The sequence below is a fragment of the Athene noctua genome, chromosome 4 (assembly GCF_965140245.1).
Source record: "Athene noctua chromosome 4, bAthNoc1.hap1.1, whole genome shotgun sequence".
Lineage (NCBI taxonomy): Eukaryota > Metazoa > Chordata > Aves > Strigiformes > Strigidae > Athene > Athene noctua.
The window spans coordinates 35069564-35321606 of NC_134040.1; the positions used below are offsets into that span (position 1 = coordinate 35069564).

The 252043-nt window shown below is 38.6% G+C and overlaps 2 protein-coding genes and 1 long non-coding RNA gene across 6 annotated transcripts; 1 reads left to right on the top strand and 2 right to left on the bottom strand.

Moving 5' to 3' along the window:
• Nucleotides 1–85475: 85475 nt before the first annotated feature.
• TTC29 (tetratricopeptide repeat domain 29) lies at nt 85476–225365 on the top strand. Its single transcript, XM_074903860.1, has 11 exons — nt 85476–85567; nt 89319–89402; nt 109622–109845; nt 121268–121456; nt 140571–140783; nt 146107–146192; nt 161805–161896; nt 171387–171510; nt 176165–176396; nt 224811–224884; nt 225245–225365. Exons 1-10 carry the CDS (start codon nt 85476–85478, stop codon nt 224846–224848), a joined length of 1374 nt encoding a protein of 457 aa, XP_074759961.1. The 3' UTR covers nt 224849–224884; nt 225245–225365.
• Nucleotides 225366–239173: 13808 nt separating this feature from the next.
• Nucleotides 239174–242500, bottom strand: LOC141959651 (uncharacterized). Of its 2 annotated transcripts, XR_012633482.1 has the most exons (4): nt 242420–242500; nt 241974–242066; nt 240241–240532; nt 239174–239652 (listed from the first exon to the last, which is right to left on the bottom strand). It is a non-coding gene; the product is annotated as an uncharacterized LOC141959651 (long non-coding RNA). The 2 variants fall into 2 exon arrangements; XR_012633481.1 differs by lacking the exons at nt 239174–239652; nt 240241–240532 and adding an exon at nt 240562–240920.
• A 4111-nt stretch (nt 242501–246611) lies between these two features.
• On the bottom strand, nt 246612–248567 carry POU4F2 (POU class 4 homeobox 2). 3 transcript variants are annotated; one of them, XM_074903862.1, is made up of 3 exons: nt 248357–248567; nt 248146–248185; nt 246612–247665 (listed from the first exon to the last, which is right to left on the bottom strand). In XM_074903862.1, the coding sequence occupies exons 1-3, from the start codon at nt 248451–248453 to the stop codon at nt 246714–246716; spliced, it is 1089 nt and encodes a 362-aa protein (XP_074759963.1). In that variant the 5' UTR covers nt 248454–248567; the 3' UTR covers nt 246612–246713. The 3 variants fall into 3 exon arrangements, with proteins under 3 accessions (XP_074759963.1, XP_074759964.1, XP_074759962.1); XM_074903863.1 differs by having other exon boundaries at nt 246612–247655; nt 248136–248179; nt 248351–248567; XM_074903861.1 differs by having other exon boundaries at nt 246613–247655; nt 248142–248567.
• Nucleotides 248568–252043: the final 3476 nt, after the last annotated feature.

A 252043-nucleotide genomic window follows, 5' to 3' on the forward strand; every position in this document is an offset into this window, starting at 1 on the left:
GCCATCTGCTACTTGAGCTAACTGTGTCATTGACAGCAGCAGCAGCGAGTTATCTTTTATTACTGTCAGTAGAAAGGAAGAAAGGGTGTGCGTCCCATGGATTCCCTAACCTCTTGCTGGGAGTCAAGAAATTTTCCTATACCATCAGTCCGTGGGAAGGCAGTCTCGGCCAATTGACTGGCTCCTCAAAGACTGAATCTTTCTCTCCTCGTCTGATTACTACTAATTTCTCTGCTTCAGTCTTCCACCTCATCGTCCTCCCTGCCACTGTATTTTGTCCCAATATTCTTCCTTGAATCCTTCAGCTTGCTTCTCTTTATTGTTCGTAGCTACCTCAGTGCTCGCTCCAATTTCCTGTCTCTCTCTTGCTTCTGTTCTCCTTGGTTTGCTGACTTCTGAGCCCAGTGCTCTCCAGGGTTAGATTAGATGAGCTGATACCACTTCAAAACCTACAACTTTCCTGTTACCTCCTGATTATTCCTGATGTCAGGCTTTTACCCCAGCTTATACCACACTGCCCACAGTTTTCATTTTCTCCCCTTCCAGTACCAGTTTCCCTAATCCCATCCTGCATAACAGGGTCCATTCTAAGTCTTGGAGCCCTTGACCATAGGGTATTTTCCTGAATGTAACCTCCGTGCAAGACAAGTTACTGTCCTGCCTGTATTTAATTCAGGTGAGTTTTATCTTCAGATCTGATGAGCTTTACTTCCTTTCTTCAGTGTACTTTTTCCTGAAAGAAGTTCTCTGAGAAGATACCTACGTAGCTATTGAATGAGAGGTTGAGGACTGTCTTCCAGCCTGTCTCAAATTTTATACTTAAAACAGCTTGGTTGTAGCAGGAGGAGAGTGAAAGCAGAGAACGTATCTTCCAGCTCATTCACTTCAGTGCTAGGTGTCACAGAATCACAGGTCTTAAGTCCAGAGGAGATGATCAAATCATCTTGTTTCAACGCTTACATGCTGCGAGCCCTTATATTTTGCTCCCTTAATATATATTGGATCTGATAAATTGAATTTTGACACTGAGATGATCATAGTTCCTTAAATAAGGATTGGAAAGCCTGAGGAAAAACACACGTGCACACACTTGGATGAGAAACAATATATATTACTGCCTTTGTCAATATGATGGTGTTTTTCTGAGATCTGACATGATGGGAGTGTGTAATATAATTATAAATTGAATAAACAGGTGATGTTGTAGTATGTATATGATACCTTCTATCACATTTCTTGATGCACTATTTTCTTTTGCACTATTTTCTTCCTGCCCATCAAGATGTAAGATATTAAAATTGTACTATTATTGTGAGTAGTTGTACAGTTTTCTTTTTTATACCAGCAGAAATGAGGAGGTAACTTAATTCTCATTAAGCTGAATTTTATTTAATCCTCTCCTAAAGAGAGTTGAGTGCCATTTAAATGCTTTATTTTTATAAACGTACAGAAAACAAATAATGCCACTGAGAACATTACCTGAAAATGCATGAAAGGACTGTGATTTGGTTGAATTTGAGTTACTCGTTGTTTGTGGACTGATATCAACAATGAGAATATGGGTGTTTTACTTGGAAAAGCCTTATAATATTTAGACATTGATGAGTGGGGTAAGTTAATCTAAGGAGGTCTGCTTTATATGGGTTTATGCATCATGCCCAGACAGTCTAACTGATTTCCAGATCGTGCTTAATTTAGCAACAATGTCACTAGGGCTAAGTGCATTAGCACACACCATTATCAGTTCTGGAGCTGGGGGGTTCAAGTATCTTGTCTTTGAAATATGCTAATGTTTATGAGCTCTTTCAGTAACTTCCATTTAAAAAAAATAATCTTCTGAAACAACTTTTAATATAAAGAAGAAACACGCAGAAATTTGCAAGCTTTATAAGAATAACAAAAATAACTTCAAAATTCTAAATAGGCCCAGTGCTTTGGATGTATAGAGGAAGATGATGGCTGTGTTTGAGTTAATATTATTATTTCTCTTCTTTTGAAAAAGCACCTGGAGAGCCCATTTGTGATCAGCTCCCCACTGTGTATTGTATATACACATAATAGCCTCTGGTATGCAGGAGGTCAGACGAGAAGGTGTTCTAGTCCCGTCTGGCCTTAGCCTATGAATAATAGAAGACATTTGCTGCCCAATGTTTACAATGAAAATAGACCTGGCAGATGGTGGGGAAACATGGAGGTACTCTGAATTCCCACTTTATAGCTGGATAACTGAGAAGCTGATAGGCAACTCTTGCCCAGAGTTACAGAGAAGGTTGAGTTAGTACCAAGAATTAGATTGAGCACCAAACAAATGGGTTGGCCACAAACTTGGCCTTTCTTTCGCAGTTTCTAGTAGTTAACAGACTGATTGGTGCAGAGGCTGCATACCATTGCCAGCTCCTCTTTAGTTCCTTTTGAGAAAGTTAATACTGCTATGAAGCAATCCACTGAAAAGGACGTACCAAGACCCAGCCTTCGGACTGACTGCAAAAGTTCTGGAGCAGGACTTAGCAATGCCTCCTCTACATGCTTAATGAAGGCAGGAAATAACCTCATGCTAAACAACTAGTTTCACTGTAAAGAAGATGGATTCATAAGTGCATTTAGCAAGCCAAATAAGCTAACTTTAGCAGAGGTGTTTTACGTGTAATTTCACATCAGGGATTTACAGATCACCCAGGTGCCTGCCCTTTAGACTGCCTGTGTCCAAACTTTAAACCTTCACAAGTCCCTACTCAGCTGGATGCTGGACTTGCCCAGTTTCTATGTGTGCCTACATTCATTTACATTTGTAGTCCCTAGACATCTAAAGCTCTCTTTTGGACTGATATGAACTGCATCAAATGAGACAGTACTGGAAAGACACATCTCTAAGGATTCTCACTATTCATAAAGTCAGGGTTTCTCTGCCTCTCCCAGCTCCTGTGCTCTGCCTTCTGTTGTTCTTAGAGCAGGCTCTCCAAAATACCTGAGAGAGGGAAGCAAATGCTGCTTTCTATTCAGTAGCTTCAGTGGTTGCAATTTTTGCCCAGGAAAGCTAGGGTTTCATCTGACTACATGGGTTTTGCCCTGTGTCCCAGAAGAACGCTCTAGTGACTAAGCTTTAGCTCTCTGCGTTGGGGTTGTGCTCACTTCCCCTATCTGCCACAAAATACAGTGGGTTTCCTGCTTTTTATGCTGGGCTTTTTTTTGATTCTCATTCCAAAGCATCTGTTTCTTCACATAGTGGCATGAGGAACACAGCAGCTTTTCAAAGGGATGACCAAGTATCCAAATACTTACAGTTGCAATGGTTTGATCACTGTCACCAAACTCATACTGGTAGCTTAACTTGTCCAAATTGAAAACTAACTGAAAACTAGTGGCTTCACTTCTGCTGATTTTTCTGAAGTTTCTTTCCTGAGTAATGGAGAAAAACCGGTGAGCGCTCTTAAAGATTTTCAAAACATCAGAGAGAGCACAGGGGGGAGTGCTGATTTCCTGCTGGTTTGTGCAGAGAATTTCCCGTGCCTCGGGTTTCAAAATGTTAACTGGAAACAATACACCCTTACATGAGTGAAGGCAGAAAAGAGGAATATTTGTTATTCTTCTACACATATGCAAATCTAGAAAAATCGGCTGGAGAGATGAATGCTGTTATAATAGCTGTACTAACCCCAAATATTTTTAGGTGTTTTCATATTTTCCTGTTGCAGAGGAAGAGAACTGCTGCTTTTTCTCATTTCAAATCCTAATCTTATGTGATGCTAGTCTAATTCCCACTTTACAGCAAAAATGGTGAAATTTTCCAGTATTTCCTCATTTGCTTTGTCTGAACCTAATTACATTTGTTACTGTCTGAGTTGTATGCAGTCTCTGCAGCTGTTTTTCCTCCTGTGTACTTGTGATCTTTTTAATGTTTATTTCTCAAATCCGTCAGAATACTGAAAAAGGGACAAAATTCGAGATGCAGTTAGCAAGAGGTGGTTTAAGGCTAAAATTTGGTGTGCAAACTCTGCATGTCCCAGACCGTGAAGTAACCAAGGTAAAAAAATTCTTTCATAGTTTCTCTTAAAATGTATGTTTTCTCACATTTAAACCACAGAAAAATATCTTTCTAACACAGCAGCAATGGAGCCACAGTCAGGAACTCAAATGAATAAATACTCCAATTTGCAGTTTTGAGTAATCTGGTTTTGGATTTTTTTTTTTCCCCAGGCTTGCTCTCCGACGAAATTCAAGACTTATTTTCAAAGCTGAAGCAAAATCAAAGCTTTTTAAGAATGATGTGAAGAGTTGCTTTCCACAAAAAAAAAGAGGCTTTGTTTTCTCAGCCCATACACTCAACAACAGATGCTGGTCTTACTGGATAACATATTTTGGGATTTCTTGGTTGTAAAGAAAATATTAATACTGAAAAAAATTAAAATCCATGTGGAAATCCCCTTTCATTTTTCATACAGTCAAAGGCAAATAAGCCTTGCACTAAGCTACTTGTCATTTGATTCAAAATGTGTTTTCCTATTTGCTTCAGCAGAAACATGTGCATAGAGGTTGCTTTATGCTGTTATCATGGAGGTTTGTGTATATAATTGCATGCCACATTAAGGATATTTTGATATTGATAGATTTGATATATTGACAATAATTTGAAGAACACAAAGCTGCAGTAGGAACAGGTTTACATGCATATTATATATCTGATACATTAACTCCTGCTTAAGAAGCGAGTCAGCTATTGTGAAGCTGGCAATAGTTTGGAGCAGCAACTGAAAGTTCACATACTATTCTGTGGAATGCCTTTGGGAAAATATTGTACATAATTCAACTGACTTGTGTAGTTTTAGTTGGACCTAGTTAGACTGTGCATCATTTATCCATGTGTACGGATGTCAAAGATTTACATTCAATTAGCCTTAATGCATTTTGTTTAAAAAAACACTAATTCATCCAAATAATGCTTAACTTATTTTGACAACATATTTTTGCTTTCAAAAAATGGGATGCAATTCAGCACCAGGCAGTTTGAAGGGTGTTAATGGTTTTCAAGACTGTGTGATGTTGTGGTTGTTTTTAAAATGTTTTTTTTTTTAAAAAAAAAAAAAAAAAAGCGCGAAAAAAGTACAGAAACATTATTGAGCATGTATTCTGTTTCCAGGAGAGGGGGGGGGGGGAAAAAAAAAAAAAAAGAGGAAATCTATTATTTAAGAAAGAAATACAGCCAGTGTGATAAAAGTGCCTTCCCACGTCTTCTGGCCAGGTGCTACGTGCATATAAATGTTTCACGTTAAGCTTTAAGATCAAGGAAGAGTCTGTGGGGAACTTTGTTTCCTGGAGATCTGCTTGCTAGAGTAGCTCCCAAGTACTGACTTCCCATTTTTTATTTGGTTATTAAGGATGAAAGGCTACATCATTTTCTGGAATAGCAGTTCCTTGCATGCCATTATCTTTGTCCACAGCTATGAAACATGTATTTCCATAGGTTCATGTGGATACTTAGCCTAAATCAGCTTAGCTACTATCACTGCTGCTTTATGTATGTTTAATTCAAAGGATTACCTTTATATCATATTGTAGAGTGAACAAAAGATATATGGTTTCATTAGCTGAGAAACTGTCTTTTTTAGATACAGCCGACTATAACGGGTCTCCAGCCTATGTAATACAGGGCACTCTGTTTTACTACTGAAAAGGAAACTTTGAAAGTCTAATTTTCTGACATGATTCACTCTGGGCAATGTGTGTATGTACATGCAGCCTTATATGTGCAAATTGCTAGTATGAAGTTTTGCATGCTATCAAATGTATACAGAAGCAGTAGAAAAAAATGCGATTGAAGTCCATTTGTACTCAGTTTGCATCAGCAAATCATCCATAGGATTAAAAATTCCAGCACTTATTTATTTATCACAGATACCCTGCATAGATATCCCTTCCACAGTCAAGGCATTTTTAAAAAGAGGCTGACACAATTAACACAGATGTTTAAAATATCTATATATCAAGATTAGGAAATAATTTTTTGGCTTGGAATAAAACCCTGGTTTAACTACTATATTTTGTTATTCAGCTAATATTTATATTTCTAATAAATGCTATTAACATGAATGTTTCTGAAGTTCAAATAAAACACTTGCATTAACATTTTATTTAAAAAAACCAAAGGTAATAAACAATTTAAACTAAAAAATATTACCAATATAAATGACAGAAGTTGTGGTCAATCAAATGTAACATATCGCTCCAAGATGATAAATGGTAATAGACTTTATACAGAGGTATCAAGGAAAGCACAATAGAGGCAGCAATTTAGAATGAAACAAAGCTCTGCAAAACCAAGCACAACCTGGTAATTTACCAAGGGTAAGAGTAAGTATAGGGCTGGCTCTTTTCTTAAGGATGAAGGATCCAACCTTTCCAATCTTTGTCTTCCTCTGACCTGCCTGTTTCTGTGTCTCACTCTTCAATGTATTTGAAGGTATTTCTGATGCATCAAGATGCCTGAAAATAGGTGTCACAGAGTTGCTCAGGAAAAAGCTAATAATGGCAATCTACTGTCTGGAGAGTTTATGCTTGAGCATGTTCTCTAACATGACTCTCATATCAAATATAAATTTAACAAGGACTGATTATATTCTGTACTCTTCAGATGTTGGTACTGAATTTATCTCCTGCTGACTCTAGAGAAGAGTAATTGTGTCGCTCAAAACTAGACATATGGTTGGTATTGTGTACAAAAGTGAAGCATATTTTTGCCTATACCCAAGTTTTGTCTATGGGACCAAAAAGCCGATACATATACATATAAAAAATTATGTATGTCTGAGTGTGTCTATATACAAAACTCGTACTTCCAACTCTTCTGACATAGACATACAGACATAAAAATGCTGCCATCTTTCTCTGATACAAACTAATTAATATGTGTCCCCTTTTAAACACCAAGAAAAGAAAGAAACATTCATTTGCAAGTAAACATAAATGGTAAAGCAGAAATAATAATTCCAAATATTTTCTATTTTTATATTCAATTCACTTTAGCTTTTGATTCCTTGTCTCGTGTTTGCTGTTTTCAAACCTTCCTGTGACTGGTTTTCAATAGCTTCATCAAAAGGGTAATTCAGCTTTCTAAAAATGGAAGGCAACCTTTTGTTCCATATAAATATGATTAAGAGAAATTTCCATATGGTTGTATGAAAGCAACAGGAAGAAAAGACAGCAAGCACAATTCTTATCATCTTCACAACAAAAACAGGACTAAACCACAAGACTTTGATAATTTGTTATCTGGTTGTGGTGAATGTAATTTTGAAATGCTTTTTTGAGACTTTCTTCAAAAATCTGTTTACACCAGATAAAAATTTCTTTTTAGAACTTGGTCTTGCTTTACCTTGAACATAATGCAATGTGTATGGAGAAAACATTATCATCAACTTTTAAAGCAAAATAAGTGGTTCTGTTTAAGTTGCTGTTTAAAAGAGTTGTGTCTGGAAAAGTTTCATTTTGATTCTTAATTTCTGTGCTGGGAAATCTAAGCCTTAGCCAGCTAAAATGTACTGACTATAACCAGCTTTACTAAACCTGTTCTGTTTCTCCATCCACAGTTATTTATGTGACTTTCATAGAAAAGAAAATAATGGAAACAATAGCAAGGATTTCCAAGTAGTAGAAGATAAGGACATGATTTCTATTAATTTAGTTTAGAGGATAAACACTGATAAAAAGCACAGTAAGCAGGAGACTAATATCCTTGGCAGAGGAAGAAGACGGCTAATCTGCATGGTCCATTGCCCTAGTAGCTTTTTGTTGCAATAGGTACTTAACTGAATACTGGTTTTAGGCATAGTTGAGCTAATGAGAGTTTCTGAAAACAGTCTACGAGTAAGAGTTTAAAGAATCAAGACCTTTTTTCACAGATTTCTCAGACTTGGAAGTAAATATAGTCTATCTGACATGAACAGACTGTTAATGCTCCTAATCTGGCAAAACATTTGAGTATTTTCCTATATCTAACGATGCATTTGAACACTACATCGAGGAACACGTGTAAGGTTGTGAATACCTTCATTGAGAAGAATGATGCATCCTGAGTTGTGTTATCAAAGGAGCTTGAATTATCTCTGTTATCCTCCACTTTCATATATCTTGGTGGCTTTCTATGGAGAGTCAGGGTGTCAGAAAAACAAGCAGTAATAAACATTTTGCTAGGTTTCCTGTAGATCACGGGGATACAGTTTCTGAGATTTTTCTGAGAATTTTAATCTAAAATATATCTTTTGTGGGGACCTAAGATACCATGTTCTACTTTGCTTTCTGCCTCTGACACATTATTTTGGTGCAGTAAGCATTTTGTTTACTTCAGTGTTCTGTTAAGTGTTTTATGGCCTGACATGAACTGAATATCTGCTGGGAAATTCTGATCTAGGCTTCCATAATATGGCTGTAACAGTGTGGTTGAACTGGTGACCAACACGAAGGCCTGTGTCCTTATGTTAACGCTTTCATATTTTTCCTTCCCTCCGCATGTATTCTCTGTCTAATTTCCTAGGTTTCTTCTGTTTTTCTTTTGGGAAGCTTTTATTCACTGTGGATATTTTATATTTTCCTTTTTTTGCTCAGACTTTTGTTAATCTTAACAGATGCATCAAAGGGAAAGTAAATATTTTTTTTCTAGTACCTTATTTTTATTACCAAACTACTCTTTTTCTTCTTTCTAATCCTTTGCTTTTGATTCCATCTTCTTTTCTCTCTGTCCCATATTTTATCATCTAACCTTTATTTTCCTTCTCTGCTTCTCCTCCTCTTTCTTAATTTACCTCTAATTGTTCCCATAGTAGGGTTGTTTGATTTTTTAATTCCTCCAAAATAAGGAATAGTTCTACTTCTCTTTTTCTGATTTATTCAAGCCTGAAAAAGAATTGGTTTTATTTTTTAGGCTCAGGATTTTAGAACCATGAGGTGGAGTCTTGTACTTCTGAGAAAGGATATATAGTTGCTGGCATTTACTCACTCTGAGGAACAAGGACCTGCACTAAAAAAAAAAAAAAAAAAAAAAAAGGAAAAAAATCAGAGTTAAGAATCCTAGATGAGCCCCCTTGAGGGGCAAACCCCACCCTTCCCTGATGTGAAAAACACATCATTTACACTGTTTCTAACAGATCGCAATTGCTCTTAGGTAAGCCTCGCTTATTGATAATATAAGTGGTTTGGTTTGGTTTTAATACGAATTTCAAAGCTGTGTAGTGAAAAAGTGAAGTTTTGAAAGCAGGGTGCCTCCTTAGAAAGTGTACTCTGACAGACATGGGGCTTGGCATCTGTCTGATATGTCTTCATGCTTTCCCTGCAAATCGAAGTGCTTGGACATTAACACAGTGAGTCACAGTAATGTGTTATGATCTGATCTGGCATTTATAAGGAAATAGAGTGTCTAGCCTTGGATACCTCTCCTACAGGTCATTTGTCCTAGTGATAAAGAGAGTTCTTGCTCCCAAGAGAAAGCGAAGCTGCCCATTATGTCAGCTCACACCCTGGAAAAGGTTACTGATTTCAGTGCATCTATTTGTGATGTGCTTCTAAACGGGGTCAGTGTTATAACTGGGAGGAGGGAGCAGTTTCAATTGTGAGAGAGAGCTCAGAGAAATGGTATAACTGACTCCGTCAAAGATGAATATAAAACGTAGACAAGCTGGCTTGTTTTATATTCACTTTTTTAAAAAAAATACATATATAATGATTTGTTTTTTGGATCATTGACTTATATGCCAGACAGATGAAAAGCAGAATTTCTATGATGCCTTTATCATTATTCTGACAAGGACTGCTTTTAAGTTAAAGACTGATAAAGAATGCCAACTTCTGACATTACTAGAACAGCCCTATCAGCTTTAATTTTCTTTTGTTTTATTGTTGTCAAAGAAAGGCCATTAGAGATAAATTATGATCTCAAACTGGTTAATCTGGTAACATGCATTTTTTTTCATAAATTGCCCTAGCTGGTTTAGAAAGCATTATATAATCTCACTGAGAAGCAAGCTACAGAAAGTAGAAATTGCAAATATCGAACAGCATCAGTCTTTAGGCCAGAGGTCCTCAAACCGCTGGAAGACCATGGGTGAGCTGTCCACAGGTGAATGACTATGTCACATTCCACAGTTAAATGTACGAACCTATTTGGTCTGTTTGACTGTACTTTTGTGTGCACAGTTTTCTTAGCATGCTAGAGACCGCTAGAGTGTGCTCAATTATAACTCTGGTAGGAAGTACACATAGTGGTGCACAGGGAGTGTTCAGGGTTGCTGAAAGTTTATTTTTTCCACTAAATTAGGGAGCTAGTGCTCTTGTCATTATAGATCAAAGTTAATTGACCTCATGCCATTAGCATCAGTATAGTTACAGCACTGAGCTTATACAGAAAGCTGGGGAATTTAAAACTGGAAAGTCATTTTGACCAGTCTGCTGCAGTTTCCCACTTGAAGTGAGGAGTAGCTGTGCAGATTATGAAGATTTCATGGAAAAGTTTGTTGCCTCGGATCACACTCAGACTCCAAGATACTGTTTCAAACCAGTCATTACTCTTTTCCCCCCTTTCTTCTCTTTTCTCTGTTCTTCTTCTTTCTACTGATTTGCTAGTTTGAGTGTTCAGCCACAATGTTTTCCATAAAACATATTAGACAGCTAATAATAATTTCCACCTCTTTAGCCTGACATAGTCGATGTTTTCAAAGCCTTTATAAACATTAGCTGAATCAAGCATCACCCAATCAAGTAGGCCAGTATCATTCATGTATTTTGACAGGTAAACTAAACTAGAAAACAAAATCAGATAGTTTTCTTGTGACCACAAGACTGTATGTGCAAAAGCCAAGATGAGAACATGTATTTTCTGACATCTATTCCTATGCTCAACCATATAATGGTGGGGGTTTTTCCAAATATGTATATGATTATCATTATGATTAAAGGGTTATGATTAACATTCTTTTGGGAATAGATAATATGCCTTCTTTATATTTATAGTAGAAACTTTCAAGTGTAATATATCATCCTGAATATGTTATAATAGGACTGACACAAACAGAGAGTACACTAAAAAAATCCTCCCTGCAGCTCAGCTGGATGTTAGCACAGATATATAAGGCAGTATGTGAAGTGAAAGAGAGAAACAAAGAACTGGAGAGAGAGGTGAGAAGATCTCGATAAAATCAGCAGAAAATACAGAGAATGACAGAAAAAAAAGAAGGAAGAAAAAAATAGGATGAGGAGTCAAGCAGGATTTATTGATACCCAGGACTAAATTGTATATTACAGATACTATGCGCAGGATGTAATAATTAGATGTTATTTAGTAAAATAAACATATAGAACCTAGAATCACACAAGTTTGGAAGATAAATAAAAATCATGTTTCCTGTTATGGTATGTAAAGACTCTGCTGTCAGTCTTGTCTATTTTTAATGCATAATGGCAAGAGAAGAGAAATATTCTGTATGTTTCACTATCGTGATGTGATAATGTCACATATCTGTATCATACCATATTGTATCACAGATTTGTGTGTTATCAGTGAATAGAAAATATTTGGAAAGAAATTATTTATTTAACAGTGAATAATAGCATCTCCATAAAAGGACAGAGCCTCAAAATAGCAATACTATGCAGATAGTTATTGTAAACTAAATCACCCTTTATTTTCTTGTAGTATATATGTTTGCAGTATCCTCTTTCAAGACTTCAGTATCACAGAACATTAGTGTTTAGTCGCTTTCTGCACCAGTGATTCCATCTGCTGGGGATTCAATTGATTTTTCACATCTCGGCATAAGAAGGCCCAGACCGTGCCCTATTGCCTGTGCGTGTGGTGGCACCACCAGTAAGGGATGTCAAGGCAAATGCTTTTAGGACAAGAACAATGATGATGATGAAAATACCACAGAGAGCTTTAAGCTTCCATGGAACGGCAGACATTTTCTTATCCGAACAGTTCAAAATGTGGATTTCATATGTCATGGGCTTTGTCCTGTAGGAGCTTGGCATCTTATTTTTTTAAAAAAAAAAAGTTACTGTTCCTTAGTTTGAAGTAACATTTATTTCCGTTCACATTTGGACTTAATCCTCAACACTTTAAGCATGAATTTAATTCATATTATTTTTCTAATCCTATTAAAAGATACTCCTGAGAAGTATCTCTGTTCTGGGAAGAGCAGAAGGTTAAGGATAGGTGCGGAAGCAAGGAGATTGATACCGTGTTGGCTGAGATTTTACCTTCTCAATGTATCACGCCACCAGGGAGTATATTTATATTAAGTGCATTTAATTGCTGCCAGGGCACTTAAAAATTCTGAACAGACTAAGAAGATAATAGATTCTTCCTGGGCCCTTGCTGCTCTCTTTTGCTCCTCTCTGATCTTAAAGTTTCCTAAATGAAATGGTAATAGTGAGAGGACAAAAGGACTGTAGTGGCAAAATAAGTATGTAGGGAAGCATAGTCATGGATTATGAAGGTCCATTGCAAGGACTGGGGGTGGATTATTTTTTGGGTTTCCCCTTATGGTAGACATAATCCCTGTACTGCACATGTGATAAAGTATAATGTTTGTAAACATTACTTGCTTCTAGATGGTGTTCCCATCAAATCAGTGCTCATTTCTGTTTCATTCATTTGAAGCTCATGAGAACCTGACTTGGCCTTTGGAGAAGGTAAATTCAGACCTTTTGACCTGAATCCTGACAAATCAGGTGTGATGCTGCTCTTATGAAGGTATGACAGTGTTTGGCCTCTGTGATGCATGTAGGAATTCTGTTTCTTTCCTCAAAGAAGGTACTCCAGTTAATTTACAAGAAAGAGCTTCCTAGGCTGATGGCAGACATGACTGGTAAAACAAGCTCAAGGAAGCTGGGGGAAAAATACTGCTAAAACTTCTTAACTACTTAAGCCTGCTACAGACAGTAAAAGGGAAAGAAGCAGAGTTGCATCAGGGTGAAATGAAGAAAGAAGGTGATGTTCAACAATGGCAAATTAAAAGACACATCGACTACACTGGCTGCATCACTGGAATTGGCTGTTCCTCCTACTACTGGAAGCCTGAAAAATAGGATGAAGGAATTAAACCTTCTAGTACTGGATACAGAACCAAATCTTGTAGTAGTGATAGGAATATTGTAGGCATGACATAGCTGGATTAAAGAATTGAAAGGTATATAAGGTATAAATAAATGATTAGGATAATGAGAACTATACACAAAGGCTGTGAGATAACATTGTTAGTGAAATAAAAAAATAGGACCACTGGGAAGAGGGATGGTGAGAAATATCCAAGATTCAGCACTGGATAATGATATCCATTTTGTGAGGTGGGAGGGGAGCAGTAGTGGAATTTGTGTGATCATAGGAGACTAAGACACAAAAAATGCCCATTGAAAAACTGGACATTTGAATACTGTAACTTTTTCCCCAAATTTATTTTCCAATAGTCAGGTCTCAGATATTCCTGGAAGTGAATGAAGGTAGGTTTTTTTACCAAACGATCAGTGAACCTACAAAACATAATGATGTGCTATGCTTAGTTTCAGTGAACAGCAAGATCTAAAGGGGCTGGACATAAAAATTAAACTTAGAGCAGATTCAATTTTGTCCAATTGTCTTTCTGAGAGAAGTAAAAGATAAATCTGTACTTCTGGGGCCTTAGAAAGGCAAAATGAAAAACTGAGGATATTTAGTGATTAGAAGCTTACATATTTGAACGTGGAGGAGGCATATAATAACTTTGAATCAAAAAAGTTTTAGCAGCAAAAAAGATACTAGTAGAAAGGAGTATAGATCTCCCTGGAATGATAGTCATCTTAAACTGTGTGTTAAAAGTAAGATGAGAATCCATAAGAAATGCAAAAGGAGATTGATTAGGAGGAAAAATTATGCCCTGGAGGTTAAAAGATACAGAACTGAAGCAAGAATGGCCAAAAGCTATGTTAACCCAGACTTTACTATTCCTTTCAGTTCTCTTCAGAGCTCTTCAGCTTTGCAAACAGAAATTGAACAGAGTCAAAATTCTCATCCTGTGTCTTTTCCAAGGAGCATGAACACACTAAGTAGAGGGATGCATGCTGGCTTTAAACAACTGATCAGGAAAACTCACCTCATACACCTGAGAGCACATTCCTTGTTACTGAGAAGTGCTGAAAGAGGGGCTATAGTCCCACTACTTCCTCATGCTTTCTCCCTCTGCCAAAATCTGCTCCATTCATTCCATCTGCTCCAATCTTTTCCATAAGAACCTCAGGGGGCTTGTTTTATTTGCTAGCAGAATATCAAGAAAAAAATCTTAACATAAGCCCTTTGGCTTGCCATTCAGAGAGCTAGGCTAAATGGGACTTGTATGTGGCATTACAATTAGTGCCATGGAAGAGAGGAAAAGTTTCTTGGAAAAAGGCAAGACAAGAGGAGACTCATGTCTATAGGACTCCTACCTCTTTTACTGTCCCATTTGGAAGGTGTGTAATAAATTCAGGAGGAAGTTGCAGGACAAATAAAAAAAAGTAAGTGGTCTCAGGGTCAATGAAGATGAGTTTACTTATGTAGAATTCATTTCATTCTCAGTTGTTAAGAAAACTGGTGGTCACTTGACATTTTGACTTTAGTGCCTTGGCTTTTAGTTCTCCATCTATAAAATGGGAATAATAATTTTTCTGCTGGTGGAGGCTGTGTATGTGACAATACATGCATTCTTGCTGTAAAGCACAATGAAACTGGTGACACAGAAATCAGTAATTTTATTCTCAGTGCAGGAATGTGGAGTGTGTGAGAGTAAGGTTTGGAATGATCCATTCCCTAAACAGTATTTAATATGTAAATGTTTGCTGAATAAGGCAGTGATTTTGTAGGGAGGAAAAAAGAGAAGTGATAATGATGTTTAAGCTTGTACTATACTGGTGCTTCATGGAGGAACTGAAGGTTGTACAAATAACATTAAGGCCAGTGTCACCTTTGTTTTTTAAAGTATTTTTATCAGTCTGTGAGTGATTGACTTAGCAATCTTTATATACTTCAGACTTATTATAGTGTATCATACCTATATATGCACATACGGAGAGAGATAGGGTTGTCTTATGTATGTATATAACAGAAAAAAATATATTGTTAGGATAGGAATAGCCTTGTGTTATAGCCTCTTACCCAAACAGGTATGCCTCAAACAATGAACTCTCTACCGGTGAAATAATCACAGTAAGCAATTAAAGAAACCATTCATGGGCTGAGGTTAACATCGTGCCTAAAGGAAGAAAATTATGCATGAAACATCAAAGTCATGAATGTCCTAGAAATGACTGCTGCTGGGCTAGGCAGGTTACTGACAGTTTAGGACTTGGGTTTATCTCCTGCCACAAAAACCTGCAGGACCACTCAGCGAAGGTTCCATGCAGAGATGAGAATGCTGCATGTGGAAACGCGCCCACCCCTACACTTGCCTGTCTATACACAAACACGTTTGTGAGGGGGTGGGGGGTGCAGGAGGGGGGCTGATGGGTAGACTTTGTTGTTGACCGTTAATAGCATTTAACTGCTGAAATTCCTATTGAAATAGGAAATTGAAATTGCTGTTTCATGGAGAGAAGTTTAAGACTGAAATACTCTGGCTTACATGCACGCTTACCACTCAGTGCACTGTGTCAGTGTGTGACAGTACCGCTCCTTCCACCGAGGACTGGGGAGTAAGAGTCACTCAGACTAAAGTCAGCCTTTACTGAAAGTTTCACTGGATTTGTAAAATTGTCTAAGTGAAGCCTGGGGGTGCCAGATGGTACTTCTGGGGCTGGGTGGTGTTCATATCCACAGGGGCCTTCTGAGGGGGAGTCTATGGATATGGGCAGAGATAATTTTCATTGCAGTTTCTCTAACACACTAATAAAGACTTGGCCAATGAAAGTATTAATTTAAAATTTCAATCTTTATTTTATGCTATGGTATTCAAATTGTAATTCTAGTTGAGGGAAAACAGCAAAGTTAATGGGCTGCAGGCTTTGATAAACAATGAGCAAAAAAGGAAGTTTCCACTATTATAGTACATATTATTTATATAATATTGTACAACAATATCTTCATGTTTGCCTTATCCACGCTGCTGGGTGTATACCTCAAGTTCACAGCACTGATTGTAATTTCTTTTAAGGAAGACACTGCACTTCAGCAGCTCACTGGCTTCTGTGATATAAGTGCAGTTTCTTCTGCACTGGTTCTTTTGTCTGTAATGTAGCTTTTGTTGCTCATCTGAAAGGAATAGTGGATTAAAGTGAGTTAAAACTGTAAAATGTGCTTTGTAAATAGTTTCATCAATACTGCTCATAATGTTAAAGCACAGGGTTAGGGGTTTGGTTTTCTTTGGGGTTTTGTGTTGGGTTTTTTTTTACACAATGTTGAGCTTTTGAAATGATCATGCAAATATCATAGATATTCCAGTACATCTGCAGTTCAGCTCTTTCTTAGTTGGTGTTCTTCTGAGGTTCATATAAAATTTGACTGATTTTTTTTCCCCTTTATTTTCTACCTTTAAATATTGTAAATCAGGCAACACATCTAAAACATAGCAGTTGTTTGAATCCTTCTGGAAGACTCCCTACTGTGCTCTCTGAATTTTTAAGCTTTTCAGCATCTCATATGACAAGTGTTTTCTTCCAATGGACGTGTGCAATGCACAGTCTGTCAGCTTTTTCCCAACTCTGTCACTCAGAAAGAACTTCAGCATGGCTATAACAACTTTTTTTTGATAACTGGAAGTGTTCAGGTCTTTCTCAACGAATCAATTTCTTGCACTGGAAGAAAATACAAATTATGGTAGCCTCTTGGTTAATCTTTCCCCATGTTCAGCTTTGCTTGCAGGCTGGAGTCACCAAGGCAGTGTTTTTCTTTGTCAGTCTTGCTCTATGTGCTCCCTCTAGTGATTCAACCACGTAAAACATTTCTTTCGGGGGGGGGGGGGGGGGGGGGGGGGAGAGCTGGCATTTCCCAGGTGGCTCACAAAACGTTTAATGAAGTGCGTAGCACAACCATTTCATTACAACATATTGTGTACTTCTGCCTTTAATAACTGCATTCCTCATCCAAGAAATCTCTATAGCTTTCAAAAATGAATTACAGTGGTATTATTTTTCTCCAAATATATTTTTCCATGACAAGAATAGCACTTTCCTAAACTATTGTATTTATTAGCAACCTGTTACCCTCTGACACTACTGTCATTTTCATCAGCCTTGATAAAGTGAGTATTATTTAAAATATCTTTAAAAATTATTAAACCAGTTTTACTGACTTTTTTTTTTAACTTTGCATGAAGCAAGAAAATAAGAGTCTGTAAAAAATTAGAATTTTTATTCTGATTTGATGGCAGTCAAAAAATCAGACTAGCCTGAGGGTGAAATAATTTTCTGTGGTGGGACAAAGGAATCATGCTGTCCTGATGAAGAATCGGCTGACTTGGAAGGTGTTCTCCGTCTCCAAGCCAAAGTATGAAGCTCAGTGCTCCTATTCCTAGGTGTCTACTGCTTCAGCTTCAGGAAGAAGAAGCTGCTGCTATTCCTGTTAGTTTAGAGGCACTGAATCTGTAGAAACAGAGGCCCATGCAACATTTCTTGCCTTTTTGCAGCTTCTTTGCTCCTTCATTGCTTTTGCACATGCTCATTGTCTACTGCATTTTCTCTGTCTACTGGGAACATAAAGATATGTATCAAGATTGTATATAGTTACTGGTGGACAGAGTTGAGAATTAGTTACCACTGGCACCTCTTAGCTAGACTGAGGTATTAAGAAGCAAAAAGGTTGAACTGCCTTTTGATCTAGAAGTCATCCTTCTGAAATATGCTCTTACATCTTTGGAGAAATCATGTGTGACCTAGTTGCTGTGGACAGGGACAGGATGCAGACTCCCTCCAAAGTGGCCCTTTCAGCATGGATGTTCAATCCTCTGTTAATAAGTGCCTTTATGAAAAGCTTCATCTATTGTGTAATTCAAAGGAGTTAGAAGAGTTGTGATTTAAGTATTTTCATTTCTCAATTATTTGCATAAAACTATGAGAACAGATTTTATTTTTTTTAAACTGTGGCTTTATTCCCCCTGTCAGAATTCTGTCCTTGGAGCATCACAGAAGTGGGTTTCATTTTCAGTTCTTGACAGATATTTGAAAGGGGCTCTTCTGTTGCAAGCACAGCAGCAGCTGCAGCTACAGCTCAGCTTCCCCTGTTTATAGTGTGAATGTCATCCTATTCATTACAGCCAAATTCTGCCCTTTTTGGACAAGCTTTAGCTTCCCATTAACTTCAGCAAATGCTGAGACTGTGTGAGAAGCCCCCAGTCATGTGCCTGTGTCAACATTTTAATAAATGGTTTTTATTCACAAAGTACAGTGTACAAACAGCATCCAATTCTTCCGGTGCTGGTTGAGTATTTCTCAAATTGATGGGTACAGGACTGGGCCCTTAATTTGCCAGCAACCAGGGCTTTTAAATGAACTATGCCTTGAACAGCAGATTGGGCAGCTGCTCACATGAAGTTTTGCTTGGTGTACCCAGTATCTCTGATAGGTCCAAGAGGTATTAAATCTAATGTGCATGTGTGATTAATCTGTGCATGCACAGTGAATTTTACTGGCCCAGAAAATAAGTGATATGTAATTATTTCATTAGCAATTCTACACTGAAACCAAGCTATAGTAAAAGCAATCTGCAATTAGCCTGACAGCAAACTCTGTCCATTGTAATTGTACATTAATATTTCCATACTTTCTGCTAAAGTCTCTAATTTAATTCATTCCTGTAGTTGAAGGGGGAAAAAAAAAAAAAAAAAAGTAGACAATTTTCTATCATGAAGAAGAAGAAGAAGGGAAGGGAAGGGAAGGGAAGGGAAGGGAAGGGAAGGGAAGGGAAGGGAAGGGAAGGGAAGGGAAGGGAAGGGAAGGGAAGGGAAGGGAAGGGAAGGGAAGGGAAGGGAAAGAGGGGGAAAGAGGGGGAAAGAGGGGGAAGGAGGGGGAAAGAGGGGGCAGGAGGGGGAAGGAGGGAGCAAAGGAAGGAAGGAAGGAAGGAAGGAAGGAAGGAAGGAAGGAAGGAAGGAAGGAAGGAAGGGGAAAGGAAAAGAGGAAAGAGACTTCTGTAAACTTTTAATGAAGATGACAGTGTAGGTAAGATCTGTACATACTGTTTTTCTAAGCCTTTGCTTGAGTGCTCCATAAAAAACCAAAACCAAAACTATTAAAAAAACCCAAAGCAACAAAATGGTTTGTGGCTATCAAATAGAACCAGCTCAGCAAACAAGAAATCCATCTGAAGGCTGTGGGATTCACCAGGGAGGTGATGGAGCGGAAACCTGATCTGGACGGAAAGTTTACTAGCAGAACCAAAACAGATCCAAGCACATCTCTATAATCATCACACAGCTATTCAAGGCTGGTGGGTTTTTTTGTTTGGTTTGTTTGGGTTTTTTTCCCAAAATGGGAGTATATATTTATTTTCCCTTTCCCTATATTAAATTGTCAAATAGTTACTTTGTCCACACTGCTGTTTGATCATCAAACAACATCAAAATATCATATATTATAATATATATATATAATATATAAAGTTTGATATTTTTGACTTATTTTAGCATACTGAATGCTTTGCCAAAAGCGGTTGCCACTCCTCTGCAAATCATAAGGTAACTAATACTGAATCTTTTTCCCTCATTTGTGAGCTGAGTCCAGAGAAGTTTTAGTGGAAGCTGAATTTGTTGAGAATGCAAAGCCAGTGCTTCAGTGTATTTTAAGTAAGATAAAGGCATATTTCTGTTTTAATGTAAATGTAACCTTGCCTCCAGCCCTCCCCTCACACCCTGAAATCAGCAAAGAATAATGCAACAGAGGGGTTGATCTTAAGAACTACATCAGTCAAATGGTGCTCCAAAGCAAGGGAGCAGCTCAAATACAATTTTAGCACCTCTGCCTTTCAGAACTCAGTTGGATGTAATGTCTACATCAAGGAACTGACAGAATGAAGCTAACTGGTGTGAAAAAACACCACTCCTTCTGAAGAAGCTTCTAAATACCAGTTGTCTAAATCTATTGATAAGCAGGGATGCATTATTAATGAAGCCTGCAGCCTGCCTAGTGCTGCTTCAGATGGTTCAAGCATTTAGTAGGAAATATTTCTGTGAAGTGCTGCACGGAATAATGACAGTGTCTGTCTTAAATCGAACAAATGACTGTAGCAAGCTCTGGGGAGGCTCAGAGCAAGCAGATGCTTTCCAAGCGAAAGGCAGTGGGGTACCACCTGCTGTAAGCAGGCAGGCAGGAACAGTCCACTAAATATTGACTTGTTAATAATTCAAGAGAACAGGAACCCCTAGCTCTTCAAGCATGGCACTGCCCCTTCATCATGTGGCTTTTCATCACCCTAATGAGCTACTTGAAGAATCAGATGCTGAAATGTCTTGCAGAAATTCCCCAAAGACTGAGAGTCAAGCTGCCATAATTCTGAGTAAGTTGTCGGTGGTACACAAAATCAAGAGAATTTTTTAAATGGCAGGATCAGTGCTTTAGCTAAATATTGCTGTTTGCTACACATTGCTGTGTAGTGACTCAGTCTGCAGTTTGTACAGCTCCTGGGACAGAATCCCTGTCTTTTATGACACTTCTCTGGCTAAAAATAATTGACATTCCAGTTTATCACAGGCATAATTCCTGCACTCTCCAATTCCTACCTTCATCCTGGATGTTAAATCAGCAATTGCAAAGGAATGCTCTTCGAGTGAAATAATTGAAACTGAATAACCCATTGACAATGAATAACCCTTCACAAGTTAGCAAAGCTTCTCTGCAGACTTTATAGACTTCCTGGTCTACTATCAACAGCAGTTTGCCCTACCTGAACACTGCAGCTTTATGATGACATGCAGGAGTCCCTGTATTAGTAGTACATATACTGGTGATTGTTGCTGTTGCTTCTCTTTTGAGAAAAGAATTTCCCATTCATTCCCTATTTTTTGATTTAAGATATTTTTCTTCCTCAAATATATACCTTTTCGTTTATTTTAGAATGATAAAGTAATATTCTACTATGAGATGTTTCTTGTTTGCATGATTTTCCCAGCTGTCAAACAGTTATCACTCAGCTACCTGATGTCTCTGCAAACTTCACAGGGTATTTTGTTGCACTTAATCAAGCTGACTAGGCTTTATTCTGTGAATGGTCCTAATAATTCCAAATGAATTTAGTAGATTGTTCATAAAGCAAGTGATCATCTGCACTGAGGAACTTTAAATTACAGCAAATTCATTAGTGTTGCTATGAAGAGAGTGCTTCCTCCATGCCACCATGAGTGAAAGTGTCTTCTGACTCTCCAGCACAGAGCACAAAGCTTTATTTAAAAGAGTCATGAGTGTTTGTGACTTTCTCTGTTGCACTGTTGAGCTTCTGCTGACAGCCTTCCAATTTTTTGGTCATCCCTATTCACTGATAGTGTTTGGGTTTGTCAGGACTTAAAAAATTACCTGGGGTCCCTTACTGAGCTTTTTGAAGTTGCTCCCACACCTCCACAAACTACGCTTTTTTCTGTCATTCGTGTTGTTAGAACATCTTAGCAATCTATACTGTTCATTCAGTGGTGGCTCCGGCTGGAATTGATGTGCATGAAATTACTGTGTAAAGAAAGCCCTGAAAACTGTTGTCTTTTTCTAAGTATTAGTTGTTTTTTCTTGAGAAGGTCAGTAGGATAGAAAATATCTTCTGATTTCTTTGTAGGATGGGAATATGTGGGGTTTATTTCGAGTAAAACTAACAGCTGTCTAGGAAAGTAGTTTTTAATGCATTTATCTTTCCTTTGCCTAGGACACTATTTTATACTGTGGTTGTAGTAGTTTTTTTCTATTTGTATCATTCTTTTAGATTCTCTTCTCTGCTTCTCAGCTGTGGCTATTGCAGAAATAACTGTGATAATGTCCATACACTATAAATTATATAGGGAGATGAGAAAAGTCTACCCTGCAAAAGTAAATTTGCCAAATGACCTAGAGATTGTGGCAAGGCTCCATTGACCCCACCCTTTTTTTGAGATGGTGAGTAAATAGATGTCTTCAGCACCACTGATCCAGTCCCTGCTGGCAAATACTAATCTATGGCAGTTACAGCAGTGGTTGGCCTGCATTGTTTCCCTGACTTGCTCAGCATCTGTCCTGGAATGAGGACATCAGTGTTAGCAGTGCTTCTCTTACTGACATATATGCAGCTGTCATTGCAACACTGAGGCAAATATTTCCCTTTCTGCTTCCCCCAAAATACAATTGTTTCTGCTACACAGAATTGCTGCTTTTTGTATGCAAGGTAGAAGCAATATGAGCTTTTACTGAAGGTTTTTTTTTGCTTAGACAAAACCCTGTCATGATAGATTGGTTGTCTGGTCAGACAGTATTGCTCAAAGAGTATAACTTCTGCATCTTAAAAATCTCTTTTTAAGAAATTTAAATTTAAGAGATTCTAATTGCTAGAAGATAGCCCATTGGCATTTCCTCATAGCTTTTAATTTGTTGGCTACAACAGGTTTGGGCCAGGGATTAATGCTGCTTTGTGAGGAAAAGAGGTAGATGATCCTTGATTATGCAGTCTTTCCCTCCAATCAGCAGTTTTGTTGTATGCACAAAACCATAGTGAGGAGTTCGAGTATGAACACAATTGTACCTGTAGTAGTGTAAGAAGCAGCCTGTCCTGGTAAAGAGTGGGTCTTAGTGGCTGAACGAGGATGCTTATCTCATCTGAAGTTGTCCTTTCGCATACTTTTCAAACTGTTAAGGAACAGACTTATAGCTCATATTGCACTTCCATACAAATTGTTTCTGGAATAAGTTTGAAATGCCAGAGCATTGGCCTGCCAGAGTGTCCTAGATGTTTCTTTCCCCATTTTGCTAGTGGGGATTCCTGGTACTTCCAAAAATGGTGCACGTTCCCTAGTATGACTTCAGATAAGGTAAAGATAAAAAATGTTAATATGTGAAAACAGAACCAGATGTGTATTTGTATTATGTAGATAGCTCTGAAACTTGTAGATACTGGCAGATGATAGTGCTTATGCTTATGTATTTGGCTGTTCCTTTAGAATATGGGGATCTGATTCAAATCTTTTGGAGTTGGCCACAGGTGCTTATTTTTCACAATTCTAAAATTATTTATTTTATATTTGAGGAAACAAAGGAATTAAAAGCCAAGATCAGGGCATAGATTACAACAGAACAAAAATAGGTAGCAGTAGGACACAGACTTGTGTAAGAAAGTGAGCTTAATCTTGTTGGTAGCTTTCCCAGCAGCTCATTTTCTTGGTGGGAACAGTTCTTCCCTTCCTGTTCTTGATGTTCCTCAAACTTGAGCCAAAAATAGGAATTGTAGCACAGCAGCTGGCTGCAATATACCTATTTTTTGTCTCACCCTCTTCCTCCCCTCCTGGCAAGAGGAGAAGTTGTATTTGTCATAATGGCAAGGATGAATGATCACGTGGGTTCTGTGGACCAATTGCACATTTAGTGATACGCAGCTGTGTTACACAAAAAGAGAAACAAAATAGTTTATAACAAGTAAAAGTGTGGGAGACTCAGATTGCCTCTCCGAGATAGTCTGATAGTGACAGAGAAGTGCCTCCCAAGGAAGACTGACCTAAAAACTTCTAGTGATTACAGCCTTAGACCAGCCTTGCTGAGATGGGAGACTATATGTTGGCATAAATTATACAGTTGAGTTGTCCCACTGAATGTTTTTACTTTACACTAATAAATGCAGTATGGATAAAACATAGGTGAGGAGCTGTATGGTCTACTACAAACACTCATCACTAACAGCATTCATTAGTGGCAAAACTGGGTATGTGTAGCAACGTGAATGGACATCTGGTTTCTATAATGCAAAACTCATGTTTGTATACACCAGTGAGAACACAAGTGGCACCTGCAAGTAACTGTCTAAATACATTCTGCCTTTGCAGATGAGACAGCAAGCAAAACTGGGTAAGAAATTTCTAAGTCAGAGACTGCAAATTTGGTCCCTGATTTTATTTTCAAATAGATGTTACTTTCAAAGTATATGACTACAAAGTAGATGTTTGCCTTGCCTACAATGGTATTGCTAAACATTGATCACTTTTCTGCTTTCTAAATTAAATGGTAGAATAAACAGCAATCTGGTTTTCTCAAAATATTGCTACGTGTTGTCAGATCCTGAGATGTCAACAGAATATGTGACACTGTTGAGGAGTTATATGCATGCAGTTTGCATGTTTCAATATGCTTCACTAGTAGAAGCAAGATATTGCTGAATTCCTCACCAACACTACCAAGTAGGCAGGATTTAAGGAGGAGAAGATAATAGTGTTATTCAAGAGCACCTTTGATCATGGGAAGCTTAAGCTTTTGAAATATCTTGCAACTGGCTAGCTTAGAATGAAATTTTTAAAGGCTGCAAGGATCTTAAAGCCTTCAAAGGTGTGCTTTCTGTCAGAAATCACTGTGATTCCTCTGCTATGTAAGGCTTTGCTAACAGAAGAAATACTTGCCTTGTATGTCAACATTAGCATCTCTGAATGCCAGAAGTACTATCAGTAAATGAGCTTAAAATGCCTATTGAGCTCTGTAGCCATTGGCATTGTAGACCTGCCGGGGCCCCATCAGTGCATCTACCAGGCAGGTATGTTGAGGTAGATGCTGCGAGGCTCTGGGAGTAAGCACAGCTGGCAGAGAGGACTCCCTCCACCCTTGGATAGCTCTTTGGAATCAGAAATTGCATAGCCAGGAGTAGCAGGGACATAATTAAGGCTGAAATAGGCATTTCTTAAAATGTTTCACTGTGTTTTTAACCAAGCAGAAAACTTGAATATGATCAGAAATAACACTCCAAAAATCGCCATCAAAACATCAGAGGAATCCCAACACACTCTTCGAGGTGCTGAAAGGGAACAGAAAAAAAAGTATGCCTTTTTTTTTAATTCAGAATTTTTCTGTGATTAAAATTGTAACTAGTTTTCCTCTAGAAAACCAATTTTGCTTCATCAACAGTTACTCATGTGAGTGCTTCTTTGACAAAGGAAAAAAATTGGAGGGAATTCTACATTGTGGTAGTGCACAAGATTGCATCTCCTCTGGCAACACTTGCTGTTCTATTGCAGACTACATCTGTCACTCCATTTTAAAAGTCTCTATTCTGCCCTGCCTTATATCCCCACTGATTTAATATTTTTTCCCTCTGAAAAGAGAATAGTGCTACAGAATGCAGTAGGTTAGGAATACATTTATTCAGCACCACCTCTCGAGCTGAATTGAGAAATGGTGCTGAATACAGAATTCCTGACCAATGCAGAGAAAACCATGTAGATGGACAGATGCAGTCTCAATTAAGTTAGAAAATTTATGTTCAAATTCACTTTTTTTTTTTTTTTTTCATATTCATTAAACAGTAAGTGCTCATGGATCTTTATTCAAATAACCAAAATGAAGCAAGGAAGGTTATGTGGCCCAGAACTCTTGGTACCTAGGTGTTCTCTGTGAGAACCTTCACAGGATTGATGGTCTTGCCTTGTGCAGCTTTGCAAGACTGTAAAATGAGGAAAACATGCAAGACGCAATGAGATGGATGTTCAGAATCCTATCTTTACACGCAGACTAGCAGTCATATATGGATGTGAACTCTAGAGAGAGCATCAAGCTATCTCCACACAAGTATCCGTCAGGGGAGAAGAGATGCAGTGTAAGTGCATGATGCAGTGTGTCATGCAGAATACATTAGCTTTAGCCATAGATAAATAAATCTTGTCATCAGTGGTGTTACAGCTGTGATGATCCAAAGACAGAAATAAGGTAAGGCTTGTTGGAAGAAGTAGTATCTTCCATTAGGTCTCCAGCACAGAGAAACTTCCAGGTGCACGGACCTCTTCCTCACATTTTGTTTACTTCTATAAAGCAGAAGGTAGATCCATTACCTACGCCAGCAAGGGCTGGAGCCCTGACAGTTGCTGGCTAGTGGGGAAGAGCCTCTTTTAGTGAGACCACATTAATATAAGAAAGAGGAGGAAATAGCGAATGGACAGGAGACTTCCATGTAAAAGCTCTTTACCTGGAAAGATGATATAAGCTGGGTGTATGCTTTATTAAATAGTCTTTTTTTTCCCCCTTAAAAAAATCTTAGGAGGTGTCTCTTTAGAGTGACTGTGTAGCTTAGTGGAGTTATTCAGACATTCTATCACCTCATAAACATGTTTTGCTTTGGGTTGGAAAATGCTATTTCCTGTTCCAGAAAATTACTGTTATCTTTTACAATTATTAGCGAATCACTGCCTTACCATCACCTTCCCCTTCTAGATTTTAAACAGGGTATTAGTTGCAAACTACTTTATAATGCAGAGGAAAACTTGCTGGCTCATAAAAACACCTGGAGTACTTCTTTCATGGTACAAGAGGGAAAATATTCTTATTCTGAACTCATAACAGTTTTGATATATTAGACCTCAGATCAAATTAAGTTCATTCTCCTTTTTTTTTTTGTTCAGATTTTGCTCTGGACTGTCACTTTATTGCAACTTTCAGAAGTAACTGGACGCTTCTTTCAATAAACTGTTCTTTCTAAATGGTCTATTTTTAATATTATTCTTCCTTTCATTAGCAATTTCAGGTATTCAGTTCTATCTTTAATAATATGTTGAGGAAAAAGTTGTAACAGCAAAGGCAAGTGGTCATCGAGAACACAGACATAGTATTTAACCTAGTTCCATGTTCCATTATAAAATATTTTTTACTAGAAAAAGGACTCTTTCTTTTTCCCCCCACATTTTAAAGAACTAGCGCATTTTTAAGTGTATCTTAAATAAGTTTGTAATTTGGGGCATCTTAAGGTGCCGGAGCAGAGAAATGAACCATAAATGAGAAACATCAAAAGTAACTTAGAGAGAATTTTTTTTTAATATTAAAGCGATGAATCACAGGCCAAATTAACAAGTAAAGGAATCCGCCTATAATGAAATCTTTTTTTCTAACATAACACTTCATTATAAAGGGAGTTTTTCTATAATAGTAGCAAGTGTAATTACATTTTTATATATAATTAGGACATTATTATCATTTCACCATATCAAAGTTCATTATAAGACATCTCCAATGCATTTTTCATAGAGCAAAAATAAAAAGAGAACAGGGGTCCTTCAATTAGACTAGTATAAGGACATCCACAGAGACTGTGAGAAGCTGATCAAACAGTTTAGCCCAAAAGGGACCAGGTAGAAACTCATTGCTTCTCTGGCACAGGGAAGTTGCGTTTTTACATGTGCTACTTGGTATTAATTATACTTTTCACCCTTCTGATATTCCACTACATTGTTTGGGAGAAAAAAATGCTCTTAAAGTTGTAATCCACCAGAACTGAATATGGAAGATGTGAATTCTTTGTATTCTATGAATCTGAGTCATGAGAGTTCTTCTACCTTCTTGAGCATGTTGCCCAGGAAGATACACCTGTGTCACCAGAGGGACATGCAGATGGAATCCATGTAATATGATACATTTTCTAGATTAATTTGAAAGTGTTGGGGTTCTCTTTTTTTCTCATTTGAAAAATAATTTGACCCTTTCCTCTTTCAAAAATCTCTTTCTTCCTGAGTAGGGTGAGGATTAAGGAACTGTGCTGGCAGGAGGCTGTAATGCAGCCTGGCTCAGGGATGAGGCAAGAGGGAAAATGTGTGGAAGTCCCACTTGCCCAGCAACCAAAAGTCTCTTGCTACAACTCTCTTCTAGAGATGGTCTATATTCAGTGTATTTCTAATAACAACAAGTTGTTGTGTCAGGTTGATTTCTGCATGTGAGCTGAAGAGAATGCCTGGATATGTAAGAACTGTGGTGACTCCAAGTCTTACTGGCTTTATGATATTCAGTGATTGCCAGAAGGTAGCTGACCGATTGCCTACTCAGATCGGAGGCTGCAGGGAGCTGACTCTAGTGATTAGCATTTTCATTTGCTCATCTCAAATGATACCTTTGGTTGTGAAGCAATTGCTGTTGTAACACTTAATTGTGCTCTGTTTCATGAGGCCTTGCCGCTTTTTACCTAGAAATATTAAAAGAACATATTACTTTCTGCTGTCTATTGCCACATGGAACACCACTGACAATTACTTAGTCATTCCTGAAATAAGAATGACTTTCAGAATGGTGTAAATGTTTTTTGTGGCCAGCTGTGTGTCAGGGTGTGAAACGTCACCCAAGTGGTACATGCCAGACTCAGGGTGTTTGTTCACACTGCGCAGGCAGAGGTTGGGTTATTTGCATTTAGCTAGGGATTATCTCCTGTTTGCTTGTTTTCTCCTTCTCATTTCCTCTGCAGTTCAAACCCTTCTATATAACCATCTCTATCCATCTATATTATCCTCCCTGACTTTGCCAGATATCACCAGGTTTTTTGTCCAGTCTGTACAAAAGTTATAGTTCAGTTGTTATAAAATGAGGTAGTATTTGTTAAGGATCTGCCAGATCTTCTATGGGCCACAAGAACTGCTAAGAGATTTAAAACAGAAAACTACAAGTGGAACCAAAAGTTCTAATCTCAGTTCCATTGCAAATACCACAGGCACAAGAGTTTCATTGCTTTTATATTAATGGTTTCTGTGTTGCTGAAGTGAGCGAGAGAGAGCAACAGCATTCAGAGAGTTTATATCTTACACTTTCAAAAAGGTGGACTTCTCTGCTTAAGTGGAATCCTCATGAAATCACTGGGCACTGTTGAAACAGTTGGGATTCTCCCCAACGTTGATGGGATATGTGAGACGACATAAGACACATAAAGCAGAAAAGACCAAGATGACAAGGATGGGACAACAGGGTCTGTGGACCACCCATGTGCGTATGTAGACAAGGGCTAAATGTAACCACAAGTTCCATTAACCTCACAGTTGTCTTTGGGGCTTTCTGCAAACATTATAGCACAAATTATTTTTAAAGCAGGTCTAGAAGGAAACAAATCTGAGGATTTGATCTCAGCTTCAAGTTATGTTGCATCATTTAGTCTGACAAAAGGGCTGCTCAAGGCCACTGTTAAGCTTTTAAATTCTTGCTATTTCAGAAATACAGAGAGAGTCCTTTCTTCATTTGCCAAATCAGCAAAGATAAAATCATGAAAATATTACCTGCTATGTACTGCCATTTGAGTGAGGTTTGGATGGCTTGGGAAATAAAAAAGCAGTGAAGTATATATACTGTCTTTACTGAGGGACGTCTTTTAACTGCTCAAAAAAAGTAAAGCATGTCACTTCATCTTAGCAGTACAAACTAGGTGAATCACCATTTTTAATTGCATATAAAGAGACGTTAGACAGATTTCCTTTTTTATTAAATACAAGGATCTTAATTATTTTGTGGCACTCACAGTCAGGAAAAAAGAATGATGATGTGTAAAACTCTCAAACTTCTAAACTCCTGCTGTGCCTTCTCTCTACAGCACTTTTTACCCTGCCCAGTGGCTTCAGTCTTTGAAAAAATAAGCTATTCATTTTTAGAGAGAAAAAAGGGGACATAATAATGATTTGGTATAGAGCAAAAATGTGTGAAACCAACCACGAGAAGAGGAAGAGAAGACTTCTGTAACATTGTATTTATTTCTGAGAGAGTAATGCAACAGCTGTTGTTTGGGATATGTTTATGAAGTCTCCACAATAGAATGAGAAGTGGATCTGCCTGTAGTCTGGGCAGCTGAAGCCAAATAATAACATCACTTAGTGTGAACCTGACTGCAGAGCCTGTTGCCCCTGGGTTCATCAAAGCACTAACCATGGCTGCAGGATTTCAGTTTGGAGTGATCCATGCCTGATAAGCTCAGAGAGTGTCTATTTGAAAGACTGTAGATGTCCCCATAACCATTCGTCACTTCAGAGACTGACTTTCAAAGTATTTATTCAGCGGCTGTTTGCCCTTTGGCCTTTTCTACAAAAGACTTTTTGCATTCACAGAGATACATGATGGCAGCACTGTGAATTTCTGGTGCAGGAGTGCTGAGCTAGAGGAAATCAAACCTCAAAGACCTAGATATGATGCTCAGAGTCCAGTTTCTTGCACTTAAGCTTTTAACACTTGGGATTCTACATGAAATCATTTGAGTTTAATTTTCTGCAATGCTGTACATTGATACAACTCTTCTTAGCTGTAGCTGTGGGAGCACAGAATCTTTTCGATGAAGAAGGAGGAGGACAGCAGGAAGAAATATAAACCTGGACATCCATAAGGCAAGGCACCTAAAATAAAGACCACTAATAAATTTTTAGTCAAAACTTCTGTCTTGGTTTTGCCTCTCTGTAAAGTCAGGATTTTTATAGTTACATCCCTCAAAAATTGATTTTAAGGATTTCAGGATTTGTTAAAGCCCCGAAGAAAATATCTTTTCTCTTTAATAAAGTTTTTGAGAAGAAAGCAAGTTTTGTGTTAACATGATCGTGTCTGCCTGTCCTTCCCCTAGAGAGCTGTTCCCATCCCCAGTAAATGGACCGCATTGCACTTCAAATATGGCAGTTAGAAAAACAGCATGAAATTCGGTCTATGGGAGCTTTACTGTTTTTCTTAATGTCTTCTTGCAGCAAAATAGATGTTTGCCTGCAGAGGAAAAGGGATGTGTTTTAGTTTGTATTTTAAATTAACCTTTGTTTTCAAATGTGGGTGTCATGCCCATAATTTTTTTTTTTCTTTTAAAGTGATTGCAACAGAAAGCATTGTCTCCCTGGCGCAGCTTCCACCTGCCCTTTTGCTTGTTGGTGCCGGAGCTCTGGTGTCACTGCCTTCACAGTGACAAGGATGGCATAAGGCAAGATGGAACCATACCTGCCTCATGACATAGGAAGGGCTCCGGTTCCAGCTCTGCGATGTGGCTCTCTCCCCTGCCCTGACCCTGTGGGCCTCACACACTCAGAACAAAGGTGAGCTTTTGGAAAAATAACCAGAGATCTCCTCTCCCTCAAAAGAGTGGCCTTGTTCTTTAGGAGTAACAGGAGTAGGTAGCAATTTGGGTCTTCTCTCCTCTTCAGGGCTAGATCTGTTCTCCTACTGCTGGGATGTGGTTTGCTTGCCATTTAAAACAGTAATGACAATAATAAATCAGTTTTTCTCACACACAAATACTAATGCAGTTCTCTGCAAACTTAGGCAGGTATCAGTGATTTTATTTAACTTATATCATGTTCTGGAATTTTTCTTTATGGCCAAGAGTGTTAAAGCATTTTATTTTAATAAAAGGTGTGATTCTGCTGTACTCACAGAATTCATGAAGGCTGACTGGGAGGTACAGGCCTATAGTTCTTCCTACAGCCACAATGCACGGTGTATCCTGAGGACCTGCTGTCCTCTGTGCAGAAAATACACCCTGGCTCAGGGAGGGTGGGATGGATATGGGAAAGGAGCAGCATAGTGCACACCCATCATTGACTGGTCCACTAATTACACCTAATTTCTGATATCAGTTTCAGGAAATTAAATTTCCATTGTATTCTTCCTTTTACTAGTCTTGATCTTTAGACAGTGTCAAGACAGTGGTAAGAGACTTTTCTTTTTTGGAGGAGAGGGGGTTACCTTTTAAAATCATTATGGCCAGAGATATAACATTCTCTCTAGAATTTGCCCCACTGTTGGGATTCTCCTTTCCTAGGAGCAGGTTTCAGCATGAGCTGATTGTTTTGATGATGACAGTAATGTGTCTCTAGTGACTATTCCTCTTGAGGCCCCCCTCTTCTTTCTGTTACTATCCAGTAAAGCCAATCCGCCAGTGTCCAATATCTCAGAAAATTCCCAAGCACGCTGAAATTGCACTGGTAATTGTAATATTGTATAAATCTTTACCCTGTTTTTGACCAGCTGAATCACTGCTCAACTGCAGGGTGTTGTCTCAGTTATTATAATAGAACAAACAAACTATAAAATAAACACAGAAGAAATAATATCAGTCAAAGCAAAATATTCACCTTGGAACAAAGCTATTAAAAGATTACTGAGAGGTACTTCAAGGACTATAATGTCTGTCAGACATGTAGTACTAGAACTAGATTAAATGATTCAACTGATGCATTAAATGCTTTCAGTATAAGCAAGTGGAAAAACTCAGTGAAGAGATACAGCCCTTGAGTTGGATAAGCAGCATGACAGCTAGTGAAAAAACTGACAAAATACATTTGCATAGAGCAATTCATTTATAGAGGATGGTACTGAGATGAGCTCAGTAACAGATGCCTGCAATTGAGGAAATAATATCTGAGTTGGCTGGCAAAAGCACCGACTGTCTCGCAACCAGGCAATTTTGTATTAAGCAACCAATTACTTACCCTAATCTCCACACTACAGCATGGAAATGGATGGCTGAGAGAGACAATATGGATTAAACTTGCTGTAAAAGAATATTAATGCTGCCAGCCAAATATGCTAAGAGGACTCTCTGAGATAAATATCCAGGTGATCAGCATGGTCAGGTATAGTAATTTGAAGTTAGCAGACACTCAAGGTAGATCATGTCTGCAGCATGCTTTTGCTTCTAAGAGCAAGCTAGGGAAGCATCACTAAAATAGAGGAAAAACAAGAGAAGCAGTGAGTGCTAACAATGTTATACTGGGGTCACTTGCTGTCTGAGTATACCTTGAACCTGGAAAGGCTAAAGCAATGCAACCACTGCCCATACCTGAAGTATGTCATCTTCCTCATGAGGAAGGACACTAAGAGACTATTAATATCTGTAAGTTTTCTGAACTAAATTACTTCCAAGCATTTAAGGTATCAGTGGAACAAAGATGCAATGCAGACATAACTGCTTCAGCTTGACGTATCCAGTATGTAACTCTAGGAGCAAGTGACCGGTTGTTTAATGTACAAATACTAGTTTCAGAAAGGAGGGACAAACAAATCATGGGATGCCAATGAGAAAGTGCCTGGACTGTTGCTTCTCCGAAAAGGACAGCAGGTAGCTTTCGTATTAACCCTGTTGTTCTCAATGGAATGCAAATTATGGAAGTCATGAATGGGCTTTTCCAATGCAAAATTTGGCCAGTTAAATTTTGAAATTTGAAGATTGCAAAACAATTTGAAAATGAGCATGACTGGCCAGAACTTTTCTTAAACCCAGTAGGAGTGGTTTCAAAATGCTTTCAATACATGCAGCTAAAATAGCTGTGTTATTTTTATGACACTATTATGCTCTAATTTAGATTAATCCAACAAAGAAAATATTATGGTACAGATCCAATCTTGAGAACAGCAGAATTAAAATATTGTAATAGAATATGTCTGAAATTTTCAACCTGCAAAATAGAAAAAAAATGTGTAAGGCCTCCAAATCTGTCAACGGACTAGTTATAAGGCAGTTTTAAGAGAGGCTGAAAACCTCCAAAGATGTAAACAACAAGAAACAACTAAATGTTCATCATTCAGTCTGGCCAGACAACAGGGACAAAGGACTCCATGCACATGGCAAGTTCAAAGAATAAAATCCTCTACGCCAGTAATTCCTTGTAATACCTGGGTCACTGAGAACCTGATCTCTGAAGAATGAGAACAGCTCTCAGAACTGTGAGTGCTCTGAGGAGACAGAGTCACCACATGCTGGGCCAAACATCACCCAGGTTAGCAGTGACCTGAGAGGGGAGCTTTCCCATTAGCAAAGCTAAAGCTGCCCAATCTGTATTTCTTTCTGGTGTCCAATGCATGAGACAAACGTGACAGCAGAAAAATAAGAAACGAGGCAAAAATTGTGTGAGGTGTTGTTTCAAAAAAGGAGGTCTGGACAGCTGATTCCATGGTCTCTTTGCAGCCTTGCCCTCAGTATGAAATGTTTGGTTCTCAACTGTAAAGCTGTTTGCATACTTTTTATTGTAACTAATAGATTTCTAATTATCATCTACCATGGAGCTGAGCTGACATTTCCTAATTACCTTTTTTTTCCAGTTATCTGAACAAGTGTGGCAGTGCTGTTTAGATTAGGTTTGTTCTGTTTCACCAGGATATTTTAGAACAATGTGATTATGCATGGTTGCACCTAGCTACTAGTATCATGACAAGTACAGAAGTTAAATTATGAAGCAAACGTAAGCTTTGAAGAAATTTTTATTTAATCTGTATTCCCCTGTTTCATCTGCTCATCCATCCAGCACAATCTGCATCATTATTAACCACACCATATTTCTAAAAAAAGAGTATAAAAAGTAAGACATCTGTGTTATAGCATTAATATATTCAAAGGTTTTTACTTTCATCTTCCAGGCATTAACACTATGTAAGTGCAATGTAGGCGCAACTTACAGCATCGATGATATACCACAAGAAAAACGTACTAAGTGGCAAAAAAAGGAGAAAAAAAAGATACAGGTAGACTGAGTATTATGTAAAAAGAGGACTTTTATTCATAAATAGAGCACTTTTGCCTATTGCTCCCATATACCTTTATTTCTAATTGCTACCACAATTTTTAAGACACTGAGGCAAGCCTCCAGCAGTGTGCTGAAGGTGTGTTTGTGCTGTTATGCCCTCTGGCTTTGCTGCCAGCCTATTCCCTTAGATCAGAGCCAGAAGGCAGACTGTTTTCGAATACCGATCACCTCACCCGGACCTAATCCTTTGAGTTCTCTTTGGCATCTATTCCTTCTGCCAGTTTCCTCTTCTGTTCCTCTCTTTTCTTCTGAAGTTGACAACAAAGACATCCTCAGGGCCCTCCTTGATGTAAGACCACTCTTGATGTTGTTACAGTGTGGGTTTTTTTTCTGTACCCTAAAGTTGTGCTACTTTTATATTCAGCTAGCACAATATTTGCACACCAGAAGATAAAGAAAATGAGAATATGTTACACAGAATGATAGTTTCTTTTTTATTTGTACACCTTGGTCCTTTCCATGGAAACCTTTTTTCTTTTTCTGTCATTCATCTACATACCTGATCAAGAACCTAAAGCTATCTTTTTACAGGCTGTGCTGCTTATATACCTTAAATTGGCCTGACCTGCCACTTTTAATTTTAAAAAGATGGCTGTATGGGATGTGGATGAATATGGAATTTCTATGAAGCACAAAACTTTTGAACGGTTCCTGTCCTCTGTGATAGTGAGTTTTAAAAGGGAAATCTCCAAAGAGCTAATTAGTAGACAAGTAGAGCTCAGGCTGAACAAAGCTGAAAAGATAGCAGATAACTAAAAGGACCTGGCCATAGCTGACAAAAATCAAAGCACTGACAGAGAGCTGGCAGTAACCTTGGGCTGCTAACTGACAGGGACAATAAAAAAAGCCTCTGAGTGTGGCAGAGAGTGACAGCCACAACCACAGGCTCTCTAAAGAGCCTGAAACCTCCACCAAAACGAAGATATAATCTTCTGCCTGGCAGCACCATACACTTTTCCCTCCCATTCCAAATGGGGGAAATTGGAGCTTGTCTAAATAATTCTGCTCCATGAATGTGAACCGAGAGTGGGAATGTCTAAGACTGGCATGCAAAGTTTAGTGGCAAACCTATGGTCTGAGGGGACATGTCTGCAAAAATGTAAGTTTGATTGGGGGACAGCAAAGGTTTCCTTTTCTTACCCTGACACTTTTGCTGGAACAGCCACATAGCAGCTTGACTCTTACTCTCTGTAAACCTTCACGAGATAAACTTAGAGCACAAACTGTGAAAGACATTTAGTCACTGTATGCTCCCTGAAACAAAACATAAAATGGAAAACAAAATTAACTTCTCTGCAGTTGGTGGGGCAGGGGAGATGCTTATTGCTGCATAATGTTCATAGAGGAAAATGTGCTTGATCTGATCCTAGAAGTCTGCTTAATAAATTGTGGCAATTCTTTATATTTGTACGCCCTCACTGATTGTAAAGATTTGCACACTGTGATCTGCAACCTGTGAAGTAAGCAAGTAATCATACGTGAACTAAGATGCTGAGGGAATATACACATGTAGCAGGTAACGTATTGGACCAGCAACTGTGCAAATGAGTTACACAAGAAAGCTTGGAGATTGTTTCATAAGACAGTAGAGATGGTAACTGCAGGGAAACTAAGGCTGCAGAATGCAGAGAGCATTTATGAAGTGGTGTCATCATTCCTGAAATTACCATGACAAGAGTTTGGGTGTTGCTTTTGGCCATATTCATGTTAAGACAAAAATTCTAAAACTTGATTTTCGTATCTCAGTGTCCTACCTGCAACCAATTTATTTTCTTTCATATAGTGAAACAGGGACTGACCTTTTCCGGAGGTGGCCAGTTTCTTCTACCCTACATGCTATAGTGAGTTTACTATATATCAGCAGTCCCCATGAGCTCTAGAAAACTGTAACATGATTACTTGGGAAATCTCTCTTGTTCCGTGGAAGGGATGGAGATGATTTTAAGGTTAAAAAAGAGCTGAAATTTTCTTTATACTCTCCAGAAAATCTTGACAGCATTTAATAATCCTTGGTTTACCCAGTCCTAAATCAGTCGCTATGACACACTGTCTTGGATATGTGTGTGTAACTTGATCTTTCAGCTAAATGGTCAGTTCTGAAATGTCATTAATTAAAGCCTTAAATAAGGCTCAGAAGTACTATCTGCGCAAGACATGCAAGAAAAATTCATATATATCAGTATTATTATTTCAATTTGCTTAAAAGCTTAAAAATATCCTGCTTTCAAAATTAACAATGCTGTTTAATAGTTTCCATATATTTTCAAGCCAGAACAAATACAAAATCTCATAGAAATTGGCCTGCAGCTTCTAAATCTCATAAAAGAGATAACTTTTTGCTTCATTTATGTCTGTAATTTAGCAACCTCAAGACTGGGAAATTCTTTTATTTAGAAACTGCAAATATAAACCAGAACACTCAAAGGCTGCTTAAGAGAGCCTCTGTGTGGTGGGACAATTACATGCAACAGGGCAACCTGCAGACAACCCATAGTTTATCTGTCAGAGCCATGATCCATATGAGAATCTTGATTAAAAAAATACCATGAGATCCTTTGAATGTTAATATTTTTAAAAATTTTATTCATCCTATTTTCCAACTATTTTCATACTCTTTTTCATATGACCAAAATAGCGTTTGGCTATGCTTCATTTCTCCTTCTTTTAAACCATGTCCTCCATTCTTAGTCTCTGGCCTGTCCTGTCCCCCTAAGATTTCTTTTTCCCCTCTTTTATGCTACATGTCTTAAAGTCTCTTTTTAAGCCTCTGAGTTCTTCTACATGGCTCCCACCTTCTTCTCTGCAGGTGTTCCTCATTCCTCGCCTACATACATTTCCCCTGTATGCCTAGCACAGGATACATTTCCCTTTCCCTTCCTCAGAAAATAACTACTCTTCCAAGTGCGTGTTCTTTATTCATTTTATGACAGAACTCTGTAAACACATATAAACCAGAATTACATAAAAGGGCGAGCAAGAATGTGGTCATTTCAGGCCTTTTCTTGATTATTCTTCTCCAGTAAAATTTGCGTTGACCATTTTTCATCCCTTTTCTTTCTCAAACTGCAATGTTCTTCTCTATGTTACGGCATTGTATGAGCAACTGCCCCCACTTAAAAAAAGGTTCACAGCTTCATCTTCTGTTCTTAGGCTGATATAGCTGAAGAGATAAGCTTTTAAAATCTGATTTTATTAACCTTAGTGGTTTAATTCCTCACTGGCTAAAGGGCTGGTACAGGTTAACTTACTAACACACATATATACTAAAAGCATCGTAAATTGGTTTTGGATGGTAACATTGTACTGCGTTACTCTCAATGCATTCAAAATGAATAGTTTGTAAGGGTGACATTCATTTCTGGTAGGAACTGAAACAAAATTGGACCAGTTTAACTGAGATTGACATTAATATATCACTGAGCAGTTAGTTATATCACATGAATTAGATATTACAAATTCAATAATCATTTGTTATGCTTTTAGTACAAATTTTCCTGACATGAGATAGAGATAAATAGCCAGTCACAAAGATGTCATTTGGTCTCTTGGGGCTATATTGATGATTCCTCCTGAGAAACTCTAGCAGCAGTTTACCATGCAATAAAATGTGGAACTGGGCATCCATGGTTTTTGTAGGGGTCTTTTAAGATTGGTTCCTCACATTTAATATTGATTTTTATGAGGATTGTGTGTGTATGTTTTGGCAGAAGAAACTCCATTGAGAAACTGGAGTCTTCTCAATTTAACTGACATGAAAAGAAATGTCATGAAAAGATGGGTTCTACTTTGTTACTACTTCCAGTGGAAGGAGAACAACTCTAGGTAATGAGGCTGTATTTTGAATATTACTCAGCTATATCTTTACTTTTCTCAGATCTAGCTGCACAGCCTTTCTGGATGTCAACATTCTCACAGTTTCGGTAATTACCTTCAAATTGTCGATACTTAAAAAAAAAAGGTCAAAATTTATTTGCATGATCTTATTTTATTTCTGTAGATCGCTTCTATATTGTTATATTATGTTGAATTGTTCAAAATCTTTTGTCTCTGAGGTTTGGGGGAATTTAGTAGCAAATTTAGAAAGGCTGCCTTCTTGTTCTGTTTCAAGACAAAAAGAAATGCTCAAATATTCTCTTGGGCAAACATCCTATCTTCTAATGCATCCAAACACTGATGTTAACCTGTGCTTAGGCTTGTGTATTCTTTCTCAAATACAGTTTTGTGACTCTGGATCTTGTGGACAGCACTTGTATTCAGTAAGCATTTATATAGCCAGTAGACAGGATTTGTTCATCTACAGCAGTATGGCAATCAGCAGGTGCCCTTGCAGCCCACAGGCCTCCTTTCTTTAGAGAAAACTCAAAAGATGCTTAATGAAGGTAGTACCCATTTAGAAATGTCCACAGGAAGATGTGTATTACAGAGGAGTTATTTTTATTTATTGTACCCTTGATTGGCACGATGTGAGTCTTACTGTTTAGCTGTCTTTTACCCATGTCTATACGGTGGAAGCCTGTCTTCCCTGAGCCTCTCTGTGCACACAGAACTCGTTGGCATTGATGAATAACTAGATGTGTGGCTGTGAGCCTGCGAGGACTCAGGCCTCATGGGCCTCATCTTAGTCTTCTGAAACTACTTCTACATTCCAGTGATGTAAATGAAGGCGCCCCTCATACAGTAGTGCAAAGGCAAGAGCAGCTATGTGCTTGAAGTGCCTTTTCTTTTAATATGCACATTCCTTGGATGCTGCCTGAAATGACCAACAGCAGAATGTAAAAATGAAAGCGGAAGCTTCTGCCAACGCAATCCCAACTCATCTGTTACAGCAGGACTGAATACTTACTGAAGAAACACAGGCACAAAATTAAATTAATATGAACACTGCCAACACAGCCTCACAATGAAAACACAGAAAAATCTAAAAATCTCTTTTCTCCTAGTCATACTACACTGCACATCCTTCTGTAGTTTTCTTTCTTTTTAAGGATAATAAAGCTACCATACACTGCATGCATACTTTGGTCCAGTGTACAGAGATTTTTTGGAACCAGGGGTATCTTTAAGCAACAGCTACAAAGGATTATTTTGTGTATATCTGGTTTGTGAGAAATGTGTCTTGAAAATGAATGGAAATTTTCCTCTTCACTTATTATAATTTTGAAATAATTTGTGTTTCATTAGTTGAATGGGATCTTTGTCAATTTTTTCATTAAAGGAATTTCCTTTCTTAATAAAAAAATTTATTTTAAAAAAATAACTCTTGTTGAAATGAAAATCAGTAAATCCCAAGTTGAAGCTATTGCTGCTTAGTGCATTTTAGAGACACAACAAACACTCTAATGATTGCTAGAGTTTGGGGGTTTTATTATGAGGAAATGGCTTCTGGTAAAATATACCTGATGGAAAAGACATATTTTTGCTGGAAATGTGTGCAAACTACAATTTGGGCTATTTTTGATGGACAAATAATAATATCAAGACCCAAGAGTGTTTTTCTTCATACATTTATTTGGCAAAGAAAAACACAAATTTTCCTTTTGGAGATTCATCTCCACCCTGCAATGTATTCAAGCTGAGCTAAATCTGATGTCTCTTCATGTAGTACAGGATGTGCTTGCTTGCTTGCTGTGGTAGGATTGCTCACAAGGAAGCTTGCAGTTGCTTCCAGATTGTTTCCAAATACATGAGCTTTATGGCTTGAGTTACTGATTAAAGGTCACTTCTCTATTTGTATTCTACTTTGACACTTCAGATGAGATGAAATTCTTGAATTATAAAGCTATTTAGGCAGCTATGAATTGTGCTGAGCAGTGAGAGCTCAGAGTTCAGCTCCCTGCTGACTAAAAAAGCCCCAGATTGTTCCCCCAGAAGCTTCAAGGGCTGATCTTTTTGCAGAGACTTTGTTGAGTCCATAAACTGCATTTTTGGAGGAATCTTTTAATTGACAGTGGCTGTATTAGTCTAATGTATTTTAATACCATCCATGCTTTTAGTCTCATAAGCGTATTTTATAAATCAAAAGGCAGATGTGCTATTGTATATAATACATTCAAAGAGAATATTAACACTATTTAAAACAACAAAATACACAACATATGGCAATAAGTATGAAATAAAAATGGGATTACACAGTAACCTCTTCACATTAAAAATGTTACTCATTCACATGAAAGTATTCACTGCATTGAAGTGTAAACTACAATCAAATATCAACATTCACCATCCTTGTCTGTTCACTGACTGCAGTAAACTGATTCCTGAAATGGATCTGTCCTAGTGATACTCACATACCTGTGCCTAATGATTTAAAATGACACTTCTGGTCTCAGGTCACAACAGCCTCATGGGGCAGTGCACTGAATGACAACAGGACTATCAGAGTGCTCACCGTGCTGGGCTTGTATCTCTTTGCCTTCCCCAAGGATTCATCAGATGAAAATTGATGTGAGGGCAACAAATAGCCTAGGCAAAAGGATCTTCAAATCATGTAATTTAAGTCCATTTTATGTGTTTTCTTTAAAAAGTTTTCTTAAATATTGCTGCAGCGCAAGTTTGTAGTGTACATTTCATTGGGGGGGGGGGAAAGGGTAGTTGAAAGACCTTCCCACTCCAAATAGCCATCAGAAAGATGTTTGTCAGAATTTCAGTGAAGACATCAATTGTTAAGGTAACTATTCAATAGCACACCTGCAGGTTAGCTCAACTGAAGTTCTGGTTAACTTCCATTGCTTTCCCCAAATTACCCCACATGTATGAAGAAAAGAGAATTCTCGCACAATAATTCATGGAAGTGTTTGCTTTACTCCAGTGCAAGGGAGACAAAAATATGCTCTGCAGAGTCTACTTCTACACTTGTTTGGTATCATGGCTTTTGGATGCAGAAGCCAGAAGTGTTAACTTGACTCTGTTGTGCAACACTACAATATTAAGTGTTAATTCAGCAGAGAAATTTTCAGTGTGCTTAGCCTCATGGCAATGAACACCAGTGAAATCTTTTAAATACCTTGTAAGTTAGATAGAAAAAGCAAACAGTTAAAGTACCAAAGCTGTTCAGTATTACATGTGGCTTTTAAAAGTTACTTATTGCCTTTCTTTCCATTTCCAATTGTAAAGTGCATGCTAAGGAAAATTACAGTGATTTGACTATAGTTACCTGTTGCTAACTGCTCCATTTTAGTGTGAAAGAAACTTGCTGCATTTATTCATCTCGTGGCTCCACAAAGACAAGAAAAAATTGTGTTTAGATTGGGCAAAAAGCAATAGGGAATACAGGAGCTGCAGTTCACTTTTTTCTAAGTTTTTATTGACATTTGTTACAAAGGTGATGTTTATATATTCTGATACTTTGTGATCTTCAAAGCTAAGCTTTCGGCAAGTATAGGCCTACAAACATTAAAAAATGGCATATATGTTGGGGTGGGTTTTTTCATTTGCAAATTGGCTGTTCTATTTCCGTTAGGCTAACCCAAAGAGTAACTTGAATTAAATCTGGAAAGGCACCCCAGGTAGGCAGAACACTTCTCAGTCTTTAGGAGTGTATGAATTAAGATAGACTTTGGCTAATCGTTTAACAAGATTTAGAGCCATTGCATATTTAGTTGCTGACTGTCAACCCTGTCAGCAGACAGAAAGACCAACATGATGAACGAATCTGATGTTGTCAGTGGCTTTTCTCAACTACCCTCAAAACCGGGCCTCAATATAAGAACAGTCGGAAAAACACAGAAGAGCTAAGAGCAAGAGGTGCTAAGCCCAAAAATGCCTTCAGTGAGAGCTGTTTGCATCTAAGAACCAGACAAATTCTACTCCAAGCAACCCTAACAATCAGAACATGTTGTATGATTTAACAAAAGATGGTATGTTGGTTCTCATCATAGGTGTTACAGTGCTCATCTACCTGTCAATAGTGACATGAGAGAATTTGGCCCACAATTCTTGACAAATTATTGACTTAAACGTTCTGTCCTCCACTAAGGTAATAATAGTGATATTCCATTAATCTGCCAGATACTTTAACAAATAAACTGGTCATTTTCTTGTAAGTTTGTTTATATTTATCATAGGCAAGGCATCAGCAGTTTAATGGTCAATTTTAAAACCTGGATTATAATTTGAAAATTTAGGACAAAAACTTACAAATTCTTAAAATTTGCCTGGGAGGATGACCATGCCAATGAACTAATAATAGACATTTTCAAACATTAGATGTTCATATGCTGCAATGAATATGGCAACACAGTAATTCCCCAAAATAATGACTTTGCACTCAGCTTATGTTTTATTTATAGACTTATCATTCATTTTGAAAAATGACTACCTGTTTCTTATTTTAATTAGTCGCAATCCCCAGAATCGAATGAAGGGTACTAGCAGCAATAGACAAGGGAAGCATATTTTTACCCACAAATAATCCAACACAAATTGCTTCACAGCCATCAAACACTACTTCTCCAGCTCCATCCTTCCAATAGATCTACAAACTCTTAGTGATAGTTGCAAACAGGCTATGGAAAGCAGAGACACACTGGCACCTGCCACTCTTAAAGCTGTTGAGTTGAAAATCACTTTTCCATCAGTCTCTAAGTATTCCAGAAATTGCCTGTCCCCGCAAAAATCAACCCCAATACAATCACACCCCAAAACATATGCAATGTAAGAGACACTTTTAAAGATGTGTAAAACAAGTGTAACATAAAAGTAAGACAAATTGTTCTTTTTCTCCTTGTATCATGATGAAGGCATTATTAATTACCAATTCTATATCTTTTCAGTTAGCAATTTTGTGTGATGTGTTGCTAAAGTCTTCTACCAAGATCAGGGAATTCAGGCTCTGTCCTAGTTCTATCATAACCCTTCAGTATAAGATGGAGAAAATTGTTTTCTTCTAGTTCTTCAGTGATAACTGGGGATAAGTGTGTTTCATGACAGATGGATGTTGGTGAACATTTACTGATAAGCCTGATACTCACAGGCCAAGAGCATGTGCTTTAAAAATCGTCTCCCTTCTTTGCTAGTGTTGATCATCCTGGGAAATGGGTAACAGATGGTTTCTTGACAGTATGGAGGTGAGAATGTCTTTTTTTGTTGTTGTTGTCTTTTCGAAATAGTTTTAGAAAAATGTAAACTGGGGGCAGGGGAGATTCTAAGCTGCCAATAGTACTTATGAAAACAATAGTTATTAAAGAGTGAATGGTAAATAAAATTGTTTAAAGGAAAACTGAGGTCAGATGCTTTCCTAAAATTAATCTGCGCTTTTTAACATCAACTACACATTGGTCTGAGCAGTTTATGCTAACCTATCTGAATTCAGATTAGGTTATCTATAACAGAAGTTTTCAATTACCAGAAGATTGTTGCAATTAAACCTGCAATGGGTAAGCAATTTTTAAAGATAGTAAATGGTACCCTTTCCCTGATATTGCTGAAAGCAACCTCTGCTAGGGGAAAAAAGTGATGTATGCTCCTTGCAATTTTTTTCTGGGAAATCATTTACTCTTAATCAATAGTGAAAATAAATGCTACCTTCTACAGCCAGGTATACTGAGTATCTGGCATTTGTATCTTAAAGACTGCAGAAATGCTGATGGAAAAATTCTGAAGCTATAACAACTGCCTTTTAAAGAATCACTTAAGTGTTGATAAAAATAAAACTGCACAAGTAATTAAGTATTACTCTGATCTAGTTGATTCAACTGAAGATAATTTGGGACACAGCTAAAGTGACTCTTGGGGCTGCTTTATTAGCAATAAATGAACAAATGGAGGGAAAACATAACAGGCTGTTGGAAGAACATTAGTTCAGTAAAATGGACATGAACATAATGGAGATATTAGAGTTTCAGAGTTATTTTCAGAAAGGAAGGCTATTAAAACTGTTTTCACTAGTAAAATCAGATGATGTACCCTCTTGTAAACCAGACAGACAGACAGATTACTTGCACATGTGCCAAGACTGCACTGAGATAAGGATCAGAATAAGGGGAGTTAGATGTGTCGTGCTGGATACTTCAGAGATGCTTGTGTGTTATTTATAAACAATTATGTTCAACAGTTACTTTAAATGGCCAAACCTAGATTTCTCAAGCACAACAGTACCAGGTGTACCATAGAAGAAGAAAGAAAAAAGATAAATAATAAGATAAAAAATGATAAAAGAAAAAAGATTAAATTAATGGTTTCATTCACATGGACTTAAGTGTTCTGTCTACCCTAGTGGCCTCATTCACCCCGTGAAAGGTGTTTCCTAGATTTAGTCCTTGGGATTCAGGTGTAGTTGATTCAATTAAAAACAATAGCATCTATTTCTCTAAAGTGCTCTTACCTATTTACAAATAAAATGAAAGTTATTATCCAAGTGCTACAGATGAGGAAACTAAGACACTGAATGCTATGTAATTAGAATAAGCTTGTCCTGCAAACTAGTGACGGAGTCCCACCAGTCAAGAATGCAACCAAACTGGGTGCTATCGCCTGTTGGTCACGTTAATTCCCCCTACACAAGGACTGCATATATGAGGTAAGACAAATGCCACACTGTTTTTAATGTATGGGATTAGCTGCTTAACAGAATGTTAATGCTTTGGGTTTACAGAACAAAAGTGAACAAAAGTGCTCACTGACTCACAAGGGTCAAGATCAAGCCATATGATAATAACTAACATATGTATCATGTATCAAAACAATCTGGAACTTCAGACTACAGAAATTCCCCATGGGGAAAGAAATATTGGGTTACCCGTTGTCTACTACCTGGTTATGACGCTTTACTACAGAAAAGGTTCCTTTTTTTTCTTTTTGTTAGCAGGTCGAAAGGCTTTGTTTTCTCTTTCTCCTTCACTTCTCACCCTCCATCTCGCCTCTAGTTCCACCTTGAACCTCCCATCTGTGCCTTCATACACTTCTCCCTGCACCAGATTCACAGTTCTGAGGCTCTGTAGGACTCTCCCTCTTTCCCTACCCAAGATACTGAAAGACATAGCACAGTGGTACAAAAGAGGCATTGTTGGGAAAAGGGGTGGGAGGCACAGAGCTTAATCCAGTTTCTAGCACTGTCTCTCCATTGTCCCACACCATGGCGTCAACACAGCTCTACCCATGCATGGAGGTTGGAGAAGCACTCACAACGCCAGGAGGGGTGCCATGGCTGATGAGTCTCCATTCCTCACTCTTAAACATTCACTTATGACAGAATTAAGGAAGACTTATACAGAACAGGTGAGACTCTGTTGTTCTCTTCCCATATACCCTAGTAAGACAAGAAAATGTAAGTGTAAGAGTACTAGTTATAAAGTGTATCCGCAAGTGTTGTTTTGCTTAAAATACAAATGTTTCATGTACTTCTCCAGTCCCTTCTCTATAATTATTCCATTCATGTCCAGTGATGCACATGTCTCAGATCTTATTAAATAAATTTTGGAATTGTAAAGCAGAAAGAGATATACTCATGTGTAGGTTTAAAGGCCCCACTGAAGTCAGCAGCTGTTACACGCACTGTGCTAAGCCTGCATGATGAACAGACCAGCAAATCTGAAAACAACACGGGCAGCCCAATTCATTTAGAGCACTTAGACACTCATAGGGTTTGAATGTACTGAGCTGTTGTTTTATTAACAATACTTTCTACTGGAAGACTTATATGTACAACTTTCCAGAAAATGCTCTTACAAATTTAGCTCATATACTGTATGCATCCTGTGCTAACTTTCCTTGCTAACTTCACTGACCTTCACAATAACAGACAGTACCTCATACTGAAGCAAAACCATTTCATATCTCTTTTTAAATTTACTGCTGCTATTACTCCAAATAATTAACTTCAACTCACTTATTCCTATCAATTAACCAATAGAAAGCAGGATATAAGAGCTATAAAATAATACTGAAACAAGATATATTATTTAAGCAATTTAGCTTGGGGTTGGCGCTAGAATTTTGGTCAAGTTGGGGACTGAGATTTTAGACTACAGCATTACAGAACAGGCTAACTGCAAGTTTAGATCCAGCATAAAGACGTGGCATAGTGCAGTTCACATGACTTCCCAGGGAAAGAGAAAGCCATTCTCATTTATGGAGATGTATTTTACAGAATTAATCCAAATGCAAAGAAAGAATTGACAGAAACTGGAATATTATTTTTCCTCTTTTCTGTTTACACATTTGCTTTGTAAATGCAGAAAGGGAGATTACATTCAGAACTTTAAAAGTTTTCCCAATCTTGTCCAAATTTATCAATTAAGCATAATCAGTTAAGATGTTTAACTCTGTCAAAGAGGAAATCAAACAACTCTTCCTCATCCTTTTTTTTCATTCTGAAGGGAAGATGTCCACTGTTCCATGTTGTTTCTTCAGAAGGGTTTATTTCTAGTGAATGTAGTCAATATTTCCCTTACGGAAATTTATTTAGTCATTTTATTTAAATTAATGACCCCCATCTCCAGAGCTGAATATCATGGAAGTGTTATTAAGTTTGTAAGATAAAGCAGCCTTGCCGCACTTGGAACCAAGAAAATCCAAGCGTACGTTGCTTGTCCTACAAGCCCTGGTGTAATTTGCAGCATTTCATCCCTCTGTTCTGTTCTGTGTCTTGCTGGGGCAGCAGATCAGGTTCTGTGACTGTTTCTCAGCTGCTTAGTTTCCCAGACTAGCATATTATTTTAAAAGGCTGATGTGAAAATGTTTATGCTAAGATTTTGCCCTGTGGACTGATGCCCACCAAAATGTTCTATTCTGCTACACATTTGCTGAAATATTAAACCAAGAGCAGAAAGTTAAAACAAGAGGCAATTTGCCCTAGGTTATCTGTTAGAGCCCCTCCAAGAATATTGGTAGTATCTGAATGATCTAAAGGTTCTCAGGGAGGAGCTGATTGTGACAGTAATGCCTCTACTGGAAAAGAAACTTATTTTACCAGTGAGAAACAGAAGATCGTGGCAGGTGGAGAGTTAATGCTTAGACCTTTTGTTTTCAGAGAGATTTTTGATTCTGAACATCTACCAAAAGACAGTGCTAACACACTTTATAATGCCTGCTGATGTATATGGAAGTGACACCAGAAGAACTTACCAGAAAGGATAAATAAAACACCAACTGAATGACACCAAAATAGAATCATAAGATTAATTTCAGGCTAATGAATGAGAATGATGTCTGGAAAAGATCTAATCAAGAATTAGGGGAGGTCTATGAAGAATGATGATACATTATTATAATGATGTAAACAGCACAGCAAAGTATGTCTGGGATACCTGCCATTTCCCACATGACCTAGGAGAAATGGAGGAATTATACTGAACAAGAAACAGGAGTTTCTCATGTTGAGTGCCTCATGTTACTAGTTGAGTTACTAGTAATAGGAAAAATATTCTCTGACAGAAGAAAGTGAGAACAAGTTTTGAGGTCTGCCACGGACTTCTCAGAATATTCAGTGACAGAGACCAGCACAGCAGAAATAAGAGGACTATATATTGTGTATTTACTGCTATACATTGCTCTTCATAGTAAAATTCTTGTTCTTTAAACACAGTATCTGTAGATTGGGGAACATACTGTCTGAAGGTTTCACAGTTACCTTCACACATCTCTCATGTTCTTTAAACAAAAAAAGGTAAGGGAACTTTAAAGGGAACAGTAACACACACACACACACACACACACACACACACACACACACACATATATACACACATGTTCATGCATGGTTTGCCTGTCTGCCTTGACTGCTCACCTAATTTTCAGCCTCTTGAGACAGGAATTATTTCCTTTCTTACCTAAAGCATTTATATACCAAATCATTTTACAATCATTCTTGTCCTGCAGATTTCCTGTAGGCAGTTTGTTAAAATATTTTACTGCTTTTCTGTGGATACTGAGTGAGCTCATGTGCTTATTATTTCTTCACTGGCTAGGAATAATTTGTAGGCGAGTCTCTGGTGCAAATGATAATATTTAGGAGTCTGCTACCTCCGTGAAAGTTCCTACCAGAATGCCTGTGGAACTCAATTCCTCAGCTGAAGAGGGTGGGACAAACAGTTGGAACAATCAGATTTTATTTTCTGCAAGCATAAATGTCTTTTCAAAATCTCTTGTGCTTATTTCTTTAACTGGAAAATGCTTTCCACTGTAACTGGAAGAAATTAACATGCCAGCTGAATGTGTTCCTCGAAGATTGGATTCATGATGGAATGTAGCATTTCAAGGAGGCTACACCTACTGTAACATTGTGATTTCATTTCACTACATCTGAAGTCTTACTTGAGTATGACCCAACATACAGTCTTCAGCAATCTTAGACCAGTCAAAATACTGCCAAGAAATTGTTGATCATAAATTACCAGCTAAAGAACACTTATATTTAACAAGTTTGTGTGGTTATCAAATGAAAAATGTGTGGAGGACAGATTGCTTAAGGAATTCACCAGCAGACTGGAGAAAAATGGAAATTCCTCTAAGATTTTCATTATTTTCAAAAGTAACTAGACTACTCAAATGCAAAGATGCAACTATTCATTTGCAGTTAACAAATTCACATAAAATGATCCCTTTTTCACTCTCCATTTGGACAACAGGATAGTGCAGAAGAAACAAGAATGTTTGTCTGATGGGCTACATGTTCTTATTCAAATGTATCCAGATATAATGGAACAAGACCCTCAAACTTTCAAAAAAAAAATTTTCATCCAACAGAGACATGAACTATGAAAATTTCACCTGGCAACCAGAAGTTTTCAGAAAGTTATGAGCTGCTGAAAATGGGGGTAGCATGGAAAACGTCACACAACCTGAGCAGTAGTAGTCATTTTCATTCCTACTGTGTTACAGTATAACTTATTCATGTTCCAAAGTATATTAGGTAAAAGTAATGAATTCTTAGTGCTGGAAGAGTTAACTCAAATCTATAAAAGTCAATACAGTGTCTCACATACAAGATTAAGGTGCGGGGTTTGCCTCAATTAGCTGTTTTCCAGTTGTGCTAAATGAGCAAGATTCCATTTTGGTTGGAAATACAAAGTGCTTGTCAAAATGCCATTTCCTACTGAATTTCAGTTTCCTGCCCTGGGAAAACAATCCCTAATAGCTTCCCCCTGGCCCCATTGACGCTCCCTTCACATTTTCCCTGCTTTTTGGAATAATTATAGCAATTCCTAAGCATAAAAATGCTTGCTTGCTAAGTATATTGTTTTAAATTAATTCTTTAGACAGGAAAGCTATTCGGAAATTAAAACATACTGTTCTCTAGCTATTGTGCTATAGTGCCTCCTCCTGCTTTTTTTGTGATCATCTCCACTTTTCATACTGCATTGAGGTCCTTTTGTTATTCGTTTCAGAGAATTCTATGGTTTGATTTTTTTTTTATTTGGGTTTGTTTTGGGGGTTTTTTTACACAGAAATTAAATTTTTTCACTCATAAAAATCTGTATACACAGGATCAGAATCAGAGCAGGGTACACATTTAATTACACAGTACATCTTACCACTGAAATGTTAATGGGTAAAGACAAAGTTTATTTTCACCAAAATAAAAGTTAAGTCCCTAATGTATTTAAATCGATTTGAGTTAATAGGCAGCATTCACTGCAAAGTTTGTTTTTATACTACCTTTTCTTTCTTGAAACCTCAGAAATTTCCATTTTATAGTAAAGACTGCAGTCTGTTCTAAGCAGGCCAGGGCTTCCAAAGCATTATTTAAATGCCTCAGCTGAACACCAGCATTCTTTCATCCCGTTTCACACACTGAAGTACCAAAAGGGTAAATAACTTGCAATATCATTTTTGACTGACTTGACTTTGAAAAAGGCACAACCTACATAAACAACTGAGCAATTGTTAGGTGCTTAACTGGATCTCTAAATGATCCCATATGCTAGTTTGCTAATGCTGGTAATGATTATAAACACCTCAGTTCATCATATTAATGAGTTATAGCCAATAGAAAAGGACAAAATCTATAACTTTTCCACAAACTTAGTTAAATGTCAAGGTTTTTAAAGGCCTAGTTAGCAAGTATATTAGATGAGATATGTCAGTTTCCCAATTTACGACTCTGACTTGTCTCTTGTGATTCCTTATAGCCTCTAGCCATTCTCCTCTTACCTGAGGCATTCTCTGGCAAAAACCTGATGCTTCCAGTCATTCTGCATTCTTGTGTTCCTTCAAAAATAATTGGACAGGCACCTCTCCATAAACAATCATCATTAGTCACATAAGGTACACAGATAAGAATACCATACAAATAAGTTTCAATAGAATGTCTCAAGCCAAATAATAATATTTTGGCCAGCATGTTAAAAATGTGATTGACAGGGAGTTAATGCACTTAACACTTTTTCCAGCAGCCTGTTAAAATTAGTTCCTTGATGCTCAAAAAGTCCTGCTCCCAGAAAAGTGACACCGACATTGACCAGTGAGTTTGTTGCTGTTCAGTAACCTGCTCCATTTCCAGACTATATGATTAAAGTCATTATGGGAACTGTCAGTAGGAGGGAAAAAAATGAAAACTGTCATAAGAAGCAACTGTTGGAAATCTTAGGATTTTTTTTTTTTTTTATAATGCTAAACTATTTTAAAATATTGTCTCTAATTTTAATATCACAATATCCAACCATATAATAAGGATCCATACAATAAAAGAAATCCTTTGAGGTTATACCATAAATGGTATACACGTCCTACTTTATTACTTATATAGTAGAAAGTAAATTAATCATAAATTTCCTTTTATACCAAAGAAGAGTGAATTAGCTTACAAAAAATAACTCCCATTTAAAAATATTACCATCATATTTAACTCCTCTAAATTAAATAAATAAAACTAGAGAGTGGGGGAAGAAAAACAAAACAAGAACTCACAGTTGCAAGAATTTTGTTCAAAAAAAAAACCAACAAAAAAGCCTGTTGACAACATAATCGTTTCTAATGTCAGTCCTACAGAGCCAATTAGTTGCTTCACATGAAAGATAAAAATGTCCTAATTTCAACTTAAAACTTTCCTAATTTTAATATTTGATGCAATTATATAGGAATAATTTCACAGAATAGTTTACACTCTTAAATACCCACTAAGCTCTGTTTTAACTGACTGTCTGAATGCACTGTAAATTGTTGTTAGTTATATAGAGATCACAAGACTTACATTATGCGTTGCTCAAATAGACATAAATTACAGTATTTGTCTTGTATTTGAATATTTTGGTAGGCTTTGCTGATTATTTTAACAAATTCACAAATACTTAAATCTTAAACTGTTTAAAGATTTGGGGGTTTTTTCATATCAACATAAAGATCTGACCCTTTCCTTACTTATGTTTTAAATATTTTTATAGATCAAGAGGGTCCTTAAGAAGATAGTGGTTTTATCCTTATACAAAAATACCAACACTATAATTTTCTTATATTTATTTTTCTTTTCTCACCTGCTATGCCTAGGTTTTGACATTAAGAATATTGTGTTTGATATTTTCAGCATTAAAAACCACTTTCTGCTTTGGTTCCATTTTACTCCCAGTCAGAAAGATCAGAAAAAGCTCAAGTCACATAGTGAGAAACTTTATCCACTGAATGAGACATTATCTATTCCACCAGACTACAAATCAAAGAGTATCTCTTAGGCTGCTTAAAAATTCATTTTAAAATCTGATCCTGATTGTACTTTTATGGTAATTTCATACCATCAATCATCCTTTTACCTTTAGTCTCTAGGTCCACTGCTTTCCCCATAGATCTCATTCACTCTACCTCATTATAATTCTTTAGGTGAGAAAACAGGGTAAGAAACCTTAACAGAAAATGAGAGAAAGATGTAAATTTCTCAAGAAAAGTCAGGTTCACTAAGAAGCATGGATAATGTTCTGATCTATATTTAAAAAAAAAAAAAAAAATATGGAGGGGGGTAGAGTGAAAAACACATTTGCCATGCAAATAATGTGTTTGTAATCTGTATTCTAACTCAACAATATCATTTATACAACTAAGCTGTCAAAATATCTTCTTAGATGGAGTTCCTTTAAAAAAGAATAAAAGAAAGATTTTTGGAGCTCCATAGAACTTTTTCTAATTAAGCACACTGAACTTCCTACAATTCTGCACTTCCCATTACAACTAAGGTTGACCCGTCTTTGCTAATATTATAGATTACGTAAATTGTAATAATTAGGAAGCAGAACTAACTGTAGAGTGCTAGAAACATACTGATCAAACTCCTTTTTTTACACCTAAACTTACACTACATTGTTATATAAAATGAATATATAACCTTGTTTATTTCTTCAGCAGTGCTGATGCCTTCACCAAGAAACAGCTGATCATAGGAAGGGAAAGCTACCATATATTGTTCTGTCAACCAGTTCTCAGTGGCAGCTAAAATTCTTGGAAATGTTGCAATCTAGTCTACGTGTGGTGGTTCGACATGACTCATACTTTCCCAGAAGCCAGTATTATAGTTTCACTCTTTTCATTTGAATCTTGGCCATAATGAAAAGCCTTTTTTACAGCATTGAGAGATATGACAAATAATGAACCCACTATTCAAGACATCTAGACTGGAAGAAAAACTGTTGTTAATCACAAGGGAAAAGAATTATTTTTCCGATACTGTTGGCCCATCCATGTTACAGCTGCTAATGTCTTTAACAAAATGTAGCCATAAACCACTGAATACTGGTAATAGCAATAATCCCTCCAAAATGGTTTGTTACTAGCAGTTAGTGACCAGTTTCTTATTTAATGGCCTGAGGGGAAAGGCTTTAAAAAAGCTGTATTCACTGTTTCCTCTCAGGCAATTTAACTGGGTGCATTAAACTGTATTTTCCTTGAGCTTCCTAACATTTGTACTCTGATAAAATTCTAGTCAGGGAAGAGAATGAAGCGGCAGTGGAGTATGTCATCATCGTACTTTCTAACAGAAACATTTAAAAAAAGAAAGTTATTGAGTGTCTTACTACTCTGAATGATGTTAGGATTTGGTACTGATAGTAATAATAAATTTTTAGATCTTTAAATATCATATAAAATTAAAAGTAATTAGCAACTTTATCTGAAGAAAGATGAGAGTCTTCAGCTTTATGGTATGATACAATGCCCTTGAAACAATCAGGAAATACAAGAAAAAATATTATGTGCTTTCATGAAAAATCAAAATGCTAATCTGAAATGCTCATTTATTTTCATAAACCAAAAATAGTATCTTATTTGGAAGAGTATCACATGCTAGCATGATACATGGTAATATTAAAAAGTTAATAAAACATGAGTACAGGAGGGCATATAAAACAATTAATATACAGTATTCATTTGTATTTTACTGAGTTAATACATTGTTTCATAAAGTGCTTCCAACTATGTCATTGACGTACAGGCTTATGCAAGCGGGATTTTTTTTTTTTTAAATATACATGCATTATCCATACTTTATAGAAAACATTTTCAGTAGATGAAAATATTGTACAGCACAGTGCTCTATTAAAAGGTAAAGCAAAAATATTCCTTCACTATTTCAGTTGTGTAACAAGCAGTAAGTCAGTCAAACACATAAACAACACTCTGCCTGCCTCCACAACTCACTGGGTTTAAATGGTATCTCTTCGGTTTTTGCTCACATGGGTAAAAAGATTCATTAATCAGAAACTTTTTCCCGAGTATGGCAATAAAGTCAAAGGAATGATTGGCATTACACAGAACACTCTGTAACATACACACAGGAATATAGGCTCTCATTAGGCACAGCGTATTAAAAAAACTCAAAACAAAATACTCTACATCTTTGCTTGCACTCCATACGATGAAGGAAGGATAGAGAAAAGAACTGTGCGTGACATGTAGGGAAGTGGGGGCGACTGAAGAGAATTTGAGGTTTCTGGATTCCTGGCATGAACAGAAGGAATCAATTCTGGGGAACTCTGACAACCTGCCTTATAGCTTTGGTGAAAGGCTGTAGATGGCACAATCCTGACTGAAGTTACCTTTGTGCAGGAGATTGATGTGAGGGTTTGTTGGAACAGAATTATTCCGCTCATGCACAGCCTGCTTGAGACACTCAAGCAGTTGGTACCACTACCTAGCTGCATTATATGCAGTAAGACTTAGTGAAACTGTCTTTTTCATGAACCTTGCTTTTTTTAAAGGGCTGTTGGAGCACTTTTTGCTGTCGGGTCCCTGTTCAAGTCTCTCTACCACCCATCATAGGGAGAATGCTATTCCCAGCAATCTTGGATCTACCATAACTACCATATGCAGTAGACTATCATTTTATAGAACTATCAATGTTTTACAACTGCTTTCTCATACTGAGATGGGCTGTTCATTCTAACTGCATCATCTAACTATAAAGTCAACTGAACTGTGGTGAGTAGAACGAACTACATCACACACAAAAATTTAGAACTAGACAGGCATGGTGTTTGTTGGAAATACACTGTTCATGCAGTTAAATCAGTCATAGGATGTCTTAAGTAAATAAATAGTGGTAATAATCTGCGTTAAAAATGACTGAAATGGAACAATTAGGTAGCAACACTGTAATTTTAATATAGTTAGGTGGAAATGTGAAGGGAACAAAGAAAACTAGCAAGAAGTAGAGAGAAGGGCTTATGATTTGAGAGCAGAGACAAAGGTTTTCATGGGAAGCAAAGACTGAATACACTTGGGAAAGGACCTAATCAGGAAACATACTTATTTTAAAGAGGGGATTCTATGTCACATTTACAATTTACAATTACAACAAGTTTAAATATTTTTCTTATATAAAGAGTAACTGCACTTTTTTTTTCCTTTGCATGTTATATATAAGAGGAGCTTGAAAACCTTTTGTTTTCTGTGATTTTCTGAGCCTATCCTCAAAATTTCAGATGTTAATTCCAGTTTTGCTGGAGGACATCTTTGTGGATGTACCTCCTGTACCTTAATTGAACTGATAAGAGAGAAGGGACTGAACATTTAATAATACATTCTTCCTGCAAAAAATTAATGAAACAAGAGTATGAAACATTAATGGAATTACTTCATATTAAACTATCCAGAGAAGGTGCTAAACATAAAGGGCCTCATCATTCAGGTGACTGTATAGGTTAAGTGCTCTGTTTGGATAGAAGGGGATTGGAGGAAATCTGGGCTCCACTGGACACTATTTCATCTCTAACCCCCTAGAAGGGGCTGAGCTGTTACACCCACTTGTCTGAGGCCAGGCAAGGTTTCAAAACATCAAACTGAAGGCTAGGTCTTTTGAGCTGAGGGGCTTCTCAGATCAAAAGCTGTGCAGAGGAAGGAAAAGAGAGTGGACTAAAAGCAAGAGAAAGAGATGAGAGAGAAGAAAGGTATTTTCTTGGCAACAGAGCTGGCTTACTGGTGTCTGATTTGGATAACTTGAAAGCAGGATTATTTACATGCCATTTGGATGATCTCCATTCAAAATAAAACAATTTGTGTTCATTCTGAATAAAAAGACACACGGAAGCTGGGGCATTTCTCTTTTGGCTGTAGAAATCTTAATCATTGTAAAATCCTGGTTCTGCTCTGACTATGGTTGCAGCAGTATTTGTTTCACACTACACTGACAATTTCTTTCAGATTCACCACAAAAGACATCTGACATCGGAAAAGTTCCTAGGTCTGACTGTCTCCATAGAAAGAGCTGGACTGACAATAGCAACTTGATTTCTGGACAATTTTCTTCCACGGACGATAGAGCAATAGCTGATGACTGGGGTGGGAATTTGAAGAGACTGTTGCTGGTGGATTTTGTGTTTAACAGTGTTGTGGCAATTTACAGAGATATAGAAACTGCCAGGTACAAAAATAAACATTTTAAAGTTACTTAAGAGTATTTTGTCATAAGAATGACTGTATTGCCTATCAGCTGTTTTGCAGGGAGGTGTTTGCTCAGAAAGATTGTCTGACAAGTGCCTTGCTGGTGCCAAAGCAGTGATTCCTTGCTTACTCAGTTTGTTCCTTACATTCTCCAAAGAGCTCTCAACTTGTTTCACTTCCCAATGTTTTATTTAAATCTCAGTGAGATGATGGAGCATGGAAAAAGACCTCCTATTTCATGGCTGATCCTCCTTTCAAATCTCCAGGCTCAAACAGAATTGCATAGTATTATGTGACCCTTTGCACTGATGTTCTGTCAAAGCTTCGGCCACATACTGCCCTAGTGGTCAGTAATGAAGTGACCTCTACCATGATTTCTGCAATACTAGCAATGGTGTGAGAAATATAGCTCTTCCATTAAAAAAAAAAACAAAAAAAAACAAAACCACAGAGAAACACAAAACAACTTGGTTTTGTTTAAAATCTTTTTCTACTTTACTCTTCATGCTAATACATTTGTGACAAATATTATTTTCCCAGATGACACTTGTACAGTAGGTCTATAGGAAATGTCAGCCAGAGAAAAAACTCCTGCATTAATGTGCATTCTGAAAGCCTTCTCATTATTTCTCATGCCAACTAGGAGCTTACTAAATAACAAAATAGAATGCAAATAATAAAATAATGCAATTAAGCCCATATAAATTTGGGGTACTCCAGAAATAGCAGACAAAAATTGCACACAATATTTATGGATATATGATTCCCTTAAGAAACATAGGGTACTGATTTTATGCACAATTTATATTCTTATCACTCAAATCATGTGGAAAAAAAAAAGAAATTAAGGTGATACTGTGCTATGGAACAACATACAGCAATGAGTACATAGAATCTGTCAGGGGTCATCTTTATGGATCCTTTCAAAATACATTTTTGTATTAGGAACTGTAGTAAGGCCAAAAAGAAAAGTTCAGAAAATTTATGAGATTTTTTTAAATTAATGAGGGTGATTTCTTAATCTTTTTAACCAATGTTTGCAAGAAGTTCTTCTTTCCCAAATTTTTGTTCTGAAAGAGACGATGACCACTTTCTTCATACTAGTAACGATTATACAGGCCTCCAGCTACTCTTCTTTTAGTCAACTCTTTCCAGTTGATGTAAGCCTTTCCCTCACAGAAACTATTCCCTACCCTCAATTGTCTAGATGATTATGCACAGATCCAAGGATGGACTTCCACGGGGAATGTCACAGAGAACAGGAAGACTACAGACACAGTACTAGTCCCCTGAAAAATGATGAATGCCCCGCATGTCATCCAGTCCATCCTGCTCTTAGGAATATAAAACTCTGAAGTTTCATAAATGCGCTGATCCAAAAACTGAAGCACAGTATGACACATTACAGAGAATATGCAATTTTCTTTAGCAAGAGAAATTACTGTAATCTATTAAAGGGATTTTTCTTCAGATATTATTTTAACCAGGAAGGTTCAGAGTGTTCCTGATACCAAAATCAAAAAAGGGTCTAGGGCAAGAAGAAACATTCTTTTAAGTATCTTAAATACAGTCTAATTTAAGTTTAAAGCAGAGAACAGAATCAAAAATAGCAAGTTCAAGAGATTACACTTACTGCTCAGGGAACAAAAATATGTGTGACCTGGATGGCCAGTTAGAGGCAAGAGTCCTTGTAGTTTAGAAACTGGAAAGGAAGTAATTGACAGAATATTATTAAGAAACTCAGTGTAAATAATTTCAAATAAATTAGAACATGCCTTCACGTGACCAAGTGGCATTTATCTAGATAGCAGAGGCTGCCACATCCTGAAGTGGAACTCAGCATCATGTGAATGGCTATAGCTACAAAGGAAAATCTCCTACTGTTACTCAGTATTATGAGGCTTTTTATCAAAAAAAAGGGTTGAGTCCCCACCACATATACACAAATATGTTATGAAATTAATGTCATAAAATACTGAATCTTACTGGATTTAGTAAAATTATTCATTCTTCTTTCTGTTGAAGTATTCCTTTAGAGAAAAGTCTCTATCATAAACATGATAGCACAAATGTAAACAGTAGAGAAATATTTAGTTTAAAATATAATTATATATAGATACTTATTGACACATACACATCATTACAGCCTCTTGCTATTTGCTTTTTTTTTTTCTTTAGCAAGCTACCAAAAAAATTTTTAAGGGGGATTTTTTTTTTGAAAGCATGAATTTGGAGACCCTTCTTTAAGTAAAGTTGTAAAGATCACACAGTCATGAAACTCCAAGAAAGGAGTCTTGGAGAGAAATCTTTCATATAGCTAAGAATTTTTAAATAAAATTATTTTTAAAGTTAATAACATTAATAAAATTTAAACTTCAGATAATTTTATATTTAATCTGTAGTGTATTTAACAAGTAAACATCAATGGGACACAATATACCTGCAGGAATTAGCAACATAGGCCATAGCTAAGGAAAAAAAAATTAAGCTTTCTCTAACAAGCCACAGAGGATGAGCAATAGTTTTAAATAATTTGAAGGGGCTTAGATGCTACAGTAGGGAACAATGAAGTAATAAGACACAATTTTCTGCCTTCCAAAGGGTCCCTCATTATCTTGTGTATCCTCCTTAGATTTGCTTGTTGGATCTGACTATAGCATTCTAAGTAAGAATATATTTCTTCTAAAGAAGTGGGATTATATTTTCAACACATTTCTTTACATACTGTTGCTCTTTACCATCCTAAGAGGTTTTTTATTCTAGTCTGACATTAAGGACTTTAGAGGGAGATTTTTAGAAGGTGTATTAAATTGTAATTGTTTCTTCTTAACTTGTTATTTTGTCAATATGCTGAAAGAAAGATGGAAATTACAGGTATTTATAAAAGGATTTAAAAAAAAACAAACCACCACAACATACAAATTGGCATTACTAGGAATGAAAATCCTTCATGCACCAAATCGTGAGCAACATGCCCAGACCTTTTTAGACAGCTCAGAAAAGTACTTCAGAAGTCTATGTTCTACAAAGACTCTGTGACACTGACATGAAGAGTGATCTCACCTGAGAAGAGCAACAAAACTACTGGTTGTAATTGTGCTCACAAAGACAAGTAAAACAGAGGACATGGGAAGTTACTTACATGGGAAGTTACATGGCGTTAGCAAAGGTCCAAGCGTGTGTGATGCACACCCCCAGTAGTTCCTCTGCTCCAGAACAACGGCAACAATGTCAGTAACGGATAACCAGTCTTACATGTCTGAAAACCCACAGAAAAAAATGTTATGAAGACAAAGACTGTTGTCTAGCTGTGCCCTGAGAGTTACTTTGCTTTTCAAGAGGCTGACTGCATTCTTTGGTTTTTTGGCAGCATCACTAAAAAAAAAAAAAAAAAAAAAAAAAAAGAGTGCAGCATTCTTGGATCTGAATTTTGTTTTCTATTGTTGAAAATTATTTCTGAAACCAAAGCAATATACCTTTGCATCTTTTAGACAGGATCTACAATGTTGAAACAATCAAAAACTTATTTTGGCTGGTGAACTGAGCAAACACAGTGTGGAATTTTAAGAGGAAAAAAGCTATAGAACCTGTAATTTTAGACGTTAAATTTCTGAGAGGCTGCATGTCTTAGTGTAAAAGAAATTTAACACACATTTCCATTAAGTCTTATTTATAATTTTTTAATTGCCTGTGTGTATTTTAGGGTAAATTCAAAATTTAACTCAAATTTGAAAAATATAACTAGCCTGTTTCCGTGATACGATATCTCCCTCCTCCCTATTTGGGGGGGCTTTTTATCTGCTTCTCCTGTGCACTGAAAATTTTCAGTGTAATGTTTTTCTAGTGTCTCAGATGTGACCTTGATCACCCTTCTTCTGTTAAGTCTTCAGAACACTCTTGTCACAGCCAGCCATACTTTTCCAGAATAATACTAAACAGCTTGAGAATTTATTCAGTCTTCAGTTCTAACTATATCTTTTTCTGCTCCCTCTGATCAATCTGTCTTGAGTGCTGCTTTACCCCAGTGTATTGTCTTCTTTCCTGCCCATATTTCTGAACAAGTCTATTTAGATAGTCTGTTTCATCAATTTTAACATCAAACTCTATCATTACCTGTTTTGCCTTAACCCCCCCCCCCACACACACACACCCACCCAACTTCCTGTAATCCCATAACATTCTAACTTCAGAGCACCTGTCTACCTAGTAAAATAGACATAACTTCATTATCATGTCCCAGCATCCCTGGTTAGCTAACCCAGCTAGCACTGGAAACAATAGCCTGCAAAGAAGGATGCCGCACAAGCTCTGTGCAGCAGAAGCCCACAGGATCTTTTCCCAGGATCCTTGGAAACATTGTATTTTGGTTGTAGAAGGCCAGCACAGCCTTTGATCTGACCACATAAAATTGAGAAACTACCCTTTGACGGGGGCCTTATTCAGTATTCTAGTCTGAAAACTTCTTCCTGTCTCTGCCACTGCAGATCCCACCCACTATCCTGAAACAAAAGCAGGAGTTGTGGGCATGGTCAGATACTTTGTTAATAATTATTTTTATACAAAAATACCACACTGCAGTATCATAATTTTTTACTGAAACTTTTTCTGCACTGTTTATGTAATATCACTTATTTATCCTCATAAAAGCATAACACCTGCCAAATCAGGCAGAAACAGATGTTTTCTCTTTGTGCTATCATGTCTCTGGCCTATTAAAAAGCATATGACATCTCAGGGCAGAATTATGACACAATTTCCTCCGTTTGGATGTTTCCTTCTCACGCTTCTACTTACTCTTGGTTTAAGCTCTGAAACAGTTATACGAAGTCTCTACCCTTTTCAAAGCCAGATAGAGTTCTGTGGTTACTAAGCTATTTCTTTTTAAATTTACTATTTGTTGCTCCCTACCTACATAAAAATGTTTATTCCCTTTTAAAATTCTATTAAGGATGAGCTGCTAGACTTATGTGCATATGAAACCTATATATATTTATATATGCTAATCCATTTTGAACATCCCTTATTTAGGAACTGTATTATTAATTGCAATCTCAGTAACTACAAAACAACTAAAAAGCAATGCACTATGAACCATTCTGAAAGAAAAAATATTTTATTTCCTAAAAATATTCTTTAACAGGCATAAACTCCGAAACATCTGTTTTCCTGAATTTACTTATTTAGAGACTAAATCTGAAAATCTCATTAATATCATTTGTTTCCATCACATGATAAAATAAGTGAAAAGATGTCATAAGGCATCTTCTCAGCGGGCAAAATATGACATAGCTAACAAAGAAAGGCTTTATGCTAGCTGAGAATCTAGCCCCACATTTCTAAACATTACTTACTTACTATTTTAAAACATATTTTGAATTTAAAGAGTATAAGTCAATGGAATTTGGTATATATAAACAGAAAGTCGTGAAGCATACTGCCTGTAATTACAGAAACGAATATCAGATTAACACCTAATATTAGTCTTTGCTAAGATAATCGATGTTCCTTCTAGACAAAAGAAATGCAAAATATTTCCTACCTGCACTTTAGAACAGAGCCTAATACAATGCTACAACTTTTTACAGTGGAATTCACAGAAGTATGTAGGGAATTCACTGAAGAGGAGATGGTGACATACTGTGTTGAAGGAGAAATAGCCAAGCTGAAAAGAGGCTATATATAGGATTTATAAAGTAGTGATGAGGGGATAATCACATGTATTACTTTTAAAAATGGTCCGGACAATTAGAAATAAATGAATCAAGCCTGAGATGAAGTTTTAAACGCAGAGTAGGATCCAAATATCCATACAAGAAAATCACTCTGAAGGCTGGACTGATTTCAGTGGCATGAAATTTAAAAGTACAGAATAACATATTTAGGGACTACATATGGAGAATGTTTCTGCAAGATCGAGTTAAACTCCTGAGTGCATTGAGTATTCCGAATTATTTTTATGTAAATATCTAAAGCCTGGAGAAAGAAGTTGCAGTCCATAGGAATGACACCTTTTAGTGACAACTCTGGAGGCATGAAGTCCAGGGCATTTGGTGTAGAAGCACAAGTTCCTTCCACTCAGAAGAGAAGAGCAACAAACCACCACAGGGTTCTGACTGGAATCTCATTTGAGATCTTGCACTAAAAGGGATTTATCGGTGTCACATTATTTGCACTTTTCTAAGTCACCTTCAGCTCAGCTAATCCCATCTCTGGCAGGAAGAAATAGGCTACCTCTGCATTCACTGGCTTGTCAAATTTCCTCTGATGCGCTGGCAGCTCATACCATGCTAAGACAATGAGGTCTGTAGGGCTTGCTTTGACTTATCTTTATCCCTGGCAAAACAGGTTTGAAGAACTGGGCTGAACAGCCACTGCTTTGCCGCTACAAATCTGGATACTGGGTTTGAATGTTTGCTGGAATGTTCTTTATCAACATCATAATTTTACATTTTCTGCTTAATTCCTCTACCAGCCATACTGATCATATTCTATAGCAAATAACCTATTAGAAACATACAGTGGTATGATGATTTTTGCAAAAATATCTGTCACACCAAAATCTTACATAGGGATTCTTAAAGAGAAATCCTCTCTTCTCCTTTAAGTCTACCTGCTCTACTGGAATTTCCCTCTCAGAGAGAATTTCTTCTTCCAGCCTCAGCCACTTCATTATCTCAGTTCTTGTGATGCTGCATAGAAAAGGTCAGCTCCAAGCAATGCTACTTCGTGGCCTTTTCTTTACCTGTTACTGGATATCTCTTCTCATCTCTGTTGGATGCAACTGATATATGAAATGTTGAGAAAATTTAGTGCGTAACTAGTAAGATGGTTAGTAGTAGTAGGCCTAAGAGTTGTTTGTTTAAGCTAAGGAGTTTCTGAGCTGTGGGAACAAAGAAAGAACCTCACATAAACATAGATAAAGGCCCCCAGGACAGAAGATGTGGAACCATGGTGACAGAAGATAATGTGCATTTTATGACCCAAAGGAGTAGGCCCAGGCCCTGGCAACAGAAGATAATGGACATTTATGACCCAAAAGAATGAGTCCAGACCCAAGGATGCGCATCACACTTCAGATAAGGTGGGCGATGAAGGATTTAGTCGGAGGGGTCCAGCTTTTAGGGGCTGGCGATGTCAAAATTGAGGAAGAGGTGATGAGGAAGACTACTGGCCTTCATCCTGAAGACCCCCAAAGACCACCACCTGGAGGCGATGCGCAGGTACAAGAGTGACATGATTGTTTTAAAACTGCTGATAAAGGGTTTTGGACTAACCACGCCTTATAATAAATATGTATGCTTGTGTTGTGCAATCCTATGAATATGTATAAGGTACCTGCATTTAAGTGGTAAACCTAAGGGACTTGGTGTGTACGTTAGGTGGAGAAATCCCCCGTGCACCCAGCGCTGCAATAAAGAATGCCTGCTTTCCAATACTCTGATTCTGAGTCTTAGAGAGTTTTTCTTCAACCGGCCTTTTCGCTAGCACAACAGTGCTAGTTTCTCTTATTTCTGAAGTGGCTGAGGAAGAGCATACTTCTCCATTTCAGAATCTGCTTCTTTCCTCTTTTTATTTAGGAAATGATGAAGTGTAAACATCAGCAGCGTCTTCTAAAACAGCACAGTTTCCCTGATACCCAAGTATATAAATCAAAGCCACCACTGTTAATGGGTTTTTTTGCAGCTGAGATGATATGCTGAAAGGATACTTTATGTTTCCCTCCATAAAGAGAAATGCCATATAAAATTGTTACTCTGTTTAAATGAAACCTGAATGAAGATCTTGTTAACATGTGAAATGGACAGAGCAAAAAGATGTACTCCCTTTATCAGGATATTTCCACCTCATAACTCAAACCTATCCTACTGAAACTAGCTAAGAATGTTTACATGTTAAATCTGCCCTCGACATCTCACCTCTTCAAAACTGCCAGGCGCTGTACTTGGCAACACTGGTATCAGTCCACTGGATATCCAGTTGTATTCACCTGCATTTTCACTCTTTTTTACCTCAGTCAATACCTAGCATAACAGTGTTTCCTCCATCTTCTCTCCAGAAGTTTGTTCAACAGGTTTTTAAAAACTTACCTGCTTCCACTAGCATTAGTTATGCCTTCTTTTCTTCACATTCTGTCTTTAAATCTTTCATTCTCCTCCACAATTCCTGATCTTTCTTCAGAAGTAATCATTTGTATTTCCCAAATTACCTGTTTCATGTTAGAAGTTTATTCTTCCTCTCCTCCTCTTTCAGTCTTTATCTCAATGTCAATCTAAATCTTTATCTTTTTCTGAAAACTCATTCTCAGTTTCCACACATTTCCTTTTCCAAAGGATTTCTAATCAGTTCGCTAATCCATAGTTATATTCCTTTCTTATTTCTGGAGATTGTTGTTCATTGTTCAGTTCTTACTGTCTGTCAGCATCACACCCAGCTTGACATCTGCAGCCACTGTTAGTTGTTTAAGGGAAATCTATGCATATATGTTGCTATGATATCCAAGTAGCAGTAAGAACCCTACCACTTCTTGCATCCAAGCAGCCAGGAGCCAGGGCTCTAGTTCTGCAGTTGCACCACTACACTCAGGGAGAGCTAGAGCTCTGATTTACGTAGCTGTTAATGTATGTTTACATGCTGTAACTCAGCTATGAATGAAAATCAACTAGGTTTTCATAGCTAAGGACTATCACTTTCCACATCTTTTGGTCTTCATCATGCTAAGTTTCAGGTCAGCTCAAAATATTGCTGAAGGTATACAAGTTTGCACTAAAAGTACCGTCCTGTTACAGTGAATCTTGTGAGTGTTTGAAGTCCCTTCCTGTTTAAAGAGTTCCTTTACTACATTTAACTGTAACACTGCAGAGAGGCTTAGCACGAACTGACAGCATCAGATATAGAGGCAAATTATGTAGTATGCCCGATGGCAAGGGTAAAACTGCCTACACCTAAAAGCATACTATGTGAATCAGCCCCTTATTCTGGTCAGATCTGAGCTCTGCAGGATGTAGCAATGGCTCCGTATCTTACACTGCACAGTACAATGTTATGCTACAAAAAGCAATCTGGATATCTTCTCCCTACTAATAACTAGCGGGATCTCACCTGTATGTTAAAGAGCAATATAACCACTTTAAACTTAACCACTTAACTTTTAATTTACTAACCATAAGCATATATTACATTTTTTAATGTTAAATTCGGTGAGTCAGTTTTATAGTTTGTGCTTTTATAATACAATAAAATTCTAGTCAAAATAACCACAGAACATATATACAAGGTGAAGACACATTATCACAGAAGAAAGAGCCCTCTACCTCAATGAATAATTCATTTGTGAACCATGGAGGTCATAAAATCTGAGAACAATAAATAAATTTAATTTACATCACAAAGCTTGGGAGTGCTGAGTGGGGTTTACTCACCTGAGCTCAAAGATAGTGGAAACAGTTTGGTTCTAGATGCCCTGCTGAAAATACCAAGCCTGTTATCTACTGTGTTAATATAATCAAAGCTATGATGAGGGTCTCTTCAACCTCAGGTGCAGAGAAAATGCTACTGCAGAAAAGCAGCTTCAATTGTTTCTAAACCAACTGAAGAAAACAAGTAGAACACGTTGCTAATCCAAGCTGATGACAAGAGTGTAGAAAATTAAGACACCTTTACTCCAAAAAGTTCTTCAGTGGCTGGAGGCAGAGAATGTAGGAAATTTACTGTGGGCTGTAATAATTGCTGTCTGCCCTGGGAAATGGCATCAAGGCCAGAGCAGTCATGGCTCCATGCAAGCACATCCTCTAATTATTGAAAAACCTGTGTAGAGTCTCGATGTTAATCAGTCTCTTAGAGACTTCAGTTTTATGTGGTTAGTGCAGATTTATGGCATTTTTCTTTTCTTGTTATTAAAACTGATATTTCACAAGGAAGAAACTATCTCCAGACAACTGTTAAAATGCAAAGTTTCAGTCATAAAAGAGAACTGCAGGATTATTCTGAGACTATTCCACAGAGAACCCAAACAAGAAGGGTAAGAAACAAAACATCAAAGGGGCGAAGAAAAATGGAAAAAGATGAGATTTTAAAATATTAACTAAAGATGCAACAGTTGGCCTATAGATTCAAGAGGTTATAGTGTAATTAATCAAGTGCTTGTTACAATTAGGAAAATAAACAGTGCAAATACTAATGCAACATGAATAATACATAACTATAAAAAAAAGTATAACAAATTGAGAGGTCTGCATGGCTGCATTACCAGAGTTATTTTCATTATTGTATCAATGATGTCCTTAGAAAACAAACAAACCTAGAACTTCAAAATTCTATTAGACGCCCACATTTGCTTTCTTTTACTCGTGCTGTAGTAATAGCATATCATACAATTTCTGATCAATCCACTGGGACAATTTTAAATTATATTTTGGTCCACAATGCTGAAGCAATTTTGAAACATTATACACAATGGTCTTTGGCAAATAATATATTTAATCAATAATGTTTCAGTTTTCTACCAGCTGTGTCTGCAAATTTCTGGCAAACAAATTGGAAGAAGTTGTGTGTCTCACGATCTTTTCTCTTACTCTTACATATTACATCAACCCCTACTTTCCAGAAGTGCCTGCCACTTCATAAATAGTAGAACCCTGGGAAAGTTCACAGAAATGAAACCATAAAAATTGCAAACTTCTATGTCACTGACAGGATTTGAGAAGGGCTGGGGGGTGGGGGAGGAGATAGACGTGTTAGTCACACATCATTTAGTTGTTGTCATCATTTTGAAGACTATGAAATAACAGACCAGATTTGTCTATAGGTTTTACTTTACTAGTCATGGCTCACTGCTCTTCAGTGGCTTAAATTAGCATCGAAATAATCTTTCAGAAAAGACATGCGTAACTACTCCATAAGAACGGACCGTAGATTGTACTTCTAACCCAGAAGTGGCATGTTTACTCTGTATAGAAAAAGACTGTGCAAGATACTCAATTATCTATATGGCAACAGGAAGTTCAAAAGATGTAACTGGAATAAGCAGTGGGAATGCCTGAATCAAGCACAAGACTAGAATCAAAGAAGGATATGCAAACTGACACCTGACATCAGCTCTTTATTCCGCTTATGATGATAATGCTTGAAAAGAAAATAGGGACTAATATACCATGGATGTATGTCCAGAAAAGATGCAGAATTATTTAAAGTACAAAAAATTGTATGGAAAAGCAAGCATTGTGTGTTCAAGAATTCTCTCATCAGCATACAAAGCTCTTAGCTATAAAAACATCTAGGACACTATTTTAGACTAACTTAAGGGTCCATAACCTTAACTATGATAGTATGATATCATAAATTACGTCACATGCACTCAAAAGTGAATCACAGCTGCAGTTTTTACTGCCTGATTTACTCCAAAGATGCAAACAATCATGTACAACAATCAAGAAACATTAAAGCAGTTAAGTACTCTATCTTCTATCAGGATTATTACCAAGTCCAACTCACAATCAGGATATGTATTTCTCATTTAGATTTCAATTTGAACAAATACCAGCTAATCTTGGGAGGAAGAACAGGCAGTGAGGTCAGTATTTTATTCCCAGAATGGCATCTGAAAAATGTATCCCCATATAAAGTAATTGGTTGCTACCAACACAACTAATATTGCAATAATGGTTATAATAGCAAATAAAAATAACAGGGGAAGCATAAACAGCTGTGCATGCTGGTGTGTTTGTGAGACAGGAAAAAATAGATTCATGATTACTAATTACGGATTATAACTCAGACATCTATCAAAGAATAAAACCACTCTGTAATACTTGATGTTTTGTATATAGCAGTTTAGATCTACATATTCTTAATATATATTTCTGTTCTCTCTACCTTAGTAATAAAGATGCATGTCCAGAAAATTTGAGGGTTTCTCACCCTTTTATAATAACATCATGCAGAACTGCAGCTGTGAGCAGATTATATATTAGTTATAAATATAGACATAAAGGTCTAGGTTTTCACACATTTCTCTATCTGCATAATTGTAGTTGTGCACTTGAATATTGACATGTTCACTTTTTAGCACATTAATTTTAAAACACGAAAAAATGAGTTTTACCGGGTGAAATATGATGTGAAGTGTCACCTTTATAAAATACAGTATTCTACAGTAACTACTGCAAACTGCAGTATTGCCATTGTTACTTATATTGTCTTAAATTGTGACAGAAATCCTGTAGTAATGTTTTTAAAAAGGAGGAGAAAAGACTGATTTGTACAGGTAAATATGATCTGCATTCCCAAAACTTCTTTAATGCACAGGAAAATGAACAATATTTAGTCAATTTAACTTTCAAATCATACATACAGTTATGAGCTGTACTTATCCCTTGCTTCAGCTATGCAAACAGACAAAAGTATAACACTCCTATTTATTCTATGATACATTATTATCAATTAGTGAAATACAGTTGACAGCATGTGGTGGTGCAATTCTTACCCCTCCCTGCCCTCCTTGTTGGGCTGCTTGGTGCCAGGTGTGATTTCATCCACATTTCCCCAAGCCATACACCAATCTGTGGAGATAAGGACTGATAACCTTGACGAGCCTGACTCCTGCCGCCCCCAGTTGCTTGGAAAAGGTTATAATGGCCCATCATCTCCTGATGGCTGGCCTGACACACCTGTGCCTGGGATGTGATCAGATGGAACAATAACAGGGTTGCATGTTCATCGCATTCTTGTGCAAGTGCCGGAAGGCACCAGATAGCATTTGACAAAAGTCAATCATCTTGGACCCTATAAACTGCAACCACCAGAGAGACCCTTTGAGCTCTCCTGGATCGCAGCGGGCCTGTGACCAGCATCTCCCCTGAGCTAGGATGCCTCTCAGGTGTCGTCTGCTCCAGACGGAAGGCCAGGGCGAAGTCCACCCGCTCGAGTCTCAATTATCGCCCGTTGAGGAATGCCAAGGCATTGTGAGTATTTGCTCTAAACTCAAGAGGGAAATTTTCTTTGAGCTAGCTTCTATTTCACCTGTTTATTGGTGGGTGTGTGTGTGTGTGTGTACGTACCTTTACCCTTGTTCCTATGTGTTCTGTTCATTTTACTGAATCCAAATACCTTTGTTTCTGTATGTATATGCCTGTTTTGTGTATGTGCATGTATATATGTATATAAATTAAGGTACCGTTAAGTAAGTTAGAGTGAATATTGTCATTTTAGAACCTGAATAAGTCGCTTTTCTTTCTGAGTTATTTTGTATTGACAAATAGTGGTTAGTTATTAATAAATCTAGATTATTTTTCTAAATCATTACCGTGTCAATACTTTCATCCGTGACACAGCATAAAAAATATAAAGTGAATTTTTCTAAAAACTTTGTTTGCTGTTTTTCTAACCTGCCACTTACCAGCCTTATAATAATGAGATATTATTCCATCTTTTAAGATAAATACAAGATTTTTGGATAAGAAACTATCTAACTGAGCAGAATCTTATAAGGCTGAATGACAGGTTTGATTAGAGCTTCTTCACTTATAAATAAAGAAGATACCCTGCAAAGACTTAAAGAGTTTAAATCAAAATTGTTCCATTAAACAATTAGTGGCTATATAAAAACATATGTATCATTTTCTTTTTATTTCATTCATTATTTAATGAATTTGCTTCCTTTTATTGATAAGTCAGCCACGATTTTATGTTGATAACCTACCTTCACCACTATCTGTACTAGACACTGTAAGTGGTGTGTTGATGTGTTTTCATGTACATAAAGAAGTCATCTGTGATGAACAGACCTTGACTAAACCTTTCCTGGGAAGAACGAAATATGTAACTCTTCTTTAACTTCCACTGTGCCATAAGCAGTATGATCTACTTTTCTGGTCATGCCTGGCTGTGTACTAAGTTTCCACTGTTTCTATGTGTCCCTGCAGTCCTGCTTGCCTACTCCCTATCTGTATGGATCCAGAATTTTGTCCCTCTTCAAGAGATGATGTAAACATACTGAGAAAAATTTACTAAGATAAAGACGGCAAAACCCAGGGACTGCTCTTACAGGATTAAGGCCTATTTTGCTATGAGTTCCAGGAAGAATCAAGAATCAGCTGTAAATGAAAGAAACACCAGTATTGAAGGAAAATGCTAGGTGCAAGGAAGGAGAATCATTAGCTCTTTAGAAACATCTACTTGAAAATAAGCCAGATAACTATCTGTGTGTCATACATTTTTGTCCTGCTCTGTATATTGTTAAAACTAAAACCAATCAAGTATAGAATCTCTGCAATGCCTGTATTTCATATACTTCAGTCATCACATTTTTCTGCTATGATACTTCAAGAACCCATGCCAATTAATTCACAACTGAGAAAAGAAATATTAAATTCCTGAAGGCTCTTGGGGAACTTGTCTTTGTAATGAGTCCTCCCTGGTTGGCTAACAGGGACCCAGCTCTTCGAGGGGCATGCCAGACAAAGAAACTGCATGCTAAGACTGAATACAGAAACCAAAAGGCAGTGCCTAAACTTCACCCTGGTTGAAAGGGGTAAAGATTCACTATGAGGCCTTAGTGAGAGTTCAGGTGCAAAGTTACAGGGTAGACAAGAAGGTAGCTGTTAAAATTACAAAATTATGTAATTATAAAATTACAGTGTAGGTGATTATAAACATACATTATGCAAGATGCTTAACCCTGTCTGACCTTTTTAAGGTATTAGAGCAGAAAAGGCTGGTTCTGCAAAGCAGATAGGACGAATTTTGTTGATTTCACAGCACTACTGTCCCAAGGCAATTCTGTCATTTTTCTCTTCTTCTTTGGTTAGCTGCGGTTTAGCAATGCAGTCATGCTGCTGCCAGTTCCAAATATGCATCTGAACCCTTTCCCCCATCAGACTGAGCAGCTCTAGCTAGCTCTTTCCATTCTGTCCCCAGAAATGAGACACTTCATTTTTGGGGATATTGTCCTATGACTTTACCAGCTACTACTGACCTTCAGTAAGCAGAGACATAGGCACATCCTGGCTGAATCCTCTATACTGGGTTCTGGAGACCAGAAATTCCTCTTGGCAAATCCAAGATCAAAGGCAGATGGGTGACATTACAGTGTATCATCCAGCAGAAAATAATGTTGAATTTCATTATGGTTGCTAGCTTCTAATCTTTCTTGCAGTAACTCAAAATATCATCTTGAATACTGGTGTAATCCATCTCCCAGTTGATCCATGTTACTGAACTACAATTTCAGTTCAGCATGTTTTGAGACAGACCTACTATGTACTTAGCTGAAACTCTTTAAATAACATTCGAGTAATCATTAATCACCCTGTAAGAATATATATTTGGCAACATTTAAGACAAAACTAAAGACTGATGTTGCTATGACATAAATGTAACAAATTGTTATAAAGATTCTGAATTCACAATCAAGTCCCAAGAAAAGGAGCCCTTAATGTCATCCTCTCTTCTTTCTGGGGTTGAGAGATTTAAAACTCAGAAAACCTGTGTATTTGTGGAAAAATGATGGTCAGGATAGAGCAAGGTAAACAATATGTCTGAATTCTGAGGAAACTGTAGGGTAAAAATGTATACTACAATCACAAGAGTGTGAAGGTCATCCACAGAAGAATCAATGCCAAGAACATCCATGTTCAATAAACAGTGTGCTCTCCCAAAGCCATATTCGTAAGAAACTGTCAGATACAAACTTCTGTTTCACATTTAGAAAAGAATGTGACTCAACAGTTCTGGCCATGGGGCCACCACACAACAAAGGCATTTATGTCAAAGCCTACTGCCACTGCACATAGATCCAAGTTCAGCAATTAGCATAGCAATATGTCTTTTTCAGGATTTATGGTCTTAAACTGTCATTGACAACTGCTGTCTTCTATTTCACTCTCAAAAAGATGTAACTTTGACTAGATGAGCAAGCAGGAAAAGGGTAAGGCTGGACTGGACCAGTATTTACCTTGAGTTACACTTCAACACCCCCACAGATTGAGGGACAGTAAATGCCACTTCCACCTCTGAACACTTTGTTTTGAGGCAGGTCCATAAAGAATGAGTGAAGCTCTTCTTCCAGGGGCACAGGGACAGTGGCTTATGCAGAGGAACTCCTGCTTCCTGTTCTGGACATCTTTCAAGAAGCTAAAAATCTTCCTTCTCTTTGCATGATAGTGAAGAAAATCAGGCAAATATTTCTGATTCTGGTAACATATCATTCCAATAGAAGCTCTGTGACTTGGCAGTACTTCACTGAATTCTCTGGCTTCATCAGTTCAGTTATTATTTTTTGTATTATCTAGTAATTTAGATACAGTTATTGTAGGTTCTTCAGCTTGTGTTAGATATTCTCTATACTCCCCAGAGTTTTGTATCCTGTTTTATACTTCTTCTCTTGTTTTTATCAGTTGTTACCTATTGTGTCTCAGTATTTTACTCTCGGGCGCTTCAATTATATATGAATGTGATGTGCTTCACAGCAGCTAGTTTCCATTTGCCATCTAAATATCTTTGTACATAAATGGAGTAACCTACATTTAACTTCACAGACAGTTGTGCAAATTTACTGTATTTCAGCTTTTGGGGTTGCGGGGGGGTGGGGGTGGGGGGGTGGTGTTGTGTTATGTCTGCTTGCTTTTATTTGATCATTGATTTCTACCTGGTTTTTCCACTGCTTTCCAAAACAAAAAAATAAAATGGAAAAAGGGAGATTTAAAAAAAGAATTTTTAAAAAAAGGTTAAGAAAGGAGTCACAGAGCCTACCCCTAAACCAGAATGAGAGAGGCTAGCTTGGTAGCTTGGGGTATTAGAGGGCCTGCCTGACCTAAGAGGTTTGGTCATACTGGCTCCCTTGGTGGAGTTCAAGTACTTAAGCCTGGCAATTTCTTTTAAAAATGTCTATTACAAGACAGTACATGTCTGGTTTTAATGTCTTAATAGTAGCAATAATCATTTGCAAAGCTTTGGTAGTACCTCAGAAGACTGATTTTCAGAAGTGCTTTCATCACACAATTAAGTATAAGCTATTTTCCCAGTTCTCCTAAAAATAAGACACTTTGAAAACAGAGAGGCAGGATCTCTGCTCTAAGAGTATTGCCTAGACAGGCAAAAGCCAGGTAAAGGAGGCAGGCATATGGATTGGCATTGACATTTTTTTGACTTATTTTCAGAAAGTGTTTGCAATGTCCAATACACATAAATATGTTTGATACTTGTGTAATGTTTTTACATAAATATAAATATACTGAAGGAAAATCAAGTATACCTCACATCATGTTTCCCTATGCTCTTTATACAGTATCACAGGATAGTAAAATATAATTTAGTATCAAAATTTTATGATTCTGAGGTTGGGCTGAAAGTTTTAAAATAATATGAAATAAGAATAAGTGCACTTCATTATCAAAACCATCTTTCTTTTTACCAGGTAATTTTTTTCCTCACCTACTTGTCAGATATCTTTGCCTCAGTCTACATTATTCAGAAAATATAGTGGCTAGAAAATATACATTGAAGAAAAATGACCTTTCCACAAAGCTTATGGCTGACCGCAAGTGTTTTAAGGGTGTTCCCACTTCTCAAAGCTGCTTCATAGAGCAGATAGATCTCTTCAAACTCATGGAAAATATGGGGGCTTTTAGAGATCATTGGGTATTAAGACTCATATAGTATTTCGTTAAGCAGTCATTTTGCTGCTTGCATCTGAATTTCATACTCAGACATGCATTTAATATAATGCCAGTGCAATAAGAATGTATTCATGTAGGAAAAACAAAATCTCCGTTCTAGAAGAACAGAAAATAACTGCATAGGGATAAAAATAATTCAAAGCAGAAGCCTTCAATATATAGCAATATAACACTGTATTTGTTTTGATTTTTGTTTTTCTGAATCCCATGAGCACCTAATGGACCTTTTAGACTATTTTGAAATAATTTTAAAAGTAAACAATTTGGTAGGACTTTTTTAATCGATCGTTAATCCATTATTTGAGTGGCAGTCTCACTAATCGGGAAAGCAGCATGAACAAGTGGTAAGAAAATACAAATCAAAATGCATCAAGAAATAAATGTCAGAAAAAACCAGCAATGCACTAGGGGATTTTCTGACTTCCGAATCTGTGCAAATACAGACTGAGCTTAAGATGTGTGGTTATTGGTTAAACAATTTTTAATGAAATATAAAGACCTATGTGCTCTTAAATAGATAATTTATGTGCAATGTTATTGTCTCTCAAGGTTTAATTAAATATTTGCCTTGTGGCTAATCAGCTACAATTAATAAATGAAGCCTATACTCATGTCACTGATAGGGAATGTTAAAATGGCCTCCATTAGAATTTCAGTATGATAACAACAATCTAATATATCAGAAAATTCCACAAAATAATTTGGTAAGGGCACTAAGACAAAATTACATCAATATAATGCAATGTTTTTATCACAACGCATAATTTTAAGTTCGGTTTGGAGTTAAGTACCTACTTAATGTAGAAGTGTATACCTACAAAGTGCTTTTCATCCCCGAAGTTTCCAAAGTTCACCTACTATAGCTAAGAAGAGCAACACTTCCTAGCCTTACAGATGAAACAAAAGAGTTTACACAGTGGAGCAAAAGCATCCATTAATCACCAGGACTACTGAACCCAAAGGATTTGAACTATCTCTAGCATGATACACTAAATGTTGACTTAGAACTATGTAACAAGTCATTATTTTCCTAGTCAGGCTTTTCCATCCCTTTTTTACTCCTGCTACTTTAAGTTATAAACCTCAGTAGGTAAGGATTTAAAATGTAGGTAAGCCTCCTCTGGGTATTCTCTCACTTGAATACATTATATAAATCACAGGCCAGCAGAAAACAGGCCAAAGGCAATGCTGGCTGTCACTGACAGTGTTCCAGAAGTCAGCTAGAAAGAGAATTTCAGATCTCCTAACCTCAGAAGACAACTGTTCTACACAGTTATTGTATTGTTATTTATCATTTACACTGCAGTAGTGCACAGAGGTCCCAGGGCTAGGCTCCACTATCAAATGTTATCTGTAAATAATACGTAGTTACTTGTATGTGTTGGTGTCTAAGATGAGATGCAATCAATGGGTGTGACCAGAACTAGAAAACACTAATGGAAAAAGACTTTAATAGTAATTAAGAATAAACAGTCTTCAAGGGGCCAAGTGCAAAACTTTAGTTTCAACCTACTGGTGAAAAAAATTCTACTTCTGCGCAACTTAATATGAGCATCATTTGCTGGCAGTCTTCTGACTATCTCAGATGATTTTTTTCACCACTTTAAGCATAATGTGTCAGATAAGGAAGAGATCTCTACAGGATAATTCTATTGTCATTACTTAAGTCACTCGTGATTGCACCTCCTTTGATTTAGTTAGATTCTCATTCAGCCACAAGTCAAACCCCATGCAGAATCATGAAATTCACTCAGAGGAATCTGAAAGACTGTAAATACTACCATCTTCTATTAGTATTAAGAAAGGCATAATTAATTACAGTACAGTAAGGATACTGGCTGTATATTTTGTCTCAGGAAATGAAAACTTATTTAAGAATAACATTTCTCTTGGGCTTGTAAAGACATCTTTATCTGTAAGTCACTGTTCTTTTACACAGACTTCCATTTATTGCAGAATAAAGACTATATAATTTAATGCATTAGAGCTGTTTAGCTCAGTTCTCTATGAAACAAAGCTTGTCGCAACATATACCACAATAAACAGACAATGACACACTGAATACACAAAACATAGTAAAGTTTGCTGAATGTAATTACAGTGGCTGTTTCTATCAATTACTACTATCAGTTCTACACATTTTTTTTAAATGCTCTATAGGATAAAGAGTCTTAACCTAATTCTGATTACTATTTTCCTTTCAGTCATGAAGGAGACCTTCAAACTCACTTGCCTGAGGCACTGAGAAGCTCCAGGTCTTTGACGCACATGAAAGAAAGATAACAATCACTCTTCAGGGGAGAGAGATCTTATTATACATACCCCGTGGGTTTTTTATCCTTTATCAAATTGCACCTTTGTGGGCCTTTAATTTCTTAATGGGTTGTTTATCCTTTCCCCCATAATTCATGATGATAAGCTAGATGTCACATAGATATTGTTATGGTGATTAAAAAGTTGTACTGATGAGCCAAGTCAGTGATGTAGTTTGATTAACTTTTTATGTAAATCTTTCTAGACAGCTTTCAAAAGAAGGCAAAACAATTCAGTTGGTAATGTTACAGATGTTTTAGTAAGTGAAAATCAATCTGAGGCACACCTATAAATCAATGAGCACTAATACTTGAAATAAGTAAACATTGCCACAGAATCAGAAGGATATATTCATGGGATAAATTTCAGTTTATTTTAAAGAGAGGGAGTGGGAAAGGGAGTGGGAGTAAGCATATAAAGTACATGCTGGGGAATTTTTCTCTGTAATGCATGTAGACTATAGGGCCTACAGTGGCATGATATAAAAGATGTAACAGCATGAGTTTTGGAAAGCAGTATTGTTTGTGCCTCTATCATTCATGAATAAGTTTATTAGGTGATCTCAGGCAAATGCTTATAAAATCTTTGTACAATGCCACCTTTTTTTTATCCTACACATGTCTCTCAGGTTAAAGAAATACTGATTGAGATGTTTCTGAGATGTATTAGGCTACCATTAATCCAGTTATCATTTGTAATAGCCATAAAATTGAAGTGCAGTATCTCTGGACCTTCCAGGACTACAAATGAATGTTTCTACCCTCTTTTTAACAATGCAAAACTCATATTTCTAGGCATGCATAACAATAAGGCCTGAAGGGGATAGTTTTTTTGCCCACTGTAGCCTTTATTTCAGCAGTAAGGAAGTACTACTTTTGAAAAAAATAAATCTTTTCTCATTTTTTGTGGCATATCCTCTTGACTAGTACCTATTTCTACCAAGGCACATTCCATACTTTCATAAACAGATGAGATTGTCACTGAAATAACCTTGGCTTGATTTAGTAAACCATAATTATATTTATCATCCTTTTAACTATATCAGCCCTCAGAGCTATTTGTTTAGAGCTAAACTAGGATGGGTTGTTACTTACATTAGCACGGTTTTAGTCATGAGTGGTTCCATTTGAAGTGAATGCTTACCAGCACCTGAGAGTAGTGTTAACGCAGTCCTATTTTGCTCACTTTCCCATTACAGTGTTTGAACTGACATAAGCAAAGAGAAACGGAAATCCTGATAAAACAAAAGTATGTGGTGTTTAATCCTTTTGCTCTAATGCTACTGTGGGACATTTCCATCTAAATACCAGCTGCAAGCTCCAGATGAAACATGACAAGAACCGTGAAGTTAAGATTTTGGAGACTTGTGTTCTCTGTCAAATATCTGGCTCTTTCCTGAGCCTATTATACCAGCAATGGAACTTGAAAATGATCTAGTATATCAATGCATAAGATGTATATAATGAACAGCAAGGCTAGAGATCCTTATAGTAATTTTTACACTGTAAGTTTGTTTGATCTTCATCAGCACTGCTGTCTCCATCTCATCACTCAAACAGAAAGCTAAAAAAGGAGATACATAATGTAGAGGCATTGCCGAGGTTGGTTAAACAGGATGTAAGTGCTGCATTAGAAAAACAGTGGAAATCTGTATCAGTATGGTACTACTTACCCAGATCTAAATATGTATTTGCCATAGAGAAAAAGTCAGAGGCAAATCCTTCAATTCAGTTGTGTATTCCAACTGCCTCTGAAATTAAAAGAGACGGCTCTTGTAGGAAAAGTAACTTTTATATTCAGTAATATTTTATTGCTATCAAAAAGAGCAGTATGAGGTCTTGCCTGACACAGCTTTCCTTGGCTAATTACACATGCTAATTACACCTTTGTGTGACAGCTCTGTATTTACCCTGCTTGCTTCTTCAAGTGCTAGCTTCATGTTGGTACCTGACCAGCAAGTTTTGCAGCATCACCACTACATACCAACAAAGCAGATCAGTCCACAAAATCCTCGTGTTCATCTCTAAAGAAACAAGAGGGGTTATCACATACAGAGTTATTATATGAGTCAGGTACCTAAATATGATTTTGAAGAGTCTCCTGTGAAAGAAAAACACTATAATGTACCTGGGGAAGTGTCTCATGTGTGTAACAGAAAACCATTTCTGGTGGTACTTAGCCTGTGGTAACTACTTAGAACAAGTTACACATTTCACTAACATAGGAACATCAGAAAGGTAGAAATGCTGTTTACCTCTCACGTGTGTAGGGAAAAGATGCATAGGAAAAAAGAATCATTTTATGGAATGATAATTTGTTTTGAGAGACGACAGCTTTCCTGTTATTTGGCTTTAAAAGGAGTTCAGACAAAACATTGAAAACTGAGGTATTGACTGCAAAACCTTACAGGATCTGTCTCCAGAAATTACCTGCTTTTCTTAGTTCTTGTGTATTTCACTCAGTACAAAAAACAATAGTAGCACCACAGGCAGCTTTTGCTTAAAGTTCATGTCAAATCAGTACCAAGTTTAGTATGCCATCCACAGTCTCAACAGCTACAAAAATCTTCTCATTCACCTCCTTTTGATTCTGGCCCTGGGCCTGGTGGAGGGGGAAGTTTGACTGAAGAAATGCTGGCAACTTCAGAGATTATTTCTGTTCCACCAGCCTACCATGTCTCCACACCTGCAGCCCACAGTGGCCAGCACTACCTTTTGTACTTTCTGTGTACTTTGTACATCTTTGTACACTGATTGCTGCCTGGTAGTGTGCTCAGAGTTGTCCCCTCCAGCTCCCAGGTTTTGTATTTTTGACACTTTGACATTTTCTTCTTTTTTTTTTTTTTTTTTTTAATATTTTTCTCCATGATCACTTTAGAGAGAGAGATTTGGTGAAAACTCTTTCCCCTCTTCTAGCGTGGAGGAGTGGGGACCCCAAATTTGTTTTTCTTCTGAAGTGGACAGGTTAACAGGTAATAGGAAAATAAAAACTACCAGGCCCCAAAGATGGACAGCTAGGCAGGAGTCAAATTTTTTTTTTCTTTTTTTTTTTTTAATGCCGTTAAAGTAATAATGCTCAGGTTCTTAACTAGTTTTATGAGTGGTATTCAAGTATTCAGTATTTAAGAGTATCCAGATATGTTCTGGTAAGTTTTTGGCACTGCCTCATTTAAGCACAGGCAGTATATTAACAATTCCTTTTTCACACAACCATTAAAGCTGCACAAACACATTTCCCAAGGGTACCAGCTACTCAAAATGATCAATATATTGCACTTCAGATTACATTTTTGAATATGCCAATATCTGAACACCAAGTTTTGCTCAAATGAATTAATTTTTCACAAAAACAGTTTCTGCAAAGTTGATCTGCTATAAAATAGTATCCTTCCTTGGACATTATAATTGCTTACAGAATTGGAAGAAGACCTACACCCAATGATAAGGACAAAAAGTGCAAAAAGTGTTAGTAATTGATTTTTTTTTTTTTCCCCATGGACAGACACTCTTTCCCTTCAGGACTTGCATACCAAACATTTCTAGACTAACTATGTTGGTACTACAACACAGCATCGTAATAGGAGTTGGTTTCATCCTCAACGACAAAAAGCTACTGCCTCTTCATATTATTATATAGATGTAGACTCCTTTTGATTCTATGCTAAAGAGCGTCCTCTCTCAGTTACATATTGTTTGGCATGCAGGATCCTTTGAACACACCTCCATTAAAAAATTCTTACTTTGCTTCCAAGTTAAATTAATTATATATGCGTAAAATGGTTGCTTGTGAAGTACTTCAGATATTATTCCAGAATATTGCCAGTAATTTTAAATCTGATGGTTTATCTTTTCAGTTTTTACAAGTTCTCTTTGTAAGTTTAGGTATAGGATACAAATCAGTGTGTCATCAAAGTGCTTCATCCATAAAGTCATATGATAAGTCAAATGCTTTACTGAAGTCTAATTACATCAATACCTGAAACCTGCAGCCCCATTAAGAAAACAAAGTCTGTTTGCCAGGCTCTATTTTTCTGTCAGGATATATATATATATAGATATAGATATAGATATAGATATATTAGCAGAAGAACATGTTAATTGGAATTACCTGTTATTTTTTAAATTCTTTGTTAACTGAGTTTTATACTGGCTATGTGACCAATGTCACATTGATAAACTACTATTATCCCATTTATTCTTTTAAAGTGTTAGAACAATACTAGCTTTACCCTCTTTATGTAGATGTCTTAGTGTTCCAAGAACTTCTGAATATGAACACTGATAGTGCATACAACTTAACACGTTCATTCAAAACTCTCTAATGCCAGTTTTCTTTTAGTAATTGAAGTTGAACTGTCCTCCCACATTATCATTTGAATAGAAAACAACTCTTCAATACATACAACATAACTACATCAGCTGCCATCTTCCCAAATGCACAGAAGGAATATGTCTGTTTTATTATTCCAAGTTTGTCACTAATTATGGTTAAAGCTGACATCTTCCTCCCTTAATAGAGTCTTCTTGGTATTCACATCATTTTCTGTATTCTAGACTTGAAGAAAACTTTCATTTCCTCATTTTAACTGTTGACCATATGTATATTTCCCTTATAACCTTTTACTTCCCACAGTAATTTTCTACAATTCCTAGCTTCCAGTGTACATGTATGATACCATATTCCTTCTTCCGCTTCATAGATGTTTTCCTTGTAAACCATCCTGGCTTTTCAGCAAATGTATTCCTTAGTTGTGAGATTATGGCTTTCTGTGTATCTGGGCTAACATCCTTAAACAGTTTCCAATTATCATTCTCCCATTTCAGATTTAATTCTTTCTCCCAACAGATTTACCTTATAATAGTATTCACCTTTATAAAATTAGCTCGAAGCATTAAGTATATATATTATTGGATTTGACTTAATTCTGTTTGCACATAACAAACGTGATCAAATCATTATCAGTTATACATAAACTATGGCTAATTTTTAGCTCTGTGATCAATTCCTTTTCATCTGACAAGCTGAGGTCTAATATAGAATTCTCTTGTGTTGGATGCAACACTTTATGAGTTAGGAAATTGACATTTAAAATATTTTGAAATTCCAAGTACATTTAAACACTGGCAGCATAAGACCTCCAGCATATGTCACTCAGATTGAAATTCACTGCAGTAGAACAGTGTTTTCCCTATATGTTGTAGGTGGGTAAGGCATAGGTCATGCTGTTCTCTAGTGTGATTTGATATCAGCTAAGTACCCTGTCAACTTCTGACTTATCCGTTAGAACATTGACCCATAAATAGTCAAGATCATTTGCTTCCGACTGCCATCAACTCAGAACAGGTAATGCCGTTCTTGAAGTGCTTTCTGTCCACTTGATCTTTCCAAAATAGATAACAATCGATTTTTAACATTCCGGTTTTCCAGCCAGTTTTAGCAATAAAACCTAGGTAAAATCTGTGCTAAAAAATGCCCTCTTCTGCTGGTGTCAAGTTTCCAACAGTAAAAGAGAGGCTACTGAAAAATCTCTGCTCTTTGTATTCTTTAGCATCCCAATTATGGTTTCTCTTACGATTTCATTTGCAGTTACCAAAAGCTCACTGGTTCCTTCTCACTATTTTTATTTCTATTTCTTATAAGCTCCCAGACTCCCTAGCCAATCAGTCCCTTAGAAGAACAGTTCCTTTGTTACAGCAAATTAAGCAGTAGGCTCTCATCAACAGAAAGCGACAACATTTTCCACAAACCAAAAGCCACCATGTTATGTCATTTACTTAGAGGTTAAGTCTAGTCTTTTCTACTTGCTCTTTTCTGTTCGAAAGTGCTGAAGGATGTTAGAGATGAGAGGTCCTGTAAAGAAAAAAGCCTTGCTCACTGCAAAGGTTCATCTATAGTCGAAGACTGCCCACAGACCTCCCTATTAGTCACTGATTTTTTTTACTTCACAGCTTAAAGACTCCCTTAGCTTTGAGAGACGCTCCCGTTTCAGATAAACTCATCTGAGCTCTAGGAAAGCACACGAACACTTTCCACTAGCTGGAGGACCCACCCGTTAACGCTGTGACCCTCGGGCTGTGCAGATTTCTCCCAGCTTCCACGTTTTTCACCGCCTAAGTGGCCCTTCGCGGCTACCCTGGCCCGCAGGGCTCCCCCAGGAGGGAACCGCGGGCCTGGTTCCTCACAGCGCCAGAGGGCCGAGGTGCCTCACCTCCGGGGCGGCCTCAAAGGGACGGCGAGGCCTGGCGGAGCGGGAGAGAGGCCGGCGGGCCCTCGGCGCCGCCCGCCCCTCAGCGCCGCCCGCCCCCGTCGCCATGGCGAGGCCGCGGGCGTCCGGCCGAGCGGCCCGGCTGTAGGCCTCGGCGGCGGGGAACGGAGCCCTTCAGCACCGGCTGCGGTGGGCACGGCAGTGGAGACCCGGTTCCGCAGCCACGCCATGAGTAGAGGAGGTCCGTTACTCTGGAAAGTTCAACCAATTTTTTTTTTTTCTTTTTTTAACAGGCTGAGACTGTATCGGAGCCAAGGGTTGGGGGTATGTAGTGTATGGGGGTGGTTAACAGGTGAAGGAAAACAAAAAGCATTCCTGGTGGGTGATTCGTGAAGGGTGGCTGGCTTTCCGCAACCAGGGCTGGACAGCCACAAGGCCGGAGGAGGTTCAGAATATGGGTCGAGTGGTGCAGAACCACGCCCTGGTCGGGGCTGTGACCTCATCCAGGTTACCTGGAACAAATTACATTTATCATGCTGGCTATAGATTTTTAAAATTAATTGGGTTTTTAATCAGTCGTATCAGCACTTCCAACACAATAAAGCAGCATGACTCTAAGTCTGTCCTGTCACACTCTGACGTCCTTTTATTTTATGAGGTGGCAGGTAGCAGCAAATACATCCCCAAAAGTAGCTGGATGTAGCCATGCCTGTATCTCAGGCTGGTTCTCTTTCTGGAAAATCCTCAGCCTCCAGTTAGGTTTATGCATGTCCAGAAACATGCATGGGGACAGCTGAGTGACAGCAAACAGGTTTCCTAAATCATGCCAGGAAAAGCCATTGCAGTCAGCTGGCGTTTTACCTTTAGCTTGCATGCAGGTTGGAGTGATTCCAGTCTGTGGAGAGATTCCCTTGATCCTGGGATTAGATATAGCACTTCCTTAGAAACAAACTCAACTGCCTTGTCTTTGGCTAAATTCTGTGGGTGTTTTGGGCCTTATAATAAAGGAGTAAGATGTAAAGGGGTTAGTATTCTTTAAATGATCAGCAATGAAATTTATGTGAATGTAATAGCATGCATTTCAGAAGGATGTGTTGCTGACACCTGTCCTGTGTCTGATTGCAATTTACCTGTAAGAATTACAGTTACCTTGGAAATAAGGGAAAACCACCATCCATTTCACTGTGAAACTAACCTCCCAGCTCTGAAATAAAAATTAATTTGACGTTATTATGAAGCAGATTTTTTTTTTTTTTAATTCCCAAACTTTGAGTTTGAAATAAAAGTCAAGGCAATAGTTTTAATCCTTGTGAGGCAGTAATGGACTCATAAAAATGTTTGCATATGTGTCTCATTTTAGTGTGAGACCTGCGTGTATGCCAGCCTGTCTCATCATATACTTGATTTCTGTGGGGTGGGAACCTGGATCATGTGGGCCAGTGAGGAGTTATTGTATGCTCCAGCTAGGATTCATGTGCCTGAGATCTGTGGCACACCACAAAGTACACCTACCCATTGATAGCTTTTCATGGTTACAGTGGCTCTACCAGGGCTTTCGGAGTCTCCTTTTAGCTGCTTAGCCCTGCCTTTTCTGTCTTCTAGCTGCAGATGGTCAGCCCTCCTGCCTTGCCAGATTCAACACCTGCCATTAAGACATGGTCTGTTTGCTCTTTCTCACCTAATGCCTCAAGACTAAGAGGCTTGTAGAGAGCTTTGCATCTTCTCTGGACTTCAATACTGTTGTTCCAAAGTTTAGTTAGTATTTCTCACTGAATAGTAACTTCCTAAAAAGAGATTTTACTTTTTATATTGCTTCTGGATACAAACCTGTCATTTTCTATAAGTTTTATAATTTTTTATAGTGATGAATTACCCATGTTTTTTTCTATTGATTTTTTTTTCCATGACACACTTGTGTAAAATGTTGCTGCCTCTGACTGTAGATTAGTTTATTTATAATTTTTTTTTTTTCTTTCTGTAACAAATGTTAACATTAGTACTAATCCCTAAAAGAATGACTTAGGGGAAATATCATATTCTGTCATCTTTTAAACCTATATTTGTCTTTGTTATTCTATTCTAAGTAACACCAAAAAAATTACTTCACTATAACTGTAGCAAAATATTGCATCAATGAAACGGGTTTTGATCCCAGGAAGGCTAATATATAAAATATCTACTAGTCTGGTGCTGATCATTCAGTATCAAGTTGATTAATAACTAACATTTATTTCCCATAAAATAAATGTCCTTTCACTAAATGTAACAAATAGTTAAATTCTTCCCCTCCCCCCCCTCCCCATTATATTCTATTTTCCCGTCCCTATTAAAAGTTTGTGCCTTGAGGCCTACCAGCAGGGCATGCAATACCTACATTAAACCAAATTTAAAAGTAAGGGTGCTCCTGCTGCTAACGTCCTCAGATCACAGACATGCAAAATGAAGGAACTGGCAGCTGAAACTTTAATGGTAGGAAGTGTAGACTGAATACTTGGGGAAAAAACACACTCTATATGACAAAAAAGTCCTATTATCATTTATGTACTTCAAAATGACGAGCTATACGATTCTACATAACTGTGGGGCCTTTGGCTTTTGTTTTAAGTAAAACCCTGTGTTGTAAGTATAGCATTGCCTACATTTTTTATTCAAATGATTGTTACTATTACGATTATGTATTATTTTGAATGTTAATACAGTGCTTGTTGTTGCATTGCACACTGCACGTTCAATCATTTCTCCACCTTCTGTTTTAACTTAAAATATTGTTAATACTTGGACTTGGATGACTTGAAGAAGCACAGAGAATCACATGCAAGTTAGATTCCTGAATCAGTTATCCCTGTGCAAATCAAAAGCACTCCAATGAAAGAGAGAAAACTATTGAAAGCAAGATCATGACCATTCCTATGCATTATGGCCTACTCAAGTAATGCTGAGGCCTGAAAAGATTTGTGTGGGAGTTCAGTTTTACACATAATGCACCGGAAGTAAGAGAGAGTTGACTGGAAAGCAGCACAAGAAGAATAAGAAACTGCATCACTGTGAAGGCACTGTTTCAAGTAACTTTGGGGTTTTTTGTTTGTTTTAGTTAAAATGAATGTGTTGCCTCAAGCGATCCTACAAGGCTCTGGGGAGCATCCCAGGTTCATAGAGCAGACTTTTTGCTCCTCATTAGACTTTGCAAGGTATGTACCTCTTTTCTTTCAGAGTATCGTTTTTTACTGTGAACAGCTTCAATCAGCTATGGCGAGGTGACAAACTATGTTTGGGGATTTTTTCAATATTTAAAACTGCAAAAATCAGAGGCAAGAAAATTCTTTCTTAGGAAAATTTCATGATTAAAATGGAAGAAAAACAAAATAGAAAATCTGTTCTGTTTACAGTAGGTATTTCATCCTGATTTTTCAAAACCACTTCAAAAGCCATAGCAAGTTATTTCCATTTAGCACTGATATGAATGTAGGTCATTGAAAATGTGCTTATTTGGATGAAAAAATAAGATTTGTTTTTTCATTCAGGCACAAAGCAGTTTTGCATCTCTCAAAATATAATGAATAAAACTGGCTTGAAAAACATTATCCTGTACTTAATAACTGAGTTAACAACAATGCCATAATACTTTCAAGCCATCATCTTGCACGTGCCTACATGGCTTTCTGTTCTGTTGCACTCATTTCTCCTCTTAGTTACTTGTATCCATGTATTTTTGTTTCCCTCAGTGCGTACTGGTGTCTCAGTTACTATTCTGGCCCGCTGTGCTCTTTTTCCTGGAATCACCTCCATTTCAGAAAAAAATGTGGTTGTTTTCTTCTTCCTCCTATTTTTTTTTCTTTTTTTTTTTTTTCCCCCCTCTTCTCTGCAATCCTTCATTCATTCCCCTTAGCCTTTGGCATCTCAGAATTCAGCAGCTCCATGTCTGTGTCTAAAAGCAGTAAGGATCTGGAAACATGATATCCTTGGGCCAAGCCTTTCTGATGGGCTCATGCTGATGTCCTCTCACACATTGATAGAATAAGGACATACAGCAATGTCTTACAATTTTATATATTTTTAAAAATCTTTTATGGCCAAAGCCATGTTCTGCAGCCATCACTTTTCCCAATATCCTCATTGCTGAAGAACTCACCCCAGAGGTAGGCTTGTTTCTTCCCTTTACTTAGGGAGTTTCATGTTCAAGATCATTCTGCAGCAGTCTTATAGAAGTTGTGTCTATTTGCAGCACCAAAGTAATGGTTTAGACCATGCTGTTAGATGCCTAGTGATTAAAGCAAGACAAGTTCTGTTTTCTTTGATAGGAAATGTTGAGAAAACTGGAGTCTGAGTTAACAGAATAAGCAGTGGGGATAGAAAGTTAATGTGAGCATCAGTTTGGTCCTTTATGGGAATTTGTTCTGTTCTTTATTTAAAAAGTCAGGTGTACTTATCATGAAGTTTATTTCTAAAAATAATAAGTAGTTATATTTTTTCTGTATAGACTCGTAAGAAGTAGTTATAGGAATGCATGGTGTAAAATGTTAACTCTGGAATAGGTGTCTATTGGATTAAAATATATTTGTCTTTAATAAGTGAGTGATTTAAAATTAAATACGAGCCAATTTACAGGTGAAGTAGATTTTTTATGAACTATTTATGAAATATGGTGAGTCATCATGGAAACACTGGCTAAAACAGTTTGGAAAAAGCAAGTGACAATTTCTGGAAGAAAAGAAACAATGTCTTAGCCAGTGCCATCCTCCCCTCATTTCTCTATTACAAAACAATATCCATTCCAAGCCACAGTCTCAGTTCTTCACATTAATTACATCTATTGTTTTTAATTCTCATTGCATATAACAAGCCATTTTAAATAATAATTGAGTTAATGGAATTTTCTACTGTGTATTTTTTCCTATGTATCATCTGCCTGTCTTTTCTTTGTTATTGCTCCATTAACATCATTGATAATAACAGCCAGGAGATAAGTATTTATTATTTTTAGTAACTTAAATTCTTCATGATGTGTCACCATGTTTGTAGTTTCATCAGTCCAATGCAGAACTTATGTAAACAGTAATTGGTTTGCAAAATGTTGCTTTTGTTTTTTTCTGCTTGTCTGTAGTTGTCTTTAAGTTAGAGGGTGTTACCAAACGGAACTCAGAAATTTATACCTTGACTATAAGGCAGATGACATTTTAAATTGCAATGATTCTAGGGGCTTTTCCCCTGATGGATTTTTATTAAAATACCTTTGAGAAGATAATGAGAAGGCATCAGGCTTTCTTGTGTTCCAGTTTGAGATTATTTTTAACTGCAGTGTAGATTAAATTGCAGCAAGCTGATGGTGATGCTTGCCGTTGTAGTCGACTGTTTCAGTTTGGAGGTTTGCACTCCCCTCCACCCTGTCCCCCCCCATAGCTGCTGTGTTCCCTTGTGCTACTGACGTGCAGAAATCTCATTTTTGCAGTCTTCGAATACAAAGGTCAGCCAGGGTTTTTTGTGCTGTCTACTGAATATATTTAATTACCCAGAGATACTAGTTTTCAATTTTTCTATTGCCTCATATAAACCTATAGTACCTTGAAATATGTTTTACATCAGTTTAAAATATAGAATCATTACCTTATCTTCATTATCCTAATGACATTAAATTGTCACTATTTTGGTGTGAAATTTTTGATACTGATTAAATTTTAGTATTGGTTATAACCAAATTTTTGTGACAATATCCATAAGTTGTACATTTTTCATGGTCAGTAGCAACTCACGTGGACTGTTATGTGCAGCTTGCAAGCATAAGCCTCTGTTGGTGCAGCTCCGTAGTAGTAAATTCTGTAATACATGCCATATTTGTGTCGGAAGTTTTCACTATTACATTGTTTTAAACACAGACATGTCAAAATATCTCTACATTCCTTATCTATTTTGTTTACATTTAAATGAACTTTATGAAGTGTCTTTGGTATTCTCAGAGCAATAAGGAGCATGATTCTTATATTAGCTAACATTATGAAAAGAATTTACTCTCATCCCTGTAATGAAAGACAGCAGTGTAATACAGACAGAGAAAGAGGAAAGTAATAGATTTATGTGGAACACTAATGTTGAATTTCTTTTATCTTTGAGTGATTAACCAGACAATCTTTATGCTCTTTTAAAGAGGAATAAAAATAAATTCACATTACTTTTATCAAGATAATGCCCTCTACAGCTGGGATATCAGAACGTATTTAAATACACCTTATGGTCAGTAAGTACATATTATTCTTTAAAATTCAAGGCCTCTCGTGTATCAGAGTGGAGATGCAAAAAGATGATGGCTCAAGTGAAAAGTGAAATAAGATACAGTTCAAATCTAAAAATTGGATCCATGCATCCTGAAATTTGCTCTTTATTCTAATGCTCTTTGGCTTACCCCTTTAGTGGACCACCTTTTGCAATATGCTGCTCAAACTGTGGAAAGCTGAGAGCAGTATTAGAAATCTGCATTGATCTAAGGAAAGCATTTTGGGCTGGGGCTGGGAATTTTTTTTGTTGATTTTCTTGGTTTTAATTTTGAAAAACTTAAATACAAAATAGATTGGCCACTCTACTTCATACTGATAATGCAAAAATATAATGGTTCTGGTTTAGAAAACAGTTTAAATATGGATAGCTTAAGCAATTTTTGATTTAGGTAATACACAATTTCTTCTAGTTTAGATAGAAATATCAGATAACTAGGTCCTTGAAAACTAATACCAGCTCTGTTTTCTTTCAGAAATAAAGACTTGAAATAGCTACAGACCAAAAATTTTTTAAAATATTTGTATATGTTTATAGAATGTCTGATATATTACTTTGTCGATATTTCAGTTTTTAGCTCTACTTGGCAATGCTAATATATTATATATGCCGCAGAAGTCTATGTTAGCACCTCACAGTGTTTCTTTTAATTTTTTTTATTTTATTTAAATTTAGGATTCATTTGATCAAAGACAAAGATGACATAGATGATTATTTGGCGAAGAATATCAGAGGGTTGTCAAAACAAGAAGCTGCTGCGTAAGTCGGCATTTTAACATCTATAAGTTTATTGTTTCCTTTGTTTCTAGTCATCATAATAATTTAAATTTAAAGTTCCCTAGGCCCTACCCTTTTTAGTGAAACTTGGCATTTAAAAATTGAAGTTGATGTTAAATAATGATGGTTCATTTCTCCTGATCTTAAATATATCAAAGCATTTAACTGCTTGGTTTTACTAATTTGTATATTTACCAAAGTATTATATCACATTTGTAACATTACTGTTAAGACTGTGTAAGTAATTATATTTGAAATTGTGCTGGGTTTTTTTTCTTTTTTTTTTTCTAAGTCTCTGTGAAATATCTCCTCTGGGGTGGAAGCTTAGTATACTGACATACACGTTCTTGTAATTCTGAATTATTATTTAGCCAAGCCCAAGTGCTGACTTCTGCCGTGAAGCATTTAAGACACCATTAGTTATTTAAAAACCCAATGAATGAAAGAAATTTAGATAACTTTTGATTTCTTACAGCTGAGGTATTTACATTTAGAAGTTACAAAAGATTATGACTGACTTATTCTTCTGGAGTCTTTTAACAGATCTGGGGTTCAGCACCATCAAAATTGATGAAAGAATTCTAACAAATCTGAATTGCTGGTTGCTTAAGTGAGATGATTTATTTATTTCAATATTTAAATAATAAAAAGATGCATATACAAGGGCTCCAGGCACCTTAACAATTAATATTGCAAGATCACCCTTGCAGCACAAAAACATTCTATCAATCAGACAGGAATTCAACCAGCTAGTTTCTTGCAAGACATGCTTCTTTTTTCCTCCCTAGCCTAAGAATGTACCTGTGACCTTTCTCTAAAAACTTTCAAATGAAAATCTGGAAAATTAACAGATTTGAGTTCAGGGGTGATAACTTTGACAGCATCCTAAGACCATACCATATAATTCTCAGCCAGCAGACACACTTTCCTTTCCTGTGATACATATCCAATTTGCCTTCACAGTGACAACATGATAAAGCTGATAAGTATTCTGACTGTCAGTACAAAGATTGGAATATATCTGTTCTGATGATGTAGGAGAGCAGTCTAAAGCAAACTTGTACTGCACTTCTTTTATTTGGATTAAGACGAGGTTCAAAGACGATGGACTAAAGATTAGTTCAGTTATGGAACTGGGCAGGACCTACTCAATATGTCATCCTAGGGTTTGCAAAGTTCAATTTGCTCCTTTGTTTCTGTAGGAGAGACTCTGTTATCATGGTCACAGTCTGTGGGAGAGAGCAGCCTGACAGTGACAGGAAAGTGAGTTAGGTGAAGCAGTGGGAAGTGGCATGTTACTGCTCTGTGAATACACGCGGTGGATGTGGGACAGTTACCTTTGATCATGCTGTCATACTAATCATGCTAGGTGTCATAACTGGTTTAGATGTTCCCTGCTTAAAGACAAGGAATCTAAGATTGGTCTGTGACTTGGTCACATTCTGCATGAGCTGGACCAACATAAGGAACAGATCCTTCCCAAGCAAATGCTGTGTTGACAGAGGTCCTGTCACCTGAATTAAGGGTGGCGTAGTTGCACTGTGAGGGGGGAAAAAAGTACCAGACCTCAAGGAGCAAGCACAGAAATAAGTACATTCACCCTAGTTCTGCACTAGGTGCCGCTGTAGTTATTACACTGTGACAGTTGTAGCAGACTGACTTGGCTTCCCAGTGAGCTGTTTCAGTCTTCATTGCTGGTGGATTTCCGCAGGACACACACTGTGCAACGGACAGAAGAGTTCTCTCTGTGGTCGCACAGGAAGTCACTGCTATTTAGGAAGGCCTTGGGGCTCCAGAATGCATTTTACAGCTCTGATTTGATCAGGTCAGCCTTTTACTGCTATTAAAACAAAAAAATCCACAAACAAACAGGAAACGAAACCCCAACCCAAAAACCCCTCCTATACGATTTTTCTTTTTATATCCAAAACCTAAGTCTGGAAGTTGTAGAAAAGGAAACCAGCAAGGAAATCCACAATAAAGTGAGAATTTTATAATCTGTTCTGCAATACCTACACAAAGTGGGGTGTTTCCTTACCATATAGTAATATGCTGTTTTTAAGTTATCAAAGCCTCTTAGAAGATTAAACTGAAATATATGTTTTCTGGTTTATTTCTATGGAGCTTTATTAAGTGCCTATTTTAAAAGACTACGTTCATGTTCTGTGTATTTAATTATTCTCAGAATTTTTGCTTTTGATAATAGGTCATCAATTACAAAATTTCTATAGTATGTAATTTATTAATGCTGTTCCACAAACCTGATACACTCATTTGAGAGCAAACAAATGGCAACAAACTAGCAGCTACACACTTATATTAGTACTAGGCTAATCTAGTTATAGAAAACTAAATGCATCAGCTGTAATTTTAAACCAATTTATAAAGCAAGGCAATGCCATATCTGTAAATGATCTTCCTGAAATCGACGGTGTGCTTTGTATGTCTCAGCAGACAACAGATGTTTTTATTAAAAACGTGTGAGCAAAGCTTATGCTGTGTAGTTTTTAAAATATTGTTTCCATTCCAGAAGTAGATTATTTCACTTCTTTATAAAAGGACAGGATATATTTCTTTTGCCACCAAAATATCTGTACTTTTCTCTAATATGGAGGTTGACTTAATAAGTCAGTCATGTTTTAGTCAAGACAGATTCTTGTAGCCACACTTTTTTTTTGATGCATGTTAGGCAGATATCAAATTTATTCCTAAATAAAGGAATGTATTGGTAGTATCACATTTATGGAAATAAGCATCATTCTTTAAAGCTGGTCCCTAAAATCGTATCCTTCACAACATTCTTTAAAATTAAGATAAGCTAGTTTCTTCATAGTTGAAGGAAGCAAAGGTATCTTTCTGTTATACATTATTGTACTTTGTTCCAAACTTCAGCAAATGAGAATTCCATTAAGTGTCCTTATGTTATAATATCATTTTTTCGGTGAAAAAATGTGGAGATGTTTTTCTTTTTTTTTCTTTGTAATAATTTTTTGTCCCAGGGTGATATGATATAAGGGGAAGAAAAAACAGTGCTTAAGAAAGATAGTACTTTAATTATATTAAAACAGTATATTGCTTTGGGTTTTTCATTGATTTTGTTTTGTTTCCTTCTCTAAGACTTTAACTTGAAAGAAGTGAATGTGGTGTAAGAAGCTGGAAATGAAAAGAAAGTAAATGTTTCCATTAATGTAGAATGTGAGTGCTTTCTTGCCACAGAAGCTTTTGTAAGCTTATGACAAAGTTGGCTGTCTCCACTGGCCTTCAGGGTGCTTCCCCTGATACTTTCTGTTCTTGTCTTGGTCTTGACTCACCAAATCATTAATGGCTCAAAATCAGGTTGCAATAAAAATTAAAAGTTGTCCTTATGACTGATCTAAGAGTCAAAAAGTTCATGAACTGTAAAGTAAAGCATCAAAAGATTGATTCCAGGGCTGAATCTTCAAATGAGTTTGGAGCCTAGAATGGACCGGAATTTTATATTGTCATTCCTGTTTTCTGATCTTTTTGTCAGGGCCATAAAGATCAAGTAGCAGTTCTTTCCACTTCATACAAATGAAAGTTGTTCAAAGATGACCCTATCATCAAAAAAGAGTTAAAGGCTAGAAAGAGAGACTTTGAAATCTTTTTGATGAGAGGAACAGCTTTATTTGATGAGAGGAACAGCTTTATTTAGTAGTAATAAAAAAATATTACATTAGCGATTTTGCTAGATGTATTTCTGTGATTCATATGATGGAGTTCTAGTGTCCTCACTCAAGACTCATTGGTAGTCAGGTGACATCTAAATTATTATACAGAGATGGTACACACTGACCTAGAGATGCAGAAAATTTGTATTTGTGTTTTCTGTCTTGTCAGTGGTGGATCAATGTGTTGTGGAAAGCTTGTCTTGATAAATTTGTTTCAGTAACGACATGCTCTGATATGACTTTTTCAGGCAGGAGACACTATTATCTTATATGCATTTGATCAGATGTTTGTGAGATATAGTGGGTTTTTCTGCTTAGAATTCATCAGAAGGCAGGTCCACATCAAGATTATCTGGAACACAAAGTCAAAGGCTTTCATTCCATTTTTAAAAAAGGTTAAAAATGGAAGACCCAGGGAACTACAGGCCAGTCAATCTTGCCTCTGTGCCTAGTAAGATCATGGAGCAGATCCTCCTGGAAACTCTGCTAGGGCACATGTTAAATACGGAGGTGACTGGTGACAGCCAACATGGCTTCACAAAGGGCAAATCATGCCTGAAGAACTTGGTGGCCCTGTGACAGGGTTACAGTGCTGGTGGATAAGGAAAGAGTGACTGACGTCATCTACCTGGACTTGTGCAAATCATTTGACACTGTCCAACACAACATCCTTGTCTCTAAATTGGAGAGACGTGGATTTGACGGATGGACCCCTCGGTGGATAAGAAATTGGCTGGATGGTCACACTCAAAGAGTTGCGGTCAGCACTCTCAGGTGGAGAGCAGTGACGACTGATGTTCCTCAGGGGTCGGGGTTGGAACTAGCACTGCTTAACATCTTTGTTGGCGACACCGACAGTGGGATCAAGTGCACCCTCTGCAAGTTTGGTGATGACACTGAGCTGTGTGGTGCGGTCAACAGGCTGAAGGGAAGCAATGTGCCATCCAGAGTGTCCTGGTTTCGACCAGGATGGAGTTAACTTTCATTGGAGTATTTCATACCATGTGATGTCTTGCCCAGGGATACAGATGGGTGGGCTCTCTCGGGCATGCCTGTTTTCGGTTCCGGTCCAGTCATGTGTTGCTGTGGGGGGAGTTGCCATGCTCGGTAAGCCACTGCTATTATATATTTTACCCATTTCTTTCTGGACTCACTATTGTTACTGTTGTTCTCTTGTTATATTTAGTAAATTCTTTCTTTTTATTCAACCTATGAATTCTCTTCTTTTTGTCCCTCCCCTGTTTCACTGGGGAGGGGCCAAGTGAACAGCTGGCCCTGTGGCATCTGGCTGCCGCCTGAGTTCAAACCTCAAGAGTTTTTGGCACCTAACATGGGGCACTGAGGGGGTTTTTTTTGAGATAACAACAAAATGGGTAAAATGTAGATTTCTTGGCTCCTTAAGATCTTATCACCTCATTTGCCATACATGTTTCCTATGCTGTTGCCCACCTTCCGTGAGAGTTATGTTAAATTTTGTTCCTATTGTACTATGTGATGCTCATCTATGATAGCATGCAGTCATTGGCCCTGGGGCTATTTACAGTTGTGTTTGAGAAATTTGGAGAGTTCAGATATCTTTGGAATATTGACATAAACATGGTTGCTGTGCTGTTAGGAGCTAATGTGTTCCTGCATGTGGTTCAGGTTTTCTTCAGGGTTAAGCAACTATTTAAGAGTACCACTTGGAAACCTACCCCAAGGGTGGAGAATTATCAGTGGCTGGGGGTGTGGAGTAGAATGGGCAAGTACCTAGAACAGTGGGCACCTCCAGTGTACTGGAACTTCACTCCTGCACAGGTGCAGAATCCTGAAGAACTAGGTGGAATATTTGGAAGAAGTATGTTGTCACCCGGGTAATTCCAGGGAGGCACAGCTCACTGCAGCATGCTGAGGCATAGGCCATGCTTACCGAGTGCTATTAAACACTATTCAGCACCCTCAAGAGCAAGAGAAGGGCTCTGCACCTGAAAACCAAGTAACAGAAACTGCAGCCACTATAACCTGAGGACAGGCACTCCAGCTGAACCAGAGGACCAACCCATAACAGTGTCAGTTGCTTCCATACAGAAGAAGAAATACACAAGAAAATCCCCTTGCAGTGTACAGGGTGATGATGAACCAGGCCCATCATGAGAACAGGAGAAGGAGGCAGAGCCAGTGATAGTCACTCGATCCTTGTGCTTGAGTGAGTTGAGACATAAAGAAAATATTTCAGCCACCATCCAGATGAGCAACTTGTTACCTGGCTGCTCCGGTGCTGGGATAGCAGGACCAGTGACATGGAACTAGAGGGCAGGGAGGCAAGGCAGGTGGGGTACCTGTCTAAGGAAGGGGGCATTGACAAAGCCATTGGAAAGGAGACACAAAATCTCAGTCCCTGGAGGCAACTTCTGTCAAGTGTGAGGGAGAGGTATCCCTTCAAGGAAGATTTTGCATGTCTACCAAGTAAATGGACTACTATGAAAAGAGGCATTCAATACTTGAGGGAGCTAGCTGTGCGGGAAGCAGTTTACTATGACCCAGATAGTGCGTAGCTACCCACAGATCCAGATGAAGTCTGATGCACCCGACCCATGTGGAGGAATTTTGTCCCGAGCACACCCTCATCATCTGCCTGTGCATTAGCACTAATAGACTGGAAAGATGAAGAGGGACTAACAGTGAATGAACTGGCTTGCTGACTACGACAATATGAAGAAAGTGTCTCTTCCTCCATCACCATGCTGTGAACAAATTATCTCAAGGTTTCCAGCAATTTAAAGAGAGCATGTCCTACTCCCTACCTGCACGGACTAGAATCTCGGCTATTAGGAGCAATCATTTTTCCACTCAAGAGAACCAGTTACACACCATGGGGGAAGCTGTGGCATTGCCTGTGTGACTATGGAGAAGACATGAAGAAATGGAATGGAAAACCTACCTACCTCCTAGAAGAACAGGTATGTGAGCTAGAAGGAAGAACAAGTACAAAACGTTGTCCCTTCAGGAGAAATGCTGCTCCGGTTTCCAGTAATCAAGTGCCCAAACAGAGCAGAGAGGTTAACTTTGCTCATGATCCTGTAAGAAGAACTTCTGACTTGTATTCACAGGAAGTAAGTGATCAAGATGAGGCTGAAACCCATGCACACCACGCTAACACATTTGTCGTTAGTGGGTATTATGACCATCATTAGAGGGGCCCTGCCTCCAGCCAGGTGGAGGACAGGGACAACTGAGTTTATTGGACTGTGTGGATTCGATGGCCTGGCACATCTGACCCCCAGCAGTATAAGGCTCTAGTGGACACTGGTGCACAGTGTACCCTAATGCCATCAAATTTTAAAGGAGCAGAACCCATTTGTATTTCAGGAGTGACAGGAGGGTCTCAACAGCTGACTGTATTAGAGGCTGATGTGAGCCTAAGTGGAAAAGAGTTGGAAAAACACCCCATTGTGACTGGCCCAGACGCTCCATATATTCTTGGCATAGATTATCACATAGGATGGTATTTTAAGGACCCAAAAGTGTATTGGTGGGCTTTTGGTATAGTTGCCTTGGAAACAGAAGGAATTAAACAGCTGTCTGTGTTACTCGGTCTGTCAAAGGATCCTTCTGTTGTGGGATTGCTGAGGGTTGAAGAACAACGGATGCCAACTGCCACTACAACCATGCACCAACGGCAATATCGCACCAATTGAGACGCTGTAATCCCTATCCACAAACTGATTCATCAACTAAAGAGCCAAAGAGTCATCAGCAAGATGTGCTCCCCTTTTAACAGCCCCATATAGCCTGTGCGAAAGTCTAATGGAGACTGGAGATTGACAGTGGACTATCGTGGCCTGAATGAAGTCATGCCACCACTGAGTGCTGCCATGCCAGATATGTTAGAACTTCAATATGAACTAGAGTTGAAGGTGGCCAAGTGGTATGCCACGACTGATATTGCCAATGCATTTTTCTCCATCCCTCTGGCAGTAGAATGCAGGCCGCAGTTTGCTTTTACCTGGAGGGGTGTCCAATACACCTGGAACTGACTGCCCCAGGGGTGGAAACACAGCCTCACCATTTGCCATGGACTGATCCAGACTGCAGTGGAACAGGGTGAAATCCCAGAACATTTACAGTACATTGATGACATCATTATATGGGGTAATACAGCAGAAGAAGTTTTTGAGAAAGGGGAGAAAATAATCCAAATCCTTCTGAGAGCTGGTTTTACCATAAAACGTAGTAAAGTCAAGGGACCTGTACAACAGATCCAGTTTTTAGGAGTAAAATCGCAAGGTGGACGTTGTCAGATTCCAAAGGAGGTGATTAATAAAATAACGGCTCTGTCCTCACCAACTAGCAGAAAGGAAACACAGGCTTTCTTGGGTGTTGTGGGTTTCTGGAGACTGCACATTCCAAATTACGGGGCCCAGAGCAGCGACAGGCTTTTGAACAAATTAAGCAGGAAACAGTTCATGCAGTAGCCCTCGGGCCGGTTTGGACAGGGCAAGATGTTAAAAATGTGCTCTACACTGCAGCCAGGAATAATGGCCCTACCTGGAGTGTCTGGCAGAGAGCACCAGGGGAAACTTGGGGTCAACCGCTGGAGTTTTGGAGTTGGGGATACAGAGGATCAGAAGACCACTACACTCCAACTGAAAAGGAGATACTGGCAGCATATGAAGGGGTCCGAGGTGCTTCAGAGGTGATGGGGACTGAAGCTCCTCCTGGCACCCCGACTGCCAGTGCTGGGCTGGATGTTCAAAGGGAGTGTCCCCTCCACACACCATGCAACTGATGCCACGTGAAGTAAATGGGTTGCATTAATCACACAACAGGCTCAAATAGGGAGCCCCAGCCATCCAGGAATATTGGAAGTGCTTACAAATTGGCCAGAAGGCAAAGATTTTTGGAATAGCACCAGAGGAAGAGGTAGCACCTGCTGAAGAGACCCCACTATATGATAAACTACTGGATAATGGAAGCGATATGCCCTGTTTACCAACAGGTCCTGTCACATTGTGGGAAAACATTGAAGGTGGAAAGCAGCTGTATGGAGCCCCACATGATGGGTTACTGAAGCTGCTGAAGGAGAAGATGAATCGAGTCAGTTCGCAGAGGTGAAAGCCGTCCAGCTGGCCTTGGATATTGCTAAGCGAGAAAAGTGGCCGATGCTTTGTCTCTGCACTGACTCGTGGGTGGTGGCAAATGCCCTGTGGGGGTGGTTACAGCAGTGAAAACTGAGCAACTGGCAGCACAGAGGTACATCTATCTGGGCTGCTGAATTATGGCAAGGTATTGCTTCTCGAGTAGAGAATCTGGTTGTGAAAGTATGCCATGTACCCAAGAGCTGGCCCACTGAAGAACATCAGAACAACCAACAGGCAGATCAGGCTGCCAAGATCAAGGTGTCTCAAGTAGATCTGGACTGGCAACGTAAGTGTGAACAATTTATGGCTTGCTGGGCCCATGACTCCTCAGGCCCATCAGGGAAGAGATGCAACATATAGATGGGCTTGTGACCAAAGGGTGGACTTAACCATGGATGCTATTGCCCAGGAAATCCATGAATGTGAGACATGTGCTATGATCAAGCAAGCCAAGTGGTTAAAGCCCGTTTGGTATGGTTGATGTATAAATGACCAGACAATGGTCAAAGTATAAATATGGGGAGGCCTGGCAGATTGATTATATCATGCTCCCACAAACTCAACAAGGCAAACACTATGTGCTTACAATGGTAGAAGCAGCCACTGGTTGGTTGGAAACTCATGCCGTGTCCCATGCCGCTGCCTGGAACACCATTTCAGGCCTTGAGGAGAAAGTCTTCTGGAGGCATGGCACGCCAGAAAGAATGGAGTCAGATAATGGGACACATTTCTGAAACAACCTTATAGATGCCTGGGCCAAAGAACATGGCATTGAGTGAATATATCACATTCCCTACCATGCACCAGCTCTGGGAAAATTGAGCAATACAATGGATTGCTAAAAACTACACTGAGAGCAATGGGTGATGGAACTTTCAAACAGAGGGACATGCATTTATCAAAAGCCACCTGGTTAGTCAATACCAGAGGATCTGCCAAGCAAGCGGGCCCTGCTCGGTCAAACCTCCTACATACTGTGGATGGGGATAGAGCCCCTGTAGTGCGCATTAGGAATATGTTGGGGAAGGCCATCTGGGTCACTCCTACATTGGGTAAAGGTAAACCCATGCGTGGGATTACTTTTGCCCAAGGACCTGAGTGCACTTGGTGGGTGATGCCGAAGGATGAAGAAGTCTGATGGGTGCCTCAGGGAGATTTGATTTTAGGTGAGAATAGCCAATGAACCGAACTGTCAAATAACCCTGTTATTGCAATCGGTGCCTTGCAGCATTCCCATGCCACATCCAAAGCCTCCTGCTCCACTGACTGAGCCAACTCTGCCTTATTCCTCCAGCCTTATAGACTGTCATAACAGATGGAACCCGAGGAAATGGACTAAATGAACTCAGCAAACATTGTGGAAGGATGGACCATAGACTAAGGGAATCATATCTGTGAGTCTTGTGAAAAAGGGGTGGTGATTCCTTAGGATGTATTTGGAACCTGAACATGACATCAGTGGTATGGAATAAGGAGTTGAGACTGTCGTGGTTTTGACCACGATGAAGTTAACTTTAATTGGAGTGTTTCATACCGTGTGATGTCATGCCCAGGGATATGGGTGGATGGGCTTTCTCAAGCACGCACCGTTTTCAGGTTCCAGTTGTGTGTTGCTGTGGGGGCGGTTGCCGTGCTCGATAAGCCACTGCTGCATTTTACCCATTTATTTTTGGACTCACTATCGTTACTGTTGTTCTCTTGTTATATTTAGTAAATTCTTTCTTTTTATTCAACCTATGAATTCTCTTCTTTTTGTCCCTCGCCTATTTCACTGGGGAGGGGGGAGAGGTGAACAGTCGGCCATGTGGTGTCTGGCTGCAGCCTGAGTTCAAACATCAACACAGAGGGACCTGGACAGGCTGGAGAGGTGGGCCCATGCAGGGCCAAGGTCAAGGTCCTGCACATGGGTCGGGGCAATCTCAAGCACAAATACAGGTTGGGTGATGAGTGCATTGACTGCAGCCCTGCGGAGAAGGACTTGGGGGTAGTAGCGGATGGAAAACTGACTGTGAGCCAGCAATGTGCGCTCACAGCCCAGAAAGCCAACCATGTCCTGGGCTGCATCAAGAGAAGTGTGGCCAGCAGGTCGAGGGAGGGGATTCTCCCCCTCTACTCTGCTCTCGTGAAACCGCCCCTGCAGTGCTGTGTCCAGCTCTGGGGACCCCAACATCAGAAGGACACAGAGGAGGCCACAAAGATGATCAGGGGGTTGGAGCACCTCCCCTGTGAGGACAGGCTGAGAGAGTTGGAGGTGTTCAGCCTGGAGAAGAGAAGGCTCCGGATAGTCCTTAGAGTGGCCTTCCAGTACTTAAAGGGGGCTACAGGAGAGATGGGGAGGGACTTTTTACAATGGCTTGTAGGGGTAAAATGAGGGGTAATAGCTTTAAACTGAAAGCAGGCAGATTTAGAATAGATACAAGGAAGAAATCCTTCCCTGTGAGGGTGGTGAGGCCCTGGCACAGGTTGCCCAGAGAAGCTGTGGCTGCCCCCTCCCTGGAAGGGTTCAAGGCCAGGTTGGACGGGGCTTTGGGCAACCTGGGCTAGTGGAAGGTGTCCATCCACCTGGGGGTTGGAACTAATGATCTTTAAGATCCCTTCCAACCCCAAACCATTCTGTGATTCAGGTGACTGTGACCCCCAGGGCAATTGCCAGCCATCTCAGCTAATACTGGGAAGATCAATCATTAAACTACTTTGCAGATTGCATACCAAAAACTGGAATATAATGTTTTTGCTCTAGAAGTGATTACTGGTGCTTCCATAAACCTTTGTCCTTTGCAAAAAGAGCAAAGGGGTTTTCATATAAGTTTAACAGATCCAGAGGACTATGTTAATCACCCCATATAATCAGTGGAAATAATTAAGAGTAAGTAATTTGATTAGTAGAGCCCCACCTTTTAGGATTCAGACAACTGCTTTAGAATACTACTTCTGAAGCATCTGTTTTTCTCCATTGCTTAGAGAGAGAGTTTAGGGTGACCAATTGAGATGTAGACATGTATGTTTACTGCTGAATCCCACACTGGAGAACTATTGAATTTTGAAGGCTAAAGCTAAAGAAGGATACAGCAGCAGAAGGAGAAAGGGAACTGTTCTTTCCCTTTCATGTTCAGATCCTAGCAAGATTTTGTTGTTCTTGCTGATGTCAATCTTTGGATATGACCTGTGAGCACCTTATGACCCTCTTTGTTCACATTACTCTGGTTGAGAACTGGTGGAATGTTGTGTCAACTCATTTACATCTTGTGAGGATATTTCTTCACTTTTAAATACTAAAAACTATGGAAAAGGTTAAATCAGAACCAAAGAAATTTATGCTTTCATGGTAAAAGAAATTTTAAATTAAGGCACTCTATCCCAAACTCCCAGCTGATTGTGGAAAGGGAGATGGCACAAGTCACTTATTGAGCTAGATGATAAATTTTAAATTTCTTTCACAATATTATTTAAATATGTATTTTTTCCTGTCTGAATAATTCCTAACAATCTTGCTTGCCATGACCAGGATTCGATGTTTATTAAACAACTTTCAAAACGAGATTTTAGCACTTAGAGGCACACATTCTTTTTGGTCAAATAAATGATCTCTGTGAATTTCAGGCCTGATAAACGTATTATTTAGTGTAATTAGGCAGTGATCTAAAGACCTGTGTGAGAAGTGAATGGTTTGCCTTTCCTAAAGAAACTTCTCTGTGCATTTGTGTAATGTGAAAGGTTTTTCTTGAAAAGGTTAAAAAAAGTTCTAATCAACTTCTGTACATTATGTAGAACTTCATTTTCTAAACTCTGCAAAAGAAAGTTTCATATTTAATGGGAAATCATGAATTATTCCATTTATTATCTACTTCCTCCTTTCAAAGACATGATCTGGATAAAAGGCGGGGTGAATAATTTCAAAAAATACAATACATTTTTAATGGGAAGGTGCAAACTACAGATTCTCATGACTATTAGCAAGTATAGAGGAAACAGAATTTTACTTGCAAAAACTCATCAAACTCTTGCAAAGATAAAATACATGACATACTTTAATAAAGAAGAACACAGTGAGCTGAAGTTTTTCCTTTTTTATGTAACTTGTTGTTTTTACTAAGTTTGGTCTTATGGTTTTCTAGTGCTTTCATTTCTCAATATTTCAACAATATTTAGTACTGAAGATAATGTACAAGCAATACACAACTGACTTCTATTTTTAAAACACTCCATAAAGGTGAAGCAACTCTAACATACAAAAAAAGAGTCTGAAATAAAGAAAGACAGTCTAATTTGCCTCGGTACAATCGTGTCTACACGTGTTCTCACAGTGAATCCTTCTGAATTGTGTAAAATCCTCTTAATCTCTATGTGGTCTATTTGTCCTTACACTACTGAGTAAGTTCTGTTGGGGACTTGAATGAGGTTTCATAAACAAAAGCATAAATACTGTGGGAATTATCCTAGCAGTAGTATAATAAATGCATAGCCTTGTATAGGGTTTTATGGTAATTCAGAGCATCAGCTTGAGAAGACACAGAAAGTAAATAATTATGATTTTCTTTTCCTAAAAATAATTTTGCATACTGTGAAAGAAACTTTCAGGGAAATATAATGACCTGTCTGATATCATGCAAGTCAAATGGAAAGCATTCCAAACTCAGATGTCTCTAGCTCTCAGTCCATTAGGGCAGCTCTGAAATAAAAGAGGAAAGTTGAGAAATACTTCATTTTGATAAATAATGGTCCATAAAATATGGTTGGAATTACTTTTTGTTAATGAATATAATTCATTTAGAAAACAAAGCAGAAAGAATAATGAAAATAATGTTTTTTTCTGATTATGCTTGACATAATCACAGGTGTGTATGCTCTTGTATGAAGAACATTTTTATAAGGGTAGCACTTCTATCTTTATTTTTAGTGCTTTCTTTGCATCTATGTTTAGGGACAGAATGTTCCAAAAGTTCATTGCTAAATTTATATTTCCATTTTCTGGGTTAATGAGGATTCTTAATTATTACAGTACTTTTATTTTAGAATACTTTTTCTGTGTCATCCTTTGATGTTTATAATTGATTAATTTTTCATTTTATGTAGTATTAAAGTGGCAGTGTAGCTTTGAACAAAAGGAACTGAGTTCAGTATATGTGTTCTTTACAGGATCTAACTGACAGGTTATGACATCCACGTTTGATTGCATGATCTATGTTAAAGTATTGTTTGACAACAGTCGGAGACTGTGAGGCAGTAGATGAAAAATACTGCATTAATTACTCTGAAAGTTATTTTACCTCTGTATGTGGTATAAAGTACCTATATATTTATTTTCTGATATACTTTATTGTCATCTTAATAGTTCTGAATACATAGCTCCATAAACTTTTTCTTATTTATAAATATCTGAATTGTCACAAAAGTCAGCTTCAAGTAGATGTTCTTCCCTCTCATGATATGTAAAAGTTGTCATGCAGTATGTTTTATTTGCTATTAAGGTTAGGGAGTTCTTTTTATAGCTTTTGAGGGTTTGGTGGATTTCATGCTTTTTGTATTAGGAAATTAGCTATTTCATCTTTATAATTTGGAATTAAATCACATGCACTCCACCCCAATATAATATAATTCTCAGCCTTAGTAATCAAATATTCTGATGTGTAAGCTAACTATCTATTACTACTTAATGTATTTTACTGTACTTTCAAATCTTTCTTTAATGAGGTTACTGTACTCTACAATTTAACATATTACCATCCAGTAAATTTTTCATTAAAAGAAAAGTATTTAAACGGACAGTATTTAAACTAGGATTAAAGAGGGCTGTGCCCTGATTCAGTTAAATAGCTTTGTATCAGTAGCAGTATGTGGTGAAAATGTGCTGAGTACCTTGACCGACTGAGATCTTGACTCACCAAAGTACTTATGTATATAAATTTTCACACGGAACTCAACTACTCAGACAATTCAGATATATTTTCAAGTTAGCTATGTACCTAACTTTGTTGGACTGCAGCCCAGACACATGACAGTGTAGATTTCAGCAGTGCAAGTACATGGTTTTATACCACCGTAACCTGGGTCATAGCATCACTGAATGCAATAGCCAAATCTTCAGGTTCCATATTTACCAAGTATTTGCATAAGTGCTTTTTGTATTCAACAAGACCCTGCAGAAGTTTCACCTATATTTTAGATGTGGGTCACTAACGGTGTTGCAAAGATGTTATGGTTTTTGACTGTTCAGCTATAACTAAATAATAATTCCTCTTTCTATTCTTAGGCAGAACAGCCTGGAGTTATAAATTCTTACAGCTTGCTTGACCGTTTAGTGTTCTATATAGTATATCTGTTTTTACTTAATGCATATCTTTTTCAGATTTTAGTGAGGAAATTGTCATCTTCTTGTTTATGCTTTGTTTGCATATACAGAAAGTAGCTAAGTATTCACATACTTGATGTAATTTTCATTTTCTTGTAGATTTATAGACAGGAAATGTGGGGGAAGAAATAAAATGTATTTGTTTAAATAAACTTAAGCAAAAATATCTATTATTTTTTCATAATTTTGTGATCCTTATCTAAGGCGTTTATATCAGTCATTGACTTGCCAACTGCAGAAGGAAATCCCAAGTGGATGAAACCTATCTGAATACAGTTTTTAAACATTGTAATAATTGTGAGAGTAATTATTTTACACTGGAAGTACATTTTAATATTTTATACACTATCGTTGTTTAATCCATGCCTTTTTGTGCCTTACAAAATGGGATTGCTACAGCACACTTGTACTGTAATCAGCAGCTGGCATTAACCTATAGTACTAATTAAATCCTACAAAATCTAAAGATATGAACCCTGATACTAAAAAAAAAAAAAAAAAAAAAAAATCTGTCAGCTGAAAATAGTAGACTTTTGCACTTATTTTGCATGTCTGTAATTGACCATACCAGACAGGAGGCATGGAGAATTAAGCTCATGATAAATAATTGTTATGCTATAAAGACAATTTTGATTATTTCTAACACCAGTATCTGACTCTTGGCCTCTTAATTTAATTTTTTCTTCTCTCTCTTTCAGTGTAAAGGGTAGAATGCAAATAGCTTTGTTGTGCAGGATTATAAATTAAAGGGAATGTAGTATAGTACTGTCCTGATCTCACACCATTGCCTAAGAGTCTTGTACAATACCCTAACATAGGAAGGTCCTTGAGATTGCACAAAAGTTGTAATTTAATTAGCTTCACTGAAAGTTAGTATTTATGGGGTTTGCACGGGTAAAGGCAGATTAGAGTCATGTTTCTGTGATTCCTCAGCATGGCTCTTGATTGATTTAGAATAACAATGATAATAAAATAAATCCATATAAGAAAATTACATAAGTATCTGTATAGTTTAAGGAAAGTAAAATGCCTGTAGCAATATGCAGGTACACTTAAAACACAGTGTTAACAATAGCAGTGCCTTTTCAAGCTTGCAGATCCCCATTCAATAAAAAGCTGCTTCCACCCATGTGATATTGTACTGCATGAGATCGTCATCTAGAACATGGTATCAGTAAAATGGCAACTTTAACTTTTGGTGGTTATTTATTTGGTGCTAAAAATTCTTATGACACCCCCACCCCCATGACACACACAGAGAATCACACGGAATTTCCAGCAACTCATGCATAAAATTCTGCATGGACCTGACTGCTGACGTAGGACAAATGCATGACACCCCGACCGGATCCACTAAGGGGACCTCATTTCACTGTTTTGCCTGACCCCTGTAAATAAACACGGTGCAACATCAACAGGGTTTCAGTGATGAGTGTATAGTCAGAGGAAGATTGGATTCTCAGCATCGTCTCTGATTGTGTTAAGTATTATGATTTTTGGCTGTTGAACTTCCTGGCTTAAAAAAACCCACAACAAATCTGCTTTAAATTAAAAACAGATTGACTGGTATTTTTGTTTTAACCAAAAATACGTAGGTATGCTCCAGATTTAATAAAAAAATAATTTATTTTTAAAAAATCCATCTGGAATCTTTTTCTTCTAGCATGCACCTATGATCGTCCAGAGGGGAACGAGGACTTTAGGTTTATATTCATAGCACGGTTCAATTTTAAAATTAAACACAACCAACGTTTCACAGCCGCCTGCTCATTCTAACTCGAGTAGTTTAAGTGCCTGCAGGCAGCCTTTGCCTGTTTCTGGCGCTGGGCTTTGGTGGCGCCGCGTAAGGCGAGTTCAGCGGCCGCACAAGAAGCGCCACTCCGAGCTTCTCCTCCGCGTTTGCCCGCGGTGCTGCGCGCCCGGCGTTTAATCCGTGCGGGTCCCTTTGTTCTGCACTGACAGCTGTGTGATTAACATGTCCTGGCTGCAGTTTTCCACATTTCCAGTAGATGCCCCCAGAGACCATTAAACCTCTTGAACGTCTCCAACCAAATTAAAGGCCGGTCTGTCTTCATTCGGCTTCTCCGAGTAACGGAATTGTTCAAAGGAAACCTAAAATCGGCGTGGACGCAGTGCAGAAAAACAAACTTGCTTGTTTAATAATCTATCATCATTTATTAGGTAGTAAGTCTCAAAAGGTTTAGTGTAAACTAGTTTTTTAATGTAGTAGAAACATACCATTAGCAGTTGAATTTTATAAAACAAGTCATGTACATTTAATTAGGTGTCAGTTTTTGATATTGATATTAGAAATAATCTTCGGTTATGTGAAAGATGAGGTGTTCCATTTAGCCTCTCATTTTACGTGCTGCAGGCCATCATAAAACACAGTATGACAAGGATCTCGAGGATTTTAGTTTATCTCAAGATATTAGAAGTTTACTTCTGTCACACACACTACTCTAATTTTTATTGGGAAAAAAGGACACCGGCATTTTCATCTGGAAACACTTTGATAACTGACAATTTCAGAATTTATTGCAAAATTCGTCAAGCTCTCGAGTGTGACGAATACCATTCATCCCCATAATATAATTAATTTCTAGCCCTATTTTATTGTTTGTATGTGATCAGTCACTTGTGGCTTAAATATTGCAGAAACTTAAGGAAACAATAGTATTATTATTTTGCACTTTGTGTATTTTCTGGTTTTAATTATAACTGAGAGATAACTTTTTATGCCTCTAAAATCTGAATGGTTATACTGTAGATATCTTCATTGCTTGTGAGTTAAAATCAGGTATTATTGCCTAAGAAAAAAATGTGCTCTGTACCATATGATTTCTTCAGCATTATTTCAATTTCTTTATTAATTTGGACAGGATTTATTAAAAGAATATTGACACTCATTTTTAAAACTGACCTATTTTACCATATGTTTTGTTTTCCTCTATTGGTTTGCTAATAGTGCTGTCTTGTGGGGAAAACGTGCTTTGACTTCAAGTAAAATGCATCAGTCTACAGGAAATAACATGTTATATGGACACAGTTTTTCTATCTATACAAACATTGGTGCTGTGTTCAATGCATATGCAGTGGGTGTTAAAAATTAATTGAATGATGTTTTGTTTAGTCACTGTTAAGACCTTTTAGCAGTACTTTCTTGTCTACTTCCAACACATCTAATGATCTAATGCACGCGCACATGTACACATATATAGATCACATTATATAAATAAATATGCATGTATTTGTGTCTGCTATACAGATTGTTATTCCACCGCTCTGAGCTATATTACTGCAGGATTCAGTCCTAGGCCCTTTGGAAGTTGGTAGAAATTTTTTACCTATACTCTTCAATTTCCTTTTAGTTAGAGAGAAGTTTAAAACAGAAAAAAGAAAACATTCCATATACATTGTACTGTATTAACATAATATTTTAATAGTATTTTTAATCTATATATTTTACATCTGATATATGACAAATATCGCATATTCTGGCAAATTAAAATTTAAATGTTTAAAGATATTTCTCATTCACTTTTTAAAGATAAATGTTGTGAATGTTGTCTGGTACAGAATAGCATATATTTTCCCTTGTCTGTGTGAACAATGTGTGCTTTTCAATCTCAAAAGCCACCCATTTATATATTAAACATAAATTCAGTACTGTCTAGTCTAAATCATGTCAGGATTTTGTGATATTTTTCTGTTCGGTTTTGCGGCTGAAATGTAAAAAATACATATGAAGGATTAATGTACATCTGTGTAGTAATTAATAGATTTTATTTTAATCAAATATGAAGTAATGCAGATTACTTCTTACATCTCATGTTACTGTTCATTTCATTGGCATCTAGCTAAGAAGTTTTTTGCATCACTTCCATCTTATCGGCATTGTTAAAGAACTGCGGTAGCTTTTTTTAGGCTGAAGTATGAGTCTCATTAAGCTATTGTTTAGAATGAGGTCATCTGAATTTATTACATACACTGTAAATATCAGTTTTCAGAATTCCATATTCTAAAGCTGCTGAGAATTTGAAGTTAAATGGATTTTAATCTAAAAAGACAGTCTTGAAAGCAGTTTGGAAACTTAATGAGATATACAAAATCAAATTAACACATCTGTGTCCTTGCCGTTTTACTGGGACAAAGGTTTGTTTTCTCACACTAGATACCTATGCCTGCAAACCTTTACATATGTGCTTGAGTGTTGCAGGCAGTCCCACTGGAGTCATAGTTTTTTTCCAGGATAGGATGCAATGATTGTTTCATGCCACATAAAAGAAATATTTTTATTATTTCCATAAATAATACCTCAAAAGATATATTACCTCTTGAGACTATTTGATTACACAACTTTTTGATAAGTATATCTTATAGGAGTCTATGAATGAGATAACTTTGATATAAATTCATCCTTGCATCATTTGATTTGAAAATTAAGGAGAAATTATCAAACTTTTTCATCAGTAAACCAGTCCCAGCTGAAGTTATATGCTAAAGAGAAGCAAAATAATATCTAATGATTATGTTTCTGGCATAGCATTTGTTTGACGTTTTAAACCAAGCCATCATATCCTACAGCAAAACTATTTAACATATACATTGTTTTGACATGTGGAATGTGCCTCATTTTTCCCTGTGTACTGTTTTAAAGCAAACTAAGAGTTCATTGTATTTTCATGAACTAATGTAAACATGGGGGGGGGTGGGGGGGGGTGGGGGGGGGTGTGTGTGTTTTCCCATCAGTCAGCCTTTTTTACCAATGCCAGCTAAAGAATACCAGTATATATTTAACACATTTTCAATGTATCTATTGGTATTTACTCAGTGTTGCCATATTTACTTCCCTAGGGTATGACATTCATAATTGTATTTTAGCAGAACGCTTTTTACGCGGGAGGGAGGAAAAAATCCGTTCCTGGCTGCTGAACTGCAGAGGTCTCTTCTTAAAGCCGTTTTAGTTATCTGTACTTATTTGGTAAGGTGACGAACAGAATACAGGTTTAAAGGCTTAAAATCTCTCTTTCTTATTCCCAGTAACAGGAATTCGTACAAGAAGAACATCTGCATAGACATGCTGCGACAGGGTTATCACGAGTCCTTCTCCGAGCTCTTCGCTCTGATACAGAAGTGGAATGCCTTGAGGGAGGCTGCAGGGCCTGGGTCAGCCATATGGCAGCAGAAGTCCCTGGAGGAGCAGCCTGATAAGCTGCATCAGCTTTGCCACTTCCTGACCAGGGCTGAGGCAGCCCAGCGAGCAGGTAAATGGGGGGATTGTGGGTAGCACAGCAGCGGGAGCCGCAGTCACAAATGCCTGGGGGAAGCTTCCAAATTGTTTCATGTATGAATTTGAAACGTTACTGCATCTTAGCACATTTCAGCCTTAGTCAGCTAAGCTGTATTTATGGAATATATGATTAGTAACTGCAGCTATTGGGAGAGGTTTTGTGAAGAGAAAACATGTAAAGTGCATTATGATATCATCAGAAATGTTTGATGTATTTATAGCTTTGATAACATCTCAGTTATTTTTCATAGTTTCATTATTTACTGGTTTTCTTTCTCTATTGATTTGAGTAGCTGGTTTTGTATTAGAAAAATCTAATAGGTGAAATGCTCTTTCACACAATAATAGTTTTATAAATCTGATTTTATTAAATACCCTGTCTGCTAACTGTGTTTGGATTTGTGACTGACTTAAAAAGGATTGTGAACATGTCAAATAAAATACAACACACAGATGTAACATGCCACCTGTGAATTACTAGGTATTAGTGGAGACATAACTCCAAATTACTGTATTTTCTCTTTGCCTTCTATTTACTAAGTTCTCATATTTATCATTTCCTTTTACTATAAATAGTAACGTAATGTACTCCGTCTTCCTCCTTTGGAATAATTTTAGGGATGAAGGCAGATAAAGCTCTAACTGCAATCCCATTTCATGGCTGAGCTGATTTCACTATATTTGTCTTGTTTCAAGTTGCATTTTGATCATTACAAATAAGAAAATCTACCATAAAGTTTGTGATTTTGGCACCTAAGCTTTCTGACTGAAATTGAGAAACAGACAACTTCATTTATAAAAGGAACAGCAAAAACACCCTTCCAGCACTTCTAAAATAAACAGTTTAAATGAACATTTTTTTTTTATTTACTATGAAAGCCAAAAGTTGAGTGTGTTTATTTAATTCACTGTAATTCTAGGCAGGAAGTCTAGCCAGCCCATGATTGGAAGGAATCTTCAGATTTGTCTGGAGTATGACTAAAACCTGAATGGGCACCCCTGTAGCTTGCAGGAGTACGAGAGAAGTTTTGTGCTCAGACTGCCCTGACAGAAACATGCTGCCAACCCTTTGATGTTCAAAAAGTAGTAGATATGGCTTATCTTGATGGGCCTGCTTCCTGCAGCTGCTTGAGGAGAGCATTTTGCCTTCCTCCAGTGCATGATTTTTTTCAGTGTTACAAACTGATCTGTGACAACAGCACTGGCAAATGCACTCCCAGAGAGTCAAGATGCTGCTGACTGTGCAGTTTCTGCCCGACAAAAGGCAGGGGCCCTGTCCCTCACCAAACCCAGCAATCTTTGTGTGCTGGGCTCTAAAAGTCTTTCACCTCTCATAGACAAGATACCATCAGTTGTCTGACTGATTGTATCTTGCCTCTAGGAGAGAATATATCCCGACCTTGCCTGTTAAAATGGAAGATGAGAAAATAATGACACTGTGCCAATATTGTTGGCAAGCACCTTCACTGAATTGCTAGATCAAGGTATAATCAGTTTTGATTTTTTTTCACCAGTTTCAGTGCAAACAAATCTCTTATTGCACAAATTTCTTATTTGTATTAAGTGAGACTTGAGTCACCTGGCACATGAAGGGGTGGATGCTAATTCATGTTGCAGGTGTTAGAGCTAGTAGTGCTGTGAAGATAACACATGAATTATACAGCTCATCAAATACTAATTCAGTAGTTCTGCTAATCCAGTTACTCCTTGATTCTAATCAAATTGCTTGGGGCTCTGGTTTATGATCTCCTGACAACTCTAGTTGACACCATTTAAGAAGTGTTCAGCAGTTCACCTCAGCTGGAATTTACCATGATGTAGCAGTCCCAACAGCAGCTGACCTGCATTTGCTCTTCAGCGACCACAGTTCAAGCTTAAAAGGCTGAGAGTAACATTTGGGGCTGCAAATTGTGAGACTTTTACAGTGTGGCTGATGTCACTAATACTGGACTAGCTGAAAGTTTATCTGTTTCAGGTGTGGTGTCCTGAGCTAGCCATTGTGTTAAAGAGGAGATAGCATGTATAAATTCAGAAAAAAAAATCTTCATGACTTCAAAGTTTTTGGCTTAATTTAAGCCTCATGAAGAGATCAGTTTTGAACCTGAAGTGCTAAGTGGAAAACAAAACCTCACTATGTTAGTAAATCATTTCCTTATTTGCTATTTAATTTTTCTCACCTGATATTTTTGTATCATAGAGTGTTGCTGTCTTAGTTGTGAATATAGCTTAGAACTGCTGCTCCTAAGTTTAGTTTTATGGTTGTTATTGTAGTGCACAGAGAAAGCTAGGTATTTATTCAGTTCCCATATTTATTGGTAGAATATGCTAATATTTTCTCTTTTTTTGATAGCTTGTACTTATAGGACACTATAATGCTGGACATAAATTGTTTGTTTGAACAGAATCGGTGCCATCCATCACAATGTGGAGGCTGATATCAAAGCACAATTATTTTATTTACTGCTAGGTTAGAAAATAGTGACATTTAGCAGTGTTACATTGTACAGACCATTCACCTTTAACATATACTGTGTCCTCTCTGTTTTAATTTGCTAGTTGAGCGTTTTGATTGAACTTCGAATCATACAGGAGTTGTCTTTTTTTTTTTTTTTAATGGGCTATTACTGATATTATACTGTGTGCAAAGAAAATGTAGGTTTTTTTCTGTCCAACTTAAACTCATTGTTGTTATATTTGAATACCTCCCAAGTATTTAAACAGAGAGAGATAGCATTAATCCTTGAAGCTTTTCAGAAAAATAGCTGACAGAGTTATTTTGCCCTAGGTACAGCATTATCCCAAAACCAGTCAGAAATATTGGCAATACTTGACTGCATTTATATTTGGTCTTTTTTGATGCAAATAGTATAAATATTTCTGACTTAAAAATTGAGTTGTTTCTAATTATTCCTTGATCTTCCTTCATTATCATGGAATAACCTCTCTTTTTACTAGTTCAGGTCTCAGTAGCTTAAAAAAAACAAAACAAAAGTTTAAATATGAATAGTTGTAGGGTTTTTTACAGAAGAATGCAGGATAAATGCTAAAGCAATGTAACTACATAGTTCAGTATTTGCTCTATAGAGTTCTTTCTTGGCATGTGTATGAAAACACTGGGGTTTTTTTCAAAAGTAAAGTTTTGAGGCTGTGGAATGGCCTACCTGATTGCCTGCTTGTCCACATGATTGTACTGGTCAGAGTAATTTCACTTAAAGTTATAGCTGTCCTCGAAAGGTGGAATACAGTGCTGGCAGGTTGATGTTGCTATCCCTTTGAAGAGTCATAGCTCCCAAACCCCTACACAGTACTACTCTGAGAGTTAGCAGGAGGGAGAGTTTGAAGATGCAGTCCATCCTTGTCTGACACTGAGGGTTGCTAATCAAATATCCTTTGGCTGCTGACACCTTGTGAACAAGTGATGACCATACCCTGCAGAACTGTGCCAACTAAATAGAACTCTTTTTGTCTGTCTAAGACCCAGACAAAATTTGACTCTATATCTCTGTATGTTTGGGTGGGTCATGGGAAAGAAGTAGGAACAAAGGAAATCCAAGTATTTTACTCATATTTTGGATTTTTTGAACAGCATCCAGTGTAATGTGTGCCTGGTATAGTGGTAATGTTGCTGTTCCTCAGATAAAAATATTTAAAAGTGAAATTAAAATCTTTAAACTGGTATTTGCACAGATTTTACCATATGAATGTAACTGAATCTTTAAACCTCTGCTTGGCTCCTACAGTCTGTCTTATTTTTTTAAAAATGCATTGCTAAATTTACTTGGGTCTGTACACTCATTAGACTAAGCCACTTCTTTGAATCATCTCATCAAAGTATTGTGTAGTTACTTTTATTTAGTTAGTTAGCACTGAGCCTACCAGAATAATGATTGACAATATGCAGATTATACTGTAAAGCATCAATCATGTGTTTTAGACTAAGGCCAGACTCTCAGTGATAGCATGCCAAATTTGTTTTTTGTGAAATTTGAGGTCACCAGTCCCAGTATTATTTCAGAAGGACTTGGAAAGTGTTGCTCTTCAGATTACATCTGAATTACTGAATTACATATTAAATGTAAGCTTGAACCCTAACTGAATCCTTACCTAGGACTAGCAGGGGCCTCGAGGAGCTGGTATGATCAGTGAGCTGGTTTACTTGTATTGTACAAGTTGAAGGGAATGCAAGGCAAGTTACAGCTCAAGAACAACTAGAGGAAGAGATGTCTCAGCCATTGGCTCTACTTTGGCAGAGCAGGGGAGCAAAACCATGGAAAATGCCACAGTTCAGTGGCTGCAACATGTATTGAGCACTCAGCACTACAGCAGCAGATCACTGTGTTCACTGTGCCAAAGCCAGCGCACAGAACCTGTGCTTGGGTATGAGCGTGTTGCAAAGGGGTGAGACGCTGCTTATTAGCTGATCATTGGGATAGCTGCTGGACAGTAGGAGTTAAGACCTAAAAGCTGTTGCCTCTCTCAGATTCCACCTGCTCCTGGTTCCTGGCCCTGTTTGTGGTATGCTAAATGCTGAATCTCTGCATGTGCTACAGGCTGCTAACCGTTCTTCTAGACAATACCAGGCATACACAATGAGAAGGAAGTACTAACTTGGCTCTTTTTTCCTCATTTCAGTGTAGAGAAAACTTTTGACAGTATGAGTTATCCTTTGTTGTTGTTGTAAAAGATGACTTTTCATAAAGTCTATGAAGAAAGCATGAGTATTTGATGTGTTTGCATTGGAAAATCTTTCTTTGTCTGAAGTACTTAAGGTTGAAAACAGAGTTAGGCATTTCACAGTGGAAAGCTTTCCTGTAAGATTTCACACTTACGCCTTAGGCTGAGCTAGAAACATTGCAATAACCACATTACCCATGCTATTTTGGAAGAAAAAAAAAAAAAAAAAAAAAAAAAGAGGAAAAGAAGTTATGCATTAAAAAAGAAAAAATACAAACATGCAAAAACCTCTTTTAATGTTTGCTTGGAGGAGGCATAGTTTTGTTTGGTTTTGGGGGACTGGGGGGAGGAACTGTTTCATTTTCTAAGCAGGTTTGTCATTCTCTACTTAATATTTTACCACAGGAAAAATGCAACAGTTCCTAGAGACCGATGGAGGAGTTTATTGGTTTTGTAATTGTCTTACAAAAAGTGAAGTGATTCTGCCCAGGAAAGAAGCCAAGCCTTCTCCAAATATAGCAACTGTAGAACTACTATTGACTTCCACAGAAGTGGTATTTCTTAGAAAATTTCACTAGTGTGTTTTCATTGCAGTGGCTTGGAGTTCCACTTTAGTGTCCCACACTACCAGTTAATTGCCTTATATCATAATCATTAGATAGCTTTATCCTTACTTGGCAAAACTATATCCTGACTGTTTCCTTACTGTCTTTGTGTATATTTTACTTTCATTGAACATATTCCCCTTATGTACCTAGCAGTGTTGGGAGGAGTGTGCTCAGTGTGCATTCTGTCTCATGATATCTAGGAAACAAGAGACTCTGCCTGAAACATGATAGTGTCAACACGCTAACCCACAGCAACCTTTCTTCATTGGCGTGTGAGTTCAGCTTATGGGTAAACTTTCTGGAAAAAGGAACGATTGGCTGGTCCTCTACTTGTCAGTGTAGAGGCATGATTGTCCTGAACAAGCAAATGGGACTGATTTTTTTGCCATGCATGGATCCAGGTGGAAATAAATCAATTGCAACACCATATTCTATTATTGTTCATGTATCTTTTTGGCCCCACAGCCTCCATGCTCAGTCTTTGTGGGTGAATTTTCACAGCATCAGCTCTCTTGCTACTAAGTCACTCGTATTGATCTCTCTGGCAAAAGAAAAATGAAACTTCCAGGATTAATGGCGTCTCATTCTGACATCAGAAATGACACCTAGTGACTTAATTCATCTTAGGCCACTGCTTTATATGTCTTCAAGAGTGAATGGTCAGTTATAATCAAGTCATACTTGCTAAAAACAACTAACTGAACTGGCAGAAGAGTGTTACCAGCTGTTGAAAAGTTTCCATATGGCCTTCATCTGGCAGGAACAAATGGCTGACTGGTGGTTTTCTGAGTGGAAAATATTGAGCCATAAATGGATGTTGAAAAATGTCTTTCTGATACCTGTATTTCAAAAATAGGTACAAGTTATATTTTCCATTAACAAGAACAACAGCCTCTCTCTTTTCTTCTTCACGGAAAATACCAAGTCAGGATGTCTTCATGATGTTGTTTTCATCTTTTCTGTAAAGACAATTTCTGTACTTCTCTTCCTTTCTTCCACAACATCCTGTCACAAAGGACATCATACAGATGTGGCAGCAGTTGTACTTAAATCACACTAACATAGCTTGCAGATCTTCTATAAGTTTTTCTTCTCTCATCTTGGCTCTGTTGGGACTGTCATACTCAAATTTCACCTCACTATCCCTGTGCATTGCACTACTTAGTAGTTTCCTAGCTAAACACAAAAAACATGAAGACCATGGATCTGAATGATCTTCTGTTCCATGTGTGCCTTTGCTTGCCAGTTCACGAGAAGAGACGGGAACAAACAAATATATTGTTCAGTGGGCCAGTCAGGGACTATAGCTTGAGCATAATAAGGAGAGATCCTACTTGACAGTTGAGATGCACCTGAAGAGATCCTGATGAAGAGGAGGAAATACTGTATGTGTTTAATATATGAGGTTTAATGTTTAAGCTCAAGTCAATGGGATTTTTTTAAAAATCTGTTTAACAAAAAGATCTTGGTGAGATTTGATAGGGATACTTTATTTTGTGCATAGACACCTGATTTCAGAGTCGTTTTCCATTGCAAAGGATAATGAAACTAATATATTTTTTAAAATTAATATTAAACAAAATGAAAGAAGTCCATTTTCTGAAATGTATATTCTATGACAAAAACCTAAAAATACTATAAAACAAATACTACAACATAGCATGACTTTTAATTTGTTTTTTGCTTAGTTTTTTATTAAATATTACTGCCTTCAATTTGGTAATTTTGCATTGAAAAGATGTTCTGTTAGACAATTGCCCATAAGATCTGTTCTTAACCCTCCTTCAGTTCTTCGGTTAAGAGCAAATCTATAAATGATCAGGCCTCACCATCTGCTTCATCAAGTTCTGTTTGTTCTGTGTAGCTGCCATTTTGGGTAGAATTTAATCTTTACAGTGTTCTCACAATCCTTTGACTTAAATGTTCTGGAAGAGCTGAATTTATCTTCCAATGTTTTATGAAATTAAGGTAATTTTTGAAAGATTAACAGGATCAGCCTTTGAACATTATCTCTGTGGTTTCTTCATTGTTTCTTACTTAAAACCAGGAATTTGTCTTGCAGGAACCGTTTTACAGTTGCTCATGTGATTCAGACTTCTCTTTCTGTTCATTCAGTATCACCTTCCAGTGCCATTATTCCCTCTCTGATAGGTGGTGCAAAGAAGTTTGGGGTTTTTTTTGTATTGACAGATATATAAAGATGACTTGTCTTATGTATATTCTATTATCAGTTGTAGAGGACTTTGTATACAAAATTAGAGAGGTCAAAGCTTTAACAATGAACTGCCTGTGGGAGATTTTATGGAAGATAGTATTTACCTAGTCTAATATTTTTCTTCTCCTGGGGAGGTAAAAGTTCACTTCTGTTAAGTCTGACATGCTAGCTTTACCCCTGTCAGAATAATCTCAATTAATTTCTTGATTAGTAAATCACGCTTTGGATCCAGAAGACAATACAACTTCTAAAAGTCTATCATTTAGGGTTTATTTTATGACCAGCCTATCTGGTCAGCCACTGTCCAAGACAATTACAGAGAAACGGTTGTCTTTGTGCACTTCTCATTGTTATTCACCAGCAGGATAGTCATCAGAGGGTCACATTAGAGTTCATTCAATCAAAGCTGTGGCAGTAGCAATAGTCTGCCTCAGGTCAGTTCCATCTCTCGAGATTTGTAGGGCACTACGTGAAGTTATTTGCGTAATTTTATGTAGCATTAGTGCCTTGATACTTCGTAGCAAAGATTTCAACAGCAACAAATCTGTATCTAGTGTTCTACCCCAATGACAATCCAATTATCTTTCCCCTTACTGTTGTATTGTAAATGTATGTATCCTCTGGTATCTTCTAAGTTCATTTTCACTTTGCTACAATCTATATATAATGTGTATTGTTGTCTTTATGTTAATGGTTATAATTAGGTTTTGTATTTCTCTGTTCATGTGGTTATTTGTTTATGTACTTGTAATCATCATGTGAACCTCTGCCTTTTCAGGTAATCTTTCATGCTCCAGGTACTCCAGCTCCCTTGAGCTGCCATAGATGTTTAAGTTGGGATGAGATAAATCACAGCCAAGAAGCATCTGGGGTTTTTTTCATTGAGTGTAAAGGGATCCTAGGTAACCCATATTGGTATCTAATTGGGTTTGTTTGATGAATCCCAACTATTGACTTTTTTATCTATACATACATATAAATATGCTTAGATATATATATAAGCACATACAGATAGATAAATATATTAAGCCTAAATCAGTTCTGTTACTTCCATTTCAGTATCATTCCCAGAGATCTTTATTGTACCAAAGTAGTCTAATTTCTAATGTATGAATGTTTTAAATTTCTGATTAGAAATATAAATTTCTACTGTATATATATAAAAATAAAACTAGAAATTCTAATTTTATGAGTTATTGTGTGAAAATAGTCTGGTTGCTAATATATGAATGAGTTTCATATGGTGTACACTCCTAGATATTCTGAAGAGGTACCTAAGAGATACTTTTTCAACCTTGAGGAGGAACAGAAGGCATGAAAACTTACAGCCATGAAGAATGTTCTGATAGGAATACATGAAGTCTATACATTGATAATTATTCCTCTCAAAGCCAAATTTCTAAACTTAAGATGAAGTTTTGGTATATTTTGGTATAATCTCATCATTTGTATCAAAGTTTTGATACTCTCAGGTGTAATTTCTTGGGCATTTCTATTTTGATGAGTCTAAAGAAATTGTGAAACCTTATTTCTTAGAAGGGGTGTTATTTAAAATACTAGAAATGGAAAAGTATATAACATGAACTTGTTCAAAAATCATTATTTTATATGTTTTAAAGGGAATTATTAAAAAGGTAGAAATATGAGGTACTGCTTCATGGAGGAAAAACTCTTGAGAAAATGAATAGGAAAGCAAAATAATAAATAAAAAAGCACAAGCAACAAGTATTGTTTACCATTAAAGAGGAGGAATGAATCTGTAAATCAAAAGACAAAATCAGAGAGTGTTCAAGAATGGGGAAAAGAGACTTCAGCTTGATTTCAGAAAATTTTAAGTAGGGAAAATTCAGCCAATGTTCTCCAAAATGGCCAAGATAGATAAAAATGAAGAAGAAACAAATACTAGATAAACCTCTTGACTGCAGACGTGATTAGGTGGTAACAGTTATTTCAGGAAACAGAATATAAATTCTTGGTGTTGTGCAACACAGTGAAGGGCTTTATCAAGATGTTCTGAAGTCAAAGAACTTAGTCATGACAACAGACAATGAGAAAATTACTTCCTATTAGACCACACGTAATCTGTCATTTTTAATTTTGAGACAGAACATGCTGGAGATGAGGCTGAGGAAACACTCTCTTGTACGGTTTAGTGATGCATTCGGAGTACTTTTTGAGTAATTGCTGCTCCTTGTGTCAAACAATGCAAGTAACTCACACAGATGATAGATCTCACAGCTGAGAAATTAGTCCTTTTTGAAAGTTGGATTTTGCCCAATTCTTCCTGCAGATACAAAAGAAGATAATTTAACTGCTTCTTTTGATCAAAGTATTTTGATATGGTATCTTAGTTTTAAAACACTTAGAAAAGACCTGGACTTTGAGTGAGACCTTGCCTGTATTGAAGCAGTTTTTTTCCCCCAGTTGATTTCTGTGTGGTACTCCATACCCAGGAGTAAGAGATTTTTTTCTTTCTTTTCTCCCTTTTCTCTCTTTGTTGAGCAAAGCTTACAAATTGCAGAACTCCTGAAAGCAAAGCAGTTCTGTTCACACATCTAGCTTAACCAAACAGTCTCTCACCTGCTTCAACACTTGTGATTCTTAACTCCTTCTTTACCCAACTACATGAAAATTCTTTTAAGAACTTGCTGTTTGGCTTACATTCATTTAACAGCCATAAACACAGTAAGTAGCTCACAAAAACTGCAATGGAATTTTAGCTAATTATTCCCATTCACATCTGCCATGAGCAGAGTTTGGAAAGAAAATTAATTTAATTTAGCCAGCTATAAATTTAGATGTGAAACATATAGCATGTGAAACATGATATACTTTACTATCTCATAGATTCTTCAGTGTCATGTAAGGATTATATGTTTCAAATTCCCTTAGAGAGAGAAGCAGTATGATAAGAATTGTCAGATAAGTTTTAGATATCTACTCCAAATTAATACGGTTTTGGAATAATCAAAAAAGAATTTTTTGTGGATTGTTTTTAAAAGGTACTTTTCTGAAAGAACTCTAATTCCACAGAAGATCTCATTCTGTGATTTTTAAATTGTGAATAATACATTTGTTGATAATTTTGAGGTACTACTTAGATTTGGGACTTGCAGTGCTTTTATAAATTTTAGGGATAGTCTGTGTTCATTTAACTGTCTGAGATGATAAAGGGTGGGGACTAAATGTGTCTTTTTTTCTTCAGATCATAAAGGAGATACATGACTTTGACTCTCCTCTGCTTTCCACCTGTGTTCAGAAAGCAATACCTTGGTGATCTGTCTTTTTCAGGGCAAGGTGTAAAATTTCAATTTGTCCTTATTTTCTAAGAGTGGTAGGGTACTGAAAATGGGAATATACATGAAAACTCAAAGGCCTTCTTGTTAGTCTTACTCTGAACATTTAAAACGGTATGAATCAATGCATTGTGTCTGCAGAGTGTTCTATTTGGTTCCTCACCTCCATCACCACAGTTGCTACCTTAGACCTCTTTTGAAACGTCCCGATGCCTTCTCGGGTCTCAGTGTCTCAGACAAATGCTTCTCCAGCACTGACTGTGTGGGTTTTTTACTCACTCTAGCTTCTCTCTTTTGACTAGCCAAAGTCTTATCCAGGTTTTGCATGTTTTATTGAACTGAATTTTGGTTTTGAATATAGAAATGAGAGCAATTTATTGTGGTTTTGCTAAAATAAATTTTCAATTCTGCCTAATTGGTAAGGTTATCATTTTCCCCTTATCATATTTCTTTGAGTGGACATGAAGGAGAACTTGATGGTATTTGAGTGATAGAAATATAAATAGCTCTTCAGTTTTCATTGTATGGTTATTGCTGTAATATGTAAGATTTCTGAAAGCTGATGATAATCTAACATTTTGATTGTAATTTTTGTTTTTAAAGGGCACTATGAGGAAGTGTATGATAACCAGCTTAACTTGGCCTACTATTGTTTCAGTGACCCTGAGGACAAATGGTTAAGTAATTACTTTTATGAGCAATGCTTTAACACTGCTCAACTAATAAAAATTGATGGCGGGAAAAGAGAGGCACAAGCACATGCAAATATGGGCCTCATCAGTGAGGAACAAGGTAAGTCACTGAGATCATAAAGCTATATTGTATCAGCACTGAGAGAGTCATATCTGACAATTTATGTTTCATTGCAGGTCACAGTATTTCAATGTAAAATTGATTTGCAACCATAACTTAAAAGAAGTTTTTAAACTGTTGCAGTTCTAATTTTTGGAGCAGAAATAGGAAGACAAAGAGGTCTATAATTATGCACAGACCTCTTTCCTTTGACAATCCATCTAGAGTTGAAAGTACTCCATCAGATGAAAACCAAAACACAAGTTTAAAGAAAGTATTTGGTTAGTGCAGAGGTTCTTTGGGTTAGATCTTAGTTCTTTTTGCTTGTTTTTGGCAAGAGACTAGTAATGCTGCCTCAGGCCCCAGGTGTTTGAACAGGATGGTATCAGTAGGTACCTCTTTTAAATCAACCCAGTTTGTGTATGAACATGTAATTCAGTTTAATCCTGCCTCCAATTTACACTTGGATGAAACAACCTATACTTCTGTGTTCTTTTTAAAAACTACCTTCTGTTTCTCTTGGCTGAAAATGACACCCTCTTTGTATGTGACTGCCACATGGATGTTTCCTTCAGATTTATACCTTATCACAAGCACCATTTCTCCATTCATGTATCTGTATCCTCAAACTGAGTCTCTGAAATTAGAAAAGATATTAACAGAAGTAACTAGAATCATAGAACAGCCCAGGCTGGAAGGGACATTTAAAAATCATATGGTCCAACCTTTCATGGGAAAAGGAGCCTGGATGAGATTGTTTTAGCACCCTGTCCAATTGCATCTTGAAAACCTCCAGTGATGGGGACTCTACCACATCCCTGGGGAGATTGTTACAGTGAATGATTGTTCTCATTGTAAAAAATATTACTTTCTTATATCAAGATGAACCTTGTTTCTATATTTAAGAACATACATTATCTTTCATGGCAGAGTATATGTGTGTGTATAGCAGTCTCGATACAAAAAAGGTGTTTTCCTATGCTTATATAAAATTCTTTCATGTTGTGGGATGACAAGCAATGAGTGAGCCTCAATTAACTGAATAAAACCTATCTTCCAGTTCCAATTCCAAAGCACACTGAATGCCTAACCATTGCTTCAAATATATGTGATTTGTATAGTCATTACATTTTTGTTTTTAAGCTTGACTTTGTGGGTTGAAACCATTCCAACTTTGAGCTCAGCTTGTGGCTGGTTTCTCAAATAGAATGGCTTTTCTCAGAAAAAAGAAGATTCACGGAAATTGAAATATTTTGTGGAAATAGTGTGATTCCAGTAAATGTCTGACAGAATGGGTGTGTTTTGAAAGATGGCCTAATTTCCCAGCAAAAACCTGGACATAAAACATAAAACCTGAAGCTGCTTTTTTTTTTTTTTTTTCAATTGAAAGGTTATCATCCTGGTTTTCCCCATGTTCTCTTAAAGCTGAAACATCACACCTTTTTAAATATTTCCTCATATTTTCTAGACTGCTGGTCATTCACATTGTTTTCCCCTGAACTGTTGCCACATCTTTCTTGCCTGCGACACCCAGAGCTGCATTCAGTTTTAAAATTTGAGTTCATACCAATGATCGATGAAATAGAAGAATTACTTTTCTTACAAGCTGTGTTTTTATTTGCGTTCATGTATGACATCTGTATTCTTTGTTTCACCATAAATTGAATACTCCTATTCAGTTCCTGACCTTCAGTAATCACTAAATTATTTTCTGAAGAATTGTTAACTAGCTAGTCTGTTCCCCATTCTGGGATCACCAGTTAGTTCTGCCTAAATGCAATACGTTGCTTTCTTTTTGCCCTGAGTAGCATCCTGTGTTTTGTAGGTGGTTTCAGGTAATTGTAAAGATATTGTTTTGAATTCTGAAGTTGTCCTTCAACACACTTTCTCTTCTTGCTAGTTTGGTATCATTTGAACATTTAAAAAGCATTTTTCTATCCTGTAATTCAGATCCCTAATGAAAATACCAAGTAGTAAACTGGACCTAGGACAGGCACCTGTGGAACCTCACTAAGTACCTTTTTCCACACTGACAATCAACTACTGATAACCAGTGTCTCTATAGGATTTCCTAAGCAATTTGCACTCATCTAACTATGGTTGCAGGTGAGATATGCTCCCCTAATGCTTTACAAGAAAGTTGTATGACAGTGAGAAAGAATTTACTAACTTAAATAGAAGATTGATTTGATGACATTCGCTCTTGATGCATTGGTGTTGGCTATAATATTTTCATATTTTCTCTAAATGCTTGGGAATAATGTTTGACTATTCCAGTATTGTTCTTGAGATTGAAGTTAAGCTAAATCCAGTTTCCCAGTAGATAAAATAGCACTTGCTTAAAGCCCAGCCAGACACAACCAAGTCACTTTCATTTTGAGTGGAAAAATCTTAATTAGGCTATCTGTCTGATACTTGCTAGAATAAAATGATTGAAGTTGCTGGATTTTTTGCAACCTTTTCACTTGGTCCTTCAGTTACTAAAAGATAATATTATTAAAAGGTGCATGAAAGCAAACATCCCTATCTATTTGTAGCTTCAAAGGCTCAGAGTGTGACTCACTACTGTTATCCAACCACTGCCTAAAAAAATTCAGTATTTCCTGCTTCTGTGATGTGTTAAGCAAAAGTTGTTGCATACTTAAATATCTTTAAGCCCATTACAAAAGCACATAAGTAAAGTTATGAAATACACTTTAAGATGCTCAGAGGGGAAATTTATTTTCCCTGCTGTAAAATATTAGAAAATTCCAGAAGAGATTCTTCTTATTAACATTGGTAAGGAGAGATAAAGCAAGGTGCACTTTCACTGCCCAGGGTAAAGCTCGACTGAATCTGTAGGGTCTGTCTTTGCAAATATTTTCCTTCTATAGAGAGAGGTGAAAAAATGAAGAAGCTGAGAGCCTGAGTGTAGGATTTGCTTTGAAGGACCACTGAGAGAAAGACAGCAGATGTATTCCATGCAGTTTTCATTTTCAGCTGTTGAAAAATTAAATCACAAATCCTGATTATAGAAATAGTGTAAGAGCAGATGTTGAGTTGGCATTGTATAAAATTACATGAGTATTAATGGCATTGTAAGTAAAATTCTAAACATGCTATTTTTTTATATTAGAACAGATCGATATAGCTTGTAAATTAAATGGTCTCTTTTTTTTTTTCCCAGTTATTTATAAAGCTGTAATCTAATTTGTTTGTGTACTGAATGTGTCAGATGCCTGCTTCCTATGGGAATATATACATACAGAAATAGGCACACATGTATATACATGTATGTATGCATTAATATACACATATAGGAATATGTATGTGTACCTATATGGTATAGGGACCTGTATGTAGGTATGTGAATGATGCCTAACATTTAAACAATACTTTCATCTGATTTAAATCATTGTATCTATATTAACTTCATTGGTTCACAGTGCAGCCAGGAAGATAGGAGAATTTATAAGAAGTTAGTTTTGCAGGCATTCATGTGTGCGTCCATTTAGATGTAAATATCTTGTACCAGTTCTTTTCAGTTCTCTCACCCAACAGTGTATTTTTTATTACTTGTGAATGGAAGCTGTCTATATATGCTTAGGACTGATTGCTTGGGAGTATAAAGTTAAACATGTACTTGTAAAGATTGTTGTTTGCCTTGGAAGAAAATCAATAAATTTGCTGGGTAATTTTTGTGTAATCAAATTTAAAGTTCTTTGACTTTCAGCCTGGTCCCTGTCCTAAAGGCTGGATATAGTCTGATGTTCATTAATCTTCAAAGCTAAATATCTGAGGTGTCGGCAGTGTAGACTTCAGTCATGATATCTGGATGCAGGCGATTAGTGGTTGTCAGTACATAAGGGAAAGAAAACAATAATAATTGAGTAGCCTGCTACAGACTGGAACATTTTGCTTGGAGCAAACAAGATTTTAGTGGCAGTTCTTTGCAGAAGGAGTTTTTAACCTCTTCTTTAAAAAACTCTATAAAATAAGGTCTCTGTTTACAAGTTACCCAAATGAGATGCTGCTCAATAATTATTGTAGGAGTATCCAGGTTATGATCCTGTTCAGTTAGCCATACTCACCCCATAATTTTTCTTTCCTCAGGGGGCTGATAGTAAATTGGTTTTTTAGTTTGGTCATTTTCTCACCTAGTCATTTTCTAATATAGTTGTTAAACATAATTTGAGTTATTAAACATGCTGATGTTTTTTTATACACATTGAAAAAGAAAAGTCATATCTTAATTTTTTTGTCTCACATTAAATCAAGCATTACTTGTCATCCAAGTAAGCACAGGCTTTGTGACAGAATCTCAGATAAGAAAAATTAATTTCAAAACCCATTTTTATACTTGTGCTTTTAAAGTGTTTTTAGAAGTACTATCAGTCATTATAAATGTATGCATTTTTCTGCATATCAGAGAATAAGATTATCACTGTAATAGTTCTATTACTGTAAATTCTGCTAAAGTTAAATGTGGACTTCAGGTTTACACTGTTATATCTTGCAGAAGAAACACAGACTGAGCGAACTGATAAACATAATGACTAGTGCTAGTTTGAATGGATTCCTATACTGCTGGGGCTCATCGTTACAATATTTGAGTGCTGTCTGTTTTGTATTAAATGGTTAACATCTATCATGCATGAAATTATGTAAATCTTAAATATATGCATCCCAAAGTTTCGGATAACTTATATCAGTTATAAAAGCAGTCCAGAGGATACAAGGAATTTGTAGGAGCTATTGCCTTCAAATAGATTATAACAAAATTAGATATATTTCTATATTATTCAAAAGCATGATAAAACCAGATATCTGAAAGTGTACTTCTTCTAAAAGCAGTCATCAAGGCCATTGCAAGTAATACAGGTGTTTGTATAAATATGTGTGTATATGGATGTGTAGGTATGTACATATATATATATATATGTACACATCTATATATGTTCACATCTATATACAGACATTACTGCTCCTCACTACAAAAAGGCCATTGAATGACTCGAGTGTGTCCAGAGAAGGGCAACGGAGCTGGTGCAGGGTCTGGAGCACAGGTCGTACGGGGAGCGGAGTGGCTGAGGGAACTGGGGGGGTTTAGTCTGGAGAAGAGGAGGCTGAGGGGAGACCTCATGGCCCTCTACAGCTACCTGAAAAGAGGGCGCAGAGAGGGGGGATGGGTCTCTTTAACCAAGTAACAAGCAATAGGACAAGAAGGAATGGCCTCAAGCTGCGCCAGGGCAGGGTCAGACTGTCTGTGAGGAAGTATTTCTTTCCAGAAGGGGTTGTTGGTCGTTGGAATGGGCTGCCCAGGGCAGGGGGGGAGTCCCCATCCCTGGAGGGGTTGAAGAGTCGGGTTGACCCAGCGCTGAGGGATCTGGTGGAGTTGGGAACGGTCAGTTTTAGGTCAATGGTTGGACTGGAGGATCTTCAAGGTCTTTTCCAACATAGATGATTCTGTGATATGTATGAATATATATGTACACACACACTCAAATATAGCCAGTGCTTTAAAGCAGTACTTCAGATACCAACATTTAATTGTAATGTCAAGCAGCTCTGCATTTGAGAGAAGCTTAAAGATGACTAATTAACCTATCTGTTGGTGGTTTTCTAATACAAATGCATGACTGTTCTTTCCTTAAGGCAAACCCTTGCAAAAAGATAGGTTAGTGGTCCATTGTCTATGGGACAGTGGAGCAGGACGAATGATATCAAGAAGAACTCTGGAGGAAACAATGAAAACATAATTTCTACAATCTTCTTGCAAATATCTATCCTCCCACCCTCAGATAGTGCAAGGATCTCAATGCTTACCTTTCAGATATTATCAGCAAAGGTAAATATTCACAGTGGTTGCTTTCCAGAATGAGTAAATTAAGCAGTGCACAGGGATGTCTATGAGCACTGAAGCACACACTAGTTCTGAAATGGTGTTAATAGTCCTGCACATGCTTTGAGCTCCTGCCGACTTGGACTTTCCTGCCCTGCAATTATTCATGGGCACAATTTTGTAATTAGGAGTGTTGCAAGGACTTTTCCTAAAAGGCAGTTTGCAAGCAGTCACACTGTTTGAAGGATAAGAGAGTTTACTAGGATAGACGCCCCTTTCCATACCTGTTGGTTGCAGTGCTGTACATTTCTGGATACATTTAAATAACTTGTTTTGAGAAGGCATATAAGTATCACAGTAGAGTCCAATGAATAAAACTTCCACATTGAATTCCAAATGTAAATCAGTACCATGCCAAAAACTGCATATCCCCTGGTATGAGAGCTGTGAGATGCGTGAAAATTATGCCATTAATCTCAATGCAGTGGTGACTTTGAATTAGTCATCAGATTTATATTCTGCTAGCACATAAGGATCAACAAAATTGGAGGTAATACTTTTTCAGATATGCTTTCAGACTCTAAAGACAGGCAGAACTTGTAAGAGAAAGGGACAGAATGTAAAGCAAATAGCAATGTTAGATATCTCAGTGCTGATTTCTATAGCATGCAGCTAATCTATCAACCAAATTTTGTCTGTCTTAGTGTGTTTTTTAGATTGAATGTCTTAAAGAATTCCTGATCAGGTGTCCTTAGTTGTTTCTAAAATAATCTTAGACTTTTCAAAAAATCTGCCATATTCTGCAAATTAATTAAGGGGTTTTAAGTGTTCAGTCTTAATCCAGTTAGGTCTTAATTATAAACAATGTTAAATTCCTGCTGCTTTTCAGTCAGAGCAATGTTATGTCAGAGTTGATCACTTCTGAGCTCTCCGCAACCACCCCAAACATTTTAATAAATTGGACCTAATTCATGAAAAAGTTGTAATTGTTCTACCTGTAATCATGGATAAAATACAGTCTATTTCATAGGTTAGAATTTGATAGAGACTTTTCTAGTTGAAAGGCTTACTGAACACAAGGGATTTATAAATAAATCTAATTAATTTGTTGTGGAAAAAAAAACCCACAGGGTTCTCGCAGACTTTGACAATCTGGATTAAGACTGAGGAGTAGGATTATACCTACTGTTTTACCATACTGTTGAAATTTAAGTTTTTAATCAGGGCTTTATAGCAGTTGGTGGAAAGATTCCTATTGAGTTTAATGGACATTTGTTTCAAGCTTGTGAAGTTTAAGTGTTAATTACTAGACATACTTGGTAAACAACATCTTAGAGACAGTTCATAACATCATGTTTTTGTTTTGGAACATAAAAAGTCTAAACTGATTATTTTCTTGGTCTTGGTATGTCCTATTTAGTCCACTGCTAATAAATTGTTGATTTTGTATTTTGAATTGTTTATGGCAAGTGTTTTTCAATTAAAAACTGTAATGTATAAATAATTGAGAGAAACTGAGCATACATTCATGAGTATCTATGCAGAGGAAATATGCACGTTTAAGCAGAATTTCCCCAATCAGTTTGCCTTAAGGCAGAAGTAATTTATATTCAGATGAGACAAAAAATGTTAATATTGCAAAATGAAGTACTAAAAAGGTTTAAAAAGGCAAAAGTTAAAATTGCTTATGAAATTTCTTATGCTTTTGTATGTGCGCATTTTGCAGCTTTGTTTTAATTACATAAACATATAGTGTCTTTTGCTAGGAGATTCTTAAGTATTGCCAGAATAACATTCACCTGTGGGATGGATGGCCCATGCACACCTTCTACTTTAATAGGGCTTTATATTATTATCTGTGTTGCAAGTCTGACAAGAGCACTTACATAGCAAATCCTCATTGTGCTGTGTAATGTAGAAATGAAAAGTGCTGCTTTACAATCTGATTGCAAAATTAGAAACAGCTGGTAAATAAAACAAACCAGTAGGACAACATTTGTGAAGAGTGATAAATTTCTTCCTTACTACCTGTGGAGTGCAGAACTGTTCCCAGTAACAGTATTGCTGCATTTAAACTATCCAGCCTGCCTAATATTATGTTTTCACCATAAGATGCATAGCTGGTATCTAGAGGTCTCCACAGTGTTGTGTTCCCAAGTGCAGGTCTGACACTGGAAGAAGCAACCTAAAATGGATCTCATCTCTTTGTTCAGGAACAAAAGCAACTCAAATTACTAGCTAATAGCTACACAAGGCATTTCTGATCTCATCTACCCTTGTGTCTGTGTTAGAGATTCCTTTTTGTAAGCAACTTCTTTTTATTTAAAATGATAGCCAGATAGGTTTGTGATTTTTGATAAAAGATTAGATACATAGTTTCCTTTCCTTTTATTTTTATAATGGGATTTTTCGTAGTGTGAGCCAAAAAGAGGAAAGGGATTTAAAGTTATAAATGCCTATGCAATTTTTTTCATAGGGAGCCTGAGCGCAAGGCAAAATCTGGCAGTGGTCTAAAGGAGAGTCGCAGTTCTAGATATTTAGAGGCTGTATATCCTTTGAGGCAGGAGCCACCATTTTGTTTTATATTTATACAATACCATTGCCTGTATGCTTCTATAATACTTGTACTTGGTAAGATTCAGTTGTCCTCTGATAAATTGAAAGCTGTATGTGCACATGCTGCTGACTGGCCAAGCAGCGTGCTGCCCTCTAGAATATATATAGCAGAGTTCTGCCTGGCTTTCTGTCTGAAATTGGGATTAATCTCTATCCTCAAGCTACTGATTTTCAAAAAAGTGGTAGGAACTTACTGTCTTATGGACTTGTTACCACTTCTTACCAAATTTGGTTGAAGTTCACTCTAAATCTAGCTGGAGGACAGGATGATCCCATAGGCTTGATTCCTTTGGAGACTAACGTAAAAATGTCTTTTTGTACTGTTCATTGTTTGGACAAAACATGTAGCATGTTTCCTTTGGTTCATTTAATTTTTCTTTGTATAACAGACCATATCCAGTAGTAAGCAAATACCTTTGATTTTATATGATATCCCCCCCACCCCTCACCCCAGGTGGCATATCCCATATTGCTAACTTTTAAGGTTTATTTCTAGCTGTGATTATTTATTCTTAACAACTTTTTCAGAAAAAGGAGTGTAAGAATAGTTCAGACCTGAAACCTTACATATGTTTCTCCAAATACTATGTGTTTGGCTACATATATCTGTTCCTAAATTTTTGTCTTTAAGTTCATGTAGAGACATATGCTTAAAAAGAGTCTCTGCATCAGGGAACTTTAGAGAGAGAAAGAAATCTTTCCTTAATGGGACATGGAATTCTGTGTATCCAGTTTGACCATTTAAAGCACTTCCAGTCATTGATTTTCATTATATCAACTGAAGCTAACTCTTCTTTGTTCTGCACTTACACAATTTCACAAAGCAGTTATACTGTTTTTTCTGGTTGCTTAAGAATTGCATACATAAATTAAATGGGTAAAAACTTGATTGTAGAGCATAATTTTTAAAGTTTAAGCAGCAAATTGCTAGTCTTCAGATATGATGCTTTTCTCTGTCAGTCAGTGACAGACAGAAGCAGCCATAAATCCAGATAGATTCTTGGGGAGGGCAGATTTAAAAGGTTTGTTAAATAATTGAGCTCATCCTCCTGCAAGTGCAGAACGTAGTTCCCAGATAAATGACATCTTATTATTACAGGGTTGTTACTGGTTTTGAAATAGCAGGTACTGTATTGAAATGATGTCATAGAAATTAAGTATGGTTTTGGTTCAAATTAGTATACTCTTAAGAAAGTCTGAAAGAAGCTTCTGAATATGCAACATGGAAGCAAAAAGGGCCTCTTGAGTTAATAAGAATTATTCTTCATGTAGTTATTTTTTTTATTCTTATTTTTTAAAAGGTGTTGGTAGGTAATGAAGATGTTTTAAATAAAAGAACTTGAGGAGAATTCTGTAGGGTTCTTATTTTCACTTCTGAAAATAAATGCTGTGAAAACTTTCTTCATGCTTTTCCTTCAGTTGATTTAAATCAAGGTTTATTATTAAACACGGGGAAGTAATAATATTCTTTACACTAGCAAAAAAGTAAGCAGGCTTGCCAAAAGCCTCCTTAATCCTTTCACTGTCACTGCCACTTCTTCAAATAGCCTAATTCTTCAAATAGACAGTCTTTCTGTTCTTTTCATATAACACCTGGGGACAAGTCTGTATTCTACTTTGCAATGAGAAGCTCTTCAGAATATTCACAGCAGTGCATAAGTGCTAATTCTACATTTTGTAATTTATGTTTTCCTTAAAAGTTTTGACATATGCAAAAAAAAAAAAAAAAAAGATATTTTAAATTAGTTTCTGTTCTTGGGTATTTGGTGATTGTAAAGTTCATTTTCAAATACATCATACAATTACTGAAAAAGTATTGCTGTTTACATTGAACTATGAAATATATTGTATCAGAAATACTTTAGAAAAAACATTTTGTTTACACTTGAATATAACATGTAGCACTCAAGTGAATTGTTTATATATGCACTTCTGTAAGAGTCATATTTTTAATGTTTTCGGTATTAAATGTTGCTCTGTTGGCTTTATGTGCATGTTCGTAAGACTATGTCATTTAATGAAGAGATCTTTTTAAAGTATTGATAGCCATGAGTAAATTATACTATGTTTGATCTGTGTTAAAGATTCAAAGTCCAAGGTCTTTGAATAGAACTTAGAATAAAAATGTAATTAGGTTACATCCCTAAAGTCTGATATATCTTTAAACAAGACTGCAAATGAAACTTTATTAAAACTTCAAATGAATTATTTCTTTGCTTTTTTGAATTCTTTTTCCCTCTCTTCTCTTTCATGTCTGTTACTGACATTGCTGCTTGTATTTTACCTGTCTTTTCCAGGGTTTTTTAATTATTTACTGCTTAATGAGTAGTACTGAGATGAAGCTTCATTCAAAGCTGCCCGCTCACTAACAGATTCTTTTGCTTCAAAGCTTTGCAAGGTCTTGGACTACTGCAGCTGAACCGGCAGTTGTCATCATAAACTTTTCTGGAGTCAGTGTTTCCCTTTAGGAACTGATAAAGGTGGTACTGTTTCCAGGGGTGCTTTCTCAGCAGGACTGAGAGCTGATAGGGGGTTACATGTCCTCAGCCATTATCAATAATCTGTAGAAGTCATAGCTAAAACAAACATTATGAAGCTATTAATAAAAATATATATTACTCTTCAGAGGATCATAGGATGATTCAAGGTGGAAGGGACCTCAGCTGGTCATTAGTCCAACCTGCTACCCAAAGCATCCTTCTGAAGTAGATTATCTGCACAGCAGAACAGCTCCAGTGCTGGAGCATTGCATTTGATACTAAATTTGTTAGTGGAAGCTGGGAAAAGTAAGGGGAATGGGATAGAATCTGAATAAAATGTAATTGCTACAAAAAATTATTTGAACTGAGGCAAGTATTTGACATGAGTTAGCAAAAATGTAATTTAGTGAAACTAATCTGCTTCAGTGTCACTTTCTGTATTTAAAAGATAATGATCATATTACTCTTTGAGATTAAATAGTAATATAGTTTGTTTTCATTTGGTCCTATTGAGCTAAAAAATCCCTCAAGCTCTGAAAACCAGAACTGCAAAGCATGTGCCATTCTTCACTATTCATCACTCAGATTTCACCTCCCTCCCCGCATTTGGAAATCTGCCTATAAGCCGTGAAATATTTGTGAAACCTGAAGTGTGAGCATCCCACTGAGTGTGGGCCTGTTTTTATTCAGAGCCTGGAGCCTTACATTGTGAGCTTCCTTGAATACATTTTGTATCTTAGGTAGACTTTGCGTATAGAAAGCACTTGGATGCTTTACAAACATGGAAGGAGGAGGTTTGAACGTTATTGTGAAGTGAGAATTCCATTCTCTTTAAAATGGGTATGTTGTCATTCAGCCTGTGTTCAACATTGTTTGCAGTGTTCTCTAGATTAAAATTGACATATATCAAAAAGTGTTTATATATAATCAAACAAGTCAGAAGAAGGCATCTGACAGATGTTGCTTTCATAAAATATGTCAACCAAAAAAGATTAAAAAATTTAAATGATAAACCAAATTTTTCTGTGTTGGCTCATTTGAATATGAATGTAGGACAGACAAGTTAGTGGAGTTTTCATATGGGACCTGTTCAGTTGTCAGGTTTTTTTCCTAAAGCTGGACACTGGTGTTGGAAAAGTACATTCTTTATTCTTGTTTCATTGTGAGCAAAATGCTGCTAAACCAGTTTGTCCGATTACGGTGTTGTAAAGTCTTCAGAGATTCTGGATTCTGATTCAGACATAAACTTCTGTGAAAATGCCTGAAATATGAATATTTTTTCCACAGTTAAGCCTAAAGCAAAGGGTAAAATCAGTGATATGTAGTTCAGGTAGCAAGACAGTAATTATAGGTATGTTCCTAGCTTTTAGAGTTAAGGGTTACACTTAGCATGAAATCACTCTTTGATTTATTATTGTCTTCACGTATGTCCATATGTTATACTTCATACCACTCTCTAAAGTATATGTGAGATCTGTGTGGATATAATTTTGAGGGCAATCATGTAATTGACACCAGATATTCTTTGTGGTTACTCTGAGTAGTTGGTCTAGAGAGTAGCTGTATGTGTCTTAGAGAAAATCTGAGAGGTTTTGTGGAGAGCCAGAAGCAACAAGAAGGCCTGGAACTAACCCAGAATCTTTGAGAGTACAGTATAGTAACTAGAAGAAAGGCAGGAGGAGGATATCTGTTTCAGTCTCCCCTACAACAGTGCCTGGTCCTCCTGTACATTTCATGCTTCCTTGTAAGAACAAGATTTTTCACAGCAGTTCCTTTTCTGGTAATACGCTCTTCAGTTAATTACAGTTTTTTTCTCTTGCTTGTCCACAGTAAACTATCCCTGAAGCAGCTGTCATTTCAGCTGCCTGTGGGAAACCCTTCTTTGCAGTTCAGTCGTGTTGGCAGCAGCAGGAGAAGGGATTAGAGAGCAGACAGGCAAGCAACCAGAGAAACTACTGTTATCTCTAGCTTGTGAGGTGTCTGTCAGAGAACCCTTTAAACAACAGCTTTTTAGAGCGTTTTTAATATCATAATGTGCTGATGATGCGATATTAGATACCGTGAACAGTCCTACTGTTCTCTATGCACTGCCCTCTAGGTATATTCTGAGTATTTGAGCTTTAAGGCAAGTAATTTAGGTTCTCACAGGGCAAGACTGTATATGATCTAATGCTCACCGGATTCCTCTTTCTTTCTGGACAACAAATGCTTGCTTAACTAATGTCAGCAGAAATAATATAGTATTCTCTAAACTGCAATACCAAGGCTTAGCCTAGCAGTTCTTGGCCCAGACAAGGGAACATAAAGTACCATATTTTTGCACTGCAGTCTCAGTCCACCAATGCCATATCTCAGACTGTGTGATGCTCAACTTTCCTTTTATCTCTACCCTTCTCTTTTATGTCCTCAAGCCTTATACTTCTCAGGCATGCTTTCAGCTGACTTTGAGCAGCTGACTCTAGGGAGAAATCTACTGGTGTATTGTCAAATTGGGGGAATTGTCAGAATACCCCATGATCAGCCAGCATGTCCATTACAATATTCATATGAACCATCTATGTCATTTTGCTAAAACTCCCTGTTGGCATCTTTCTGAAAAGTGTTATCAGCTCCTCTATAATAAATGAAAATAACTTTTGATGCTTTATCTCAAAAACACTCAACTTGATTGTTGTCTGATGATTGGTTGTGGTTTAGAGGAATCTTGAAGAGTTATGGAACTGTAAAATTTTATCTTAAATCTCTTCCACAATTTTTGTCTTGCTTTTGCAGATGGCACATAAACTCAGTTCTTGCATCTGAGATCAGTCCTAGTGACTTCTATACAATTAATTTCACCTCAGGAGTCCAGAGTGGTTCAAGTGTTTGCTGAATGAGAGCCTTGTTTTATGATTCTTGTGAGCTTTTTGTTCTACCTCCCAACACATCTCTGTTAAAAGACTTATAACAACCTCTGTAGATAGTGGCTCACATTGGAAAGTGTGACAGATTCTTAACTATTTCAGCATGAATAATGCTACCATAATTATCGTAATTGAACATAGGAAACTAAAAATAATACAAGTAGTTCAAGCAGTTAAACTGAAATGTAAGCCTATATCTTTTAAAATAGTAATTACATTTTTCTTTTTTTACTACCATTAACTGTTGCTTCAAGCAGATTTTATGTCCACGTTGTACAGTGAAATAACTATTACAAAAGATGTCCTAGTTCTAGATTAAAATATACCATAATATACATAAAGCTTTATTGTTCCTTTAGGTTGTTCTTTTAAGCCAAAGTAGAATATTTTCTAAAGTCCTCAACAACTGTTTACAATTCAGAACTAAATGTGCTTTCTGCTTTTACTAGTGCTGCTGAAGAAATGTACCTAACAGACCTGTCACTTTTTTGTGCAATTGTTTCGGTGACATTATTTTCATTGGTAAATGTACAAGCTGATAGAAAAGGAAATCATTAGGTGCTCTCAGTATTGCTGAGGCATGGAGCTAGAACAGGTCAGACACTGCATTTTCCAGATTGTAACATTTTAAATTACCTGTACACTACTGAAAGCAATCTGTGGACCTAATTAACATCTCACCTAATTAATTGGCAGGACTGTATATAGAGCATTCTAGATAGTTTTGCACTGCCTTTATTTATTAAATACCATGTTTTTCAAATTTCTATCTCTAATTTCAGTATTGAAACTTCAGATTTGTGTGCTGTTTTCTTAAGTGGGAATAACTACTTTTTTTCTTCTCCTTCAAGTAATCAATGCACTGCTGAATGAGTTCATTTTAATGCACTCAATCATGCCTCTAATGTTTGTAGCTTACGGGCGCAAGCATCAGTAATGCAGGAATGTTATATGGCTTTAGTTTGGGCCATTTCATAAAATATTCATGGAATCAAAAATGTGCATCAAAATAGCGGCTGGGAGAATTACATTTATGTGCCTGCTTTTATGGCAGCTTCACATTTAAACCCATTTGTGTTAATATCTAGTCAATCTTTCTACTTAAAAAAAAAAAAAAAGGCAAAATAGTAGTCTCCATATATACCCTTTTTTGGTTTGATATCTATTTTGATATAACAAATGTATACTTTTGGAGTGGGTTTTAGGAAGGGGAATAAAGAAAGTTTTAGATAATGTAAAAACATTTCTCTTTGGTATTTACAAAATTACACTGAGTTCTTTTGCTTGAATGAACAGATTTATTTTTTTGACTTCTAGGCAACTCAGTGAAAACTGTAGCACAAATCTTTGTGCATATGTACATAGTTGCTATGAAAATAAGAGTAATTTCAAAAATTTTTGCGGCAATGTCTTACATTCATATAATTGTTTAAAACTGATTCTTTACTCCCAAAATTATATTGTGACAATGTTTACCTCCCATGTTTAAGATTAAACTACTGCTGACAGAGTTTCTTTTGTTATACCCTGAGCTACATTAAACTATAACATTTTAGTAGTGATAGTATATATGTTGTAAGAGTTATGTTTCTGGTTTTTGATTCCTTTTATAAACAGAGAAGAGGTATCAGAGATTCTCAAACTTCATTTAATATATACTGAGCTAATTTCTGCATGGCAGTGGGAAAAGAAATATGCAATTGCTGTTAATGCTGCCAACTGAAAAAAAGCTATACTGCTTTGTGTAACATTTTGCAGATAGATTTTTTTCAAATATAGATTTCCTAGAAACACCTTCTGGATTTTCTCTTTGAATTCCTAGAGATATAGAAAACAGATTTCTATAAACTATTCCAAGTGATTTTCCTACTCACTGGTTGTTTAGTTGGTTGGGTTTTTTACTTCCAGTTGATAAAAGTAATTTAAAACTCTGCCTTGTCACTGCTCAGGTGAGATAAAAATATTCTTACTCTCAGAAATGTTCTGTAATGGGTTTATTACTTTCTTTTCATGTTTTTGAAGTTTGTCAGACAGCATCTACCTATGTCTGCACCTAACAGTTTCAGTAGTTCAGTGTTTAAAAATTGGGAGGCACTGGCCAGATCAATTCCAACTGAACTGACTCATGACAGTGAATAAACTTGCCACTCCCCTGAAAACCTTTTTCCACAATATATGAGGATCACATAAGCATTACGGATTAAAGAAATAGGCTGATGTGTCATTTGCCAATGAGAACAAGGGATTTCAGATTATTTTGATGGAGGAATGAATTCCAAAGTCTAAAATGTTTTACCTTCTATGAATCTGAGAGCTCTCCAAATAGCTACTATTATTTGAAAGAGTCTTCAATAAGCAAAATCCCAGCCATGTAAGGGCTTTCAGGGCAGGAATTCCATCTCTCCCTAATTTAGGAAACTAGCAGGTATTTTATTCTTTTGCTCAGTATCTTCTTTTTGGTATTTTTCTAAGAAGATAGTATTACTTTTTACTTCACAATCTTTCTTGGAGTCTTAGTGAAGCCAAATACAATTTAGGTCCCATTTCAACGCGACCAAAAATACTATATTGCTTTTCTGTTTTGAGGCTTGATGTAGATGGATTGTTTCTAAAGAGGTTTCACTGAGATCTGGCAAAAAGGATATCAGGTCACAGCTCTTATGCTTAGGTCAACTCTTAAGAACTATAGGGTACATGGAATATATGAGTTCAATTTCTAGTCTGACAGAAACTTTCTCAAGGGGATACTGCAAGTGAGAACGCATGGGTAAAAATTACCATACCTGATAGTTCTAACAAGCTAAACAATAGTTCTGAAGGTTGCACATATATTTATCTAAATTATGTGTCTTGTTAAGAGATTATATTAGAATCTTAGGAGAAACTCAGATACTGTGTTCAGTTTCCAATTATATATCCAAGTGATACCATTCATTTGTTTGCTGCTTCCTCTTCTTACTAAAAGTTTTTGATTTTACACATGAATCAAACTCTACTATTATAAAGAATCCATTACACATATAGTGAAACTAGATCACTTAAATGTATGGCAATATCCTTTCAAAAGGACAATCAGTTGATTACTAAACTTGGGGGCGGAATTCCAAGAAGAAGTCTGTGTGTGCTTATGAGTATCCAAGTGGATAAAATACTAGATCTAGCTATTAACATTAAATTTCCACTCCGTTTTCTGTCATTTGTCACAAAGACAATACCAGCTTCTTCAATTGATATGTTAAATCTGCATTCAGCAACTTGGATAACTGGAATTCTGTTGACTTCTGAGTTGGACTTGCCCTAAGAACTTACTGTACTGGATAGGCAGAAACCTAAATTCAAATTGGAAGCCTCTTTAGGATGGACTAGAGTTTTCATCTGGTTTTAACAAGTCTCTGTTTCCTGTTACAGGTACTGTCAGTGAATCCTTAAACAGCTTGTACTGGTCATGATAATTTCACTTTGCATTTCTGTTTGCTCAGTCTGATGTCAAGTATGTGATATATTGGAAACAATGCATAGATCTTTTCCTGTCTGTTTACAGGGTCTGATAGCTACTCTGGCAATAAGATTTTTTCTGACATTTTGGGACATCTGTCTGATTCCTGTCCCTAGCTAGAGTGGAACTGAATAAAGCCTGCTGTCTCCCCTTTCACCTGACGCTTCATTCTTCAGCCCTTTTTGTTGTCTCCTCTGGGACTCTTACATGAATCATAGGTTGCAGAGCCTTAAAATTATTTGTCTACGAAACTCACTTAATTAGCTGCTTCTTTGAAAGTTTCTCCTGCTTGTCAATTTTAGTTGAACTCATTTTAATAATCAGAGAAGCTTAATATTAAAATAAATTTAACTAATAAAGATAAGAGTTATGTTTTATATTGCAAAGTTGAAAGCATAGTTATAAAAGAGTAACATATGCAAAAGACCAATCTAAAATAAGTTAATAAGAGAAATCAGTTGTAGCTGTTCTGCTGCCTCTAGATTGGCTGGAGGCCTGGGGAACTAGCCTCATTTTCTCTCAGAATTCTTAAAGGTCCTTCTCCAAGCTTCTCTCCCTTCCTTTCCTACAGCTGGGAAACAACTTTTCTCCTGCCTGATTCTTTCTGTAATTTGAATGCAGCACCGTAAAAACAGTTTGCAAAACTAATTGTTCCTTATAAATCATGTTTCGGAAGAGGTGTAAACTGCAACTGCATCTAAATAAACTTAGTTTATGGTTTGTTTCAGCTTTTAATAGAAATAGCAGTTGATAAATTGGTGATCTACGGGGCAAGATTCCTCCATAACACACACACAAAGTTAGGAAGGAAGGGTCATATTCATAGTTTTCCCAGCTATAGAATATTTTTTGTAAAACAAGGTACTGGTGACTAGAATGTTTGGGGGTTTTTTAAACGTAAATGATCTCTTCTCATCTTATCTGTCCCAGCACTTTTTCTGTACCCATTATGTCTAAGGAAAAGCTTTTCTGTTCTGTCAAAGGGCTTTGAATTTCCACTGTCTAGAAAACGTGGAAATCTAGATTGCATGTATACATGGAGATAAATCTAGCTGAAGGTAGAGGAGAGAGAGGAAATAGCATGGTAAAATGAATTGACCTTTATCTTCAAACTTTCATTTGCCTTAAAGATGTTTGAACATCTTTGAAAGTTTCAACTTGCATTTGAAGACCTTAAAGTGTATTACTTCAGGCTCAATAATTAATCTGTTAGTGGTTAAAACCCTTCCAGTAAATGTACTACATAAACTCACCAGAACTGGCCTAGTAATAACTGTTTAATAAATTACTTTGCATAATAATCCTTCTTTCATCAATTAATGTATTTAAATATTCCCCTTCAGTTTTGATACCTCTATTCTCCACGTTTCAAATCTTTCAGCACAGGTTTTCATTATTGAAAAAGAAACTTGAATAGTTTTAATTGTGATTATTTATGCATAGATGTGATTTTGAAATAAGAGATCCACAAAGGCTATATTCATTATCATTAATCTATAATAGATGTATATTCTAGAAAATTCTGACTTTGCATCCTTGAGATCCCACACCCCCAACATTGTGAATCTACTAAGGAAAGCTAATTTAAAATGCAATAAGTCTAAATTACAACATTACTGGTAACTGTGAGATTTGGCAGTATTTTCTAGTGATCTGTAAATTACATATTGGAGATTCTTGAAAAATCTGTGATACAATTGGCTGCAACTTACTTTCTAATGAGAAAATTATTACAGAGTAATAACTTTTAAAGATTTTGTTGATTATACTGATTGTAGTTATGAATGACATTTTTCAGGTCATGTCATGAAAGCTGCTGAGCATTATGAAGTGTTTTATCAGCTAACAGAAGGTTCAACGTGGAAGGATGAGACAGGCCATACTTACAATTCACTGGCATGTGAACATCTCTGGAGAATTTATACATTACTAGCAGACAAAATGCTAGAAAATAAAGAACACCAACAGGCCATCAAAACGCTAATAAAAGCTTTAAAAATGGCAAAAGAAGGTAGGTGGAAAATAACACTTTCACATTCCTTTATTTGATGTGCATGCCATGATTTTCCCAAGAGTAAAGTAGAAATTCTGAAGTGTTTGACTGGGTGATTATTTCCTATGAAATTCAAAGACAAATGCTGTCAATACAGTTCCAGATCTCACTAAAGCAGAAATGCCTTCTTGCAGACAACAAAGAATCTTTTTGATTCCTGAAAGCTTTATCTCCAATAAAACAACCTTGTGGGAATAATAGTATAAAACAGTGAACCCATAATCAGAAAGTGAGGTCACTGATGGAAGTTCAGCTCACTGGTTTTGATTGGCTAGTCACTGTTTATTTGGCAAATTTTGAATGATACTATCTGCTGGAGCACTACCTTTTCACTCTACATATTTATTTAGTACTTGCAAAGATAGGGTTTCTGTCATAAGCAAACAAGATTTTTTTCTGTATATATTAATACATGTAAATACTTCGAAACCTGAAGTAAAAAATTACAGAATTACAGAATAACTGATGTGGGAAGAAAGACATCTGGAGATCATCAGGGTCAGCTAGAGCAGGCTGCCTAGGACTACATCCACGCAAGTTTTTAGTATCTCCATAGGTGAAGAAACCATAATCATTCTGGAAAATATTTTCCACTGTTCAGATACCCTCACTATAAAAAATACCCTAGATCAGGTAAAAATAAAAGTAAAGAAAAAGTGATCAAGCCAAGTATGGAGATTCTGTCACACACAGTAATTATTCATGCATTTATTCAGTATTGTCTGAACAGGCTTGCCAGAAATATCCAAAAGTTTGGTCTGGGAGAAAAAAGAAACTTACAATTTTTTTTTTAATATCTCTCTTGACATTGTTTGTTTCAAACCATTTTTCTATGCCCTTTCCTCCTCCCTCCAAGGAAGAACCGGTAGAGATGCACCAGCAGGATTCTGTTCATGGAAAATTCTGTTACTGAATTTTGAAAAGTAGGTTTGTCTGAAATATCCATCATAGTGGGTTACACAAAGCATTCTATTACAGAGCATTACATGGCAAAAGGGAATTTGTCTAGAAAAACTGTTTAAGACAAAGATCACAGAATCACAGTATTGTTAAGGTTGGAAGGGATCTCTGGAGATAATCTCCACCTGCCTTGCTCAGAGCAGGGTCAACTAGAGGAGGCCTGTGTCCAGCAGAGTTTTGAGTGACTTTTGAAGGATGGAGACTCTACAACCTTTTCCAGCATTCAACCTCACAGTAGTTTTTTCTTCTTCTTGTGTTGAAATGGAATATCATGTATTTTGCCCATTGCCTCCTGTCCTGTCACTGACCACCACTGAGAAGAGCCTGGCTCCCTCTTCTTTACTGTTGCCTAAGAGGTACTGATAAGATCCCCCCTGGGCCTTCTCTTCTGTGGTCTCAACATCCCACCTCTCTCAGCCTCTCCTCCTAGGACAGATGCTCCCAGTCCCTCAGACATCTTTGCAGCCCTTCCCTGGACTCACTCCACTATGTCTCTTGTACTGGGGAGCCCAGAATGGGACACAGCACTCCTGGGGTGACCTCACCAGTGCTGAGGAGAGGCAAAGGATCTCACCTCCCTCGACCTGCTCACAGCGCTCTGCCTAATGCAGCCCAGGATCCCGTTGGTCACCTTTGCCACGAGTGTGCATTGCTGTCTCACAGGCAACTTGTCCACCGGGAAACCCAAGTCCTTCTCTGCCACGCTCCTTTCCACCCAGTCAGCCCGCAGCCTGGGCTGGTGCCTGGGCTTGTGCAACCCCACGTGCAGGACTTGGCATTTCCCTTCCCTGAACTTCACGAGACTGCCGTCGGCCCTTTGCTCCAGCCTTCTGAGGCTCCTCTGACTGGCAGCACAGCCACCTACCTGCTGGATCAACCATTCCTCCCGGTTTTGTATTTCTGGCAAACACGCTGAGGGGGCGCTTGGTCACACCATCCAGGTCATTAACGTAGATATTAGTCGGTCTTGGTGCCAGTATTGATCCCTGAGGATACCACCAGTGACTGGCTTCTCAGTGGGCTTCATGCTGCTGCTTACAACCCTTTGAGGCCAGGAGCTCGGCTAGGTTTCAGTCTGCCTCACCATCTGTTTATCTTCTATCTCATATTCTATCTGTTTGTATATGAAGATGTTACGGGAGTCAGTGCAAGAAGCCTTGCTCAAATTGACAGAAACAACATCCACAGCTCTTCCTTCATCCACCAGGCCAGTCACTTTATCCTAGAAGGCTATTGGGTTGGTGAAGCACAGTTTCCATGCTGACAACTCCCGATTGCCACCTTATTCTAGGTAATGCCTGTATGAAGCTTTGTCCGTGTGTGGATACGTTTAAAATCGGGAGAAATTAGAACAGCGTTTGAAAGTTTGTATATAATATGAGATGTTGACCAACTAGAAATACCATGCTCTGAAGCATTTCTTACACATGAGAGGGAACAAAAAAAAGAAAGCAAATCTTACGAGCTGACTTTATGAATATACACATAATTTTCCAGATCTTTCAGAAATCTTAGTAATTCTTGTTTCTCAAAAGATACTGTTAAATGTCCACTTCTACACTTACTTTTCCTAGATGATTATTGGAGTCCTTCTCAGAAGTACAATAGAAAGTCCCAAATAATCATCTTTTTCCATGCAAAGTAATTCAAGAGTTATTCATGGTATTCCTTAAGGGGCGTATTTTGCATATGAATTGCACATACAATTAAAATGTAATATTAGTTACATATTTACCACCAGATACATTTGTTCTTTAAATTTAATAATGTATGCCCAATATTACTCTGTTAACCATTTTTTGAGTAGTTGTTAGGATAGAATTAAACTATCAAAAATGCTAAAATAATTGAAAATATTTTCCAATTTTTTAAATAAGTTTTGCCACAAATAAATGTATGACTATACAGGTAGATAGAATACTGCAGCAATCTACAGAAAATATCTAAAGTGTATTCAGTGAAGCAAAGACAAGTTCCTAAAAAGAAATATCTCTGTTAGACCCCAGCAGATACTTTTGGAAAAAATTAATAAGCTTTCAGGCATCTAAGCCAATGTGAGCTTTACCATTTATTATTTTTTAAAATGCCAGCAAATTATTTTTATTTCAGATTTTTTATTATATTGTCTTTGATTACATTAATTCCAGAGAACCAAAATTCCTCATCTTGCATTATCTCATGAAGAATATTTTAAAACACCATTTGAAATCTGAATGCTTTTATAAGGTAATTTTTGAGGAATAAACCAAACAGGAATTTGGGGGCAAGAATTCAATACTTTCCATTCCAAATGTTTAATTTGTGAGGGTATATTATTGTATTTTGCTATTTTTTTCTTTTAATTAAACTACTAAATAACCTCTTTTGGTTTTATCTGCAATTTACATTAGCAGATCTGTTTTGTGAGTTGCCTGTTTAGATCTTTTCTCTTGGAAGTATGTACCCAAATATTGAGAATGCCAATAGTTAATCAGCTGAAGAAGGACCTGTGTACCCAAAAACTTCTCCAACTTTTCCAGCTGCACCTGTTGATCAAATACAAGCTTTTATCTTTTTCTACAGCTGTTGGCTGTAATACATGCTTAAATCACAGCTACGGTAAAACTGCTGCTACTGATATTTACTGTATTTACTAGTAACTGCTGATGAAGTTTCCCATCAACTTCCTCTTGCTAGTGAAAACTGCTGGAAATGAAGATTGTCAAAATGGATCATATGCCTTTCCAAAACTTACTTTGACCAGGCAGACATTCCAGCGCTCTTACTTCAATCACTTTCTTAGCTGAGACATGTAGTAAATACCGCTATGCACAGTATATTTGCCACTGTTCTCTTTAAATTTAAGATTTAGAAGCTCCTTTCAGACAAGTTATCCAGTCCCCATTCCAGAACCATAGCCTCTATCTGTGGAGCACATATTTAACAATTTAGTTAAACCCATACTGGCTCTGACTGCCATCTGTAATATCAGTTCTGTCCTTCTGGACCATCATCTATGTTTATCCACTTTACGAATTAGGATAAGATATTACCCACTTCAGATTCAGCCTGTTTTTAAGTGAGGAAAGAAGTTTTTTATATCCCCAGAAACTTTTCACTTATTATTCCTCTGTGAAACTCTATTTCTTTATCCTTTTGTCTCATTAAGCCTTTTAAGAGATACTGAATATTGGAAAAGACCATCAGGTTTTTGAGTTACAGGCTTTTCATAATTTTATGTAACTTAATAAATGCTATAGATAGAGGATTACTATGGCCTCAGCAATTATAACATTCAGGTAGTTTAGAACTAGATGTAGGCTTCTGTGTGTTTGGACATAAAGAATTTATTAGCCTGTTTTAAGTAGATAGTCTCCCTTCTCATTGCAATTTGTGCATTTTGCAAAATATCTTGACATGTAGTTATGCTTCAGGCTGATTTTCCACTCCATTGTGTTTGATGGATGTTGAGCAACAGAAAGATTGGATTTTTGGCTATTTTTAATATAATGTTTAATATAATTACATCTACAAATTTTTTTATGGATACTCACACTCTGGAGGGAAATTTTTGGAATGTAGTGTGAAATAGTAAGCATTTATATAATTAATTTATTAGAAATTTCAGTATTGAGTGGATGATTTTCTATTGAGGGAGCTGTATAAAAAGACCAGCAAGCCTTGTTTGTTAGATCAGTATTAGTGAAATAACACCTATCATGGAAGAGTGTGATGCACTCCAGTTAGCAACTGCCTCTGCAGAATTTTCTGTGACTATTGCTTGCAAGTATAAATTATCCCTTTCTAAAGCTGTTCTAGCTTACAGTAGCTTGCAAAATAACCATGAAAATAAGTAATATGAACCTGGTCTACTGATAGTTCTCTTGGTGTTTCACTAAAATTCACATTATCAAAGTGTATGGTCAATATATTTTCTGCTTATATATTACGGTGTATTATATATTTGTAGGTACTTTTATATATGAATAGAAAGAGAGAGGCTGCTATGATTTTCTAATGTGAAGACACTGTGAGTAATATTAAACAATTAATGATAGAGAACATTCCAGCATATTAAATTGATTGTACTGCATTACTTACTGGAATATATTTTCTCTGACTTTGCTGAACTTTCTTGCTGAACTTTGTTTAAATCCATAGCCTCTATTTGTAATTGTCACTATATATTTGGAAAGAGGTAAATGGCAAGGGTAAGGAGAAGGAAAAACTTACTACAGCACTTAAACATCTATATGCTATTCAAGAACCTGCAAGAACTGTCTGTACTAATGTAATTTTGTTCAGATTACCCTGGTAACTGTAACTTTAATCCTTTCTTCAGGAGGTGATAAGATGATGGAAGGAGAAGCTGCATATTACTTAAGTTTAGCATACCATTTTGCTGGAGAGCAACAGACAGCATTATCAGTAAGTTATTTTAAAGTTACTTTAGTTTTCTCAATGCCTTTCTCGATATCTCAGGCATTTTGGAGAGTGGAAAAGACTTGAAGAGTATTGGCTCATGAGCCTTTTATAACTGTGTCTAGTTTTGTAGACAGGGATCCATGTGTCTTAAGCAATTATGGTTCCAATAAATTCCAGAACTGATGGAGTCCAGGTTCCATGCTTGGATCTGTAGAAATAATATAAATTGACAATTTATGTTATATGTGACTAGCTTTCCTTTGCCTGTAATCATACATATATGAAACAATTTTTATTTAGTCAGTTTTTTGTATAAAACACTAGTTTTGCAAACTAGTTTGATACAGCATATTTGTGAGCAACAATCAAAAATATATCATATCTTGAGCCTTTCAGAATATCAGGAATTTAGAAGAAATATTAATTGCTTTTGGTATGAAAAGCTATAATGCTGATGCAATCCCTTCTGTTGATACTTGAATTCAAGCTCATCTTCTCATGTTTCCCTTGAGCCTCCCATACATACTAACTGTAATACAATGATAATTCTACATGTGGAATTCTAGTCTGGAAGGAGAGTTCTAGTTTATCATAGGTCAGTGTGAGAGGAAAGATAATCAGCAGCTTCATTTGTCTGTGCCAGTCATCAGTGAAGTCACAGTCCTCCATGATCTTCTTAAAAATGTTGTATGGAAAAGAAATTTGTTTGAATATTTTATCCATGATCATTGTGATTGATCAGCTGGATAATTACTATTTCTACTTCTGTTTGTTCCTTTAACTGCAGAATGACTCAGTATTTTATTAATGAACATGTTTTATAGAGATCATTCTTTGTGGTTATTTGTTCGTGAATTATTTTTTTCAGAAATAAACTAGTAGAAGTTAATTCAGGATGGGTTTCAGTATTGCTTACTTGGCTTCTGCAGTGTAGGAGGGGTTCTAGATTTCTGTCTTGAAATATCTTCTTACATGCTTTTATTACATCTTTTGTGAGATGATTTTCCAGAAGTTATTGACCATCTTCATGCATAATTCTTCAGTGCTGATAGGCCTGTCTTCTGTATAAATCAACTGAATGCCATAAAGTAGAAGCCTGTGCTCACATCAGTTGCAGTCCAAGTCTATAGCTGAATATGAACATCTTTCAAAATTTAAAAGCTACGTATAATTTTATAAAATTATATCTAATAGTTGCAGCAGCAATGAGAAGAGGATATTTAATCTCTTCCAAGAATACAATATGACAGATTAGACTAGAATTTTTTGTACTAAAGTTTATCTGCATCATTTTTTGACTTACAGGTGTGACAGCATTCTCACCTGATCAACTTTTCTGTTGAGTTTCTGAGAGTCACAATAAACTGTGTGAATCATAAGAGCAGCAAGATAAACAAATGTGCTAAATAAAGAAGCTTGCATACATATTTGCTCTCTCAGTCACAGGAGAAATTAATTAATGAACAAGACTGCACAGTCTACATGATATACAAAGGATCAAACTACCCTTGAAAGTGTCAAAAATACTAGATGTCCTGGCATTGTTTCCTCAGGATCTATTTTGCTTACATTTTATAGCTACTCCTTTCCCTTCATTGCTCCCCCATGTCTCCAGCAGTCATTTAGAAATTCCATTTCTTTCTGTCATGTGCAGAATGATTACGTTTTTAAGGAAGATTCTGAAGCCTTGAATTTTGTAATGTACTACTATTAATTCAAAATATTTATGTAATAAATTGTCTTAGTGTTTTTAGTCTTACAAAAACACCTGACGGATAAGGAAAACAATACACATTTTTGTTAAAAGGGAAAGAAAGTCTCTGTAGTACAAAAGAAAAAATATACATTATATTAAGATTATAAAATGTTATTTTAACAGTAATTAAAATACTGGTACTTTTCAGTGTGAATAGTATAGTGGCATTTCCTAATATAATTTCCGATAATATTGCATAAGAAACCTGGGAAGTACCTTATTTCAAAAAATATAGTGTGCGCTATGGAACTAAGAAAAAGGGGTCAAATTTTAGTTCCTTTTGTCCTTAACAGTAATCAATATAGACAGCAGAAAAATATCAGTGGTTGACGGTACTGTTGAGTGCAAGTTGTCTTCACTCTCCAATTAGAAATCATTGCCTAAAATTTACCCTTCTGTTCTCAGTTTAATGGTCTCTGTATCCAAGGGGAGCTCAGATGCTTACGGAGATGAAATCATTGCATCCTGTTCCCAGAGGACTACTGGTTATCATTACACATAACATGCAGACAATACTGCTAGGAGCCAGTTTGCCTCATGGTAATATGTAGTTCATCACCAGCTTCTGTAGCATGCTAAAGAGGTCTTGCCACACAGCTTGGGACTATTCGGATGTAGGCTCAGGGGTCTCAGCAGTTATTTTCCTGCTTTGCATCAGTTTTCATCTTCTTTATCCTTTGGTGCTGTGGTCCACCTCAGGCAGTCTCCTTCTAGGGGAATCTGAAAGGAGCAGCTGTTACAGATACCATTTCCTCCAATTGTTGCCACTTGGTTCCTTTTGCTGTTCAGCGTGCTACTCCCTCCCCCAACATGCACACACAGTACCATGCATATAAACTTGTTTCTCTTTCATTCATGTCTTCTAGCAGAGTGAAGAAGCATATGTTCAAAATATTCATTATCTGATGCAGTAATTAAAGGTTGAAATGATTAAGCTGCAGACTATTATATCAAAAATATGCAGTCACTTTGTATCAAACGGGCTAGTTTTGTGGAAGAAGGTTTTTTTATTTGCTAGGCACTTGGTGTATAATCTAACATAATCTGTATAAATTAATTTTATTTGATATATATGATTGATTTCAACATACCTACAGAGATGTAAAAACATTAAGTGTGTGCAAGTTTAAAAGCCTGAGAACTAATTATGGTCTATAACAGTGTGGTATGTTCATAACATTTTTCATATCATCTGGTTTATAATCAAGCCTAACAGCTTTTCCCCAAAATATGACACAAAATATTAATAGCTCACATTATATAGATTTTATCTTAAACATTATAGATTTTTGTCAGGGAGAGTTCTCCATCTAGGCTAATTTTAAAGTAAAAATTGCTGTTTACTTGGTTTTCTTCAGACTTCTGTAACAAGCTAAGTGTTAAGTAAAACACTTCTGTGTCATTAGAAATCTCACATAAGGTATTGTAATCTAATGCTTGATGTGGGGATTCTTTTTTTTAAAAAGGGGCTTTTAAGAATGCTTCAAAGAGTTGGGCATCAAGGGTTTTTTCTCTTTCAATTAGAGTTGCATGCCAAATCATCAGGAAAATTCCAGTCCTCATCCCTGGCCTGAGCATTAGTTTTTGTTAAATGTTCCTTTACTTTGGATATTGAATCCTGTGTTTCAGATATGTTACGTATTTAAATAATAGAGGCAGTGTTCATGAGTACTGATCTGAGACTTATGCCAAAATAAATGTGGTAATTTATGACATAATGCTACATGCATGAATTGTCAGAATTACAATATACAAGCCACAGGCACAAAATTATTAAGAAAATTTATGGACTTACAAAGATATCTTCACATTCAAAATGACCCTATTAAAGTAATCAGAGGTGATTTATGACCATAAAGTTAATTTCTGAAAAAGTCTCTGTCAAAACAACAGAAAATTTTGTCTCAACTCATGCAGCTAGAGAGAACGTAAGTAAATGTATCTGGGATGCAGATATTCTGAAGTTAGTATGCACGATATATCTTATCTAATTATATCCATTATATCTAACTGTAGAGATTACACCCATATGTATGTATGAATTTGGTGACTCAAGAAGGATCTTAGCAAGTAAAAGAACCCAAAAGGTAGACTGAATGTTATCCTCTTTTCCTCCAATCATTGTGAAAGATAGTTGAGAGGAATGAGCATCATTCCTCTGAGATTTATTCTAGTACTTTGCTAGAAGGCTGAACTTCAAGGCACTTTTCTGTCAATGGTGTTCTGAGTAGACCCCTGAGTTTAGGTTTAGGCTTTCATTATTGTTACTACAAACAGAAACACTGGAATGGAGCCTTGCAAAGCACATCAAAAGATACTATTCAATGGAAACTATTTCAAACTTCCTTCTTTTAAATCAGCCAGATTGTCCTTTATTCATCTATAAGTGATATTTAGCCATTAGTAACGAAGTGTAACATTTTCAACTTAGCAAATGGCATCACATCCTTGAAAAAATATTTTAGCATACCAGTTTAAGAAAAGGTCTCATCATTTCTAGAGGCTTCACTTTTATTAAAAAGATTTTTAAATTTTTCCTAAAACCATACTCATATAGAAATTTTGTATTTTTCATATCTGAGGTATAAAAAACCAGACAAAACTCTGAGTCACCTTTGAAGGTAGGCACTTCTGATTGATCTTGACACTGACAGTGGATTATGTACAGAGAAAGGTTTTCTTCTTGAAGGCCTGGATTTAGTGAGCCAATTCTGAAACTGATTAAATTTCATGTTTCTGGAAGGTCCCATTGCTGCTAGGCATTGGTGAAGATAATACAAACAAAATTATGTGAGAAAAATTAGTACTGGTAGTGAACTTTTTCCTGACAAAATATACTTACTCAAATACTGATGGAATTAAGAAATTAGAAATTATTTGTGTTGAAAATCTTAAAGAAGACCTGAAACTTCAGGAAAGAGGTGGATGTCTGATCATTCAATTAATTTCTTGTTGTTAATTTAGCACTTAATTCTTAAAGTGAAAGAAAGATCTAACTTTTTGTTTGGATATGAAAGTTAACAGTCTTTTAGTGAAGAAAGGATTTATTCTGTTGGTTTAATTTAGATAGTAATTTTCCTATCTTAGACAGTTTCTTGAAAACCTGAAAAAAAACCCAAAACAAAACAGGGAAAATGTTCTGAGTAGCTCTGAGATGTAATGAGTTTTCCTTCGGTAATTTTCTGTATACCACACAGATTTGCACCTTAGCGATATGGTGTCCACTACCATTGCCTTAGAACAGAGCATCATTTTCCTTTTCAGTCTGTGGTTCAAACTACATTTTGCTTAGTTAATGGCATCAGAATAACTCCCCAGTGACCTGGATTTTTGTCAAGATAAATGTACCACAAGAATATCCTTTGTAAGAAAACACTCTTAAATGCAGTGCTGCTGCAAAATTACAGTAGTCAAGTTATACAAAACTTATAGAGCATGAGAAACAAAAAGTGAAAAATCTATTACTTGATGACAGGTAACTCAGATTATCAGATTTCCGTGTTTTCCCATAGAGACAACGAAAATAAATGTACTAGTAACTTGTTGATATCAGCCTTACTCTTCAGGAGTCCCGTGTTCCATAAGACTGGCTACCAAAACACCATAAATGGGTGGACTTTCATACATTACAGTTTTAAATTTAATCATTTATGCATACCAAAAAAGCAAGACAACTGCAGTGAGCTTCAGATTTGACTGCATGTTCCATTAGATAAATCTATAGCACCTTTTCAGAATTTTAGGACCATCTAACCACCGGTGTTCTCAGGAATCTGAATACAAGTTGGTGACAAAAAGTTTAAAACCCCAGTTTTGGAGTCTATGCATGGAGGACATTGTTTTGTTTGCATGCTTGTACTTAATTCCCAAACAGTATGAAAGTTGCTGGGTTTATGTATATTTATAAGATTTATGTAGTCTTATTTAAAATATATATATTAAACATCCTGTATTTAAGACTCATGCCATTTAACATATCAAATGTGGTTTCCCATACTTCAAACTCTATTCTTTTGTAAGATTTTGACTTGGGATACCTATGACAAAATTAAAAGTTTTATTATTATCTTAGACACACATGCACTTGCACACACACAGACTCTCTGTGAAGTTTGCAAAAGAACTGGAGGGGGCTACAGTGCAACATTAATAAGCATATTTAGATGCTTCTGAATTAATAGTAACAATAGATATTGTTAAATCAAGAGTTCTTTGTATGACTCTAAATCATTGCCTTGAAATTGTTGCTAGCTGTTATGTTTGAACTCAGATGAAGCAAATTGTCCCTTACTGGAGGTTTGCTTAGCTCTAATATTTTGAAACATTGAGGACAAAGCCATAAAAACTCCTTCAACTGTCCTGCAAGGGAATAAAAATATCTTTGCATCTATTTTGCACCAAGGTGTGGAGTGTAGAGCAGTTGGCAATCATGGAGCCTTCACTCTGGTTCTACCTTTTTGATGTAGCTAATAGGATGGAACAATCTCTGCTATTGTTTACATATTCTCTGCTACGTATGGCCAGAGGGGATGACTCTTCCTTATGCTTTCCCAGGCAAGGTAGGAGCCAGGCTGTGACCACAGCTATACAGTGTCTGTTTTATGGGATATACGGTTACAATTAGTCCACCTGCCCTGACTGAGGTTTCTAAAACTAATTAACTGTCTTCTGTCAGTTGAAAGATGTGATTTAGGCAGGTGTTTTCTACTTACTGTATTGAAATATTTTTTTTCGAGTAGCTAATAAAAAAAGAAAAAAAAGATAAAAGTATATTTTATTTTTAAATTACTGCTGATATAGAAGTTTCCATTCGTTTCATTCCCATGGGCTAAGAACAAAAAAGTCAAAGCAGTACAACTGTATGTTATAGAGGTTATTTACTTTATGTACTTTAGACTGTATTGGGTTTCTAGCTTAGGTGTGATAAACCTTGGAACTTAAATGCTGTATCTAATTGAGGGAAAGAGATAGCTACAGCATGTCTAAATTCATAGTTTATATAATCTGAGAAACAATAGCGTGAAAGATCGTAAGAACTGTCAGTACTATGTCCATTAGTGAAACTGCACATATACCCAGGGCTGTAGCAAATGGCTGAAAAACTGTATAAGAAATTTTCTAACTCTGTTAGATAATATATTTACAGAAGTCAGACTTTTTATGTGTTTTGAGAAATGAACTGTTTGTACCCACACTGTACAAACTCAGGAATTTCAGTACTTAAATGCAAATATATTCGTAATCTGGGAGGTTTTGTTTTCCTGTGTATAGTTTAGTTCAAATGAACAGGCATTAAAAAAATTTCTATAAAGTAAGGCTTTTAAAATTAGATTGGTTTCTCAAACTGGTGTAGTTCAAGCTACAGCAATTTATTTATTAAATACATGTTTAAATTTCAATCTGTTGATTTCCATTGACTTCAAGGGGACAACTCGTATATTCAAGTGTAAGCAAATGCTTAATAACTTTGCTTGATCAGAACCATCGATGGCTAGATTGGAGAATAGGAGGTCTTGATTCAGACATCAGATCTTCAGGAATTTAAAATTTATCCTTTAATAGATAAATAACCGGAGAAGGTAAAACACTGAAGCGTGCCAGTATAAAACCTAGAGCTTGCTGCTTCGTTGATAGAAGCAATTTGTTTTGCTGTTTTGCTTTCAGCTTATGTATTATTTCAGAGCTGATCAAAAGAATTGGTAGCAAAGTATGAAATAAATTGTACTTCTAAATAAATCGATTTAACATTCCTTGGTGCTTTAAGTGATTTTAGTAATATTAATATTTAAAATATTTCTGTCTGAAATCTTTTTATGACTACATATAGCAATAATGGCCACCATTTCATTCTGCTGTTTTTCATATTAGAATACTACATAGTAAACATTGTAAAAATACTATCTTTTAGCACTGAAAGGGATGCAAAAGATTTCAAGTGTCTATTTGCATGTAAATGACTCAAGTTTTATTCAGTCATTAAAAACAGTCTATTAATCCTTTTACTACATTTCTTAAATGGGTTAAAACTTAACAAATATGAGGTTTTCAGCTGAATGAGAACTTTTCCTTAACTTCTGTATAGGTATGCAGAAAAGTAATGTTTTCTAACTGGCTTAAATTTTTTGTATGCCTTCCTAGTTTATCTCTGCAGGGGTTTTTTCCATTGTGTTATGCAAATTTAAGGGTTTGCTTGTTTGCTTTTAGCTAATACAACTTTGTGTAATTAAAAATACCTGTTCATGAGTGGACTAAAGATATTAATAAGCATGAAGCAGAATATTTATAGGTGCTTTGTCTAAGAAGTAATGGGCATTAAAGCATGCACATGCATATAGTAGGAAATTAATGTCTTAGGAGGCTACAGCAATCTGACAGCCAGGTACATTCATGTAGACACAGCAGTGTGATAAAAGCAGTCCAGACATCTGGATCACAGTGCTGCTATACAAAAACATTTCTGAACAATTCACATTATTGCACTTACCCAAATTTCCAGTCTTGTCCACCCCTTTCTCCTTGTTTCTTTCTCCGCCTCTGCCTTTGTCTTTTATGTACTTGCGGAATCTCATTTTTCCTTTACAAGTCACCTCCATCTGCTTATGTGTCAGAGTGGCCCTCATGCCACACATCACATTGAGGAATTCTCAAGATGAAGGGCTGTATTCACATCGCTACTTCTGTCTCAGCACTGTTTCATGCTTGTCACTGCTCAGCACTCAGCGCCACACTGCCTTGTTTTGTCAATAACCATTTATTTGTTGCTGGAATAGTAGCAACCATTACATCTGACCTCCCTGTTTCATCAATTATGGATAGATTATTGGATGTGAACATCTGCAAAAGCTTGCTGTTGAACTTACCTCCTGGCTGGGATTAGATAAAGTATTAAACTGTTGTTTATTGTCAGGCCAAAACTCTACTGGGAAGCCAGGGAATTCCAAGACTAGCAGACTCCCATCAGCAAGCACCAAAAATTGTTTAGTATTGCCACCGTTTCCCATAAGATCATAGCCATTTATTATTTACACTTATTACTAGTTGTTATAACATACTTGATAAAAGCTCTTGGCAGGCACAGTGTTTCCAGCTATTGTCACATCTGTCAGGATGGAAAGGATACATAAACTGTTTTTTCCTCTTATATTGCTGTTAAAGGGTAACAGATGAAGCTTCTTCACTCCAGACTGTTAAGCCATGCTTTATTTTGAAGAAATATGTCAACAATGGCTGGTTTGAAAAACATTGCATTCCCGTACGAAATGAAGATTGCAACAACCTTTACTAGAGTAATGTCTCTTGCAGTGAAGATTTCAAAATGTACAATAATAACAAAATAAAATACCTGGTTTTGACTTTTGCATAGGTTTTTGCCATGAAGAACCTGGATTTTTTTTTTCATTTTCTTTTTTATTTTCATAAAACTCTTTAATGATTTATGGTAAATAACAAAATGATGACTGCATTCCTAAAAATTTGTAGGTGTAAGAATCAGAATTAATATACCTGTTAGTGGCACATAAGGCCAGAATTAAGAACAATATTACAGAAGCTAATACAGAAGAAATAAGAATGGGAACAAAAGTTAACATTTGTTCAATCATCTGTACATTTCATCTCTTAAGTTTCCTGTGCAGCAAAATGAAGCATACAGGGTGAACTCCTGACCTCACTGAAGCCAACAGAAGTTTGAAGTGATTCTGGGGAAAGGAAGTTTTTCAGTTAGTTACTTGTATTTATACAAGTATCATCCATTCAGAATCAAAGCAAAATATACGTACTCTGAATATTATGCAAAGCATACAAGACGACACAGGCAAAGAACCCTAGGTCTTATCTTAATAGGTTGTTAAGGAGTGAAATGTTTGTCTTCCCTTCTCTAATCCTTCAGACAGATGCAGTCACGAGTATCCTGAATCGTGTATTGCCCTGCAGGTTTATAGAGCATCAAGGTAAACGTTGCACTTGATAGCCAAGTATAACAGGGGAGGAAAGAGCATGGACTGGGTGGACCAATTGCCCCTCAGAGAGAGTGTCAACCAAGCAGCATGTCAGTGATAGCCATGTCCTAGGAAGAGCCTGTGGAAGGTCTTGAACAAGGGTGCTCCCCTTTGATATTTGACTTGGCCAGACTTCTGAGTGAGTTCTCCTTCATCCCTCCCCTTCTCCCTCTGCCTGATCCCCTTGCTCCAAGATGCTTATGCTATGCATTATCCAAAGTCCCTGGAATAGCAGTTCAGGAGCAGACCAAATTGGCCAATTCCAGACAAATGCTTTTTGTCTCTGTAGGAACAGTGACAAAGCTTGTACATTTCTGGTTTTATTTTTTTCCCATTTATTTGTGAAAACAGTGTAGTCCAGTGTAATTGGATGTGGCTACAGACAAAGAGTTAGCATTCACATTTACGGAATTTAAGTTAATGAATTTCAGTTGTGGAAAAAGTAGGAGAACTAATACTTTTGGCAAATGAGGGACTACTCCCTCTTTCCTCAGCATGGCACCCAGTTTCAGTATCCCTTAACTATGAGCATGCAGACAGAATGTTGTACTGCTTCTACCCTGGATGTTCACTATGTCTGAATAAATTTAGCATTTAACAAGGCGTGGCCTGCCATTCAGTTGATATTGGTGTATTATTTTCCTGGGATCAGTGAGCTCTGCTCATTGTAATCAATACATTCCATGAACAATACAATTTTCTTACTGCTGTTCAACATCTCTCACACTGTGTTTTGGCCAAAATAAGAATACATCTGGGTTTGTATTGTGAAACTCTTTCTTGACCTTACTCAGGATGTCCACAGACATGTAAACACTCAAATTTTGGTAATGAAGAGTGCACTTTTCAGTAATTTTTAAATATGCATTTCTTGGGAAGCTGTGGGAGAGAGTTCACTGAACTGCAAAATCCCTATGCATACTACTGCCTCTTATTTTCTCTGGATTGTATGGAAGGGATTGTTTAGTGACTGTCAGAGCTATGTGGTTTTTTTCTGAAAGTATTTAAGAGGTACTAAGTGGTACAGGGCCGGTAGTCTCAATTGAATTGTCTGTCTACCAACACCTATTGTTCGGTCCAGAAAAATCTCATCAGATGCTGCTAGCCAGGCTGGGCCTTAGCCTGTTACTGCAGGGCCTGTCAGAAATCATTAACTAGTGATCTCTTTGACTAATGTTCCAGTTGATTGTCTGATTCATGTTTGAGATCTGTAAATGAGGCAGAAGCATCTTTACTGCTCACCAGCTGTGAAATGGCTAAACACAGCTAGATTTTCGGAAATCAAAATAAATGTATTTCCAATAAAGTTTGACAACAATATCAAGTGCAAAGCCGAGAGCAGAACTATGGGTTTGTGTTTTTTAAAGTTACAGTATTATAAATCAGTATTATTCCATTGTGGTTTTGTCAGAGTAATGTATTTTACCAAACTAATTAAATACTTCTAGTAGCATTAATCTTGTGTTGAGTTGGATAGATGTTCTTTATTCAACATACATTCATACCTTTGATTTTTACTCTTTTGTCCATTTTCCGCAGATGTATCAATGTTTAGCATAACTTATGTCCTTTTGTCTGAGTGTTCAGCATATGCCAATGAGGTGTGTGCATGTTTTTATGTACGTATAAAAGAAGTACAGGTGTGACAACAATAAAAAATAAAGGGTGGGATTTTGGGGAGGGGGAATCTTAGTGGAGGAGCTGGTGTATCTGTTTTATATTAATGGAATAACCCCAAGAGGGTCACACTGGCATAATGATGAGATAACTGAGAAACAAATCTGGGCCTGAGATCTGACTAATATTTTTCTTGGCAAAGTAGGTAAACATGAAATTCACCACTATCTAGAGAATTAGCGCAAGAGCTATACCACAAATAGGCTCTAGTTTGAGGATTTTAGCAGAGCTTGTTACTTTACTTTACTTTTACACTGTAACTAACTGTAGCCACAATAGACTTACAAAGACCCAGGAAAAAGAGTTTATTTTGTAAATAGATGCTCCCACGGTAGCTATCCTTCTTCCAGATGCAGCTGCATCCAGCTTTTAGTGCTAATCCAGAAAACTAGGGAATTTGTACAATGCATCCTGATTTTTTTTTTAATTTCTATTTTGGAGCCATAAAAACTACTTTTTCTTTTCTTTTCTTTTTTTTTTTTTTTCCCTGCATACACCAAAGTAATAGTGGATGACATGTGGGATGGTTGTATGTAATGTGAAAGACAAGATTGAAGTCTTCACCCTGCCACCTTCCCACATCCTCCAAGAATGACTGAAACCCACTGATCATTTCTGTATTAGACTTTGATTTTCATTTTATTTATTTTTTTAACCAGTATTTCCACTGTGGACCCACAGAAGTAGGAAGTTTGAAACAGTCAGTGTGGTCGGTCCCATAGAGCCAAAAACTAATTCATGACTGGAATCAGTACTTTTTTTATAATTTTTATTTAGTTAAACTTACCTTACACTTTCTTTTAGAGGTAGAAAGAACTGTACATTATTCTAATCTGTTCAACTGCATATACAATGATCTTTTTCCACTCATTGCTAGGAGTATCAAACTCTCTTTGAAACAGTATGGAAATCTTCTAATGGAGCCTAGCATGATCAGGATAAATCTATTGCAACAGCTTCCTTCCTCAGAACAATTTGTACATAGCAAATTAAAAAAAAAAAAAAAAGAAAAAGAAAAAAAAAAACAACCAACAAACAACACCCCCACCCCCCCAACCACAACAACAAAACCCAAGACATATTGCCCCTTCAGTAACTCTAAATCTCTGAAAATTTTGTCGGAGTTTTGAGAAGAAAATTCATCCAGATTCATATAATACTCAAACCCACTCTTTTTAATGTACATTTCCAGTATAGATTCTTATGTAGTCTCATTCAATATTTCTTTACACAATGTTATATATTTTTATTTGCATTTCCTTAACATGAAGGAAATTGCCAAGCTGGCAATTTAAAGCACAATATTTACCATAGAATACTGAAGCAGGAGCACCTTACTTAATAAGAAGACTTCTATTCTATTGTCTAAAACAATTTTTCCATCTTTTTTGGTTTTTTGTGTAATGACAGCTTTATTCTCTAAGACAAATGCAGCAAAACTGCACATTTGTGTAGGAGTTTTCAGCATTAATTATTGACATGTTCCACCTCCTCCTTAGATGTCACTGTCCTCTTCATAGATTGGCCAAAATATATATAAAAGACCCATTTCTGGCTATACTTCTGTCTAAAAGTAGGAAAACTTTAATGGGAGCTGATAAATTCCATTAGATCCAAATGATATGTGTTCCCAATATTTACCCACTTGTCAGAGAGCTAATAGATGAGTTGCCCAGCTATGCCCACTCAAAACTCTCTTGCCACATGCATGTCTCCTCATATATAGTATTCACAGGAACCCAGTTAGATGGACTGATTGTTCATATCCCAAGAAAATAAACAAGAAATTTTTCATGTCCATTTGTTCTTTTCAGGCTCTTTACAGATTTTGGCAGACATCTCTGTCAATTCCACTTGATTTGCCAGCATGCAAGCTTCATGATTTTTCATCTTATATAAAAATTAAAAGTGTGCTGTAATTGCAAGAGGCTATGGGTGAAATCCTCTAATGCTTACATGTTAATTCACCATTTTATCCTGTCCTACCTCTTCTTTTTCTATCCTGAATGCTGAAGGTAAGGCATGCACCATAGGTGAGGAGGCCCCTCTCCACTTCCTCTGCATAAATGGATACTGGGCATCTGTAGCACACAGAGACACTACACAGCTCCTTTCCATCAGGAATGTGTCCCTACATAGTAACTGAAGCTGGAGGAGTTATCTGAAATACAGACATAAAGAGTATCTTTCCTATTGTAAGTTATCAAGATTTCCTCCCTTCGATGTAGATTATTTAATTATTGTTATTTCTGCAATATTTAGAATGAAACATCTGATTAGATGTAGTAGTAACCTGGGATCAAAATTAGCACTTTTCATTAATATGAGTGAGCGGCTTTATTTATTTACTTACTTCTTTCTAGAGATGCAGTGAACCAACTTTTTACTTTAGCTACTCTGTGTATGGTTTTTCCTTGATTTTATCTGTACTTTTCTGATATCTTTGATAGAAAAAAAGTATAGTAGCCTAAGCCTTAGGTGCCTAAGTAACATTTCTGTGCTAGATAGTAATCACTAGAGGCCCTGTGTCCTAGTTTAATATTGCAGAGGCCAGTTTAAAGTAGGAGTGATTTCAGTCCAGTACATAAAATTTTTGAAGCCTCCTGACACTCTTATGTCAGGTTTTCTGGTATTGATGCGATTATTACAATGAATGTTGTAGGTCCTCTGAGTTAAATGCAAAACCAAGAACTGTTTCTTGGACACCTGTGTGCATTTCTGTTACCATCCTGTATTATTAGAAGGACACACTGCAGACCTTGACATCTTTGAGTATCCATTCAGTTTAGGGCAAATTCTGAACTGATATGACAACTTCACCTAACTGAGGTGTCTTTATACGTTTATTGTCATATCTTATGCATTGATGATTCAACTGACAATGACCTTCAAGTATAGGATGCAATGCTGATGTACGTGAGGACATAACTGATGAGAAGGTACTTGAGGGATGATAAATAGTGCAGTGCACATTAATAAATATTACCTTTTGTGCACACAGAGGTTATTTAACTAAAAAATAAGAGCCTTTTCCAGGGATACTCCTGCATGTAGTAAAACTCTTTCAAGAAGTAGGAAACCTGAGTAGTGGAAAGAGTGATAGAAATGGTGACATCCTTAGCATTAGCACACACAGGTTGTCTTCACTGGAGCCATGCACTTTGCCGATGATGGGGGATGCAGACTTCATAGAAAGTGCCCTATCTTTTACCTCAGTATAAATAGGCATCTTGGGGCATGCAGGATACTGTCATATGTCCCTGGGCATCTCCCATCCCCCTTCAGAGCTGGTAAATGACATTCACTACTCCTTTCTTGGAAATGTGCAAAAAGGATTTCCATAGATAGTCTTTGGAGATTTCCTGTTTTCTCATGTGTGTAATAGGTTGGGTCAAGCAACAAAGAGGAGGGAGAAAAGAATAGGATTTAATTTTATATGCACTCTGCTGTCATCACCATTGGAAAAAAAATGGATGAAAAGAGAAATTATGCAATACAGGTGATGTCAGTGTTAAATTAAATTAAGATCATATGTTTTTATGCAGCAGCTATAAGCCTTCTGTCATGGAAGAGGCCATGATAATAGAGTACATTCCAAATGCATGTTAAGACATTGCTTGTGTGCATGAATAATTAGTCATAAAAATAACAACATTATCTACGGTATTTTAAGCCAACATAGTTTAAATGTATAAGCTATAGTTTATTCACTTTTTGGGCATCTGTACTAAGAGAAGATGTCATAGTGACAGCCTAAAGAAAGAAAAGTATGAAGTTGTATTTCAACATATCACTCTAAAAGACTATGAATGCAAAGGATACCGTCTTAAAGTATTGATTATCAGAAATTCATGAAAGCACAGCCTATTAAAGTCTTATAAATTATAGATAAGAATTTTATACTGAAAATCAGGTAATACCTTTTTGGGTTTTTGCAAAGTGCCAAAGTACACGGATTTAAATGCAAGTTGTATCTTTTTAATTTGTAATTATTGAGTAGCTTCCAACAGTTTTAAGTAATGATCAAAAACCTAGTTCCATTACAGCTAATTAAAGAAGAAATATACAAGTGGGAAAACTTTAGTTTTGTGTTTCATATGGACACAGAGATTGAAGGGGAAAAAAAAAAAAAAAGTGGAAATTCTTAGCATTGTATTTATTGGGCTTTATTTTCCGGTTTCACAGATCTTGAACACCTCTGTAAAAATCTTCACAGCACTTTGTGATTCTGCTGGCCTGGGCAGAGCATATGCAGCTATAGCCAAGATCCTGGAAAGGTAGGTTAACACATCCTTGTCTGACTGTCAGTGCAGATTCATTCAACTGTGAAAGACTTAAATTGTTAGAGGTCTGTCGCTTCCCATTACTGACTGCTTAAATTTTAAGCAGTGCCCTTCTTGCAGTAAGTGACCCTTTCATCGAAAGTTATTTTCAACTGGTACACATTTTTTAAAGTGTATGATCTAAGCTTTTCTTTACCTGTAAACTATATGTCCTTTTTTTTTCTCCACATTTTGGGGGCTTTTTAAATACTTTTTTCCACAAGTTTGGGTGAGACCTCACTGGAAAATAGAAATACAGGGACAGAAAAACTTGAAGAATGTAGCAAGCTTCAGCAGGTGTCTCAGTGTAATTTTTTCTGAACTGTAAGTTTCCATTTGTTACACTCACTTCTTCTGTGCAGGCATTTTTGTTTGTGCATGTATAACTAGATATAAAATTGTTGCAAGTAAGATGCTTCAATGTTTTTATTTCAGCATCTGGCATTAAAATCTTCTTCCAGGTGAATTAGTTTGAAACTACTTCAACTTTTAAACAAATAAATTTGACATAAAGTAGTCTAATGCCATTGTCATATAAAGTAGGAAAAAAGAGATCAAAGTGAAGGTTGCAACATATCCTTAATTCATCCTATGTTTGGGGACTTCAGTGCATATGATGCATGATAGAGGTTGGCAAAATGTTTATAGAGAAGGACATGTCACCAGGTTTATTTCAGTGTATGGAACAAATTCTCCTCTTTGAGTTAGATCCCTTGTCTCTTGGACTTTCAGAGCATATAGGAACCAGCCACAATCACAATTCGCTTCAACTCTTCCATACGTAATTCATGGCTACTCGTATTCTGAGCATCCTAAATAAACGCATGGGATAAGATGTTCAAAAAGCCACAGAACAGACTTAAAATACCAGCTCCCATTTTCAAATCTGTCTTAAGCCTAAATGAGAAAGATTTAGTTGCTAGGACACTAGCTGTTAAAATTAGTAATTTTGCAATGAGTTCAAAGGTGTCTGAGCTCTCAGTAGCATTCACAAATGCCTTGTATTCACAAAAAGCAGCAGTCTGGGTAGAGGGTGGCACAAGATAGCCAAGAGGATGTTCCTAGAAAACCATGTATATTAATTTCCTCTTTCTGTGATTTAGGCATTGTGGAATGAGAGCACATAGACTTATTTACTCAGAAGTTTCAGATTTGGAGATCCTTCTGAAGTCAGGTTACTAAACCATTCATGTGAAAGATCATGCCAGCGCAAATTCTTTCTTAAAAGCAGAGCTAAAGAAGGAGTGGCTAGTGATTTTCTTCTGCATCAGATCAGTACTCCACACCTTCTGGGAGCATTCTCTAGCTATCTGGGAACAGTCTCACTGCTTTCTAGTTGTTGCAGTTTGAAAAAGAGGAAAACAAGTAGGTAAGGAGAAATGAGAGGAGAATTGAAGAGCAATTAGACTCCCCAGGTTAGTATTTAAGGCATTCTTCTCAGAAAGGAATATTCTGATTGATTCAAGTGGAGGAGGAACTCATTCTCATGTCTAGGATCAGGGATTTAACTGCTAATTAATCATAAAACCTTCCTCTGGAAAACCGCTGCTGTGGTATTTTTTAAAAAACTTATCTGGTTGTTATGCCCTGAGAGCATTAACCAAATTAGACATCTTACATATGTGCCTGCTTTGAAGATCTTTAGATACATGATAGGCATAAACTGTTTAGCCCTGTATCATGACAATTCTCAGCACCTTTCAGCCATTTGAGAAACTTTTATATAGAAAAGTCTGGGCACCTATGAGTCATAGAATCATGGAACAGATGGGTTGGAAGGGACCTTTAAAGGTCATCTGGTTCCAATCCACCTGCAGTGAGCAAGGACATCTTCAACTAGATCAGGTTGCTCAGAGCCCCGTCCAACCTGACCTTGAATATTTCTAGGGATGGGACATCTATAATACCACCTCTCTGTGCAACCTCTTCCAGTGTTTTGCCACCCTCATAGTAAAAAATGTCTTATATCTAGTCTAAATCTATCCTCTTTTAGTTTAAACCATTACCCCTTGACCTATTGCAACAGACTGTACTAAAAAGTTTGTCCCCATCTTTCCTGTACCCCCTTTAAGTACTGGCAGGCCGCTATAAGGTCTCTCCGGAGCCTTCTCTTCCCCAGGCTGAACAACCCCAGCTCTCTCAGCCTGTCCTCATAGCAGAGGTGTTGCATCCCTCTGATCATTTTTGTGGCCTCCTCTGGACCTGCTCCAACAGGCCTATTTCTCTCCTGTGCTAAGGACACCAGGACAGGACACAGCACTGCAGGTGGGGTCTCACGAGAGTGAAGTAGAGTGAGAGAATCACCTCGCTTGACCTGCTGGTCACGCTTCTTTCAATGCAGCCCAACACACACACTGCCAGTTCATGTCCACCTTTTCATCCACCAGTATGCTCAAGTCCTTCTCCTCAGGGCTGCTCTCAATTCCTTCATCCCCCAGCCTGTATTGATACCGGGGGTGGCCCTGACCCAGGTGCAGGACCTTGCACTTGGCTTTGTTGAACCTCAGGAGATTCACATGGGTCCACTTCCTGAGCTTGTCCAGGTCCCTCTGGATGGCATCCTGTCCCTCAGACATGTCAACTGCACCATTCAGCTTGACATTGTCTGCAAACTTGCTGAGGGTGCACCCAGTCTCGCTGTCTGTCATTAATGAAGATATTAAGCAATACTGTCCCAGTATGGACCCCTGAGGAACACCACCCATCACTGACCTCCATCTGGACACTGAGCCACTGATCACCACCCTTTGCATGTGACCATCCAGACATTTCCTCATCCACTGAACAGTCCACCCATCAAATTCATATCTCTCCCATTTAGAGAGAAGGATGTTGTGGGGGACCATGTCAAAGGCCTCACAGAAGTCCACATAGATGACATCCATAGCTATTCTTTTCTCCAGTGCTGTAGTCACTCCATCATAGAAGGCCACTAGGTTGGTCAGGCAGGACTTGCCTTTGGTGAAGCCATGCTGGCTGCCTCAAATCTCATGTCCTCCATGTGCCTTAGCACAGATTGTAGGAGGATCTGTTTCATGATCTTCCCAGGCACAGAGGTGAGGCTGACAGGTTGGTAGTTCCCAGGGTCCTCCTTTCTACCCTTTTTTAAAATGGGTGCAATGTTTCCCTTTTCCCAGTCACCAGGGACTTCACCTGACTGCCATGATTTTTCAAATATTGTGGAGAGTAGCTTGGCAGCTCCATCAGCCAATTCCCTCAGGACTTGGGGTTGCATCTTGTCAGGTTCCATAGAATTATGTATGTTCAGGTTCCTCAGGTGATCACAAAACTGATCTTCTCAGATTTTGCTCCTCCAGTCCCTGTCTTGTCGTCCATCCACTTGAGAGGTGTGGTAAGAGAGGTTGCCAATGAAGACTGAGGCAAAAGAGTTGTTGAGTACCTTAGCCTTCTCCTCATCCATTGTTATCAGTTTGCCAGTTGTATTCACCCTGGTGATACATATTTTTGGCCTTCCTTTTCTGGCTGACATGCCTGTAGAAGCCCTTCTTATTATTCTTGGCATCCCTTGCCAAGTTCATCTTCAGCCATGCCTTGGCTTTTCTGACCCCATCCCTACACAAGTGTGCAGCATCCCTATACTCTTCCCAGGATACCTGTCCCTGCTTCCACTGTCTATGCATTTCCTTCTTGCCCCTTAGTCTGACCAACGGGTCTTGACTCAGCCATGCCTGTCTCTTGCCTTCCTTTCCTTATTTCTTACCCCTGGGGATCAAGACCTCTTGTACTCTACGGAAAGCATCCTTAAAGATCTGCCAGCTCAGTTCTCCTCCCTTGTTCCAGAGGACATTTTCCCAGGGGGTTTTATTGACTAACTCCCTGAAGAGCTGGAACTTTTCTTTCCTAAAATTCAGGGGTCTGACTTTACCCTTCTCCTGATCCATACCCCTGAGGGCTGCAAACTCTACCAGTACACGGTCACTGCAGCCCAGGCTGCCTCCAGTCTTGACGTTAGCAATTAGCTCACTCGTGTTGGTGGCCTTCAGGTCCAATATTGAATCCCCTCTGGCAGGGCTGTCTATTACCTGGCTTAATAATTTATCCTCAATGCACTCCAGGAGTCTCCTGGATTCCCTACAGCTCACTGTGCTACTTTTCCATCAGATGTCAAGGTGGTTGAAGTCCCCCAGCAGGACAGAGCCTGCGAGCACAGGGCCTCCTGCAGCTGGAGTAAGAAGGCTTTGTCAACAGGCTCCCCTTGATTGAGCCACAAGGTTCCCTCTGTTGCCTGGGTCTCTAATTCTTACCCATAAGCTTTCAACCTGCTCGCAGCTATTCTTCAGAGACAGCTCTTCATGCTCTACCCATTTTTTGATGTAGAGGGCAAACCCTCCACCCCTCCTTCCTCATCTGAACCTTCTGAACAGGCTGTAGCCATCGATAGCCACACTCCAGTCATGGGATTCAGCACACCAAGTTTCAGGAATGGAAACTAGAGTTGAGTCAGAACTGAATTCTGATATTCAGTTGATCAAAAATTCAGAGAATCACAGTTCTGGATATATGCTCCAAAACCTTAAAAAAGTCTCACGTAAGATTAAACTTAAACCTGTTTGTGTAGGTGGGCCTTATGTCTTCTTGAACACTTGAAATATATGACTGAGGGTCATAGAAAATTGAGAAGTTTTCATCCATTCTTTCAATGGGGCAATTTTATAGGAAGGTCTCACAGATGGGGAGACATCAATCCATAAACCCCATTTATTTATTGTTTTAAGTAGAAATGGATACCATCCTTGATTAATTTTAGTGTATCACAAGCAGCAAAAAAACTGGAGTAGGCTGTAAACTATCTCTGACATGAGAAAACAGTATAAGCAACATTTGAATTGAGTGTTGAGGAAGCTAGCCAAAGCAAGGCTTCTTTCAATTATCTTTGAAGGGCTGTGGCAACTAGGAGAGGTTCCTAAGGATTGGAGGGTTACAGACATCTCCTCTGTCTTCAAGAGAGAGGATCCAGGGAACTTCAGGCTGGTCATCCAGACTCCAATCCCTGAGAAGGTGATGAAGCATGAAGCCCACTGGGAAGCCAGTCACTGGTGGCATCCTCAGGGATCAATACTGGCACCAAGACTGACTAATATCTACGTTAATGACCTGGATGGTGTGACCAAGCGCCCCCTCAGCGTGTTTGCCAGAAATACAAAACCGGGAGGAATGGTTGATCCAGCAGGTAGGTGGCTGTGCTGCCAGTCAGAGGAGCCTCAGAAGGCTGGAGCAAAGGGCCGACGGCAGTCTCGTGAAGTTCAGGGAAGGGAAATGCCAAGTCCTGCACGTGGGGTTGCACAAGCCCAGGCACCAGCCCAGGCTGCGGGCTGACTGGGTGGAAAGGAGCGTGGCAGAGAAGGACTTGGGTTTCCCGGTGGACAAGTTGCCTGTGAGACAGCAATGCACACTCGTGGCAAAGGTGACCAACGGGATCCTGGGCTGCATTAGGCAGAGCGCTGTGAGCAGGTCGAGGGAGGTGAGATCCTTTGCCTCTCCTCAGCACTGGTGAGGTCACCCCAGGAGTGCTGTGTCCCATTCTGGGCTCCCCAGTACAAGAGACATAGTGGAGTGAGTCCAGGGAAGGGCTGCAAAGATGTCTGAGGGACTGGGAGCATCTGTCCTAGGAGGAGAGGCTGAGGGAGGTGGGATGTTGAGACCACAGAAGAGAAGGCCCAGGGGGGATCTTATCAGTACCTCTTAGGCAACAGTAAAGAAGAGGGAGCCAGGCTCTTCTCAGTGGTGGTCAGTGACAGGACAGGAGGCAATGGGCAAAATACATGATATTCCATTTCAACACAAGAAGAAGAAAAAACTACTGTGAGGTTGAATGCTGGAAAAGGTTGTAGAGTCTCCATCCTTCAAAAGTCACTCAAAACTCTGCTGGACACAGGCCTCCTCTAGTTGACCCTGCTCTGAGCAAGGCAGGTGGAGATTATCTCCAGAGATCCCTTCCAACCTTAACAATACTGTGATTCTGTGATCTTTGTCTTAAACAGTTTTTCTAGACAAATTCCCTTTTGCCATGTAATGCTCTGTAATAGAATGCTTTGTGTAACCCACTATGATGGATATTTCAGACAAACCTACTTTTCAAAATTCAGTAACAGAATTTTCCATGAACAGAATCCTGCTGGTGCATCTCTACCGGTTCTTCCTTGGAGGGAGGAGGAAAGGGCATAGAAAAATGGTTTGAAACAAACAATGTCAAGAGAGATATTAAAAAAAAAATTGTAAGTTTCTTTTTTCTCCCAGACCAAACTTTTGGATATTTCTGGCAAGCCTGTTCAGACAATACTGAATAATTACTGTGTGTGACAGAATCTCCATACTTGGATTGATCACTTTTTCTTTACTTTATTTTTACCTGATCTAGGATAGACTCATGCAAACTAGTTTAAATTTGATTGATAATATCTTTGTAAAGAATAAATTACTGTTTCCCTAAAATAATGCATTATAATCATAATGTCTGTGAGAGTTTGCACTGATTGCCTTGTGACAGGTTGAGGAAAATGGCTGAGCCCTCCCAAATTGCTCAGAACTTGTCTATGGCCTTGGAATTCTTTGTGAAATCTTTGCTGCAGATGTTTCCACAGACCACGGGAAACTGAAAATCTCTATCATGTGCATTTAGGCATGTCATTTTGCAGGGAAAATCCTGACATAATAGCATCATGTGGTTGAGTTATTCTGCCAGTGTCCACCATGGTAATGACTTCTTGTGGACACATGATTTATACATTCAATTCAATCATATGAGCAATCCTATAAAAGGTGCATATTTTCATAAAAGTCTAATAGGGGTAAAAATCTCATAGGGCATTTTAGCATGAAACTGGAAAACGAGTTGCTGTAGATATGTAATCTCTTCTGCTGAAGTCATCATAACTGTTCTGTGGAATCATGAATGACTATATCTTTAGGAAATTACATTTTATGCATTTACAATGGTGATGTCTAAGGAGATAGAAAGTATATGGCTGTATAAAATAACATGTAGATTTTTGAAGGAACTATAAAATATTAGCCCTTTGAGTAGGAAAGACCTGTTTATCATGTTATCAGGTCTTGTGTAGGATAAAGTGTTTCAGTAATCCTTCTAGCATACTTTAAATATCTCAAGCTGTAGTGCTTTTAAAAGTACTTCCTTTGAAAAATTGTTAAACTGTACCGATTGCTAGTTGGTGTAAGTGAAGTTCTAACAGTAAGAAATATCTTTCTGATACGTATCAAATTGATTTCTGTTTGCTTGAAAGAGGTTATATGCCCTAGCAGTTTTCATATTTTCTATATGTGGAGCAGAGGTTTTTATGTGAAATATAAAAAATGGCCAAAAATACATCAAAACATTTCTATTAATTCATGAAATTAAGAAAACCTTTTTACATTTTCTCCTGTCACTGATTCCATTTGCTTTATTACTTTCAGCCTCTAGCCCACAAACTTGGTGGCACAATCAACAAACCCCTTAGTGGCTGTTTCATCTCTGCTCTATTTGATTTCTCCACTCTGAGTAAATGATTAAGTTTTCATGCATTGGTTCAACCAAAATCTATGTTCACTCAACCACATCCTTTATTGATTACTTCTACTGCAAACAGTAGGCCAAGTGTGATATACATAATTGGACAGTTGTCAGGGGATGTGGGTGTTAACAGTCCTGTTTTCCCAATTGGAAACTGGAATCACCTTGATACACAAATATTCTGCACTGTTTCATTCTCATTCCTTGGACCGAAGAGTCCTTTTCCTCAGAATATATGTTTTTAACTCTCAAAGGTCTGGTTGAATGGATTTAATGATTATACCATATAATATGCTCTTCAAGTTGCACCTGTGCACTGCATATAGAAAACTAGAAAAACTGGAATTAATATTTGTCTAACACTTTAACCTTGTCCTTTAACTTATATAAATCATATGCTGCATTTCTGTGGGGAAACATTTGATTTTCTCTTCTTAGGAAAAGAAATAGGTTTAAAAAAATGTATTTCTAATTCTAAAATTTAGAAGCCTTTTGACATTTGGCAAATTTTTACAGTATAGTATGTTTAATATTCTCATGATGTTAAAATACTTAAATTAGGAAACATTAGTAGATCCAACTCTGCTGACAACTAAGCTTTACAGTAGCATATACTCAAACATTTCAAACATGTTAGTTTGCAGTGTTTTAGCATCCTTTTGTAGCAATTTAGCTCACCTCAGTCACATACAGATAGTCACTGAAATATTGTAAATTTGCAGCCATGCTTTGCTATGTTTCCTGTTCCATGGCACATGCTACCCTTTTACAATTACTCTGACAGTATAAGACAGGGAATTGCAGACTTCTGCCAGATTTTGAAAGCACATATCCCTAATATAGTTTATAATAAAAAACATAATGTAAATAAACCCCAGTCAGTCATTTGCTGCAGGAATATAACTTGATGGTGTTTTAAAATGGTGAGAAAATAAATCACAATTCTTTATCACTTTCAGGAACTTCTGTTTCTGTGAGTTTCTTAATTAAGACTGGATTACCTGTCTTGCTTGGTGGCTTGACATTTAGCATGCTACACTCCTACATTAGTGACTCAAGTTCATGGCTAATATTGAGGTCAGCTGCAGTAGCACTTCAGCCTTAAAGGGAAAAAGAGCACAGTGCCTGACTCACAAGCAAACCGAGATGTCTATCTCATATCTTGTAATCCTGTAGAGATCTTATATTGTTAATATGACTGGCTTTATTAAAAAAAGGAAATCTGCAAATATTACTGTCAAAGTACATTAGCCAATTTTCAACTTAGATTCAGCTGTGACCTCAGGTTGCTCTGATCTCCCTGGGATTTGGGGGGTGACACCTGCAATCCTCAGTTTATAGGTTTGCCTGTATGACTCCAGCAACCTTTGATCCACCCAGCCAAAGTGCAGTATTATGCTCAGGGAAAGGCTGTCATTCCCAGAAGTAAGAGACAGTGTTGTTATGGAGCTGCTGCTGCTGCACCACCAGGGTTCTAGAGTAAGGAATGACAGGAGCACAAAAAGTCTTACTTGAAAACTAGTCTTCTTACCACCTTCCTCTATTTTGTCAGGATGTGAGTCAAGATGTATTGAAAATCTTATCAGCTGCTCAATAGAAAAAATATCAAAAGACTGGAAACTCCAAAACCCCTGTAAAATTGTCACCTGCATTTTCATTCTTGGCTTTAAAATATGACACAATATTCTGAAGAAGAATTTTGGTTTATTTCACTCAGTTCTGCCCTCAGAGGTTCTGTGTGGACTAGTCTGGTCTCAACACAGGTAGAGCCTAGACAACAGTTTGGGAAATAAAGTCCAGTCATGGATGAGTCATCACAAAGTAAAGTTACTTCAGAACAGGGGGATAGATCTTCAGCATTTGGAGAAGCCATCTGAGTGAATATTTAATTTTGTCCTTGTCCTTTGCTTTCAGTCAGGGAAAAGCAGCTGAAACTATGAAGTACTTGGGAGAGTTTATGAAGGTTGCTAAGAACACTCATCTAAGCCAAAGCCTGGTGGATGCATGTGTATTACTTGGGAATATTTATAATGAAAGAGTAAGTACTTGTTGTAGTAATGATGTCAAACAATTATTTTTAACTTATGGTAAAAATCTGGGTTTGCGTTTGAGGTGACACAGAAGGATTTGATCCAGGTATTGTATCTTATAAGAGTTATCAAAGGAGAAGATACTGTGTGACTAAATAAAATGTGCCTTAAGTTTTTGGGAAAGGTGAAAATTTCACATCATATTTAACACACAGGTTTTGTTCTAGAATGGGTGGATAAAACCTCCAAATTCAGATCATGACAAACTTTCAGTGTTGTGAAAAATCTGCATCCAAATTACTGTTGGGGCCACATATGCCCATAAAGAGTCATCAGTTAACACAAATGAAATTTTATTGTACTATACACTGAAATTCACGATTTTTTAAAATGAATGTATACTATATTGCATACCAATAAACAATCTTATCTTGATTTCTTACATTCTCTCAGGAAAATTTATGAAATGGGTGCTAGCAGCAAATAGTTTGACAAAGTTCTGTGTGGATAGTGGGAGGGATTTCTCTTCTATATGCCTCCATCCAGCCTGGTGGCTTTGATTTGGCCTGTTTAAATCGATAGATAGGCAATGACAGACGATATTAAGATGGAGGTAACTAAGAAACTATCATAGTTTCTAAGGTCTTTTGAAGTACTTCTTTCTGCCCCATGCCCCAGTCTCTGAATTGCTCCTCTAGGGTGGCCCTAGAGTTGTTCTGTCGGGTGCCTGTCTGGGTAGAGATTTCCATGCTTACTCTGTCCCTTACAGTATCTAGAGATTCAGCTCTTGCACTAGCGCTTGGTTTTGAAATCAAAAGGGTTAAAAACATTGAAAAAGTGAAAGATTCACATTGAGCCCTTTAACACCTATTTTAGAGCAGAAATGCTACACAAAATTATTTACATATAATAAGTAATAAAATGAATTCATTCTGCAGACTGGACAATACAGAAATTAGGAAGCACTTTCACTATGAACAAAGTAGAAACAGAAATACCCTTTCAAAATGACCCTTTCTAGCTTCTGTTACCTGGGTTTTTTTCAGAAATTATTTTCTATTGGTAATATATTGAACAGGCTACTTGCCCCTTTTCACTTACACTACCCCCAAATGCGTTGGTTTTTGTTTGGTTTTTTTTTTCCCCTGGATTACTCTTACAGAGAACTCCCACTATGAAAGTTGCTGGCCTGTTTTTGCTTCATAAGCAGAACATTTTCTCACTCTGTAATCTAAATTAGTCTGAGAGTTTTGTATTTACATATGTTCTTAGCATAAATGCCAAATTTCCCCTTGAAAACTGTTAAAGTCTTTGAGAACTGGCTGAAGTAACTTTAAAATGGATCTGAAACTTAGAAGTAGGGTGATGTGACACTGTTAAATTATTTTACCCCGAATTTTTAAAAAATTAACTAAATTCTGTTTAACTACTTCTATAATTCAACTATTTCTGCCACCATTACTAACAATCAGTTCAATGAGAACTAATATTTTAAGAATTAGAGTTAAATTTAGACAATCTCTAAATCATCTTTCTCAGCTCAGAATCTGCTGCCTTGAACTGGGGTAGTGGTGTAGAAGGAAAGAAATGTAGTGACTTAACTTTATTAACTTAGATAAAATATGTAATTTAAACATACCAAAAGAAAAATCTCTTAAAGTTTTACAATTCCCCATAGTATTTTTACTGCAAGATCAACAATGGTTATCAAAACCAAGTCTAAATTAACATTTCCTCTCTTGGATCACTGCCTGCTTGGTGCCTGCTGTCATCGCCAGTATTCTCCAAGTCATTATTAGGGTATTTTTATTCAACTCTGCACTTCCCCTGGTGATACAATTTCTGGTAGTCCTGTCCTTCTCACCAAATTAAAGATATCTCTATTTATATCCAGATCTATCCTCGGGGACCTTTAGTAAACCAGGGATATAACTTTTTCTGTTCTTTCCAAAGTGACTTTGACCAAATTTACTTTGCTCTGTCCACGCTGTTGCTGTATCTTTACAGTTCTGTCATCTCACTATTCCATCACTATCACTGCCTTTCTTTAATGCTGTACACTCAGTCCCTGCTTTCTAGGCATGATAGTTTTACACATATGTTTCTTGTTTCTTAAAATGCTTGGGTTTATGTTATGTGTGAGTATTAGATCTAATTTCTCCCATTTTTTTAAGCAGGTTGCTTACATAACATGCAAACTCCAGTGGAGTTAGCATGACATACTCTGTCATTTCTTATTTCACTTTGCTCAAGTTTCTTTGTCTGATTTGCTGTATTCCTCTCACTAATTGCATCACTTAGCCTATTACAGTTCTCATGAGTATGGCAGGTAAGTGTTTCTAATTTTTATCTGTTATCCTACTGCTTTATCATTCTTTATTCATTGCTGTATCCTCATAGGCTGAATTCTGCTCTTCTGCTGTATTAAAGCCTAAACACTACCTGAATTTCTATTAGTCTTTTCTCCTTTTTTAGTTAGAGGCACATTTTGGCAGTTACACAAATTTTGATCCTCAAAAGTGGTATCAAGTGCAACAGATATCAGTTGCAGTCTCTCCTCCTGGTCTCTATACGCAGAAGGGGATTTCAGTCTTACTAAATCTGAGCAAAGAGCAAACCTAAGCTGAGAGCAAAAGGATACCACAACTCTGAAAATATTTTCAGTCAGGAAGTCTGGGCCATCAAGGCAGCCAAATTTCATACCAATGGAAGAAATGGAAGGCATCTTCCAGGGAGCAGGCAGGCTATAATTAGTGTTAATGATAGACATACAGAAACTGCCACAAGAAGTTTGTCTGTCTCTGACAGTATTCAGAACTAATTCCTTCAGAGTAAGATAAAGGATGAACAATTCCATAATGACTTGCTCCCTTTTTTGCTGTGTCTTGTTTGTTGATTTTTTTTTTTTTAAAAAAAAGGATGTCCAACTTTCTCCTTAGTAGACTTGTGATCAAGATTGTCACCATAAATGATCCATTAAGAGCAGAGAGATATCTGTAATTATTTTTAAATTTCTTGCTCTTCAATTATATACAATTCATCCCTATTCTTCTGTTGGAATTGGTAGCAATTTTCAGTCTATTCCTGGTTTATATTTGCTGTTTGGCATATATTTACTTTGTCTAGTTTTATTAATAAACTGTTTACATAGATTGTATCTACTCTAGCTTTCTCCACTGCATTTCTGATGCACCCTAATATTTTGTTTGACCTTACTAGGTATTAGAGCTGGTTTGCATTTAAGAGAAGCCACTTCATAGCTGTCCATGTTATTTCAAGAACACCTGCCTGAGCCTGAGCCAATTAGAACCCCCTAAAATATATAAATAGTTCAGGCAGTATGAATTACCTCTTATTTTTTAGAGGATCAATTTCATTTGCTATCACATAAACAGATAGTATTATGAGGTGCCTCTGAAATTCCTCAAAGTCTTGCAAAAACCTTCCTTTTTTACCTTTTATGACAATCTTGGCAAAATTGTTATCTGATTCTTTTTCTATAATAATTCAACATTAGATAAGGCTGATACTAGAGCATAAAGTTATTGCACACTGCCACATACAATACCAGCACAAAACATGCTACCTTTCAAGACTGAATTATACAACCGAGTTTTAATGAGACATGTAATTTATTTCCCAGAAATTCAATCTCTTTGTCTTTAGATTTCTTCAAATCTTTTATTTATGCTCTGTTTAGGTCTGATGGTATGCCACTTTTTAAATTAGAAGCTTGCTTCTGTAACTCTTCTTTTGAATCCATCTCTGATGGTAACTCAAAGTAGCTCCATGGTAAAGAAGAAATATGCAAAAGATGAAGAAGTATACCAAGAAATACTTTAGCTTTTCAGCAGTATCCTCCAGCCTATCATGATTTTCCTTAGTTTTCTCTTTATTCCTCCTTGGTCAAGAAGTTGAGGAGTTCTCTTTCTATATCTCACATAAAAGATAGTTCTTGTTATCATTTCTAAAATTCCTATTAATGTGTTAACTGATGTAGTTTATACTTTTTACTGGATTCATGAATTTTGGATTTCTGTATTCTGCAGGATGAAGAGATAAATTATTTGGGTTTTCTATTTAGCAACAGTTGGCTTATATTTCTACTATTGTTTTTGGAATATATTTCTCCTACTTTTTTTGCAATTATGAATATCCTTGGGTTTTAGTATGCCCCTTCTTTCCCCACAAATCTGTGAATTTTAATTTATATTCTTTTCTGTGCTTTAGGTCCATCATTTCATTATCCTCTTTTTTCCCATTTTTAAGATTTCTCTTCTAAAATTTAGTGTCACAATAGTAAATTAGGACCTTTCCTCCCAGAGAGATGTTAAACTTAATGAAAGAATGACAGTAATTTCTAAGTGGCCTGGCTGGAATCCTTAGCATTGATATACTTAGATTTGCGTGTTCAAAATACAGACAACCAAAAAACAGTTCAGTTCCTGAAACAGATATGAACAGTGTTATCTGGCTTTTAGAGGTTAGGGAACAGCAAGGGAGAGTGATTTGCCTAATATCATGCCATGAGTCATTCTGTGGGCTGGCCTCTCAGCTGCAACATCTCTGAGGTGCCAGAGGAGCAGTCTCTAATGTCAAGGTAAAATTCAGATGACACAAATAGTGTTTACAGTTCTTTTATTTTTTTCTCTTCTTTACTAGGGGAAATATAGTGAAGCTTTTGAATATTTCAGTCAAGCTTCTGAGGCAGCAAAAGCTTTAAATAATTTGCCCTTAGTGGATGAAACAAAGACTTATTGTGGCATTGCAAAGGCTCATAAACTGATGGTGGCATTTAACAGCCACATAGAAGCAGAAGATCCCGTCAGCCTCAAGTACCTGCTGGCATGGAAGGAAAACAGAAGTGACATGTGCACTGACCCTCTTACAGTCGGTAAGACATTGGTTATGAAACACATTAGTGCTGTATTGTCCTCAATGGTTAAGTCATTTTTCTTGTAGAGTTTTATTAAATTATTTCCTGGGTTTAATTCTTGTACTGAATGGAAGTTAGATTTGCTCCATTGTGTGCTTATTTTAAAGGCTGAATTAAATAGGTTTAAATACAATATAGCAATATATAGAAGTAGTTGCTATGGATGGTAACTTTTTTCAGTGCTGTTTTTTTAAACATCACAGTTATGGGCAAAGAGTAATGTATTTGTTTAGTTAAATTTCATTTTTTTATTTTTTAAAGAAAAAAAAAATCTTTGTTTGCAGTCAGTTTTTCAAGTGCATCCAAAAATAAGTTCCTCATTACTAAAAGTAAAAAGTAATTTCTGCTTGACATAGTGAACATAGTTCTGAATTCAGAAGAACATGCTGGTTTATTTTTGGCATCCTTATATTTGACATTGGAGGGGAAGAGAAAAAAAAAGCAACTCCGATTTTTTTCACTGTGTTTTCTTGTCTCAATTGAAGAGTAGAGCAGACTTTTTGTAGGTAGGCCTCTTTCTTCACGGACTAATTCTTTACTTTTTTCTCCCTGTGCAATATGTTAATACAAACCAAACTGAATTATGCGTTATCTCCAAGTATTTATAGTATTAAACAGTATTGTACTGTGGAAGGAAAAAGGGATAGGTCTGCTCTACCTTAAAACTTTTCTCTCTGCATCCCCATGGAGAGTGTGGATCTGGAGTACAGTGGGAATAAATGACAGCTGGGCATAATACGGAGTTTCAGAGTTACTGTGTCCAAATTCTCTGTTATCATACTCTCGATCTGCTTGTCTGCTGTTTTCTTGTGTATCTTTTTCTTTCATAGACCTGCAACAATTAAGTGTAACTTCAATTGTGAATTTTATATATAATAAGTGATTAATAGCCTGGTAATTTAAGATGTTAGTGGTTTAACAGGAGCCAGGATACCAGAGGCAACACTGGAAGCAACTGAGAGTTGTGAAACAAGGACATTCATTGGCATACTGAAGAAATAACAAATTAGATAGCACTCTGTTTAGAGTTCCAGTGATGGTAGCAGAGTTCTTTATCAACAATAATGTGTTTCTGATTTGTGCCTCTATAAGTGAATATCCAGCACACTCACAGATTTTGTTGGCTGGCAGAGTTAATTGGATGAATTTTTCCTGCAGACGGTGATAGTAAGTTTCTAGACCTGTAGTGCACATGTCAAGAATTCCAACAGAGATGGTCAAAGCAGAAGCAATTTTATATGCATTTCATATAAGGATCATTAGCTATAGCTGATGTAAACAGGATGCCAACAAAAATCAACAATGACAACAGAAAAAAAACAGGTGCCTCAAAGAGATGGGATGATCTTTGTATCTTCTTGCACCTAAGGAGGTCTTCTGTTCGACTTTTATACATCGTCTTCTTCAGCCAGTTGTGAAACTCATTTATATCTTGAAATGATATGTGCTCTTTTTAAGCCTGAGCTTTATGCTTCTCTTTAACATTACTTCAGGGATAAAAAGAGTATGACTAGAAAAGCCCTTTCTGTCCTGGCAAGCATGGTACCAGAAACAAGTTTTGCCTACTGATATTCTCTTCCTTCTGTATTTCTGCCTAGTTTACCCTCTGTTACTTTCAGTATTACAGTTTTCATTTTAGTTCCAGGTAACTCCAGGAACCCTGTGGCTACTGCATATTTAGCAGCTCTTCCAGTTCAATATCATTCTTCTCATTAGTGCTCCAAGCTTACTCTCATGATACCCAGATTACATCCAGGAAAACATAGTGTCACACTGTCAGCACAATCTGTAACATTCTTTATGTTTTGTGTGCCAAATCTCTCGTTAGTACTGGCATTACATTTTTAATATCTTTGTCTGGCAAAACATGACCTGGCACCAATTCAATATTAGGATTCACTGGCTTTGAGTTTCAGGTACAGCCTTTATCCTACCTTCCAGGAGAATGTCTGTACATCCTATGATGAACTCATCACTTTGGAAATTCCTGCTGTGATAATAGAACAGTATTTCTAGCTCTTTCAAACAGCTCAACATCGATAATATACTAGATTTTTCTCAGTCTTTTTGAGGATAAAACAGCTAAAGACACGATACAATGATAGTTCTTAATCCGCAGGGGAATTTAATGAAAGGAAGAAGGAAGATAGTAAGCTTTTATTTCTAACTGTTCTGACTGAATAATTTTTCTGTGACAAAAAAATGAGAGTAGTTTCTGTATTCTTAGGCAAAAGAAATACTTGGGCTAGTGGAGGAACAATGACATTTAAATTCAAGTACTGCCATAAAGCTTATGTCTTTCAACCAAGGCTTATTTTCTAAATCAATCATTTCAATCACCAGGCAGGAAGAACCATTAATTACTCAATTTACCTCAACATTTATTAATAAAATTGATGTTTTGTCCAGAATTGTCATGGACAAAAGAGATGGGATTATCAGAAAATGGTGTTTATAAATGCAAAGGAGAATGTGTTTCTATCTGCTGCATTTGACTCAGTCACCTGACTTCATTTACAACAGAGTTGTATGCTGTTGTGAGATGCCACTGCAAGAACAAATACATTTTCATTGATCTTTTTTATGTTTAGTCAAACGTATAAAAAATAATTATCAGCAGAATCAGTAGGCAAAAAAGCTTGTGAATCCATGCTATAACCTAAAAAGGAACCCACTGCATGACAAACATTGTCTGATGAAAGAGTATTTCATAGGTCTTTCAATACATAATCTCCTGATTTGCCACCTTCTAGAAAGGAGAAGAATAATTAAAGGTGGTGAAGGAAGGAAAATTTTGGGGCAGATTTTATTTATTGATTACATGAAATGCTGACCAAGATTTGTGTTTTCTGTGAGTCTGGCAACTCAGTCCAGGTCATTGCATCTGGCAGAGCTGTGCCTCCACAAGAGACCTTGGATGCTTGAAATCACCTAAACACTTTTAAGAGTGGACTTAAAACATATTGTTTTCCTCGTACTAAAAAGTTTTCAGTTGTTTTCTCAAGAGATGTTATGTACTTTTGACCACAAATTAGGTTTACATTTCATGACTTCAGAGAACTTTTCAAAATTGACACATTTTACCATAGATTTTCTATGTTTGTTCTGTTGGGGTTTTTTATAACAACTACAAATGCAGCATAAATTATTTTCTTACCCACATCATCAGTTGTGAAGTCTTATGATCAATGAAATTGTCTTGTACCATTAACTTCCAGATGATCAGGTCTATTTCTAGCATTCCACACCTGAGCAGCTTTCACTATGATTTAAAATGCATGCACCAGCTAAAACTACGGCTTGGAAAATACAATCCAATGAGCTTTTGTTCTTACTCCCAAATATGTAGTCCCTCCATATTCTTCCTCCAGCTCCCTTTCATAGATTTATGGAATGATACGTTCCATAATGTGAATGTGTCCTTTTTGTTGTGTAAAAAGTTAAATTGTCGTCTTAGCAATTCACATTTTTAAAAGCTCTTTAAGATGTTTTATATTTTTCTGTAAAAGATGTGGCTAGCTCAAAATTGTTAATGTGTTGAAGAACGGGTATCTTACCAGGTACATTTTAGATTGAGCTTGCGTTTAACTTTGTCATTCATTAATAAAGGATTATCCCTGAAGAATGGTGAAGTCAGAAGTGAGATATGAGATCAAAGATTACACTAAACAAATTCCGTTAACATTTCTCTACTGTGACTTACTATAGCCATGTAATTTATGGACCATTTTGGTAATAGTGTCCAACAGTAGAACAGCCTGCTTCATAACGTAATAAACTGCTTTTTTACTGTCTCTTCTTTCTGAAGTACACTAATTCTAGGAAAACTTCTAACATTTCAAATCTTGTCTTTCCTCCTTTAATAAATTATGTTAGTTACCTCAAATGCATGCTAAATAAAACTGTTATGCCATGGCACTGGACCCAAAATGCTTGCCTGTACTTTAGCAAATCAAAACCAATCTTCATCAGGAATGTGCATTGTAAATTATACTTTGTATTTGCCCAGTAAATATTCATCAGTAGTAGCATATTTTTTTGATCTGAGAACATTTAAGAGAAAGAAAATATATGATCAAAACTAAAAAAAAATACCTAGTCTTTGTACCTTACACAGATACATATCCATAAAGTAGTTCTTACATGATGTAGGTGGAAAGGTAGAGGCTTGTGTTAGCAGGTTCTTTCACTGCATATTTCATATATAAAGCTCTGTCATAGATTTTCATGTATCATGATACTGATGTGGGACTACCGGAGCTGTGCACATGCATGTGCTCCCTCAAAGCCACTGTTTGTGTGTCTGTTTTATTATTTGGCTCATTTATTTAGTAAGTTTTATTCTGCAGTTAACATGTGCAGAAAGCAAATATATAGGCTTATATAGTGACTGAAATTAGCATGTAGTCTTATTATTTTCCTTTAACATATTTCTTCTTAATAGTACGTTTCTGGGTTTCTAACTAACTTGTTCAGTAAAGATAATTAAATGTAAATGTTGTCAGTGACAAAGTACCTAGACTGAATTTGAACAAGTCAAACCAATTTTCTTCCCAGTCCGTGCTATAAGAAGATGGGAATGATTCAGACCGTTGTTTGGGGAGGTGGAGAGCGTGCCCATGCCTCCTCCCTCTCAGCAGTCTTTTACCTGTGCAAAAGTCTGGAGATAGGCTCTGTAATGGACTCTGCTTCAAGCTCTATATGCTTATGATTTATCTCAATAGCAAGTTATGCAAACTGAGTGTTTATTGAATTTTTTTAGAATGTATGGTTAATATAACCAAAGATAATGAGACATAGAAATTATCTTAGAGAGAGATTTTGGTGTTTTCTCAGAAAATACAACTGAACATGAAATAAGGGAACCACAAAACTACATAATTGTTCATGCTGTTAAATAATAACTATGATTTTAAATTATGGAAAAGGTATGTGACTAAGTGCATACAGACTCCAAGGCTGTCCCTGTGCCAAAGGCACAAAAGCTCTCTTCTTAATAAGCATGTTTCAAAAGTAGCTGGAATGCTTCTGTGTCCCCTACTGAAACTCACAGGATGGCTTCTGTACATTTTTGTGTGGTTTATCAAATAGAATAATTTTCTCCCTTCTGGAAAAATACAGTGGCTAGAAATGCCAAAATATATACATTTAGGAAAATTATTACCGGAAAAATAAATCTTTAGAGGTGCTTCTGTCATTATTTGGTTTTCCCTAAAATTTTCTAAACTTGTACTGCCTCTTCTTATTCACATCACTTACCACTCATCAGTTGCTGAATTTTCGTTTATCTCACTTTCAATTTTTTAAAAATCTGTCATTTTTTGTACTACTGTAGCATAGCTTTGATATTCATGCAAAACACCTTAAGTAAATGTTGAAAACCAGCATTCTTACATACAGATGTTGATGACATGGAACAGGTATGTTTCAGAAAATCTGCTTATGTGGTTCCTATATCTTATGTTATTTAATATTAATTGGGGTTTGGTTTTAAGTATTTGATTAAATCTGCTTAATGATATACTCTGATATTTTTAGACAGTGAGAGTGATTATTGCTTGGACTATAGGAAGAATCAAGTGTGAAGAGAAGAACTGAGGGTTACAGGGAAGTTTTTTGGTATATTGTGATCAGTGGCCAGATGCACCAGGTTCTCAGTGAAGAGTCTGAGAACAGTATTTAAACATCTGTGTCAGTTTTGTCATTACTGCAGTAGCTTGTTCTGTTTTCTGCTGATGACTGAAGTTTGTCTGGAAAAACATGACAGGGGAGTGCTGATATTCAGTGTTCTTATGCTTTCTATGAATGCACTATCTAGTGGTTTTTTCCTGTGATTTCTTTTTAAATACTGCCTTAAATAATTGGGAGTTGCTAGACAGGATCAGATCTAGGCCAAGTATGTGAATTGGCAGTACTAGGTTTGAGAGGAAGGTTCACAGAATATTTTAATGTTTAACCATGGAATAGTGTGTTAGGAGAAATTGCTTCATAGTCTTTGCCAATTCTTGGAAGTTCTTGCATGTCTAAGTAGTGTTATAACTTCAAAGAGTTCACCATCATCCTGCCTAATGTGATTGTGAGTGTTCTTGTCATCTATAGTTATATAAAAGCATCTTAACCAGAGGAGAATTTGGATCTCATCTAGATTTTTCTTCAATCTGATACTTTCTATGGAAACATCTAAATCTCGCCATGCATTTGCTTTAGACACATCCTGTGCTAAACATTGTTGGCATCCAGCTGTGTTTTCTCAGACAAGCTTTCTAGACTAGGAGAAAATGGTTCCCTAAATAAGGTGAATTGTTCTTTCTTGTGGAAAAAAAAGTTGGAAGTGGTGTTCAAACTACAGTATATTGTCAGACCCTTTAGTGTAGCTTTATGCACTGAACTAGTGTAGCTTTGTACACTGCACTGGCAGTACTTCTACCAAAAGTGGAGTTTCTTACCAGCTTAAAAAGTGAAAATTCTCAGGGCGGAAGCTCAGTCTTGCTCTGATTCTGTAGGACATTTGAATGGTGCAAAAGAAGTTGAAGCTCTTGCCCAACCACACTAGGTCACTTCTGGAGAAGTCCTTGATTTAGAGGCACCTAGAAGTTTTATGTTTGCCTGCAGACTGGAGCATGAGAAATGCATTAACAAAGAGAAGAGTCATAAAGCGGAACAGCTGGCAGCTGATGTGCTCTGGCAGTCCCCTGATGGTTTCAGGGCCAAAGGACGAATAACCAGTTGGCATACTTTGAAGTGGCCCTAGGGCTTCTCCACATGTGCCCATCACAAGCCCCTTTCCTTTGCTGCGTACACGAGCTGAGATGTCTCTGGTGGTTTTATGCTCTTGTTCTCAAAAGGGAAAATTGATCCTCAGAAATAACCAAAGAGCAGACTTTTATGTTTTTGTTTAATGTTGAGAAGGTTGTTGTCATTTAGACTTCATAAAGAACCTTTTATTGGTGCTGTCTGCAAACATGCCAACTGAGAGAGATTGACCTCAGGCCAACATGAAAACAGTTCTCTGCTGCAAACCCTTCCTTACCAAAAACTCCCCAACAATCTTTGGACACAGAAAATCAAAGCCAAGACAAAGAAACTGTATTCAGTGCATATTTTCTGTAACAGAACCCTTAGGTCATCTCAGGAGTCACAGTCAGTGTATCAAACACCTTCCTTTTCCTTGGTCTCCCAAGCCAGCTTTCTTTTCTGCATCTTTGAGGGTTTTGTTTCTGAGATGCCTTCCCCTGGCTAGACATATCCTTTTATGTTCCAGTTTTGTTTAAGTAACAAATTACTGGTTTTATTAAGATTCTGTTGTCTGAACATAGTCAAGATTTAAATGATTTACATTTGGAATCAGCCAACCTAATTTAAAAAGTGAAGTGACATACTTCCACAAGTAATGTATTTATGAAACCGTATTTCTTTTGCCCAAAAATCCACCTCTCTTTTTATTCTTTTCTTTAATCATCAAGAATATTTTGTGAATTTTTTGAACGGTTTCTAAAATAGTTATTTTCTTTTTGTTTCTCCTTCTTTCCTGTCTGTTCTGTGCCCTAATCTTTTGTTTTCTATCTCATTCTTCACTTTTATATTGCAAGTTATTCTCCCTCAGTTTTTGGCCCCACACCTTCATTCCAAACCCCCATTTTATGTATGTTTTCAGTCAGTGTTTAAGGAGCATAGATCAGTTACCTCTATACCCAGTAGCTAGCATCTCAATCTGTACCTTATTAAGTATATCTTTTATGCTTTTAGTAGAATCAGTAGGGGTTTTTTAAGAGTGGTGTTTCATTTTTTTCATACATTTTAGCACTGTTCTTCATGCCCTGTGTTTTTATTATGTTGTGATCAGAGAATACACTGGAAAGAATCACACTTCATATTGAGTATCTTGGTAAGTTGGTTAATAGAAAATTGTGAAGTATCAAAATAGCCTTTAAAGAGATCTTAATCACCTGTGTGAATGGATTGACTAAGTTTAAGTATACAACTAGGTGATTAATTAGCTGGAAGATCCAAATGCATGCTTAAATAGATGACCATGCCCCCAGGCTCATCCACTTGTTTCTTACTCCCTCAGTTAAGCATTCAATATTATCTATAATACAGAATATTCCCATTTAAGGGCTCATACAAGTCTTACCACAGAGCCAAGTAATTATACAGTATTTTCCATAGTGTGTCGTAAAAGTACATCATTTTGAACATGTCCTATAATACTGCCAATAATAAGTATCAGAGTAATTGATCAGGGAAGGCCAATTTGAAATTGTTCTGAAGCAAACGTTTTTGTCATATTTTTTCCATTATTGCTGCAGTGTTTTAATACAATTCATTTTCCTAAAAATTCTGACATATTTTTTAATTTTTGAGTTGTAGCTGCTACGGATGTTTGTCAAACACAATGCAGCTGGTGTCAGCTCCTGTGGGGAATTAATCTTCTGCAGCAGTTTTTGAAATGGGAACTGCAAGTGCCCAGCACCTCTCATATCTAAACCTTTCACTTATTCGTATGATAATGGTAATGTCTGTGAAAGCTGATACTCAAACAGTGTGGTTTTTGTGAAGTTATATTTCATACTGTCTGATATTTACAGATCACGTGAACATAGACATGGAGCTGTCTGATTGTGTCTATGCATCTAAGTGCTGGTACTGTGCATTCAACTCATTGCTGATATGAAATTGAACCTGAAAAATGGAGGATGAGTAATGCCATTATTCGGGCCATGTTGTGCACGCCAGGAATTTGAGGAATAGGAACTCCAGATCATGCCCCAGCAGCTGGTGTCAAGGAAAATCAGAATGTTATAATTGGTAGAAACCAGGAGGGAAGGGGTATATGCATGCTGCATGGTAGTTCTGGGTATCCATTTATTCCTTATTCTGGGTGCAGCACTTGCAGCCCTCTGTTTACTTTTCACTTTTGCTCTCCTGGTGGAAAATGTCATTTCAGGGTGCTGTGGGGCCCAGTTCTTTGACTCCAGAACCTTTCGCTCTGCTGAACAGCATCTTGAGATGTGTAATTCCCCAAGAGTGAGCTTATCCTCACTGGTACCTTTAGCTCAGTTTTGAGAATACTATTAAAGAAAATTATATTTCTTTTTGTTGATATTCATACAAGCATGCACACTTATGCTGCAGTAAGAAGAGAATGGAGATGAAACACTGACAATTTTAAGCATTAGGAAATCAACTGATATATTGGAGAATAACTGGGTTTGTTCTTGTCATCTATTATATATCTTGAAATGGCTCACTGTTTACATAGGGGAAAGCAATACTTCAGTTTCTGCATTAAAACTGTTACTAATGACTGCAACAAGTTAGCTGTGATTACCAGAAAAAGATTGTTTAGTCTAATGACTGAAATTTGATTTAGATACATTTAATTTGGTTTTAGTTCAAAACAAAATATTTCTTTCTCTCACATACTTTAATAAGTTTTAATGATTGTGCTGCAATTATATTAGCTGTTTGGAAGGTGGATGTACATGTGAAGTATACGAACATACAGAGAGATAAATTGAATGGCAAAGAGAGGAAAATGCTGCAAATATGCTAAAAATTGTGGACCAATACTACTTTTTGTTATAGGCATAAAATCTTGTTGGTTTGAGGAGTGTTGCACAAGTGTAACTATGAGCAGAATTTGTCCCTTTTATCTGAGATGCATTATCAAAAACTTCTAGGTAATCAGAGGTTCAAATAATTGGGGGAACTGCTAGGTATGATATTCCCTAGATAAGAGGGAGGTTCTGGTTGAAGGTATTCTAATAAATAGATTTTAGTATCTTATATTTTGTATTTCTAAAAAGTGTTGCTTGATCATCTGTGTTGAGAAGCACTGGAAAATATAATCATAGTTGTAGTTTGTTTAAGGAATGATCGTGCAACTAAAATCCAGAAGATGCAGGAGGAGTTCTAATACGTCCATAGGAAAATATGGGGTTAAAGTGGACTATATTTTAAGCAGTGTTCAGTTGACTTGCTGTGTGGGGAGAGACTGAGCAGTCCTGGCTAATGACTTGTAGGTACTGAATCCTCAGGTCTCTCAGGTGGTTTCACTCGACCAGTTTCAGCAGAATGATGAAAAGGTTGAGATAAAATAAACTGACAGTTGCTACTCATCGCAGGCAGCAAGCTGTACCCTGGCAGATGAGACCCTGGGAGCCCTCTTTTTTAAACAAAGGCTTTCACTGCAGTGAGCAATGAACTCCACACAAAAAGGAAAAAGGAGAGAGAGATTGGCAGCTGGTGACCGACAGGAGGAGGGAAAGGAGGGAAACTGAGAAACACAGCAATTGTTGGCTAATTAGAAGCCATTCCCACCTACTTAATACCAACCCATTAAGCAGAAAACACTTTTCATCTTGCTCTCGCTGCTACACATGACATTATACTCCAATCAATACCCTCCCACTGGCTGCCCCACTGCCCACAAATGAATACATTGCAGTTCAAGAATGCAGTAATTGAGTTGGGGCAGTGCAACTGCAGTTCACAGTCAAGATTTTTCTCTGAAGATACTAATGTAGTGTTTGTGATGCTTGGATAAAGAAATCAAATCCCTATATTGACAGCTGTCAACAATTGGCAAATGGATGAAGTCAGCGATGAATCCATTTTAACTTTGATTCAAGAGACAATAAGTGTTTCTTTTCAGAGTGTTTTTTTCCTATTTGAGTAAGAGATCTAGGGGTTCTGCACCCAGATGTTTAGATTTTGCAGGGCATTTTGAATTCTGATCCTCAGTTATACCTACAGAATACATATATATGCGTACATGCAGCATTACATCTCTGTATCAATACATCTCGCAGCCTTCCCAACTTCCTGGAAGGTTTAGAAGCAGCCCTCACCTTTCAAAAGCATTTACAGCTGCTTGCTTTTGTCTGTTTGTTTTATAGGCTACATATATTTGGGCTATTTTTTTTTTTTTTTAATTTCATTTTAAGTCCTACTGTGATTTTTAGGGATTACCTTAAAATGTACAGTTTGGTCCCCAATAGCACATTGTGCAGCAGATCCAAGATCTTGCATTTTGATCATTAGGATCTTACAATTAAGTTCTACATTTAGATTATTGCAACATTTTTTTTCATATTAAATCCCTTGTTCCCTGAGCCATCTGGAGTTAGTAATACTATGCACAATCTGCAGCATAAAGTAATAGTGTGCAGACTGCAGTATAATTCCTTCTTCATGCCAGTTTTGTCAACACAGAATCAAAGCAGCAGGACACTGTTACTCTCCCTACTTGGTTAGACTGAAGAAGACATCAGTGTTAAGTCCTTTGGCAATGCTGGAAGGAGGTTCCAATGCAACACATGACATCTCTCCATCCCTTTCGGTTCCACAGCGAATTGAGTATCAATTCAGGAGCTTAGATTCCTTACAGTGCAAGTCTGAAACCATCTTTTTGATGCCGATAAATTGTGTACCATGACATCTAATATTTGCAGAAAGAGACTACCATCGTGCATGCTATTCATTGTCATAATAATATTGTGGCATTTGCAGTATGGCATTTCTTCAGACGCTGTTTGCTAAAGTACTCGCATACATATTTGTATAATGTGCTGTTAAGTCGCCTGGCTGAGCCTTGAACCCTTGAGTTAGGCATTCTGTGTGTACAAGAAGTTAATCTACTATTCAGGGCTCTTGCCATTTAACAGCATCTATACTTGAGTAGGAACAGTTAAAGCTGATTATAGTCAATAAGGCTGACAGAGTAGCAAATGTTCCGCATCTTCTGAAATTGTAAGCCAAATAACAACAAACTGCTACTTCATTGCCTCTTTCCTGTTATATTTTAAGCTTATTAGTATAATTATAATTACTTTTCACTCGATTCATTTGTGTCCAAATACTGTAAAGCACCTTTCAGCCATCCTCTTTGTGAATGCTCCCTGGGTTTCTTCTGATACATGTTAATGACAACCTTAGAAAAAGATTTGTCCTCAGTACAGTTTGTAAAGAGGAAAGAATTGTCTTCTGATGGAGAAAGCTGGAATCTTCATCACTTGTGAAGATGAAAGTAACAAGGATGTAGGAGCTGAATATAATAAGGCGTGGAGACAGAAGTCTTATTAGAGATACTTGGATAGGACAATCAAAGCTACCTTTGGATTCCAGTTAGGTACAATCTGCTTTTAAGGTAAGCTGGTTCTAACATTTGTTTCTGTAAACTATGGGACTTTTATTCATTTAAACACAGAGGTGTACAAGTTCAGTCTTACTCTGACTAGATGCCAGTTAGAAAGATCAGAGGCAGACTAGGGAAAATGTGAAGAGCAGTTGGCAGTCTTTCTCTTTCTCAGTGCCAAAGCCTGTGGGGTTAATTTGAAGATACCCAAATCACCTTGGCAGCAGTATCTCAAGTCTTTTCCAGAACTGTGGAATTTAATAAGCCAGGACAATAAACATAGGATAGAAAATAGTAATGGAAGGGACTTTAAGAAGTCATCTCCTCCAGCCCCACTGTAGGAGCAACTGTATTTATGTACTTTCTAAGTTCATCTTGCCTGTTCTTAAAAAATATCTGGCAATAAACCTTCCAGAGCATCCATGGACAATCTGTTCTAAAGGGTAAATGATGCAGGAAAAGGAAAAAAAAAAAAAAGAAAGTTTTTCCTTTATGACTAAAGTTGTCTGTAATTCAAACTCTGTATCTATTGTATCCGATGAGGATTTCAGACTCATTCTTTCCATGTTTGTGGTGACCTTGGAGAAAGGAATTTTCTGACTCATGCTGGGGTTTACAAAAAAAAATGTTATAGTGATTTCTGAACAGGATGGTTATAAGGATGACTTAGTCTAAGTATCAATTAGATATGATGGAATGCAGTTCCTCCTTATGAGCACAACTGATGGAAGGAGGTTGAAAGCAAATACAAGGATCCTGTTTCCTTTTTATTTATTTTTGTCCTGGTTCAGCTAGGATAGGGTTAAGTTTCCCCAGCAGTGAGAGGGAAGGGATCTCCAGGGGGGTTATTCATACCATGCTGAGGTCAGGTCTGGCGCGGGAGTGGGGGAACTTTTTCCTTTGTGGCTTTGGCGACGGGGAGCACATGGCGGGCTGTCCGTAACCATTGTGGTATTTCTCTGTATATCTTTTGTCTTGTTTACTGTTATTGCTGTTTATTGTTGTCATCATTGCTACTGTTGTTGTCCAAATTGTTATTTATCACACTATTGTATTAAATTTCTTCTTATTTTAACCCGGGGTTTGTACCCTACTTGTGTCCGAGGGTGGGGGAGGGACAACAGCAACGTGGTCTCTGGTCCCGGCAGGGCTTAAACCAACACAATTTTCCAGTTATATTGTCTAGTAGGACTAGTCCATATCACTCAGCTGAGCACAGTAGATCAGTATCTGATCTAAAAGAGCAGGAAGAAAAAAGGCTTCACCAGCAGGAAACAAACCAATGCCTCTGCCTGGGATGGCGCTTATTCATAAATGGTCTCTCTAAGTGCTGGGAAGCTTTGTTATTCAAAGTCTCTTACATAATTCAGGACTCTTCTCCTTACATAAGTTTCTAAAGCAGGAAAGCAGCTAGATTTCTGAATTAATTTTATTGAGTTAATCCATTCATATTTTAACTCTTACTAGAGATGCAACTGAACTCAAATGAAACGCTTTATATCCTTATATGTGATTGAGAATGTTTCTTCTAGAACCCCAGATGTGAAATCTGAACAGTCTCTTTATCCATTCTAGACTTATGTTTTGATACTTCAAAAACCACACTCTGATTTTTCTCCAGATTCATAGTTCAGTAATTTAATCCATAGTCTCAAATAAATAAAATTACTGTACTGCTGTGTGCCTTCAGAACTCTCGATTCTCATAAAGCTGTACTGAGTCCCGTTTTGCCAGTCTTTTACAAAGAGAAATCAAAATATTTACAAGTCAAATGGCTCATCTTTTGAGCCCTTATCAAATGCTTTTATTCCCTTTCCATAAATTCTTTTTTTTTTATTCCCATGGCAACTTAATTAAGGTGGGATTTTTTCTGATCTTTGATCCTCTTCTAACAGTCTTATCTGCAATAGTTCCCTAGCTCCAAGTTCTTGAGTCAAATTCTTTTCTAAATGTCTGTCCTCTTTCTGTCCTAAGATTTAACCGTAGCTGCCTCTGTTAGTAATACAGAGAAGCTTCTACCTAAATTAGAAGTTGGAAAAGCTATTGTTTGCATAAGACTCATTCATAACAAAAAAGTCTGAGGCTATATTTGTCTTCTACAGAAGTTATAACTAAGGGAAGAGAGTACAAAAAGCATCAATCTTCAAATAGATCAAATGATCAATAAAACCCACTCAAATTGCATCCAGCAAGCATTCTGCTCAAGGAGACACTGCTTCAGGAAATAGGCTTCATCACAGTTGAGCAGAAAGAGTATCCTGTGGAAACGGTTATGGCCAGGCAGTAAGCTGGTCTTCCATATATTCTTTCACTCCATGTGAAATAGAGGTATGTGTGATTTTCTTCTACCAGCTTCAGTCATCTCGCTCTGCTCTGAATGCTCCAGATCGATAGATGGAGCCTCTCTAGAGAAAAAGGATGTTTCTTTCTCCAACTTATATGTACACCAAGCACTGCAGAGATATGTACTGGTTTGGTTTTTATACTGTGAGATGTTACTGCGTTTGGGGGTATTTGAGAGACGGGTGTTCCTAATGGAAAGAAAGAAGAAAATTGTCTATGAACACTAGCTATTGTCAGGCTTAAAATGAGATATGTTGTCCACTATTCATTTCCGTAAACTTGAGCTTTGTGTTCAAGTTCTCATAATCATTGAGTCTTCAGTACCTCTCTAACCATAAAAATTTTCAGGTATCTGTCTCCAAGGATGCCTCTGTGGGACCTGCTAATGTCCAACATACACACTCATTTAGTTAAGGGAAAAACACTTTTTTCCTGACTTTGTAATTTCTGTGTACACAGAACTTTGTGATCTAGATATGAAGGAGGCTGTTGCATTTTATTTAGACTAGACTAAGATATCCTGTGTGCCTGAGAATCTCAGACTCCATGGATAAAATAAGGGCTTAAGAGCTTCTGAAGTAATCATTACTTAGAAGACTGAAGGATTGTGCTCTACAGCTACCTGGAAATAGATGAAAAAAGTTTCCTTCCATCAGTGTTATTTTAATTGTGATTCTGAGGTGTTAGTGGTTGGTATGTGTTTGCTACAAGGGTTAGCTGAAACTGTATTTTTTATTTAATACTTTAAATTACAGTTTTGATTTAAAAGTGGATTATTCCTTCCCTCCCCCCCCCCCCCCCAATTCAATTCAGTTGAGAATTTGGATTAATCTTAACTCTTCATAGTTCTTTTCTTATTGCAAAGTTGTCTCCATCAGCTGATTTTAGTGCAGTTCTCCAGGCTGTACCTCCAGACTATTAAAAAAAAAAAAAAAAAAAAGTATATGTTTGGCAGCTGCTTATGTGGTATTCTTCCTGTCTTTCATACCTACTCGAGACCCATCAGGTTCTTTCATGTTTGTTTTGCTATACAAAATTCTATTTCTCTAGTTTGAGAATGTAGCCAACTTTCTATATGCCAAAAGTAAGATTAAAAAATTGTTACTAGCAAATACAGTCACCTAAAAAAATTGGCCCTTAGAACGATCTCAGATTAAGCCAGTGGTTCAGTCTCATAGCTGCCTCAGAAGGTTGGGTTTAGCTGGCTGATGGTGCTCGTCTCTGCATGGTGTACCTCCGATGGTGTACTCCTCTGTATTGGCACAGTATGAGACAGAAGTGAGCAACGCTTCCCTGTTGCAAAGTCGCTCTTTCTTCCTCGTTTTCCTGTCATATTAACGGTATTGCAAGCAGAAATACTTGAAACTACAAAGTGTGGGTTTTAAATCAGTTTTAACTGAAACTGCAGCCACTAATGGTAATTTTTTATGTATTGCTTGTCACTACAAGGAAACTGAGAATGTTTCTGAACCTTCAACATCAACCTTTCTGTAAATTTGAGATTCTTTTAAATTTAACCTTAAAGTAATTCAGAATTTCCTGTCTTTATTATGCCCACTGGGGGGATAATTGCTGTTATCATTTAACTGTTTTTACACACAAATTCCTGATACGAACTCAGCCTTGATTACATCAAGTGCAGTTTTATACATGAATGATTTCAAACTTGTACCTGGGTCTATCACGATAATGAGAAAAAACTATGAAACAATTTAAGGCATTACATGTATTTATGACCAGTCCATAGTATTCTTTTGAAAATCACCATTTTTATTATTCTTTTTGAAAAATAAGATCTTTAATAGAAAATTGTTTCTTAATGAACAGAATACTGTCTTGGAGAGCAAAGTAAGTGATTTAACACATGACAGTATTGTTCTGAGGGGAATTTTGGTACTTTTTTGGTCAACTCTTCATGTAATTTATATAGAAAAAATAGCTTAATACTGTTCTTGCCCCTAATTAAATGAAATTGGTATTCTTTCACACAGGTGCTTTATTTAGCAGCAGTGAAATATAGCAGGATGTGAAATATGAGAAAAGAAGAAATAATTTCATTGTAAACTGAGGAATAAGGTCCACAATCCTTCACAAGTAGCCTTGTCTTACCTGATTGACACTTACAGCACAGTTATTTCCATTCAGGAGTGCATCTTTTCCATTCAGTCTCTGTATCTTTTCATTGGAGTATTTTATATTAAGAAATTGTCTTTGAGTAAGAACAATGAGTTATTGAATTAGTATCTACACCTCTTTTCCTGGAAACTGGGGGAGCATGGCTTTTGACTCTGCTTTGTTTCCCCTACATTTCTTTGAAGTCGTTATGAGCTTCATGACAGAGTCTAGCATATGCAAGATGTGGCCCTTACTGCAGGCAGGGGTAAGAAAACCTTACTCTTCATTTTGTTTATGTGCACCCATGCTAACCTGGACAGCAATGCTATGCAGGATGCACTTGCAAAATAACACTCCTTTCTAGCATTTTACATCAAGGCACCGATGCAAAACGGGTATTTTTAATAACACCGTTAATGGCCATCTATGGTCAGTTTGTTCACAAGAGGGCATCTAGGGGCCCAAACAACCCCCGGGTGGGGGGCCGAGGGCAGTGGGGGGCTGGCAGGCGTGCCAGGGTTGGGGTTTAGCCTCTAGAGGGTGCACTTTGATCCCTCTTGATCACACACCGATTTGTGACAAAAGCAAGGGAGTGGGTGAGTATAGCCGCTTCTGCGTGAGCAGCAACATCACACACCAGCAGACACTGCTGAGGCAAAGCTCTCATCTTATGCAATAAACCATTTCAGATTATGTGTACTCTTCAGAGATGGAACCTGCTTCTTTTTTTTTTTTTTTTTTTTTTTTTCCACTGAATTGGGCGTTAGGTATTCAATCAGCATTCAGATTTATGCTTTAGATGCTCATGAAAGAGGATGCTTTCCTTCGTGTGTCTGTCAGTGTTGAAGCTTGCACGCAGTTTTTACATTTTTGGAGTTATTTTCTTAAAATATTAACACAAACATCCTGCCACGTAGACAAATCTGTGGAGATACTGAAATCTGAAGAGTTAAGAGATTTGCAATATAAGGTTTTATTTTACCCTTTGACTTCCATATAAATCTTTTTTTGTTTGTTTGTTTTAATGTGAAAGGTGTCTTCAGGAGCATAGCTTATCATTTTCCTGTGACATATGTGTGCTTTAAAATGTAGTCTAAATTTGCTCAGAGAAAATAGCATTCAGGATCTAGTAATATAGTTGCATTCAAGACAGAATAAAAGGCTTATATTACTACATCTGATTCAAAACAATGACTTAATTGGCCAGGAAAATGTAGTTATCAGATGATAAAGATATGAAGTCAAGGGCAAGATATGCCTGAAAACAAGCATTTTCCTGCCTAAAATTAGGCAAAGTTAATAGGTTAAATTTTGTTTATTGAATAAGAGAACCCAAAGTTGATTGATATAGTAATTTCAGTGTTTGCTATGGCAAATATTTAGCTCATTATCAGTTTTAATAGCATTTTGCAGAACAAGCCTTTTCTTGACATGCAGAAAATACTATTAAATTTCCCTGCATAGATACATTGTTATGACATGCAATAACTACTTGAATATAAAGGGGATTAATAATTTAAAAGGTGTTAACAAATTAGGGCCATCATTAAAAATAGACTTTGAACCATTTTGTAGAAAAATCAGATTGAGGTAATGCTCCGCTCTTATGATAAAGAATTACAGCATTAATTCTGCAAAGTGAACTTATTGCTCCTATTCGTCTCCAAAACCCTGGAGCATTAAAAGACAGGAAGAATGAAATGATCACTGCGTTTTTTCAGGCACAACAGCTCTAATATTTCCATCACAGTTTCACAGCTCAGCTTGCATGGCTGTGCTAGAGGAAAAAGCCCATAAACGTCATGCTTCCCTTTGTTTTGTTTTTGCTGGTCTTATGAAATCGGGTCGAATTTTTTTTTAAGACAGTTTATATTAATATACTGAGAATTTTGCTTGTACAGCATCTGTGCAGAGTATAAAGCAAACATTTCTTCTATATAGAAGCTCTTCATTATTTTAAAATGTAATCCTTGGTTTTCTTCTGCATTTTGTTTTTCCTTTCTGCAACAATTGATGACCAGAGGCATTTCAAGGTTGAATTCTTGTTGGTTTGCAAATTATTAATTTGTTTTCTTTCCAACTTGAGATAAACAAAAATAAGATCACTTTTGAAGGCTTTTCTTTATTGTTTCATACTGCATCCATGAAACATACAGAAAAGTTAATCCAGTTTTTTTAGGCAGAAAGGTATTAGAAAATACATTTGTGATTCTTACTCATGAGAGTAAGCCCTACCCATATGAACAGTTTCACTGCAACAAGGGTCAGGAGTGGACCCTTATTCTACAAACAGTTCAGATGAAAGATTTAAACAAGCTTTAAAAGGCTACGCTTTTATTTTTCCTTCCTGCCTCATTGTTTTTTCAGACGTATTTTGGAGAAAAAAAAAAAAATTCTAGGATTTAAGTAATAAATTTCACATTTGAAGGACAGAGATACCAGGAGCTCTTTCAGGCCCTGAAGGGAGCAAAATATTTGTCCTCTTCCTCTCTCTTATTCTCACTTGCCATGGCAGTCATCTACCTTCATAACATTTCCCTCTTATCCCCCTTCCTGAGTTTTCCCTCCCCTTCTCCTTGCACTTTCTGAGTCCACAGAACCCAGATGGTGCCCTCACTGTTGCCAGGCCCTGGGGGAACTGTTTCTGTTATATCCGCCTCTCAATAGCTGTACTGAGAAACATGCCAAAAGTCCAGTGCTGAGATATGTTTAATTTTTGTATTATTTTCTTTCCAGTTAATTTGTTCATCAGCATCAATTTTTATCCCTAAACCCAAGTCTCCAGCATTGGCAATGGTGCAACATTGAGTTTAAATATAACAATGAGTTTCTAGTCATCTGGTTGTGGTTTTAGCAGAGTCAGATGTTGTTAAGGCACCAATTAATTTTAAAGCATTGTTTATATAGCACCTCTATTCCCGCTAATACTGAAAAATTCATAACACCATGACATTTTTCAGGCAGAAGTGCATATGTTGGTGCAGACAAAAAAGAACATCTCCTTTTATGTACCAATATACCAGTGTTTGATTTTTTTAATTGTACAGAATGAAGTGTGATGGAGAAAGTAGAACATGTAGCAGAGGAGCAAAGATTCATGTGCTGATAAAGAATAATATGAGTAACTGTGCTAGAGATACAGTTAGCAAGGGACATCAAGGATAACAAACACTAGTACATTATTAGGCAGAGGAAGATCAAGGAAAGTATTAGCCTGCTACACAACAGAGGGGAGAAACTCTTAATAGATGACCTAGGGGAGGCCAATGTGCTTTAATGCTTTTTTTGCTTTAATCTTCACTGAAAAGGTCAGCTGGGTTCATGTGGCAAACAGAGTTTATATCTGCCACGAAAAAGCAAGATCCAAGGCTAGAACAGGAGAAAGTAGGCTAGAGAGTACTTAGAGGAGTTGGATCTGCAAATCAGATGGGCCTCAGAAGCTTCCTCCTACAACACTTAAAAAACTGGCTGAACAATCCTGAGGTCTTTAGCCATTTTTGAAAACTCATGGAGGTCAAGTCAGGTTCCAGAGTAGTAGAAAAAGACAAACCTGATGCCTGTTTTTAGAAAGTGAAAGAGGAGGAGCCACCAAGGAATTTCAGATAGATCAACTTAAGATCCTGTCTTGGAAAAATACCAGAACACACCATCAGATATTAATAGATACCTAGGAGAAAACAAGAAATGTGCGACAGCCAAAACGGATTTGCCAAAACTAATTGTGTTGAGCGAAAATAATTAACAGGGCAACAGGACTTCTGGGTAAAGAAGTTAAAATAAGGACAATATATATGATATAGTCTGTCTGAAGCTTTTGACATAGTATTACACACAACATTTATAAGCAAGTGAGGAAGCATGGGCTACATGAGCCTGCTATCAAGTGGGTGACCAATGACTGTAAAAAAACCTGACTATTAAAAGCTATCAGTGGCTGTTGTTAGAAATGGAAGGGTGCTTAGCATGTGCTTCTACAGGAATCTGAGCCTGTCTTATCTTGTATTTTTGTTCCTTATCTGGAGACTGGAATATTGAGTATGCTTTTTACATTTGAAGATAGCACAAAATGGGAAGGAACATAAGCATTCTGGTTCATGGTATTGCAGTTCAAAAGGATTGTGACAAATTGAGGAACACATGTTGTAATGTTCTTGGCATTAGCATATGTGTGTGTGAGTATATATAATCAAGAATAATCAAGTGCATAGTTACAAAAAGGGAGCAAGTACCAGTTCTGTAGAGAGGAAAAAAAAAATCTAGATTTGCATTAAATCACAAGCTGAACCTGAATCAACAGTGCTAAGCTGTTGTAAAAATTGCAAACATCTTACTAGGCTATTAAAAAATGATGACTCATGACGTAATGCTTCTGCTCTACTCAACACTGATAAGGTCTCAACTTAGTATCATAGCAGTTCTGGATATCATGCTTTATGAAGTTCGCAGGCAAGCTGGAGAAAGTTCAGAAAGGTTGAAAAGGAGCTAAAAATCATGACCAAAAGAAAAAATTAATTTAACAGTAGATTTTGAGCTTCTGTGTCTACAGAAGAGACTCAGGGAAGACACAGTAGCAGATCTGAGATATGTAGAATTTGAAGAGGGGAAGAAAATAGATAATGATCTTTCCTCTTTGTCTGTGATAGGTTGAACTAGAAGTAGTGGGCTGGAAAAATGTAATTAATGGAAGGATGCTTCTGATTAGCCACTGGGAAAAACTTAGAACAGTGTGAGGAATGGACTTTGTGATGTCCACTGTAACCACATGTTTCAATGGTTTATGAGTTGCTCTTATGATAAGGGTGATTTTTGTATATATTTGTTCATTCATGTCAGGGAATGCAGACAGCAGCATTCTCAGCATGCTGTAATTCTGTAGGGAAGGCTGTGAAATGCCACTGACAGGATCTTGTGGCCTTGTAGAGAGAAAGAAATTATTTTCTGGGAATAAAGAAACTTGCATTTTATTTGAAAATAAATATTAATCTGCTAGGAAATGGGTAAATTGGGTAAATTGTTTCATTTTTTTGGTGCCTGAATATGCCCATCTGTTAAATCAGCTTTAAGATGTTGGTATTTTTTATAAAATAGCTTTCCAAAATACTTCTTGACTTAAGGATAGAAAGAGAGAGATATTCCTTGCCTACCTCAATTCATCCTCTCATCCTTTCCTCCCTGGAAGTTCTACCGTTCTTTCTTCTCTTCTTATCCCTGCTCTTCTCCTCCTCAGAAACCATTACAAGCCTACCAAGATATTGAATTTTATCATCCATAGATTCTTAGGGCAACAATATTCAGTTTTGTCTATTGCTGAAAAGCCTGAATGCAGCTTCGTACTGAGGTTTAATGTGAGGGAAGGCTATGAAGACTGAGAGTGAAATCCACTTTTGCCTCTTGGGAGCAAAGTTCGCAGCTGCAGTTAATACTCCTCCCTCCTTCCACTGCCCATTTCTCCTCTCTCTGGCTAAAATAACAAACCAACCTTTTCATCCTGCTTGAACAGGCATTACTGTGTGTCCCTTGTCTACTTTCCAGCCCAGGACCATTTTGTCTCTTCCCCTGGCAGGCTCTGGGCTGCCAGTGCTGCAAGTAGGAGCTGCAGTCTTCTGCATTTTCAGCTTTTGTCTCAGTGTTTCCTTCCAGAATATTATCTCTTGGGACTTAAGCCATGTACGTGACCTCATATTAAGCTGCTATTAATGGCACTTGCATGAGTGTGCTGACTACATGGTACGAGCTTTTTGTTGGTTTTGTGTGCATTTTATCCTCAGGTACAGACATTTTCAAATGCAAATATTGACATAAAGAGAACATACCTATTCTAAATTCGAGACCTCTCCTTCTTCTATTCCCCAGGGCTGCATGCCCAAAATCTGACAAGCCTGTCTTAAGAGAGCAGCAGCACACAGTGCCTTCAACACCCTTTCTGTGTAGAACCTAAGGGCCACACTGGGAGCTTTGGCTAGAAAGGGTGGGAGGCTAAGAGTGTCTAGCAGCAATTCAGTATATTCCTTAGGGTTTTTTACATGAATATTTGATTGTAAACAAAATGGGACCTATAGGTACTTGCATGTATGTGTGCATACATTGGTGAACGTTTTTTTTTCTGCAAATGATGAAAAAATTCCACCTATGAGAAAGAGGTGCCGTTACCGAATGCTTTCTAAGACACCCTTGTGCTTAGTCCTAGTATTGTGAAGAATACCAAAGCTCTAACCCTTGTGTAGGAGTTATTTATGAAAACCTGAATATGGTGTCCCTGTATAGTTGGGACATATGTCAGGGAGGAACTCCAGTGCAAATCATTCTGAAGGGTGGTGCACAGATTAAAAAGCATTGCGAACAGTTTACAAGTGGTAGTGCTAGGAACAACAGTAGCTTTGTTGTTTTTAGTACTTTTTTAAACTTTTTTTTTAGTACTTCCTTGTTCTTCATGAAACTTCCCTGCTTCTCCAAGGGCAAGTTAATCTTGCCTTGACATGTTTTCCAAATAATGCACTGTGTAATTACTGTTTCGAAGCTATTTGAAGGTAAAATGTTCTGGTATATACATTTTTGAGTCCTAGAACCTCTGGTAATTAGCATGCAAAGATGACCACATGCTGTAACTGGAATGCTTGATTCCACTGGTTGATATCAACCAAGAGATCTGTTTTCTCATTCAGCATCACATATGCACTCACAAGATGGTTTCTCTTGCTGCCAAGTCTTCTGGTAGAGTATGATTTTAATTAACATTTATTTTTCAATTTAAAAGTGTGTCTATTCAACTTCAGGCATAGGTAACTAACAAGTAAGATGAATTTGACAGAAATTCTATTGGATCTGTAGTGTTTTCTCTCTTTACTCAGCATTAAGGGATCTCTAACTCAAGAAATTAAGGCTTTTGAAGGTAAACTAAGCAAATAGAAAATTGGGGCAGCAGTGTGTATGTTGTAAAATACTACATATCAGAGCATCTGTCCATGTCTTTGGCCTCTAGAAATTACAAATATTTATAGATTTGAAATTCAGAGTGCTATTTGAAAAACTAATTGAGTAGAATACTTCATGGTTAAACGGTATCTATAATTTCACCAATTTCCTACAAGTGTTTAAACTGTTTCATTGCTTACATTTTGGAGGAAGAAGTGAAAGAGAAAAGAGCTATAGAATGATGGAAGTTGGTTCAGAGTCTGACTTAATATGACGATCAAATATGAGGATTTTTGGAAACAGAGATAAGCGATGCTAGCTCGAAGGCTGAACTTAATGTCAAAGAGGGTTTTCATGCAAAGTAAAACATTGTATCTAGTAAACTAGAGAAATATCTTTAGAGAAAAAAAAATCTCTAAAGATTTTATGCCACTTTTAACAGACAACAACAAAAAAGCCCCAGCTGTACCTCAGGATATGATCAGTCTTTTTGAACTGAATTTGTTCAGTGCTTTTTTGTTCTTCAGTGCTGTCTGCAAGCATTCCCTGTCTCAGTCATAAGGTTCAGAGCTCGGCAGTTTTATTTCTTTGTTATATTTCCATCATGTGAGATAAAAAGTCACAGATGAGTGATATAATGGAAACAAATGTTACTTGTGTCTGAGCAGGAGGAAAAAATCCCTCAGTTGTGCTGAATCCGTGCTCTTATTCTTTCATAAAATTGTTTGAAACTTTTTGAAAATGATAGGTGATTTTTTTTTTTCTTCTCTGCTCAGCTAAACTGCCTCTCTACCAGAAGTGAAGTTCAGTAGCCACCTTAGGAATAGCATTTCTCAGGATAGCTAAGGTGGAGACTGTTGTAGGTATGATGTGTTCTGGGTCTGTAGGAGGGGATGAAGGCTGCATCACTCTCGAGTAGCCCCTGGAGGTTAGTTGAGAGCAGCAGTACAGCTTTGGAGGAGGCTGTCAGCCCTCTGAGCTACAAGGGTCTGCTGTTTTTAATAAGTACATTGCACAAGACAGCATCCATGAGTTAAAGTGTATTTTCTCACAATCAAGTCTTTGTAAAAACGACAAATCCAAGCTACATAGTTAATTTCTGAAGAATACAGCATGTTCGAAATATCAGTCCTAGATGTTTCAAATGTGAATAGAGCCTAAAAATGTCTCATCCCTTTCTCACAGATTTGAATTTGAGCTCTATTTGTTTTTACAAGTTGTGAAGAACTTAGAGATATGAAGACCATTTCAATCCATTCAACAGTGGCTCTTCAGCTAAATAATAATTAATTTGATTAGTCGACATATTTATTTTTATAGGAGAGGAATTGAGAGGATCATAAAAATAATAGGTATTATCAATAAGTATGCATTTTCTAGATATCACAATGCATATATATTGCAATGAATTGCTTTTCAGAATGTGGAGTGCAGAAGGGTTTGAGGCTATTGTACATAACTTGTACTTTAATTTCTTCAGTATTTGAGATACGTGAAGTGTGTACTATCACCATGTTTTTTCAAGTTTAGCTACTTATGCTCTTCATTAATTAGTTACTGAAAGACTGGGCTTTTTTTATTGGACACATAGTAATTAAACACATTTTAAAAGTTACTAAAAAATTAAAACTGAGCTTTATGTTATCAACATATTAAGCAAAACTCACATGTTCATGACTAGCAATTGAGTGAGCTAAATGAGACAATACTTTAAATATGACATGACATAACAAAGAGTCCCTTGTATTTTCTTTTACATATTTTTCATTATTGTAAATGTGATGTTCACATTCATGATTCACTGGCCTGCTTATTGAATTTGGGCAGTGTTGTGGTTTAAACTCGACCAGCAGCCAAACACCACGCAGCCACTCACCCTCCTGCACACCGGGCAATGGGGGAGAGAATAGGAGGGGTAAGTGTAAGGAGATTCATGGATTGAATAAGAACAATTTAATAATTGAAATACAATAATAATTATAATAATAATTATAGTAATAATAGAAAATACAAATGAGTAATGCACAATGTGATTGCTCACCACCTGCTGACAAATGCCCAGCCTGTTCCCAGCTAGTGATCCCAGAGAAGAGAGAATCCTGAAGTCCCAGAAGCAAAAGAGAGCTTCCTGATCAACCCTTATATATAGAGAGAGCATGATGTTATATGATATGGAACATTCCATTGTCCAGTTTGGGTCTGGTTCTCTGGCTGCGCTCCTTCCCACTTTCTTGTATACCTGTGCACTAGCAGGACATGAGTAGTTGAAAAGTCCTTGATTTCTTAGCAACAATTAAAAGCATTAGTGTGTTATCAGCATTCTTCTCATATCAAATCCCAAACTCAATCCAAAACACAGCACTGTTCTAGCTACTAAGAAGGGAAAAAAAATTAGCTCTATCCCAGTCAAAACCAGTACAGGCAGTCATAATCAAAAAGTCCTACAGAATATCACTAACAAACTGGTCTAAAATGAGACTGCAAGATTGCCTAGCTTTTTATTTCCAAAGAAATACATGTCTGCCAGAAATTAAGGATGAGGTTCTGGTTGTCCTCAAGTTATTATGAGTGAGAGATTACATGGACATGTATGGAAGTGATGAGCAGAGATCAGAGAGACCAGAACATCAAGGGGAAGGAGAAAGGGGAATTACAATCAAAGATTGTAGAGAAACTTGAAGAAAGTGTTGGCTTTGTCTTCTCTGCCAAAAAAGTGTGGGGTTTGTAGTGAAAAAACTAACAGTAGCTTTAGTTATTTTCCCGTAGAAGTCAACAAAAGCTCTGTAGCTTTTACTGTGCTGTAGCTGAACAAGTTCAAGTGTAGAAGTGAACTGTAACACCTCTGTCCCTTGTCTCCCCTTTTACTTAACAGTAAGATAATTTTAAATGAATGAACAGTAAAAAAATTACTCTGAATTTCTCTGGTTTATTTCACTGAACACTATTTCAGAGAAGAAAAGCCTAACAATAAAGAGCAGCCTAACTTGGGCAAAAATTATGGAGTCTGATTTTCATACTTTTGACGCCACAGAAAGGACTCAAGACTATCAGAAAAGCACATAGAGACCATATCTGGAAAGGATAAGGCACTGAGGGTTGTGGGGTATAAGATAGCAATTTATTTTCCTCTTTGACACCAGTTTGCTTTGTAAATGTTGAAAACTCACTTTTCCTCTCTGATATGTTGTTTTCTTGTTTCTTAAATAATCACAGAAAAGCACAGCTATTCATTAAGTCTTCTCTTAATCTTCCATTATTCAAGAAAAGAACTTACTGATACATAAGGTCAGATCTCTTTAATATTTGTTATTTATAATTAGGCAGTGAAAGCCCTACCTAAATATTTAAAGCAGTTTGAGATGTTAATTACCTGTAACTCCCAGTGAAAATACACACTTTATTTGTAAGAAGCCTAGGGAGAGAATGAAATCTGTGTATTTTTGGAGGTCCTGAAAGAGCGTGTTAGAGAAGTATCTGTCCAAAATGGTGCAGGTGCAGTTGATGCTGAGCAAAATTATTATTCCAGGATCACTTTTTTATTATCTTGTGCTTCTTGGATTTCAGTCAAAGATGTGGCATTAAATGCCTAAATGTAGTACTCTGGTTTTAAAGACACTTTCTCCAAATTATAGCTTTTATATACTTTCTCCTATAAAATTAGCTGAGACTTTCCCCCATCTCATCAGTAGCAGACAAGGCTTTGTCAGAAAGCTATGTGTAAAGAAGGATCTGTGAGAGCACGTTGTGCTGGGTCATATCCTAAGTTCCCTTTATCATACCAGTTTCTGCAGAAGGAATTTGCACAACAGGAGTATTTCACCTGATAGTAGGTCCAGCAGGAATGCAAATTAGTAGAATTCCTCACGCTTGAGTTACATTGGAAACAATTGCTTGTGTTTGGCGGATTATTTTAGTTCTGTTAATTTTCATCTATAAATGTGTGCTGGAAGCCAATGCAACTACCACCAGGTTCTCATCACTTTCTGGAGAATAGAATATATAATTCTTATTTTTAGTACCTGAAAATGTTTAAGAGAAAAACTTCCTCACCCCCAAAGTTTAAAAAGCAATACTAATACAACCAAATTGTAATAACTTTATTTTCTAGTCTTCAGGATAAACCTCCTAGTAATATCCTCTTAAATTCACAGCAAAAGAATAATTTTTTTTAACAGACTAAATTTTCCTCGAGGATTATGTGCTTAACAGATGTCTACTGTATCCCTTATCTAGGGAGCTGATTCTTTGTTTAGTATAAGTAGCGTTGGGATCACAGTAAAAGAGAAGGGTAGCCTCCTTCACTGTCTGCAGACTAGATTGCCTTAAGAGACACTGAGACCAGTAGAGAAAAAAGAAATTACACTGATCCAATAGATATACTGCTGAGAGGTTTCTATTATATTCTTACCTCAGATGTTGTACCACCATTAAATTCACACTTTCAGGCCCTGGGAATCAGGTCAGCATGACAGAGAAGTTTGGCTAAAATGAATCTGCTATATTAGTTTTTGTGAAAATGATTAAGCTCTGCAGGTTCAAGATCAGTACTATTTTTCAAGCAGTCATTGTTTCAAAGCTAGGCAAATAAACCCTAATATAAAAAAGAAAATTATAGGGAGCCAGACAAAGATGAAATTGAGTAGCAAAGTAAACAAACTACCTGAATACATGATCTCAAGTAGAAAACAACATAAAGTCATTTATTTGGCACTGTTAAAAATCAGCTGGCAGGCAAATTCTTTTTTTTTAAGTATTTTAAGTAGGCTGCCCATCAAATAAGCATAATTATAATCAAAATTCTTACAACGTTCTCAAAATTCCTAAAGGCAATCAGCTCTACTCAAATTAGTAACTTGGATAAATCACCATTAATTAGCTAATATAAGCCAGCAGGTGGTTTTGAGCCCAGAGAGATTCCCTGGTTATTTAAATTATGTATACTATACTACACCAAAGACAGAGTAAGTGAAAGGGGAACGACAGGCACAAGTCTATGTAAAAAAAAGGAAAAAAACCCTAAAAACCACCCAAAACTGTTTAAGGATGGTGCTCGGCTCAAGTCTTCTCCCACATCCTGCCCAAAGGAATACAAGGTGGCTTTGACCCTCAGCTCAGATAACATAATCCAGGAATGTTCTGCATAGTTCCTGTTTCAACACTGAAATATTTGCAGGAAACAGAATCTGCATTGGAAGCTTGCTTGAATAGGTTTGTTGTAAAGATATTGTGATTAATAAAGGATGGACATAGCAGTGACTATGTTTTATAAAAATTGAAGCCACAAGGATAGTCTTGTCAGCATACACATTAACCACAAAAATGGGGCGATTCTTTTTTTTTTTAATTTGTGATAGGCTCTTCCTATAAGTAAATAAAATAAAAATGGCATCATTTTAAGCGATTAATGTCCAATCTTCTGTGACCAATGTGTCTTGCTCAGTTGTGGATAATAACTGTTAGGAAACAAACTGAACACTTTTACATTAGTACAGCAGATTTTTTTTTAAATACTGGTACCAATAACTTAATGAAATCCAGAGATTCTTTGAAAAACCTGACCCAAATCTGCATGCAAATCTATTGGCTTGCAATAATTTCTATTTGCATGGTGTGTTACCCCAAAAATACCAGAGACTGCCATAAAATTTTGTCATAAATTACTGCCACCCATAAGATTTATACTTGGTGGTCATGCAAAATCAAGGCTCAACTATATTTTACAGTCTTTGATTGAAGCTAATGACATCATGTGGGAAGAAATGGCAAGATCAATACAGATGTTTGTACTTGTCCCAGTGACAGCATCTCTGAAAGTCTGGACTGTGATGCAGTAACAGTACTTTAAAGGATTAAAAATCCTGCCGGGTTTTACTGAATGATGTGCAGGTCCAGCAGTAATATTTAATCACAGTGCATGCTCTTGGATCATCCACGCTTTTCACATGAATCAACTCAGTGTAATACTCTGTTTGCAAAGACCGAAGATAGCATATCACATTGTATTACTGCCTCCGTGTCTGGCAGACTCATTGCTGGCATATACTGTGTGCTGGGTGATGTATTTTGGTGCACTTGTTTTCATGCATTTATGCAGGTTTATAGTCTATCACACTTTTTTTTCAATGTAAATGATAGATGTATTATAAACATATCATCTAAGAAATTTTTAGCATTTCCATTCAAACACAAGTTTCTGTAACTTGAGCTGGTTCAATACCAGAAAGAACTGCATAGGAATAAGGGTTTTTCATTGCCATATTAAAACCCAAATCCTGAAGTTCTTATTGTTTCATTTACCAGAGAAAACATGAAGCCTGTACCTATCTATGTCCTCCCCGCTTCCACGATAAACACTTAGGAATCGGGCTTATCCCACTTAAATGGGAAGTCAGGGTGGTTCCCAAGTTATTTGAACGGTGCAATGTTGTCAAGCCTCAAGTCATGTTGCAAACTACTGTGCAGTCTTCATAATAACATTTCAATTAAGAACACTATTCTGGGGATTATTTCCCACGGGCTCATAGACCAATGCTTCCTTAGTGGATCAAAATCCCTCACAGAAGAGGACAAGAGATATTTAATAATTGAAAGCATGAAGGTAGGTGCATATTGTCAACTTTCCAGCTGTTGCCAGAGACTCAGTTAAAAGGTGACACAGACAAGAGCTTTATTCATTTTCCTGTGGACTTCTTCACCCATCATCATTCTCCATGGTCCTGCCACAACTGCTTTAAGTCACTCTGCCAGGAATGAGGGAGCCTCAGTAAAAGCCTCTGTGTGTGTGTGTGTGTGTGTGTAGGCCTGGACAGCACAGGAGTTCACCACATTTCAGGGTGATTTTGCCTTGTTTCTAAGTTTTTCTCAACCTTTGCCCTCGCCTTTCACTCTTCCAGTGAAAAACAGAGTTAGGGCGTAAGCAGTGATTTCAGCATGTATCCTCAGTCAAATGCAAAATAAGTAATAATGGTAACAACCATAACTAATTAAGCAGGCAAAATTAATTCCGTGCATACACAGAAGTACTATCACTATTTTTTAAACAATGTGTCCTGCACTGTATTTTAAACTATCTTTTTTTTGTTTTGGTTTGTTTTTTTTCTGGGCATGGTATAGAAGTATAGTTCGGGGAAAAAAAAATGCAGACTTGTTCCTCAACACATGCAACAATGCCCTTTGATATCTTTTTTTGGACTTCATGAAAATGCTGTGACTACTGCTTTTCACAAATATTTTATTTATAAATCTATCCCCCTACAGGTCTGCTTCAAGCTGAAGACTAGCCTGTAATCTCTACTCGCTGTAGAAAATGGTGCTTCTGTTTTTAAATACCAGTGCTTGGGTTGGGATTTTAGTAACTAGTAATATGCCCCCAACTTCAGTATATAGAACAAGGGACCTAGCTCTTGGGTAAAGTGTTGGTAAAGTTTAATGTCCAGTCTTTCTGTGACAATGCTGTTATGCTCTATTGTGGATAAAAACTGTAGAAAAATAGTCTGAGTGCCTTTACATTAGCATGACAGGTAGAATTAATGTTATTTTTGCAAGTAAAAATAATAGTTCAATATCTTGGAAAGATCAGTGCTCACAAAACATCATTTGTTAGTAGATTTTGAATGGAAGCCAAGTAGGCGTTAATGCTCAGAAAATGTCAAGTTTAATAGAATGAGTAGTCATGGCCAAAAATACAAAACAGAGTGATGAAAACCCTGGGATAGTGTTTAGCAGAGGTAAGTTAAGTCTGCTCTCATACAGGGAACAATTGGAAGAGTTCCTATGCAGGTTTTTTATGTTAACCCTTCTCTAATCTCCATGATTAGAGATCATGCTTTTCTAATAGTAATATGATATACTGAAAAAATTACTGTAGTAAGGCAGATCAAAGGCCTGTCTAGTCTGGTATCTGTCTAGCAGTGGCTAATAGATTAGGAAAAATAGAACAATAAATTTAGAAGCAATACTTCTGTCTGGCATTCTCTCCACATCTTCAGCAGCCTGCAGTCAAGTTGACTGTAGATCCCGCTATATTTAATAGGCTTTCCTATTTCCTTAGTAGTACTTGTCCAGTGCTTTTCTAACCGTTGCATAACTTTTGCAGCCAAGACACCTCATTGAATTTCACAGCTAAAATATAGCTTCCTTAAATCTGTCCTTAGCCCACTGTTTTGCAGTTTTAGTTGTTACCCCTCAACTTTTGCACCAGGAGAAATAGTGAGTTATCATTTCTCACTCCTTTTCTTCGTGGCGCTCATGAAAATACATACATCTCTTTATATCTATCAGTCATCTTTCTATCAAGCTGAAGCTCGCAATCTCCCTGTGCATAAAAGATTTTTCCACCTGTGCATTAATTTGCATTTATCAATACTGAATTTTATCTGATGCTTTATTGCCCAGTCACAAAATCTTTTTGAAGTTCTTTAAAGTTTTGATTTTGATTGCCCTGTGTAATTTTGTATCATCAGTATATTCTGTCAGTTTGCTGTTCACTAACATTTTGTGTTTCTTTATTTAAATGTTTAACTGTACATATCCTGCCTCAGATCCCTGTTGAATTCACTACTGATCTGTCTTCATAGCAAAAATCAATCCATCTATTCTTGCCTTTATTTCCCACCTTTAACTAGTTATTAATCCAGAGAAATTATCTGAAGCATTCTGGGAATCTAATCAACCAGGTAATATTCATCCAAATCCTCATGCATTCCTCAAAAGAACAATAATCTCATGAGACCTCTACAAAAGCTATTTTGATTTCTTTCCCTCATTATAACATTTTAATTCACTTATCTATCGTTGTATCCTTTATTAGAGTTGTAGTTAATTTCCCTAGTATGGAAGTCAGATTTTTACTGGTGTCTCCTCCCATGGAACATTCTTGGTTTTAATTAATGTCTTGTTATTCTTCTGTATTCTTCTGTAATACTTTATATTATTCTGGTATTGAGGCTAATTTAAGCAATGACTAAGTACGTGTCCTTTAAACCTCTTGGGCAAATACCACTTTCTTGCCCGCTTCATTTCTCTATTTGTTCTAATCCTCCTCCAGTGGTGTTTCAATTTGGGTCTGTTCCTAGAAAATAGAGATTTAATGTAGGTATCTGCTGGAAGTTTTCTTTAGTGACTACCATCCCAAGAATACATTTTACCTTTCTGCTGTTATCTTCTATTGCTTGAGTCCTCTTTTAACTCTTTGGGGGGAGGATCTGGAAAAAATTTAAAAAGAAACATGCAGTTATGCTTTTTTTCCCACTATTTTATTGCAAGGACACAAATAGAAATAGGAAAACAATACAATCTATGGATATGTGGTACCCGAAATCTGTGCTCTATTATCTTTATGTGGTCCTCATAAATAAAACAATGGACTAAGTTGTATTTTTATGCCCATACCCTGAAATCTTTCAGCTCTTCTGTTTTAGAAAATTGTCTCCAGTATCTTGGCATTGTGAAAGTTGACACTGGAGGTCAGTTTTAAAACAGGTAGTCATCAGCTACACAGTAGGTTCAGTGAGGGTGTCAAATTAATGGTCTTGGGTTGTAGCAGTGAGCAAGTTTCTCTGTCAGTGGCGAATGAGCAGGATACAGAGTGATTGCAAAACAGCTATGTTCTCCTGTTCTATCCAAGGGAATTTCTGGCAGACGTGTCAAACTACAGAGGCCCTGATTTGGCTTTTAATTGAGAGCTATATGTTAGAGACATCTGTACCTTCCTCTTGCATGTTGAAAGTCCAGGGGAAGCTTCCACAGTAATCAGTATCAAAATACAACCTTACATGGTAACTAAACTTTGTTTCTTCACTGTATTATCTTACTCATCAGTCATTTGAAAAAAAATTGCTGTATAGTTTATGATCATTTCCACTCTTTTCTCCTTCATCCTTCTCTTCACATTTTTGCTGTCTTCAGGGTTTTCTTACATCTTTTCCCTGCATTTCTTTCCTCACAGGGACTTCACTCCTAGTTCTTTTCTTACAGCACTGGTTAAATTATCAGAGATTAAGTTTGGCTTGATAGCCAAATGTCATTATTTGAATTTAGAGATAACATCCTAATCAAATTGGGAGAGTAAGAAGCAGCTTGCTCCTCAAGAGACATCATTTTGAGTTGTCTGATGACTAGGGCAAATAACACTGCATTGGTCAATAAAGGAAAAATTTGAACCTCTTTGGGAAAACAAATGGAGGAAATAGCTACCAGTGAAGCTTCAGTGAAGCTATCCTAGAAGTCTTTGGGTACTTGAGAGAAAGGGAGAAAGAGAAAGAATTTGGAATGCATAAATATAGTGAAACAATAGAAAGCATCAGCACTCAAAGAAGGAAAGATTTGTATCTTCTAACATTTTTGTCTGGTCACCCAAAAAGGTGGAGCAGAGATTCAAATGAAATGAAAAATTAAATTTGTGATCCTTTGTGGCTCTTTTTTTTTGACTGATCTTCTGTTTGTAAAGAAATCCTGAAAGGTTCTAGGGTTGCTAAATTGTTTTGGAAATGTCAGAAGATGTGGTGTGTGCTCTGTGGTATGTTGAGTGAGCTTTTCGAAGTTATCTTTAAAGCTGGCATATTACATTTTTGCCAAATTACATTTTCTCACGAGTGTATGATGTATGCTTGAATTAAGATGTCATGATTTGTTTAATGTTTGAAAAAAATTAAAGAATGAAAAATTCATATCCCTTTTTTCAACAGCTTAATTTTAATCTTTTGCTTTACAAAGTCCTAAGCTTGCTGGCTTTTCTATTTACTTTCTTTACACAGTCAAGACCTACACTTAAAAGAACAATGCATAAAAGTATGTAGGTAAAAATGTAACTTTAGACTGATTATTATATAACCTTTTTGTATTAAGGCCTTGTCTGCAGGTGTAAGGCCTCTTTGCTGTCAAGTTATTTAAGTAGCATCATAATGCAATATTAAAAAAAAAAGAAAAATCCAGTCAGATATCCTTTTAAGCTTGCTGGTGTAAGCTCTGCATGCAATGAAATACTTAGTGCATGTTCCAAATCCCACCACAGTTAGCAGAGTGCATACACATACACAGATGAATAAACACCAAGTTAGAAGACGTTTTAAATTAAAGGAAAATGTTGACATAATAAGGGACTTTTTTTTTTTTTTTTTTTTTTTGTATGAACAGGCTCATTGGTATGTTTAAGTCAGGAACTAAAAATAGTGAAGTTTTGAAGAAACCCTGAAAATAAAAAATTAGGGACTTCTGTTAAGGTAGGACTTAATACTTTGATGAACAAAATTATGTTATGCGACTGCTACAGTAGGACTATGATCCTAAAAATTCAGAAGGCATTGATTCAAGCTTGTAAACTGAAAAACTGAAAAATCGAGATTCTCAGGCACTCCTTGATGCTCCTTGATTCAGTGATTGAGTTTTGCGAGAGTAGCTTATGATTCCCTTCATAGCTCCCTTTTATTCAAGATAGCTTATGGTCTATTTTAAGAATCTTGAGGATCTAGTTAGTGTTTTTCATTTCTCTTCCCTTCTCTTTTTCTTTTTTTAATATCTTTAGAAGTGAGGTTTAACCATAATCTTAATATAGCTGGGGAGAGATGGAATACAAATATAGTTTTAAGATTTTTAATTCCCTTGCTGACTTGTGTGAGATAAAGACCTTGACATAACATTTTATAGAAATCTCTAGCTGTACAACAAATATTTAATTAGAATCACCAGGCTTCAGTTGTCATTAATGGAAGAATTCAGTTCAGATTATTAAAATTGCAACCACTTACTACCAATCCCCGCAGTGGTTAATGAAGAGACTTGTGATGTTTGGAAGTCAGGATTCAGTCCAGACCTGAACCACTGATTCGGCAGTGATGCAGCTCACTTTAAGTTGTTTGTTTACCCTTACTTTCGCTGAATAGATATTTCCTTAGCAAATGTATTAGATGCAAAATAATTAATTAACATTGTCTTAATAAATTTAGTTGTCTTCAAAGTAAATCTCTTGCATTTCATAATTCAAGCTTCTCTACTAAAACTACTTTTAAAATGCCAGTAGCTGTAGTCTTTATTTATTTCTAAATCCTTTGTGTGTTTGTGTAATTAAACTTCAGAGTCAGTTATAATAAAAGACTCTGGTTTGTTACAGCATTACTTAAAGGCTCCCAGGGAACTTAGTTGTAAATATTGCTCTTTGTGACATGTTTTTCCTATAAAATAGAAAAACCAATTTCATACTAAACTTGCCTTTTCATGTAATTATTAATTGTGAGGCTTTTTTGCCATTACAAACAATAATGTAAATATAAATACATCAAAAATATGTGTATTTCAAAAGTCTATACTTTTAATATAGGTGAATTTACTTAGTGATCTCTAAACTAACAGTCTCTTAGAAGACCACAGAATGATTCCTCTTTCTGAATTTCACTTAGACACCTAGAATAATGGATTGTAAGAGAGACTGACCAAAATTCAGAAGTGATTTAGCGATCATGCAGGTGTGCCTCCATGGATGTAGTCATTCTGATCTGAATCAGGTAACATTATGAAGAACATAAATAACATATCAAAATGAGACACTCCGTTGTACTTCAAATCAAAGTCTCTTGGTCTGTACAAGTCACTTGCATGTTGCTGGCATTTGGTACTGTCTAAGCTGATCTTTTCCCTTCACGACTGTACCCAGGTGTTACAAAGAACTAAATTTAGACTTAATCCATGTGGAACTTCCCAAGTAAGAGAGCTGGTGCTGGGATTGTGTTACTCTAGAAGTGCCCACTTTTGGGACAGATTCAAACTGTGTTAAATTCTCACTGTTTGACTTATCATGGACTCCATCCATCTTGTTGAGATGAGACAGCAATTTTAGTAGCATCAAATGGTGATGAGTGGTCCAGAGGAACAACTCTCCTGTCTGTCCTCTATGTGTTGGTAAAAGGCAATCTGATCTCTCTGCTTCACAAGCCATTTTGGTTCCATGTCTTGGCTTGAATTTATACTGTACCAAATCTCTGAGAGTAGCTTCTAATTAGAAATTCCTTGTAGCAAGTCTTTGAATATGCTTTCTTATGTCAACTTAAGAAGAGGTTTTGGGAAGAATAGCTTGGCTACAAATGATGTATGCAGGATGAAGATATTTAGTATCAGTAAAAAATAGAGGAGACTATTCCTTTTTTTGAAGAGGTATTGCTTATCTCATCTGCTCTCTGGAAGGAGTAAAACCATACATAATTAAATACCAATAATAATTATAAGATTGGTGTACGTATCAATAAGGTGCACAATTAATCCTTAGATTTAAGATTAGTATTAGAAAACTAATAATTGTAAAAGTTATTTTATTTGCATATTAAACAATTACATTAATGGAGAATAGTACTGTTAAAACAAATACGTAGCTGAAGTTCTTACCCACCCAGTAGAACACACAAAATCTAACACTGACTTTGTTTTCTATTCTTTCAAACAAACTTGCAGATAGGTTCAAAATATTTAATTTGATTACTATTAAAATTGAAGCCAGTGACTAGAAAGGGCATCTACTGAAAATGTGCACTGCAGCTTACCCTAAAGGAAGAAATATGGGGCTGATGAAAGCAACCTATAGAGAATGTGAAATAACAGCCAAGTGCTGGCATTTTAGGAATGTCTGTTCATAGATGTGCAAGTTTTATTTCACATTGTCCTCACCCTTCTCAATAAGAATGACTGATAGCTTCACTTTGTGATTTCCCAGCTTTTAAGAGTCTATTTTTATTTATTTTTTATGACCAACCTTACACTTGTTAAATGTAATTTTTGCTTTATGTAACATAAAAAAGAGCACATCTGCAGTATGCTGTCCCATGAATTAACAAGAATGACTGGACATAAGACAAGAAATCCTTTAAAAACATATGTTCACATTAAATATCTGGGCTATCTCAGTAAAGGAGGTCTTATGGGGTCATTTTTGATGCAGTGCAAGTAAACCATTTCTGCTCTTCTGAAATAGTTTCTTTCAGGTTTATATTGAGCTTGTATAAAGGCACATTACATAAATAAGGGCTTAGTTTGTACATTAGTCTTTTACATCTTGGATTCTTACTAAATCCTTGTTTTTACCAACTTGATGCTTAAGAGATATTGATTTCTTCTACACATGTCTATGGTGTTTATTTTGATATGTCTGGGATTAAAAACAAAATTAACACGCATAATCAATTTTCTTAGAATTAAAAAGGGCACTTTGGTACCTTTGGTTACATTATTCTGAAGAAAAAGGAAAGTAAAAGAGATGTGATAATAAAGGGATCGATTTATTCAATCACTGGGTATAAAAACATTAGCCCTGGGAAAGAGCCTTCCTCTAAGAGCTTTAGCTGCCCAGTCTCACTTGTGTGGCACAAAATAATTTGCATTTTTAGAGAAATTTTATGTCTTCTGTGAGCTCTAGTGAAACATGAATAAATTGCTTTCTTTTCCTCTTTTTCTGATTTTATAAAGCTGAATCCATTAGGGGCTGAGTCAAACTGTAATGAAAGAAAGGCAACAACTGAGATGATGGAAACCCTGGATTAGATTTCTTAGTAGTCCAAGCCCAGCTGTCATGGCCTACGTGTCAAGTTAGTGCTCTTTGGGGAGGCCTGACAGTACATGTGAATATTTTTTTTAACTGCTGTGTTACAACAGGTCTCTAAAGCAGCTAGGAATTAAACAGAGAAGGAAAGATTAAGAATTAAATAGAGCCACAGCAAGCAGTTCACCAGAGAGATTTGCAGTCAGGCAAGTAAACCTTTCCAGGACTGTTAGCCCGCTGCCATCTGCCTGACAGGCTTGCATGTGACCCACCGTGCTCCCTTTGTGCACGCTGAGTTTATGTGATCACCGAAGATGTGCGTAAAGGATAGGGTTGTTCGTGTTACTGAGTGCTCTGGCCTGGCCCTGCTCTAGCACAGCCTGCCGAGCCCATCACAAACCAATGCTCAGCTCAAATAAACCCTCTGAGAAAGGTTGACATTTTTATTCTTTCATATTATAAATATTCTTCTTTGCTGGTTCATAATCAAAACAGAACCCAGAAGAAGCCAAAGTACAGTTTCTAGTTTTACGCCTAATAAATGAATTTGCACACCAGGATCAAACCAGGGCTCTGCTGTTGGAAGAAGGGCATTCTTCAAGATTCGTGTCTCTGAAATATTCCTTCTGATGGAACGAAGCTTTGCTCGAAGACTAAAACCTCCAAGCAGGGGTGTCGTATTATAATTTATAGCAAGAAATTTTGTCTATTATACCTTGATGATGAGGTTGGAACATGATTTGATCAGAACATACAGATTCCAACACAGATTTTAAGCAGGAAGCTGCACATCTATTGTTTTTATTGGGAAGACCTGCTTTCCTGTCAAAGCACTGAACATTCATCTGAGTAGTCTCAGATCTGTTAGATCTGTTACCCAGAGTCTTCTACTTAATGCTCGGAATTTATGTAGCTTCCAAAGAGACTCTCACTTCCTACCATGAAGGGGATGATGGCACAGTCAAGGAGCCCCCAGGTCTGTAGCAGATTTAGATAGCTGAAATCATCTTAAGTTCCACATTCACTCTGTGCATTTGGGGAAATTGTGATATTTTTCAAACCTATGTTAATTTCAGAACAGGTTTCCTGGATTGTGAGAACGGTTTAAAAAAAAAAAAGAAAAAAAAAAAAAAAACAAAAAAAAAAAACAAAACACCACAACAGAAACCAACAGAAAACAAAAACCTGCCAGAATCCCTCTCAGATTTATGCCCTGGAGAAAAATTCTTATTTCTCAGCTGGTGACTTTGCATGATTTACCACATCTTAGGAAGGCATTTCAGACTGGCAGCAGCTGTAACTGAAATGGTATCTGCCTCTGCTTCCACTGCTGCCTTTGTGAGGGACAGAACTGAGAGTCAAACGTTCCCTTAACAGTCTAACCTATGGCAGCAATGCAGAAATAACCCTGTTTCCTTTTTCCTCTTTGCATCATGGCTGGGGAAGAGGTCCAAAAGGAACCAGTTCACCTTGTCGCTGCTCTCCTTCCCTCAGGCCTAGAAGTCCATGCCTCCCTTCAGCCTCATTCAGTCTCTGCCACACTGGGAGTATCTGCTGGTGGCTCTTATCCCAGCCTTTTCGCTGCAGTTGAGGAGTGAAGTGGCAGGATGACATCTTTTACTTTATGAAGACATTTGTTTGCCCGGTAGATGATTCTAAGCTCTGCTGTTGCTAGAGCAAAACAATGTGATTGGTATGGCGTAATTCAAAGTGAATTTAAAATTACTGAAGTCAAATATTTTCTAAAAAGACCTGTTTTGAAGCAATCTGGCAAAGCTGACATAACCATGCTGACTTCAGTGAAGCTGCATTGGTTGCATCGCTTGAGGATTGGGCCCCGACTAGCCAAAGCATTTATTTTTAAATTCTAGCTTCTACTGGCATGTTCTTAGAAGTCTCTGTAGTTCTGTAACTTTCTAAAGTAGCTCACAAGTCTTATGCTGACTGCTAATAAAAGAGAAAATCCATTTCCATTTTTCAGTGTAATCTTTTTTTCATGTGAATCTATTTCTCATCAAAAGAAGCAGATGACTGGCCTGAAAGCTGGAGTTCTCTACTTATCTGTAAAGATGGAAGAAGACAAGTAGTGGCCTTTCAAGTTGTCCCATGTTGTCTGGAAGAACGTGGCCGTAAATCCAAAACTAATAGGGAGAAACCCAACACTCAGTGTTTCCCTGACCAAAAAATGTATTTTTTCCCAATGCCTGGTGAAGGGAAGTAGGTCTGATCTCACTCTGTTGGTAAAATCAGCAAGGAAACCTGAGACAAAGAAGCTTCTCCAAAGTGTCTGTGGAAGAGATATCTCACATAGCATTATATCCATGGCACCACATGTGAATTCAAGGACCCTGCATAAACCAGGACCTTAATTTCCAGCAGCTGTATTTTGTTGTTATTTAAGAGAGGAGTAGGAGCACTTCGCATCAATCTTAGCAGAGGACTTTAGCTCCTACAGAGAACGATGTTCTCCCCAGAAAACCTCAGTCACAAGAAAAAGGATACTTCCATAAGGGATTCTGTATCTTTTTTTTAAAGGACATAATCTTCCAGATGCTTCCCCTACATCTCCTTAGCCAGAGAGGATGCACTCATGCCTAAGATGCATTAGAAGATGTAAAGCTAAAGTCAGATAAGGAGAAAAAAAAAAATTTCCCTGGCATCCTTTTTTTCTGTAGCAGATGCATTGCTGGATTTTCTCTGCTTCACTGGCTTCAGTTTCTGTACCCAGAAGATACCTTTGGCTGAGTTCTTGGAAGACAGTTTCCCAGGCAAAAATACTGCATTACAGAGGCCTCAGATGATAAACAATTTGTGAGCCACCCGGCAGGGTAGTCACCGGAGATGCTGAAATAAAGAATTCTCAACCATGAAGGAGTACTCTTACATATAATTATAGAATAGTAGGTAAGCCTTTAGAGGCCAGAAAAAAGCAGAGCCAAACCAGAACATAAAGAATGAGATCTGCAGAACAAGAAACTCTCAAAATTATGTAGAGCACTCATTTCAAAATACAGAGATAAAAATAACTAAAATCAGAGATGCTTCTAATCAAGCAGTGTGATAGTATATTTAAACCTCAGTATGTTAATGACATAATTAAGCAAGAGGAATTGTTTAAATAACCCAAGCTTTCCAGCTTTCCCTCCTTTAGGGACACCTTTGAGGGACCCGAATTTCAGGAAAAGGGGTGCTAAACACTGTCTGATAGCCAGATCCTTCGAAGACACATCAAGCTGCCTATTAGAAATAAATATCACATGCTACCCAGTGATTTAAATACTGAGCTCCTCTGTTCAGTGACATGTTTTGCTCAATGGGTAGAAGACGGTGTTTACAAAATGCAGTTATGAACTATTCTGCTATCCTGTCTTGCAGGTTTTAATTGTGCCTTTATAACAAGTACTTATCAGACAATGCAGTATGTCTATATGAGTAAAGGATAAGGTATGAGGTTTTATGTGTAGCCATGCAAGAAGATTGCATAGTAGGTGCATAAAGTAGGCTCTCAAGCAGAGTATTTGAAAGTTTTACAGGACAGGACTGGAGTGATTTGGGGGAAGACAGCAAGAATTTTTCATTGTACTGATTCGGGTATGAATGGGTCTTAGAATCATCGCTATGCCTGAAATCTGTGGTTTTGCATCTACTGTATTGTAATTATTTACCGAGCACCTGATATACTTTGCTTTGCTCTAAAATGAATGTAGTGATGATGATTCTGCACACAAACTGGGAACAAATGTGCTGCTTCTGTTACGATCATTATGTTGTCTGAAACATTGGTCCATTTACTGCTTCTTTGCTCTTTACAATGAGATTAGATTTCATTCCTAACTCTAAAGATGCGTGTTAAAAACTTCTGTGCATATATCATTAAGATATACACAGTTTTGTAAAAGCCTATTGGAATATCTTGAAATATGCTGGCAAAAGTTCTCCGGGACTATAAACTAGTGCTGTGAACAAGATAAGGATTTCCTTTTGTAAGGATTTCTGAGTAGCTTTTGGGCTCAATCTTTAGTGGTGGCTCATGGTTCTCAGCAGACACAGAGGTAGTGGAAGTGTTTTTATACTGCTTGTATGTTCTGCCCTCACCAACTCACCAAGGGTGAGTCTGGCTTCTACCACAAGAACGAGCATCCCCCTTTGCTCAGAGCTTTGCTTTCTCTGGAACTTCCCCTGGGGCTTGTCCTGTCTTTAGGATAGAGCAAGTAGGTTGTGATATTTATTCTGCAACCGGGTGGGGGGTGAAGGAAAAGAACCCTTCTGGGAATTCTCCTTTGCATTCTGGAAACCTTGATTAACCAGCTGGGCAGATACTCAGCCTGCTTTGTGTTGCTGGAGAACTTTGTCTTCAAGTGAGAAAGTTTCAGGGTACTGAATTGGAAACATCATTTCCTTAATTTCTCTCTACCTTGGGTTGGAGTAGAGCCAGAAGTGAGAGGCTGTATTGAAACTTTGAACTAATATTTTGGATTTCATGTAAAATTTGTTGATGCTAAAGATAAAACTATAAACTAAAAACTGGCTGCTGTTTTGTTTAGGTTTCTTCATGTTTGAAGTGATCTTCTTGATGGCTGTTTTTCAAAGCTGATTTTTCTGTCACCAAAATTTGTGTAGAATTTTTGTGATCTCTAACTTCCAGATACACAAAAGACACAGTGTCATATTTTGGCCTTGAGAAAAACCCTGTTTCCTACCTACAGTCAATAATCCTACCTGACAGAGCTGTTATTTAAAGTTGATATTCAACAAATGGTTTGTGCAAAAGATATTGCTATACTATATTGTCTCAGACTAGTGTTTTTTCACAGTTAATGGAACTGAAAAATGTTAGATCAAGAGAGATTTCCATTTTTGTACAAATGTCTGGCCATGCCCAAACTAAGTGAGAGAGGAAGATTAACTTGTCTGAGGAGTGTTGAATATAAATAAGTAAACAATGAAAGTTATTAGTCAGGGAAAAAATTTATATTCCTATTCAGTTTTCTCATCCAAACCAGAAAAATCTTGCACTTCCCTTGTAGTGCCATAGTCTAAGTAGACTCTTTAAAAGCGTATAAAATAAATTCTGCTTCTCATTCATAAACTTACCCATCTGTGAAGCCCTAATTCAGAGAAACCTACCTGCTCAAATGTTTGCTGTAGTTCATTAAAGACTCCCATTTGTACACATTCATTGCCCTGAATAATATATACAGTATACTGATAGAGAACCAACTCTCGCTTTTACAATCTAAATTAAACAACTTTGTCTAATAAAAGAAGCAGTGTCTCATTTCTAACTAGGCCATAAGCCCTAAGGGTCTTGGATGTGTGCATTTATTTATTTATTTTTGCCAAATTGTCCTACAAGGATCTGAAAGCTACGTGAACTGGGCTGACTAAATTGTTTCTTTTTCTGCCTGCTTAGAAAGACTGAAGCAAGCATGGGCACAATTGTATTTGAGCAAATACTCATCCATAAACGTATTCTAAAATGCAACTGGATGATCTCCTGTCCTTTTCTTCATCCCACCTTCTAACCTTTCTAATCTTGAGAGTTCATCTCTATTATATGCGGCTCTTACAAATGCCCATGATTAATAACTACTGTGATTCATTAGCCTGCGTTGTTGGTATTGTTTCCCCAATGGGAGCATTTGCTATCTAGTGATAGTCCATGATTACTCTGCCTTGTGGAACAGTAAGATGCTTTCAATCTAATGCGCTGTCCATGTTTTAGCATAAAATAATATTAAGGCATCCACATAATGGAAACGTCTGAAGATCCATTTTATTAAGCACTGAAAGAAAATGTGTGTGTGTTTGTATGTGCAAGGGAAACATAATCAGCAAGTCTTTTTCACCAGAAACATAATTTCAGTAAGCATTTCATGTAAAGACACAGCTATTTTGTGGTATAGTTTCTTTGGATCTGAGGTTGAAAAAATTACTCTGTAGCCAGTATCTTACCTGGTACAATTAGCTTACTCAAATCATATATGGCCTATTCGATGTATGAAAAATAGAAAACAGAGGTAGGTTTACTGTATTTATTCCAGTTTGCGGGTATTTATTTTAAATGCAATCTACCTTCAAGTATAAAGCTGTAGTGCTCTTAAAAGATTACTGTTTCAAGTTACTTCACATACCTTAACAGAGCATGTAACCTTTTTACATTATATGATCAACTTTTTGACAGTGCAGGGCCAGCACAGCTAATGGAATAATAGCCTGCAGGGTCCAGCTAAATGATATACGAATATAATCAACCTTTGTGATGACTATTCAAAAGTAATCCCTTTAGCTTTCAACTGCAACATATATTTCAACCAGGCAAAGCCATATGAAGAAAATCTCTGCAGACTCCACTGATACAATATGGCCTTCATATCCCCACAGTGTGTTTGCTGCTCACAGTGAGTTTTAAATTTAAGGTAATGGCTACTGTATATTCATGCGAGCATAGAACAATACCTTTGATTTGTTGGAGAAATGTTACATTAGCTACCAAGGGCCCTATTCAGTAAACTTTGACACAACCCTTATATATGGTTTACTGCTTATTCTAAATGGAATATGCCTGATAAAAATGCTTTGCATGCCCAAATTGTACAAATTCATTAATCTTTATATTCATAAAACCTCCAAGTACAACTGTCTCCGTTCCAAGTGAACCTAGTCAGGATACATGGCTAAACATGTAGGCCCAATCTACTTTTAAAAAAGCATTGCATCCATTTTCATTTATCAAGACAGAAAAAAAAGTAGGAAGATCTTCTACAAGTGTGGGACGTGCATGTTGTTGGCAGTATCTTTATTCCTACTCCATTACATCATTCTACAGATTATACAGCTGAAAACAGCTGCATGACCTTTAAAAATGCAAGTAATTTTAAAATTACAATAATGGGTTATATCTCATCATCCACATTGCGACAACATGATAGTCTAGCACACCCTGCCAAATCATGGGGAGAGTATGAAGAATATGGTGAGGTAGTCTTGCTTTCTCTTTCCCTTTTATGACAGAAATACAGATTTGGCTAATAGTGAGTCTGAATATGTGAAATTAATTGTATTAAAGGGAAATACATGTAATGAAAACACTGCATTGCCTTATATTACTACTTTTGTATGTACAATATAACAAGAGTTCACTCGCATTAACAGCAGTTGCAAACATGATCTTGTTTGCCTATGTGTCCCTAAATACATGTAAAAACGTAACAGCACTGTTGCTGTCTTTTGTTTGAGGTTTTGTAGGATTTTGTGCCACTTAAGCAAGTTAGCTATAGTGGAAGTGTAGGAGAGGGTACGGGCTTTTCTTCTATTTGTCTGCCATGTCACTTCTTGAACCTGCAGAAAATTAGGGCATCCTCAGCATCCCACAGCTGGGAGTTCCGAGGATCAGCTGGCAATGCACAAAGAACCCCTTTGTCTCCAACCTCCCACTTTCATATATCCTACCTCATTCTTTTATTGGAAGAGACAGTGAAAAATGGTTCCTGGGTCACCTTCTGCATGCTACTCTCATTCTTACTTTCATCATCTCCTCAAGATATTGCCTTTCTTTGTTCAAAGTAGTTTCAACTCCCGAAAACAATAGTCCTCTTATGATTCTTCATCAATTCGTGGAGCTTTTCAGTGGAGTTCTTGTTTAATAAAGTCCCAACAGTCTCTGAAAAATGCAAAACTTGAATTTGAATGCTTTCCCATACAAGCTCAGGAACATGAGTGTTGCCTGTTTCATTTTCTTTATAATCTTCTGAGAGAATGGTGCCTAAAATTCCTGTCCTCTCCGGAGTTAGTGATCATTTTGGCTTCAGTCTTTGTAGGTGTGGCTTTCATTCTTTTATATGACTTTTCACTAATTATATTGTGTAAAGAACAAGCAGCTCTGCTTAACTTTCTCCCAGGAACATAGTGAAATAGTAAGATTTTTAGAAGTGTAATGATCTTTAGATAGACACATGAAATCAGCAAGAACAGAGATGCCAATTCTAGCTGCACTGAAGAGTCGACCAGACAATTTTATTCTATCAACAGCAGTGATAATATGTCAGGATAAACATTAATATGTATTAATAGTATGTAAATATAATTATGAGTAATTATATTTACATACTATTAATACATATTAATGTTTATCTCTGCATTTTGTGCAACACAGTAAGATAGGAGAATGCTTGATGGTGTGGTCTGTGGTGGTATATATGTATTATCATTATGAACATGAGATGCTTTTATTGTTCCCAAATAGCACAGGACAAACAAATGCCAAGAAAACATTTATGTCTCAGTATTCCATTAGTTATCCTTGATATGCTTCATATTTTCTGGGAGGGTAGAAATGTCAATCAGACAGTAACAGCTTGGTGTCTAAGTGTGAAGGCAAAAGGCCAAAAGGTGCATGAGAAAAGCAGTTTATACTGTCATTCCCCACACATCCGCACCATTTTTTGTGAGTGTCACTGTATATAAGATACATGCTGTCAGAGACACACTTTTATGTGTATTTACCTGCAAATGTGTATATATACCTAGTCACATCTTGGGCTTGAGTCACCCGCCTGTCTTGCACCACTTTTTCAACAATGAGCTTCCACTGGAAAGAGCAATAATGCTACACTGAGCTAGCTGGAGTGGGGCAATGTAGTTCAGACCCCCGGTTAGCACTTCTGAACTACATGAAGCTCTCGGCTGCTTCACAGTGGGAGTTCCTAAACCAAACTGAGAAGTTCTAGACTGTGCAGCTGTGAGCAGAGCCCCTTGTATTCAGTTAGGTTTTATTACATTTTTATCTGGACATAGTCTGCTAGTAAAGGGATTTCCATTGATGTACTTTAGGCCTGGTTTCAGAAAATGTTATCTGGAATAACTACGTTGTTGAATACAGAGTAAACTGCTAATGTACATGTTGCCCTCATACAAATTGAGGCTTCATCTGGTAATTTATGCTAATTCTCAGATATTCTTCATAGGTTTACTTATCCTATTTTTACTCGCATACAACTATGGATGAAGTCCTAGTTAGCAATTATACTTAATAAAAGCTTATGATATGGCAAAACATAAATTTTATTGAGTGGTCCAGTAGTTTACATCTGTTCCAGACATCGTATCAGCAGAGACACTGCTTTGAACATTATTTTTCATCTCCACCAGAACTGGATTCATGTATTTATTACAGACATGAATTAAATTTGGGCACCATATAAGCACTATTGGTATTGCTGCGACTGAAAAACAGAGTCCAGTTTTAGGCATCACAGTGCAAAGACGTAGTGACAAATTGAGGAGGGTCCAGCCAATGATTATACAGAGGCCAGAAAACATGAGCTCCTTTCAAACAGTGAAGAGACTGTGTTTGCTTAGCCTCAAAAAGAGCAGATTAGAGGAAGGAAAATAGCTTCTCGGGCTGTAAGGAGTTATTATAAAAGAGGACAGTGTTCCTTTGCTCTTCCTGTCTACCAAAGAAAAAAAAAAATCAGCTTAATTTGCAATAAATATTTATCTTAAGTATTAGAAAAGAAACTGAGCTATAAGATTGTGAAGCACTGGAACAGAGAGATTAGGGATGTTGTGAAATGGCCTTCATCAGAAGCCTCTGAGAATAGATTTGACAAATAGATGTCAGGGATGGACTAGATAGATGTGCACTTTCTTCATTTGAGGAGGTGAACCAGATCAGTAGTTCCCAAAATAGGAAACAATCCCCCAGGGATGGTGTGGTTGTAACTAGGCAGAGGGAGGGAGTCACTGGGAACAGAGCAGGTAGTGCAGCTAGGAGGTGGGAGTTCAGTGAGGAAATGGAGCAAGGAAGGAGCAAGGCTGAGCATCACAGATCATGGGAGCAAACGAAGCGTGTGGCTGCCAAAAGCAGCAGAGCTAAGCCATTGCCTCCCAGCCACCTGCTCTTTTGATCACGTCCCATTAGGAGGACCCCACTGGGAGGTGGCAGCCTTACTTGTCCAACTTCCTCACCCTGCTCTTGCTTTCTGCACTGCTCACTTCTTCCCCTGGATAGTCTTCTTACTGTCTGTCATCTTTCAGTACTGTCTTTGCCATAATCTTCTCCCAAACTGGGTCCCCAACTGGTCCCACCTGGACCTATCCCGCAAAATCGGCCTGTTTGAGAACTGCTGCACAGGAGTGAAAGAAATAAGAACAGAAATCCCTGTCAGTTCTGCATTGTTAGGCTTATATCTTATGTGGCTCACCTCTGCGTTGTCTTGGATTTCCTTCTCTGGTGACTTTTTACCATATTACGTGTTTTTCAAATAAACCTTCTAATCTCTTTTAGAATGTTGTAAGTCTAAAGCACTAATGCTTTTTTTTTTTTTTTTTTTTTAAATAACAGAACTTGATATAAAAACAAGTGCTTCAAAGCCCTTGTGAACCTCTTCCAAAGACACCAGTTCTAGCTCCTTCCTGGTACAGTATTTGCTCTTAATCCATAGTCTTTATACCAATATGCTGATTTTTGAAAAATGTCATTGGTATCAAAATTTAATCTGATTCTGACAGGCAATTGCACACCATCTCTGTTTTACTTTGTCCAACTAACAATATTTTTCTTGCTCATAAATGAACAAATTCACACTTGTTCAGCTTTTTTACTTGTTTTGCCAGTTTTAGATTTTAATTGCCTTTGATCATGTAATTACTTTTAATTTATAGAAATAAGCCTTTGAGATAGAAATAAAAATCAAGATGCTGAACCCAAATATAAAACATGTAGATATCAAAGTATATATAAACTCACAACTTTTTTTTTTCTGTTTGTCATTATAGAGAATGCCTGCCTGCTTACTTACAGAGAAGCTGATAGATGTATCATGAGTACATGATACAGATCCTTGAAGAGTCATGCAACAAAGTAGGAATTTCAGTAGGAATTCTGTCATTTAAATGGGAGCCCAGTGTTGAAGTATAAATATCTGAGAGCTCTAAGTTCTTTTATGACTGGTGTGGCTTCAATGCATGTTCAATGCTTTTAGCAAAAATAACTGGTGTCATTGAAATAAATACAAAATAAAAAGAGTAATATAGAATAGAAAGTTTGCATTTTGTGTTCCTAATGCTTATTGTCTTCCAAAGTGTCAAGATCCTCCTGTTAAGACATTAAACATCCTTTATGCCTGCTGAATGGGAATCCAAGATGCTCAATACCTTGTAAGATCAGGTTCTAAATGTGTCTGGAGTGCTTTCTTTAAACCCCAGATTATTGTCCCTTGCAGAAAAAATAAACTACAAATTGATGCCTTATTCCTAGGGTTGTCAGTGATTTTAGCATCTACGCTTAACAGTTGTGGTTCAAGTGTAACTTGAATAGAATAGATCCAGCCTGGGTGGCACACTATGGTGCAGTTTTGATCTAATCTGTAACACAGGTTGGACCCAAAATATAACTAAATTTGTTTAAAATCTGGTTGAGCACACTCATGAAACTGTTGAAAGCCTGTACAATCAAAGCATCTGAAATGCCATTGACAGTCTCAAGTGCAACATCAATCTATAGGCACAGCTGAAACAACTATATTTAACAATGAAAGTGCATCTAGTAGAATACCTGCATGTCACATTTTCAAAACTGAACCCAAAATTCCCCTTTTAGCAAAGCTTGTGTTCATTCACACAATCAGGTAAACTAAAATTCTGCCTAGGTTTTTTTTTGATAAATAATCTGAAGCACTGATTTCGGAGTGTATGTGGAGAATTGTCTCCCATTTTGAGCTGATGAAATTCTTGACAGTGGGTTCTCCACATGACCCACAGCAGCTTGACTTCTGTGGTCTTCACAGTCCTCGCTGTTGGGCCAGAGAAGAGATAGAGGACAGAAGATGGCAGTTATCACTTTGCAAAATATTCTTAAAAATATGATTTGGAACCTTTGAATTTTATTTAGGAAAATTAATAAGCTTTCACAATTTCACATATTAGAAACCTGTTCTTTCAAACTACATAAACACAGCTTTGTGAATCCCAACAGTCAACCGTTCCTTTCTTTAAACGAAGGTTTCCGGATTCAGAGTTTGAAGCAAGGTCCATTAGACCTGTAATCAGTTTTTATGACAGTCTTTGAGCAAGGAATAGCTTTTGTCATAGTAATATTTCACTGGTTTTCTTCAGGATTGCAATCTGAGTAACAGTTTGACATGTGACAATAGGATTTCTCCCTCTTAAGGTATGGTAAAAATGTATCATTAACTAGCTCTTATTAGGTCATTTTTGATCAAGATGCTGAGTACATGCAATGTAAATACAAATACCTCAATAATTTTATTCTTTTACTTAGAGGTGTTTGTTGTCTGAACACCAAGGTTATTACAGCAACATTCATTTAGAATGTTTTTATAAGGCTGAAAAGTTGTATAAAAATGTTCCTACATGAAGTTATGCACACACATAAGCATAGAAATCTCTGAGTGTTAAAAAGAGGTAAACATTTTATGAAAACCAGGAAGAGAAACAGGATCATAAATTAAATATAAACAATAACAGTATCCAGTTTGCCCCTTATATTTTAATGCTATTGATATGAAATACAAAAGACATCATAAAAACAGCACAATTTTGCAAATACCTCAAAATCACATTAATCTGCAGACTCTTCTAATCTTGATAAGTATAGCTGGACTGCTTGTGAGAGGTTGCTATTTTTAGATAGTTGGAATTTCTTCTCAGAATATTGTCAAAATAAATGTCGTATTTGGATTTATCCTTCATAGTAAAAGAAAATATATGAAACAACATAAACCGAGCAGACATTCTAGAAAATATGATTATCCATTTTTCAAGGGCAAGTTTCTAAATTCTTAAGAGTTTTGAACCTCACATACAATTCTGCAGTAAGTGAACATTCTGTGTATGTGTCCCTAAAGTTCTTATGCAGTTATATTAAATAGCATCCATGATCATCACTAATTTTTGGCAATCTGTGCTTGTTACTAAGTGATAAATTCTGTATGCTTGTAAAAAACTGGTCACAAATTAATCCTCACGACACTTTCTAGTCATAAAGCTTTTAATAAAAATAAGGGGACTTTTATCATCTTATAATAATGTAAATGCAAATTGTGTTCTTCTGAGTTAGGAAGCTTCAGGAGAAAATTATGTTTATTGAGCTAAATATACCTGCCTCCCATCCCAGTAACGATTTGTCTGACAAGTAACTGTCTGGCAGAATGCAGGCGGTGTTCTGCTCCTTGCAGACTTTTTCAGCAGGAAATGAAGGCTCTGCTTTCCCCTTCAATTAATGGGGCAAGGAGGTTAGGCAGAATGTTGTTCCATATGTTAGGCTTTAGACAGGATCCTGGAATAAACCTCTCAGCTGTTAGAAGCAGTGAGAGCTCTGTGGGTCACGGGCAGGCCTCAGTGCAACACCTCGCGTGACCCAGCTGACAGCACACTGCACACTGGTACTTGGCTGCAGCATCAGCTCAGTATTTCTTTAGAAGAAAAATCACACTTACTGAATTACCAATGCTTCTTCCAACATCGCTTTTCTTTGGTGATCTTTTGCCAGACATAGTCCTGCTCGTAAGATCTGCTGAGATCAGAGCTCAAATTAGTATAATGGAACTTTTGTACTTTGTCTCTTTACGTGAGACATGCTCTAATTTCTCTAAGAAGCTCCTCATATGGAACAGAATTATTCTCCACTCTGCCTGGTTCATTATCATTGCAATCATTCCTCCAAGTTTTTCCAGAAAGCCTCTAATCCCCTGACCCTTAAGACTTTGCAATCAGAAAGGAGGACTCATGAGAGAATATGAATTGCAGTTGCAAGTTTTTTCTGTGCTCTGAGAAATTATAGGCATAGTTGACTTTAATGAAGTTAGGAAAGCAGGTAAATCAATTTAGCCTATAATGCCAGTTGGCTGTTTCAAAACAAAGGCTTGTCAAACACATTATAGCAGATGAATCTCTGAGTAGTTCTGAAGTGTAATATTGATGTCTCTAAAATGTACATCTTGCGGGTGCCTAAGGTACATGAGACTGGCAATTAAGACTGCTTTTTTAATAGGGTTTTAGAAGGTTTCACTGTGAATATATCAGATGGCGTTGACTAACAATTCATAGTAGAGGGGAAGGTTGTACCTCAGAAAGGATTCTGTTTATAATTATGAAAAGCATGTTTTCTGACCATTAATATGGTATATCTTGTTAATTATGATGATATATAAGATATTTCACCTGTGAAGCCATTTAGAAAATTAATGTTTGAGCCACAGAAAGGTCATTGCCATTCTGAAAGGAATCCATTCATCTCTAAATAGGCCATCCGAATATAGACTAAGAAATACACTATATATAATTACCTAGAAATAGATGGAATAAATAAGATTGATGATAGATATTACTAAAGGCACATTTTAGTTTCCTGCTAGGAAAAAGTAGAACATAACTGGAAGAAACAATAATATACATGTAAAAATGCAAGGATTAGATTAAAGTCTTATGTAGTTATGTGAGACTCGGCTATTGCACATGAAGTGAGAACTCAAAAGCCTTCAGAAGTGGTGTACATCAAGGACTTTGTCCTGAGATTCAGTCAGGTCTTTCTGAAGACAGCTCCTATGAAGAAGAGAATGAAGACAATTTTTTTTTTCTCAAAACTGTGTCTTGATTGACAGCACAACTTCATAGTATGTATTTGCCACACTTACGCTTACAAGTAGATAAAATGTATGTGCTGTCTTTGAAGATAAACAAATGAACATGTTAATGAATATTTCTATGTGTGAGTCTTCTTTTGACACAGGCATATCACTGAGGAGTGATGCTGAGCGTGAAGGAGCCCAACAGCTATGATGGTAAAGCACACTGCCGGGAGTTTGACCTTAGCTCTCAAGCCCATTTAGCAGAGGAGAAGAAAAAGGTGCGGGGGTGTGCCTTTATGTGAAAGCCTGCTGTTTTACCTCACCTCATCTGTGGGATGAACAAAGTGAGTCTGAGATTCATACCCACCTGCTGCAATGCTGGCTTGGAGGAATTCATCTCAATAGGTGAGAAAGCAATTTAGTGACTAAAATCCCCTGTCCCGATCCCTGCTGAATGAGTGGGTTTGTTTCACCAAGATTGCCAGATAAAATTACCTGTTTGTTTCATTACTCCATGAAAGGCAGACAGCTTTGTGAGAAGAGCAGCCTTCACACACAGCTAATGTGGGTGAGAGCTGAAGTGCTGGCGATGGCCCTTCCTGAAGCCTCTGAGAGCTGAGGGTGGGCAGCCCCAGCAGCATGGCTCAAGCTCTTTGTAGGATCACAGAGTGGGAGGGGGAGGTCTCCAGTTGTCCCAGCAGCTACCCATTCTTCAGCTTGGTTCTGCAGCTCGGCCACCTGCAACATGGGTAGACAGAAAACAAGTGGACAGCAGATTTTCATAGCACACGGAAGCCCAGGGGCTGGGAGCTTGAGCATCCTAGGAGGAGCATCTGGGAGCAGCAATAGCTCCTGGCTCCCCCTGTGCTCTGAACCCAGCCAGGCCTGAGATCTCCTACCCCAGACAAACTGATGAGAGATAAGCCTTGTCTCTGGGAGGCAGCTTCCTTCAATGCCAGCTTTTATAACTGGCATATTTAGCCCCCGATCTGGATGATACATATCCATATACAGAGGTTTATCACCTTTGAAAGGTTGCTGCCTCCTACACGGACCTATTCTATCCCTGGCAACATTGCGCCCTGGTCTTCCAGGACTGTTTCAGAAAACAATGCCCCATCTGTCCACCGTTTGTAAATGAACTGGCTTGAGTCTGGACTTAACCAGTCCAGTGGTGCCTCTAAAAATGTCTTCAAGGAGCCCTCCCTGAAGCATGATGGTCACTGTTATTTTGTCCTGTTTTCTTTCATAAGAGTTGTCTGCCTCCTAGCTCCTCAGTATCCATTGGCTGAGAAAATTACACACTCTCTCTTTCCACATGAGTACCGGGAAATCAGTTTCCCTGGCATTGCTGTCTGCTTTCTGGGCAGACTGTGCTCATGCCAGGCTCACAGTACAGATTAAAACAAAATTTATTTATGATAAGGGAAGTTCAGGATTACCTGGCTTCTGTCTCCAAGCCCCACTCTCTCACAGCAGCCCCTTTAACTTTTACATTCTGAACTGCAATGAGCTTTCACGTCTGCTGAGCTCTGACACTCTCGGAGGAGCTCTGCAATATTAGAATATTTTGATGAATTAGAGCCCTTTGCTTTTATTTCGCCTCTACAAACCTCTGTTCTGGGAGAGCAATATCACCGATGCATTCCCATTTTGCAGTGCATTTGGCAGAAATGGCTAAACAACTGCTTGAGAACGGGACAGTTAAGCAGAAAGGGGCAAGGATTTATGGCACTTTGAATTCTTCCTGTCACTCTGAAATCCAGCACTAGTGTACCCTGTTCACGTGGGGGGCAGGGAGGGGTGCATCTGGCCCTGCCAACAACAGAGTTGATCATGTGCAGGGAGTGAGCACCCACGCGGGCTTGTAAAGTGTAACTCCTCCTGTGCTGGTTGTATGGAGGCTCTAATGGCAGTCAGCAGCTCCCTTAGATGGAAAAAAGATGGAAAATACTCTTTTTTTTTTTTTAATGGCAGCTGTAGGTCAGCCAAGCAACCGTGTACCTACCATGCCACCAGAGCTTGGGGCTCTACCGCAGCAATACAGTCAGTGTTGGCACCGCACACTCTGTGTAACTAAGGGGGATCACCATGAACAACTCTAGCTGATGTGCCTGTAGGGGAAGTTCTCATTAGCCAGACAGTTGATCACCCTTGTGTGAAACCAGCTAGGACCAAGCCAGCTCAATCTCCTGAAACACAAACTTGTGGGGCAGCAAAGGTGACTCTAGCAGGGACAGGAAAGGTAACCAGGATTGGTGTGAATATTTTAAGTGCAGTGGGAGCCAGTTAGACTGTAAGCTATTGGGAATAGGAATCATCTTTGAGATACCTTTTGCGTACCAGGCTTGGCACGGTAGCTGGGGACCAGGAGTGCTGTGCTGGCACAAATTGTGTGCGTGCACACATGCCAGACTGCCTCAGAGCAGGCAGTGTTCAGTCAGTGTTGCTGGTTAGGGTCATTAGTCTAAGTCATGTTCTAGGGTTTTTTCCTCATTTTTCTGGGACTGAGTGCACCCTCAGCAAGTTTACCAACAACACCAAGCTGTGTGATGCGGTCAACAGGCTGGAGGGAAGGGATGTGCCATCCAGAGGGACAGGCTGGAGAGGTGGGACCGTGCAAACCTCGTAGAGGTCAACAAGGCCAAGTGCGAGGTCCTGCCATGGGTCAGGGCAATCCCAAGCACAAATATAGGTTGGGTGATGAGTGCATTGAAAGCAGCCCTGCGGAGAAGGACTTGGGGGTAGTAGTGGATGGAAAACCGACTGTGAGCCAGCAATGTGCGCTCACAGCCCAGAAAGCCAACCGTGTCCTGGGCTGCATCAAGAGAAGTCTGGCCATCAGGTCGAGGGCAGGGATTCTCCCCCTCTACTCTGTTCTCACGAGGCCCCCCTGGGAGTGCTGTGTCCAGCTCTGGGGGCACCAACATCAGAAGGACACAAAGGAGGCCACGAAGATGGCTGGAGCACCTCCCCTGTGAGGACAGGCTGAGAGAGTTGGGGGTGTTCAGCCTGGGGAAGAGAAGGCTCCGGGGAGACCTTAGAGCAGCCTTCCAGTAATGAAAGGGGCTACAGGAAAGGTGGGGAGGGACTCTTGGTCGAGGAGTACAGGGATAGGATGAGGGGTAATGGTTTTAAACTGAAAGAGGGCAGATTTACACTAGATTTAAGGAAGAAATCCTTCCCTGTGAGGGTGGTGAGGCCCTGGCACAGGTTGCCCAGAGAAGCTGTGGCTGCCCCCTCCCTGGAAGGGTTCAAGGCCAGGTTGGACGGGGCTTTGGGCAACCTGGGCTAGTGGAAGGTGTCCCTGCCCATGGCAGGACGGTTGGGACTGGATGGTCTTAAAGGTCCCTTTCAACCCAAACCATTCTGTGGTTCTTTGATTCTATGATTCTTCCTGATTAGAAAATTGCAGGATAGTAGAACCGGCCTAGAAAATTACTTTCTGAGACCATCTGTTCCAGAAAACTTGGTAGTTTATATGCAAAGCAAATAAAAAAACAGGCTGTGATGGTGAGCGAAGTAAAAGAATAAAAAACCTAAACTAATATATTTACAAAAAGTATGCTTGCTTTAGTCACCCCCTCTGTTTCTCCCAGATCCCACATCCCAGTGCAGGGAGCTGTAGTATTTCCATCAGTGAGACAATGCACTTCACCTTGAAAGCTGCTGGGTTTAATCTCACCATCAGACGGTGTGATTCATTTCTACAGTCCCTGTTGTACCTTTCTTAATATCAGACATGAGTGAAATATCTTCAGGACTGTGAGTGAGAGTGGAGTTAACTATTTTTTCAAAGGAAAAAGATGCTGGAAATATATAGTGGTCTTCATCAGCTGAAAGAGCATGTGAAACCAAGGCCAGACTTCTGGGCTGCACATGATGAGCCTGTCATGGCATCAACTAAGTGAGCCAGAAAGAAGCTTTCACACATCAAAAATAGAGCCAGTTGGGTTCAACCAAATCCCAGGTGTAGTTCAGAGCACTGGGCCCAGCACGCAGCTGCCTGGAGGTGACCATATCTGGTGAGTAACAGCTACAGCCCTGCAGAGGAGAGGGCCTGTGCAGCGTGCTGCATGAATTCATCCTCCACAACACAGAGCAGCTTTCCTCTGCTTTTTGTGGTGCTACAGTGGCTCCACAGAGCTGTATGAATGGACAAAAAGTTTAGGTTTTCTCTCATCTTCTGTGAGACCAAGGCATGTACATAGTCTGTTTTAAATATGGTCATCGCATGCATTGTCTGAAATCATTATATAGGTCAAGAAGTCCTCCTGGGAGCTATGTTCAGTGAAGATAGGCTGAAGGCCTTTTAATTTTTCCCCTGGTTTCTGAGCCTTTGAAGTTTTTTCAGGGTGTATGCTAAAGCTCTTTCCTGCAACAGCTTTCCTGGAATGGAAGCTGCAATTCTTAGGTCATCTCTTGACTTCTGAAGCAAAGGCTTCAAAGCCTCCCCAGATATGGCAAGCTGAAGTAAAAATCCACATGTGGTAGCCCTGAATTATGTCTTCACACTTTTGCTTCCTGACAGTTGTATTCTGGCCTTTGAATTCCTACCTGTAAATCATCTTCAACACCTTTGAAACACAAGCATTCATCATGGTGCTATGAGATGAAAAGGTTTATTCGTAGTTTTAAGTGGTCCCGCTATCTTTAGGTGTGCTTTTGCATCCCTGCATAATGATCACCCCTTTGGGAGGAAAGTACTTTCCATGATTTTGTCTGGTTTGCCATGACTGGTTCCTTGGTTAGCAGCTTGATCCTTTTTTCTCAACCTTTTCCACATGCATCACTGCAGCATTAAAAAGAAATAATCTGTTGATCAAGTTGGATATTCACAGCAGAACTAAGACAGAATCTCACTCCCCAGCAGAAAGGCTTTGGATCAAGACCCAAATACAAACTACAGTAAAACTGAGATTTGAGCCCACTGTGTTCTTTTCCCATTTGCACTTTCTTCCCCACTTTTCCTTCTACTCATTTGTTTCCTTCTTCCCCTTCACTCAAAGTCTCTCTTTTGTCTTCACAGTTTTAACATTGGGTTCTGCAGAAGCTTGTTCATCCGCCCCTTGCATCACCTGCCAAAAGGTTGATGTGTGCAGTTTCTTTTTTACGAGGAACCGCTGTCTCTTTTCTCTGATTGAAACTGCTTACTAACCGAAGGTAAGTCACATCTCCAAAATGATCATGTGGTTCTTTACATCCCTAGGAAAAATAAAACCATTCTGCACTGCTGAAAAGTGAGTAAACTCATTGGCTTTGTGCATACAAAGGGTGGATAAGTTCTGTTTATCTGTGTTCATTCTTGACTTCATAACTGTACTCTCCAGTTTCCAGGTGTCAGCAACCTTTGAGATAGCAGGATTTGCTCTGTATTACTGTGGCGTGGGATTTTGGTCTGTCTACTTTGCCTCATCACCTTCCTTCATTGTTAACCTTGTATGCCTGCCTAATGAAGACTTGATACAGATGAGAATTAAAGATGATGAGCTATTTCTAATTAAACTTTGCTGCAGACCTCTGATTTGTAAAAGTTACATTACGCCTTCAAGAAAAATGAAAGTACTTCAGCCTAGAATATCACTGATCTCTGTACACCAGCCTGCTGCTAGCTGTCTTCCTAACTCTGCCCTTCAGAAACTCCGACACTTATCTTCAGGCCTGGCTCTGGGGTGCACTAGTGGGTCTGCGTATCAGAGCAGACCAATCGGTAGTAAACTGGTAGTGCTTTCATCCAGTATCATCCACAACTGCCTCCCCCTTAATTGTCTCAGCCTGGAAGCACCCTGATGTCTCCTTAATAAGGGTTAGCATTATTTATAGCAATTTACAGGTGTGCTGCTAAAAGATGGAACTGTAAATCACCTCAGATGTTCTTCCATGATGAAGTGCCTCTACATTATTTAACAAATTGTCTCAACATGACTGAATGATGCACAATGGAAAAACTTGCCACGGAAGTGTAATATTGCAAAGGCCACAATACTGTATATTCAGTTTAGGTTTGTAATTGCAATTGATATTCTTCTGGCAGTTTTGTACTCCAGGAATATTTTCAGCTTCGGAAAAGCAGAGTACTTCTAACCTGGGGGTGTCAGTGGGGCAATAGGATGCCTAATACATGCAACACTGTTATACAGTTGGCATTGCAGAGGTATTTGGCACAAAAAAGATCGGGCTGCACACATTTTAGTTACAGCTTACTGCCTAGAGTGTAAGAGAGCAAAGTTGTTTTACAGTATATGAAAGGGATTCTGCCTCAGTAGAAAGAAGATTGAGGTGTGATGAAATGCCAGCCAAAAGTGCCTACAGATACCTCAAAATAAAGAACTACACATGTTCTGAGATGTTGGTCTATCGTATTTGGCCTCAATCTGAACACAGTGCTTTCCTGGATCAAGGAAAGGCTTGTAATTTTGAAATGAGAGGAAAGGTGGAGCACCATCTTCTTCCTAGAAAGCCTGTACTGAAAATGAACCACATGAATTGTTACACTGATCCTTTCTCCTGTAATTGCAGGTGATTTTCATCCCTCAGGTGTGCAGGGTGTCACAATGGCTTGTTTTTTCTTTACTTGGAAGTAAAGAAAGTTTAAAGATTGTCATGCCTAAAAACATAGACCCCGTTGAGATCTCACTGGGTGAGATCTGGCACAATACCTAACACAGCAGCCGGCACCAGCAGCTGGGTCAGCTGCTGATTTCCTCTGGGCAAGAAAACTTGCTCACAAACACCCATCAGCATATTTGGAAGAGCAAAGGAGGGAAGAAGGGATCTGGAGGTCTGAAGGGAGGGTTGGTGCCAGTGCTTCCTTCCCAAGGACTCAGGGTTTGGAGGTCTATGAATCAGTCTTTTCTAAAGATGAGAACTGAATAGCCCTGGCAATGTCTTTGTTCTTTTCTTTTTTCAACTTAACCTTTTGAGTTTTCTCAGTTAAATCTTAACATCAGTCAGAGCTCTCTTAATGTGAAGCTCAAGACCTTCGAAAGCTATCGGTGAGGCTGTTTAAAATGTTGCTACATAAACAAAGCATCCCTTTCCATGCGGATAACGGGGCTGTTTGTGTTCACGCATGTCCATCTGCAGGAGGACCCACCTGATTAAAACCGGGTTCAGACAGCAGAGCTGTGTTCAGGCTGCTGCTGTGCTGGAAGGATGAGGACTGTCACAACAGAAGTGGTCTGGGGTGCAGGAAACAGTGAAGGAGACACCCTGGGTGCTGAAATGTTCAGCCACGCAGCATCTCTTCTTCAGGTGGCTTAGTCCTTCCTCAGGAGGCTGGGGGACCACGCTCCACATGGCTGTCCCTGACTGTCTGTACCTCTGCCTGTGCCTCTCCCAGCCTCAAGCTGGTATTAGAACTGTTTTAAGCCTGCTTCAGACCAATGGAACAGATAGGGAAAGGGCTTAACCATGAATATATCCCCACAGATTATAAGCAGCTGACAGAGGGGACAGACCCCATGTGTGTCCCACACAAGGGAAAAGGCAGAAAATCACACATGCACTAGAAATCCTGCTGCAAGCAAGAGGTTTTATTAATGCTCCATCCTCAGGAAAAGCATGAGACAAAGTTTGTGCCTTATTTGACACCAGAGAACCCAACCAAAAGACCCAAATCAGAGGGAAGTGGGCTTTTTCTGTTCCACTGCCTCTCCACCTCCCCACTGCAGTACCCCTGAGGCTGAGCTTTAAAACCGACTGCTGCAGTGCTGCCAGGGAAATAAAACGCTTCTTGCTGTAGTTTGAGGTGAACGGTTGTTTCGTGGTGTCCTGGGGGTAAGATATCCAAGGATGTTACTGGTTCAGCTTTTTGGAGGTGCTGTCAGATGGGGCAGGGTCAGCCCCCCGGTCTGAGCACTCTCCTAGGATTTGGGAGACTTCTTTATAGTTCTTCATCCATCCTCATCTTCTCAGTTTTCCTCTGCTGTAAGGTGGGGTAGCAGCATGTCCCTGCCTCCTGGGGATGTTGTGGGGATCAGTATGCTAAATACTATGAGGCACTCTGATACTACCAGAGAGAGGGGCAAAAAGCACTGAATTGCCATAAAGACCCAGAAAGAATTCTAAAACTCTAGGAAAAAAATAAAATAAAATAAAAACCCAACAGCCAGTCCAGTGGGACACACTGTTAAATACATTGTCACTCACCCCCAGCACAGTTTTCCCTTTTCTGCATGCTGTCTTCCATGCGCTGCCACTTCTCGTGCCATTCGAGCCTGTGACATGTATAAAACAGGACTACTGCAGCACACACAAGTGTTGGAGTTTGGACTGTGCATTTTCCTTCACAGAGCACTGCTGCCTCAGCACTAGAAACCATGTAAGTGATGTGTTTTGCAAAAATAAATAAATAAAGGTGCGAATGAAAATGTCATATACATAAATATGCCACAATAAGTTTAGTCTTTGGATCAAAGTGCTCAAAATGACACAGCTTTGAAACAGAAAGGTAGGAATCAAAATTACACATCCCTGCATATCAGCTTGGCTGCCAGCTGTTTAACTGAGGTGTACGTACCATGGCTGATTAAACGAAAACATTTTAACAGCTGTCTAAAAAGTAAAACCCTCTCCGCATCTTCCTGAGGCTGCCTGGTACATCATCCCTGTGGGCTACCCAGGAGAGTGGCCGCTGGGCTCCAGCCCACTCCATCCCCGTCTCTGTTCATCTGCACGTGTGCGGGGGACACCAGGCACATGGGGCAGCTCTGGGCTCCTCCAAAGGACGAGCACTAAGATCCTTGGCAAGGTCTGGACCTCACTGAGGCTTGGGGCCATTGACTTGCAAACCTGGTCCTGTGCAGAAGCCCATGGGCTGGCTGGCTCCGATCCAGACTATTCAATGAGTTAAAATGAGCCCTGGCTAATTCAGGGGGCACAAAGCAGCTCAGCAGGTTGAGGGGAGAGGCACAGGGTTTTCATATCCAAGGCAAACGCAGCCCGACCTCCCCAGCAGGGAAGGGGCTTTATGGAAGAGAAAGAGCTGTAGGGAAGTGGCGGGTGGTCTCTGGTGGCGGCATCCCTGCCAGTCTGCAGAACCAGCTGGGGACCATCCTCCAGCCCTGGGGCCAAGTGGCAGCGTGTCACTGCTAATTCCACTCCCCACCCCCCTCCCCAAAACCATGTGGGAACAATCGAACTGCCTGTTTGGAGCCGATACTCTCCCCTCAGCTATTCTGGGAGAACAGTCAGCCCCGCTTCTGGCCTCCACCTTGTGTCTGCTTATGGATGGAAGCGGAAAGGAAGAGGGTTTACACTGCGGTCAGAGGGGGAGGGTGACAGGGAGCAGGCAGCCACCCCAGCCGTCGGGTCAGCTGCTTCAGTTAGCAAGGGGATCCCAGCTGGCCCCCATCTCCCTTCTCCGCGAGGAAGTGCCAGTAGGAAAGCTTCGTGGGCATCTTCATGTCAGGTATATACATACAAGAAACTTGGGAGAGTCACATATCGCGGCATCAGGCGTGTCCCTTCACAGTCGTTTCTAAAGATGCTGTGTTTTAAGAACGTATTCTTAAAGAATCTGCATTTTTAAAATGAAGAGCAATCAGGAAAGAAATTCTACAACTCAGGATGTAAAAACAATTTCAAAAGGTGACATCTTTTGCCTTTTTTTTTTCTTTCTTTTTTGCATAGCATCTGTGTGGGTGGGTGTGTTTGTGTGCACCTGTGGGATAGAGGCTTTTGTTATGCTAAGGTTTATGCAAGCCCTCCTCATCACATTCTTCTTTGGCACATGGGGCTTCGTGTTGCTGCCCAGCGGGCACCACCATGCACGTCACTGCCTGAAGTGCCCCAACAAGAGTCACAGCCATTGCTGGGGTGGGAATGGGACACGGCTCATTCACTGCTGCACTTCCACCATTTCTGCCCACAAAATAAGGCAAGAAACTGAACTGCTTTTCACTTGCTTAAAAGTGGTGACGGCTGCTGCCATAAAATGTTGTCACTGTTGTAACACAAGACTTTTCCGTGGCTTTCCCTCCCCATCTGGCATGGGCTGACTTGCCCAGCTATGTTTGACACGATGTTTTTTAATGGCTTTGTTAAATACAGACAAAGCTATCTCCCTGTAAAATTCCGCCCCCCCCCCCCCCCCCCCCCAATTATGTTCTCAATGTTAAGTTTATCCCACCTACTTCCTTGGCTTTCCTTCCAAAATAATGTGGTGCCACAGGCAAAAGAAAAGATACAGGGGCTTCAAGTGAGCAGATGGGTAAGAAAGGGCTTTCCACCACGCAGCAAGACCTTCTCAAACCCGTCAGGCCATGCACATGTGCCCACACGCACCCTGAGGGAACTCCGTCCCCAAATGCCACATGCAAAGGGAGAAGGGAAACCCCACGGCAGCCACGTGCCCGGCAGCGTGTCGCTGTTCTCCATCTCCTCCGTGGTCCTGGTGGCAATAACGATGAGCCCATCTGCAGGTGCAATTCAGCGCATCCACCTCGGGCCTTCTGGTGGCAATTCTGTGCCTCGTGGGTTTTGCCTACCCGAGGTGATGCTTTCGCTCGTTGTCCTGAAGGTATTTTTCTCTGCCCAGATGGCATCTGGGGCCAGCACAGTGCTGGTGTCTCTAGGAAGGGGCTGGCGATGACCCTGCGATGTGCAGAAGAGCTCTTCAAGAGCAGCCCTCTCCCGTGGGGGGGCCGTGACTGCGTGCACCCCACCCCGCACAGATGGGGCACCCCACCGCACTCCCCCAGGCTCGCTGCCCGAGAGGTGGGGAGGGCTGGATGCAGCCACTGCTTACACCTCGCATTCCTTTGCCGGGGAGGGGATAAACGTTCCCACGGTTGTCAGCGTGTGCCTGGGACCCTGCAGTCAGAGCCCCTGGGGGGTACCTGCACCCACTCGCCCTCCCCCCCAGCCCCGGTAGCCCCCTCTGCCCTGACCCCTGAACCGTGTGCTCGGGAGGGGCGGGAGGGTCGGTCCGGGGGTAAAGGGTTCTTCGCAGTGCGTGGTGAGAGCCCCCTCCTGCAGGGAGGAATTATTGCCCCCCCCCCCCTGCGGCCCGAGCGCCGCCGGAGCAGCGGGGCCGTCCCTCCCCGCGGCCTCGGGGCAGGCGCTGAGGTGCTCTGTGTCCCCCCTTTCCCCCGGGGGGAGGGGGGGCCCCGTCCCCGCCGCACGGCTGTCAACCGCCGCCTCCTCCCCGTTATTTACATCCGTCTTTAGCAGTCTAATTACCCGCTTTATTGCTTTCGCCCGGGGGAAGCCCGGGGACGGCGGCGCAGGGGAGGACCCTCCCCGCAAGCCCCCGCTCCGCACCGCCCGGGGGAGGCGGGGGCGAGGAGGGACACAGAGCTCAGCCGGGACTTTCCTCTCACCGCCGGGTTTTCAGCCGGGTTTCGGGCTCCGGAGGCGGCCGGGACCCGCCGCCGCGCCGGGGGACCGAGGGAGCCCCCCGGTGGGAGCAGAAGGGGCGCTCCCCAGCACCTCCCCCTCCTTCGGGGTCGGCTTCATCGTGTTGCACCGCGACCTGCACAGGCGGAGGAAAAAAAAAGAAAACAAAAAACCCAACCCAAAACCGGCAGAATAGATGGATTTTCAGATAAGCAGCGAAGGTAATTTATTGGCCTTTATGCTCTTCCGATGGAGCGGGGGAGAGACGGCGGAATCGTGTCTGCACACCATTAAGCGTGCTTCTACTCCGCCTCAGCCAAAAGACACCCCCCAACCCCCCGCTGTTGGGGATGCCCCAGCCGTAGCACGGAGCCCAGCCCCGGGCCCCCCTCCCCGGGTCGGGGCCCGAGGCCACGGTGAGGGGCTCGTGGCGGCGGGGTGCAGCTCCCGCAGCCCCGGGGGGAGCCCCAGCCTCTCCCCGCTCATCCAGGTTGTCCGCGGCGCACTCGCTCTTCCAAACTCATCTAAATTACATCAATAACAGAGCGCACTCTTTAATGAGCTCTCAACTTTAAAGACTTGAAGGATATTAACAAGCCGCTTGACAAATGGTGCTTAGAAGCACATTAAAGACGCTGCTAATGGAGCGCATAATGACGGCTAATTTTCGATCAGATATAAATTAGAGCCCCAACAGTTATTTGCCTTAAGGACTTTATGTAAATGATCCCGTTCTGTATAAACGGGGAGGCGAGCCGAGCCCCGCCGCGCTGCCGAGACGTGCCGCAGCCGGACGGGGCGCGCAAACAGCGCGGAGCCGCGCGGGGCCCCGCGCCTGCTCCTGCCCCCCCTCCCCTTCGCCTTCCTCCTCCTCTCCGCGCAGAGTGGCACCACCCCCCGCACCCCCCCAGCTCCCGGCGGCCAGGCGGGTTTGCTGCGGGAGGATGAGGCCGAAGGGTCGCCCCGCTCCGCGGCTGCCTGCGGAGGGGACGGGGCGGTCGGGCCCGAGGGGAGGACGGTGCCCGCGGGAGTCGGGGCCGGCCCAGCCCACCCTGGCGGGGCAGCGCGGTGGCCCGCGGGCTCCGCGGCCGCGGATGGCCGCGGAGGGCCTTAGCTGGGGGGGGGGGGGGGGGGGGCGCAACTGCGAGGCCGCCTCCGGTGCACACACACACGGTGCCGGGGCTGTCCCAGCTGCCTTTTTTCTTCCTCCGTTGATTCGTTTTGAGGGCTGTGGCTGAGTTTTTGGGGCAGGCTGTTGCGGGGTTTTCTTGCTTTTTTTCTTGCTTTTCCGTTTTTTTTGGCAACAAATGCCAGCTGAGGGGGGGGGCAGCCCAGGTAAGGAGTAACCCATCCCAGCACAGCCCTGCCTGGCCTCCAGGATGCCTCTGGCACGGAGGAGCTCTGGGAGCCGGTCAGCAACCCCCCCACCCCGCGGGAAGGGGGTCCCAGGTGTCTGTGGGAACCCGCGGAGTTTTCTTGGGGAATTTTGAGGGGCTGGTGGGGTTGGGTTTCTTTTTCTCTTCTCCCCGCCCCGCTTCCTTGAGGGGTGTCCTCCCCCCTCTCCAAACCGCATTCACCTTGGTGGGGGCGCGCCGAGCCGCAGCCGGGGGGGCAGGTTCCCCCCTCCCTATCCTGCGCCGCCGGGCTCCGGGGGGGCCCAGGGCTCTCACCTGCCAAAATAACAATAACAAGAAAGGCGGGAGGGGAGTCTTGTCCCCCCACACGTCCTCCCCCCACCCGGTTACGGCGCCGGGACCGCAAACCAGCCGGGCTGCCCGGGGAAAAGGGCAGCTGCTGGGGTCTGCCGCCGCCACGCTAAGCCCTACTCCCCCCCCCCCCCCCCCCCCCGCCCCGACAAGCAGCCCCCCCACACCACCGGCCACCCCCCCCCCCCCACCCCCCATCCTTCCCCGCGCCTCCCCGTGCAACTACGCGCGGGCCGGAGCGCGCTGCCACCCGCCGGCGCGGGAAGGGGCGCGCGAGCTGCGCGGGCGCGGAGGGCCCCGCCGGCGGCCGTACTCACCCGGGGGGCCCCGGGGCTGCGCCTCTTGCTCCGCGCTCGCTGCCCCGATCCATCGATTTGTTCCTGGAAAAACGCGGCGCGTTCTTATAGCAGCTACGACCAATTAATATTGCATTAACTCTATTTAAAAAAAAAAAAAAAAAAGGGGGGGTGGGGAAGGGAAAAATCCGCACTTTCTCAAAGCCATCTATTATTAACGCGAGGGTAATTGGAGACCCGAGACGTGGGTGCGTGCGTATCGTGGGGCAAGGCAGGCAAACACAGGCGTGACCGTGTGGCGGGATGGAAGGGGAGCCGGGGGTGGCTAATATTTAATTTCAGGTCTGTGGTTTTCTAATTCGAGATTAAAAGCAGTCACGTCTTTGAAGCCAGACACTTGGTGTAAATGTACAGTTAAAATATTCTATTCCACAGTCCCCAGACAGAGCTCTGCTACTCCCAGGCTTCATTAAATTTTAATTATCATCCCAGACTGGAGCAAGGGAAGAGGGGGAAGACTGTCCACCTAATTGCAATTGATAAAGGCAAAGAAGCCGAGATCTTTTTCCTCGTAGTGCACGCACAGCAGTTGTTGTTGTTGTTGTTTAAATGCGGGCAAAGCCAGGCGTGGGCAGCGTGAGCGTCTCCGCCTATAGATCTGCTGTTTATAAAAGATGCACGTGAAGGAAAGCCGGGAAGTGATGTTATAGAGGGGGAGGGGGGGGGGCAGGGGCACGGGACATCAGCTCTTGGAGAGATCTGGCGAAAGATCAACGGAAGAGACAGGGACCCTCATTAGGGCTCGGCAGCTTTATTGTCTCCCAAAACAAAGCGCGCCGGTGGCTCAGCCCTGCCCGGCCCGCGCACCGGTGCTGAGCGGCAGCAGAGCGGCTGCCCGGGTGCCCGCCCCGGGTCTCGCCATCCCCCCCCCCCAGATCTTTCGTGCATTTTCGTTTGTCCATAATCTGCACGCGTGGGACAGGTGGGCACTGGGAGAACGAGCCTAATTGCCGCAGGTTTTTAATCTGGGAAACTAAAGAGCAGCCTATCTCCAGGCAGTAAAAGGTAAAAAACGAAAACCCACCGCGTTCGCTTTCTAAGCAGCTTCCTATTATCACATCGCCACTTAATTTTATTTCCATTCTCTCCAAGTTAAATAGGAATCCGAGCTCACAGGGGAGCTGCCATGTGCCTACAGACTGGGGATGTCAAGCAGAGAGACTCACTGTGCAAAGTTAATTTCAATTCCCGAGGAGGATTTCACATTCTCGCTCGCTCTGACCCACAGTAATTAGCTGAGATAACTAATGATTACTTACTTATTCCTTGTAATTATCTGGATTTAATAATTCGCTGTGTAATTTATTAATTCGCCCGTAATAGCCTTTAAGTGAATGGCTCATTTAAGAGGGCGAAGCGGCAGTTCAGGGGCTGTTCGGCGCCTGCTGCCTGAGCCTGATGACGGTTTTGGGGGGGCTCTCTGTGTTTCCAGGGGTCCGGCGGGCCCCCGCCGCTTGCCACCCCCTTTCTGCCCCCCCTCTCGCTTATTAAAACGTCCGCCACTCCCGCGGAGGTTGCGCGGCAGCCGAGGCCGCGGCAGGAGGGGGGGAGGGAGACCTTTCCCCTCGGGGGGAGGTCGCGGTGGGGCTGCTCTGGCTGCGAGGCGCGCAGGGGCAGCGCAGGCTCCGCGCAAGGACGGTGCCACCCCTTCCCCCAAAGCCGCCCTGCCCCGGCAGCCCCGGCGGCGGCTGAAGGAGAAGACAAGCCTCGCTGCGCGCCTGCGGGAGCGCTGCGCGCCCGCGGGATCGCCCAGCACGGCCGTTGCGGTAGCAATGACGGCACCGACAGCGACAAGCGTTGGCCACGCCGGGAGCCGGGGGGGGGGGGGGGGGGAAACGGCACGGGGCGCTGCCTCCGCTCCCCTCCGCGCCCGCGGAGCCGCCACCCCGGCCGTACCAGCGGGCCGGCCCCCTCGGCGTGCCCAGGCGGCTTTGAAGATGCAGCTGGAGCTGGTGGCTGGGCGGAAATATGAATATTTAATAGCGGTTTGTGTATGATCTCTGCTCCCCGCCCGCCGCCGCCGTCGGGTTTCCCCGGCTTTTGTGAGCGCCACGCGGGGAATTTACTTTTTTCGCCCCTTTTTTCGTTTTTTGTTTGTTTGTTGGGTTTTTTTACGCTGTGCGTGCTTGGCACCTTTGCCTCCCCCCCCCCCCCCCCCCCCCCCCAGCCCGAGCCGGGCGGCAGAACGGCTCGGGTAGAGGGGGCTCGGCGGAGGCACCCCCACACCCCCCCCCGCGCAATCACAGCCACGCACACGGTCACCCGCGATCACCGCGGGGCGGGGCGGGGCGCGGAGCTGCGCGGAGCTGTCCCTGGTGCTGCCGCCAGCGCCTTGCCCCCCCCTCTCGCCTTCCCCCCCCCGGGGGGGCCGCAGCCGCCCCCCGCCCCCCATCCCCCGCCCTAAGGAGGGGGGTGGGGGGGTGGAGGGCAGGACCCCCGCCTGGCCGCGGCGTTTGAGCGAATCCCGCGCCCCGGAGGCGACGTCGGGCTCGGGCAGAGGTTTGCGGTGGAAAACAAGGAGCAGCAAACGCGCTTTGCCAAGAAAACGTTAAAATCCTTTTTTCTTTTTTTTTTTTTTTTAATGAAAGACGATATAACAACATTTTAAAATAACTTAGTACATTACTAGAATAAATAAACCTCCTATTAACAAAAAAAAAAAAAAAAAAAAAAGAAAGAAAAAGCAACAAAACCCAAGGAAATCGGGTCATGTACAGAACTTAAGACTTCAAACAGTCTCGGATAGAACAGCGATGCAGCGGAATCTGTAAGAATATATCTATATGTGCGTCAACGCCAATGAAATATTTACAATACATACAGGTACCCAACAGAGTACCCTGGTTTTATTGTTGTTGTTCCAAAAGAAATGTACCAAACCGTTTGTGAATTTACAAGCAGTGCAGCCTCGCTCGCTCGCTCCCTTTCCTACAAATTTAAATGTGGCTTTTCTACAAACAGCCCTCCAAAAGGGACTTTCCTCCGTGGAAAAGTATTGCGATTATAGGTAATAAATAACCGACCGACCAAAAATAAATAAATAAATAAGCAATCAGATAGATAGATAGATAGATAGAAAGATAAATAACCGAGCCGGTCTGAATAACCATCGCGATACAGCTTTGAAATCGAGAAAGACGGATATTGTGCTGGCAAGAAACCCGAAGCGACAAACACTCCCCCCATCCCCCCATGCTGTCACCTACGCGGCCACGTCCTTTCTCGCTTCGGGAGCAGCGTGTGATGGGGACAATGTGGGAATCCCCATTAAATATGTAACGCGGTAAACAAACAGCTCGGACAGTGAATCAGGCTACACAAATAATGTAGGACATCTACTATAGGGTGCCGACGCCGTACGAATAGGAATACTCGTCAGAGAAATACCTTGGGTTCAGGTGACAATTTACAGATGGCCAAAAGGGACGTTCAGAAGAAGAAGAGAAAAGCTCACGTTCATAAATCCTACCAACACAAAATATTTGATTCTCACTATTCATTTTTTTTACTTTTATCAAGACTTAGATTAAAGAGGTGTAATTAATTAGAATGAGCACAAAATGAAGTTGCTAGAGAGATAAATTAATAATTTACAAGGGGTTGTTTGGCGGTAATCTAATAATAGCTTTTGAAGACCAGTGAACACAGCAGGATCAGCTCTTTCCCTAAGCGTTATAACTTCAGAGAAGGAAAAGGATAATAACCACAGTAAAAATATATATATATATTTATATATTTATAATACGCAGTGTAAATGCAGAAAACCCTGCCATCTGTTTTTTTTTTAATCATTATTATTATTATTTAAATCAAAATACTTTTGAGACTTCTCTCGCGGCGCAAGCCTCAACTCTAGATTCAAGTTTGGGTCCCGAGAAAACCGTGACCCTGCGGACACGCCGCTGCGAAGGGCGCCTTTCGCTCTTGCACCCAGGCGAGCTCCGTTAAGAATTAAAAACCAGCGGTACTTGCCGGGGCGGGTCCGGGCGGCGGCTCCCGCGGGGAAGTTCCCCCGAAAGTTGGGCGGTGGGGCGGGCGGGGGGCGGTGGGGTGGGGTTGGTTGGTTGGTTTGGTTTTTTTTTTCCTCCTTTTGTTTTGTTGGTGTTTTTTTTTTTCTCCTTTTGTTTTTGTTTTGTTTTTTTTCTTTCTCCTTTCTTTTTTGTTGTCGCTGTTGTTGATCGATTTTTTTTTTTTTGGGGGGGGGTGGGAGGGGGGTGAGGGTGGTGGCGCGGCCGGTTCTCCCCCACGGGCGGGCTCAGATGCCGGCCGAGTACTTCATGCGCTTCTGCTTCTGGCGCTGGTTGCAGAACCAGACGCGGACCACGTTCTTCTTGAGGTCCAGCTTCTCGGCGATGGCGGCGATCTTCTCGGAGGAGGGCCGGGGCTGGAGGGCGAAGTAGGCCTCCAGCGAGCGCTTCTCGGGGGCGGCGATGGAGGTCCGCTTGCGCTTCTTCTCCGCGCCGCTGAAGAGCTCGGGCTTGGCCAGCTTCTCGCGGTGGGACTTCTCGGCCTCCTCCAGCCAGGCCTGCAGGATGGGCTTGAGGGCGATCATGTTGTTGTGCGAGAGGGTGAGCGACTCGAAGCGGCAAATGGTGCTCTGGCTGAGCGAGCCCACCCCCGGGATCTTCAGGTTGGCCAGCGCCGAGCCCACGTCGGCCTGGGTCACCCCCAGCTTGATGCGGCGCTGCTTGAAGCGCTCGGCGAAGGCCTCCAAGTCGCGGGGGTCGGCGTCCACGTCGCTCATGCAGCCCATGTGGGCCGGCAGCCCGTGGGCGTGGGCCATGCCCAGCGCCGCCGGGTGCATGGGGTTCATGCCGGCCATGTGAGGAGCGTGGCCCGGCGTGGAGACCACGGCGCCGTCGGGAGCCGTCATGGCCCCCAGCGCCAACCCCGGCGTCAGGTGCTCCAAGAGTTCCCCCTCCAGCGCCTGGTGGGGCTGGTGGTGATGGTGGTGGTGGTGGTGGTGGTGGTGGTGGGTCCCCGACAGGGCGGACGGGTGGGAGATGGGCACCGAGGAGGAGGAGGCGGCCGAGGTGCAGGGGATGGTGTTCATGGTGTGGTACGTGGCGTCCGGCTTGAAGGGGCTGTGGTGCGGCGGGTGGTGGTGGTGGCTCTTGCTCGGGGAGACGATGTCCACCGCTGCCAGGGCTTCGGCGCGGGCCAGCAGGCTCTCGTCCAGACCGCCGAATATATTGCTCTGCAATTGCAAATAGAAGGCACACATAACGCTCAGCAGGGAATTTCGCCTCCCCGCGCACTCCGCCGTGCCACTAAAACCTTCCCAGCATGTTAAAAGAGAAATCCGGGAGAAGGGGAGGGCGGGGGGTGGGGGGTGGGGGGGGGAGAGGAGAGGAGCGGAGCGGAGAGGAAGAGAGGAGACGAAAAGAGGAGAAGAGGGAGCGAGCGGGGCGAGGGAGCGGGCGCGGCGCGCAGCCGCTCGCACGGAGGCAGCCGGCGGCGGGTGGACGGACGGACGGACGGACGGACACACGCACCGGCCGCACGCCGCATCCCAGGTCATAAAAATTAATACGGGCGGCAAGAGCCGCCGCATGCATAAGTTGGGCTAGCGCCCGGCGGCGCCGGGTGATTTGCTGCGCGGCCATGAAAAAATCATCAGGCGGATCCGGGGGGCCGCCGAGGGGCTCCCCTTAAAGAGGGGCGGCGGGCGGCGGGCACCTACCGGAGGGGCGGGCAGGCAGGCCCGCCGCATCGCCTCCGCGCCGCCGCCGCCGCCACCGCCGCCGCCGGGGCCGGAGCCCGAACCGGAGCCGGAGCCGCCGGTGCCGGAGCCGGAGCCGGGGCCGGAGCCGGAGCCGCGTCCGGCGGAGCCGCCGTTGCCGGTGCTGCTGGGGGAGCTGGCGGCGGGGGCGGCGGCGGAGGGGCAGGGCGAGGCGGTGTGCAGGGCCGAGTACTTGGTTTCGTGGAGGCCGCCGCCGCCGCCGCCGCCGTGGGGGAGGCCGAAGGGCTGCTTGCTGCTCAGGGACATCATCATGGTGCTCGCCGCCGCCGCCGCCCGGCCCGCCGGCAGACGGCCGCCGGAGGAGGGCAGGGGCGCGGGGCCGGGGGCCCGGACCCCCCGGAAAAGCCACAGGAGCCCCGGCCCCCCGCCCCCTCCGCGCCCCCACCCCCCAAAAAAAGAGTAAAAAACCCCCCAAAATTAAAAAAAAAAAAAAAATCCCACTCGCCCCCCAGCCGGCTGCCCGAGCCCCGCCGGGGAGGACGCGGCCGGGAGAGGCGAGCCGGGGATGCGCGGGGATGCGCGGGGGATGCGCGGAGGATGCGCGGACTGCCGCCCGGGCGCTCGCCGCCGTCCGCCGCCGCCTCCGCTCCGGCGCCGGCCCTCGCCTCTCGCGAAGTGCCCTCCCCGCCGCCGCGCCGGTGGGTTTTACTCTCTCCCCTCCCTCCCCTCCCCTCTCGCCTGTCACTACAGCCCAACTCCTCGGGAAGGGCCCTCCGCGCCTGCCTCCTCGGCCCCGGCCCCCTCCTCCGCCGCTCCCTGCCCGCCCCCCGCGCCCACGCCCACGCGTGCTCCCACACTCACCGCCGCGTCGAGCCCCGCCGCCTCCCGGAAAGGGGAGGGAAAAAGCCGAAAAAGAAAAAAAAAAAAAAAAGAGGGGGGGTGGGGGGGAGCGACCCGTCGCCCCAAATCCACCCTCCATTAAAAAAAAAAAAAAAATTAAAAAAGGAAAGAAGAGGAAAGTCCCGTCCGGGCTCACAACGAGCCCACGGGCAAAGGGGGTCCTGGCACGGCTCGCCGCTCCGCAGGGGACGGCGGGAGCTGCGCAGTGGCCGGGGTCTGTCCCTCCCCGCCTCCCCCGGCATCCCCCACAGGCGGGGAGCCAGAGGGATCCTCCTGAAAAAGCGCCCCGCTGTCCCGCCAACTTCCCCCAGCCTCCGTCGTCGAAAAAGAAGAAAAGGGGGGGGGGAAAAAAAAAAAAAAAAAAAAGAGAGGGAAAAAAGAAATCGGGGGAAGTCGGTTTTACTGAAGGTGGCCGGGTTTATTTCCATGAATTTCACTTTGCAGCAGGAAGGTTAAAATAAATGCTTAGGTGTTTAATTTCTCACCTAAACAGCAGACTTGGTAATTTTAGGGGAAATAAAAAAAATTACATTGTATCAGCTCTCACTGTCGCCAGCTCGGAGAAATGAAATAAATCAAAGTTAAAAGCTTGAGTATCATTTAATTATGGTGCGAATAGCGCTTGGAAAGAAGTAGAACAACATCTCTAAACAAATTATGGCCGGGCCAGGAAGGAATTATTAGATTGAAATTTCATTTAGGCTCGGGAGACACAGCGCTTCAATATGTAATCTGTTATGCCTCATCTGATTTGTATGCTTAATTCAGCTTGACGAATTTATTAGTTTTCATAATAGTAAAAAAATTGAGCAGCACTATGGGCTAATGCATTGTGTGTACTATAAATTGTATGTCACCGTTGAAAGGCTGAAGTCTATAGAAATCTTTTATTAATGACAACATAGGAAAGAGGATTTTCTTGCAAGCCTTTAAGGAGTTCATGCCAAACCTCCGCGCTTCGTGTCTCAGTAGGCTATTAACATATCGTCATACTAATTAGGCTACTTCATGAGTGATATAATTTCAAACTTTAAATTATGTTCTAATTAACAAGGGTTGTCCAATTTGCTTAATCTTCAAAAGGCTTTTGGCTTGTCTAATTAGTCTAAAGCATCGAGCACCTCCAACGCCCAAGAAAAAGCCATCAATACCGTTTGTGCGTGTTTTCCGTGAATCCCGGGCAGGATCCACGCGGGGCGCGGTCCGCCCGTGGCGGGGAATCAGCGGCCCCCCCCGCCGGATCCCTGCAGCGCGCCGGCCCGCCCTGCTCGCCCCTCCGCCTGCGCGGTGGCGGCCGCAGTTTTCCGCGCTTCGGCACGGCCGGGCCGGGAGGGCTCGGGCAAAGGAGGAGAATCTCCCGCTTTCTGAAAATTAAAAAGAAAAAAAAGAAAAAAGAAAAAAGAAAATACCTCATTGGCGCTGGGGGTCCGAGGGCAGGCAGCCTGCCGCGGCCGCGGAGCCGAGGAAGGGGCTCTGCCCGCCCGGCTCCGGCGGAACTTTGGCGGAGAGAAGGGCGAGGGGGAAACCTCTCCACGCTGTACGTTTAACCCCTCCCGCACTGAGTTTAATTACTCGCAATAGTTGTTCTAATGTATGCTGTCACACGGGAGAATTGAGAATGCATATCGTTAATATGAATTAATCTTGATTTTAATAGCAACTGACAACCCATCTCCAAAACGCCGAGCGCCTATCGCCGCTCCTGCGCGACCGCCGCGGGGGTGCGGGGCAGCGCGGAGGAAGAGATGGGCAAACTTTCCTCGGAGCCGGGCCCGGGGGCTGACCCCGGCGGGCCCCGCGGGGCCCCGCGGAGCCTGCGCCCGCCGCTGCGGTGACTCCCCGCGCTGCAGGGACCGGCCGCCGGCCCCGGCCCTACCGCGCTGACGCCGCACCCCGCTGCCGGCAGCGCCCTGCCCGCGGCACCGCCGACCAGCAAACGCCGCGTTTCCTTCCCCCCCCCCCTTTTTTTCCTTCCCCCCCCTTTTTTTTTCGTTTTTTCCCCCCATTTTCCATTTTCCCAGTTTTTTCCCTCCCTTTTCCCCCTCTTTTTTTTTTTTTTTTTATATATATATATATATATTTATTTATTTATTTATTTAATTATAGGGACGCCGCGATGCCCAGCTGCACCCCCCGCCCGGTGAGGTGAGGGATGCCGCGGGGAGCCGCAGCAGGCGCGGAGCCCCCGCCTCCGCCCCCCCCTCCCCGGGGCCGCGGGCCGTGCAGCCGGCTCTGCGCCCCAGCGGGCCCCTAAATAAAAGGAGACACCCCCCCACACACTCCCCCCCGCCCCTTACCCACGCCCACACCCACGCCCTGACCCACGCAGACATCTGGGGAGAAATCACTGTCGCCTCTCATGTATCCACGTTCTGATTTACGATTAAAATTTAAAGACGCGCATTCATATTTTACCGAACCTAATGCGCCCTATGAATTTTTAATCCATTAAGATGTGGGCTACACTTTGAGCAAACTCTACGTTTTTTTGGAGCGCGGGGCAGCCCAGCCCCAGCTCTGCTGGAGGGGCTGCCCCAGTGCCCCACACCACCCCCCCGGCCCCCGCTGCCTCCAGGCCGCTCCCCCGGGGCTCCGAGGGGGTGGACCCGGCCCCGCCGCCGCGGGGGTACCGCGGCTGCGGACTGCTGCAACCCGCGGAGCCGCGGCAGACACGGGGCCGGGCCGCCCCGTCGGGGAGCCCCGCACCCCCGCGGTGCCTCCCGTGCCTCCCCCATCCCCCCGCGCTCCCCGCAGCCGGCATCGCTGCCTGCACCGGATCGGGACACCCCCCCCCCCCCCCCCCCCCAATCTAGTTTCGGGGCAGGCACCGGGGAGGGGTGGGAGGCCCTGAGGGGCCCCACAGGCCCCTTGGCCTCGCTGGGGCCGCGCTGCCGCCGCAAGCCAAGTCAAGTCACGAAGTCAAACTTAAAGCCCGGAACGATCAATGAAGACTTTTGCCGTCCGTGGCGCCTCGTGCTTCCTGGCACTAAAATAAATGCAAG

Excerpts from the sequence above, each read along its gene's own strand:
- TTC29 (XM_074903860.1), top strand. The coding sequence starts at position 85,476 with ATGAATGTGTTGCCTCAAGCGATCCTACAAGGCTCTGGGGAGCATCCC. Across the intron at positions 121,457-140,570 it reads CCTCATCAGTGAGGAACAAG|GTCATGTCATGAAAGCTGCT; the intron begins GTAAGTCACTGA and ends GACATTTTTCAG. Across the intron at positions 176,397-224,810 it reads CACTGACCCTCTTACAGTCG|AACTTGATATAAAAACAAGT; the intron begins GTAAGACATTGG and ends TTTAAATAACAG.
- POU4F2 (XM_074903861.1), bottom strand. The coding sequence starts at position 248,453 with ATGATGATGTCCCTGAGCAGCAAGCAGCCCTTCGGCCTCCCCCACGGC. Across the intron at positions 247,656-248,141 it reads CCTGCCTGCCCGCCCCTCCG|AGCAATATATTCGGCGGTCT; the intron begins GTAGGTGCCCGC and ends TTGCAATTGCAG.